We start from the raw sequence: 288,358 nt of genomic DNA on the forward strand, positions 1-288,358 counted from the left end.
TCTCCTCTCCTCTCCTCTCCTCTCCTCTCCTCTCCTCTCCTCTCCTCTCCTCTCCTCTCCTCTCCTCTCCTCTCCTCTCCTCTCCTCTCCTCTCCTCTCCTCTCCTCTCCTCTCCTCTCCTCTCCTCTCCTCTCCTCTCCTCTCCTCTCCTCTTCTCTTCTTTTTCTCAGCTTGCCTTTTTCTTCTTGCTCTTCACTGTGCGACTTGCTTCTTTTCTCCTTCAAAGGAATTTATCTAAGAATTTTTACACATGGAAAATAATACTGCATGTGCTAACATGTCGATTTATACAGTAATTTTTACACCAGAATGATTCCTTTTGTAAACTGGAATATTTTCTTCAGTTTACACTATATTGCTTTGGAAGGAGTTTTAACTGAAGTGAAAAGTTTTCTTTTAATCTAGAACAATTGTGGCAATGCAAAATTGATACCCTTTTAATGGCTGCATATTGATTTAACAATGTCACTATAAAATGTACAATGATGTTACTGTTCTTATAGAAACAGATGAATATTTCATCGCAGACAGAACCTTCCTCTGTGATACGATTATTTGGATCAGCAACCTTAAGAAAGTTAGACATACCTATGAACTAAAAAATGGAATTCTAATCTTCTTCTGGTATATGAGCGTATGTGTTGTGATTGTTTTTAAATATATATTTCTGTAGACCATTGTGGGTGCATTCCTTTGTTTAAAAAAAAAAAAGTAGAAGAAGAAGAAAAAGAAAAGTATGCATTCCTTATGACAAACATTAGGACCCTTACAAGAGGTTAAACTGAAGCTTTGAAAGTCAAGTTTTGTCTATAGGCAAACCTAGATTGCATACATTTAGGTGCTTTCAATGTCCATTACTAATTTTAATGCTCTTCCGGATCAGTTTCACAGTGAGCTGTGCTGTTTATTTTCCTGTCTTAATGCTTGAATAAGTGGGGAAGGGCTGTTTTCTACCAATTCCACATGTACTACCAGACCTAGCCTCTGCTTAAATCCTATGATGCAAGAAGAATTCTAAGCTGGATGCATGCTTCCGACCCCAAAAACAATCATCTGTGTGAATCATGTATCTATATCTTCTAGTCCACGTCTCTTCAACCTTTGTAAAGTGAAAGTTCATCTTTCCTTTTTATAAAAAATCTATGGGCAAGCTTACAAAGACACTATACTTTTCTTCACTTACAACCAAATTGAATTATTTTAAACTTCAAATATCATTTTAGTACTTTTACTTAGTCCCATTTTCTTTCCTGCTTGACTGTAAATGCATCAGTTTGTTCTATTATTTTACATTTTTTTTTTCACATGATCTTCTGATGCCTTGTGATCTGCCTGATACAATTTGAGAGCCACTATTCTGCGAAGAGTAGTGAGCAGAGGCTGAGGAAGGCTCACTAAGTGGTCTGCTGTCCAGACACTGAGGAGACATGAGGTCAGGAACCATCACAAAGCCTTCATGGTAACCCTTGTCTTTCTCCAATGAGCAGCCAAATTTGAGAGTAAGCCCAAAGAAGATGTCTAAAGAGCTCCAGAAAAAATCTGTCCTGAAGTAACAGCATATGTGTAAAGATTTCCTCCCTTTGCTGCCCCTTCTCCAGGTGCACCATATAAAGAGATGATCTTTCTCACCGATTACCACTAATATTGGAACTGCTTTTTCAAGACTGAGTTAGGAAATGTTGGTGTCTACTCCTTGGTGAGTTTTTAACCAGTGATTCTGAATTACCGCAGAGCTAGATGGCATCTGATAAGGTATAGATCAAATGCAGTAAAAGTTCCAGGCAGAGGCAATCTCTGCCTTTAATAAAAGATCCCAGAGATGGATCTTTCATTTTAGCCGCTTTTCATTGGCACTATTGAGACTTAGTTCCCTAAAACATAAATCAGTACTTTCTCTCATGGCCAAATCAGAGGCAGTTGCAGCTTAAGTATAAAGACTTCCTTACATTAGGTTCGTGTGGGTGCAACGCCACGAAGCAATGGACAACAAAAAAGGGAGAGCTCAGCCCCTCTCAGCAGGAAATGGAAACCCTGCGGCAAGCAACTCCACACTCCTCTCAAAACAAAGAAGGGCTCTCTCACACCAGCTACCTAGCTGACCAACTTTGCATGGTAAGGACCATTCCAAAACAAATACCTCTCTTCTTTTTATAGTTCCTGTGGTGCATGGCAATGCACAAGCAGAAATTAAAAGCAGTGAGGCAAAACTGGAGAGCTAGCGTCAAACCCCACAAGCAGCTTGATTGTGCAGACTTGAACAACTGTTAGTTCCTTCCCTAGGTTCCCATCTTTTTACAACTGATGTACCTTAGGCACTTTACAAGGTGTAGGATGCTTTACCAGCTTGCTGAGGTGTTCTACCCATCAGGCAGGTCTGGGTCATGCTGTGGGCTAATCCCCTGGTTTCTACAAGTCCAGGGCTTGCAGTAGGTCTCTGCCATGTGACGGCACTCTTGGACAGCAGGAATACAAGGCAGAGGACTTGGCTGGGCAGGTACTGCCTTGCTTAGACACACTCCTACAAGACACTATATGCATTATCTGTTCTTTCCTGGCAAGTGAAAAGGAGCAAGCAGGGTGAACTGCATGTGTCCATTCTCCTTCACAGTTCCAGAATGGGAAAGTCTTGTCATTTGACAAGTTAGACCCCAACCTCAAGAAGCCTTTGGTGTCCTCAGCTCTCAATAGCTTCTGGCACGTGAGCCAAAGTGTAAGTGCTGCTTCTTCACTTTCTGTTAAGAATTAGTAGTAGAATGCTCCAATGTTTTCTAAGTTTAATGATGGGGCCACAAGTGATGATCTGAATTGCAGATGGCAATGGTTCCTTCCTCTCTGATTTGGCTTTGATAGTTCCTTTGATGTAGAAGAACTGTGAGCCTAATTTGCATAACATTACTCCCACTCCTATCAGTCTGTTGATGAGCTATCTTTATTAAATTTTCCACCATTTTGGGATTATTTACATACTTCCTGATTTTATAATGAGATCCTGTTTAACTACACAGGGAGCCTACTGATGAACATCTGGTACCTTATGAGTTTTGTTACTCTTAGCATGGTGTCTAAGATTTTGCTCCTGTTACAAATTATTCCACTCCATCAGAAATGACTACCTTTCTTAATTGACATGCAGTGTCTTGTCAGGGAAATGGCAATTGGGGATGATAAAACAAATAGCATGATAATTATGAACAAGTTGAATTGGTGGTTTTGCCCTTTATTAATATGAACATATGGAATATCTCCAAAATAAAAACATAAAAACAATTATGTTTGTGTTTTTACTAATTCTCTCCTTGTTACAATTTTCACTTCTATTCTGACTCCAGATTTCTTCCTCTCTATAGTAGAACATTTTCTGGAAAAAGATTTCTCTTACTGCAGAGTGGAAGAGTGAAGATCTGTTTTCACAGAGCCCTTGAATATAAGGAACATCCAATTTTTGGCCAGAAAATAGATTAAACTTTTTGAAGCTCTGTTAAACTTCATTAAATGCACACTTGCCTTTCTTATTTTCATGAACTGATTTGGTTATAATATTTAACGTTTTTATTGAGATTTCCATGTGACATCACTCATTGTCCACTTTCTGACATATTTTTCTCATATTCTCTAATATTTTGTTCTTTGGTTTTAGGCAGCACAGTGAAAAAGAGAAAACAAAATCCAAAACTGCAAACATAACAAAGATTTCCTTCGCATTTTTTTCTTAGAATTAGTTCAGGAGATGGAGTCTGCTTTATTGTCCAAAAGAAATAAAAATTCCTAGGAGCTGTTCTATGCTGGTTTGAAGAGGTCCCCCAAGCTTACCCTTGGGACTGGAGAGATGGAAGATGCTAGTGCACCTAGGACTAAGGTCTAATACTGGTTAAACTCCGAGGCTTCCACTGCAGTTCAACTAGCAATGAGAGCTTTACTTGTGCAATAGGCAGGCTATTCAAAATACATACCCAGGAGGAAGACCTTATTCAGCTATAGATATATAAATGTACTAAAACAAAGATTCTGGACAACAGCGTCAAAGAGCTGCAAGCTTTCAAATTTTTTAAAATTTATTTATTTATCTTAGCAAAGACAAAGTTATTTGCCTACCTTGCAAAGAAACATTTTTCTACCCAGAAACTTTTGTAACTTTCACAAATTGCCAACTTGCCCATCCTTTAACTCTGAATATCTTGATGCTTGTGAATGTCCAGAAGTACCTATTAATAATGAAGTTATTCTTGCTGGAAATAATGTATTGGGTTCCCTGCAAAATTTAAAAAATCTTCTCCACACCCATTTTAAATAGCAGTCCCTTAAAGTACCAAATAATTAGTTTACTGAATAATGCAAGGTATTCCAGGAGTTAGGTATGCAGGGTTAAACCAAACACTAAAGAATTACATCACTAGCTAGTTCCTAGCATGTCTGCTTTGTAATATGTAGAACATGCCCATGTACAAGAAGAAGGGAAAAAAAATCAAAATTTTTTTTGAATCTCTATAAGGTACAAAAATTTAGTTTGTGATTTATTTTGATTGAAAATATTTCCTCATTTGCCTCTTGCAAAGTAACCATTAATTTACAATTTGAGTGTTAATATGTGGCAGAGCATTAATGTTTCAGATAATTTTTGCATACCTAAAATGTCTATAACAGACAGTGGGTTTTCTAATTAAAAATAAGACACTATATGTAATTCTGTAATGTATTTTAAAATGCAAAGCCTTTTAGATTGTGCTTTTCCTTCCTTTAAAAGAATGTTAGGAGTTTTGAAGGGTACATGGAGAGGATCACTTTTTATTTGATGAGTCAAGTTTATAATAAAATGGCTCCAAAGACCAAATAAAAAATATCTGAGATGACAGAAGACAGGATATTAATATATTGATATAATCTGGTTAATAATACAATATGTTCCCCAGCTTAGAGTTTTTGAGAAACTTTGAGGACTAAGATGACTGTGTTTTTTTTTCAGGTATCACAAAGTTACACAGTACATTTTATGGTTTAAAAGGTACATTTAAAAATAGGTGATATATGCACACACACACTTGTTACTGCATTGCCCTGGTCAGGCTGCAGAGTGAATCCATGATCAGCTCCCCTCCTGAGAAAACGTCCTCTACACAGAATAACTGGGCACGAAGGATTCATGTGGCAGCTCTGCATCCAACAGTGCAGGAGGCAAAGACGCACAGAAAATGGAAGACTGCAGTGTATGAACATCTCAGCAGTCCTCAGGTGCCAAAGCAGCCCTTAGGGCAGCAGGTAGCTTGTTTTGGTGGCCGTGTTGATACAACAGATAGGAAGGCATAAAACTCCTTAAAGTCATCTTTGCCCTCTTCTTACACCCTCAGGCCTAGCACAGGTCCAATTTTGCTGGTGCCACCATGTTCAGCTACATTGTGGCTGAGTTCTTTAATACTTAGCACGTTCCAAAAACCTCCCTCTTTTCACAGGGCTGATTCAATAAACAAAACACAATAAAAGCTACTGAAAAGTCTGGAGCAGGAAGGAAGCTGGCTTACCACTCCTTGATTTCCCATGCTGCCAGCGTTATAAATTGCCTTTTTCAACAAGGTGGCTGCAGATGGCCTAGAATTTCACTTTCTTTTCTTCTAAGCATAATTCAGAATCAGTGTATCAGTCCTAAAAGCATGAGCCTTGACATCGGAGGAGGAGGGGACTGAAGGGTTTCATTGCTAGTGGGAAGATGCTCCTTTGAAAGCATCATCCATCTTGGGTGATCACTGAGGGGTGGAGGAAAACACCCATTCCTAGAAACCCGGTTACAAAATTTCCTTTAATGTTTCTAAGGACAGGAATCTGTCTTTCTAATTTACACACAAACCTGATGGATATTTTAAGAATTGTTGACATTCCTTTATATCAACCTTTTTTATGCTTCCTGGCTCCTTGCTCTACCTGCCACTTGAGCTTGTGTATAGTAAGGACTTGTATCACTTTCCATATGTGTCGCACCTTCATATGGCTATGTTTTCCATAATGCGCACTGAATACCTAAGTGTTTTAAAAATATCTATGTCGTATTGAAATACGTTTTTCCATAATCTAATTGCATTGGTCCCTCCCTATGCTGTGCTAAATCTCAGAACGCTGTCTAAATTTAATTTAATTCAAGATTATAGTTGAGGTACCTCAATTATTTTTAAATGGTATACTTCATTTTTATGTAGATTTCTATGGGTGTAGGTATGAATGCAATGTGTGATAATGAAGAAAACTACACTGATTGTGCTCGAACCATTCAGAGCAGTGAATAATTGCAGCCTGTATGGTGTCTCTCTTCACTCTGTATTAATACACAGAGGCCTGACCTGAGGATGTAAATTCTGTATGGGGATAATTTCTGAAAGCAGAATTTTACTTCTAGCCATGCAAGTACCTCATTGTTCACTGGACATTTTGAATTATATATTAAAAGACACAAGCTAAAATCATGCTCTTTGTACTGAAAGGACGAGCTCCTTTATTCAGCAGATTTTAATACCATCCAGAAAAGCAGGGTCTGCACAGCATTTGAGAGTTAGGCCTTTGTTTCTCAAAATCTCATGTGCCTCTGGGACAGGAAGAAAGCCTGTGCAACAGGTTTCTGCACCCTTGCCGACTTGTTCAGACAAATTAACTTGTTATGACCAGTTTTGCTCAGTCTTCCTGAGGGGAGACAAAGGGGTGTGGAGTGTCATAACGCTGCCTCACTTTTCTCAGTGAATGTTTTTGCTTTGTAGCTTGATTTGAATGGAGGTTTTTTTTTGTTTTGTTTTTTGTTTTTTTTTTTCCAAACACTTGTGACACTCCCCCTCCGATCTCTGCGGTTGTGTAGAGCTCGTGCACTGTGAGCCTTGTCCTTGGAGCAGGAGCAGGCACAACAGAGAGCTGTTTCCATCTCCCTGGCGAAGGACCCTTGGTCTTGGATGCACATCCGTGGTCTCCTGGCTGTCAGACCCATCCGTCAGGATGGCACGGAGCCCATCCTCAGCCTTGTTACGTGTGCTCACTGCAACGCAGGTACTCAGCAGCCGTGGGCTTAGGGCAGGCACTCCACAGCGTGGCAAATAGCGCCCAGCATACAGGAAATAACACCTCTGGGCTGTTTGTAGCTCTCTATGTTTATTTCGGGTATATGTGTTATGTAGATAGATGTCATGGGATCTGTGGATAGAAAAACATGAGTCAAAATATTTGTATCTGGAAGCAGGAAATTAGACTACTAAGTCTGTATGTCTGTATATATATATATATGTACATATACATACATGTGTCCATGTGTATGCTCTGTTTTTCAAAGAGGAGGATACACTGCAGTTCCCTGTACAGAAACAGATATTCATTCAGAACATCTGAAAATCAAACCGCTTGAAAATATGGACTGGACAGACACCTGGCACAGTGTTCATTTAGCAAGTAGCCCTCTTTTAGACTCCTGTTTCTGTAAATCTTGGTTATTTATGATACCACCCAGGATAAGACCATGGCATCTTGAAGTGAAACGCTGAAGGGACAAGCTCAGCCTCTTGGACGCACAACTGGGGCAAGGCATGGAGGTGTACAGAGGAGATGACGTTCGCTTGCAGCTCTTTGGCTGCATTGCCTCTAGATCACCGCTCCACAAGTGTGCAGGCAGATTCATGTTATCTTTTTCAGATAATGGACTGCGGACCTCCAGCAAACTTTCTCTTCAGAGCTTTGTGTGCAACACCGCTCTCTGTGCGCTCTCGGTGTGAGGTCTCCTGACTTCTCGCTCTGTGTGAGGGTGGCTTAACAGTCACTGAAAATGTGGGCTCAGTGATTAGCGTGCTGGCAGCAGAGCGGCAGGAGGTCTTGCTTACATCCACAGGGCCAAACAAAGGTCTCTTTGTAGGGCCCGCTGCTGTGGGAGTGCGGCAGCTTAAGAATACACAGTTTGTCATCAGCAATTATCCGGGTGTCATAACTGAGGATCTGCCACAACACCTACAGTTCCGACACACAGCGTGCCTCTGTTGTGTAGTTCATTCTCATTGACTTATTTTTGTATTAAGTGTCCTTTGCAACAATCTGGCTAATTAAGAGGCTCCATACACCACTATGTATAACGGATATACTGAGTCCCTAAGCACTATTAAATGCCGGAAGGACGTAAAAGAGCAATAGAGCAAATGCAAACCAATCACATATATCCTTCTGTGTATTTATGGTTATACCTGTAGAGAAATGTGTGAATTCCCTATTGTTTTAAGGAGTCCTTTCTGAAGCACAGAGAAGCTCATTTATAGCCTCTCAGCTCTTCACAGACTACTTTTGAATAGGGAGCTGTGAACGGTCACTGGTACTATTTTTAATTTTTCCTCTTTTTCAACAGTCATTTAAAAGAAGAGGTTTATTCATTTATTCAGTTAAATTCACCAGGGATAGATGCACTGGAGAAGGGACTGAAAGCTCCAATTCACTTTAATTTGTCTGTTTGCTTACACTCTCTATTGGAATGCAGTAGCAAACAGCCAGAAGTTTTTTATTCATGAACATACTCTTTGAACAAGGACATTTGAAAATAGACATTTAGTTCTGTAACCATGAATGTAAGTTTTGGTTCCAGTAAGAGAGAGGCAATGAACTGTGTCATAGATGTCCCGCAGAATTAAGCTCTTTGCGGGCCTTGGTGTGGCAAAAAGTGGAAATGTAAAATCCTGTAGCCCACACCGTTGAAGCATTGACTCGTCTTTGACACAGCCACCGGGGCTCTGCTCAGAGCCTGCTGGTGAACTGAACTGTCCTGATGGGCCCAGGGTTAGGCAAGTGCTAAATCTCAGTGAACTCATTCAGGGCTCGTGCTTAAATGTCAAGTTGATTCGTGTCGTGAGAGTGCTAGCAATCCAAAGAAACAAACTAGAAAAAAAAATAATAAAATCAAACAAACAATCATTCAGCATAAAACTTCAGTAGTTAACACACCTACTGACACCGGCTTTGACCGTAGGCAAAGGGGTGATGGAAATAATTCCCATGGTGTTGATGCAGCAAGGCAAAACTGTGGTCACAAACACAACACATAACCGAAACCCAGGAAAACTCCAGAGCCCAGCTCATAGGTCTGAGATACCACCAATACTCTCCACTGAAAGATGCCTGAATGGTCTAGAGGATGCACGGTGTTTTGTCTCTATTTGCAAGGCTCAGGTTGCTGCAGCTGCCATACAAATCTCCTCATCCCCAACCTGGCCCTCAGACCACGGCTTTGCTGTGTGGCAGCACACTTGCTGCAGCTCCGGGGCAAAATTGCTCATCCTCAGCTGAGTCAATGCCTGCAATGCCCAGGGGGTAAATAACCAGCCAACCTCCATGGTGGGTGTCCAGGGGGGTCCTTCTGACCTCAGAAACAACAGATTGCAAGTTGCCCTACCTGCACCTTTATTTGTGTAAGTCCATGGATGAACCATAAGAATTAGATTTTCCCCCCTCTTTCCCCAAATATGTGATCTACAAAGCAATGACATTTCACTAAAAGGTGTTACGAGTGTAGCTTTCTTAGAGAGCATGTGTTGTCCGATAGATCTCAAGTTCTATTTAACTGTCTGTGTCTCTCTCTATTTATTTATCTGTTTCAAAGTTCTGGTTTTGTTTCGTTCCCTTTTTGCAAGCAGAGAAATTGAGTGATATTTGCTATATGACATATAAATGTGTGGTCATAATATTGCATACATAATTCTCTGAATAATGGCGTATCATTTAAAAACCAGAATGATGAACTGTAGTATAATTACAAAAATTAGATACCTGTTTAAATAAATATATACTGTTGTACTTAAAATTTAACTTCATTTCCATATTTTCCTTCGGCCTAGGAAGCCTTTCAGAAAATAAAATTTGTATTAAATTTATACTCCTTGTCCAGTTATCCCTTTTTTCTTCAAACAATATTACATATATATAATGTGATATGCATCTGTCCAATTTAACAGCTTAAAGAAATAAGAGCCTTCGTAGTTGTGCTTAACCACGTTAACAATATTCCCCAGTCTGTGGAGTTACTGTCCCACAGGAATTTTTCTCTGGACGTTAAAATAAAGGTGTTCTTGTACATAAATGAAATATTTGTTGTTGTATAAGGACACAATCATTTCCTAAATATGCAAGTTAAATAACCACTCTAGCCTCACCTCATGTACAGAGAAGGTGGGACACAAAGTTCCTTTGTACCTGTGTGTCCCTGCTGATGTGCCAGAATCTCAATACAACGTTACTACTATTAAAAAAAAATCTGCTGCGTTTCTCTGCATCCTGGAAGACAGCAGGAGCTAAAGAAGTGAGCTGTGTCATTCTGAAAGCCACTCATTATCAGAAACATCTCCTGTATTTTTGAGCTGCTGAATAAATTACAAAGGTTCAACTACTTAATTCAAACTTTTTTTTTTTTGAGTAAAGCAAATATTTGTTTGTTTATCTATTTATTTATTTGGTATTTTTCCATGGGTGTTCATCACAGATATTTTTGCTCCCTTACTGTTGGGCTGACCGTAACATTTTGTTGAAAGGTAGTGAGAGCATCTGTTCCAGGACGTTTTTTCCCCTTGGCAGTGGTGCCAGCTCCCAGCCCTCAGCCACTGCTTCTGTTCCTCATCCAGTCCCTTGGCCTGTGCCAGACGTCAGCGGAGCCGTGTGTTGCACTGGATGAATGCATTGCTTGATGTTGAAGTTGACATGTGCACCCTGGTGTGGCCCTCAGGAGGAAAGAGAACAGTAGAGGCATAGACTGTGGAAAATAGTTACAGAAGACAACTGCAATCTCAATATAGTTATCTTTTTCACCCTTTATTTATGCTTCTCCCAACATTTTCGACCAGTCAAAGCATAGCATATCTTATTGCATAAGTATTTGTGTAACATATCACTTCATGATGAGAAGTTCAGGCCTTTATCTACTGTATTATGTCTCAACAACTGTGGTAATTTTGTGCCGATGTAAAACTAGGTTCCAAGCATAAAATGAGTATAAATTTCTAATTCAATATTCCTCTGGAAGATTGTATGAGACGAAACAAAAATATAAATGGTAACTCCTACATTTAGTACTTAAGTCCTCCTAGCGTTAAAATGCTGTTGTTATTTGCATTGAAATCAGTTTTTATTTTGACCTTGGTAACAATTCAGATGTCACTGCCTCCAAGAAAGCCCAGTAGCATAACCCGAAAATATAGCGTTTTCTGGATGCACACTTCCAAGTCGAAGAAGAATCACAAAAGGGGAAGAACGAGATGGCTCAGCCACTCACGGACTGACATATCCACCTCGTGCTTTGCCACAGGCAAGACTGAGTTAATTACATCTATAGAAAGGTATACTGCTCCTGATGTATGAGGGCAGAACACATATGTCTAAATCATGATTAATACAGGTGTGAAGGCAACATTTCTTGCAGGCAGAGTTTGACCAAGCAGATGGCATACATTCTTTCAGAATTAGTTTAATCACCTTCATTTGTTGACACGCTTTTAATTTTAACAGAATAAATGATTAAGAAGAATTGCTATGCAGTCTTACAGGCATGAAGGATGCTGGAAGACAGCAGAAGCAAGAAAATGTGGCGCAGAAAATCAACATCTGAAAATGTGGCACAGAAAATCATCATTTTCTCATTTTTGTCCTAACTTGATAATTGGGTAAGAAAAAAGCCCAATAAAATGTATGTTCCTTTGGACACTGGGACAATCCATTTGCTGGTAAAAGAGGGTGATCTAAATTATGTCACTGACATAAATGAATTAAAGAAGTCACCATTAAATGTAAAGACTGTAATTTATGACTAATAGGAATCTGCAGTGCTGTTAAAAAGGTAATAGCAGGCACTGGCAGACAGACAGGATCAGAAAGGGCAGAGGGTAGAAGATTATTGCAGCTAGGAAGGGAGGTGTGGCTGTCTAGAAGTCTTGCTTAAAAGCAGCATGCCAAGGAAAAGACCAGCTGAGGTGACTTTCCCATTTTATGATCTTTAGAGAATCAGCTTAAAGAAAGGAGCTAAAGTACATCAGTTTTTTGGCACAGATAGGAGTATTTCAGCTTTGAAAAAAAAATGTTGCAACATTACGAAGCTGAAATATGAGATACTTTATACGGGTGGGATTCTCCTTATTTGTTGTTGTTATTTAAAATGTGGCATGCAACAAGTAGCTATAGCTACCTTTGCAGCTTGACAGATGAGGATGTGACCCGGCTGTGAAGATCACATAGTTCCTTTTCTTCAGAAACACAGAGTTTCCTGGGACATCCCGCTCGCGCTCAGGAAGGTCACATACTGATCACAGCCTCAGAACGTCTGAAGCAGCCTAAGCAAAGACATTAAAATGCCGTTTACTGTATTTCTCTTGTTTTCACAAAAATCAGTCTCTCAGCATGAATCACTGGCCTATAGATGAATCACTTTAAGTGTATAGCTTAAAAAGTCCATTGGAAAAAAAAAAAGTAACTTTTAGGGTTAGGCCACTATGTTTTCTAAATTTTATTTTGCTGCTTAACATCATTTGCAGTGAATTACAACGTAATATTTATTTATATTAGCTTGGGTAATTTTCTACATCATTCTGAACCAAAGTTTTTGGTCCAGTATTCTTGTTAGACAAATGTTTCCAAAGCATATATGCTGATATGAATGGTCAGGCATGTTTTTCTTAGTGTTTCATAGCACTGCTTTTCTCCTTGAGCTAGAAAAGCACATATGATCACCTGTTCTTTTTTCTCTATATTTCTCCGCAGTGGCCAGTGGTCAGAAATTACAGATTGACTGATAGAAAATCTAACTACTGGGATTTCAGACAATTCTCTTTTTTCTTATTTCACACCCTTAATCTTTTTTTTTTCTTTCTTTCTTTTTTTTTTTTTTTTCTGAAGGAATCAGTATACTTGCAGAGCAGGTATCTGGAATCAAAGCAACTACTGGCTCTATTTTTGTGGCACGTTGTGTATTTTCAAACAAGCATTGAAAATAGTCTGGGTTTTTCTCTCATTGTGAAGGAATTTCTTTCTGTTTGTAATTTCCTGCCATGAAAGATTTCATGCAGATAATGGTTTTCAAAGTATGCAATTGCTTGCGCAATTTGAGACGATAGCTTACTAGTTTTTGTTTCCTGTCTCAGCCAAAGAACAATAAGGAAAGCTCAACAGAAGCCTAGCAAATTTTGGACCACTTCATCCTTCTGTTGCTGCAAAAGAGAAATAACCAAGTATGCTAGAATATAAATTACATTAATTCAGTCAAAGTACCCTTACTATTTACTGACCTGCTCTCTTAATCTTGCTTATCTCAAATCCTCATTTTTAAGTGGAAGCTCAGAACTCATCAGAACATGGGGTGGGGCTCTATTTAGTGGTAGGGTTTTGAGAATGGTGCTACTGATCAGTTTAACATGCAGAGCCACATGACAGATGTCAAGCTTCAAAATAATGCTGTTTTGTAATATATTTCTCTATATGATAAACACTGAAATTAGATTTTTAATTGTATTGTCAATGTAAGTGTTGTCAGCTTTATAAATGTACTAGGTATTGTTATTTTCATACAAAAGTATTTATGAGCCCAAAGTGGTTTTATATTCAAAGCCTGTGTTCTGCTCACTTTGAGATATTGCTGCCCAGAGAATAATTTTTTATGTGCACTGAGAGGGCAGGTCTATACCCGGAAAATCAAAGAGAATTATGAACCGTAATAGCCCATGGAATTCCAGTTCTGCATTGGTGTTTTGAGTGAATTGCTTGTCAATTCTGCAGCTCTCAAGACTTCATTGATATTTAAGGATGTTTAGGCAACAAATTATGGCCAGTAACTCTTTGCATATAATGTTAATATAATCAAACATCTATACTTTATTGCTAGGTTCTGTCCCGTGAACTTGAAACACAGTGTTATATTTGGTGGTGTGCTTTGTTGTGATGATAGTTGTATCCTAAGGGTATACTGACATTATTAATGTGCATTTCTTTTCCAGTCAAATAAAATGCTCTTATTTGGTTAAAAAGAAGAAATTAATATTATACTCACTCAAGACTCTGTTTGACTTGAAGTTCAGCAAGGCCAAGTGCCCATGAACCTGGGCCGAGGCAATCCCAAGCACACATACAGGGTGGGTGGAGAATGGATTGAGAGTAGCACTGAGAAGGACCTGGGAGTGTTGGTTAATGAGAAGGCTGATACGAGATAGCAATGTATGCTTGCAGCCCAGAATGCCAACCGTATCCTGGCTGCATCAAAAGCAGCATGGCCAGCAGAGTGAGGTGATTTTCTCCTTCTGCTCTGCTCTTGTGAGACCCCACCTGGAGCCCTGCACACAACTCTGGGGCCCCCAGCACAAGAAGGACATGGACCTGTTGGAGTGAGTTGGAGGACATGGACCTGTTGGAGGGCCACAAGGATGATCAAGGGGCTCAGCACCTCTCCTATCAAGACAGGCTGAGGGAGTTGGGGTTGTTCAGCCTGGAGAAGAGAAGGCTCCAGGGAGACCTTACAGCAGCCTTACAACAGTGCCTAAAGGGGGCCTACAGAAAAGCTGGGGAGGGACTCTGTGTCAGGGAGCGTAGTGACAGGACAAGGAGTAATGAGATTAAACTAAAAGAGGGTAGACTTAGATTAGATATAAGGAGGAAATTCTTACTGTGAGGGTGGTGAGGCCCTGGCACAGGCTGCCCAGAGAAGCTGTGGATGCCCCATCCCTGGAGGTGATCAAGGCCAGGCTGGATGGGGCTTTGGGCAACCTGGTCTGGTGGGAGGTGTCCCTGCCCATGGTAGGGGGCTGGAACTAGATGGTCTTTAAGGTCCCATCCAACCCAAATCATTCTAGGATTATGATTCTATGATTTTCAAAGTGGTCTTAGTCTACGAAGTAACAAAGCATTCAAGTATAAAATCAGAAGTGACAATAATAGTGACAACTACAACGTAAGGAACAAATTAACAGATTAAAGAAAGAACTGGAAATTATTATTCATATAAGCTTTGTTTTGTTATGGTTATGTACTTTTTATCAGCAATTCTGAATACCAAATACTGGTGAAATGTTCACATTAACAGTAGGGTTTCACTCTTACCCAGCTTTCTGAAAAAATCCCAGAGATACAAAGTGTAAACAGGTTTATATACAATTTTATCATTTGAGATAGTGTCTTTATGTTTTTCTTGGTATAGAAAAGTCCTATGTTTGTGAGAACTACATATTAGAAAATGCTGAATTTCCAATGTATTTATAGTTTGGTGGTGTGGAGCATTTACAATGTTTTCTTCTGGATGGGAATGTTGAAAGATATGAGGAAGGAAATCTTTCCCTCTCCTACTCCCTCTTTCTCTCTCTTTCTTTTCTGACTTCAAATCTTTTATTTCCTCCTGAAGTGAATTCCTCCTGTTTCCCACAAAACATTTTCTATAAAATTCTCTTTCCCACCAGCTATGTACCAGAGGATCTGCCATCATTAGCCTGCCAGCTCTCCTTTCTACTGGGCCTTTGCTTCCTTTCTCCAGGCCCTTCCACTGCTGTCTCCACGTGCTTACTGGAAGAAGCTGTGATGTAAAGCACAGGTTTTTACTCCCTGTGCAGTCCTGGAGGAGCCAGAAAGGCGTGTGAGACTGACTGCATGGCCAGCCAGCAATACTTTCTGTTTGAGTCCTGAAATTTTGTATACCAGGGGAGAAGACAGCAGGAAGCTTCTACCATTTGTTGAGGGACAAAGCCACCATAACACAGGAAACAGCTGTGTTTGTCTGACTTTCCAGAGGATGAAGGAGAAACAGGGGAGGAGCCAAACAGAACTTTGACTGAGTCCTAGATAGATTTATTGAAGGGTCTGAAAATTCAGTGTTATGAGACCCTCCCAGTGGACCTGGCCTAATTGCATCCTGAGTTTGTACTGATTGCCATCACTAGTGTGTGCCATAATCTCAATATCATGAGTGCACAATCACGTACTAATACTAGCAGCTGTTTGGGTTCATTTATTCCCTAGAGAATCAGCCCAGCTTTCTATTTGGAAAGAGAGTAGTACATTATACTCATAGGTGAAAAGCTAACTGGTAAGCTCAATGTGTTACAGAACTCACTGAACATAAACTGAGTTTCCAAATGGTGCATTAGAAGAATTTTGACCGTAAAACTCACTGTTTTCTAAACCTACAGCATTTCAAAGCATTTATCTGTGAGACTGTCCATATTTCCCAAAGAAATCTGTGTGGTTACCCTTTGCTTTGACTTCTGTTACACCAAGGGAATTCAGTGGTCAATGTCTAAATTGTCTGCACTGACTAAAGCTTTCAGAGGTCTCTCTTCTGCTTTCTGCTCTACCTATTGTGTGTGCAAGACATGGTCAGTGCAACTCTACTGCAGGAGCTCTCCTGTGGCTGCTCCGACCTCCTGGGAAGCTGGGAAGGACATGGTGTCTGAACCAGGAGACACAGATGAACATCTCTCAGTGTGGAGGGATTCTGTGCCATCGCGGTCAGAGAAGATGGAATCACAGTCTGAACTGGCTTGTGTCACACTCACAAAATACTGCAGACATGGCTACAACAGGCTCTATTAATTTTGCAAGGTGTTAATCCAAATGCGTTCATCCAAAATGCAATTCCCAGTCTGTGAAGACAAGAATAGAATTTAAATTCTATAGATAAAGGCGGAGATGGGAGCAGTAGGACAAGTTTATGGACAGAACAAACTAGACACCAGTTTTCAAATTTATATTGCGTAATCACACTGAAATTTCTCTGGTCCCTCTATCTTGAACAACCTCTCTGGGACAGGAAATCTCCAGGGACAGCTTCTCAGTGACTTGTTCCTTTCCCTTCAAGACTGAAAGCTGATTCAACCTATCCTCAATTTTTCTGTCAGTCTCTAACCTTTTCAGTGACCGAGGGAGTCATTTTGGCCCCTTGCCCAAGAGAGGTTTGGGAGCCATCTGGGGGAGGCGAGCTGCATGCCTTTCACTGCCATCAGAGGCAGGGCAGCATTCCTCTGCTCACAACCCGCACCCATCTGTCCCCCATCAGCTGGGCAATACTAAAATAAATCGGGAGTGGGCTGATGCAGAAGCAGTGTTACAGAAGGTATGTTCTCCACAGGAAATGTGTAAACAAATATTTGAAAGATCTAAAAATACGAACAAAGAGGCCTCCGTGACACAACAATGAACCTTGCAGCACTCGTTCTATCCATGTTTATTAAATAGCAAAACTAAATTGCTAAGTAAAAGTAGTTTTAAACAATCAAAGCTATAGACTCTTCAAGGTAACATCCTTAATATTAAGTTTACAGTTTAACATCTTGCTCAGTTTTTGTATAGCCTCATCTGCTTAAAACAGATAGATTAAAAATAACTATTATTGCAAAGCATCCAAAGAGAGCTTGCTTGGACTCCTACATCATGTTCTCTTTTGGCCTGACCTTTGTTACTGAAAAAAAAGCAGGCTTACATCCACATTTTTCAAAAATTTTTGAAAGTACTGTTGGAGATGACTGTATCCATCCAGACTTGTGCCCAGTGCTAATCTCTTGAGAATTTTCTACCCCAGCAGCAGCAGCCCCTCTCATACTGTATATGGTCAGTAAAAAGTCTGCAAGAAGCATTGTAGAGGCAGTGCCACAGAATTTTTACCGGTCCAATACTTAATATCACTGTTTCTCCCAATTAAAGTACAGAAGTAACTCATATCCTGTTGCTATGGGTCTGTCCAAGACATTCTGATGTTTATTACTCTTTTCCCTTGCGTTGAATCTCTGCCCAGTTATGTGTCATGAGCAGATTCCGCTCCCTTATGGCCATATTCCTTCACCCTGGCCAAAGATGTGTATGTGAGGAATGAAGTCACTCCCAGTTGTTACTGGTCTCTGTGGCACACAGCTCTTCATATTTCTCTACCCCAAACTCTCATTTTACACAATTGCTCTCTGCCAAGCTAGCTCTTTAACTGTGCCTAACAATATAATTATTTTTTTATCTACTTTCTACTGAGGTCTTGACAAGCTCTTTAAAGAGGTTGCAAGGCAAAAGTGCTCTGAAACACCAGGTAAATTAGGAGCACAGTTGCTCAGTTTTGTTTTTCAAAAGCAATCTGAATCATTAAACTCCCTCCCTCCTGTGACTTTACATGAAATACCTCCAGTTAAATTCTAACTTCCTGAGAGTTTCTTGATTTTCACTCTAACCAGAACTTTGTCCTCTTCGCTTTGTTGACTTTTCTTGCACTCTTCTCTAGTGTGATCTTTCTTGGCAATGAAGGGCTGAAATGTTAGTCATGGGATTTGTTGGTATGGTCACAACCATGAAGATATTTACATATTTTTTCCTTTGTTAAAATGTGATATATTTTTTTTTTTTTTTCAGAGGCTTTCTTTAGCAACTGGAAAGGAAAGCGATCACATTCAGACTCTTATATCCTCCCATGATATCCATGCTACCTACTGTAACACTAACCATTCCTGCTACCAGCCAGTTTTCCTAAAGAAAAGGCCCTCCACCTCTCAGGAACAACACTTTGATTTCAGGGCTTCCTCTCGCCTTTCTCAGCACGAACACTTTTGGATCAGTTCTTCAAACACTTCTCTGCTGCTCCCATTGCTCTACAGCATCTCCTTGCTCCAGCTGCTGGGCCCTCCTTTTCAGAGAACCGGTAGGGAGAGCCAGGAGAGTATACCCTCACGGCACTGCTGCTGCTCTAAATTGTTATCCATGCTCCCGGTGCTTCTACCATATTGAATTTGTGTGTTTACCCAGCACAGTTCACACACCCCCATTTCCTAAGGGTACGGTAAAGTAATTCACTTGATCTTCTGCCTTCAGAAAACTGGAATGCATTTTTCATTAGTTGCTTTCGAAAAAAGAGATCAGATTTATAACTCCAACAATGGGGTAGTTTTCCTTTCTCTTCTTCAACTATATATCATGAGTTATTTATCTGCCTGCAAGCCCAAACATTCTTCATCAAAAAAATCCTGTCTGTTTCCGAGACTGACCATAACACCTGTGGCAATTTCCAGTTGCCAGCTCTTGTCCTTTCCATCCATTTCTTAATTACAATTTCTCGTTATGCTTACTGCTTAGACCTCCTGTCTTGGTCTAGTTGTCATTTTCCTCAACATTTATTTTTCCTCCTCTGAGAAATAAATGTATGCTAATTTTTGCTACCTGACTGTCATACCCAAGGCAATATATTTTTATATATGTACACTTCGCTATATATACTATTTAATAATATTCATCCATCAGTAAATTACTGGTTTATCTTCAGGTAGACCATAGAAAAGTTCCATGTGTTTACATCATCCAGTCAAAAAATAATGAATAAATAATAACAGTTCAGTCTGTGGTTCGTCCTGGCCACTCATATTCGATGCTAAAAGACAAAACATTCTATTGTTTTGTCACCTCAGTTGTGATCATCACTGAGGTGGGCATTCAGCCTCTGCAGTCAGGCCTGCCATTTCCCTGCCTTGATTGATGGAGGAGCAAGTGAGACCAGGGAACTCCTGGCATGCCCAGAATGGCATGCGGATGCACAGGACTCCGCTAGGGCACATCTTCCTTGTTTTTTCTTGACTGCTTGCCTTTCAGGAACAAAAACAACATACCTTTTCATGTCTATCTTACAAATTTGCCTAAAAAATTACAACAAAATATATAATGATTCCTCACATAGTCAAATGGGACCGTGTCTATTTGAGGCAAATATTTTGTCATAGCTATATTGTGCTTGATTAAGTTCATTAACGTCAGAGATGTGGATAGTTACAAAGTTGTCCTTCTATGGAGAACCATCGGTTTTGATTGATTTGTGACACAGTTAAGACTTCCTTACCTTGGCTCCTGTGGGCTAACAGCTGCTATAGAAATACTCTGATCTGATTGACACAGGTAGAGATGGAAAACTGGGTAGTATTGCTATCATCATTAAAAAATCACTGCATTTTTTTTTTCATGGTCACAGTTCATGAAGAGAAAAGCAGCCATCGCAACTGAACACTTTTACTGTACAAAAAAAAAGTAGATTTTGGATTTATGGTCATGGTGATTGTTAAAAAGTAGACTCAAATGTAGAGCATCTTCTAGCTAGGATTAGATGTGTTCGAGTGTTTGGGATTATCTCCCCCTCTAGTGGCTGTTCTAGGTAAACATATAAAAACTGGGATTATTCAAATTAACTATCATTACTTCAGGGGTTCAGATGGAAGTGACCAAAGCAGTCTGTTCTTTTTTTGCTGTACTGGATTCAAGTAAAAGGGTGTTAATGGAAAACAGAATAAGATTTGAAAATCTTGAATATCTTAAATGCTTGACAGTGATTTGAATATGTCACAAGCTCTCCTGAGTTTATTTTGACACCCAAGCAAGAGTATGACATGTGAATAAATCTTTCATTCATCCCAGCATTAGTAAAGCAAGAGCTGGAATGCTGTTTTTCCCAGAAATTAAATTGGAAGAGAAAACACTTCGATGTTTACAATGCTAATATCTAAAACATGCACAATAATCTTCAGTTATAGAAACTTGTATTAGTAACTATCTCAGTAGAACAGATTTCTGTTTTATAAGAACCAACGTCGTTCTTAAACAGCCTGGAATGCATCTACAATGACATGACTAGTTTTCTGGATGAGGGGAGAGCAGTGGATGTTTGTCTTGATTTTACTATGACATACTCACCTTCCGTGAGTGTGTAGCTGATACAACACTGGGTGGAGTGATATACCAGATGGCTGTGCCCATTCAGGGGGGCTTTGGCAAGCTGGAGATGTGGTCCAACAGGAATCTCCTGAAGTTCAACAGAAGGCTATACCAAGTTCTGCATCTGGAGAGGAGTAACACCATGTACAGTCCACGGACTGACCAACTAGAAGCAACTTTGAAGAGAAGGACCTGTGGGTCCTGGTGGAGAAGTTGAACATGAGCCATCGGTGTGCTCTTGCAGCAAAGAAGACTGCATCACAGGCTGCATTGGGAAGAGTGTCCCCAGCAGGTCAAGGGACGTGACCCTTCCTTTCTACTCACCCCTAGTGAGACCACATCTGGAGTTGTGTGTCCATTTCTTGGTTCCCTTTTGCAAGAGGCACAATGACACGGTGGAACAAGTGCAGCAAAGGCCACGAAGATGATTAATGGACTGGAGCACCTTTCATACCAGGAGAGACTGGGAGAGTGGCCACTGCTCAGCCTGGAGAAGGGAAGGTTCAGAGGGATCCTATCAACATATATAGATACCTGAAGGAAGAGTACAAACAAGACAAAGCCAGGCTCTTTTCAGTGGTGCTGAGTGACAGGACAAAAGGCAATGGGCACAAATTGAAATACAGAAACTTCTGCTAAAGTATAGGAAAAAAAATTACTAGGAGGGTGGCCAAACAGTGGAACGGGTTGCTCAGAGGTGTTGTGAAGTCTCCATCAACAGAGATATTAAAGACTCAGCTGGACATGGTCCTGGACAACCTGTTCTGGTTGACCTGCTCAGAGCAGGGCTTTGGACTAGACAATATCCAGAGGTCCATTCCAGCTTCAACCATTCCATGATTCTGTGTGACAGCAGCACCTTCAGTACCCTTATTGCTATTGGAATCTCAGTGAGGAGACTGTGATAAGATATATTTGTCCTGAGAGTTAAAAAATAATCACATGGAGAATACTAGTGCTAAGGAGGAGTGCATAATACAGAGATGTTTATAATAAGCAAACTGTATGTGGAAGGATAAAATCAAAAAGGAGTGATACAGAATGAGCAAAGGATCTAGTAAACAAATAGTGGGTGGCCTAGGGAAGACAACAATGCCTAGTGCCCTTTTCTTAATAAATAATAAAAAGAGGTATGTATGGATACAGCCAGCATAGGAAAGAATCAGATTAAAGAAATATTGTGAAATACTGATATAATTTAGAGCTACTCAGGAAAACAGGAAATGAAATATACCTTTGAATACTGAGAACAATCTTCCAAACAAGATATCAGTTTTTTTTTTGTTTGTCTTTTTTTTTTTTTTTTTTCGAGTAGTACTCATGATGATGATGTGTAGAGTCTCAGGGACATAAAAATATCAGACACGGTAACTTTCTTTTAGAAATAGGGGAAGAAGAATTCTCATGATTACTACAACAAATCATTACGCTATCATTTCCTAGAGGTTCAGGGGACAAGAAGGGGAAAGAAAATGTACAACATGGATTTTTCACAAAGAATCTGTCTCAGATCAATCCAATTACCTTCCTTGATAGTTCAGCTGCTTGACAGGCATGTATTCACCTAGTGGCAACTAATACATCGAACACATCCGTAATTTGTAGTGAAGTTCCCAACACAAATCTTTTGATATATATATATTATTTATATATTTTTAAAGGAACAAGACAGACGTGATCTAGTTTAATTTACTATGATGGAGGTCAGCAGCTGTTAGAAAGACTGTGTTAAAAGACAAGCCATAAATTATTTTCCAGGAAACTCTGGGAAGGTATCATATGAAAGTCAGTCTTACAGGAGCCTGACTTTCTAGGACATAGCTCATAAGGGAATGGAGAATGTATGTTCGCATGCAGTACCAAGCTGGGAGAGCTAATCCAGATGTGGATCAGAGGATGGGAATGAAACTCAAAATAGTTTTTGTTAAAGAAGCAGAGCATGAAAGAAAAGAAACAGAGCATGAAAGAAAATCTCTGAAATTCAGTAAAGTAATCTGAAGTACTCTAGAAAGGAAAAAAAAAGTAAAAATCAGTAAGCATAAAATGGGAAAAATATGGATACACAAAAGTGTATCAGAAAATGACGTGAGATCTTGCAGCTGTCAATGTGAATATGGAAACAATGCAAAGTTAAAAGAATAGATACTGTGTGGCAGTGTTTTAAAAGGTTATATTTAAACTGTTAGTAGAAAGCTTTTCTTACGTCTCTGTGGCTTCTAAGGACATTCTTCACATGTCACATTTCGGCAACAACACTGACAAACTGGAAAATCATGAAGAATAGAATTTATAAATTCCAAAGAGATGCTGAAATAATTAGCTCTTGGCTGAAACAATTAGCAATTAGCTTCTTTCTAGGAGAAAAAATTGAAGGAGAAAACAACATTTCCCACTGGGAGGAAGTGAGGGGACAGCTGTGTGGGGTTTAGCTGTCTACCAGGGCTAACTCACAACAAATACACTAAATATTATGATTAGGAAGGTTGTATTTTCTGCCAAACCACCAAAGGAAAGGTGATTAAAAGTCCACTTACTACAAAGGAGTAATTTATATTATTTTAAAAAAATATTGAAACAGATAAAATGAGAAACAGGCTATGCTCCCTGGAGGGTGTGGGGGGTGTGTGGGGGTGTAGTCCCTGACTTCTTGAGATTTTTAAGAGCAGGCTGAAATGTCCTGTTAGGGAATGTTTAAGAATTGTTGGGACACTGATGTTAGGAAATGTTTAGGAATTGTTGGGCCAAGACCTGGAGTTTCTGCAGGTCTGCTGCAGCCCTGTGTTATGCACGTTTCCACTGAAAGCTTATCAGGAGCTAATTCCACAAAGAATTTATCATCATTATTATTTTAAATCCAGAATCTGTGCCTTACTCCTAGTTTTTATCGTTCATGTTCCTGTGAATGTATTGACATAGATTCCAGGTGAGCAAAAGCTGCTGATGCCTCAGTGCCAAGTCACACATATTTAGTCTGCCCTTCATGCATATTTAATCTTAGAGAGCTTTTGGTACTTTTGTGTATGTCCTGTAACCGTTTTCTACAGTGTGAGTATCACCCTCACTTCTTTCTCCTGTCAAGAGGTTAAGAGATGGAGATCTCCTTGGTGACACCTTGTTTATGAATACATTTGGGGTTTGGTTTGCGGATCAGTGATTGCTGGATGTGTAACAGGGTGTCAGACAGAGCTTCGTTTTCTGTCAGGTTCTGGGAGCAAGGAGCGCTGCTAACAAGATTCTCTGCTCATTTAAGAGGGCGCCCCGCACTGCGTTATCCAGTTGGCAGAAGGCAGTATTATGTTCACCGGCAGCATCCAAACGTCTTAAATTTCATTGCCATTTTGCCACGGCAGCCTCTGAAGCTTTTATCTGTCGAGTTCTCCTTCCTTTCCTCAGCCTCCTGCCTCCCTCAGCACGGGAGGGCTGCAGAAACACCCAACTTTCGGGAGTCCCCGAAGACAAGCTGCGAGAAGACCAGGATCCTTCAGCGACCCCCCCGCCACCAGGGCTGCCCCCGTCGCCTTTGCAGGGCCCTCTCCTCGCCATGGCAACGGCGGCGGGTCGGGACGGCGGCGCCCGCTGATGGCGGCGCCGCAGGGCCCGCGGCAGGGCCCGGGGGCTTCACCCGCTGCCTCCCGGAGAGACCCCGGCCCGCAGCCCCCCGCAGGGCCCGGGCTCCGCCGCGGGGCTCCCGGCCGGGCCGTGGGCCCCGGGGAGAGCTGCAGGGAGACCCAGGTGGGGGAAGGCTCCGAGGGGCGAAAGCAAGCCGGGGGGAACCAAGGCTCGCCCCGCTGGCGGCGGCCTCCGGGAGGCCGAGGTGGGGAGGGGGGCTTGGTGGCGGCTGGAGGCTTTGTGGGAAGGGTAGTTTTAGGCCGACTCTTCTGTGGTGCCAGGTTTTCTTTTTCCTTCTTTCCCTGTAAGGTTTCTGTGGGGCAAGACGTTGGACGCGGTGCTTAGGGACATGGTTTAGCGGGGGGTGGTGGTGGTAGGGGGATGGTTGGACCAGAGGATCTCGGAGGTCTCCCAACTCTAATGATTCTATGGCTGCATAAAGAGCTCCTCTGCACGTAGGTATTCATTCCCTACAGCTCAGCAGCCACTATCCGTCTGCTTATGTTTCCCGAGGTAGCTGTATGCTTTGATTATGGGGGGTAATGGGAGGTAACATCATCGCCTGTTGCTTTTACGGGAAGCAATTTTTCTCTGCGATGAACTTCACAAACCCTTTCTGTTTATAAACAGAAGACATATAGTTATATTGTTTTCCGTTTTAGTTACGGGGGCAGCTGATTCCAATAGCTCATGATGCGACTCGAGGTAGGGAAATCCCCAGGTGCTCCTTCCAGTACTCCTCGCAGTCCGAGCAGCCGGGGCTGCCCTTGAGGACTGCCATGGAAAGGGTAACGCGGTGTGTGCTGAGCAGGTCTGCTGCTCTCGGCTCCGCTCTGAGTCAAAGCACATGGTTACCTATACAAACCTTTTTTCACGTGTTAATGTTGAACAAAGCTGCCTTTTTTTTTTTTTTTTTGTAAACTGTGTGTTTTGCCTTTGTTTTGGCTGGGCTCTGAATCGACATAAAAGCAAGAAAGATTGCAGTCTTTCGTTATTCATGGAAGTTAACCAGGTTACCTTTTCCTAGACAGGGTGTATAGCAAATAGATCCCAGGGATGGTTGGATTTCATTAGATTCCCTTAATGTTAAAGGGAATATATTTTAAATATTAGATTCACTTAATGTTAAATAAATATACTTTCTTGGAGTAGCTTCCAGGACACATCCAAAAGTCAGTTGAAATTTCTGTACAACTACAAATATAACAAGCTGAGCTATTAAAAAATTAAATCTTTATCATAGCCTGCTTCTTTTTCCTTTTGTTCTCATGGATATATGGCTAAGAGATTAAATAGTTGTTCTTTAGTTTTTACTTTTTTTAGTATATTGTTGGATTATATTTAACACTTAATGTCTCCATGGGCTGGTAGGCTGGAGACTTTTGCTCTTGTGCAGCTTGAAAATCAGCTCTTATTAGCAAGTATGTGTGTCTTGTTTCTCTCCTCTCTCTCTCTCTCTCTTTCTCTCTTTAAAAATTGACTAGGTGATGTAACTTCTTAATTGTAGGATATTTTTGATAATTTAGCAGCCCATGTTTTTTGGTGGATGGAGTGAAGAAAGGTCACAATAAAGGAGGATTCCCTCAACATTTCAGCAATGCAGTTTAACAAGCGAGGACAAGAAAGCAATTGGGTTATTATTTTCCTCAGGGTGACCTCAATGGGATATTTTATTAGATAGACCAACGTAATTGTTACTTATCTTTTTATATGTACCCTAAATTTTCAGATGTTCAGAATCTTTCTTTCCATGTGGGCTTTTCCCACTGCTTCCCCAGTGTGATGTACATATGTAAAATAAAAACTGGGGGTATGTAATGTCTCTCCAGTATCTCTACTTTTCCAGGAAAACAAAATTACGACACTAAGAATTTCTAAATACCAGGTGTGAAATCGTATAAACAGGGAAAAAGGATTTAATGAAATAAAATGAAACAAAGGAGAAAATAAGGGTGAATGTTTAAGCCCATTGAGGGTGTTGGGTTGCCCAGATGGGAAACTAACCTTAATCTTTATTAGTGTTTTTGCCTAGAAACAAACAAAATGCAGAAGGTGCTGTGGATTCAGCTTCTGCTAAGTCACTGAATGCAGGTACACATCTTGCAGCGGTTATTAGCTAGCACGTCGTTCCATGGGAAAAATCCCATATTCATCAGTGTACATCAAAATGAACAGGGGTAGAAAGCTGCATAATTTGTATCTTTCTGAGGAATTATGCAGAGACACAAGGAGAGATGGTTTTAGATGTGGAAACTGGGAAGAAAAACTGTATGGAAGGATGTGAGGAAAAGACTAATTACTGACTTCTTTGCTTATCTCTGTGTTTTCCCAGCAATGATTGGATGTCTTTGATCAGATAAAAAGTATCTACTTGCTAATTGGTGGCAGTAAACCACTGGATATAATTACTGAATATCAAAGCATGCAACAGTATGCAAAAGCTGTTATATTAGAATAAGATGGGTGAAGTAATCTTGACAGTGGTTTAACGATAGATATCCTAGGCTGAGGATTGTAGCACGCTATGAGCAGCAGATTAACGGTGAACCAAAAGGTTAAATACAGACAGTAGCATTTATCATTGCTCATGTCTTCCAGGGTAAAGAAGGTCAGGCCAAATTACAGAAGAGTTCTTAGGGACTCCGTCACAAATTCAAGATAAAAAAACCCACCTCTTAATGTCTGCAAATCTCTACTCATTGTACTAAAAATCTTTTGAGGACAGGCTTGCCATCAATTTTATACTCAATTCATACTCAGATTTGGTTGATAGCTGGAGCTGTCTTTCCTACTTGGCTGAAGAAAGAGGGAAACGCTCTCTGTAAAGACATCAGAGGCATTCAGGACTCCTAGAAAAGCTGAAGATATTGCTAAAGTATTGTCATAGAAATAGTATATTAGTATGTAGTATAAAAATTATTAGAAACTTCAGGTTCCTGAATGAATAAATCCTCTGTGGGTGTTGCATGTTGTTTTGTATCTTCTACTCTATACTGCAGCAGTTTTTATCCTGCTGCTCCCGTGCTCTCCTGGCGTCTTGCACCCATAAACTTGACAGTGCTGTTAAGGCAGGTTGAAAAATATTCTGACTTACGATTTTAGAGTACCTTAAATGATTTTACTTTTCTTAGAACAGTGGAGAAGCTGGTATTTTACGACTGAAGTACGTGACTTGAGACTCTGCATGTTGGATACTTGTTTATAAAAGAAAATATACTGAGTTTTTCCGTAGCACGTGTGAGCACAGCAAATTTAAAGAATGATCAAATTTTGACTACAGGAAAAAGTTTTTTATTAACAGATAATGCTGGGTAGAGGATGGAAGCTACAGATGTTAAGGTATGTTAATGTATAAGCCTGGTGTGCAACCAGGTGCCGGAAGCTGGAGGGGGTAGGATGCAGTTTCTGTTTTGTCACTGTTTGATAACTTATGTACGAAAGACATTGTAAACCTGCAGCTTGGGGGAGATGACACCCATTCTGCCTTTTATGAAGTTAATTTGGCACATTTTAAGACAGGAAAATGAAAAGCATGGAAATCCAAGATTTCGTATGTATGTTTCTGAAGATCACGAGTTTGAAAAAGAAATTATGTTCTGTTCACCAGATTTCTGTATCCTTTAAAAAATGTGTTTTATGTGTGATGAACTGTGTGTTAATAAAAAACAGGTCAAAAAGCACAGAACTCTGCACTGAATCATCACACTTAGTTTTCTATAAATTTTTAGGGTGAGGGACAAAAGACAGAGAAGAAGTTCAGACCCACAAAAATTTATTAGCATGATTTTTAGATGATGGCATATATCGATTTTAGTGGTAAAAATTTTTTATTTTGTTATTATTAATTTTTTTTTTGGGGGGGGGTGGTGGTAAAAAACAAACAATCGAAGGAGAGAGAGAAAAGGGAAAACTTTGCCCAGGGCACCCAGGTGGAGCAGTGATGGGCCCCAGCTATGATTATTACCTCTTTTTCTCTTTCTCTGGAGAGGAAAAAGCCAACCTCCCCTCCCAACAAATAATAATAATAATAATAAAAAAAAAAACAACCAACAAAACAGGTATGAAACAAATGAACAACAGCGATAAAACAGGTATGAATAAAACTTCTGTGTTGGCTGGATGGTATGTTTTTTGTGCCATAACTGCTATTACTAAAACTTATCAAGAGGATATTTTTTAGTTATTAGTCAAATATCTGAGTAGATTTGATTAAATATCCTTAATTGTTTCAATTCTATTTCAGTGAATTCTTATCAAACTTAAGTTGTAGGGAAATTAATAGGTAAAAGTTGCATTAAATGGAATCTCATTTGGTGGTAAACGGAGAACTCCAAATGTACAGATTGCAAAATGAGTAAGACTTTCTTAGTGTACTTAGAACTAAATGTTAATTAAGGAAGTGATAAACTTATTAAATAAATAATAATAATAAAAAAACCCTTTTATTTTTCCCCCCACCTTCCACATTTGGAAATGTATATATCGAAGGACTTAATGTCTCTTAATTGTACACGTATTGAGTAAACTAAAGGAAGGGAGGGGAAACAAGGAAGACATTTTACTTGTAATGCTTTCAAACCAAGCAGAGCTCTTATATGAGTTGCTCATACATCTGAACAAACAGCTCTTGCCGAGCTACTGTGGAAAAGTTGTGAAGCTTCTCTTTTTAGCTGATGTCCACCTTTCCAGAGGTGGACTGGTAGACCTGTCCCAAACTCGGATACTGTGAATGACCCACAGGGCAGCTGGAGGTTTAAATAACCTCCCAGGGACTGGAAAGAAGCACCAAGCTTAGCATAGCTACGGGGCTGTTTTCATGAATGTGTTGCTTCTAATACAGTAATCGCTTTCCTTTTCTGATATAATGGAAATAACTTTTTCTGGAGATCTGTAATGGTATGGGTATGTTGTGAACAGGTTATTTGTGTCCTGATTGCTGCTTAGCTAGCATCTACATCTCCAGCATAAGATGTGAATTTCCTGTGACCCATAGGTCACATGAGTTACTCTTGTGAGCTCAGCACAGCTGTGAGTGGAGTTTTAAAAAGATTTAGATCAATTTAGTTTAGCTGTGTCTGAACAACTGTAATAGCCTTTGATTGCAGTACAGAAGTGTTAAGCATGTGTGGTGAAAAAGCCTGAATTCAGCACAAGTAATCAAAAACATCAAAATGTTAATATTGCTTATTAAAAGGGATGTAAAAATTCCATTGCTGGAATTCATTTACTTGCTTCCGTGCGCATCCAGGTGAGCTTCTAGTGCTGGCAACTAAGTCTAACATTGACTTATGCCATGGAGCAACTTGCTGGGCCAGAACCGAGTAGTCTGATTGTCACTGATAACCAGACAAAGAGGTGAGATTTTTAGTGACAAGGCTGGTAATTCCATGAAAACAAGCTATTCAATAGTTTGTTATTAATACCAAACTACTCACAAGCATCCCAAGTTAGTACAATTAAGCTTTATTTATTGATTTATTATCTTACACGATTTGCATATTAGCAAAAAATCAGACATGAATCTTTAAGGCTTCTGCTGCTGAATTCCCTTCCAGGTAAAATTAATGAAAAGCAGTAGAACAAAATATGAACCACTGTGTCACTGTCTTCATTTAAAAGGGTATCAAAGCAGCTTGTAGAAAGCAATTAACACCTGTGAAAGTATATATTACCACACATAGAGATAAATCACCCATGGTAAATTTGTCCAGCTTTCCACACTAATCTGGCAAATGTACATCAATTATGTCTTGATAGGCTGCATCAGTAAAGGAGGGTATTATCCTCCCAGATTTAAAGGCAACAATCTGAAAGTTAGTTCTATTTATCATGTGTATATTGCTAATCTGTTCAAATATATAAATATATTTATCTTTATAGTCATAACTAGCAAAAAAGTTGCATTTTTTTTTTACCAAATCTGTATTTCCTTGTTTAATTTACCTAAAATTGAGATGTTTTAGCTTCAGAAGCTTGTCTCCAGGAATCCCCAAATGTTTGTTAGACTTGGTGCTGCCTTAATGAAAGAGAGAAATGATTACAAGTGATCCAGTGGTTAAGTCCTGGAGACCCTTTCTCATACTCTCAGTGCTACAAAAGGTGGCTGTTTTAGACTGTAAGATGTTTATAAAGTTGTTGAGCAGAGATGTGATCCAAAACAAAGACGTTGTTTAGCTCTTGGCTGTAGAGATGACGTGTGATTTCTGTGGATAGGTCTTGAAAATGAAAAAGTAAAAGCAACATTTCTGTAAGGCACAATTGTTCAGGCTGATCTGGCCTGTTTACAGCCTGCCTGAGGGAATGTTATCTCCAAACATGAAGCAAATAGGATAGAAATGCCACTTGACTTAATGCTACGTGCTACACAGAAAATTAGCAATTCTTTGCAATAAAAATCATGAGTATTTTCTTTTCTTGAAACTAAATACTTCTTTTAATATACCGAAATTCTGCAGGTGGCGGAAAGGGAATGTTTTATGGCTTTCTAGAAAATATACACCAACAGCATCTGTTAGCATTGAATTGTTGACCCCACATGGCATGAGACAAAACATTCTTTGGAAATAAAGTATTACATCTTCTGGTGTTGTGCTGATTGAGAAGCTGAGGTTTTAACTCTAGAAAGGATAAGAATGTACTTAGTACTTTATGATACCATACTAACTGTCTGCAGGATAACTTGCATATCATACAGTGAGAAAGTCAATTCTTACAGAGAAATGGTGGTAAACAGCACATCTAAAGGAGGTTCCTGCAGAATGAAAACATGCTTAAATTGGATTAGGAATAGAGACATATTTCAGCCGCTGTATAATGTAGCAATCCTTCCTTCCCATTGTCAACCTGGTAAATGCGTTACTGTCAGGGAGAAGGATGAAGAAGCTAGCATTAACAAATGTACGTGGAGCAGAGTTCTTGATGGAGTACAGTTCTAATCTGCATAAATCTAGATAGCCATGACATACAGGAAACGAGACCTGAAGGAAAAGCTTTTAAAAGAATTGAATGCTTGCAAGTCAATAGTATAACTCAAGAACTATGAAAAGCAACATCAGCCTAAAGGAATTTTGATAATACAGTTTTGGCTGATGCTGATAGAATCATAGAGTCATAGAATATCCCGAGTTGGAAGGGACCCACAAGGATCATTGAGTCCAACTCCTGGCACCACACAGGTCTACCCAGAAATTCAGACCATATGACTAAGAGCACAGTCCAAATGCTTCTTAAACTCCGACAGGCTTGGTGCCATGACTACATCCCTGGGGAGCCTGTTCCAGTGCACGACAATCATCTCGGTGAAGAACCTAAGATACTTGCTTAGTATTCAACTTGGAAGATAGTGAGCATGTCTACTAGGAATTTTTTTTTGGAAACTTAAAACTCAAGTTTAGTTTTAGCTGTGGGTGACCATCATTCTAGTACAGTAGTTCCCAACATAAATTTTGTCATCATGGACCAACTAGTGTAGTATTTGCTGCTGTATAGATTACTGATAGGTTCATTCAGCATTAAAGTGTTGTTCTTGTTGCGGAACTCTTATTACAGTAGTTAAAATAAACCTAACTTTCATACCTTCTTCAAGGAATCCTCAAGGACTGTAGGGTAGTTGCATACCCTTAGAGCTTGATGTGAAGGCTATGGTGACTCTACTGAGACCTCTTGATGAACACAGGAATTCAGTGTTTGGGTTTCAACTCTGTTGTTCCCCCTTAGACATGTTGGATAGTCATAAGTTTGCATATTAATGTTACATGTAGACTTGTGAACATAGAACAAAGAGAATCTTTATAACCAATTAAAAACTATCTTAAATTCCTCCTGACTTGGAAATACTTGCCTTGACTTTTGGAGGCTTTGCTGTTTTAATAGTAAAGATATATTTTCAATATAAAAATGCTGAATGAATGGATGGCTGTAATGCGGAACATGCAGTCTGATGAGAGATGATATATCACGCTTACTACTGGTGTGTCTGTAGCGAGCTATGTAGGCAGATTGCTCCTTGCTCCATCAAGAGAGATAAGCAAGCTGCAGTAAAGTATTTGTGAAAGCTCTGTATCTAATGCAAATGGCCAAAGTCTGGGGACTTGAGTAGCAAATAAAAACACTCAAGATGCTATAGAATGTATATGTGAAAATGCAGACTTTTTAAAGCTAGCAAATTACCAGAGATTAATTTATTAAAAGTGCTATTCTGTTGACTTTGAAATCCAGATGAATGGATGCATCTTCCCTTTGTCTACAAAGGAGAAACCTTGCAGGACAATGAAGACAGGAATTGTGTTCTCCACACTCCCCGTATTATCTGTTCCAGGGCTCGTGACCTTTGTTGTGACTGCTGACAAGTTTCAAAGAAATAGTGATCTATCTTGGGTATTGCCATGTTGCAGAATTTTGATTTAGCAGCTTCTAGTAGCTGTATAGATAGCAAACAGTAAGGCAGAGTCAGGTGCTTTGTTGTTTCAATAATGTTTTCTTTTTTTCCTCCTCTGGAGATAGTTACTGCTAAAATAACAAGGTGACTCAGTGAGGTAGTAAAATAACATGTGAAGGACTTGGAATCCTGTATGGGTTGAACAGACTATTTAATCCCAGTTGTGGAAAGGAAAAACAACCCAAACCTGTTATAAAAACCACACATTTGATGGCTGTCTGACACACTTCCAGTGTTGCTCTTTGAATCTGGTGTTCTGGTAATGCTAGTTATTCATCTGTGTAGGCGTAATTGCTTGTATGAAAAACATACATAATTTTAGGCCTTTTGAGAAACAGAAAAGGGAATCCCTTTCTTAGGAGTCAACAAGAACGCTGACTGCATTTTTCCTGCAAAGTATGCATAGTGATCTGTAGGAATTGTAGATTTGCTCAGTGTGAATTCAGGCTGGTGGGAGAACCTTTGAAGTTCTGGGTAGAATATCTGCAGTACAGCATATTAAAACTGTAAGAGTTAGGATTTTTCCCCTTGGAAAGGGGACCTAACTGCAGTTTGATAAAAACTCCAAAACATTCTATAGGCAACTGGAAAGGAGGTCAAACATTAAGTATTATTATAACTTAGATCTCACAGGGATTTGACAGTATTCAAATCAATTTATGTTATAACTAATATTTCTCTATCAATATGTCTCTATTATATGCCCACAGGTGGCTTGGTCATTACATTATAAAGGAAGTGGTAATAATACTAAGCAAAAGCAAGATTCTGTATGCAACTAGAGCTAAAAATCAGGCTAAACTTCAGGATTTACTCAGTGTGGGTTAATCGGTTAATATGCAGTCTGACCCCAGGAGAGATTCCCTTTTGGTAGTATGGAAGGAAAAAAAAGACATTTAGCCTGCCCTGCTGGCAGTGGTTCTAAGCTGAACTATGCCTAATACACCAGTGAAATCTTCTAAGAACTGGTCTTTGAACTTCTGAGGTATATATTATCACCAGTTAACGAAATACGGAGTTGCATGAGCGTGAATCTCTTGAGTTTAGAATTGACTTTTCAAATGCATGACTTAATACTATAGCAGTTCTGATTTAATTATAAAAATGCTCAATTCAAAACATGCTGCCAAGTTAATGAGTAAGAACACCCTACCTTAGCTTCCTGTTGGGGCCTGCAGGGAAGAAAAACAACTTTATTTCAAAGGTTAAGTGAGCAACAAGTTAATTAGTCCATGAACTGTTATTACAGTGATGATTTATTTGCCATGCAACAGCTTGAAAAGTGAATCTTTTAATTGTTTAATGCTAAGCAACAGCTACTGAATACTATCATTTTTACTTTCACTGCAGATGGTATCACAGTGTTGTCTCTGTATAGGAAGCTGTGAGCTATTTATACATATAAATATATGTATATATTTAATAGATATGGGTGTATATAAGTGTGTAAATATGTGTATACACACACATAGACGACTTCTGTTTGTTAGAGATTCTTCTGACTTTGACCAAAATCTTCCTGAATCTCCTTTTTTTTTTCTTTTTTGACATAGACTCCTAAGAACTTTTGCTGTGATTGAGGTGAAATGGTGCGTGCTTATAAGAGGAAAGTAGATACCACTGCATTTATATTTGAAAGGTGATCTATGGTAGCTTGAAAGGTCTTTGGGACTGAATTGTTAATTGATAGATGTTACCTTCAAGGGAAGTAATCCTTAAGAACTCTTCTAAAAAAGCCAAGTAAAAGTTTTGGATCTTCTTCCATAAAAGAGACTGTGGATTTGGCTGCCCATTTTATGCTGGAGGCCTGCATTTCCACTTCAGAAATGTGGGAATGAGAGAATGAGGACCCCAGAGCTCTTTTTCGCCTGAGGAAGTAGCGTGAAGAAGAGAAGAGAAAGAAATGCCTTCTCATGAAATGCTAAACAAGCAGCGAACCTTATGTGATAGGCTGCTCCATCCATACAAACGTAAGGAAGAGATGCAAGATTTGGGGTGAGTTCTGGACCTCTGTTGAATGCACGCTTAACTGGTGCTCACAAGGAAAGGAAATCCAGACAAGCTAGGCAGGCTGGAGAACTTCAGTATGAAGTTTTACACTGAGACTGAGACTGTCTTGATTTCATGACTTTTCTAGCCCCATGATGATTTTGGTGGAAATGTTGTCCAGTGTTTGCCTTTTGCTATCAATAGAATCTCTCTCTGCCACTGCTGCTTTTCGTGTACATTATTTATGGGATATTGTGTAACTCTTCTATTGCAGGAGCTGTTTATATTGAAGTGTGAGCAAGTCTCTTCTAAATCTTATCTAAATCTATTTTGTTCTATCCTTCACTGAAAACCATTTTATTCTGGAGCTAGAGGTAACAGGAAAGCAATAGTTAGGTCTGGTGTGGAACTGGAAACCAAATCTAATGATCAGTAATACAATGCAAGGTAATGGTTGCTCAGGCAGCTTAATTTGTCATACTTTTATTTGATATGCTTGTGTCTAAGACATGGCAGCTTAAATCGTTCTTTCCTTGAGACACAGGTGACTGTTGGCAGTCCTGTAACAAATTCTGTGGTCATTGCTGTAAAACTTGTTTCTGAACAGAAGCGGATATATGCAGATGGCACAAGACACAGGAATACCCTTATGCTTTATTTTCTTGGACAAGCAAGGTTTCACCTTGAAGATGGCCTAACATTCATCTCAGTGCTACGGCACATATAGGATATTCTCAAACCACATAAGATTTCAGCCTTCTGTGAAAAGAAGAATATATGTTCAGCTATGCTAGACTAATCATTCTGGACCCTACTATCCTAATATCCCCCTGTTTCATAACTTGTCATCTTCTCAGAAAAACAGATAGCTAAAATAACTCCACTACAGCATCGCATGCAGTGAGATGGATCCATAAATGATTAAATGTAGTCAGCTTTTCAGTTTCAGCTGTCTTGGGGTAGGATCTCATCAAATGATTCTTCTGGCAGTAGCAGTCGGGTTTTGAGTGCTTGAATTACTGAAAATTGTACTTGCTGTTGATCTAAGTTTCTGCATCTCAAATGCACAAGGTGCTGCTTAGTGTTTAAAAAGGAAAATACGGAGACTACTAGGGTAAAAATAGTGCTGGCTTACTAAAAGAAACTTTCATTTTTTTCTGTATTTAAACTACTGGGGAGAATTTATCAAAGCTAAACTCTTTCAAACTGCAGCTCCACCCACCTTGTGAAACTGAGCAGGAAAAAACCCTGTCCAAACCCAAACCAACTCAAAACTCAAAGTTCTTTTCTTTGGTATCTAGTAAGCAGTGAGTATTCACAGCTTCCTTTTTGGCACAGTTGAACAAAGCTAGAACTGGAAAGACAAAGAGTAAAGTGCAACCTTAATCCTGAGTTGACAGATGGGGTCTGGTTTTCCATTCATGTGATGTCATACCTGTAACTGAGCCCTTATCTAGGATGATAATTACTTTCTTTAAGTAAAGAGTACTTTACTTAAGTAAAGTAAAGTACTTTAAGTACTTTACTTAAAATAAAGTACTTAAGTATTTTTAAATTTTTAAATTTTATTTTTAAATTAAAATCTTAAAGTACTTTAAGTATTATTAAGTACTTTCTCTGTCTTAGCCTGTTATTTAGAAAGGTAGAAACAGACTTCATGGTAGTGATGACCAGAGACATTCACTTTACATATGAAATCAGGATTATTCTTTTTGTGTTTATCTACAACGAATTTTCATCTGCCACTTTCACAAATAGTTGTTCAGTCTTGGAAGGTTCTGTAATTCTTGTGGTCATCCTTATTACCTTGAATAACTTGGTTTCATCATGAGGCTTTGTCACTGTCACAGCTTTTGCCTTTTCCACCCAAATATGTTGAACAGCGCAGATGCCTGGAGAGCTCCACTGGTGACCTGCTGTTTCTGTAATGACTCAGTGTTCATTTTATTCCTGTCCTTTCCTTCCCACTATTTAGTTGAATTCTTTTTTTTGCTGAAGGGTCATTTCCCTTATGCTTTTCTTAAAAGCATTTGACAATGGATCTTTCTGAAAGCTTTTTGCAAATCCAGGTCATTTAGATCAATCTTCTTTACACAAATTCTTATTAACCCCTTTAGTGAACCTCAGCAGATCCTGATGAGTGTTTCTCTCTTTTGCAAAAACCTTGTTGACTTTTCCTTGGGAAAACTTCTTGGGAAATTAATTTAATTACCTGGTCCTTAATTCTCTTCTTCATTATAATTTCTGCCATTTTACCTCGTCTGTCTTTCTCATCTTTTTTTTTCTCATTCAGCTTTGCGACCCTGAACATGTACATTTTATAAGCCAGTGTCTAGTCCTCTTGATATTGATGCAAATTGCATGTCACTTTAAGTAGTTCTGCTCTTTCGGATTTGCTTTCCTTTAGAATTTTTGGGTGACTAAATATCTAAATCATTACTTACCATTGATTTTTTTCATTTTCTTTCTTTCTTTGTCTCTTTCTTTCTTTATCAGCTTATATCATTGTCTAGCCACAAAGTGTTACTATTTAAGTGGGAGTGTGGGTGGTTCCTATGAAGGAAATATTGAACTCTTCTGCATCAAAAATGTATATAAACCTAGTAATCTTATATTGCCTTCCGGCAATACTTTGTATTTATTTTTTATCCACTCCTGTTGAAGCAAATTTGAAGAATTAAGTCAGGATCCAAGTCAAAGTTCAGGTTTCTGTATCTATTATTAGCTGTTGTATTCATTGCATATCACATTGCTTCACCTTGCCTCATTGCATTTTCCTTTAAGTTTCCAGACTTTAATTCACCTGGATTTTCTCTATATCAGTGTTACTCCAGCTTTTTGGAGGATGCCTTCGTGCTTTTACTTTATCATTTATCTGTGTTGGCTTGCTAATGGTTCCTCAAGTGTTTCTGGTAGAAGCTGTGCAGTTGCTCTGCATTTCCAGTGTTCTTAAATAGTTTGCCGGCTGTCTACAAACATTTTATTCTTTTGACTGCTTCTCTTTACCTTCTTTTTTTTTCAGCGGTTCCTCATTTTGAAGTAGCATGATGGTATTTCCCTAGTGTATGTGGAGACCCCCTGAGGTTTCCTGCTGATACTGTTCCCTGCCACAGGCTTGTCTGTGATCACTACTAGCATGTCACAGTCAATAATTCCTTCCTAATCAACCTGTCACCAACATCCTACGCTATGTCTATTTTATTTGTGACTACTGAAACTTCACTCTGTTAGGCTCTGGTTGGTTGCCTTGTTAAATTGTTTGAACACTGAGCTCTTTTACACTGGTGTAGGCTTTTTCATCTTTCCTGTATCACAAATAGCTAGATGTATGGTGCAATGTGCCAGTGATACCTTCCTTATACCGAGTTTCTAGTGCTATTCTAGCGATGTCTCCATTCAGAGACCACATTCCAGTTTTCCCCAGCATTTTTATAGGACTTCTTGAGCTTAGGTGTAAACAGGTATGCATTTGTTTTGGTTTCCTGTTTGGTTTTCTATTTCCTTCCACCTGTTCAAAAGGACAATACCTTTTCCAGCCTTTTGCTATGATTTCCAGTGTGACAGGTGGCAGCCTCTGCTCTATCATGTGCCTTGAAGATGTAGGGTTTCTGGCACTTAATTCAAGCAGATGTGTTTGAAACCATGTGCTCTTTAATGCCTGCTAGCTTTTCCTCAGGCTGGGTTTAAAAACAACCCCCGATCTTCTTTTTCAAGGGTAAGAGCTATAGATTTTCCTTAACTTGTTTCTTCGACAAGCACTCCCTTCGTTTCAGCTGTTTCCCCATCTTCCAATGAATCTGGACTTTGTTTCTCTCCCAGTCTTAACTTACATGTTGAGAATTTATCACTCTCTTTAGTCTGCACTGCATGGGATACTGTGAGCACCTGAGCAGTGCTGGGGACACTTGAAGAACATGAGGCAGAGTATTTTTGCCTTTGATCCATACCTTACTCTGACTGAAAATAATGGGCACAATGTCCAAATAACTGGTAATAGAAAAGGGCAGAGAAGGTGTCAGATTCTGTAGCTCATTAAAATGGAAAATAAATTACTTGCATGGTTATTTGAACTAAAATTTTCTGTCCCCAGAATGCTGTCTCTTAATTTGTAACTTTTAAAATTATTTTTTTACTTTTATATTTTTAATTAATCATTTAATATATTTATATAATAGTATATACAATATAATATATATATAATATATCTAATATAATAAAAACAATATAATTAATAAATAAGACCCAAACATCCTATCTTGGTAAACAGAAGGTTAATTAATTTATTTTGCATATTGATATCTGTCTATTTATATATTCAGTATTTGTGCTATCTTTTTATTTTTATTTTTAATTTTTATTTTTATTTTCCTAGCAGAGCATGAAATAGGCAAGCAGAGCCTGGAGAACTAATGTTTTGCATAAAGCAGAGCAGAGAATTACACTAGGATGTGCTACATGGTAGTTAAATTCTTTAAGCAGTGCCATCTTTCACCATAAAAGGCCTGTTGGGCAGCAAGATGACATTATTTACAGCTTAAAACCTTAGTCATATCTTTTTCCTCATCAAACAAGAAGGTTCAAGGGATTTCTAACTTAGGAGAAATTGTATCTTTCAGCTATGATAGGCTGAACGCAAAGCAGTTAAAAAAAAATCCCTGCCTCGGTTAAAGTTATTAAAACCTCAGTGTTATTTGATTTTCGAAAGCAGTTCAGGTACCATAAGAAAGTTCACCTTTACTTTTGATTGTTTTCATTGTAGTTATATTAAAATAATTCATCAGAGGATGATGAGCTTTTCTTTAAGTTCCACTTTCATTCAGGGTAGATTTTCATCTCTGATTTGTAAGGGGCAACTCCGTTTGTATTTCAATCGCCAAATACTGTCATCGTGGCCGTATCTGTGGTCTTGTGAAAGAACAGCATAAAAGCAATGTACACAAGGCTTTCAACCACTAGATGGCAGCTAACTACTACCTGTAATTACCCATAAGGAAAGAAACTCCTTGGAGCTCCGCAGTACGGCACCATCCAAAAATTCTTGACATAGTGAAATGAACTTGCATAAATTATCAAATAATATGACAACTAAATGTTTTCATCTGAAAACTTTTTTTACTAATTCAATTGATTCTTCACTTCCTGGTTTTACTGACCTGTATAGTGTTGATTTACCCCAAACAGAGATTTTGTAGAGTGTTGAACGTAGTCATGGCTATCCAGAGATACGTGGCATATTAAAATTATTCTGAGAATGTTGAGTTACAATACAAGATTGTATATCCACCTTAATGTATATATTGCATTACTAAAAAACCAATGTGGCTTCACCATGGATCTTACCTCCTAAAACATCTAGGGGGAAAATGCATTTTTTAAATTAAAGGCCTGGTTGGGGATTGCTAATAATATATATATATATAAAAGGTTTATTAAATACTGAAAAAAAATATCTAAATTTTTACAAATTAAAAACCCTCTTTAGTGTTCTGAAATATATCCAGAATTAACTCATTGTGTAATATTCACTAGTATGTTTAATTTTTAAGAGAGGCTGTAAATGCAATTCTTTTCAGTTTTTCAAACACACACACACATATATATATAATCAGATTTGATAGTAGTAGGTGGGGAAAATTGTATGAAAAATCAGATGACGTGGGGAAAATGGCTTTTACTCATGAGATTTTTATCAACACTGAGGTTGTCAAGTGATTGGAGATACGATTCATGTTGATATCAATGGAGGCAAAAATATTTAGGAGCATTCTAAGCCTGAAATAGCTGTAAAAAGTGTCTTGTTTTTCCTGTTCCTAATATTGGATCATTAGCTTGTTTCTCTTGGCATTTTCAAGGGGACATCGGATTGGATTCTGTCACTGAAGTTGAAAAAATTAAGGTTATTTTAAAAAGAAAAAAACTGTTCATTGTTGAAGAAAAATCGCTCTATTAAGCAACTATCGCACAACTGAAAAATAACCAAGAGTGAATGTGCTTGTATAAAATATATGAATAGAAACCTGGGTAGTTCAGTAGTTGGTAGGTAATAGCTATTTGAAAGCTGCTTGACAGCTGTTGCTATATATTTAACCAGTCACCTGCGACAAGGAAACAAAGGTGTCTGTTGACATGAGCGTTACTTAAGAAGGCTAAACACAAATCAAATAAGCAGCTATTAAACTGACTTTTGCAAATGGTTATGTTGCCCTTGAGCATGATGGATTGTGTCGAGTGGTGTTTGTATATAAACAATATCACCTTAACAACACTGAGGTTGGTAGCAATGATTTTCAACTCCTAATCTGTAGGCAGTAAATTCTGGTGGTTAGAGCCCTCTAGTTTCTCAAGTTGTCCAGTTTAGTCTTGAAGTAATTTAAATGCACATTGCAGCTGAATTAAGGAAAAAATAGATGCAGAGCTAAGCTTAATAGTTGCTAGCTTTTTAGGTCTTCACTGTATTTTCTAGGTCTTTTTTGGTGTTCCTAAAGAAAAGGAATGAAACAAAGATGAACAAAAGGTTGGGGGGAGAGAGCAAAATGATGAATGAAGAAGCTTGCACCACAGTTTAAGGCTTAGTGTTGAAAAATAGTACTTGATGTTTATATCAAATAGTACAATGTTTAGAGCTGGAAGAAAGCAACTTTGGAAACAGAGCATTGGCAGAGTTATAAAGGTAAGGAAAACTGAACTTTGGATTAGGTCCAGACTAGTAACCATACAGCTTGAAAAAATGCTTGAATTGAAGGTGGGTGGGTGGCAAATATATATTTTAAAATGACATAAGTGGATGATGGTCATTTCATAAAATATTCTAATTATAAAAAAAAATGGATAAACTATGTCTTTTAAAGCAAAAAAGCATTTGGGATAGGTATTTATCAGGTGAAATAGCTTTTTTTTTTTTTTTTTTTTTTGTGCAACTGGTCTTACAGTTAATTGGTAGGGTATCAGCCAAGGCTTAGGTGCACGATTCATTGTGAAAGGCAAGTTTGCACTCAGACATATTTATGCCTTTAGTACTGGTACTTATATCTTGTCCATATTGTTACAGTGGTCTGGCAATGGTATAATTTCACAAATGTTACAGTGGTACAATGAACAGCTTGCTGCTGGATCTGCCAACAAAACAAGAGTGGGCTCTGCCACCAAGGAAAACTGAAATTTAACTTAACTCTTGGCCTTTTTAAAAAGGGAATTGAATTTTGAATGCACATGCATAGTACTGAAAAACAATAATAAAATATAGTGGTCTTTAAGACCCCTAGACTAATCATAAAAGCTGGTTGTTTGAACAAACTCTTCTTTTGTTAACATGATGTTATAACGAACATTGGAAAGCTCTGCCTGATATTTGACATTTAAGAGTCAGTTGAGGTGACTGCCCTAATTCTGTAGGGTGTGTGCGTTTTGGAGAGGAGAGAATGAGAAGGTGTCTGCTTGTTGAAAACTCAAGTTGCTTGGAAAGCGTAAGAAAATGCTTTGCAGTTCACTTTTCAAGTGAAGTCTGTGAACAATATAAAGCATCTTAGTGTGTTACAGGAGAGATGGGGGACTATTGTGTTGGTTAAATACATTTCAGATAAGACAGTAAATTGACAATAGACCTCTCATTCTTTTTGACTCTTTTACTATTGAACTTCCCAGTAAATTTCATGTTTCGCTCACCCGTAAGACTTTCATCAGTGTGTGTTGAAACTCAGTGATGCACAATGTTCTGACAACCAAATACATTACTTGCTGGATAAACTGTGTTCAGGAACAAGTTTTAACTTGAGCAAGTACGGCTGGCATACTAAATAACATTCATGCTGTTTAGAGTCTGCAGACACATCAGTAACTGCACTCACTCTGTAATGGAGAAGTTGGCAATAGTCAAAATGTTTTTTCTGAGGCTATTGCTTCAAAGACCCAAGGCATCTCTGACTTCTGATTTTTTGTTATCTTCTGCTTAAATATATATGGTTATATACTATCATAGTTAAAGACTTTTATTTATTTTTTATTTTTTTTTACTTCCTATTTGTTGCTTCACATTGGTGGTGTGATGTTTCTGGGTTTAGGTAAGTGTTAAAATGGACTTAAGAATATCCCCTTTATTCTGCTTAACGAGCAGATGTCTGCTGAAGTATGTTTCTTGTGCTAAACTTTTGGGATTTAGATATTAGGAATTTTAGGGCTTTGTATAAAATAAAGCAAGTTACTTGTTATAACTAGACTAATCATCAGAAAGGACTTCTCAGGTAATTGTTTTAACTTTGTTTTTGCATCTGTTTTGAGACTGTCATGGATTGTTTTTTATCTTCTTAGGTAAGGGACAGGGGATGGAGTGGGGAAAAAACCTAACAAACTAAAAGTGGCTGTGCAGATGTTCTTTAAATGAAGAGCTGAAGTTAAGCTGTAACTTATAAAAACTTGGGCAATCCTTCCTTCCAGATAGCTAAGTGAGAATGCATGAGAATGACATTAGTCTTGAGAATGCCAATCCATCTGGATTCCCCTATGCCACTAAACTTTATGAAGAGGCTTTGCTGTATGACCTTGATCAGAATTGCTAGCTGAGCCTATTCAGGGTTTGCAGATAAGGGCTACTGCACGTACCAGCCGCTTCTCACTTAAATACACAAGCAGTAGCTTACGTGGGTGAGCAGTGCTTTCATCTTTAAACCTTGCTCCTTCAGTGTTCTCTTAGATGACATTTATTTGAATTACATAAACCTGGTTGTTAGAGATTGTCTGTATTTTATGTCCTGCGGAATTCACTACAAAAGTATGTATCCCTAAACACCATTGTACAAGAACTCCTAGGGCATGACCATACTGTTGTTAGAAGCAAGATGCGGGGGGAGTCAAAGTCAGCACCTTAAAGTTCAAAGAATTTTGAGAACAGATTACTGAATTCACTCACTGAAGTTATGGTCGATACAATAGGGCTGAGTGCTTCAGGGCCTGAAATGCACTCCCATGCAAAAATAGGGAAGGAAACAAATCTGGGGTAGTAGAAATTTACTTCTCTTCCATATCATTTTGCTCTCTGATGTCTGATCCTTAAAGATGGGATGAAAAAAATGAAAATGGGGGGAAAAAGCTCAATATTTGCTTACCCTTCATTCTCTGAGATTCCTCATCCTAAGTAAATAATATCTTTAAAATATGCTATAAATAATATGCAAATCAAAATTGGTATTTTCATCAGTTTTCAGTCTGTTTTCTGAGTGCTTTTATATATTTAAATTAATGACTTGCTATTGAAAGCACTGAAATTAAATTTCCTGTACTTTTCCTGGGGCAGACAAATCCTAAAAATGAGGTAGAAGTTTCTTCTGATGGCTGCAGCAACTGAGAAGTGAGAATTTCTGACTGGAGAACGCTTACTCTGGTGAGGAGAAAACATTCTTAGAAATAGGCCACACGTGGAGTACTGCATCCAGGTCTGGGGCCCCCAGCACAAGAAGGATGTGGACCTGTTAGAGCGGGTCCAGAGGAGGGCCATGAAGATGCTCAGAGGGCTAGAGCACTTCTGGAGCACCTATGAAGAAAGGCTGAAAGAGATCGGGCTGTTCAACTTGGAGAACAGAAGGCTCCGGGGTGACCTCATTGTGGCCTTTCAATACTTAAAGGGAGCTTATAAAGAAGGTGGAGAGCAACTCTTTGCTTGGACAGGTGATGATAGGACAAGGAGTAATGGTTTTGAACTAAAAGAGTAGAGACTTAGAGTTTAGGAAGAAATTGTTCACTCGGGGTGGTGAGGCACTGGCACAGGCTGCCCAGAGAAGCTGTGGATGCCCCATACCTGGAAGTGTTCAAGGCCAGGTTGGAGGAGGCCTTGAGCAACCTATCTAGTGGGTGGCATCCCTACCTACGGCAGGGGGGTTGGAACTGGATGATCTTTGAGGTCCTTTCCAACCTGAGACATTCTGATTCTATGATAGCAGATCATCAAGATATGGAAGCATGACAGGCGGGTTGTTCTTGATTTGCGTTGTAAGAGTGTCAGGAAAAAATGTACGCAACTCGCATCAACTAGAGATATATCCAACAACAATGCAAGAGCCTTCCCAAAGTGACAAATGATGAATGCAAGTGAATGTCTTAGTTTGCAGAGAACTATAGATTTACTATTCTGTTAATAATTGCCTGTTTTCTCTAGGGGTGGATTTTTTTTTTTAAGGTAATTGGACTTTTAAAGTTTTGTGGTTGCATAGACATCAGATATTGCGTAATTCTAGGTGAACGGCTATACACAACAGTTAGCAGACATGATATAGGACTTTAGAGATTGCAACTAAAGGATTAGAAAATATTAAAGGAACTGAAGCAAATATGAGGACATGATTGCCTAGTTGTGAGGTTTCTTATACTTTCAGCCTGTATAAACAGCCACTTGTAGGAGAAATGGCGGCTATGAACATATCAAAAGCCACCTGTATGTAGGAGGGAACTAATAGCCTGTGTAAGATCGATACTTTGTGCTGCAGTATATGTAAAGCTCTGTGCTAGAATCTTAGCAAAGTACAAAAAGTAGTCTCACTGTAGTTTAAGCAAAATAAAACCACATTTATTTATTTATTTCTGAATTACATAGAAACTATCTAATTGGCATAGTGGCTATATTTTTCCATGCTAAAGATCCATTGCCAGTCGTGCTCAAATTGTTGAAACAACAAAGCTCATCAGTTTTAACGATTATGGCACTACCTTCTAGTGTGAGGCTGATTCAGCCAAAAAAGGTTGCTTTTTGTATATCTAATTAGTAGAAAAATTTCTACCCTGTTCTGAGAAGGTGTAGGACAGGCCAGTAATGTGATGACATTCCACTTCTGGAAAAGTGGAGACAATGTTAGAGAATGGCAGAGCTAAAATAGCATGAAGTATATATATACAAATTAATCTGCTACTGCATTCTTCAGGCATATCTGCATAAAGAATGCAATTTGTGTGTTTGTCTTTAAAACGGAAAAACATTTCCAGTACAATCAGCATTTATGCAGACATGCTGGTAATTATGAGTTTACCAAATATTTGAAAATTCCTTCAGGAAGAAGCAAAGAAATTTACATAAGGGTATAAAGTATATTATGCAGGTCCTATTGGCTCTGCAGAAGCTTGTAGATAAATCATTTGTGCATACTTTATAGAGTTACTAGATTTTTTGTAGTCACAGGGGAAATAAAGATTGAATTTACCACCAGTGAAATATAATTCTAAATTTCTTTTGAAAATGAAATGATATTAAATCTTGTAATCCGCAAGCACAATAGAAGCAGTAACTACTCCAGAAGGCTATTTTGTCTGTAATGTAATGAGGTGTATTACATATGGGAATTCAATTTAATTAGAAGAGTAGGCATACTGCTTGAAGAATAGTATAATAGCAATAGTTAAGCACATTTATAAACACTTGAGTACCTTGAGGCTTGATTTACTTCTCATTATATTAAAGAGATAATGTATGAAATCTTAGCTTCTTCCAGCAGCATTTGTCTGTGTTGGAGAATGCTTACAATATCTTCCACAAATAACAAAGATTGACTCAAAGTCCTGTGTTGATTTGATGGTCAAATGTGAATAGACTGAAAAGCCAGAACTAATAACTTTGGTTGTTGAAGATGACTTGCGTGATGATGGAGCTGTATATATAAAGCATTTTTTTTCCTAGAGAGACTTCCAGCAAACGAATAACACCATACAAAAAACGTGTGTTGGAAATTTTATGCCTTAAAAATGTAAACCACAAATATAGAAGACTGCAATAGCCTTCATTTAAAAAAAAAAAGAATTCCAAAATTTGCTTTTTATTTGTCTTCAAAATTGATTTTTTTTTATTTTTTTCTTGTTCACTTTATGTTTTATAATAGCAAAAGTTAAAGGAGGAAAGGGAGGCTAAACGTGCTCGGCTGGATGACAGACATGATTACTTACTGGAGACTGTTGCCACATGTGTGAATCTGGACAAAGCAGAAGTAGAAGATGCTATTCTTGATGGTAACCAGGTAATCTGATTAATTTGGTAAATGAAACTTATAAGTTGCTTTAGAACTGATGTTACCATCAAATACTTATTGAGATAGTTAAGATAGTTGTCAGATTTTGTGGTTTCGCAGGCTCAGAAGAGTCATCCTCATCCACATTCCACTGAATGCTGCTGTTTCCATTAGGTTGTCACCTGCATTTGTGAGACTATATTGTGAGATTAGGAAATTAAATCAGCTAGAAACTACTTGACAAAATAGAGTGGCTAGTGATCCCACCAAGTACATGAGGCTTAGTGTTGTTACTATGTAAGCACTTAGAAATAAATATTTTGAGGAAAGGATACAACACAAAATGATGGTAAGTATTATATGCAATGGAGATGCATTTTGTGATTTGAAAAGAAATCACTGTTTTTTAAAACTTAAGTTTTAAAACTGAGGCATTCTCATTTCAGTGCTAATATATTGAGAAACTGGAGAAAGTCCAGTGGAAGACTACCATGATGGTCAGGAGCAAAGGGCATGTTAAGTATAAGAGGGAGAATAAGTGAGGGGCAGTCAGGTAATAGCCTGCAGTTGCTTAAAGAGTAGTTGCGAAGATGACAGCTGAACCATTCTTAGCAGTGGCAGGTGACATAACAAGGGGCAATAGCCACAACTCACAGATTACACATTAAGAGACCCTTCTTTACCAGAAGGGTAAAGCAGCATGGGAGTACGTTACTCAAGAGGATGAGCTGAGCTACTGTTGACAAAAGAGGAGGTTAGCCCAGTGATCTCCCAGAGGCCCCTTCCAACATATCTGTGATTCTGTATGAAACAGGAATACGAGCTGTGCAGAACGCTGTCACACAGGTTAAAACACAGAGCTTGTTTCAGCCTTCACTGAGGTGCTGCTGCACTTCAGTAAATGAAGAGATGCACTGTGCCCTCAGATTGAGAGATGATGTGCAGTAAGTGGTTTCAGTAAATTGGAACATGGCCTGGCTATATTCAGTTCTGTTCAGCATGGAAAAAATCAAATGTTTAAATTAAGTAGTATGTGCTACTAAAGGGGAAAAAAACAAACAAACTTTTTTTTTCTTTTTCTTTTGGAAGGCAGTAACAGGTCCTGGTGTAATTTTAGTACTGAACAACGATAATGTGATGTGTATTTATCAGCACTTTTTGTCAAAAATCTGAGCATGTTAAACTTTTCATAGTGTGTATGACAGGCATAAACAATTCAACATGATCTCAAACAGATAGAGCGCATTGACAAATTCTTGGCACCTGGAGGTCTGCGCCATTTGATGTTCTACTATCAAGATGTGGAGGCAAATGATGCAGGTAAAGCAACTTTGGGTTTCCTGCAACATACTGTAGTTCTGCTGAGTAAATGTGCAAAGAAAAAACATATGGTCAAGTTTATTTTATTAACTGGGGCTTAAGGCAAGGCAGGTTAGGTCATCTTTGCTCAAGAAGTGAGGATTGATGAAATTACTGAAGCTTCTTAGTGCACTTTTGCATATTGTTAATATTCAACAGCAAGGTACTTCCTTGTAAATCCAGCAGCTCTTGCCTGGGGGGTTGAAAAATGGTTTTTGGTAGTTAAAGGACAACTTTCACACGAGGCGAACAGTAACAGGTGCTCTGCCCCCTCCCTTCCAGTCACACCATCAATTCGCCCTGGAAGCCCTCCCCATTTCTTGGCACATGACCATCCGCTCCAGTAGTCCTGTGACATGACAAACCAGCTCCAGGAGGCCCCTGTTTGGGGCCACAAGGCCATTACCCCAGAAGTCCTCTCCTTCACTTCTCTTCATATCCCTTTCCCTTCCCCAGGGCTCTCCATTTTAGCACACTTCTGGGGGAAGCATCCTTCTCACCTTCTGTAGAAGCAACTTGTGACTCCTGTGTTGAGGACATCATTTCTCCATAGCTTCTGTCCCAGAGTCTCGTGTTGCTCCCACTGGCACCAGCCAGGGGTCTTCTGCTGGTGTTCCCATTATGTCCATGACAGCCTGCAAAATATCTGATCACATTTTTGCAAAATTTTGAGTGTAACTTTTAATGCACAGCTTAACAGCTTCTAGAATCCTTTTCAGTAACAGCACATCTTTCCTAAAGAGATAGCAGAGTCTACTCTAGCTCAATACATCATAGGAATGCCCTGAAAACAGATGACTGTTTTTGGTCTGGCCTCTGTAATTACTAACTTAAGATTATTGTGCAAGTTTGTGTTCATTGGCAATAAATCAAATTAATAAAAGTCTCTGAGTCAATGCTGTTTTGCTGGTGACAGAGTCCTTGATGTACTTGAGGAAAACAAAAAAAGAGACTTCTTCAGGAGATGGGAAGGAGGAAGGTGATGCTAACAAAAGGGAGGTGAGGAGACACATGGGTGGCCATGTGATCCAAAATGGGGATCTCTTTGTGTGGTGGTTTTACTCAGGTGGGCAGCCGAGCTCCACCACAGCCACTCTCTCACTTCCCCTCCTCAAAAGGAAAGGGGGAGAGAATATGATGGAAAGGGCTCAAGGGTTGAGATAAGGATGGGGAGATTGCTCAACAATTGTTGTGATGGGCAAAACAGACTCAGAGTAGGGAGACAGTAAAATTTATTGCCTATTACTAACAAGCTAGAGAAGTGAGAAACAAAGGAAAGAAACCCAAAACGTCTTCCCCACAACCATCCTCTTCCACCTCCCGCTGAGCGGCGCAGGGGAACAGGGAATGGGGGCTGCTGTCAGTCAGCTCCTTTACGGTCACTCTCTGCCCCTGCTCCACGCGGGGTCCCTCCCACGGGATGCCGTCCTTCCTGAACTGATCCCACATGGGCTTCCCACAGGCAGCAGCTCTTCAAGAACTGCTCCCACACGGCTCCGTACCACGGGGTCCATCCCCCAGGAGCAAACTGCTCCAGCACGGGTCCCCCACGGGCGGCAGCTCCCCCCAGACCCCTGCTCCTGCGTGGGCTCCTCTCCACGGGCTGCAGCTCCGGCCCGGGGCCTGCTCCTGCGGGGGCTCTCCATGGGCCGCAGCCTCCTCCAGGCCACATCCACCTGCTCCACCGGGGGCTCCTCCACGGGCTGCAGCGTGGAGATCTGCTCCGTGTGGGACCCATGGGCTGCAGGGGGACAGCCTGCTCCACCAGGGGCCTCTCCACAGGCCGCAGGGGAACTGCTGCTCCAGCGCCTGGAGCACCTCTCCCTGTCTTTCTTCACTGACCATGGTGCCTGCAAGCTGTTTCTCACTCTTTTCTCTCTCCCAGCTGCTATTCCCCAGCAGTTTTTTTTTCCCCTTTTCTTAAATATGCTCTCACAGAGGCACAACCAACCTCATTTATTGGCCTGGCTCTGGCCAGCAGCAGGGCCCTTATCTAACATGCTTCTGGATACTTCTTGCAGAAGCAACCTCTGTGGCCCCCTGCTACCAAAACCTTGCCACATAAACCCACTCTACTGGGGCTGATGGGCATGTGACTGAACAAAAAAGGGGTAAATAGCGCTGTCACTTTTTGGCTTGGTTGGATGTCGTTCTTTATTTACTGATACAAACAACTTGTTTTTTTATCTTTTTATTGTTGCAGTGGTTCACTGAGAAGTAAGTGTGTGTGCATGCATGTGCATGCATTCATTTTTCTCTGAGAAAATTTTCATTTTTGCATTAAAACCATTAATGGAAAATGAATGTAGCAAAAACAAAAATAATACACAATTTAAGAGAGTGATTTTGCAACCAAAGATATTGCTACTTCTTGGTGACTCTTTACAAATGTTATCAATAGCATAAACCTGTGAGCAGCATATTCATATTTGGGGAAGAAGAAAGGGAAGGAAAGCCTTTTGTAGCCTCATCGTCTTTGTGTTTCCCGAAAGAATCCACTATGGCCTGTCTCTCCTTGTTTCCTGAAACATTCTGCTTCTGTTTTATTGCATATCAGACTTAGGTGTTCATGTTCTTAAGGAAAGACAGTTAGTTGATAATGGCTCCTTTGAGGTAAACTACATTTGCAGGTTTTTTTTAAGCAATAGAGCATTACCTGCAACTACATAATAGGGCTGGATTGACATGTAAGAGGACCTTGACCCTGAACATTTTTTTAGAAGGAACAGAAAACGAATAAATGAATAGAAAAGGCTTTTGATACGAGAATGGTAAAATTAGATGAAATAATTCTTATGGTGCTGTTAGGACTGTGGGTGCTGTGTACCTTCCTTGAGAAGTCACACGGGGAAGCTCTAGGGGACTGGGACTCATGGATACACAAATGGTGACTGAACTGTTTGTTTAGGAAGCGTTTCTTTGAATAAATCATCAGTGTTTTTTAAATATTTATTTTATTTTAACCTACAGAACATTTTAGCTTTCCAGGAGTAGGAATCAACTCTAATTTGACAAAGAAGAAGAAACCTAAAGTGTTTGTGACAGAGGGAAAAGAAGTTGCTTTAACTGGTGTATGTGTTTTCTTCATTAGATCTAGTCTTTTGAAAGCCATTACAACTGAGAATATCTATCAGGTAAGAGTCAGTGACTGCTGTTTGGTATGCATAATCTTGTTGAAAATTCATTTTAATCTCGGAGTATTTACTATCAGTACATAACTTGACAGCCTTTGACATGGTGAAACGAGCAAAAGGATGGAGTTTGGCTAAATGAAATGCAGGACAAAAAAAGGAGGAAAATAGAAAAAGTGACACTGTCCAGTGACAGCAACTCTAAGTATATCATTGTGAAGCAATGATGACAAAAAGTAGTTAGTCAACACCTAAGTATCAAGTATAAATACATGATGGCAAAATTTTCTTTTCCATTTAAATATTTATTGCATGTCTTTTACAGGAAGTAAATTTTAGTATGATGGATGTAGGTCGAGATGGCCTACTGGAAAGTGTTGAGCAGTTGCTATCAGAAATCTTCATTCCAGCCTTACGGAATACGGACTATGGCTGGCTTGAACTTGGCGAACCTCAACAAGCTTCCAGTATTAAGCAGGAGTTTCTTGCTTCCCTTGAAGCATTTGTTACTGTGCTCTCAGGAACTCGGCAAAGTCTGCTAGAAAAGGTAATATGTTCATGTAGCAGCTAGCAATCCAGCTAGCTGTGGAATGTCTCTTTGCCTGAACTTTTTGAATTTACTGTTTTGTAGAATACTTTTGCTTGTAGAATACAAATTGCTTTTGTTAAGCTGGAGAAAAAATAATGCTTCTAAATACTGTTTGTTGTCATCAGTAACTTGTTATACATTGATCTGTGGCTTTAATATCTGTGAAAGTTTGTGGTTTTAACAATTCTGCAGCTGCTTCTGTTATTGTTTGTTTTGGTGCTAGTTCTTTTGAGCTGTTCACTTCTTGGCTCTGGTATTTGTGGCCTTTCTTAAAGAAAACCAAGAATGATTAATGTACAACAAACAGTTACTTCAACTGTTGATTTCTATTCTGTCTTTATTAAGAAAATGACATGAGAGCACAGCTGCTAGGTTGAAGAGTTCTTCAGATTCTGAAGTCCAGTTCTGGGCTCAAACCAGAATTTAAACAAATCTAAATTGAAGTGGGAATATGAAGTCAGATACCCCAAGTAGGGAAATCAGTCACTATGTAAATTTCTTGGTTTATTTGTCACAAAAATTTCAGCACTTCGGTTTTTTTTTTTTTTTTTTTAAACTTGTGTTGTAGGTTAATCTGAAGAAATGTGAAACATATGATCTGAAAAATCTAAAAGGACCTTCAGATTACCTGATGGTTGCTAACAACATAGGCAGTCTTGAGAGAATAGAAGTCTGCATGAAAGGATGGATCAAAGAGCTTGAACAGGTGATATACACTGCAGAAGTATGAAATATAAACACATTTGCATATTGGCAGGTTGAATTTAATCCTGGTGCTACCTTCCTATAAAGATAGATGTGATTGATCCCTACGTCTTAAGTTACTGTTAGCATGTTTTATGTGCTTTTACTTCTAAATTAGAAGATTACAGACAGCTTTTTCCATCTACTTTTAAATGGAGTGTACACGTGTATTTGGAAGCTTAGTTCCCTGTTACTGCTTAATTGCCTCATCCACACACTGATGGAGCATCTTAATGTGGTTAGAAATACTGTAAGGTTGTAAGGTCGGTGTACTTGTTTTAAGTACAAATAAAATTAAAAAGTACAGATCAGATTTGTAACTGCAATTTTTTACCTCAGAAGCAGGTCCTCTATAGACTATATAGCATGGCTCTTAAAGTTCTTTTCACCAAAAAAAAATGAAACTATCAATTGAGATTCATTTGCAATATATTCAAGGTAAAATATAGAAGCTGAGGGAAACATGTTCTGTAATGTTTATAAAGGCAGACATTAAGGAAGAGGACAGCATGATTAACTTCTAAATTTGGAAAATGGAAACTTAGTTGCTACCTTATTCTCTGTTCTGCATGTAGAAATTATTGCCAAGATTTTATCAGAGAAGTATGTTTATTTTCAAATTAGGAAATCAGCTCCATGGAGGACATTTCTGTATTTATTAAGGTCTATGCCTCTTAAAAGGGAGGAATTTAAGAAAAAAACCAACCCAAATCTCTTGAATTTATATGCTGAAACTGGTGGGTAGAATGTATCACAGTGAACTGCACTTATACCAAAAGAGTTGTGGTCAACAGCTCAGTGTCCGAATACAGATCAACGATAAGCGGTGTTTCTGAGTGGTCAGTAATGGGACCAGTACCTCTTTGTCAGTGACATGGACAGTGGGATCGAGCACACCCTCAGCAAGTTTTCCAGTGACACCAAGCTGTGTGGTACAGTCAACATGCTGGAGGGAAGGGATGCCATCCAGAGGGACCTGGAAAGGTTTGAGAGGTGGGCCTGTGCGAACCTCATGAGGTTCAACAAGGCCAAGTGCCAGGTGATGCACCTGGGTTGAGGCAATCCCAAGCAGATCACTATCTATATTTAAGCTGATAATATGTTGTTAGTACAGGCTAATTTTTCCCCACATTGTCTGCTTCTCCAAGGGACTTGAATCTGCACTTCCTCTCTGGAGCATGGCTTCATCCTTTATAAACAAATTATTGTGAGAATCGTCATGATTGAGTTGAACTAAGGGTTCTTTTAAACCAATGCCATCTCTTTGATAATGGGCAAAAGTGATACTGGTGAAGACTAGAAAAGCAGAGTGAGGCAGTACTTCCCATCAGTTTTCTTCCAGCCTCTAATGATTTATAATTCAGAGATTTTATGAGCTATTTTATTTTATTTTTTTATTTTATTTTATTTCAGTAACCTTCTGTGGTTTTCTTTTCCACATGAACTTGTGCAGTCTTCCCTACAGCTTGTACAGGAAACATAACGATGCAGCCACAAATTATTTCAACCCATGTTATACAGCTGAGAGGGAAAAGCTGTTCCCACTGAGATGATGAGCGGGATAAAGAAGCCTCCAAAGTAGTTTGAAATGTACCTGAGTGTATCTTAATCCTCAAAATCTTGAGTGATACGTTTCGAAATAGTAAAAGGAGTTGTTTTACCATTACCATTTCAAAGTTGTTTTCAATATTCATTCATTACATTCACGATTAAAGTTTTCACGTTCAGCATTGTTACAGATTTGTAGTGCGTTCTTCTGTTTGTTGTGACTCAAGTGTTGTAAAATATTAGGTAGAATCAGCTAGTAAAATTTTTCACTGAATCAAAAATCTTACAAAAAATATGCTTATCAAAAAATGTTGAGAAGCAAACTAGAACAGTCTTGACTTCAGTATATTCTAATGTAGCTGGTTACTTGTAGTTGGATGCCCACTGGAGAAAGATCGCAGTGATTATGCTCCTTCCTATTCATACTTCTGCACATACTGTGAGTTCCATCTGTTCATATTGTGTACAGGAAAATATTTTGGCTATGGTTATATTATGGTCACTGAGGTGAGTATCTCTACCTCATAATCTACTCCTGGAATAAATAGGCTGCTAGAAAAGATTCACTTTATTCAAGAAAAAAAGTAGAAAACAGTGATTCCTAGTGGATGTAATGAAAGGAAAAGGAACACTTCAATATGGTGATTGCTATTCTTAGTGGTCAAAATCATACTTCAAAACATGATTTACAGCTTATTTGCAGAAAATGTCTATAACAGCATTCCTGAGATATTCCCTCTTAGACTCAAACCAAAAAAGACCAAGCAAAATTAAAGATGGATCATGTGAGATGGTGGCTGAGTTACATAGTTTATCACAGGAGTTAACACTGACAGTTAAATTATGAATTAATCCATGCTATCCATGCAGATAAAAAATATTACCATCAGTCACTAATATTACTATATGGTAAAAGATTCTTGCAGAAAATGACCAGTTGAGAAGGGAGGCTGATGACCTTGGACCACGAGCAGAGCTTGATTACTGGAAGAGAAGACTTTCTAAATTCAGTTACCTTATGGATCAGCTGAAGAACCCAGACATGAAGGCAGTGCTTGGAGTACTCACTGCTGCTAAATCCAAACTGCTGAAGGTTTCTATTTTGAATTATGACAGATGTAAAGACTATAAATTCTCTGTGTAGCCTACTTCATTTTGGTAATGTTTATAACATTGCTGGTGGGCAAAATATTTAAGTATCTTTGACTTCTGTTTTCTTCTGCCTTCCACATTCCCCAGTCTGAGTAGGTAAATTTTAAATCTAGTTCATTTTTTTGGGAATCCCCTTTGTCCAAAGTACAAGATGTATGCTTTCAAAGTAGTTAAAAGGTTAATGACAAAAAAGGGTGATCTCAAAACTGCTTAGTCAAAAGAGTATTTCTGAAATGTGTTTTTTATTATTATTATTTTCAATTTTCTATTCTTAGAATTGGCGAGTGTTGGATATTCGCATCACAAATGCAGTAAATGAAGCTAAAGATAATGTGAAATACCTCTACTGTTTGGAAAAATGTTGTAACCCATTATACAATACTGACCCTGTAAGCAAAACTTCTCAAATCTTAACGTAAATCTCCTGAGACAACTGAAATGAATGTAGTTTGTAGTTTATAGCATGTTAGTCTGGAAACGACATAGATAGCAGTTTAGGTATCTATCTGCAGTTTGGGACTGTTCAGTCATGCTAAAAGTGGTTTAATGGGAATTTCTGGCTATAAAAGATTTTCAGTCTAATGATGAAACTGGATTCTGTGCTATGGGAGGAAGTGAAAAATTTGAAAATTAAAAAAAAAAAAAAGAAAAAGTGAACATGGTGATATGTTGAAGACAAATGATGGGCTTTTCTCTTTGTGGTGGTGGCCAGGTCATGCTTAGACTAACATTTATAAGGCAATTTACAGCTTCTTGGCTTAGGAAATACAAATATGGTTCAACATCAATGTGTAAATATAAATCACCTTCCCATGCTTTAGTAACAGAGTGATGCAAGTGTAATGTAGTAAATACGGAGTAATGAGTAATATGGAGTAGGAAGGATTCTCTTATCCCATTAACTGCTAAAGTAGATGGCAAATGGTTGCTTTTACTAAAACTGTGTTTGTAACTGGCTGTGTGTCTTGCTAGCCGGAGAAATATGATGAATAGTCCTGAAAACTCAAAGCTTTGACTGTCCGTCTTCCTCTTTCTCTTTACTTTTTCCCAAAGTGAAATTGCTTCGAAACAGTTCTCTGGGCAACCCTGGTATGGTTCATGATGCAGTCTGTTTCCCTCTACTGGACAGTGATAAAACTGTGTTTTCTTTTACTGTTTCCCAGTCCGATGTTTCAGTCTCCCTTAGGAAACGTTAGTATGATAAAGATTTGGGTAGTGAGAAACAAAAAAAATAAAACTACCTTCCCATCCCTCACACCTGTTCTTCCCATGCTCAACCTCACCCCTCCATTCTGCACTCCTCTACCTCCTTGAGCAGCGCAGAGGCTAGGGCATGGTGCTGGGGTGTAAAAACATACTTTTAGTGAAAGTAACAGTAATTTGGAAGAGGCCTTTGTCTCTATCAGATTTATCTCACTGACCAGAGTTCTTTCAAGCCAAGCCTCTAGCAAAATTGTTTTCCCAAAATTGGCCTGTAGAGCTTGGATGTTGAAGTATGACTGGGTGTTTTACAGGACAGGCCCAGGGAAACAGAGGCAGAAATGTTAGAAATATTGTGTTAGTAACGCACCTGGATTCTCTAAGCAGGTGTCGAGCTAAAGTAAGATAATAAATGTATTGAGATAAGTTTGAGACTGTGTGTTCCTTTACAGATGTCCATGGTGGATGCTATTCCAGGGCTTATAAATGCAATTAAAATGATTCAGAGTATCTCTCAGTATTACAATACCTCTGAAAAGATATCCTCGCTGTTTGTAAAGGTAGGTGCAAAGTAACGTTTTGTTGTTGGCTGAGCAAGACAGAATATGCAAAGGGAATAAGCAATTTAAGAGCCATCGTTTTGGTCAGTTTTATGCTGTTCTTTGAATGGATAAAGAATTGGAAATAGTGACAAAGCTTCTCCAAAGTTAGAAATTATTTTACTAGAAATAACTAGGAATTGTAAGACTTTTTCAGACTTCTTGAAGATCATGGTTAATTTCAACCATGACATGCACAGATCTGAGGAGCTTTTTTATTAGAATGATTTTTGCCTACAGTGAACTATGCTTTGCAAAAGCAGTTATATTAATAGAGCCCTTAAATCTTTTTAAGATTTCATAAAGAAGGAACTGAAGTTGGAAGGACAACTTGTTCTTTTATTATTATGGTCTCATGGGCCCTTGTTTTTTCCTTTTCTTTCAGAAGGTCCAAAGTTTTATGACTGTAGTCTGTGTCATTTCAAGGTTGATAAAAGGTGTTTAGGCTTAGGATTAGTGCAGTTAATCAACAACGCTTTGGCAGTGTAATAGTCTGCAGGCCATATACTGCAAGGAACATGGTCTATGTGTCTGGTATTTGGTATTGCTATTTTGGAGGTCTTAGGCCAGTGGAATCAGAGGTATGGAATGAGATCAAAAGAAGGGTAAGATGTGCTTTGTCTTGCAGCAGTTTTTTTTTCACAAGGTTAAAATTGCTTATAGGTGACTAATCAGATGATCACAGCATGTAAATCTTATATCACAAATAATGATACTGCCACCATCTGGAGTCAACCTCAGGAGACAGTTATGGAAAAGCTTTTTGCAGCCATTCGGCTTAAACAGGTATGTGCAAAGGACATCTGAAAAACAGAATATAAGGTGAGATTTCAGTGGGCATGATAAACAGTGGAGTATGTATTTTATACAAGGAAGGAATGTTATAACGAAGGAAAATGAAGCAACTGAAAAATACCCTTTGACACTGTTTTTTTTTTTTTATTAGAGCTAATGAAGAATTTAGTCCAGTGTCTGATGAACTTCTGGAAACAGTATTTCCATCCTTACCCTAACTTAACTAAGCTTCTTATATGACAATTACTTGGATTTTCATGTCTGAGTTTCTCTAGAAAGTTTCTTCTTGTGTATGTATGATAGAAATGAAAACAGAGGGTCTCGATGAGCCAAGTATATTCTGAAGATATCTGGACAACCTATATCTTTAGAAAAGACAGTTTCTAAACTGAGAATAACTGAGAAGAATTTGGCTGTTCACATTGTCTAGGCTTGTTAGGATTTTTTTTTTTTTTTGTGTGTATACAATTCCATGATCATTTTGTGACTTATTTTTCCCCACACAGGATCATAGGATAATTTTTAGAACATAGGATCATAGAATAATTTACATTGAAAGGGTCCTCAGGAGTTATCTTGTCCAATCTCTTACTCAAAGCTAAAGCAGAGGCAGCTGTGAGTTCAAACCTGGTTGCTCAGGGCTTTATCCAGTTCTGTCTTGAAATTTTCCGAGGATGGAGACCGCACACCTTCTGCTGCTTGACTGTCCTTAGGGTGAAGGATTTTCTCCTTACCATTCAGTCAGAACAGCTTCTGTGTTAGTTTACTTGCACTATCTCTTGGCCACTGTCCACGCACTACTGTGAAGAGCCTACCTTTGCTTTTTTGTCTTTTTGATAGCCTGCCTGCAGGTATAAGGCTCATTTTAGGTTTTCTCTGTTATTACTTCTTCATTTCTTAATAATAATGTGTGCCTAAAAGAACGAAACTTTATCCTGACACCTTCTGAAGAAACAAATCTGTCAGAGTTACTGCACGAATTAGTGTGGATTTATATGACAGCTTCTTACCATTAGGAACAATCAGTAAACTTGTATATTTCTATAAAGGTATAACAAAATTTTCAGCTGCAGCATTAAAATATGTTGAAGGATTAGGCTTTTATTTGAGTCTTACCAAGTCTAAAAGCTTTCATAAAATCAATTTAGGAAACTGGGCCCTTTGTATTAATACCTATACATATGGTTATTGATACGTATATGTGATAGAAAATAATGAAGTTTGTATTTTGAGGTGAATTACTGAGAAAAACCATCCCAAGGAAATCTGTTGCCTATGTAAAATGACTTTGAGAAGAATTTAATTTGAACATGTTTGGAGTACGGTTTGTGCCCAGTTAACAAAGCAGAAAGAAAAATGGAAGTTGCAATGGAGCAGCATTTTAACTTTAGAAGGGTTTTATTTTGAAAAGTGGTTTTAGATAATCTGAAATATGTTTACCCAATAAAAGTGCTAAGTGCACAAACATTATTTCCGGTTTCTGAAACCTGAAATCTGGGTTGTCATCTTAGGTGTTCAGTGGACCCATTTTTCAAGCCCTGCTATAAAATAAAGGGAAGAAAATTTCACACTAGCTAAGGATGAAATGTACACATATTTGTGCATATATGTGCAATTTATTCATTTGATGAAATGTGTGACCCCATAATGATATTGTTCATGACTGTTTATTGATCAAAATTCTACTTGCTACTGAGTTAGAGGGGATTATATCTGTCTGCACAACTTTTGTTATATCTTATGGCAATGTTTTTTATTACATGCTTGACATTCTTCTTTGAAATTCTTCTTTATTTTTAGGAGTATCAAAATTGCTATCACAATGTGAAAGAAAAACTGGAGCAAAATCCAGCAGAAAGACAGTTTGATTTTAGTGAGATGTATATCTTTGGAAAATTTGAAAGCTTTCATCGACGTCTGGTAAAGATAATAGACATTTTCAATACTATGAAAACCTACTCGGTTCTACAGGAGTCTAAGATAGAGGGTTTGGAAGGAATGATCACAAAATATGAGGTACACAGTAACTTTTGGATATCCTTTGAGTCTGACTTGAAAATGAAACGTTAAATAATTAGGAAAACTAGAAAGCATTTATCAAGAGAAAAAATAGCTCTGCAAGCTGTGCTAAAATGACTGGGAAATAGCTAATGTTGCAAGTGCGTGACCACTGGGGGAGAGAGCAGACGATGAAAAGGAGCAGGTGGCCATGTGAAGGAGCTGTGTTAAAATCAAAGTTGACTGAAAAATGAACTAAACGTGAAGACTTTGTAACAGGTGTCAGAGTTTTGCATTATGATCAGTAGAAAAAGTGAGAAGTCCAAAATTTTTCTCTTTAAAAATGTTTTGTGAGTTATGAAAGTGTACTGTGACTGCTTGATCTCTTGCCTCCTGTTCAAGGGGGCATCTGGTCAGGGCCTGTCACAGAGGGCAGTTCCATTGCTCTGCTGGTTGATGCTGCAGCCAGATTTTCCTTGCAGCTTGGAGTGAAAACAAACCCCATTGCCATTTCTGTAATGTATAAAAGGAAACAAATACAAGTTTAGTTTCTTCAAATAAGTTATTTTCAGCAAAGAGAAAAAAAAAAAAAACACCTTATGCTCTCAGATTTACATCATTACATTAGGGAAATAGCTTTATTCCAGCAAGGCAGATTAATAGATTTACTTAAAATCTGTACTCATCTATCAATACGCTGCATTTCAAAATGCAAAATTATACTATTGATAACTTCGCATTTCAAGGGAGGAAAAAGAGTCAACTCACAAATGTCTGTTTTTGGGGTGAAGGATAGAAAGAAATGAGTTAGCAGGTTTGCTCTGGAAAGCTGTCCAAGCTTTTTCTTCTGTAACAGTTTAATCTCTTGCTTGTTTTATTACTACTTTTGGTTTCTTTCATGGCCATTTTATTTAGTAGGAGTGGGACGTGAACAACAAAGAGCTCTTCTAAGAATTTCAACATGCTAAATTTATGTTCTTTTCTTCTTCCATTTCTGATGAGATTATGATGATTTTTTTTTTTTTTAGTGGCAAGTACAGTCTTCCCTGCTTTTTCTGAGCCTGACTTAACTTACATTATTTTATACCTTAGTGCAGTGTCATAATAAGTCAGAAGTGTTCAATGTATTGAGTTTGTAGACTGCTTTTAGAGATCACACCATACAGTGGCAGAAAAATGTGGCATTCTAATTTGCTTAACCCTGTCCTCTTCCTTTTTTATGGCCACAAATAAATTACTTTGCTGATGTAGTTAAATAACCATAGGGTAAAATGTGAGCATTCCATTGTGCATCCTGATTTGATTCAATCCATGCTGTAGTCCAGGGTTTTGGTTCTTTTATAGTCATCTGAGAAGAAACCTGGGTGCAACTGGAAGGAGAGCTTGGCCCAAGGACTGTTCCAAATAGGTAGGATGAATGTGGACTGCTCTAAAGAGTGTTCCCTTCATTGAGAGCTGCTCTCTAAAGCTGGGCCAAGAGACTTCTCTCCGACTCTGGTTGCTGAGAATTATCAGATCACGCTATGAAGATACTATTTTGGTAGGTTGGAACACAGGCATCTCATTTATTTGGGGCTTTTTCAGTTGAGAAGCTACGTGTGACTGTTAGCCCACTGTGGTGCAGTCTGCAAACTCTACACAGGTACACCACATCACCCATTGCAGCACTCAGGTCCTAAAGTAAGAGCTTTTTGTGAATTTCTTTTTTTTGGGGGGGGGGGTGTATAAGGAGAAGATTAAGCATGTTTATGTAGAAGATAGTACATGGAAGGTTGTGGATAGTACACGTAAAGGATAGAAAGTGATTGTACTATTTTAATGGTGGCAAAATTGAGGTACTGAAGTATTTTACGTGGATTTTAGCTGTAGTTAAGTGACTGATTAAGTAACTTGGAAAAAAATGTATAGTCAGAAATTGCTATGTTGCAGTTCTTCATGCTTTACCACATAGTTGCTATCTAGGATTTGCATGTTTGTAGATGAAAGCATAGGATTTTTCTTTACAGGCAAGGAACAAAAGTGAAGTTCAGTTGGCTTATAATCAAATGGCAGAAGTCTGCTGTGCTGAAAATATTTTAAGCTTTATAGTTGTATTGTGGTAAATTACTAGCATGTTGAACAGTGATCTATCATCAGAAATCTTTAACTGTGGGTACACCTCATGGGAGATTCTGATTCAGGTGTACTTTCCTTAAAATGGACAGCAGCTACATAAAAGAAGGAATAATAAGTCCTAGGCTGGTGACATACTGCATCTTACTGTGGCTTTTGAATAGTCTATTTTTTTATGACATGAGTTAAAGACATGGAAAATACTACTGTGAAAATAATTTCCTATATTGAACTTTGTTAACTTTTAAATAGAACTAATGAACCTCTACATGAGAAAATGTTTCATGGGTAACAATGAGTAACAAATGCTTTTTATGAAAAGTAAGAGTCTGATTATTCTGTCAGTTCTAACTGACTTAAAGTGGAAGTAAGTAATATAACTGCAAGTCATATGGCCATTGCACAAACTTGTTTCCTGCAAATACATCATTTAAGTGACCTGTGATCTCATTTAAGTGAGCAAATAATGGCAACTAATGGCAAAGTCAAAATGTGAATGTGCACAACCCATTGCGCTAAATATTTTGATGTGTTAAGTTTTTGCTAAGACCATTTTTGGTGATAATTTTTTTTTTCTATGAAACTGTGTAGAGTATTGTTGACATCATGAAGAAAAAGCATTACAATTTCTTGGATCAACGGAAGGCTGACTTTGACCAAGACTATGAAGAGTTTTGCAAAGAGATAAATGATCTTCACGTAGGTTTTATGAATCAAATAAGTATTAAATGTAGTAATGATTCCTCATGAAAACAAAAGTACATCTATCTGAGTTACCACCAAACAAATTATGGAAATCTCAATCTATATTCTAAAACGGAGAAATGACTGTAATGTGCCTCTACTTTAAAGCTAGGATTTATTACTTAACATCTAAACCACTTCCACGAAATAGACCAGAAAGGGCCTTTAGGCACTCCGACAACAGGATTTCTCATTACTCTATTTAAAAGTGATGCTAGCAAGAATAACATAAAAATGGTCAATTTTGTTGGGTGAGTGGGAACATAGCACAAATAAATTAGATAGTTAACTTTCCTGTAGTTCTAAAATCACAAGTTGGTGGAAGGAGTGGACAGATGTTGAAGTTCAAATTTAAAATAAATACTTGTCTTGCTTTGGTTGCCAAAGATTTGAGCATTCTTTTAGGCTCTCAGTATGGTGGAACTTTGGAGGGTTCAAAAGCTTTTTCGGGTTGCACAGGTACAGAGGGAACAGGGGGAAGGAAATGCCTTGAAAGTTGGCTCTATTTTGCTTAAAATGGATGGAAGAGAGGTCAAATTGATACTTACTGAGGTTGCTCTCATATAAACTTTGTTCTAATGTAACGCATTATAAATCCTGCAAAATAACATCTGGTGTATTTGAGATGTGTACCTTATGTAGTTCTTCACAGTAGAATTATTTGTTCTACTCCAGGATCAGTTAAAGACTTTTATGGACAACACCTTTGAAAATATTGTGGACACTGAAAGGGCACTGTCCATGCTGAAGAAATTTGAAAGGTACTGTGTGCTATCTAGCCTGCTGGAATTCTGACAGACAATGGAAATAATGCTTTGAGGGTGGTGAGAAAGGGGAGAGTAGAGTAGGTATCTCCTTAAATACAAACAAAATCCAACTTAATCTCCTTTCCCTCAGCTGCTCAGCTCTGGTAAGAGATGTCTCCTCAGCTATGTGGATGAATAAAAAATACATATTTTTATGTATCCAAAAATATAAAATATGAATGGACTTCATCTTTCAAAATTAGTATATGTACAGGAAAACTGTTCTGGTTGTTGGCATCTTTGCTTTAGTTTTGTCCTTAAACAATGAAATTAATTTGTTCACACAGTAAAGTTAGAATGCTTGAGTAGGAAATAGTGAAATCTGTCTTGATAAATTCAGATTGTTGCAAAGCAGCCTCAGTCTTTGTTGTGTCAGTTTTCTTACAATATTCTGCGTAGTAGAATAGACCGATAGTGGCATATCAGTCACAGTTTGCACATAATTTTAGCTCGGTATCTGAAAACAGTGACAAAACAGAAAATGTGTAGGCCTACTTGGAAACTTTTATCATCTGGCCTAAATCTCGGTTATTTGGAATCAGGATGTGACAGTATTTGTTCAAGCTCTAGTGAAAAACCTTCTGCTGGAGTAGTTATTTTCTAAGGAATGCAAGGGTGTCTGGGAAAATTTTTTCAACAGTGCATCAGAAGAATTTCAGGATTCTTGAAGAAATTTTTCTAATGGTTATTTTTTGAAACAGATTACAAATCCCAAATCTTGGCATTGATGAAAAGTATCAGAAAATCCTTCAGAACTATGGACATGACATAGAAGCAATCTGTAAGCTCTATACTAAGCAGAAGCAAGACCCTCCATTGGCTCGTAATCTGCCTCCAATAGCTGGTAGGATCCTGTGGGCACGCCACCTGTTCCAGAGAATCCAGGAGCCCATGGAGTCTTTCCAGCAGCACCCGTCTGTACTGCAGACACCGGATGGCAAGCGAGTAATCCGCAACTACAACAAAGTAGCAAAAGTTCTTATGGAGTTTGAAGTGATCTATCACAGGGGATGGCTTCAGCAGGTAAAACAGTGGATTTTGGTTACATATTTCTTTTAAAAAAAACATGGTGGATTTTTGTTGGTGGTAGACTGTTAAAATCTAGCTTTGCAGACCAGACTGGATTCCTGTTGTGCCAGGCACCACTGAAACACTGGGTTACAGCAGTGTGAAAGAATTTCTGGTTAATAGTCAGGTATGCTATGCTTTAGGTTTAGCTGTATTTAGGAGCACTTGAAAAATCATGTTAATTATAATGAAAAAATATTTGTTATGGAAATACATAATGGAAATCCAGTGGTAGCCTTAGCTGCCCCTCAGTCTTTGTCATATCCTACTGACTGGTGCAAGAAGGTCACATGGGGAGAGGAGTTTTATCAGCTGGTTGTCTTAAGATAAAAGCAGACACAAGTTTCCTCTGTTCTGAATAATATGATCCTCTTTTTTAAAGCAATAATCCATGCGTACCCTCAGAGTGAGTGTATGTATAAAAAGAATCTAATTTGAACTGATAGAGCATCTTACAGAATTAATAAAGTACATTGCACAACTGTATCTTGCACTATTTCACTTCCTATCAAATATCTGGTAAGGCAGAATACTTTGTAGTTGAATATTCTTCAGAAATCATGGTTTACCATAAGTTCTAAATCTCATTTGACTGATTTTATTATTCTCATGTTTTTTGTCCATAGAACCTCTGAATGCCTTCATATTATCAAATGGTGTCTGTAAGGTCTATTTTCTAGTTATGAAATCTCTGAAAGTTTCTACTATCCTATTGGCATATTTTCCACCTCTAGTTTCTCTGTTGCTTTGGCAAAGAGCATGCTTTAGAAAAATTGGCCTCAGCCTCTGAAATCTCAAAAGAAAGGGATCACAATCTACAGATAACTCTTTTGAAGTTGTTGGCATAGTTAGCAATGCAGCTGCCTCTTGTTCTTGGAGCTCAACGCTAACTTTTGTATAATATGAAAAACACTGAGGCAGATAAATATCAGTCTTCTCAAAGCTAGTCTTAGACAAGATCTGAGACTAGAGGCTCCTGCTGTCTCTTGCCCAATCTAAATATACTCTTCCTTTCCCTTTCACATTTGCAATTGCCATTAAGGCTTAAGGGATCACTAAATTTGATTGTCCAGTTCTGTAAGTTGGAGAATTTGTGTCAATTTGGTGTGGTCACTGGTGGTCACTGGGAATCAAGGAACCTGAAGAGTATAACCTGGAGGTATGTGTATCATTCTTTTTCAGAAAAGAAATTGTGGTGCTTCAGAAAGCCTTTGGCATTCGTTTGGTATTTCTATCCTGAACTTGGTTTCAGATCTGATTCCAGTATCGTGCTGGATATCTGCACGGTTCCAAGTATACTGGTGGTAGATTTCACTGAACTATGCCTGAGATAAGTCCCTGCCTGAACACTTTTAAGATGGGTTCCCTATCCCAGCTGTAAAGACTAAGGAGGATGTGTGCTTCTTGTGGGGCTGCACATGTTGTCTTTGGCTAGATGATCTATTGATCAGATTTTCTGACATGTAGCATGCCTTTACAGAGCAGTTCACTACATTCTCCTTTCGGCTTCCACAAAATGGCTAAAATGTCCAAGGCATGAGGCTCTCACCTGAACTGGTGACTGGCTTTGTGAGGTCCTAGTCCCTATTCTGAATTGTGCTGAAAGTAAGAGTCTGGCTTCTCTGGTAGCACAGCCATGTCCCACTAGGCAGCCATATACTCACTGAACCTGCTTCAATAATTTGGGAGCAAAGAGGGGTGGATTTGAACACAATTTCAAGTTTTTGAAACAAAAAGACATGCCTTGAAAATGTATGAAAAGCATATTTATTCACATCAATGTACTCTTCTACTAGATTATTAAAAATAATGTGATTACTGTTCAGTAGTCTCTTCTCACTTCTTGTGGCATCAAGGGCACAAGCTGGTGTAGACATGAATATCAGAGAACACAAGGTGGAGCTCATGCTCTATTCCTGAATAAAAGGAAGACGTGAGAGGGGCGAGTGTCCTGTGCAGAATACAAATGCAACAGAACTAGGGCTCTGGCATGCTACCTTTTATCGTACTATACAATGGAAGTAGTTAAGTTAGTGTCTTTTTCTGATATTTAAGAATACTTTTTTTCCCTTTTGTCTGTTTGTTCCTGAATGTCAACCACTTTGTTTATCTACTTCTTTTAATAGCATAAAATGTAAAGCCATAATTTTCATGCTATGCCCAATTCAACTTGGACATACTGAAATAATTAAATACTGGGAAGTGTGAAAGTGCAGTTCTATGTCAGTGTAACATTCGTGCCTTCAGCATACCCCTTATTTCTGTTAACAATGTGTACTACCTTAGTAATCAAAACTGCTTGAAAAAAAAACATAAATGGGAGAGGAAGAAAGTGAAAGTAGAAATAACGAGTCTCTGAAGCCCAAAGAAGAGTACACTAAGATTTGCTGGTGAATTTTGGAGGAAAAAGTTCAGTGGCTCTTTAAGGCAGTTGTACAGAGTAAGCGACTTCATTGCTAGTGGATAAAGCACAACAACTTCACTGACAAAAGTTGACTAATGTTTACTTGAAAATTGTCTGTAATGTCATTATAATATATGAAACTGTTGAAGGAAGCAGTATAGTCAAGCATATATTAGTCATTGAAAGAGGAAGCAAGGTTTGTGTATTACATAAAAAAAGGAAGAAATGCATGGAAAATCATTGGGTTCTAAAGCTATTGCTTAGAGGCAAGCTCCATCTCAAAGTAAAGTGATACATGAAACTTAAGAAGCGAATAATGAAAAATAAAGTTATGTCAGAGAAAGGACAACAGGAAAACAGAAATAGCAGCAAGACGTGACTGGTATCCATGAGTGATCTTCTTAGATTCTTAGGAATCTTCTTCCTTATAGTCAAACGGAAAACAAATGATATTGAAATACTCAAATGAGGCAGTTAAATCACTAGTGTGATTAGGCTTCCCTTTTAAGAACAAAATAATTTTAATAAATATTAATTTAATCTTTTAAAAAAATTGTCCTGGAGGTTGGATGTAATTGGGAGTTACAGAGCCATTAAGACTGCAGTGTGATATAGCTGTTTGTTAGTGGAAAACAAGCGAAAGGAGAAGCTAGGAATCAATTACAAAAGATGTCTGAAGAAATTATCCAAGATTAAATGCAGTTCATCCAAGAGGTTATGCAGCCTTCAGAATGTGTGGTAAGTTTTAACGAAATGAGATTTCAGAGGACAGAATTAAAAAAAAAATCTATGGCTTTGCCTTCAATGTTTGACTGTGGAATGGGGCCTAGGATATCCAGGAACCAATGGAAAAATATCTGTCGGATATTGTTAATTTGACTGTTCAGTATTTGGGTACATACAGATCGCATCAATAAAGTTCTATTTTTGATTCATACCATATCAATCTTCATTGCAATATCTGATTTTAGTATCTCTTCATACCAAACTGATATTTACAGCCAAAACTAAGTATTTTGTTGTACTGGCTTGTCTGATCAGGAGTGATGACTTTCTTTCCTGCAGATTGAATTAACTAAAACAGGACTTCAGGCAACTCTATTGGTAAAAGCTCCAGAAACAGGAGAATTATTTGTGAATTTTGACCCTCAAATATTAACTTTAATTAGAGAAACAGATTGCATGGCTCACATGTGCCTTGAAATCCCACCATTTGCAATTGCTCTTCAACAGAAGAGAGACTGGTATAAGAAGATTGTCCACAATTTGCAGGTGGGTTAATTTTAGTTGTTTTATACATGTGTAGCGTATGTTAAAATGACTAGGCTTTATAGTCATGGGAAAGTTAAAAATGATGATCAACCATTATGCATTAAGACAACATTAGTAAATCTTTTTATTTTATTGTTTTGAATCTTTATAACTTTGTCCTGAGATGTTTAAAAAAGAATTTCCTAGCTTTGTGTCTTCTGTGAAGTTGCTTCCAAGTTGCACAGGTTTAGGGAAGCACTGCAGACTTTGGGAAAGAGATAAGGATAGGGAGAAAAGGAGACGTACAAGATTCCTCACTCCACTGCCAGCTTTCAAAATGATAAGTAGTTCATCTCTTATCCAACAATGGAGTTAACATTTGATACACTTTGTTTTGAGAGGATAATTAGGAGGGAGGAACAGATGGTATGCCTTTAAAAAGTGTAAAACATCCAGTAAATAGCATATAGCAGAATAGTTTCTGCACCACTGTTTTGACACAGATGCCTATAGAACAGTTTAAAAAAGAGAAGCATAAGCTTCCCCTTCTCTTGTCTTTTAAATCCTTTGGATTATTTTGTCTACCCTTGAACAGACAAGGTTCTAGATAACTAAGAAGACAAAGATTCTAAGATAGCAGGTGTCTGGAAAACTATAACTTCACAGGGCTACTTGATTCTCAAATGAGAAAAAATGTCATGTTACATCATAAAGTTATTACAAGGATAGTTTCTTGCAAAATATGAAAATAGATCAGTGGGTTAAAGATGCGTTTAAAACCAAATACCATATTAAAGCTCTGGTAAGGCTGTTCTAATAAAACTGCTGAAAAGTTAACTTAGATGATGATTTTTTTTCTTGGGCTTTTTTTTTTTTTTTTTTTTTTTTTTTTCTCCTGGAGCATCCATTTAGGGACTAAAATATGCAAGCTACTTCAAAAAACAAAGAAACAAACAAACAAAAAATCACCCTTTTAATATATCTGAAAGTGATTCCCTGTGAATTAGTACTTGTACTATTATGAAAAGTAGCAAACAGTGAACTTTTTGCCAAAAATAATAAAAAAACCTCCCAAACAATTTCTTAGTGCTTCTTAAGAATTTCAGTAATGTAAATACAGAGGAATTGTCTTAATTTAAGTCATGATGAGTGTATGTGAAGAGGTTGGGACCAGTGTATATTAAAATGCTTTAATTCCCTGTTTGTTTCAGATGATTCTGGCAGAATATAAAAGAATTAAACTGAAAATACAACATCCTATTGAACAATTGATGATCCCTTGGTTAGCAAACGTAGATGATGCTATCCAGCCAGGTCTGATATTACTGACCTGGACATCACTGAATATTGAGAAATATGTTAATACAGTTTTTGACAAACTAGGTAAGTCACTTGCCTCTTCCCTTGACTTCTGCTTGTTTGTTTCTATACAAATGCAAGTTACATTATTAAGCTTGCTGTCCTTGTTATGATTTGCGATTAATTGACTCATACGTTGCAGAAATTAGAATTTTCGCCCATCCTGTACTTCATGAAACGTCTGCTTTAAAAAACATATATTTTTTTTTTCTCCTAACATCTTTGTCAAATTTTTACTTAAATGAATGGGAATGCAATAAGGTTTAAGCAAGCATAAGTGGTATGTAAAAGGTCCTGTGTATTTTGAAATCAGAGAAAGATAGCTATTTTAGCTATTTTTTTCCCTAAAGAATATCTAGGTTTCAGACCTTTCCTAGTCTTGCCTTTTGTTTCTACATGCACAAAACAAGTTCTTAGGGAATATCTTCACTGAATTAGCATTGTCAGTACCTAATAGCTTTTCCTATTACACTTATTAAAAAAAAAAAAATCTTTAACACAAATGCACACACAGCTCTTTGAGCAACAGCTTTAGAAAACAGATGAACTTTTATTTTATTCAAAATATTATCACAAGACTGCACTGAGATGCATAATGTTTCTGAAGATACCAAATTCCTTTTGTTTCATGTCTAATATTATATCAAATACAGATTCTGATTTTTGGAATTAAGTATGTCGCTATAGTGGAAATTTTCTTTAGTTGAAATGGAAAATTAAAAAACATGTTGGATGCTAGCCTGACATTACAGTCAATATAATTTTGAATATCACAAATAGTTTGAGTCTGGAACAGGCACTTTGCTTTTATTTCACTTTCAGCATTAAAAATGAATTGCTATATAACTGTGAAAATTCTAGTGATCGGTGTCTGATAACTATTGGCTTCTAACATTTTTTGAAGGATTTGTCAAAAATTTCTGTTGCTAGTGGGTTTGCCAAGTGGTAACTGATTCAAGCTATAGGAGAAGGGGAAGTATTCCTTGAACACCTCAACTGAATTGTAATGTCTTTATATTTTTGCATTTATTTTTGAAACACATATACTTAAAGCATTTCTTGTGTATTTTTATGGTATTTCACTTATTATATTTTAGGATATGTACAGCATGTAGTAGATGAGCGTATGTTATGCAAAGCATCAATTATGAGTCCAGTGGTGAACTTTGTCATACAAGTTTAGATGTTTGAAATAAACTGGTTAAGGTGCAGAATTCATATAAAATTGAATACGTTAGTTTATTGAAGGAAAAAAATTAGCAGGGCTCTGCAAAAACTATTATTTCAAACTTTTAAGCTTGTTTTGAATCTTCTGTTTGCCTTAAAAGCTGACCTGGAGTTATTGCTTGATCGAGTGAATGACTTGATTGAATTTCGTATTGATGCTGTCCTTCAGGAAATGAGTAGTGTGCCACTCTGTAAGTTGCCAGAAGATGAACCACTGGACTGTGAGGAATTTCTCCATAAGACTAAGGTTATTACATGAAATTTTCATAAAGATATATTTAATATTTTGAATTAAAGTCTGTTCATTTTTTTATGAGATAAAACCACTGCAGAATTAATGAAGAATGTGTTGGAAAGCGAAGTAAGGAAATCCCCAGTTGTTTTTTGGCTAGAACATTAAAAAGGAACAAAAATACGAAATGCAATGATGTCTGAGCTGATACATTCTTTTACTAATGCCAAGGCGACTGCTGTGTGATATTTCCTTTATGCTTTGATACCACTCAAGTGTTTTTCCTCTGTGATAGTTTTTTTTTTTTTTTTTTACTGTTGCTTGTTTAGTGCCTTTACCGGCATTGGGAATTGCCCAGCTGATGCCTGTGAATAGCATCCATAACAAGTGCACTTGGTTGCCTGGGAGAGTAAATACTCAGTACATGATCATTTCCATAGTATCTTTCAAAATCTTGAGCTGTCTTGAGTTGATATGTGCAAAATATACTCAGAAGTGCCTGAGTGAAGGTATTCTGGGAAGAACCCCTTCATTTACTCCATCAAAATACTTACATGTTCAGGGGGATTAACCGTAAGCATTTAAGTTGCTAGCAAGTGAAAGATAATTAAACTAGTAATAAAATTGAATGTTATTTTTATCAGACCGTAGTGAGATATTCTGGCCTTTTAGGGTATAATGTCTAACTTGTGTTTTCTCCTGAAATAAACTTTGCTTTTGAAAAGATTGTAGTTCATATAAATAAATCCCTATGCCTGGTCTCCTGTAGTAATAAACACTACAGTGAGTTTTGTTTCTCTTAGCATACTTGCCTTTTGGTCTTTCCTCTTTTGTCCCATGTAAAAACTCTCCTTATTGTTAATTAGAAAGAAAAACTTAGAATATTTTTTTATGGAATGAATGGTATTTTGTAAACCTCAAAATCCATAGTTTGTTGTAGTTGATTCTGCTGCTACTTTTTCTCCTGATAGGGCTAGTACTAAAAGATACAATCACTAAAGTAAAAATAGGTGAGAGTGAGCACAAAAGAAAGCTTGAACTTCTGCCTAGCAATTACAGCACCACAACAGCTGATCGTTTTGAATTAACAGAGTAAATTGTATACTAACCCCAGTTATGGGTACAATGGAAATAATAAGATTAGTAAGCTTATTTCAGTTTCCTATTAGAAAATACTAGAAATAAATTCTATCATGTATCAGATATCTTTAAGTTTCCTAAGAAGCTGCTACAACAAAAAGTGCTATACTATGGGAAGAAAAACCAAACCAAACCACCAAAGTAGCTTGTTTAAATATTTTCTCTGATACTACAGAACAGATCTCTCAAATAGAATGAATCATTAGGAAGATCAAGTATTGTCTTAAAATTTGGAAATGACTGCATCTTGCTAATGTCTGAATTCTTCCAGTTACTGATTTCAATTAAACAGAGGTAGCCAGGTTTGAGTAAGCTTAAAGAAATAGGAGATAATAGAGAGAGAGAAAAAAAAGGCAATTATAAAAATTATACTTCACTAAAAATATGTGATTATTTAACCTTAAATATTAAAGAAAACCTGCACAATACTTTAAAATATTTCTGAATTTTATTAAATCTCATTATTTGTTTTCTTCTCCCCCCAGTTAATAATTTTCTTGTTTATTCTAATAATAAATACAACTTTTGATGGATTTTATCTCCTATCTGACTATAAAAGGAAAATGCAATTAGCTAATACTCCTTATGGCACAATCAAGTAATATAAAGTGGAAATGATTAAATGAAAGGTTAATGTCTCCCATACCTACACTGAAAAAATAAGAAAATTAAGAAATACTTGCTTTTGGGAGCTCTTTAACATAGCTATGCACTATAAACATTATTTCATAATATTAAATCTGGGTAAGTTGTGTATTTTAGGAAAGAAGTCACAGCAATTTTGAAAGATGCTTATGATGTCTTATTTGTCAGAACAAAAAACCCAAAACTAAATAATTTGGAACAAACCAATTTAAAAATAATGCTGTGCATTGATCATGTTTTTTCACAAATACGGGGCCTGGAATACTGTGTTAATAAAGGCTGCTGTGACCATGAAATAGACATAAGTACCAGGAACCATAAGAACATATGTTTGTTTTGGTTTGATAATAGGAGCTCTGTGTAAAAGGTTCCCAGACTTTACATTTGAAAAGCTCACTGGTAGAAGCAGCAGCTAATGAGCTGATTAACATGTTACTAGACAATGAAGTACAGATCAAAAAAGAAGACGAGAAGTCAGTTGATCTCACTTGTGAAATAAGGGAAAAAAATACGGGTAAGATTATATTGTACCTTTATGCTTATGTTTCTTTTGCATGCTTGATACCATTGAGAGGATACTGTAGCTCAGCTGACTGAAGTATCAGTCGGTATCTAATGTTTAAAGAGTTTTGCTTGAATTTGTCTGGATAATGATAGATTATCTAACAATCATCTGCAAAATACATCAATGTTAATAGTCTAACTTGCATGTTCAAATATATATTAGAAACAACTACTTATAGGCCTTGGTTAAGTGCTGGACTTAGAGAAACATAGAATGGTTTGGGTTGGAAGGAATGTTAAAGATCATTTAATTCCAAGCCCTCTGCCCATGGCACCTTCCACTAGACCAGGTTGCTCAAAGACTATCCACTTCCAGGGAGTACTTCAAGGGACATCACAATTTCTCTGGGCAACTTGTTCCAGTGCCTCACCACCCTCACAGTAAAGAATGTCTTCGTAGTATCTTATCTAAACCTACCCTCTTTTAGTTTAAAGCCATTCCCCCTTGTTCTGTCACTACACTCCCTGACATAGAGTCCCTCTCCAGCTTTCCTGTAGGCTCCCTTTAGGTACTGGAAGGCTGCTGTAAGGTCTCCCTGGAGCCTTCTCTTCTCCAGGCTGATAAAGCCTTGAGATTCTTAGATTCTTTCTCTATGAAATACCTTTTTTTTTTTTTTTTTTTTGTGTTTGTGATAATTATGCCAATTTGAACTGAGTAGACAAGGTGGATAGGGATAAAATGACAAGTACAATGAGGTACAGATGAGTATTTACACTTCGGTAAAATTTAGCTATTAGTTCAGGCACTTGTGGGTGTTTTGGTTTATTGTGTTTTTAAGTCTCCTAAATCAGTTTAACTAGCTAGATTTTTGATGTTTTAGCAACAGAGGAGGAAAGAAGATCAAAAAGCCTGATTTCCTCCCACAATTCCAGTGAGATATGGGACGGACTATCCCCTCCAGCAAAGAGGAAGAAAACGGATTTAGAAGTGTTAGAGGAAGAAGCCAATGAACTGCTTTCCTACTTCAATGGTTGTAATATTGACACTCTTTTGAAAGTCACTCGAAACACTCTGGAGACCATACGGAAGCGCATCCATGCATGTTCCATGATCAGCTTCTTAGGTGCCCATATTTTAGTACTTTCCTTGCTTAGTTAGCCTATGAAAAGAAATATGTAGATGTAATATACCAAAACTATATCAAAAAGAGCCAGATATGTAAAAGAGGAGAAAACATGGGAAGTTGAGTAAACTATCTTGATAAATCACAGTTGATAACATGGTATTTTTCCAGAGGAATTTTTCTTTCCTTTAAGAGTAGGTATGTATCATAGTGATACTGTTTCTCTTAGGACAGACACTACTGTTCTGGAGGTGGATAATATATTTGGAGCTTGATAAGTGGTTGCTGTGTGACTTTGGCTTTTATATAAAAATGTGTGAAAAAACACTAGAGAAAGAGGTGTATTATCTTTCTCTTACTAATTGTCTTAAGATCTTTCTATATGTTATGCTCTAACACTTTTTTTGAAGTGTTTTCTTGTTACTTATTTTTAAGAAGCAAAAAAAAAAAGCATTTGGTTTTGGCCTCTCTAGCATATAAGGCATCCAATATGAAGAGATTATGATAAGTTTTTGTGCCCAATTTAGTATGCTGACTGTGAGTACAAGCCAGATAAATTTCTGTTAAACAGAGCTTAGCTGTGCAGAACAATTCGATGAGGAGAGAAATAACATGGCACATAGATATTGTTGATGCTACTATGGACTTTAACAATATGTCTTGTAAATTACCCAGGAGTCTTTTTTCCTTAAGAAATAACACTCAGTACTCAATATTGTGCTGTATATATTGGTTTACATCATTATAAATCCTAGAATGAGGTCTTGAAAAGAGTTGTGAACTTTTTTGTTGCTGTTATTGTTTTTCATTTAGAAAATCACAGTGCCTCTAAGAAGAAAACAAGTGCTCATCCTATTATTAGGACTAGCATTAACCTATGTATCCCTAAAATCATCATGACTCCCTCTTTGGATGAGGTACAGCAAATGCTTAATAAAGCTGTAGACAGCATTGTGAAAGTAATGAAAGGAGTTGGACAGTGGAGTAAGGAGAGAATATCCAAGGTTTGTCTTTAATAGCTATACTTAAAACTAATGTCTCAAAACTGCTGCAAATAGAAAATGTTTTTTTTTTTTTTCCACAGAAGAAAATGTTAGAGAGAAAAGTGGCTGTGTTGCAGTGTGAGAGTGGAGACAGCGATTCTGATGATGGAATGAAAGAGATTGGAATGAAAAACATGCATGGTAATGATAAACTCAATTTTAATTCTAGGTAAATGTGATCTATACAGTATATAGAAAAAGATATCAAATATAAAATGCATCAGAAGGAAGAGAATAAAGACTTTATACATTTTAAACCACCTCAGAGTAGAAATAGGATGTAACAATGCCAGAGCTTTTCTTTGTGATTAAAAACCAGGCTGGCCTGAAGATACTTGTCCTTGTGAGAATTTGAGTAAGGGAATTTTGTGTGTGCCTCGTACAGTTATACTGCTTTGGGTTCTACTTGCAATGTGTGAGAAGCTGTTAGGGAGCCAGCTTGGGCAACATAGCAGATATTTTGAGTGAATTTGGAAAACAATTATAGTCACTACCACTGCACGAACGAGCTTTTGTGATTTGCCAGCATGGTTTGTAACTTCACATCTTGAAATGGTCTTAAAGCTTGTGTTGACATTCCTTTGGGAAAGGTAAGTTGATCCTAAACAAAGACTGTTACTGAATAGAAATACCTATATAAAATCTCAATACTGGTGGAGAGATTTTTGTGTAGGATTGAATAGACTGAAACTGTTAAAAGGACTTAATGTGTTTTGTGATCAGGCATGAAATTAAGTTATTGAAGATATTCATGGAAGGAAATTTAAGAAATTGGTTGCTGGGTTTTTCTTATCTGAAAATTTTCAAAATCAAGCCAAATTAATTACTCTACTTTGTACTTCAGGTGCTTCAAAATATATTGAATGTTTCTAGGGTAGGTTCCTCTTACACACCTAAAAAATAGGGAAGTAATATTTGGACTGCTTAAGAAATTAAATTGTTCTTTCAAAACCAAGAGTTTCTCTTGCTTGAGATGGAATAAAGCAATGATGATAAACTCAATCCTATGGGTATTTCCTAACTAATGGACATTCTTTTTATCATTCTTTTCTTTTGAGGCCTGGCTGTGATAATCCTCTAGGATTTAATGTTTACTTTGATTTCAAATTGTAACTGTAGCCTGTCCCGGGTATTTCAGAAAATAAAAGTATATAAACATTCTGTCAGTGCTGACTTATCAGTAAATCACTTAGGTAGAGTGTACAGGAGAAAAAAAAAAGGTTGGGGAGGGAAAGGGGAAGGTTATACTTGAAAAATTAGAGAGAAACTTGTTCCAGATTTGACAGAGAACCCAGATGAAGCAAGTTTCCCAACTACAGAGAAGTTTATGAATATGTGGTAACTATATTGGCTACTTAGATTTCTAGCTGCCTTTTTGATTAATAATAACACATAATTTTAAAATGCATGCTTATTGAAAAACAGGTCATTAGTTTTTGTTGATAGGAATTTGCTGGGCGTAAGCAATATGTTTGTCCTAAAACTGCTTTTGTATTTGATTCAGCCTTTGTAGATAGTACATCAGATGCAGCATCACTCAATTTGTCTGATTCAGTTCAAAACAAGAACTACTTCAAGAGTGTTTCAGAGAACAAAGAAATTATTAAATTGGTATCTTTACTCACCACTGCCATTAATTCTACAAAAAAGGTAAGACAATAGGGATGTTAATTTTATATTACTATTCAAAAAATATAAATGTATGACTTTTAATATCCTTGGACAATAAAGGTAGTCATTGAAAGCACAGTTAAACATATGAATGAGAAAGTGTAGGATAGCGGATGAAAAACATGTGGCTGCAATTTTACATTTATGTTTTGAAAGTGTAACATAGGTTAAAGCGTAGTCAATGTTCAAAGGCTTATGAGACTTTGAGTATTATATAAAGTAAAGCTTAAGTATGATTAAAAATGTATCTCCAGTTAGTAAAACATTATTTAAAAAATCTTAAGTATAATTGAGTCTGCATATTTAGTACAGAACCAGTAGTAATTGTACGAGTGTGTAAAATACGGTTTTATTCACGTAGAAATTATAGTGAAGCCAGCATGAGCTCTGGCCCAATGTGAAGTGTTTGTGAAGCTTTTTGGAAGAAAGCTAGCTGTCAGCTTGGTGTTTGTAGAGGGCTGCGTAGGATTTGATACTGGAGGCTAGGAGACAGCTTAAGGAGTATGCGTGATTTCTTTGCCCTTTTCTTATTTCCTGCACTCTCTAGTAAACTGTAGGTCTAGAAATGGTATTTCTTTGGGGAACTCTGCATCAGTTCCTCCTGGGGCCAGTCCAACCTTACAATGGAGCCTTGACATATGGAAATTTTTGACTCAATGCATTGTAACATCAGTAGTATTAAACTATAACTAGCGCAATGACATACAGGTTTGTGCTGAAGACACCAAGGTGTGGTTGGCAATGGTGGGTAGTTATCCTGATATTTTGATACCCAATATGTTGTAGTTGGAAGCTGCTATCATTTTGCCAGGCTAAATCCTTCAAACAGTATGTTTATTGTAAGTTGTCATGAGTATTATCTCTCATGATAGTCACCTCTCATGTACATTTTTAATAAGCTGAAGTGATGACAATTTATCCTTAACATTTTTATAAATTCTTGAGAATCAGAAAAATAATTGTATTGCACACTCCTTAAATGATTTTCAAATCAGAGATACCTAATTGACTATATAATTTATTGTTAACATTGCAAATGTGATAGGTGTTTAAAAAAAACACTCTCGTAATTTCATTATTCAAGAACAGATTGAGTAACTGCTGTTCCTGTTATGTTGGGCCCTGGAGGTCAGGTTTCAGTTGCTAGTCCGGTGAGTTGTAGAGAAGGATACTGGAGGAAATTGAAGAAGAAGGCATCTTTACATGAGTTTTTGCTATTAGATAAGTGCACTGTGTCTTAGACTTGAAGGAGTATTTTATTTCCCACTGATTCTTAGTATTTTATTGACTGAAGAATCACTTCATTGGAAAATACTGTAACTGATTTGACAAACTGAATGTGATTAGCATACAGTGTCTGGCAAGGCTCATGATTGCTAATGAGCTTGCTTTAGCATAAATTTACCAGCAGCCTTCTGTTTTACTGAGATGAGGCAGCCTGCTCCACTATTGAGTACTTAATGTGTTCAAAATAGCAGAAGCTAAGAAATTATGTGTACACTATGGTTTGCTGAGAATCTTTCTGTGAACTTGTATTGCATTTCAGGAGGTTCTTACAGCTTTGGAGAGCTTCAGTTGCTACCACCATATATGGCAGAGAGACAAGGAGGAAACCATTGATAAATTCATGATGGGAAACCCATTACTCTCTGAATTTGAATCTCAAATTCTGCATTTCAGAGACTTGGATCTGAAAATCAATTCTGAGCCTGAATACATCTGTGTGGGAGCTATTGCACTGTACACTGGTAAAGTTCAACTTTCCATTTCTCACAGTTTTCCACTTCTCACAGTTCTCCACTTCTCTCCAGAGGTACATGCTTTCTGACTCCTGTAGGAAGGAGAAATGTTTAGTTTTGGGTGAGTGAACTGTGTTAAAGATGTAAAGCAGAAACACGGAATGGCTGTTTGTTATTTTGGCTGTAAAACGCATGCAAAAAGTCCCACTAATAAGGGTATCTATGAGGCTTATCTGATGTTTCTTCCCCTGTCTGCATAAGTGAAATCTGAGAAAGCAAAATGGTTTGTTTCTTCATTAGGAAAGAGTATGAAACAAATGTCTTTTATTATATAGCAAAGCTTGGCTATTGAAACGTGATTTAGATGGGGTAGGTCTGATATTTAATAAATTGAAAAGACCATTGTGTGTGAGAGCTAAGCATGGAAAGAGACTCTATATAAAAAGGAAGAAACAGAAGTGAAATATGCACAGGAATGAACATGTGGCAGTAACAGGGTTGAAATTATATCCAGCTAAAATTTTATGTAGTGCTTGTAGTAGTATTGATTTTTGACTTCTCTGTTGAGAACAGTGAAGAACAAATTTGAACTGAATGCCAGAGCTTTAGGGAAATGGACTGAATTGCTGCAAAACTGGGCAGGAACTCAGCCAGACTTCAAATTTCTCTCTAAGTATTTGTCACTTGGTTCCACTGATGGTATAGATAAAACTCTTAACAATTAAATGACTGATGGAGAATTTGGTTTCATTAAATGTCAGATCTTTCTATTTTTTCAGCTTACATATGAGACTTTTACATTTCCTCCGCCCATGTGATTTTTTTTTGGGGGGGGAAAGCTTTAGACATAGAGGAGAATATTAATTAATTTATTATTGATTTGTAGGAAAGAAATGTGTGTAATGATGTATAAATGCGATGAAAAAAGTGTGCAGTTCAGCCTTATCTTTCCAATCTGAAAGGTATTTTGGGAAGGTTAGGAGGAAAATCTTGAATTGCAAGTAACCCTATAAACCACTTGATGGTATCAAAATGGTTTCATTTTTTCTGCACATGCATGTTTAGACTGAAAAAAAAAACAGAACTGGGAGTGAAGAGAATACATATTCAAACAAGATTAAAAGTACATCTTAAGATATCTAAAATATCTACATTTCTATTGTGTGTTCAATGTTTTTAGGTGATCTGAAGCTAGCACTGAGAGCAGAAACCAAAGCCTGGATGACTCTCCTAGGTTATCATTGTAATAAGAAGTACAGAACAGAGATGGAGACAATTTTCACTTTTATAGAGGAAACTGACAAGAAGTTAAATCGCCGCATTGAGGATCTGGATGATATAAGAACAGCCATGTCTGCATTAAAAGAGATCAGAGAACTACAGATCTCCATAGACTCTAAAGTCGGGCCTATTGAGGTAGTTAACAGGAATGTTGCATGTATGGGTAACGTTTCTACAGAGCAATTATTTTCTGGGTTAGAATTTAACAGTGCACTTTGATTTCATATGTATTAAATGTTGGGTGGCAGACCTGTTGTTGTTCCTGTAAACCTTTTTTTTAATAATACCGTAGTTTTGCAAAATGCGCAATTGTCTAGATGTTCAGAAGAATTTGTTTTGTAAGACACGTTCATGATTCCCAATTACCCATACTTTTATTGTCAGGGTTGTCTTATTTTGTTATTATTTTTTTTAATATTGAAAGTTAACACAGAATTCATATCTACAAAATATCAACAGATCTATTTTTCTATTTTGAAAATGCCAAAAGTGTATTTGCTGTCAGACAAATATCTCACACCTGTGTTTTCTCACCTAGTTTGAGCTGAGCTGAGGTAATTTATGAAATGCAGTATGTGCAAATAATGGAAATCAGCCCAGAGCCCTTCTGTATTTCACAGAAGAAATCTAAGAAGGAACAAAACACTCAGCCTTAGAAGCTGTGAGGGTCTCCCTAGTTCTGTGAAGGAGCAAACTAGTACTAGTAGTTTATGGTGAAAAGCAAAGCACATCCACAGCTGGAAACATCTGTGACATTTTTATAGGTACTGGAGTCTCTTAGGAGCTGACATTTTAGAAGTTTGTGGTAAGACCTGGCCTGGTTTGCTCTATGATGTGGAGCCTAGGCATGAGCCTTGGTAGCCAAGTATTCCTAAAACTCCGATTATAAAAGCAGGAGCGTGGAGTCCATAGGCACAAGGAGTCATGCTTCAGATTTTTGAAACAGGTTGATGAATTTTCCTCACAGTAGGGTGGCAGGCAGATAGTTATGTTTCCATTTCGATAATTTGCAAGGTGATCAAACCAGAAAATGGAAATAATTCTACTTTCTGAAAAAATTGACAGATTAAACTGTTAGGCCACAAAAATTTATTTCTACCTTACCCTATGCTAGTTCACAGTAAGTGAATTTCACCTACTATTTAGGTTGAAATACAGTAAGTTAATTTTATTTGTGTTTTTGTGAGACTTGGCTAAGGATTTTAGAATGTATAGTGTTAACAACACAGGGGTGGTACAAATGGAGATCATTGTTCCTGGAAAACAAAGGACCATTAAGTATATTTATAGTCATGAGAAGTCATAACAGAGAGAGACTTTTTACCAGGGCCTGTAGTAAACTTGTTGAGGCAAAAGGTGGTTTAGAGTAGGAACTGCCCCAGGACAAGGCAAAGGGTTTTAAATTGAAAGACCGTACATTTAGAGTGGGTATAAGGAAAAAAAAAGTCATGCTGAGGGCAGTGAGGTGATGGAACAAGTTGTCTGGTGGAGTCATGGATGCCACATCATTTGAAGTGTTCAAGGTTGGATTGGACAGGGCTTTGAGCAACCTGATCTACTGAAAGTTGTCCTTACCTATGGCACGGGAGTTGGAACTAGTTAATCTTTAATGGTCCCCCCTGACCGTTCTGTGATTCTATTGTAGAATAGTTTTAACTTTTGAAACAGCTTCTGCGTATTAGTTGTAACTTTTGAAATGGTTTCTTAATGCTTTGTTGTTGAAGACATGAAGTGAGGTTTCAGTGTCTGTATTGAACAGATGTTTGCTTGCTTTGCTAACTTGGAGACCTCTGGTTAGTTACTTTCTTATGGCTCACCTCCTAAAATATTCAGCTTGGGTCATACTGGATCTGAATAATATTCTTATTAAAATGAAACTAGAACCTGTAGACTTTAGCAGTACTTTTACTGGAAACAGTTTTTAGGGATACAGATGGCAATAGAGCAAATAATCTGTCAGAAAGCAGAATGCTATGTGAAAGGTTAGGAGTAAAGGAGAGCAAGCTATTTTTCGTTTTGATATTTCTTCTGGTTTGGCATTGGCTTGCCGGATTGTGCCAATTGCTATGTAAAAAGAACAAATTTTCTGTTATTTCTAGCAAGTCATTCTCATTCTTAAACATTTAAAATGTTAATATACATATATGTCTAAAATTAACATCTCTTAACATCTTTTGTTTATCTTGATCCAACCTTCTGACAGGAATCCTATGCTATGTTAAGCAAATATGATCTACTTGTGGCCAAGGAAGAGTCAGAGAAGGTGGATACTTTGCATTACACTTGGGAAAAATTGCTACTCCGAGCAAATGAAGTGCAGAATGAGCTCATTGCTTTGCAGCCAAAGTTCAGAGGAGAACTCATTAGCACTGTGAAGACTTTTACTGAAGACTGTGCTCAGTTCTATTCAGATTATGATCAGGTAGGAGTTTATGTTATATTGTGTTAGAGGAGTTTTTGAGGAGCTGTGGAAGCATGGAAAGATAGTGGAGTTGACTAAATAGTGGAATGTTTCTCTACTATCTGAAGAGTATGTTTATTCTTGTTAATGTGATATTTGAGTTTCAATGCAGGACAGGCTTTGGTTCTTTCTTTGTGTGTGACTGAAGTTTAATCTGGTAACCAGCTCTTAAAGAAAGGCTGGAGACACACAGAGTTCATGATACAGAGCTTGTTAGCACGTGCAAACATGAAGGTTGAGGTTAAAGAGGAATTATGTTAGAATATAAGAGTTTTCGGATCTTGAATGTAAGTAGAAATGACTTCAGCTCTTATATGCCTTCTCAGTAGAATATGAGTCAAGCTGAACTAGTCTTTTAACTAATACTTATTTTTTATTGATAAATGTGCAACTCTTGCCTACCTTTTCCAATATTAACAAAACTTCTGTACTAAAAAGAAAATGGCTTGTCTTTGTTCTCTTTTGAAAGTATTTTTTTGTTTTAGTAGGTAATTTTGTAGTCTCTCAGTTCAACTGCAACCTGATGTAAGGACGGAATCCTGCAACCACAAAAATGTTTGCGTTTCTAATCACTTTTTTTGGAAAATGCTGCTTAGAAATAATTTGTGGTTATTTGTGTTCTCTGAACTCACTCACTCTAAACTCTTTTTTTTTTTTTTTTTCCAGAATGGGCCAATGGTGGTTGGCTTAGAGCCTCATGAAGCCAGTGACAGGCTTACTATGTTTCAGGTACTATTCATTCTAAAATATTTCTTAATGCTTATTGCAAATAAACTAACAACTGAAGGCTTTGAGAATGAATCTAGGATAGCTGAACTAATTTTCATTGATATATAGGGTTACTGGTTGGGCAAAGTCTATTTTAACTTAATGATGAAAGATAAGATGGTATTTTTTCCAACATTTTCAAGGAATGTTGATTAAAATGGTAATTTTAGGAGCTGCATAAGAGAGGCTGCATAGGTAATGAGTAATAAGTAGATTCAGGTGTCTGGATCAGAACCTACTCTCAAGTTGAGTGTATTTGGCGATAGGCTGTTCTTGTGTTCATCAACGTGGCTTTTGCATGACTGCAATTTTACCCAATTCTTTTTGTTCTCCTTTTCTTACTTAAAAAAAAAAAAGTTTTAAAAGTTTCCATACAAACTGACTATTTCTACTGTTGAAATGTTTCTTTGTGCAGTGGTTAATTTCTTCTCCTGTAACGCTGTCTTCTAATTGTTTTCCTTTTCCCATTGTGTTATTTGTTTGGTTTTCTTATATGTTTCTTCAGTTATATAGCAGCTGTCAAGTAAATTTGTTGTTCTTTCTGCTGCTCAAACAGTAATAATCCTTACTTTGACCCTTCATTAAGAGAGTTGCACAGCTTACTTGAGGAGTTAAAATTTGCAGCATCCACCTCTCTTTGCTTTCCACATCATGCTCAACCTCTTTCAAATGCAAGCTTACCATGTACTGTTTATTCTGTCACCGTGCTACGTGGAATAAATGACCTCCCTGTCAACTTCTAAAGATGTGCCTCCAAATTCCAAACTCCTAAAAAGTTTTTTCACATGAAAATTTCAATCAAAACCTGTTGACAGTAAAGTGTTAGTATCTCCTGTACATCCTTTTAGCATTTACTAGATTTTAACCACTAATGCAGCTGTAAGCATAATGCCAGATGTATTTAAATGTATTACATGTAATTGCTTGCTTTCTCTCTAGAATCGATTTGATAATCTTTTTCGGAAATATATTGCTTATACTGGTGGGGAAGATCTTTTTGGTTTGCCTGTTACACAGTATCCTCAGCTACTTGAAATAAAGAAGGAACTGACTCTGTTACAGAAACTCTATAATCTATATAACAATGTCCTTGACACAGTCAGTGGCTACTATGATATTCTTTGGTCAGAATTAGACACTGGAAAAATTAATAGTGAACTTCTGGAGTTTCAGAACAGGTGAGAAACTTTCTGTGAAAAGAAGCCTAAAATACTTTTGTTACTTCTTAAATATGATTATAATTGGTTAGCATCATTAATTTTAATTGAAAAATATGTCCATTACCAATACATAATTTAAGGGAGCCAGTTTAGACTCTAAATGTTGAGGATTATTGCTGCTTAGAGAGTTTGGGTAGCTTCCTTCCTTCCTTCCTTCCTTTCTTTCCGTACATTAAAATTGCTATTTATTTTCTTCATGATTCAAATTTAACTTGTTTGTTTTAATATTATTAGTCATGATAGAGATTCACCCTATATATCAAAGGCAGGTTAGTGAATTGCTGAATATTTTTGCTACAAAATAGGATATATTACATGCATAGACTATGAACTTTTAATGAAATCAGGAATCAAATGATGTAAAGAATTAAATCTGCCTGTTCTGAGAAACACTGGTTTTGCTAGAGAATAGAGCAGTTCATCTCATAAGCCTCACCAAAAGATGAAATCAAGAATAAAGTGATTCAATTGTCTTTGAAGGTCACTTGGACAAAGTATATTGGAATTATGCAGCTACACTTCTTAGGGTGAGCCTGCAGGTGACCACCTACCAGTCAGTGAAATAGACTGGAAATATTTAGTCATATACAGAATCTTCAAAATACAGGGAACCTGAATTTGGAGGGTATGTAGTTTAATGTTAAAACTATATATGGTGGTTAAATGGGTAACAGAAAGAATATCTGAAACTGTGTGAGAAAACTTGGATTATTTTTATGTAGATGCCGTAAGCTTCCTCGTGGTGTAAAGCAATGGCAGGCCTTTTTTGACCTAAAGAAGACTATTGAGGACTTCTGTGAATGTTGTCCATTGCTTGAGCATATGTCAAATAAAGCAATGATGCCTCGGCACTGGAAGCGGATTACAGATCTCACTGAGCACAGCTTTGATGTGGAAAGTGAAACATTCAAACTGAGGAATATTATGGAAGCTCCACTACTCAGATATAAAGAGGAAATAGAGGTATTGTGAAATGGATGCGTGACAGTAAGCAATCTGCTCAGATAATATCTGAGTAACAGTAGTAAGAAGGAAAACAGTATTTCCAAAGAAAGAACAGAGAAATAGTCTGTCACTTCAGTTTTCTGTGTAAAATAATGATGCATGTATTGTGGTGTCAACTTTAATAAACCATGCCATGTGGCTCACGAGTTAATTTATGAGGATGCTTTGCAATATTAAAGTTATGAAAATAATCACTGTATTATTCTTGTAGTCTCCACAAACTTGACCATATTGTGATGTGGTACATGGATTATTAGCTATGGTGTTTTTATGTCTGTAAATCTTTCCAGTTGATAAATAATTGCTCATCAAACCAAATAGAGTTAAAGGAAATGCCAGTTAGATTTGGACACCAAAGACCTGAACAGTTGATAACTTGTTTTGACATCTTATTTATTTAAAAGGATATCTGCATAAGTGCTGTGAAGGAGAAAGACATTGAGCAGAAGTTAAAACAAGTGATAGCTGAATGGGACAACAAAACGTTTATCTTTGCAAACTTTAAAACCCGTGGGGAACTTCTTTTAAGAGGAGACAGCACATCAGAAACAATTGCTACCATGGAGGACAGCTTGATGATTCTTGGTTCTCTCATGAGTAACAGGTAACAAGAAAGGCACTGCGTATTTGTGTGAGTTATAAATATCAGCAAGAGGCTTTGTTTTATTGAAGAAATTTATCTTTCACAAAGGAGAAGGAAAGTAAACATCTAGATAAAAACTAAAAGCTTATTTGTCCTTGAGCTGTTCATGGGCTAGTTCTCATTGTCTGTTTTCCTGCATTAAGTTATTTTGAAATAATGTGTTCAGACTTCTGATTAATCAGCTGGATAGTTTCCATGGATGCAAGACAGTGGTGATAAACATAAAAGGGAACACTGCCTGGTTGTGGCAGGGGTCCTACTGGTATTATAGGCACTGCTACTCTGCCCTAGTGGTAGACCACTACCTCTTTTGCAGACTTTTGCTGAAGGTACTGAAAATCCAACTTAAGATGAACTCTGGTTTGTGTGGTTTTACATGTCAAAGCTCCTGGATAAAATAAGGAACACAGAACCTGATCATCAGGAAGATGTCCAGAAGCAAATGTTTGGTTGATAAGGACCTGGTCACTATGAGTTTTGCAGCTTTGAAGAGATTACGTAGTCCCTTTTTGAAACCACTTTACCTTAGAATGAAATTTAAATCTTACTCCCATTCATCTCCTGCTTATTCAGAGCTGTGCTACATACCATGTGCACAAAGGAGCAAGTTGGAGCTGATTTCTTTTTAGCCCCTAACTAACTGAATTGAGTAAGGTATGGGTTAGTATACTTTAACTTGACAAACATGCAAGTGGCAAAATTATTCCTCCTTATGTTAGAAGACTGAGCTGGCTTTCAAGAAACTTTTTTCCTGCCTGAAGTAAAGCAAGTATCTTTTTTAATTTTAGATACAACACACCATTCAAGACACAGATTCAAAAATGGGTGCACTATCTTTCCAACACAACAGATATCATTGAGAACTGGATGACTGTGCAGAACTTGTGGATTTACTTAGAAGCTGTGTTCGTTGGTGGTGACATAGCAAAGCAGCTTCCAAAGGTTTTCAGACCTGCCTTTTTCAGTTTGGTTTTCTAAATTTTAAGAAAAAAAATTAATTGTGATGTAACTGGTGCAGTAACATAAGCTTCATTGTTTTGGTGCTTAACAAAATTAGACTTGCTAAGACATATTTATCTAGTTATCATTTTATTTCTAGATTGTTAAATTATTAACCAATATTTGTGTAAGTTTTTTGCCTAGTGGTAGCCTAGCCTTGTTAAGTTAGCCTTGTAGTACTTACCAGTAGCCTAGTATTACCCGCAGTTTTGCTAGGAATACTTGTCTTAAATTTTTCTATATTGCTTTTGGAATTAGAAGTAATTCAATTTTTAGAAAAACTCTTCAAATTTGGATCATGCAATTCAAGCATAAGGCGTTTTCTGTGTTTTACTCTAAGAATGATTGGAAGAAAAAGTTGATAGCAGGCTTGGCAGTGAAGTATAAAATAAGCTGTATTATGTGAGCAGAAAGATTTGTGTTTTTCTAAACTGAAAAATCTTTGGGGTTGGACTCTGGTAATTACTTGTGAGAAGATTACTGGTGCCAATTCTGCTAGCAAGTTCCTTTTGCCTCTTCTCTCTTCCTTCCCCCATCCCTTCCTCTCCATCTTTACCCCCATGTTTTGACAGGAAGCAAAGCGTTTCTCTAACATTGATAAATCCTGGGTGAGGATCATGACCCGAGCTCATGAAACACCTAATGTTGTTCAGTGCTGCGTTGGAGATGAAATCATGGGACAGCTACTACCACATTTACTAGAACAGCTTGAAATCTGTCAGAAATCACTCACAGGGTAAGATTACCACAAGACCAGTCTCGGGCAGATAGTTGTGAATTGCTTAACTAGCTAAAAAGGAAGTACTGTCCCATGGACTTTGCAAAGATTGTGTGTTTATTTCTCTATGAATTCAGTTGAACTGAGCAAACAAGGTATCAGGATAGTGCAACACCTCCAAAGAAATTGCTAGTACCAAACTGGTAAGTATTTGATTTGTGACTAAGCTGTCACTATCTCTGCTGATACTGGAGCTGTTTCTGCCTGTTTTCAATACAGCAGGGAGTCTAGGTCTATATATTCTTTTCAGATCCTTCACATGTGTGGGAGAAATTCAGCATGAGGTGCCTAAGCAGCAAGTAACTGACCTAATAAAAAAACACTTCACTTTAATTTCATTTTAGTAGTATTTACATCATAGCTAACAATAAAAGCTTTCAATTAAATGATTTTTGATGCTGAAAGAGTAATCTTAAAGCAGGTACTTTACATGAAGGTACAATGAATAAGAATTATTGGAGGTACCAATGACATAAATTGCAATTTTTGCTATTTTTTTCTCACAATGGCATTGTGAGAAATATCACCTTTAAAGAGGAAAGGATGTATAAAGCAACCTAATTCACTTTCTGTCTACTTCCTCCCCAAAATATTTATAAATACAGGTATCTGGAAAAAAAACGCCTCCTATTTCCACGATTCTTCTTTGTGTCAGATCCTGCCCTCTTAGAAATTCTTGGCCAGGCATCAGACTCTCACACTATACAGGCACATCTGCTGAATGTCTTTGACAACATTAAAACTGTCAAGTTCCATGAAAAGGTATGTGTTGCCCAAATCTCAGAGTTATATTCTTTCAAATTGTTAAACAATTTGTGATACTTTTTAAATAGCAAGCAACCTGGGTGCATAGGGCATTTGGCTATTTTACCAAGCTCATCACTTACTATGATGCTGCATAGGCTCTCCTAATATAAGATTTAGTTTCATATCTTCATTTGCTTAATAGGAAAACTTTATATAGAATAGCAAAACAAACCAAAAATTGTCACCAGTGCTTAGGTTTCAGACAAAACACACCTAGGTACTGAACTGTATTCTGTGGCTTAATATAGGCTAGCTTCTTCTCAGATGAGCTTCAGATTCTTTTTGAGCATATTTGTATGTTTAGATTGCTTGAAAACATGCTATTTGAAGAACAAGTTTCTTACACCCTTTATGGAAAAAATATATCGTGACACAGATATTTTTTTCCTCTGTATGTATGCATGTCCTTAGACATTTGCTTCCTCCACATGCATGAAATTCCTTTCAATGACCATGTTTCTTAACTTCAGTGTTTCCATTATTTTTTATTTTAAGAAGACAACTTATGTTACGATATTAATGCACCACTAATGAGTGAAGGTTTCCTTTATTGTGACTGGAAAGCGTATGCTGTCATTGAAATTGAAGTAAAATTCAAGAGTTGACAGTGTTTTGGGGTTTGCCTTCATGTTCAGGTGGCAATGTTTTGTTTAAAGCCTTTCTTCATACTGAAAGCAATGGTTTTATTGTTTTCACATTTGCTTAATGGATTGGTATAAATTTTAGTGACCTTAAAAGGTTTAATGAAATGCTGGCAGGAAAATCAGGCAGTTACTGATCATAAATTGATCAGAAAATTGATGATAAATCTGTAAATCATAAATTGTTCTTGCCTTGCTTTTATTAGGTATATGATCGTATATTGTCTATTAGCTCACGAGAGGGTGAGACTATTGAGCTGAGTAGACCTGTAATGGCTGAAGGTAATGTGGAAGTTTGGCTGAATTCTCTGTTGAAGGAATCCCAGCTGTCACTGCATCATATTATTCGCCAGGCAGCTATGCATATCCAGGAAACTGGTTTCCAGCTGACTGAATTTCTTTCTACTTACCCAGCCCAGGTAAAATCATTGTTAAATTAATGAAAAATTGCTCACAGATAGGTTAGCACATTGGTGGGATTTTCTTGTCTTTGCAATTAAGATTGCAGCCAGTATTACAAATGCAAAACTGACATTTAAATTTATCTTAATTACTTCAGTCTTTTAAATTCCAATTTACATATCTGAAACCAAAAGATCAAAACTTAGCCTGAAGCTCTTGTTCAAAAAGATGCTGAATACAATAAATTAATGCAATAGAGTTAACACTATCCCTTTACACACTTAATACCTAACTACTGAAAGAAAAGTAGTAAAATTGTATGTTTGTTTATACATTCAGGAAAACACTGTATGTTGTCAAAGGCTTGGAGCTGTGGGTGACACTGGGGGAAAATTATTTTCTCTGTATGAGCTTCTTCACTTGTGATCAGGAATGTTCTTGGAAAGGAAATAAAAAGTTCATGAATTACTGAAGGAATATATTAAATTGAAGCATTAATTATTCTGATAACCGATTTGTTATTTATTATATCTCATGTAAATTATATTGAATGGTTGTGTCAGCAGTGTATCATAGGTGCTATCTATGAGACTGAAATGTGGACTTTACTAGATGCTTATGAATGGAGTTAGGACACAAAATAAATGCACAGGTTGAATGACCTCTATATGGAAGCATGAATAAATAATTTTATACAACTAGGCAGAATCATTTATTTATTTGTTTCTGTGAATGTACGTTTAAGGTGAAATAGAAAAGATGATGAAGCATACTCTTTCGTGTTTCATAAGGTTGGGTTGTTGGGTATCCAAATGATTTGGACACGAGACTCAGAAGAAGCTTTGACTAATGCCAGGTATGATAAAAAAATTATGCGAAAGACAAACCAGTTTTTCCTGGATCTTCTAAACATGCTGATAGATATGACAACAAAAGACCTTAACCCAGTCGAGCGAATTAAATATGAGACATTAATCACTGTTCACGTGCATCAGAGGGACATCTTTGATGGTCTGGTAAGTATTGAAAAATTTATTGAGATATGAGGCAGTAGTCATGTAAAACAATGTGAAAGAAGACAGTGTAGCTATGATGTATGAATGCCTGCATCTTAAGCCAAACAATTAATTTCAGGATTGTAATGACTGTGTGACTTTGAATATTACAGAAATGCTGGTGTTGCTTCAATACGTGTCATAGCTTCTCTTTAAGTAATTGTGTTGTTTGTCGGCTTCCCCCTCTCCCCCACAGCCATAGAAGAATTTTATAGTGCTTTGTGTTCGCCCATTTAAATCAGATGTGTCTGCTGTGTGATCAGTTAGGGACTTCTTTTTCCTCATCTACTACATGTGGCAAGTAATCATCCTTTCTATAGACTACTTTGGGAGTCTTGAAGAATAAATAAAATGAATATATAGTGTTATAGTACAGGAGAAAGCCTGACGTTTCTCGAAGCTGCCATCATCGCTGTTCTAGTTTCAATAGCATACCTAATTATTACTTAGAGGTTTGTTTATTCACTTCACACCTTCTTATGCAGCCACAGGATACCGAAGTTAGGAAAGTGAAAGCATTTACTCCTTAAACAATTGAAATTAAAAGCTAGCATGCCTTTTACCTTCAGGAAGATCTGGACTTAACTCTAATTATGCTGTCTGGGGAAAGGATTACTGAGTTTTAACCCATTGCGGATAGGCAGGCACCAGTGTAGGACCAGTTGTTTCTACTTAAAATCATCCTAGCAATCCTATGTGAAGTATCATTTCTAGATACAATTTAATGGGGCCTCTTTTTTGATAGGTGTTTTAATATTCAGTTGGTCAACTTTGAATTCTCCCAGCTCTGTTGTATTTCTTAACATGATATACTTTATTAAAAACAAAAAAATCATGAGTTTTGTGACACTATATAAATCAGAAAAAAAGGTATTTCAAGACAGTGTCACAGTGTGCAGATATTAGTTACGTTCCTTCTGTTCAGATGTGAAAATAAAATGATAGAGTTGAATAGTAGAAATAGGAATTTTAATCTTAACCAGATTTAATGACTTTTGTGTAAGGCCATGGACTGTACATTTGTACTTAGAATTTCCTTTCCCTTAGTGTGGTTCCAGGGACAGCAGCAACACTTAAGGATTTTTTTGTGGTAGAAACCAAAGTAAGGTCTCCACTGTTCTTGTGCTACTAGCTTACACTGTGCCTTTCATTGTGTTTGCAGTGCTGCCTTTACAGTACCGCTTAGATGAGTTAATATAAACACAGAAATAAATGTTAACCATGAATGCCACACTCTTTGTCCTTTTCCTCTTTTCTTAGTGTTGCAAGCATATCAAGAGCCCTACAGACTTCGAGTGGCTGAAACAGTGTAGATTTTATTTTAATGAAGACTCTGATAAAATGATGATTAATATCACTGATGTGGGTTTCACATACCAGAATGAATTCTTGGGCTGTACTGACAGGCTTGTCATAACTCCTCTTACAGACAGGTGACAAAGACTGATTTTATTTGTTTATTCTTTCTTGTTTATTCTTTCACCCCAAATCTAGGCATTTACAAGAGCAATTTAGTCATTCTTATTAGATGCAAAATAGATCTCTGCAGAGTTTGTCCTTCACAGTCATTATCAAAGTCAATACATTTACATGAAATACGTTAATATTTTTGTTTCTGTTCCATACAATATGGAATAACTTCCAACCGGCTTTATTTCTGCCACATGCTTTTATGTGGTGCTTTTATGCTTTTCTATGTTCCTTATGTATGGAAAGCATGGGATTATGATCTGTGTGCATACGATGCTAATATACTCGAGGATCAGGTACGTCCAACAGATAACAGTATGCAGAGAGAGAGAGAGAGAGGACAAAAATACATGTTTACAGGCAAGTAATGGTAACAGCTAAGGAAGAATAAACAGGGAAATCAATTTTATTCAGTTGCAATAAACTGGTATGTCTACCTACCTAACTGTAATAACACACAAAAAGATTTATAAATGAAATGACTAAATAAGTGACAAAATAAGGGATTTGAAAAAATAGATTTTTAAAACTATTTCATACAGCAAATTCTGCAGCTTCTCTTTAGATACAATTGACAGATGGTGTTCTACAGCATCACACACCAATCTCATTTATGAAAATGAGATACACTGATCAAGTTTTAAAGGTGGATAATATGTCAGAGGTATCTGTTCTTTATTCTTGTACTCCACAGTATGGTGTAGTTCAGAGCTACTTTAGCTAAAGCAATTTAGGAACTAAGCTAACCAAACTGGTTAGGCAGAGTAGCTGTAACTTTTTTCTTCCCTTGTGATCTTTCAGGTTGCTGGTTATTGAAGATTATCTGTTCTTCCACTTTTTATGTATGAAGAGACTAACGATAGTATTACTCGCATGAGAGGCTGAGTGAAGGGTTTTTCTTCTGGCTGATTTAAATTGTAATTAGAGGCATGTCATTTCAGTATTTTTCTTGTCTTCTTAAATATGTTCTTCCTCATGTGACACGTTTGAGTAAGAACCTCTGGCACAACATAGAAAACTGTGTACTTTGCCTGTTAAGTGATGATAACTTGTTGTCTTTTAGATGTTATATCACTTTGGCTCAAGCTTTAGGCATGAATATGGGTGGAGCACCTGTGGGACCTGCAGGAACTGGAAAAACTGAAACCATCAAAGATATGGGACGGTGTCTTGGTAAATATGTAGTGGTCTTCAACTGTTCAGACCAGATGGATTTCCGAGGACTTGGGAGGATATTCAAAGGTAAGATGTGGACTATATGAAAGTTACAAATGCTTAGAGAACACCTTTGTATGTCAAGATTAACACATAATCAGCAGCTGGTTCTCTGTCTTTTAACAAACACAAGTAATTAATATCTTGATATGAATGTAAAATACCATTGCAACACTCTCTCCAAGAAATAGAAGTGTCTAATAAGATTAGACAGTTTATGAAAGGGTATATAAATACCCTTAAAATAATCAAGGAGGACTGCCAGTGTATGTATGCGTGAAATTTATTACTGGACTGGTGGAATGTGTTGGATTTAGATTTCAGTATTTTGTCATTACAAATGTCAAAGTTCTTATCAGTTGAAAGAAATACATGAATAGCAGTAGATACGTTTAAAACAATTGGCGCAGCTCACTGAAGGTAGATACAAACAACATTATTTTAAGCATCAGAAATTGATTCCAACTGTGGTGACGGTGATTCCCACCCCCACCCCCAAATAGCTGTGGAAGAATGGAATTGTGGCACAGAGTGACCTCTAGCTTCCTTCTGAGTGAAATTGTCTTTTACTGTTCATTTTATTATGTGAAATAAGCTACTGACATGACATCATATTTTCATAGACTTATTGCAGGGATTTTCTTGGAGGTAGGGAGGAACAGGAAAAATGTTGAAGATACTGATAAAAGGAGCAGAAATTTAATGTTGTTGTGTCAGAGAATCATAGAATCATAGAATCATAGAATCATAGAATATCCTGAGTTGGAAGGGACCCTTAAGGATCATCAAGTCCAACTCTTGATACCGCACAGGTCTACCCAAAAGTTCAGACCATGTGACTAAGTGCACAGTCCAATCTCTTCTTAAATTCAGACAGGCTCGGTGCAGTGACCACTTCCCTGGGGAGCCTGTTCCAGTGTGCAACCACCCTCTCTGTGAAGAACCCCCTCCTGATGTCAAGCCTAAATTTCCCCTGCCTCAGCTTAACCCCGTTCCCGCGGGTCCTGTCACTGGTGTTAATGGAGAAAAGGTCTCCTGCCTCTCGACACCCCCTTACAAGGAAGTTGTAGACTGTGATGAGGTCTCCCCTCAGCCTCCTCTTCTCCAGGCTGAACAGGCCCAGTGACCTCAGCCGTTCCTCGTACGTCTTCCCCTCCAGGCCTTTCACCATCTTCGTAGCCCTCCTCTGTACACTCTCCAACAGTTTCATGTCCTTTTTATACTGTGGTGCCCAGAACTGCACACAGTACTCGAGAACATAGAAAGGCTTGAAGACTTCAGAAACTTTGTACATTCTTGACTTACAAAGAATCAAACTATTATCCTTGTTCGTTACTAAGCCCTCCAAAGGACTTTTTTTTTTTTTCCTAAGGCAGATGAATTTGATTATTTTGTCTTATGAATTATACCAAAAAAGGATTAACAACATAATGGTGAGATGTTTAGTTGCTCTTCTCTTTGAAGGTCTTGCTCAGTCTGGCTCCTGGGGCTGCTTTGATGAATTCAATCGTATTGATTTACCAGTACTATCAGTAGCTGCACAGCAAATTGCAATTGTGTTGACATGTAAGAAGGAACATAAAAAAAGCTTTATTTTTACTGATGGAGATAATGTGGAAATGAACCCTGAATTTGGCATCTTTCTTACTATGGTGGGTATTCAGTAGGTTTCTGATATGCCTGTGATGATTGTACGATAATTGCTTCTAACCTGATATGTTAAATGTATTTGCTAACTCTGATGTCACTCAGTTCTTTGAATTCACTGACAATTTGAGATGTGAGCATTGCTAACAAAGACAGTTTACTGGGTCTTTTTCATTGACGGTAGTTAGAAGTAATCAGTCAAAACTGGACCTGTAAGACAAATGAAATATAGATTTGAAGAGTTCAGGTGTCACATCTTTCATACCTCATATATGAGAGGCTAAAATGCTATAAAGATATGGTGATAAATTTAGCTGATAATTCATTTTTTACGTGGGATATAAAGCCAAAAAGCTACTTTTGTCAAATTAGACTATATGCTCCTTTGCTGATTCTTTGGTTTCTGCAAGGTGGTCAACATCAGAACTTGTTCTCTCCAGAATCCAGGATATGCTGGACGGCAAGAACTTCCTGAAAACTTGAAGATCAACTTCCGTTCAGTGGCCATGATGGTTCCTGATCGTCAAATTATAATTCGTGTCAAGTTGGCTAGCTGTGGTTTTATTGCTAATGTTGTATTGGCAAGGAAGTTCTTTACACTGTACAAGCTGTGTGAAGAACAACTTTCAAAACAGGTGATAATTTTCATTTGTGGAAAAATTATCTTAAGGAAAGACTATAAATGGTGACACAAATTATTAGTATTAATTTGTACATTTTCCTATTATATCATATTATTTCAGTTCTCTTCCCCTTCCTACCGTGGGAGTGAATGAATGTCTGTGTGGTTCTCAGGGGGAACCACAACAGATGTTAGGAGACATTTGTACCACATGTACCACTTCTCATACCTTGAATGATAAATTTGAATTGTTTCATCCCCATAAACTAGGGAAATTTTTTCCCAAACTTTGTATATATTTTAGGTGCATTATGATTTTGGCTTGCGGAATATATTGTCGGTTCTACGCACATTGGGAGCAGCAAAAAGAGCAAATCCCACAGATACTGAGTCTACCATAGTCATGCGTGTGCTGAGAGACATGAACCTGTCTAAACTGGTAAGATCTGAGGACCTAGTAAATTAATTAAACTATACTTTGGAGCCAACTGTTTTTGGGCTCACAGTTTAAATCTGTTAAGGTGATCACTAGCAGACTGGATGTGGCCTTTACCTCTAATTCTAGCTTGGAAATCTTGCATTCACTGGATGACTTGATTTGTTCAGATTTTTTTTTTTAACTTATTTCCACTGCTACCTACAGAAAGAAATGACCAAATAGAACTCTGTGTAATAGCCTATTTGGAAGTTTGGGCCTAAAGCTTTCTGCTTATTGTATTTAGTCACTGTTTTAAAAAGTTACTTATACTAATGAGTACTACCTCAACAGACTTAAATAGTTAACAAAACCTCTTCTGATGTGATACTTCATCTCCTTTATTATCTTTTATAGACCTTAGACAAAAAAAAATCTATCTGTATAAATGGTATTACTAAAATCTACTTTATTAAATTCAACTGGTATATTAGTGGTTTATTTTCAATAACTTCATTATTGGAAGCATAACATGATCTCCTTCTGCTCTGTCCTGCTAGTGTGTTTAGCACTTAAAGGGTTACCATGGATTGTTCCTTAGGTTTTTAAATATTTCTTTAGCCCATGATAATTAAAGGTTGTCTTCTGAGATGCTAGAATAAATGGAAATAAAAAAGATATTTTTTTTCTCTCCTGATTTTCCCTAGATTGATGAAGATGAACCCTTATTCCTAAGTCTAATTGAAGATCTGTTTCCAGATATACACCTTGATAAAGTACAGTATCCTGAATTGGAAGCTGCTATTGACAAACAGGTAACGTTTCTCTTGATATGTGCTGTTGTGGCATAACTAGTATGATGAGGTGTCTGTAGAAATTACTGGTGCTGAATCTACCCAGCTGGTAAGATTAAGCTTTTCCATAAATCTTTATCATTGGCATATTAATATTAGTCTTATCATTAGGGATGTCACTGAATTGTTGTGGTGTCCTGTGGTATTCTTGTGAATCATTTGTGGTGATCGGTTTGAAAAGCATATGTATGTACATTTGCCTTATGTGAATTAGGATTTAATAGCTGTATAAAGTCTAATCAACAGAACATGTGCTTGAGGAAAGATTTTGCTAAAATGACATTTCCTCTATTTCAGTTTCCATTAGATCTTTTGGAACACTGTGATAGGGCTGACTTAATAACATCAGTGGGATTTACAAAGTTAATGAAGTATGAACACTTAAATGATCAGTTTTATTAAACTTTCCTCCAGAATTTCAATAATTCCTCAAATAATTATCTAATAGTTAAACAGAGAAATAAAAAGCTCAAAAAAAAAAACTCAAGAAGAAAAAACAGCATGAAAAAACACATTTCTGAAGAATTTGAGTAAATGACTTCTCATTTACTTATATTTAATATGATTAGTTATAAATAAATAGGTCTGTTTATGGGTTTCTTAGCAAGGAAGAGTTGAATCATCAGCTAATGTCTATAAAGCTGTTTTACTTTCTGTAGTTTATACAGTTGATTTTAAAAAAAGGACTCTTAATTAGTTTCCATTAGGAGAAACTATATGAAACCTGAATCTTATGCTTTAAACTGGCATTTCCTAGTAAATTAAAAAGAGGTGATAATAACATGGTCTTCATAGCTCTACTGTTGGTAAACTATGAGGCCAGACATAGAAAGTATCAACTCCATTTAACAACAAACTGTATTGGGTTTACGTGGCAATTGTGTTTACATGGTAGCAGGTGGGCTGCAGGTGTGGCCTCTGCAGAGCCCAGCAGCTGCCCCATGTCAGATCAGAGCCAGCTCCTGCCGGCTCCAAAAGGGACCTGCTGCTGGCCAGAGCTGAGACAGGGAGTGATGGTGGTTGGACCTCTGGGAGAGCAGATTGAAAAAATGGAAAACAAACAAACAAACTAAAAACAAACAAACACCACTGCTGTACAGCAGCAGCTGGGAGAAAGGAGTGACAACCAGCCCTGCAGACCCCAAGGTAAGTGCAGAAGGAGGTACACACCCATGTTGGAGCAGTTCTTGAAGAGCTGCTGCCTGTGGGCAGCCCACACAGGATCAGTTCGGGAAGGACGGCATCCTGTGGGAGGGACCCCACAGGGAGCAGGGGCAGAGAGGGACTGTGAAGGAGTGGCGGAGACAAAGTGCCAGGGACTGGCTACAGCCCCCAATCCCCGTTCCCCTGTGCTGCTTGGGGAAAGTAGCTAGGAGAGGGTGGATGGGGGGGAAGGTGTTTTTAGCTTGCTTTTTAGTTTTTTGATGTTCTAGTCCACTAGTGATAGGCAATAAATTATATTAATTTCCCTATGCTGAGTCTGTTTTGCCCATGATAATTGGTGGGTGATCTCCCTGTCCTTATCTTGGCCCTTGAGCCCTTTCCATCGTATTTTCTCCTCCTGTTTTTTTTTTTTCTTTTTTTTTTTGAGGAGTGGGAGTGAGAGAGCAGTTGTGGTGGAGTTCAGCTGCATAGCAGGGTAAAACCACCACACAAACCATTAAGACTCCTACCACTTGCTTGCAGATATGCTATATTGTCAGCCCATACTTAAGCAGCGGTGGAAACTTGAAGAGCTGTGATCAACTTATGTAGAGCAAAAGTAATTAAAAATCAGATCTGGGGATCTCCCAATGCAATTTAGTGACAGCGTTGAATGACAGTTTAGTGACAGTGTTGAAATTTTTGGTAGTTTATTTTGGGCATTTGCTTAATGTTGTCAGTCTGTATTTCTCATTCTACTAAAACTTAATATCTAGAGAAACCCAAAGTGGTCAGCCAAATTTTGTTCGTCTTGGATGAGGATCAATCCATTTATTGAATGGAGCTCTTAGTTGCGTTTTCAAAGCTGTAATGATTCAGTACAATGAAAACAGCTAGGTTAGGACAGAGTCAAATTTAAGAGGACTGTCTTTATTAGGAAAGGGAGGCAGAAGCTGTTGTGAAAAGATCATCAAGAAGAAACCATCATTACCTGAATGAAAGTGTTTTCCTGTGTTTATGTGTTGTGGTGGATTGACCCTGGCTGGCAGCTATGCCCCCACACAGTCGCTTGCACACTTTCCCCTAGTGGTATGGGGGAGGGATTTGTATGGACAAAAATGAGGAAAACTAAGCTCGTGGGTTGAGATAAAGTCATTTTGTAAGTGAAGAATAAAAAAAAGAAGAAAGAAGTGATGCAAGAGCAGTCACTTACCACCAGCAGACCAATGCCCAGCTGGTCTCCAAGCAAAGCTACTTCAGAGAAACTTCCCTCCAAGTTTTATTGCTGAGCATGATGTCGTATGGTAACAAATATCCCTTTGCTGTGTTGGGGTCAGCTGTCACAGCTGTGTCCTCTCCCAGCCTCTTGCCCACTCTCTGCCTATGCACTGGCATGGCATTGTGAGAAATGGAGAAGGCCTTGTTGCAGTGCAAGTGCTGTTCAGTAATAGCCAAAACACTGGTGTGTTTTGGTCATAAATCTAAACCACAGCAACATATGTTCTGCTACGAAGCAAATTAACTCCATCCCAACCAGATCCAGTATGTGTAACAGCTGTTAACAGAGGTTCTTTTCAGAACATATAGAGTCTGTTTGTGAACATGCTTCTCTTTAATATGAGGGATATCTAGTCTATAAGACTATTGCAGAAACCACGTGTATTAGAAATCATTAAGAAAATACCAGTGCCCATTAGGACTTGATTAGGCTGAAGGAATAACTGAAGTGACCTTCTTGTTTTATGTGAAGATGGAAATCAGTTCAGATATGTTCTCTGGGTGCATCATTACCTTGTGGATATTTTACTGGATACATGTGGACTCTGGAAAGAAGCTAAAAAGCTGTATTCAGTACCTTAAAGGCAGCTTGATAGGTTTGTTGTTAGCTTCAAGAGCTGTTAAGATGTAAATGATAGCAGAATTTTGTCGTGTTTCCATGAAAATGGTGCATGTGATGTCTTCACTGTGCTTTGCAAACTCCATTGCTTCAGCAGTTGTGTTCTTGATGGTGCTGAAGAGTTGGTGGCAGCTTACACTTCATGGTTGCAGTTCATGAATGCATCCTGTGCAGCCTTCTTTTCTTGGCTTCCTTGCAGAGTGGGGTAAATAAGTTGAGCTGGCATGAGTAATACAGCATGTATTAGTGCAGGCCTAAGCACTGGCAGTTTTAAAGTGATGTGATTTAATATATGATGAGAAAAGCACTGTCTCAAAAATATATATAAACATAAATACACACATGGACACATATGTACTGTGGCAGTCCTCTGGTTTCAGAGCTTAGTTGATTTCTGACAGGAGATTTCATGGGGTCATGATGGCAGGAACGTTAGCCTGAAAGCCTTAGTGAACTTACTGGTATAAAAGAATCATATGATATTCGATTTTGAAACAGCATGTCTTTTCTCAGAAGGGTAACATGAAGAAGTTACTCCAAGATCTCTGCACACTGATGAATATTTTACAAAATGATTTGCAGAAGAACTTGAGGCTATTGTAGGCATTTAAGGAACTTTATAATTAGAAACATGCCATAATAATAACAATAATAAAATCTTTCTGACTGGCAAGTGAGACATTTCGTAGCTATGAAAGACATTGCTAGGAAGAGTGTTTCTAAAATTCTTGTCTTTTTGTTAAAATGATACATTAACCCTAAAAAAGAGTTAGAAAAAATGGTTTATCTTAGCTTATTGCTCTGAAGACATATTGGAACACCAAAAAACTCTGCTTTTTCCAAATAGTTTGTCATATACACAAAACCTTTAAAAAGATTGTAGTCTTCTATTGAATAAAGATTTTTAAAATACCAAAGTATCATGTGCACTAAAATGGTGGTAATCTGGATTTCTGTTGCTATCTATAGGTAGAGAATGCTGGACTTGTTTGTCATCCTCCTTGGAAGCTGAAAGTTATCCAGCTTTTTGAAACTCAGAGAGTAAGACATGGATTAATGACATTAGGGCCTAGTGGTGCAGGAAAAACTACTTGCATCCACACTTTGATGAAAGCCATGACAGGTATGTGAGCATTTATATTATAAAATGTTACAAAATTCTGCTTTGTTTCTTCAAAGGAAGACTCAGTTACTTCACTGTGAGGATAACTTACTGGAAAAATCAGTTTCAATGTGTTGTGATACTAAAAATTATCATGGTAACATCTTTTAAAAACTTAAAAATACCTGACATTCAAATTCATATAATATATACGTCCTGTTTTCCATATATCAGAAATTTTTATTCTAGAAACATTGAGAAAGAGGAGAAAGAGGAGTACTGTCAGGGTAGGCAGCTGGAAAAAGTGTTTAAAGCATCTTACTTGTTCAGCTGAGGTAATGCTGACAGCTTTCCCTTACCATAAGTAGTTAGGCCTTTTCCTTTTTGAACACAATTCACAAGACAGGGTCTTTATCTGCAGCATATAATTACTACCTCTATCATTTTGTGCTGCTAGGAAATTTTCCAAGTAAGCACACAGTCTCACTATAGTGGTGAATGTGTATTAAACCATCCACATGGGTGTAATGATGTTGAATTTGTTGAAGTTCTCTGACTTTTGAAAAGAAATACCAAAACTAACTGATGATCTGCCTGCATAGATTGTGGACAGCCACATCGTGAAATGAGAATGAATCCTAAAGCTATAACTGCACCACAGATGTTTGGACGTCTTGATGTGGCAACCAATGATTGGACAGATGGAATATTTTCAACGCTCTGGAGAAAAACTTTAAGAGCCAAGAAAGGTATACCAAAGAAAACCCTTCCTCCAAAACAAAACAAGCTGCAGGTCTCTCTAAAGCACAGTAGCTGATTTTTTTTTTTTTTTGAATATAGCTGTAAGAACTTCTGTTAATTGTATTTAAAAAGTCTCTGGTCTAAATGCTTTGTGTTGAAACTGTGTAGTGTAGCAAATACTGTTTTGCTTATCCCTCTCTTTGAAATGATAGGCTTTTGCTTGAAAGAAAGCGGAAAGTCAGAATCTACTTCTACAGCACTGCTATAATATAAAATTTTGGTGCTGTCAGGATTTCTACCAGGTCTCAAACTGCCGTAATAGGAGGGTGTGAATCTCCTTAAGTTGTATCATATCTGCCAGGCCTGCACATGCCACAGTCCCTCTGAAATGGTGCTAGATAATTCCATATAGGCAACCAATTTCTGCCTGACATATACAGAATAATTCTGGAATATTCTTAGTCTGCTATATTGATTAAAGGAGGGGCCTTGGTGGTTTGGTGCTAGATAGATTCTTCCTTGTTTTGTCTGAATGTTAGTATATGACCTTATAATTAGGCCATTTGGACTAAAAAGGAAAAAAAAGGTGTAAAGAGAAAATGCAAACATTTGTTGTTCAATTAAAAAAAAAAAGCATTAGTCTTTAAGGATACAGATTCATTAAAATAGGAAAAATAACTTTTGGATTTAATTTTATTGGATTTGTTTCAAATTTGGAAATGTAGTACCCTGGGGAATGTAGCATTTCATTAATTGTTGGTTCTGATTTTTCCCTCAGCATGAAATATTAAGTTAGCATACTCACATGACTTTCTCAGTCAGATTCACCATTTGCAATGCTCCTGTAATGACTCTTTATGAAGACCATCTCATGCCTGAGAAGCCTGTACTGTAGCTATGAAAAACCTCTAAATATAAAGGTGTTTGGCTAAGAAGTGAGTTTTCTTATCCTGAACCTTCTTGGTTCATGCCTAGCAACACAGCACCTAGATAGTAAAGACTCTCTCTGAAGGCAGATGAGAGTGGGACTCTTTCTGACTACAGATCTCTCTGGCAGTGCACAGCAGGGCTAGCATCCTAAGGGATGGGGAGCTGGAAGCCAAGGGGACTGCCAGGGCAAGGGCCTTGCCAGCTGGGGCTGGTTGCCCAGTGCTTAACTGAGGCGAGCAGCACAGACCTAGACCCTCCCAGGAAACGCAAACATGCATTAATATACATTTGTGGTACTAAGTGGAAAGAGCTGTAAAAGCTTCCAAAGGAGCTGGATCAAGTTTATAAGCAGGGGAATCAAAAACAAGAATCTTTTCTTAATGGTCCTTTTTTATGTATGAAAGTGAGCACGCTATTTGAGAAAGTGGTTTTTCAAGTGTTCCTTTCATTTAATCTCACTACATTTACACTAACATTTTGGAAACGGATGAATGGTGGTTTTAAATAGTTCTGCAGTTTCTATCTTTATATTGCTTTATGTAAGTTGAAGTAAACCTAATTTATTATTGAATTGAAGACTGGAATCGTAAAACTGTGTTTCAGACTATTACAAACTGATGACATATGCTTATGACACTTTATATACTGAGTAACGGATAATTATTATGATAAGGTGACAAACAAGTACTTAATTGAAAGTGAGTAATGGAAATGGTAATTGTATTTAAAGCTGAGATTGTAGCTGTGTGCATGAATTCAGAATTAGTTGAAAATATGTTTGAAGAGAGAAGAAACTGGTCCTTGAAAGAAACTAAAACTTCTTTCATAGGCATTTTTGTCTTTTATTTTGGACTGTAGGTGACCACATCTGGATAGTTCTTGATGGTCCAGTTGATGCTATTTGGATTGAGAACCTTAATTCTGTCCTGGATGATAACAGAACTCTAACACTTGCAAATGGAGATCGTATACCTATGGCACCAAATTGTAAAATAGTCTTTGAGCCTCATAATATTGATAATGCTTCCCCGGCAACAGTTTCAAGGAATGGGATGGTATTCATGAGCTCTTCAGTTCTCAACTGGAGTCCTATCCTGGAGGTACAGTAGCTAAGTGATTATATTTGTTTATATATTGAAAGTTCTATTGGTTGTATTCAGCACTTTACTATTGCTACTTTAGGACCTAATTTTGTGACTCTAGCTTTGAAATAGCCTTTATGCTGTATAAATATATAGGTGAGTATTTAATACGGCAGAGTTTATGGTAGATTGCACAAAGTATGTTTTTTCAGGAACATAGTAAACATACTACACTTAAAAAAAAATAGCAACCCTCATATATTTCACATTTGGATAAATCTGTAATTCAAGGTAATTTATGCAATTGAAGAACAGCTCAGTTGTCAAAACACTGACTTTTTAGCAGTTTCTGCTGCAGCTTCAGAGCAACGAAGAAGAAGGAGCAAACAGGCTGATTCGGAAATCTAGCAATCCTCAAGAAATCCTCAAATTTCTTATCTTTTTAACTCATAAAGCCTCTTATGCTTGTAAGTCTTATTTGCTTGCTTTAACTGGATTCCTTGTCCATAAATTTCTGATTTGTCTGGCAATCAAGGAAAAGTTGATATGCCTCAGGACATGGTCTCTGGTACTGACTGGATCAGCTGTTAGTGTATGAGTGATTTCAGTAGAGACAGAAATCAAGAGAGAGACAGTATGCACCTGTCCAAATCCTGAGCAGAAGACAGTGCCTGGAGTCAGTGGAGCCCCCGGGGGAGGTGTGTCCTGGGCATGGAACTAGCAGGTGAAGGAGTTGGGGGAAGAGGTGAGAAGACTCGTGTGCCCTCAGGGAAGACAAATCGGAGATCAGCAGGGTCTTTGCAGAGATACTGCAGCATCATTTAACGGAAAGAAAGAGAGTCTGTAAGAGACTGAATTCAAAGGTTTGGTGAAGAGAAACTCCCAAGATTAGGAAGCCTGGAAACTTGCGACTGACAACAGAAGGGAGGCTGCTTTTCCACCTGCAGATCTAAAATGGTAGAAGAGGCATAATGCCTTGAGAACAGGTGAGGAGAAACAAGACCCATGTGGGGAGGCATCAGAACTGGTTTAGCTTTAACCAATGAAGAGGAAAAGGAGTGTGATTGTCATCAGAGACTCCCCTCTGTGTTGGAGATGCCCTTCTGTTGTGACTCAGCAATGGAGGTTTGGTGCTTGTGAGGGACTAAGTTTTGTAGCAGACAGACTGCTAAGGCTTTCATGTCCTCAGACTCCTTACCTTTGTTGCTCATCCACAAGGGTGCAATGAAACTTATAGGGACAATGCTGAGGTTGTCAAAAGTGACTGCAGAGCTGTTGGGGATGACGACGAAGGGCAAGGGGACCCAGGTGATGTTATTGATCCCACTATTCGGCATGAAAGGCTCAGGTAGAAGTGTACGCATCCAACAGGTCAATACCTAAGTGTGTGTCAAGTGTCACAGGCAGAGGCTCGATTTCTATGACCAGGGGACTTTGAGGAACAAAGACTGCTGAACAGGGACAAAATTCTTCTCATCAAGTTAGGCAACACTGATGAGGGGATGAAGTAGATACTCAACACGTTTGCAGACTGCTTCTTCAGAGGGACCTGAACAGACCAGAGAAACTGGCTGACGGGTACTGGCTTGTGATGTTCAATGAAAGAAAATGCAAGGTATATGGAATAAGCCCATGAAGCAACACAGGCTGCAGGCTGACTGGTTAGGAAGTAGGTCTTCAGAAAAGGAGCTGAAGGGTACTGGTAGATGAACTGTGTGCCTTTGTAGCAAAGAAGACCAATTGCATCCTGCACTGTACATCTACTAAGAAGCGTGGCCAGCAGGTCTAAGGAGGCAGATATGATGCAGTTATTGGAACTCAATTACTTTTGCATTCTGCTGTTGTTACAAAAGCTTCTCTGTACAGAAAACAGATTTCTCAAAAAATCATAAAACCCCTATGCTGCTTCTCATTTTCTCAATTTTTTTTCTTTTAATGAATGCTGGAAGATGTATTTTTCTTCTTACTGAAAGAATAACACACATGCTGTTTTCTTCCCCATTTTTTCTTTTTATTTATTGATAATTCAATAAGGTCCATACCAACCTGTAACACAACCTCTAGTTAGGAACTGCACAAACTAACATTGTAGCAAGATGTCTCAATTACAACCCAGTTCCCTACTGAAATTCATCCAAAAGCACAAGAAAGAATCTCTGCACCTTTTGCTTTAATTTTTCCTCAGTCTGGTTAGTGATGTTAGTGCACCTGAGTCAAATATTTTTTCCTAATTATTCTGGTACCTAATCTTATTTTTTCTACCTGAGCGCCCCTAGCATTCTGAATCTAGTATTTTTGGAAATTGATATTTTCATTCACAACAAAACGAAAATAAAGACAGGAGGAAGTGTTTTGGAAGAACAGCAAAATTAAGGCAAGAGGAAAGATTTCTGCAAAATTTTCACCATAGTTTTAGAAATATTTAATTTGTTTTATTGTGAAGGTTGGGGATAGCAGGGAATATTCATTTTTTTCTGCTCTCCAACCTTTATAAAATCTCCAGCATGATCTCAATTTATTATCTGATAAACTGCATCTCTGTCAGAAATCCCCCAGGAGACACAAACATTCTACTAGTGCTCTGGCTGCTGTTGCATTTAAGAGAGTTTACCTCCAACTCATTTAGGAAGTAAAACAAAAGAAGTGAGGTGTTTATGCTTGGACTCTGTAGTGATAATGCTTAGTAACCATTTTCATTCTGGTCCTTCACACCTGAAGGAACAAAGGGAAGCCTTTCTTGGTATGAAAATGTTGATATCTTTGGAGACAAATATTAACAGTTTAGGCCATAAGACTTGATATGTTCTATTTCTTAAAGAAGATGGCAATGTAACTCTTAGAAAGACATGCTTTCTCATGTACTCTGCCTATGCTTTTAATAATGATCCTCCTTGTTATTTTCTGTTCTCGATCTTTTCTTTTTCAGTATCTTTTAACACACAAAATCTTTTACATGAGTTTTCCATAGGGCTTTTCTCACAATTATTAATGTAATTATTTTTGCTGTTATATATATTTTTTCTTTTTTTCAAATAGTGGATGCTTAGCTGTTTTAAATGCAGCAAGAGCCAATTTGCAAATATTCCAAGCCAGTTTTGCTTGAGAGATAATCCACTGAACTCCAAAACACGTGATTCCTTACTGAAGTTTTCTAATGACAGATGAATTGTGGTTTAGTAAATGAGACAAATTTTCACATTACTTTTTGCTCTTTTATTAACTGCAAATTCCCAGTGTTTTGTTCCAGAACTGTCCATGCTTCTGGATGCATTATCTTCCATGCATTGTCTTCCTTTCTAGTTATGGGAATATTAATATAATTCCCCATATTTATGTTACTTCACTGCTAAAGTGTTACCATATTTCTTTAGTACTGCCTACAGCCTTTCCCTTTTACAATGATACGAAGTCATATGGAGCTGTTTAATCACACCAGCACTTGAGAATCATCACTAATTCATTTGATATGTTTCTTTGCCAAGCTCAAAATGTGTGCATTCTTATTGGAAGAAAATAACTTTTTAGTAAGTTTCCTAATAATTTGGCCATTAACAAATTTTTACCCAGGCAAATAAATGCAGTCAATACACGTGCCTTATGTATATTTCTGCAAGACTTTTTTTTTTTTTTTTTTAATCAGTACATATACTTGGAAAAATGTAAATGAAAAAATATGCATCTAGGACAGTGAATTCCATGAGATTCCACTTGTGTTGTTCCTTTCCATACTTACATCACTGCCTACAGCCTACTGATGTTAGGTTTTCACAGATCTGCCTCCTTGTATTGGTATTCCCTCCTTGTTTATTTGCAGACAACAGCCTGTTGAATGTTTCAGTTTAAATCGAGCTATAGGTTCAGCTGAAAAGACAGCAAAACCAAAGAAAATAGGCATTTAATTTTGCTTTATCAGACCTGATTTACTTCCTTATTTCAAAGTGATACAGAGACTAAATTTAGTTGTTTTGATGTAAGTGTTGCACAGAAGTAGTTTCACTTATTCCATAATGATCTTATGCTTTTATTTTGGTGGTAGCAACAGTTAAAAAGAAAACATGAAAAAACCTTTCCAACCTCCCTTTCTCTCCCCCCACCCTCCCTACATAAAAAAAAAAAAAAAGAAATTGACTGTGAAATTGCAACATGTAGTTATTTATCATTTGAGCCAATAGCATGTTTATGTTTTTGTTTTGTTTTTACTTCAAAAGCAAAACATCTTGATGACTTTTCCAGTCCATCTTCCTTTGAATCTATTTTGTCGTGATATATAGTATGTATTCCAGCAGGCAGTGTAGTTGTTAATCTTGCATTGTTTACTTATTTTACTAACAGAATTAAATGAAGTTTTTTTCTTTAGTTCCTAATTCTGAGATGCTGAAGTGAACATAGATTTGTTTGATATTTCAAAAGCGTTTTGAAAAATAATAAAATACAGATAGCTTAAGAGAACATTGTATATATTTAGATTTCCTGTGATTATAATTTATGAATACCTAAATGTAGCAACCTATTGGGATATCATATATCAAGGCATAAGCAATTTCCAAATTAACTGAAAGAGATCTGAAACTTGCCATATTGGTAGTCTTGTCTAACATGCTTCTTAAGCAGATATTGCAAAGTGATCAAAGGTATTTGTTCCATTACTCATCAATGCCTTCAAAAGCAACAATATTTTACCACCTTTTCTAATCTACCCTAATATTTTCTGAACAGCTGGTTAAGTTCCAGATATGTATTTTAAGTAGTTCTGCCATTTAATCTTTTGCTCATTGTTTTCCATGTACTTGTCTCTAGAAAGCTTTTTCATACATCTACCTATTTGTAATTAGTTATTTGCTTTGGACCAGAAAAGAAAGTTTCAGAAGATTATGTAGCTAGATGTATGGAAAGCAATCATGGAAGCACAGAACAGTTGAGGCTGGAAAGGGTCACTGGAGACCATGTAGTTGAACCCACCTCACTCAAAACAGGACAACTGGTGCAGGTTGTGTAGGACTGTGTCCAGGTGGGTTTTGGGTATCTCCATAGTTCCAACATTCAACATAGACACCAGAAGACTCTCTGAGAAATCTGTTTCAGTATTAAACCACCCTTACAATAAAAAAGAGAAAAAACTTATGTTTAGATTCTATTTACTGTATTTCAATTTGTTCCAAATATTAGTTTGAATTTTGGTCAAGAATCTGCAAGTGTTTTTGCTGATGAGTATATTTTATGTGGGAAATAAATTCATGAGAAATAGATAAGAAGCATTCCACCACAGAAATAATGGAAGACTTCTGAGTAAATCTAAGAAGCAGGTTACCGCTTTAAGCTACAGGCATCAAAGAACAAATACTGTTCTATGATCTTATAAAACAGTTTTAATTAGGTTTTGTTTATCCAACATTACAGATACAGAGATTCCCAACAAAAATACTACTATTAATCAGGCACGCAGCATAAGTTCATGGACACTCAGCAGTCATCCTCCCTGAAATACTTTTTCTCTGCAATTGCCGGTTGTTTCAGGGGTACCGTGTATCACTGCTAAAAGCTAACGTTGTGAAGAACAAATCAAACTTGTGTTAAATACATATTCTTTCTTTGCAGAGTTTAATCACAGCAATTGTGATTAAAAAATACTTGAAAGAATGCTTTTTGTGCTGTTAAAAACTTTGAGTGCTTTTATTTTTCAGTATCCATGCTGAACCTCCAGTGGAGTTATCCATCCCTGAGTAAACAGTTGGACCTTCTGCTAGCCAAACTGTGCCCCAAAACCAGTGAACTGAGTCCCCCACCCCTCTCAAGAAAAATCAACTTTCCATGCTTACAGTATCTTTTGAATTAGCAGAGCCGAACTGATTGACTTGCATCGGGAATTCAATTTATTTTCTCACTGTACTCTGTAACAGGGATTTTTGAAAAGGCTTTCCTTCCAAGAAGCTGAAATTCTACGTCAGCTGTACTCTTCATCGTTCCCAGACTTACACCGCTTCAGTATTCAGTCTCTGCAGAGCAAGACTGAGATGTTGGAAGCCTTTGTGATTACGCAGAGCATTAATATGCTGCAAGGTCTTATCCCACCTAAGGTAAAGTAGTGTAGGTTTTTTTATGTTTATTTATGTAATGGAGATAATTTTAAGTCATGCAGTTATGTAGAGAGATTTTTTAATCTCTTGGAGTATAAATGAAGATGCAGGATGGTGAGGAATATATTTTCTTTTGAAAACAGTACCTAGGCTCTGTGTTCTTTTCACTTTCGGATTTGGTGTTAATACACACAGAACATGCATCAGCAGCTTTTCTTCAGGATGTTTTTTTTTTTAAATTTTTTAATTTTATGGATTGTTACCAGATTATAAACTAAAAATTAAACAGATCAAATGCTGTAATGGGTGATTAAAAGTGATATTTGCTGGGTGGTTTTCTGTTTTTTTTTGTGGTCCACTAGGTACTGTTTCAATCTATTAGTTGACAAAAACATCAGTAAATTTAAGCGTAACTGAAGGCTTTTAAACTGATGTTACTAGCGATATCAAGTAGAATATTCAGGCTATTGAAAACAAAATGGAACAAAACAAAAAATTTAACTTAATTCTTTAGGAGCAAGGAGGGGAACTGACTCCAAAACACTTGGAAAGGTTGTACATCTTCTCTCTTATGTGGTGTGTCGGAGCATTACTAGAACTGGAAGACAGATGCAAAATGGAGCACTGGCTTCGAAATCATGCAACAATAAAGCTTGATCTTCCCTGTATTCCTGAAGGCAGTGAAGATACCATATTTGATTATTATGTGGCATCCGACGGTTAGTTACCCTGTTGAGTGCTTTGGGGGTAGAACTTAAAAGTTATTTTAAAATTGTGCTTCTTTTCAAGAATTAATGTAGTTTTTTTTTTTTTTTTTTTTTTTTTTTTTTTTTTTTTTAAGCTTAACTTGTGTTTAGTTTTACAACTGCACTTTACTGGTAATGTTGTATAAAGCTTTTTCCTGTTGCCTTTGAGAATTCAGAATGTGGATACATTGCTACAGAAATCTACATGGATTTTGTGCTAATGAGTTATCAAGTGAACAAAAATAGACAAGCTGGAAAATTGTGTTCTTGTCATAATTTTAGGAAACAGCTGGAACAGTGGACCATGTTGCTCTTCTCAGGGGTTTAAGAGAAGTAAGACTCTTAGATAATTTTGGTCTGAATTTACAGAGAATAGCATGCATTAAAGGAACTGACAGATAAGTCAACTTGATGGAAAGTAAAATAAGTGACAATGCCTTGTATTTATAAAACATCAAGTTCATTTCTTTTCTGTTAGGTAATTGGATGCACTGGAATACACGTGTTGAAGAGTATGTATATCCTAGTAGCAGCACTCCAGAGTACAGCTCCATTCTTGTGCCAAATGTTGACAATGTGAGAATGGATTTCCTTATTGAAACTATTGCAAAACAGGGCAAGGTACTTTGTCAGTATTTCACATCTAAATTATGATAATAGTATGCATGATGACATTTTTGAATTAGAAGTGAAACTGAATATTATTTTAGAGGAAGAATTTCATTTTTTTTTAATGATATAAAACAATAATAGTGATTCCAGGGGCTATGTTCATGTGAATATTACTTGAGTTGTAGAATATTAATGCTTCCAGCCTTTTCTGTTTATCCACCACCCATCGCTCCAGTTGCAGAAATAATGGGAATGCAGTGTAGTCAGGTCAGAGCAGAAGAGATTCTTTCCTGCAGTTGCAGGGGAGAACAAAGAGCAGTGGAGTGCCAGACTCTGCTGATAGGAATTCTGCCAGATGAAGCAGTTACAGGATTCATACACCTTTATTTAGGGTATGCAACCCCTTCTTCAACAAAACTATGTCAAATAAGCAGTATATAGAAAATAACAGCAGTGACTGAAATCCTTCAGATGATGAGGCTCTAGGCAGTACTTCCTTTTTTCTGTTGTTGTTTGAATAATCCACTCCTTTGCTCATTAAATTGTGCTAACTGACAAGACCATTAGCTGCACATGTTTAACTAGTGAGGCCTGCAAAGACATCAACTATTTTGCTTCTATATATCCCTTGTTAAAAGTTTTTCTAATTTAATCTCTGCTTAAAAGATACACGGGATTGGTGAGGTGTTGCCAAAATACATGGCTCTTGTGTGTCATCTTATTTCTGTGTTGTCTTTGTCTAGGCTGTCCTACTAATTGGTGAGCAAGGAACTGCAAAGACTGTTATCATCAAAGGTTTTATGTCAAAATACAACCCTGAAAGCCACATAGCTAAGAGTTTGAATTTTTCATCTGCAACTACACCATTAATTTTCCAGGTATAGTAGTCATTCACTTTCTAATAACATGACTGGATTCAGAGACTAATGGATGTACTGAGAATTTCTTGGGAAGATACTGCTGAAAGTGGTTTATTTAATTACAGATGAGTGCAGAAACAAAAAAGAACCTGCTGAAATGGACGAAGCACATGATTTAAAAAGACTTCTGTAAACCATGTGTCCTTTAACTTCTTCAATAATTACTGAGCTATTCTTAGACTTTTACAATACCATGCTTATTATTTCCTTGATCGTACTTAATATTTTTATGTCAAATATATCAGTTCTCACTAATTGGGTAGAGCTGTCGGCAACTTCACTCAGATTTCACTAAAATCCATGTGTAAAGTAAGTGCTACCCACAACAATCTGTCATAATGTGTGCTGTCTGCAATTTCATTTTGAGTAAATTATATTACTCATTAAAAAGTAACACATGCAGTGCAGCTGCTCTAAACAGAACTATGAATCCTTAAATCCTGCATTGTACTGCCTGTCTAAATTTCTGCTGAGCTACTTTGAATTATCTCAAGATTCTTTAACCTGCTGGCAATAAATATACGGGAAATATTTTTAGTGTGGTTTCATATGCCAAGCCTAAGCACTGTCTGTGCTGTAAGCAGAAGTGCTGTCTATAAACTTAATGTGTCATCTATAAGATATAGGTTATATAATATAGTATATACATAGCTTGCTTATATATAGTGAGAAGATGAAAGGAAAAAAGTGGTGGTAAGCATGCTTCTAAACGAAGATATTTCATTAAGTCTCTTCAGTTTGTGTGTGTGAATTATCACTTTATGATTTTATGAAGTATTTTGTTGTCTGCTGGAAAAGTCATCAAGAATCACTTCTGACAGATTATTGCAATATTAATCTTGCAATATTAATAGATGTTTAATTTGTCAAAGTGTTACAGACACTAGCTAGCAGGTAGTTGAACTGGCAGAAGACAGACAAAAGAAATATGTATCACAATAAAAGATTCTTAAAATTCATTAGAAGTTTTATGATATTTTTGCATTATTCTATGAAATAGGACAAAAGATTGTTTTAGCTTGTCTTAGCTGAAGGTCTCAGTGTCTGACTAGTAATTAACAAAACTGAATTTCAGGACTGGAAGCTTTAGCATTAAACAGATGAGCGTGACTGTTTTCCCCTATCCATTTCCTCTCTGCTCCCTCTCAAGATGAATACTCCTCCCTTTAACCTCACATGTGGATGCAATGATTTTTTAATGTCCTCCTCAGCTACATGGACTATAAATTACGTTAGCAGAATACAAATGTAGATGAAGATGATGCATACGTTTTACAATTCTCATTAACATCACAAAAACTGAAATGTTGTCTCAATACATTTTAGTGTTTGTATGTACAAAAATAAGCCTGGTGATTTCTTAATTTCTTGCAATAATGTCAAACAAGCATCTTAATAGTATGTTGAAATGGTATCCTAAAATTGAGAAGATCAGCAAACAGACAAAATTTATTAGTCACATTTTTATCTCTTACTGCTTGTAATCATTTTTTTTTATTTGATTTTGGAAACTGAAAAAGAAAATTTTGAGATGGCTTCAAAATTATGAAACTAATGCATGGTTGTCTACACTGTATATTTCATATATCTGATGCCAACCTAATTCTGTAGAGCACGAGATTTCAGACAGTCTAGTTGGATTACTGCAATGACCTCTAGAATGTGTTGTCTAAATCTTCTAAATCAGAATTTGTAAAAATCTATGTAACAGAAACTTACTATATACCTATCCATAATATGGTTAATGAATGAATCATGTATGAAAAAGAAGGGCTAATTTTATTAATAATTGCTTTTTAACAGCGCACGATAGAAAGTTATGTGGACAAGCGCATGGGAACAACGTATGGTCCGCCTGCAGGCAAAAAGATGACAGTCTTCATTGACGATGTGAATATGCCCATAATAAATGAATGGGGAGATCAGGTTAGTTTTGTAAAAAAGGAAAGAAGCGGGCAGAGAATATTTTCTTTGTATCCTTGTTACACTGTAAAATGGCTTCTCTTTTCAGACAGGCAATAAAAGGATAAACAAGGTATCTACACTTAGTTTTTAAAGTATTTTTTTTAAGAACCCGTCCAGCTTTATATTATCATGAACTTAATTAAAATAAGTGTACTGACTAAACAAGCAGTTTAGAATAGACTAGAATAGAGCAGTTCAGTTAGAAGGGACCTTCAAACATCATCTAGCCCAACTGCCTGACCTCTTCAGGGCTAACTGAAAGTTAAAGCGTATTAATGAGGGCATTATCCAAATGTTTCTTGAACACTGACAGGCGTGGGGCATCAACCACCTCTCTAGGAAGCCTGTTCCAGTGTATGACCACCCTCATGGTAAAGACATTTTCCTCACTTCCAGCCTGACCCTCCCCTAGTGCAGCTTTGTGCTGTTTCCATCCCGCCATCAGTGACCAGGGAGCAGAGACCGGTGCCTCCCTCCGCATTTTCCCTCCTCTGGGAGTTGCAGAGAGCCATGGGATCACCTCTCAGCCTCGATTTTTCCAGACAAAATAACCCAAATGTCCTCAGCCTCTCCTCACAGGACATGCCTTCCAGCCCTTGTATGAACTTTGTTGCCCTCATCTGGACATGTCTATTGTGGAGCCCCAAACTGCACACAACACTCAAGGTGAGACCACACCAATGCTAAATACAACGGGAGAATCACCTCTTTTGACTGGCTGGCTGTGCTGTATTTAATGCACTCCAAAATGTGTTTTGCCCCTTGGCTGCCGGGGCACACAGCTGCCTCACGTTGAGCCTGCTGTTGACCAGCACCTCCCAGGTCCCTTTCTGCTGAGCTGCTCCCCAGCCACTCATCTCCCAGTCTGTACGTGTCCAGCAGTACTCGCAGTATGTGTCCCAGGTGCAGAACCTGGCATTTTCCTTTGTTGAACTGCATGCTGTTGCTAATCACCCAGTGCTCCAATCTAACTGGATGCGTCTGCAAAGCCTCTCATCCCTCCAGACAGTCAACAGCACTTCCCTATGATTCTAGCATAATCGGCAAACTTGCTGAGGATGCTCTACTCTCCTGCATCTAGATCACTGATAAAAATGTTAAATAGGACTAGCCCTAGAACTGAGCCTTGGAGATTCTCAGTTAGCCAGTTAAAACATGGCTATATAATTTTAACACTGTTTTTTAATAATCATTTTTTACTCAAAACAATTAATAAATGTTGGTTAGAATAAACCTCTTGGCACACAAATTGTGATAGCAAACTGGCTTTGTAGACAATAATTAAAATTTATGAACTTGACAGGTAAGAACTGACTTCTGCTTTTGGTAACTAATTGAAGTAATCATTATCTGCATTGGCAAGGTAGGTCTGAACTATACTGCATTGGAAACTAATTAAATGTTAGAATTTCTAGAGAAGTATACTTTTACAGTGTACTGTCAATGGGTTGGTCAAACAAGAAAGCAAGGGGTTCCATTCATGGCTAAATAAAGGAACCTTGCTTTTTTTTTTTTTTAATGGAAGTAATCCTGTGTTTGCAGCTTGAAAAAACATTTCTCATTTCTGATTATTACACATGGAAATTTCATCAAAATATTTGGTAGCAGATGCAACATACGAAGATACATCAGCTTGTGTTTCCAGTACAGATACATGACAGAAGTGTTTCCAATACAGAAGTATTGGAAATCATGCAGCAATCAAGCAAGACTGAATTTGGGAATGAGGATTTAATTCTAAGATAGGAATTCTACTCCCACCAGGATTCTTGTCCATAGATATTACAAATGGAAAGGACAATCTAAGTATGCTTATGCCTAGCAGTACGTTTTTTCTCCAGAAACAAACAAACAAATGAAAAGCAAGGACTTCAGGGAGAAAATAATGTTATATTCTTTATTGGACTTTCAAGTACATTAGTATGTTTTTTATTTCATTTAGTTGTGTGTATAATATTCTGTTATGTACTACCTGGCTATTTTGCAGGTTACTAATGAGATAGTAAGGCAGCTTATGGAACAGAATGGAATGTATAATCTGGAAAAGCCAGGCGAATTTACCAACATTGTGGATATTCAGTTTTTGGCTGCCATGATCCATCCTGGGGGAGGCCGCAATGACATTCCACAGAGACTCAAGAGACAATTTTCTGTGTTCAACTGTACTCTGCCATCTAATTCTTCTATTGACAAAATTTTTGGTAAAGAAAAATTAGCTTTGTATCCATCCAATTTCTGAAAATGGTAGTTGTTTTTTCTTTATCCCTCTCTCTCTAAATGTTATGATTAACATTTAGGCTTAATACCATTCTAATTTGCTTACCAATGTGTTTTCCTACAGCACTTGCTCCCCACCTGCAACTTCAGTAATCTGCAATTTTTTGGGTCCTGTCATATCTCAGGATCTATTGGCATGCCAAGGGTTAGGCATGAAGGCCATTTCTTATTTTGGTGGCAATGCTGGAGAGTTGTTAAGGTGCTACTGGTGCTAAGAATGAGCGATTAATAGGTAGGCTTTTGCAAAAGACAGGAACACACTGTTCTCAGAGAAGTGATTGACTATATGAAGGGTTTGTGAACTGCGTTGGTAGACTAAAGTAGACTTTCAGAGGCTGGTTAACTAAGACCTAAATGTCCAGTGTGTTTGTGGCACGATATGCTGTAACACCAAGAGAATGAAGATTTGAATAAGGAAGACTGGGAAGCCCTTTCAACAAGTTTTTTTTTTTTTTTTTTTAAGGTTTTGGGGATTAAAAAAAAAACACAACAAAAACACACTTGAAAAGATCATAACTCTTGTTGTTGTGCTAATGCCTCTTAGAAAATCTTTCATTTGGCAATTTTCATTTTCAAAGGTGTAATTGGAGAAGGGCATTATTGTAGTGAGAGGGGATTTTCAGAAGACGTGAAAGAAACTGTAGCCAAGCTAGTGCCACTGACACGCAGGCTGTGGCAGATTACCAAGCTAAAAATGTTGCCCACACCAGCCAAGTTCCATTATATCTTCAACCTTAGAGATCTCTCAAGAATTTGGCAAGGAATGCTGAATACTACATCAGAAGTCATCAATGAACCAAAGGTAAGTGCATCACATTAGTGTTTTTGTCATATAGTCAATTAGTATACAATTAGTGGAAAAAAAAAAAAAGATGAAGAGTCTAACTTCTTGGCATTTGAATTTGTGTTAGAAACAAATCCTTTTTGATTGAAAAACATTTTTCAGCTTTTTCTGAGGCAAGCGCAATATTTTTGTTCAGCTTTTACAGTCCCACCTGAATTAAGAACTTTGTTTCCTGACTATAACTCAAACTTTTTTTTTTTAAAATGAGAGAAGAAGGCTAGCTTTTATACTGTTACTGACAAATGCTAGTTTATTTAAAAGCAGGGAGCGAAGGAAGTTATGAGAAACAATGAACTTTATTTTAAATAGATAGAAGTGCATCTATCTTGGTTAAACTAGATGAACATTTCTCCTCTCCCAGCTAGTGTCTTGAGACTTTCAGTCACTGCCTAATATCTGTCTAAAAATTGATTTCTGGCTAACAACTTAAAAGGAAGAGAAAATAACAAGTCAATGCGATTTTTTTTTCCATAATCCACCTTTCTTCCAGGAAAAAAAAAAAAAAAAAAAACAAACAACTTTATGCATCAGTTTTCCTTCAGGTACTTTAAGGAAAAGCCATTTAGTGTTTTGAGCAGTGAAACATGAAGTGCTGGAAAAGCAATGGTTATGGTAAAAAATTGTTGTACATTTGGGTTACATAATCACTTCATGTTTAGTGTACTTCCCTGGTTGTTGAATAAGCTCCTGCATTCTACTATATCTGAAATTTAAATTTTAGTATTGGTTTTAATTTTCAAAACTAAAAATATACAGCACTAAGGTGATTTTACATATAAATATTGCTCAAAATCTGATTGTATGAATTTACGTATTAGTTCTGAGACCTGACATAGTATGCATCAGTTATGCAAAGTGCTGTAGGCTCAAATGAGTTCTTCAAGGAGTACTTGGAATTTTTTCTGCTACTATGTAGTAATTTGATAAGATTAAAAACACTGCTGCCAGAATTAAAAACCTTTAGGTTTTCTTACTCCATCCTCTGACCAAACAGAAGGACTTTAAAGGTAAATTGAATTTGGACAAGGAATAATATAAACACCTATACATTTTTTTTCTCTAACTACTTTGAGTTTGTTGTTGGGAGTGACATTTATGTTTGGCATGAAATCGCTCATGCTGTGATGCTGTTATTTCCACCCAACTTCCATCTAAAATGTAACTGCTTACAGAAGTTATTTATGAGTGTATAAACATGTGTTACCATGTATGGATCTAGTCCTAAGGCTACAGAAATAAAAGCTTCATTAGCTAAATATGTTCCAGTTTGGAATGCTAGATAAAGGCTTCTGGCACAGTTAATATAAAATTAAAGGGTTATTTGGTAAAATGAGAAGCCCAAGGTCTCTTTGCTGACTGTAACCAAACATACCACTGTTTATTTTCCAGTTTTAATATGATTTAAAGATATGACATGTATTCTATTGCAAGCCTTATCTTGTCTTTTGTTTAAATAGGTACTGATAAAACTGTGGAAGCATGAATGTAAGTGTGTTATTGCTGATCGTTTCACAACCTCAGAAGATGTAAAGTGGTTTAACACAGTTGTGGTAAAACTCATTGAGGAGGAATTTGAAGAAAAAAAAGCTTTGCTGAATCCTGAAATTGATGCATTCTTTGTTGACTTCTTAAGGGAGGGACCTGAAAGAACTGGTAAGGATGGGCTCTGATAACCATGGATATGGCAAGAATAGGGAAGGGGGTATGATGAAATAGATGCTAATGTAAATATGTCTCAACATGCATAGTAAGGTTATGCATCAAAGGTGCCTGTCCTGTCCAGTGACTGTCCAGTGTAGTCTATGTTACCATCTGTGGCACATGATTATGTTTATGGGATAAGTCTGTATAATTATTCTGGTCATCTGTATAGAACAGCCATGAACATAGTAGGTTGACAAAACTGACAAAGAGTGAGCATGAGTCCCTTATTTTAAAGTGATGAAAGAAATATGGTGTAAATGATTTTAGTTGGATTGCAGTACTAGATAAAAGCACCATCCCATAGAAACCTGGTATACGAATGTCTCCGGGCTTACTCAGTAACTTCTAGGACATACATGATACATGCTTTTATAACAGATGGGAGTTATTTCAAAATCTCTGGAAAACTAGTAAAAACTTTTGAATTTTTCATGTAGCTTGTAACAATGTCTTTGTGTATTTTAAATAAAAACAGTGCGTTGCAGACCCAGATAACTACATAACCTGGCAATATTTCTTAGTAGATATATAAGAACAAGAAATAATTGTTTTTGGTTTGGGAAAGTCATTATTAAACCACTGAGTGATTCAATTATCTGTTCATATCATTGTATTGGTGTGTAGTGGAAGCAACAAAAAGTTGGCACAAGTAGTTAAATGCAACTTAAATCTCTTGGATAATTTAAGTAGTCAGAAAGAAGTGACAACAGAAGAGTAAAGGGTAGGAAATATTTGAGTTAAAGTAATGAAATACATGTAGAAAGCAAACTGATGTGAGAAAGCAGCCAAATATGTCCTTAAATAACTTGTGAACTGTGTCAATATAGAGAGGACTGAAATGTAAGTCAGAATGCATACAGAGAGAGTGAGAAGTGACTTTTAATGAGAAAATTTGAATCCACATTATCAAAAAATAAATGTGAAAAGAAGCATGTATTTCTCAAAATAACTTTCATCATCATGACTATTTAACTATGCGTGCCTCAGTAATATGCCTTTTGACATGAAACTTCGTCTCAATACAAAGTCAGAGGCCTGAATTTAGAAAGGGTTTGTTTCATCCTCGATATGTGTGTCAGTCTTGGGAACCCCTTCCTGTTGTGGCATTAAGTGAAAAGCATAAAAACTGTAATTTTATTTTAATTGTCCCTGTAACAGAATTTAGCATTGAGCATTATGATGGAGTGTAACAGCAGCAGCTGTGTTTCTGAGCTCTTAAATACTTAAAAAAGACATCTGACATAATTTCAAATAATGCTATGCTCAGGCTAATGTTAAGCTGACATATATGCCCTGTATCTCTTTGGTTTGTACTATTGCAATATATTTGTCCCTGAGATAAATATGCAGAGATGAGACGAAGTAGCTTAAAAAACTTTGACTTAACTTTTAGACCTTAGCTTCACAAAAAAATCATTAGTAATGCTTGTGTTCTGCAGACCTTCAAACTGTTCGAAGGTATTTTTTATCAATTAGCTATGACATTGCTATTTAGTACTTGTGATTCTGAATCTTGGGGCTAGGGAAAAGTTTAGTACATTATACCTGCTGCCTCTGTAAATAATTTAAATGTCTGCCCTTTCTTAGGTCTGGTACTTGATCATGATGTCTTTTGTCATTAATAATAAAACTGCAGGAACAAGAGAAAGCTGACATAATTTTCCTAAATGGTTCAGAAATGTAAAAACATCACTACAGTTTAACTCCTTGCTGTATTTCTTATTAGGTCCTTATCTGTAGCTGAGTAAGACTTAGTTGCTTAAACGTCTCATTCAACTTTTACGAACCTTATTTGCAGCTGGAATATTCAATTATTCAGGTATTGAAAAGCCACCTAGACATGGTCCTGGGTTCTAGGTGGCCCTGTTTGAGCAGGGGAGTTGGACCAGATGACCTCCAGAGGTCTCTTCCAACCTCAGCCATGCTTTGATTTTATTTGCTGTAACATTTTTTACTAGTGGAGCTCATGACCGCTGTAAGCATGATTAATGCCTATGAATGGCAATGTGAGACGGTAGCACAATTTCCTCCTTTTCTTTGGATAAGGAGTTGACAATTTCTTGTGGTTTTCAGATCCCTGCTGAAACAAATATTTATCTTTTTACAGTGAATATACATTTCTTGTGTGTGTGTATAAATTATTAATTTTAGTAATTTTTCACTAGTGCAGAGATTTAATCAACTTGCAATTTTTGACTACAATATTTATTTATTTTCTGTTGCTACTGTTGCTTCTAGCATCTCAGTTAATTTCAAGTTTTCACTATTCACGTTTCAGAGGTAGAGAAAGAAGGCTTCTTAGTTTTTCCTGGTTTTGCCTTTAAAAATTTAAGTAACTGAACTTTATTGTTCCTTGTAGAAAGAGTATAAGTAGCGTTCTTATATGTATATCTAATATGCAATATTATGTATAATAAATCTTGCTTTGGTTGCTTAGGGACTTTTAATTACCTTCACTTACTCATCCTTACATTTTGCCTTCTTCAGTCATTTAAACTATTAAAGATTTGTTACTTGTATTCTGTTCTAGGTGAAAAATTAGAGGAAGTTAATTTAGATACCCCGAAAATCTATGAGCCAATTTACTGCTTTCATCAGCTACGGAATTGTTTAAATAAGTTTTTACAAACATACAATGAGAATGTCCGTGGTACTGGAATGGACATGGTTTTCTTTGAGGATGCTATGATTCATTTAGTAAAGGTACAGTCTTATTGTATTGACATTTTTTATCGCTGTTGCTCTTTTCCACATGTCCTTAGACATATGAACTTGGTTGTGTTTGAAAATCAGTGAAGGTATGTACAAATCAAGGTAAAATACTTCTAAAATTGAAACAAGCCATTTTTTGCTATAAAAGTTTCTTTCACCCTTTGACCAAGTGTTAAAACTCCACTCTTCTGAAAATACACCAGATGGAACTATTCTTTTATATCTATCTTTTATATCTAGTGAGATCATGTTCCTAAGTATCTAACTCTTTTTTGACATTTCTTCTTATTAATTCTTCCAAGAGCCCTTCCTCTCTTTGGAATGAGTGAAATAAAATTCAGGTTAGGACATAATTGGCTGCTGATGAAGAAGTATGTACAGCAGAACAGGAATAAATCTAGTCTGAACTTTCTTTGAAGATCCACAGTATGCTCACTTCTTTTAAAGTTTCTTTGACTATGGATTAGACCTAACCATAATTTGATAGGGTTGTTCCTATATAATAGGTTTCATACAAAGGATTTTTTTTTTTTTTTGTAACTTAAGAAAAACTATTATTTCTCAGTGGTGCAATGAGGCTATCAGTATTTCTTATAAAAATTATTAAGAACTGAATATCGGGTTGCACTATCCTAAGAAATGATAAAATAAATATAAAAATAATTTAAATTGAATTATGCAAACACTTTGCATCTGCAATTTTCAAAAATTTAGAGTGGATTCGCATCAATTCATAAAATTGAATTCTTTCTTTTAAGGTCTTGTCTGTAAAATAGATGCTATTCTGCTGGGGAATTCTTTTTGAAAATTTTTAAATCGTCATCACAATTGCTACCAAATTTCTGGTTTACTCCTAGTAAAAAGTTCTATATAAATTCAGGATCTGGCCAAAATCTCTTGCTCTCTCTGGTTAGCTAGCTGATAAATACTTGAAACGTTATCTTGATATTCTCTTGGATAAAATGAATAGACAGTGCTTGTCTGATCCCATATTCTTGAAACCAGCAATTACAGCTCTGCAGGTCTGAGCTTTATACCTTAGCTAGAGTTGAGGCAGGCTCTAGGAGAAAGCTAGGTGAGCACAGTTAAGGTGATGCCTAATCTGAGCTGATGTGGCATCACTTGAATGAGTTAAAATTGAAGAATATCTGAACCCTAGAACAAAGCTTCTGAGCATACAGCTTGTGTGCCTCTGCCAGGGAAAAAATAGTAGACGTAATTGAAGTGATCAGTAATATTCCAGGGGTGGTGTGCAAATGTATTTTTATTTCTCAGGTTAAATATTAAGTATGCTTAGAATAAGCCTTCATACTTGATTTTATCTTTGCTTGTAAACATTAACCTATGAAAAATAGCAATTACACTGTGTTCAATATATGACATATATAATTTTAAAAGTTCAAGAAGCAGACATGTAATTTTTAATAACTTGTGAAAAAGTCTGCTACAGGAATTGCAAGTAAATAGACTTGCATTTCAGACTCAGACTGCTTAATGGCATGATGGAATTCTAGAGGCATCAGAGAAATATTGAGGATAATGAAGAGAACAGGAACCAATGCTGCGTGTCATTGCTTGTGCAGAGGAGACTGGCTGCTCACCAGCTGGTTGGGCAAGTGGCTCCATGCTGTTCCAGAAATGAATACAGGCTGCTCTGTGTGCTGCAAGTATCTGTTCATGTGCAATTGGTGGGATGTGGAGTAAGTTCCTCTCCTATGCTTAAAGGCATATTTTCTCAGCATACGACAACAACAGGGGATAAAACCAGGCATGCTGGTGATGAGCTAAGGGATGGTGTGCTAGAATCAGAAGGACTGTGTGCTAGTGAGGCCCTTCGGTCAGCTACACAAGGTGCTGTGTGTAGGGAGGCGCATTTGAAGTGCTTCTACACAAACGCACAGAGTATGAGGAATAAAATGGATGAGCTAGAAGTCTTGGCTCAGTCCTGCAGCTACAACATCATCTGCATAAGAGAAACCTGGTGGGATGAGTCCTGTGGCTGGTGTGTTGCAATAAATGGTTACAGGCTCTTCAAGAGGGACAGGCAGGGTAGGCGAGGTGGCGGGGTGGCAATGTATGTGAAGCATGGGCTGGACTGTGTGGAACTTCAAGTTGGCGATGGCAAAGTTGAGAGCCTCTGTGTAAGGATTAAGGGACGGACAAATAAAGGGGATGTCGTTGTGTGGGAGTCTATTACAGACCACCTGGCCAGGACAACAACGCCGATGAATTATTCTTTGCAGAACTAAGAGGTGCCTCGAGATCAACTCCCTTTGTCCTAATGGGGGATTTCAACTTGCCAGACGTCAACTGGGATCACCACACGGCTGACACGAGCAAGTCCAGGAGGTTCATAAAGCACCTAGATGATAACTTCTTGGTGCAGGTGCTAAGAGAGCCACCTAGGAAAGGTGCCCTCCTAGATCTGTTGCTGGAGAACAGAGAGGGTCTTGTGGGAGACGTGGCAATTAGCGGCCGTCTCGGTCATAGTGACCATGAAGTGGTTGAGTTTAGAATTTATGGTGACAGAAGGAAAACTGTCACCCAAACTTCAGCCCCGGATATGGGGAAAGCAGACTTCAGGCTGCTCAGGGAACTAGTCAGCAAGGTCCCCTGGGAAACTTCTTTTGAAGGCATTGGCGTCCATCAGTGCTGGTCAATCTTTAAGCACTGCCTCCTAAAAGCACAAGATCAGGCGATTCCAAAATATCGGAAGTCAGGCAAGCGGGGCAGAAGGCCGGCCTGGCTGACCAGGGATCTTCTACTGGAGCTTAGGCGAAAAAAGGAAGTGTACAGCTGCTGGAAGGAGGGTCAGGTGACGAGGAAGGAATACAAGGATGCTGTTCGTGTTTGTAGGGAGAAAATTTGTGTGGCCAAAGCCCAACTAGAGTTGAAGCTGGCCATGTCTGTGGGAGACAATAAAAAAGGTTTTTTTAGATATGTGAACGAAAAAGGAGAACCAAAGAAAACATAGGTCCGCTACTAGATGGGGAGGGTCTCCTCACAGACAATGACATAGGCAAAGCAGAAACATTTAATGCCGCCTTCATTTAATGCTGTCTTCAACACTGATGATGGGCTTCAGGACCCAGGGTACCCTGAGCTGGAGGACCATGACAGTGGGAATGACGAACTCCCAACCGACCCTGAACGTGTGCAGGATTTGCTGCTCCACCTGGATCCATGCAAGTCCATGGGTCCGGATGGGATTCATCCCAGGGTGCTTAAAGAGCTGGCTGACGTCATTGCGGGACCTCTCTCAATTATTTTTCAATGATCTTGGGAATCTGGAGAGGTCCCATTGGACTGGAAGCTGGCAAATGTTGTGCCAATTTTCAAGAGGGGTAAGAAAGAAGACCCTAGCAATTACAGGCCTGTCAGTCTCACATCAGTGCCTGGTAAAATTATGGAGAGGATGATCCTTGAAGTTACTGAAGCGCACCTGGGGGACAATGCAGTCATTGGTCCCAGCCAACATGGGTTCGTGAGGGGTAGGTCCTGCCTAACAAGTTTGATTTCTTTTTATGATAAGATCACCCATCTAGTCGATCAAGGGAAACCAGCTGATGTGATCTTTTCGGACTTCAGCAAAGCTTTTGACAGGGTTTCCCATAGGATCCTACTGGACAAAATGTCCAGCATACAGCTAAACAAAAACATCATGCGATGGGTGAGCAATTGGCTGATGGGCAGGGCTCAAAGGGTTGTGGTAAATGGGGCCACATCTGGCTGGCGGACGGTCACTAGTGGGGTCCCTCAAGGCTCCATTTCAGGGCCAGTCCTCTTCAATGTTTTTATAAATGATTGGGATGTAGGACTAGAAGGTGTTTTGAGCAAATTTGCTGGCGACACCAAACTTGGAGGAGCTGTGGACTCGGCTGAGTGTGGAAAGGCCTTGCAGAGAGATCTGGACAGATTGGAGAGCTGGGCGGTCACCAACCACATGAAGTTTAACAAGAGCAAGTGCCGGGTCCTGCACCTGGGACGGGGCAGCCCTGGCTATACGTACAGACTGGGCGACGAGATGCTGGAGAGCAGCCCAGCAGAGAGGGATCTGGGGGTTGTGGTTGACAGCAAGTTGAATATGAGCCAGCAGTGTGCCCTGGCAGCCAGGAGGGCCAACCATATCCTGGGATGCACCAAGTACGTCATCGCTAGTCGGTCGAGGAAAGTGATTGTCCCGCTCTACTCTGCGCTGGTGCGTCCTTGCCTCAAGTACTGTGTGCAGTTCTGGGCACCACAGTACAAAAAGGATGTGAAACTGTTGGAGAGTGTCCAGAGGAGGGCGACGAAGATGGTGAAGGGCCTAGAGGGTAAGACATATGAGGAGCGGCTGAGGTCACTTGGCCTGTTCAGCCTGGAGAAGAGGAGGCTGAGGGGAGACCTCATCGCAGTCTACAACTTCCTTGCGAGGGGGAGTGGAGAGGCAGGGGACCACTTCTCCGTTATCACCAGTGACAGGACCCATGGGAACAGTGTCAAGCTGAGGCAGGGGAAGTTTAGGCTAGACATCAGGAAGAGGTTCTTCACCGAAAGGGTGGTTGCACACTGGAACAGGCTCCCCAGTGAAGTAGTCACTGCACCAAGCCTGTCTGAATTTAAGAAGTGATTGGACTGTGCGCTTAGTCACATGGTCTAAACTTTTGGGCAGACCTGTGCGGTGCCAGGAGTTGGACTCGATGATCCTTATGGGTCCCTTCCAACTCAGGATATTCTATGATTCTATGGTCTACCTGTTTCCAGATTTCCTGGTACTGTTTTTTTTGGCAGTGGACAGTGGAACAAGTTCTGCATGGAGTTTACAGTGCTGAAAATGTGCTTGCTTTGAATTCCAAAGGGTCTGTTTGTTTACAGTGCACTGTGATGAATTGGAGTGGGGAGTAGTGAGTAACTACTACCTTTCACTTGAAAGAGAAATAACAAACGGGAAGGAGAGGGGGACCTATATGGGCGATGTTTCACAGAGAACAAATATTCATACTGGTATTGTGCGTTTGTATAATCAAGTAAACTAGAAGCTTAAGAAATTTGATTATAAATATACAATTTTTACCTACTGTGGGGGACTGTTCTTCCTGAATTTAATAGTTGTCTTGGGACAACTTGTCTTTCTGGTCACAATGAAGGAACCTAGAGAGATGAGTCTTGCTAAAGTTGTCCAGAGACTATAGTACTGTGGAAATTATAATTTCTTTCCCAATTTAAATAATCTTAAATGCTATGAGAGCATATCACTACTGAGATTTGCTTATGCTTTGTGGAAGTGTGAGATGCAGTTCTATTGATAATTGAAAGTTTGTAGTGGTGGGATCAAGTGGTTGCTATTGGAAGGTTTACAGAAAATACTTCAAAGTACAAATGCCCATAGGATATAATTAATAATAATATAGAATCCTTGAATTAAATCCTTGAATTAAATCCTTGAATTAAAACTTAAAATTTCAGTTTGTTCTGCATTTCTAACATAATTTTATTACTGCAGTAGCACTGGATTTTTTTTTGGTATGTAACTGTTACACATTTTAGCAATAGATGGCTTTAATCTACAGATTTCTCGGGTGATTCGTACTCCTCGTGGAAATGCTCTTTTAGTTGGAGTTGGTGGCTCAGGAAAGCAGAGCTTGACAAGACTGGCATCGTTCATAGCTGGCTATGATACATTGCAGATCACGTTAACACGGTGAGTGTAAAATAAAATTTAAGAAAATAAATACTTTGTCTTCCTTTAAATAAATTAGGCTCCCAGTGAGAGAAAGAACAAGTGCAATGTAGACTGAGCACTGTTGCCTCGAGTATAAAAACATGAAAAATCCTTTCACACCAACTAAATTTACTTGATTTTATACAGTGAGTCTAAACTTTTATCTTCTTTGAAATAGTAATTTTTTTCATATGTTTCACTGAGTGGGAAGGAATATTGGCAGTATAAAGTTATTATTACCCTCTGTCTTTATACAGTACACTGCGTTGAACTAAACATATTTGTAGGTGGTATCTATCCATAATGCTTTCTGAGTTTATCTTGCAATATTTGACGTAATGCCTTGTGTAAGGAGATGGAATACTTACCCGCTGCCTGTTAATTTGTTAAATACGATGTTTGATATATGCCAGTATTTTGACAGTTTTTTCCAGGTATATATTACCTTATTTTATAGTATTCAGTCCATTTTTTTTTTGGAATAACTCACAAAATAAATTAAAAATAATTATAAATCTTTCTATGAGAATATGAGTGCCTCCCAAAGTGTCTACAGGACATCTCAATGATCAGGGAATATTTTCAGCACTCAAATAAGATGATCTCATTGTAGAGAAGGTAAATGTTTTGAATTTCTTTGCTGCTGTGTGAAAAAGAGGTCAGGAAAGAGAAGAATGGATTAGCTATTTAATGGGAAAATTTGAAATGAGCGATGTATTTCCAGCTAATCTAAATAAAAATTCTTGGACAGTTGGCACATTTTTGCCCGAAGTTCCAAGACATTATTTCTTACTCAAGTTTGCTAGTTTTTTTTTTTTTTTAACTAGATGCCCTTTTAAAAAGGATTAAACATTAATAGGACTGTTTTCCTGTAGATCGTACAACACTTCAAACTTGATGGAAGATCTGAAACTCTTGTACAGAACATCAGGACTGCAAGGGAAAGGTGTATGTTTTCTTTTTACAGACAATGAGGTCAAAGATGAGTCTTTCTTGGAATACCTGAACAATGTTTTATCATCAGGGGAGGTAGGATGCTTTCTGATGATATTTTTTTTTTGCTTTAAAAAAATATCTGAAGTAATAACTGAATTTATTTTAATATTCTTTTATATGTCTGGGGCACACTTTCACAAAATAACACTCGAGTGCTTATTATCATTACAATATTATCAAAATTGAAATAAACCTTTGTATTAGGTTACAGAGTGAGACAAAACTATGGTAAAATTTAGAATGAGCATTATCTTTCCATACAGAGAAATTGTCTAAGTCAGTTCCTTCTAAGTGTATTGATAATCTGTCAGGAACATGATAATAGCTTGGAAAAAAAATGAGACTTAAGGAATATCACTGAAGTTTAACAAAATTATATGTTAGATTAAAAATATACATTAGATTTTGTATGGTAAAATTGTGTTCAGAATGGATGGGATAGCTTTTGTTTTTCATCTTTTTTGATTTTTTAAAATTTTCTTTTTTTTTTTGAAGATGTGTGTCTTTTTCATGTCATCTCTACTACTTAGTAGAATATTAAGAGAAGTAAGCAAATGTCATTGGACAAGAATGCTCTGTTTTTCACATGGGAGAATGGATTTTACTTTTACTGCAAGTTAGATTTCAGTGTGTATAATGGAGTCTCTTCAGAAAAAGTTCTGGTTTAAAGGAGTGGTTTGGGTCCTAATAACTTCTGTATCTGAAATGAGTATTCTTTCCTGAAAAACTATGCATTAAATCAGTCTTGTTTATATATTCTATATGGGATCATTTCCTAAAACATGGAAAAAAACCCCACCAACTTCTTTTTTTCTCAAAGGTGTCAAACTTATTTGCACGTGATGAAATAGATGAGATCATTAGTGACCTCATACCTGCCTTGAAAAAGGAACATCCACGTAGACCTCCAACCAGTGAAGTTCTGTATGATTACTTCATGACCAGAGTCCGTCAGAACCTCCATGTGGTTCTTTGCTTTTCACCAGTAGGTGAAAAGTTTCGAAACAGGGCCCTGAAGTTCCCTGCTCTCATTTCTGGATGCACTATAGATTGGTTCAGCCGCTGGCCTAAAGATGCTTTAGTGGCAGGTAGGTGTAGGTTTTGTCTTCAGAGATACTTAATTCATGACTTATTTCATGACTGGTGATCGTGAAATTGTTCTAATAGCTTTGAATGCAAGCAAAGCTTGTTTTGCCAGCACACTGGCAGAAGAAACTTGCTTGGTTCAAAAATTTGATGGACATGTTTTCTCCTTGCTGTTGAAATGTTTTTAACAAAGGAAGGGCTTTGAATACCATTAGAAGAAAAGTTTCTCTTAAAGAAGGCTTAAAGCGTTAATAAAGAAAGCAAGATACCACTAAAGAAAGTGACTTAGTAACTATGCTTATGATCAGGTGTAGAGGGGGAGTCTGTGGTTATGTAATCCTTGATATCTAGCAGTTGGACAGGTTCAGGGAGAAAAAGTAGTTGCACACTTGGGAGGAGAAAAGATACCAGATTGTTGGCTATAATTTTTTTACTGAGAGTATGGAATAATTTAAGAATCTGCTAGTGCAGAATGAAGACCAGGGTTTCAGAAGCTGGGTGAGATCTGACACAGTATCTTGTTGATGCAATGTGAAAGCATCTCCCATGTCACAGCTGTCAGTAAGTTGATAATTAGTCTTTACATTCTAAATTTATAGAAGACAATGATAGGATGAATCTCAGATTGCCAATAACATTTGCATAAAGAGTTTTCTTCCAGAGGTGTTCTCCTTTCTGCAGCTATTGCCTGGTGTAATCTATACCATCCTTTAAAAGACAGAATACTGCTTTGTGAACTGTTAGATATATAATGCAATTTAAAGTTTAGACACATACTGAGCCAAATATATATGAGTAAGTGGTGCAAAGATCAATTGCTCTTAGCAGATGATATAAATTAGGTGAAATACTTCTCTTTGTCATGAGACAGTCATATATATATACATGTATACATAGCCATGTATACATAATGATGATGCACGTTGATTTGTTTATAAGCTAAGAGTCTTTCCTGAACACTTACTTATTTGAATGTTGTTCTTGTTTTCTTAAGTATCTGAACATTTCCTGTCCTCATATGCTATGGACTGCACTGCTGAGACAAAGAGGGAAATTGTGCAGTGTATGGGCTCATTCCAGGATGGAGTGGCAGAGAAGTGTTCTGATTACTTTCAAAGATACAGACGTCCTACACATGTGACTCCCAAATCCTACCTCTCTTTTATTCAGGGATATAAAACTACATACAAAGAAAAGCATGCAGAAGTGCAGACATTAGCAAACAGGTATAGTGCTCAGTTTACTATTGTCTTTTTGTAGTTTTCTTTCTCTGTTAGGTATTTTCTGTTCTACTTATTCCAATGTATGGCTTATCTCTGCATAACAGAAGTTTTCTTTGGGGTTTCCTAAAATTGGTAAAGGTGTAATTGAACAAATGTTAGATTTGCTTTTCACATGTAAGTTAAAGACTAAAAGGTAGTGATGTATGAAAGAGCAAGGTGGTGGAAATAAATTAATATAAACCATTACCATGCAATTCTAATGAATAAAGGAAAACAGCTACATGCTGTTTAACAATATATTCAAAATAACATTTGATTTACCCAAGAGCAGCTTTTGTTTTCTTGCTAAACAATTGTATTGATCTGATATGAACATGTAAAAAAGATCATTGGTATTTTTGGTTTGTCATTACATGGTATACTTTAGGCTGTTGAACCTTTTACTTCTGGCTTATTAAGTGTTTTTGTATATTCCTCTTTTTAGATACTTTATTAAACTAGTGCAGTCTGTTTGCAGATTTTAACTTCACGTCAGAAATAATAGTCAACTAGAATGTAAAATTAGCATTTAGTGTATCAGTTGCCATCACCCTTAAGAAAACTTATTTCCTTGATTTTGAAAAACTGACACAGAGAGCTGGAAGCCTTTAAGAAAGTCTCAAACTAATTTATTTCACTTTGAAACATTCTTTAACTTGAAAGCCAAACTGAATTAGAAATATGTTGTTATGGTGTGCGTGAAGACTTGTAAAACAGGGAGATGGTCCAGTGTTGTACTTTCTGAGCTTCAAATGTACCAGATGAATACATGAATAGAAATTTGTTCTATTTCACCTTAATTGCAGAATCTCAAGAACTTTAGCAGGTGTTGCTCTTTATCTGTTCTGTATTTTGATTTACCTCTTCCAGTCCTGCTTAGCCTTTGCAGTTGCAGCCTCTGTAGTTCTTTCTGTCCCTCCTATGCCAAACATATATTTTCCTAGTCTACAGCTCACTTAAACTTAAGTCCTTGTTATGAGGAATTACATTTTGATAAACAAAAAAGTGCTGTCGAAGGGCCAATTTAATGCTCAATCATAAAAGTGTTATCTCAGTGCTGTTTTCCTGTTAATCTCTCTTGGTTGTTCTTGATTTTGATATTTTGATTTTATTAACCTCCTCAACATCCTCTTCAAACAAGAAATAGTGATTTGAGATATTTCTTAGGATTTTAGTAATCAGAAAATGCTTTCTGCTGCGTAGAGCTCAGTCCTCAATGGGGAACTCAATGGGGACAGTGACATGTGTGGAACTAACATATACAATTTTAATGCAATAATAAAGGCATACTCTTTGATTTAAAAGTGTGGAACATTTCAAGTCATATGCTCTCTTTAGGCAAGTATTTATGGTCCACTTTCTTGATTGTGAAGACATCAGATGCATATGTGGAAGTTTCTGAAGACGTTTTATTTTGTGTGTAAAACATCCTCAGGTATTAGATTCATTCTACTGATGGAATAATTTGGAAAGTTGAGAATTGAGAATTTTGGAAATTGAGAAATTACATACTTCCTATTTTTTTTGCTTTTTAACTCCAGAATGAATACCGGACTGGAAAAATTGAAAGAAGCCTCTGAGTCAGTGGCTGCTCTAAGCAAAGAGCTGGAGATAAAAGAAAAGGAACTTCAAATTGCCAATGAAAAAGCTGACATGGTATGTACAAACTTTGAAGTGTATAGTGCTTAGATTTTTTTTTTCTTAAATTTTGAAAAGATGAATTGAGTAATAGGAAGTTTAGTGTTGAAAAAAGGAAAAAAGGATCTTGGAAACATAACAGTAACAACAAAGTAATTTTGTTTGAACATTCTGGTTTTGGGAACTTGAATTCAACAGATAAAATTTTACAACAGAAATATAAATTCTTCCAGCTAGATATTTTCTTGAATATTTAGCGTGTGGGTTTTCATTCTAGGTATTGAAGGAAGTTACTGTAAAAGCACAGGCTGCTGAGAAGGTGAAGGGTGAAGTTCAGAAAGTGAAAGATAAAGCCCAAGCTATTGTAGACAGCATCTCAGTTGACAAAGCCATTGCTGAAGAAAAGTTGGAAGCTGCTAAACCTGCTTTGGAGGAGGCAGAAGCAGCCTTACAGGTTAGTGCTAAAACGTTGGACCAAGTATAACATTTTTTTCCCCTAAGATGTGCTTCTCTGAAAACACGTGTAAGATTGCAGATGTGCCATGTAAGTGGCAGAAGATGAGTACAGATAGATATACATATTTTGAGGTTTAGATTTTGTTTTGTTTGTCTTTTTCCACCTGAATATCAAATCTAAAACAGGCAGTTTTTCAGCAAAGGGCAAATTTTAACTTTCACTCGAAACTGTAGTTTATCTATGTTTTGCTGCAGGTTGATATTACACTGGTAACTGAGTGTTGCTACTGTTATAAAACAGCTAGTGTGCAATGAGCAAAGAAGTGAGTGCCTTTCCTGTAAAAACAGTTATAATTACATTCAAATCTAAACCTCATGTTTTGTTTTTAAGTTTTTGCCAATGAATTCATGTTGAATGAGTTTGGTGATTCTCTCCTTTCTGCCTTCGTCAAAAAAGTTTCTTCTGTCCTTTGAGATGTTAAATCACTGAGATTTCTAGTAATCACCATGGGACTTCACCCACTCTTTGTGAAGCTTTTTTAATAGAATTATAATGCTCTGCTTATGTTTCATCATTAGTGATGAAACAAATACTATTTTTTGTTGATCTCACATGGTATTTTTAATATCTTTTCATCTGAATGTGTACGAGAATGTCCCTTAAGGCATTTATGTTGTGAATAGCAATAGTGGGATCTGGGTTGGTGAGGTGTTGGTGTCTCAAGAAATAGAAAAAAATGAACAAAAACCATGAAGGATGGCTAAATCTTGATCTGCAAATCAAAAAGTCTTGAAAATGTAGTATGCATAAGTTTTCAAGGATGTTATGAATGTAGAACTTCACTTTGAGGGGGAGATGCTTAACACTTCCTGACTGCCTTGATTCTGAAAAGGCAGAATTGAAATGTCTAAATGAAAGTTGATGATATGACAGCTGACGAGAGTGGAATAAGGAATAAAAATCATAAGATTCTGATACTCAGCTACAGGAGAAGGTAAAAAAAAAAAAAAAAAAAAACACCACCAACAAATGAACAACATACAAACAAACAAAAAAGGAAACAGCAAAAATGTAGAGGTGTGTGACTATTTTGACAAGTGTATAAGCAAACAGTGCTAACTGGGCAGTATCTGAGGTATGAAAAGAGCACTGGTGACCTGTCTTCTATCCTGTGTCTTATTGCAGCTTACATTCTGCTTTTGGCCAAAGATACCAAACCAAAACAATACTGTTGTTCTTGAAATCTTGTATTCTAATAAATGAAAATCTGTTTTTAAGGAAAAGCTGTACTATCACTATTTTGAGACTTCACAAAGGAGAAAGCTAACTGGGCTTACTCTATCTCCAGATTTTCTTTCATTTTGCATTTGCTATAATAAACTGCTTTACGCGTGCCTAAGAGAGGAAGGAAAACTCTCATAAAATTCAGCTGTTTAGCGTACATATCTGTATTCTCTGAATGCATTCATTCATTCAGAAACTCATTTAAGCAAATTCTTTGTACAAGTCTGTATAGGGCTGCATCTTTCATGGAATGAATTCACAATGATTATGGATTTATAAACTTCCCACGAGGGATTCCTTTAATGGAATTCTGTTTGCAAAGTAGAAAAATGTCTACTAAAATATACAATTAAATATAAAGGCCATTTCCCAGATGGTGAATCCATAGTTGGTTATTCCATTCAGTTTTTACATATTTTAGGACTGTCAATGCTACACTGAGAAACTGTTAGGTACAGAACAGTTTATAACCTTTTTTTAAACATATATCAGTGCTGTTTCATGTTTTCATTAATGATGTAGATAGTGGGTTTGAGCGCATCCTCAGCAAGATTTCCGATGACAGCAAGCTGAGTGGTGCAGTTGATACACTAATGTGAGGGGATGCAATCTAGAGAGACCTTGACAGGGTCAGGACAAGCTCCTATATCAGTACAGATTGGATGCTGAATTGGTTGAGAGCAGCCCTACAAAGAAGGACTTGGGGCTGCTGGCGGATGAAGAATTGGACACGAGTCGGCTATGTGCACTTGCAGCCCAGAAAACCTGTTATATCCTGGGCTGCATAAAAAGAATCATGGCCAAGAGGTCAAGGGAGGTGGTTCTCCCCATCTACTCTGCCATCATGACACCCCACCTGGAGTGCTGTATCTAGCTCTGGGGTTGCCAGTACAAAAAAGATACTGAGCTGATCAAGTGGGTTCAGAGGAGGGCCATGAAAATGATCAGAAGACTGGAGCCCACTACTGCGAAGAAAAGTTGAGAGAATTGGGCTTGTTAAGCCTGGAAAAGGGAAGTCTCCAGGGCAGACCTTATTTCGGCCTTTCAGTATATAGAGGTCTTAAAAGAAAGATGGAGGACTTTTTACCAGGGCCTGTAGTGACAGGGCAAGGGGCATTGGTTTTAAACTGAAAGAGGGTAGATTTAGACTGCATATAAGAAAGAAATTCTTCATGATGAGGGTAATTGTATTGTGGTTTAACCCTTCTAGGCAACTAAGCACCATACAAGTGCTCATCACTTCCCCTGTGAGATCGGAAGAGAAGTGGAACAGTAAAAGTGACAAAACTTGTGGATTGAGATAGACAGTTTAATAGATAAAGCAAAAGCTGTACACACAAGCAAAGCAAAATAAGGAATTTGTTCACTTGCTTCTGGCGGGCAGATATTTAGCCATTTCCAGGAAGGGTGGGCTTCATCACAAGCAATGATTACTTGGGAAGACAAACTCCAAATGACCCCCTTTTCCTTAGCTTTTACTGCTGAGCATGATGCCATATGGTATGGAATAATCTTCTGGTCAGTTGGGACCAGCTGTTTCAGCTGTTTCCTCTCCCAGCTTCTTGTGTGCCCCCAGCCTCCTTGCTGGCAGGGCTGAAGGAGACAAGACCTTGACTCTGTGTAAGCACAGCTCAACTACATCTAAAACTTTGGTTGTGTTATCAACATAATTTTTCATCACAAATCAACATAGCACCATACGAGCTACTATGAAAAATTACTCTATCCCAGTCCAAACCAGTGAACACTGGGACATGTTGCCCAGAGAAGTTATGTATCCCCCATCATTTGAAATGTTCAAAGTCAGGTTGGACCGGGCTTTCATCAACTTGATCTAGTGAAAGATGTACTTGCTCATGGCAGGGGCATTGGACTAGATGATCTTTAAATGTCCTTTCCAACCCAAGGTATTCTATGATATATGAAGATTAAATTTATTTTTTTTTTAAAGTTTGGGTAAGAATTGTCAAAGTTCATTAAAACTTAGTTGCATTTGAAATGAAAAGGACATGTTAAATGCACAACGAGAAGTGAAAAGTAGAATAGAATAGAATGCAACTCTTGTCACAATTTGGATGGTAGCAAAAATGTCTGGGGGTAAATGTCTTGATGGTCACTAATAAGCACAGATTAAAGTTTCCAGCTGTATATCTAGAAAAACTCTGCTAAATTTTCAGGTGCACACTGAGTGCAACAAACAGCACTGTTTTGAAGGGAAGCAAAAGGAAGGTGATCAGAATAACCTACAATAATTTTCAATCCCATTGTTAAAGTATAAACACAAGTAATTAAAAACTTCCTTTAGCAATTCCAAGAGAGGCATTTGCTAGGTTAGATGCAAAGTATCATTCACTCATTCACATATCACTCCTGCAATAACCTATTAGTTTCTGTTGAATCTATGACTGTTGTAGTAGTGGCCTTGCCCATTGGAAGGGACCATTTTTGAGTGGCTTTTTTTTTTTTTTTCTCTGTATGTGGTTCAGTGCACTAACTGCTCGGGTTGGTGCATTTCTAAGGAGATATCTTCAGTAGTCTTTTCTGATGGTCCTTTTAAATTTGTGATGTACACTAGTCTTACAAGTTATAGCATTACATTTGCACCCTAGAATTTGCTATACTTAATAGGGCCCAGTTTTTCATACTTTATTATAATATATATATATTCTCCCAGGCTTGCTTCTACACCAGGAACATTTCCAGCATGATAAAATAGAAGGCGCATATCTATATACCTATCAGGCCTTCTCACTGGTTCTCTTAATTCACCTTCAGTTACCATGTATCAACAGAATGCATTTCCCATTCCAGATTGTGTTTCTGTTCAATAGGTTTGCTTTATAATCAAAATTTAGGTAAAATTTTAAGATATTGCTATCTTAGTCTTTGTTTTGTCAAAAGTGGTTGTAGCAGTTGTGAGAAAGTTGTAGTCAAAATATGGCTGAAGGGTCCTTCTAGCTTCATGCTTTTGGATTATAAAATTATTTTCAATCAGAAATAACATGAAAAATAATTTTTTTATTCTCCAGTGGATTAATGCTGTCACTGACCTTGTGTTCTATGTCTTATTTAATAAATAATAACAATAATTGTTTAATTGTTTTATCGTTTGTTTCAATTTTGTAGACAATAAAACCTGCAGATATTGCCACTGTCCGAACACTTGGTCGACCTCCTCACCTTATTATGCGTATCATGGACTGTGTATTACTGCTCTTCCAGAGAAAACTGAACAATGTAAAAATTGATCAGGAAAAATGTTGTACCACCCCATCATGGCAAGAATCTTTGAAACTGATGACAGCAGGAAACTTCTTACAGAACCTACAGGTACTTGTATAACCTTCTGCTCATTACTGTTTTAAATTTAAGAAAATTGGGGAAAGTCTTTCCTTTGGTGTTCATAGGAGAACAAATGTGCAAGGCAAATCAAGCACACAATAGATCTGAAATGTTAAGGGCTTAAAAAATAAGTATGTTGTAATAAAATAAATTTGAATCCATCTGGCAAAGTCAGGTCATAAATCAGTTACAGCTTCTCCTAAGTATGGCAATGAAATTACCTTCAGTGACAAATGATTTAGAGCTTTCAGCATTTGAATAGCCATTACTTATCTGTTTGCTTAGAGCTGATAAGAAAGAGAAACAAAATGTTTTCTAACTTTTCTTTAATTTTGAGCATTGTAACTTTTGTAGTGGCTTACAAAAGAATGGGTTATTGTTAGGATGTATAAAGTCAGAATTTTTTGAAATTTGGGAGTTTTGGCTCTATATGTCTGTAGAAATGGAAAGAGTATACAGTGAATAAATCTGTTAGCTCATAGTTTAAGCTAGTAATGTTATGATTAATCTACTTAGAGAATAGTTTATATGTTGTCCTGTACCACTGGACTTAATAATCTGATTTCTTCATTTAGAGGAATAATGTTCTCCTAAACCAAAGAATATAAACAACTCTTAAAGTTTATACTTTGGTTAAAGCTTCCCTATTAGATAGCAATAATTTTCTGCATTTATAATCACATTGAATTTACTTCATCTGTCTCTGGTCCAGTGGGAAATAACAGATAATAAGCTTGACCAACTTTGTATGGCTGGTAGTACCATGAATTTACTGAAGGACTTCAACATTTTATTGCTTGTGCATAAATAAACCTATTTGTGCTTCTGGAAACAGCTATTTTTCAAGTTCATCAATGATATACCTTGTAAATAAACCTTTGAAGGTAACTAAACTTATACAGAATATTTGGCCATCAAAAAACATTTAAGGGAGACAAAAACATTAAGGGAGAAATTTCAGAGCTTTTGGGATGAAAATGGAAAAGGCATTGTTTAAAGAAAAGAGAGGCACAAAACAAATTGTTAAAATTGAAACGTTGCATTAATGATTAAAGGTAGTTTAAAGGGAAGATAGCTGGCTACCCTTTGAAAATACTGTCTTGTAGAATGTGTGTCCATTAACCAGATCTTTTTCCCTCTCTTTTTTAAAGAATATTGTTATTTATTCAGTATTAAGGTAAATGGAATTTCAAACTGAATCTCAGTGATATTTTATACTTGACTGCCAGTTATGTAACGTTAGTAGATAAGATAGGGTAGAGAAGATCATAAATGAAGGCAAACGTTTTTACATTTTGTATGAAAATAGAATAGAGTAAAATGACTTTGGCAAAATCCCAAATATACATGAGACAGATAACTTAATACTAGCTGTTTTTAAATGACATTTGTGATCCTGGTAGTGTTCTGTGTGTGCTAAAGTATATATATGTATAGTTTATGTACATACATAGTACATACTTTTTTTTATTATTTATTTTTTATTTTTTTTAGCAATTTCCAAAGGATACAATTAATGAAGAAGTGGTAGAGCTTTTGAGCCCTTATTTTGAAATGGTGGATTACAACATTGAGACAGCCAAGAGAGTATGTGGGAATGTTGCTGGGCTTTGCTCGTGGACCAAAGCCATGGCTGTATTTTTTTCTATCAACAAAGAAGTATTACCCTTAAAGGTAAGTCTATTAATCAATGCGAGGCACACAAACACCTTTCACTCCTTCTCCTCCCTGCCCATGTGCAATTGAGGATTTCATCTGCTGGAAACGTCAGCTGCCTTATTGTAACTGGTGCCTGCCTTGGTAGGAATTTACTATGTTGAAAATAATAACTACAATGAAATATGCTTCAAATGTACTACCACTTCTAGGCTGTCAAGATCATTAAAAAGATTATGCAGTTTAATGTCTCTGGGCCCCTTTTGAATGGGGTTGAAGCAGACATCTAGTTTAATTCACAGTCGCAATTGCTTTACCTTAAAAAAGAAAATGCTTGAGATCTGATTCATTTAATATTCAGGATATCAGTTCATAAGACTATACAGAGACTCTGCTCATCAGTGTTATTTAGAGAAAAACAGGCCTAAATAGTTGTTGAAGGGCAAGACTGAAAGTCAGGAAAAACATGGTCAAGCATGATTTTAACAAAGAATAGCTCTATATTTGTTATGGGAATAATCTAGAGCGAAGGAAGATTTGTGATTACAGGTAGTATCTTTCATTAAACAAAGCAAAATAGGTGGTGGGAAAAAAAAAACACAACAAAAACAACAAACCAAAGCAGGCTTTTCATGGCACCAGTCTTTCTAAAGGCCATTTCAGACTAATTTTGTGCCAGCTGAAAAGGGCTAAGGTGCCCAGAAGTTTTTCTATTTTTTTTCAAATTTATATAAGACCAGCTAATTAACTACCTGCAAGAAAAAGTTTGTTGTAAAATTGAAATAAAAGTTTTTAATGAATGATGAAATCTCTACTGAACATTTTGATTTTGTGATACAGTGCAATGAAACTCTATTTGACATACATTATAAGAAATGTGTGTGGAAATACATTTTTTTATTTGTATGCTTCACAGGCTAATTTAGCAATCCAGGAGAATCGCCTAACCACTGCTATGCTGGATCTGCAGAGAGCTCAGGAAGAACTGGGTGCCAAGCAAGAAGAGTTAGATATTGTGCAGGCAGAGTATGAAAAAGCCATGAGAGAAAAACAGGTGAATGTATCTTTGCTGAAAAGAGACTGTTAGAGAAGGTTGCCACCCATCCTTTGAGCAAAACTTAATGCATCCTCTCATAATTCTTTGTTATTCCTTGGAAAAAACATTGATGGACTGAGAAAAAGAGATGATGTTTTGGATATTCCCTTTCTGGATCTCACCTTTCTTCTCCTCCTCCTCCTCCTTCCCACTGCCTCAAAAAATATTTTAATTGAGTTATTTCTTTAGTGCCTAGTACTGTAACATCAAATTTTGTCAATATATGTTATCAGTGCATAATGTATTTGAAATTCTGGGCAGAATTTCCCAGAATTAATAAGTACCAGGCATCTCATGCATCCTTTAACGTATGTGTCAGCATGAAAATTAAGAGCAGGAATATTAAAAGGTTGAATCATATTTATGGCAGATGTTGATAGTTTGTCGTGATATCCTTCTTCCCTCCCATTTTCCCTCCTTCTCCATACAGCAATATGATATGTTACTGAAAATATATTTTTGAACTCTTGTTCTACTGGTTTAAGTAGGCATAGAAATTTTTCTGTCCTATCAGATACATGGCTGTAAACCATATATTTTGGTGTATGGTTTTATCTAGACTTTGCTTGAAGATGCTGAACGTTGCCGGCATAAAATGCAAACTGCTTCAAGTCTTATAAGTGGTCTAGCTGGTGAAAAAGAGAGGTGGACTAAACAGAGTAAAGAATTTGCCATTCAGACCAAGAGGCTAGTGGGTAAGCATTTGTCCACACCTTTGAACTTAGAAGTAAATTAGCTGCTTGAATTGTAATGGATAATGAAATTAAAAACATTTGGAATTTCAAATGTTTCCTTTGCAGCTCAGATTTACCATTGCTAAAATTGAGGTAATTGTTAATTCTCTTGCTGAAGCACAGCTAGGTGAAATATGCAATGAGACTGAGGTTTATATTTAAAAAACCCTAGAATACTCTGTGTATGCTGTGGTGAAGATGTACCTTAACATAAGATGCATTGAATGCTTGGGACACTGATATTTTAACTTGGTAGGCAGTAGTCCAAAGAGTGATGTGTTGACGTGTAAGAAAGAACCAGTAAAATGTTTATAACGGAATACACGTGGAGGAGAGAAAGACTGATATTCAGTCATATTGACTTCTAAGTATAGAAGTCAAGAATTTTAAATGCATTTACCAATGTTCGTGAAACTTTTGTTTCTTAGAAGTAATTTTTTGTTGTGTAAATAAACACTTGGAAATGGAAGTACTTTATTTTAAGGATTTATTGATTAGTTATACCAAGTAAATGAAATTTATCTTGTCCTTTTATATGGCCTGAAGTTGTTTCTCTGACCTTTGCCTTGAAATGTTGCAAAAAGCAGGTAGTGTGGTTGTGTATTATTTGCTGGCACAGTGTGTGTGTGTGTGTGTCTTGTGTGTGTGTTTATTATTAACTTACTAAAAATACAGGATACCTTCCCCACACACTCATCATGTTTTTAAATAGATAACTTGGAAAAGTATAAAAAAATATTAGTACTCAGTATAAAAGCACAATATCTTCTCCAGATTGGAATCCTTTACTTCTGAAGTACAAAAAATTTACTAGTGTCATGAGACTTAGGCTGAGAGGAGGAAATTTTGAGGCTGACCAGAAGATTAAAACTTGTGTCACACAATGTTTCCGTAGTGACGTCTGTTACTACATTTCCTTGTTAGTAGTAATAATTGCAGTTGATCTTAATTGGCACTCCAAATTAAGCATTGGCATTACCTAATTAAACATTAGCATTAGTATTAGCACAGCATTTTGCCCTTCCTTTTGCTGTTTCCCAGAGGCACCACCAGCTTGGCTGTGTGGCTTGGCTGTGCCCTGCAGTGGGGCTGTTGGAATACGCTGGAATTGTCTGTTTCTGGCATGGAGTAGCCCCTGGCCTCTTTTAAGAGGCCACCCCTGCTACCAACACCTTGCAATGTAAACCTAACTCAGTGTGTTACTTTAATTTTTTCTCCTCTTGATTCCTAGAGTTGCTCTGTAAGGGTAAGGTAAACATGGCATCTAGTGAAATGTAGCATTGCTTTACTATGCGATGAATTTGGAGAAAAATCACAGAATCACAGAATCGTCTAGGTTGGAAGAGACCTCCAAGATCATCCAGTCCAACCTCTGCCCTAACACTAACAAGTCCTCCACTAAACCGTATCACTAAAAAAAAGCTCATTTATCATCTTTATCATCCAAAGTGCATTCTTCCAGTTACCATCAAAAACATAACAAATCAAGAAGGAAGTGTCTCCATCATGAATAAAATTTGCGAAGTCATAATGTTTTGTTTTCTTTCTTTTTCTTTTTAAGGTGATGTACTGTTGGCTACAGCTTTTCTGTCCTACTCTGGTCCTTTCAACGAAGAGTTCCGCAGTCTGCTATTAAATGACTGGCAAAAGGAAATGAAAGCCCGGAAAATCCCCTTTAGTACCGACCTGAACCTCATAGAAATGTTGACTGATGCTCCTACTATCAGTGAATGGAACCTGCAAGGATTACCAAATGATGACTTATCCATACAGAATGGAATCATTGCCACTAAAGCATCTCGTTATCCTTTATTAATTGATCCACAGGCACAGGGTAAAATTTGGCTTAAGAATAAGGAAGTCAGAAATGAACTCCAGGTAACAGGAATTGTGGTGCTTTCAGAGTCCCTAGAAACTCTTAACTGACAAAACATGTCAAATCTGTGATTCAGATAACAATTAGCAAACAGTTTTTATTAAAAAAAAATAATATATATATATGTATATAGGTAGATTGGAGATTTGACTAGATATGAAAAATGTACATTTGAAGCTTATTAATACCAGTAGCTCATTTTTTTTAAAGGAATTTGTTTGAAAGAAACATAAACTACTGGAGACCAACCTGAATGTGTAATGTCTGATACAGGCTGAAGCATATTTGCAGAATACTATAAACATTAGAAAAAACAAATGATTAGTAAAAGTTCATATACATGTTTAAAAAAGGATGCATGGCACGATATTGTTATTTTCTCATAATCAGAAATTATTAATAATTTGTGTTGTCTTAGTATGGATGTCAGTTGCTAAATATTCTGCAAATGTGTAGTGAATACAGAATTGCTCCAACATATTGTTTGAGGCAAGATACACCAAATCAATTCAAACAGGAAAGTACAAGGAAGAAAGTCTTTGTTTGCTGCAATAATAATTCCACCAACAAAACATATTTTTTAAGGTATCCCTATGTTGTGGTTTAACCCGGCTGGCAGCTAAACACCACACAGCCGTTCGCTCACCCTCCCCCCTCCCTCTCTGGGATGGGGGAGAGAAACGGGAAAGTGAAGCCGGTGAGTTGAGATACAGACAGTTTATTAAGACAGGAAAATAATAATAACAATAATAATAATAATAATAATAATAATAATGATAATAGTATTAATAATAATAATGTGTATGAAACAAGTGATGCACAATGCAATTGCTCACCACCTGTTGACCGATGCCCAGCCTATCCCCGAGCAGCCAGCCCCCCCACCCCGGCCAGCCACCCCTATATATTGTTTAGCATGACATCAGATGGTATGGAATACCCCTTTGGCCAGTTTGGGTCAGCTGTCCTGGGTCTGTCCCCTCCCAGCTCCTGCTGCACCCCCAGCCTGCTCGCTGGCAGGACAGAGCGAGAAGCTGAAAAGTCTTTGGCTTGGTGTAAGCACTGCTCTGCAACAATTAAAACATCAGCATGTTATCAGCGCTCTTCTCATCCTAATCCAAAACATAGCACCCTACTAGCTGCTAGGAGGAAAATTAACTCTGTCCTGACTGGAACCAGGACACCCTAAAAAGGGTAGAGGAGTTTGAAGGACAATAATAAATTGGCTCTTAGACTATTAATAGGAAATACATGTCCTTCATATTGATTCCTCTGTCAGCGTGGAACCCTAGTCATATTTAAAAAAAAAAAAAAAGAAAAAAGAAAAAAGATGATGATTAGACTTTAATTTTAGAGTTATAAACAAACTAAGTTGAATGTGCTTTGTGTATGTGTTGAAAAGTTAATCACAATTGTGCTAAGAATAACTTCGTAAAGCAAAGACTATTTAATGGCTTATTCAATATATAAAACACTAATTTTTGAGGAAAAAGCCCTAATCTTGGGATTTGCCTTGCTGTGATTTGACTTGGGTAAGTTATCCAGGATAAAACTGACGTTGATAAAAGGTTCCTGTGAATTTGTTGTCTAGTTGCACTCATAAGTTATCAAAACTTTTCGTGCTCAGTGTTGTCTTACTCCTACTCTTGTAGTCGAAAACTAGCAGTTTGCATTCAGTGACATCTGAGAATACAGTACACTGATGCTTATCTCTTGTAGTCACAATCTTTGCCATAATTTAGCTATAGGACCATTGTTCTTGTCGGTAATTTATCTGAATAAAATGAATTAATCTTTGAATATAAGACAAGCATTACGTTTGGTTACTGGGCGAAACATAACATAGGTCCATGATTGTATTTTTAGATCACTTCTTTGAATCACAAGTATTTCAGAAATCACTTAGAAGACAGCCTTTCTCTGGGAAGACCTCTTTTGATAGAAGATGTTGGAGAAGAGCTTGACCCAGCACTAGATAATATTTTGGAAAGAAATTTCATTAAAACAGGTTCCACCAATAAGGTAAAATCAAAGCAAATGAACAAACAAGCGGAAACTGCCTCCTACCTGTCCTCAACAGAAAATCTTTTATTAAATATATGCCTCCAAAAGGTTAAAATGTTTTAAATTTGATCAATGCTAATACAAAATAAAAAAGGTTTTAAATTTAAACTCACAAATAGTTAATATATTTAACCTATAGTGTTTCTTATCCCTTTGTTTATGACAATTCTAAGTGAAGAAGGTACCAAGATCTCTGTTTGCCTGGTGTAATGTTCTTCATTTAAGGGATGCAATGATGAAAAGTAACTGGAATTGAAAGAATCTGTGAACACATCAGTTAAACTATTCTATGGATATTTTCAACAAGTTCTTTGCATCAGACATGTAATTTTAAGCTGGATGTTTATGCTTTTGAACAGAAAGATGTAAACTTTGTTTCTACATGTAGTACCTCCAAGAGTGTGCACTGTCACTTGATGTCTTTTTCTTACTTTTCTTAAGGTGAAGGTTGGTGATAAAGAAGTAGATGTGATGAATGGCTTCAGGCTTTACATTACCACAAAACTGCCAAATCCAGGTTACTCTCCTGAAATTAATGCTCGAACCTCCATCATTGACTTTACCGTGACCATGAAAGGTCTTGAAAATCAGCTCTTAGGAAGAGTCATTCTCACAGAGAAACAGGTAAAAGAAATAATTATATTTTTCTCCTGACTATGTGTCTTATATTTACCTGTAAATGATTTCACTTTCATTTCAATTTATTACTCTTACTTCCCATATTGCAGAGTAATTTTCTGTCTCTCTGTTGTGACTGTTCTTACTATAACCTGTTTAAGATGTTTTAAAAGCTGGAACAGAAGAAAAATGACTCAGTCAACCAGAAGTTTCTGTCTGTCTTTTCTCTTGCAACCATACCATACTCTATTTTTCCTGCCTCACTGAGGTATAACGTCATGAACATTGTCTGTGAAAAGGAAAATGGTCTGGAATAGAAACTGATATTCTTCTGCCTAGACACTGTGGAACTCGTGGCAATGTAACCTGGTGCAAAGGACTTAGTTACTTCCTTGTTGCAAGGGGAAATGGTCTGCCTAACTAATCTGACACTGCAGATTCATTAATTAAGCAAGTCCAAGTTCAGGATGACAATGCCAGTAAGCATGCCACCAACAGTTCTGGATCTTTAGAACTATTGGATACTATATTCCTTAAATATAAGGTGGACCACTGTTGAGGTTAAAAACCAAACTATGAATCTGTGATACTATGCATCTATGACTGTATTTGCTAAAATTTGGCAACAATTCCAGTTTACCTTCACTGGAGAGGAATGTGTTTGTTCCCTTATTGTGGCAGATATTGAGCTATTTTATTTTATTTTTTTCTTCCCCTTCCATGTAAGACTTTCCAGTGTAATGGCTGAAGTAATCTTGTTAAGTAGTTGCATTTCTCTGATCAGTCCATGGAACTCATGAGGGAAACCATACTCATTCTATGAAGACTTATATTCTATCAGACAGCTTCATTGCGCTATCAGCTTAACTTCAACCAGTGACAGCTTGTCAACTCACGTAATGGAATGATCACTGTCTGTCTGAAACATACCATGATGTGTACATTCACAAAGCCTCATGTTAAACTTTACTTCTTGTCCCTGCAACTCAATATATTCCTCAGGATGACAGTTGTTTTATCATCAAATTCCTTCATCACAATTTCCTTTTGATTATGCAGGCAAATACATTATCAGAAGGCATGTGCTTTTTCATGTTCTTCTACCAATAAAAATAATCATTGAAAATGGATCAGAGAGCCCATTCTAGTGGTCAGCTCTACTAACTGACATCTCTGAAGGGAAAATATCTATGTTCTTGCAGAGCAGTTAGGGGTCACTGCCTGTACTGTCAGGACTGTTGTGCTAGACTGTTGTGCTAGGACTCAAGTTGTGTTGGCATGTTTGTTTTCTCCATGTTGTTTTCACGGTGCTTCATTTAACAACCTGAATGTTGAATAATTCCTTGTTAAATTCTGCTTGTTCTTCTCCAGCCCAGATAAGCAAACATGAAGGCAGTACAGTTGAACATGGGACTCTTGACTAAGTTCAGATGCAAAAAGGAGGTACACTGAAGGTGGAAGCAGGGACAGGCTACTTAGAAGGTATAAACAGATATTGCCTGTACAAGTAGGAATGGAGTTAAGAAAGCCAAAGCTCAGTGGTAGCTGAAACCAATGAGAGAGGTGAAGGCCAAGAAGAAAGGTCTTTGTAAGTATTTTGACAGCAAAAGGAACGCTAAGGAAGTTTGGTGCCATTGCTCTCTGGGGCAGGGAACCAAGTTCCAAGGGATATGGAAAATGATGAGGAACTTGACAGGTAAGAATTGCCCTCAGGCTTCCTAGAACCCTGAATCTATTCGAAGAGTCTGTGGGAGTTGAGCAGTACCCACTATAGAAGAAAGATTTAAGGATCGCTTAAGCTAATTAGATATACACAAGCCTGTGGGACCAGATGCGATGTTTCTGATGGTGCTGACAGATCTGGCTAATGCCATGGTAGTCTGTTCTCTGTCATCTTTGAAAGGTTGTGATAGTAAAGGGAAATTCTTAATGACTGGAACCTGTCTGCAAGAAAGGCAAAAGGGAAGATCCTGATAACTACAGGCTGGCCAGCCTCACTTCAGTACCTGGAAAAAGTTATGGCCCTGAGAAACTGACCTATTTAGACATTCTTTGAGCAGGGGGTTGGAGTAGATAATTTCTGGAGGTCCCTTTGTGGTGGTTTTACTTTGCTGGGCAGCTGAACTTCACCAGAACTGCTCTCTCACTTCCCTTCTTCCTCAGAAGATGGGGAGAAGAAAGTATGCTGGAAAGGAAGGAAAAAGAAAAAAAAAAAAAAGGCTCGTGGATTGAGTTAAGGAAGTTAAGGATAATTTAATTAAAGGAAAAGGAAGAGGGAAAGAGGGAAGAAAACAAGCAAAGGCCATGCAGAAGCACAGAGAAAGAGAAAAAGAAAATCTCTACTTCTCATCAACAAGTAATGTTCAGCCACATCCTGGGAAGCAGGGCCTCAGTACGTGTAGCGGTTGTTTGGGAGGACAGACACCTTCATAACAAGAACCCCCTCCCCTCCTTTCCCATGTTTTATCGCTGAGTGCGACATCATATGGTATGGAATATCTATATTCCATATTCCATATATTATTATTATTATATAATTATTATTTAATTGGATGCTAGCATTCTTTTAATGCTATACTTTAAAAATTTGTTTCTACTTCATCAAACCTAAATAATGCTTTTCTTGCTTTGTAATAGCTACCCATTTTTTTCTTTAGTTCCAGTAGGCATCAGTTGATTAAAATGGAGTTAATTTTCTTATATTTTATTTGATCAGCGCTTGTCAGAATCTTTTGAATTTGTTCTCATATCTTCTATGCAATATGATATTTACATTACACTTTGACAACAGTCCCAATAAATCTCTTCTAACTGGTGATGATGATTTATTATGCCTTTTGTACAGTAAGAAGAAAAGGATTTAAATCTGATAATGAGATGAAGATGATTTTTTTAAAATCATTTTTAAGGTTAAAGTACTTTCTTTCCAAGAACAAGTCTTGAAATAGTTACGAGTGTTAAGCAGAATGTAGGAGTAAGAAGACCACAAGTTTAGAATGTGAAAAAAAAATGTGTGACAAGTCTGTATAACTGAAATGGTGGAGTAAAAACTTTCTGTAAATGTTGCTAAGGTCTTAGGTTCATGATGCCTCTATCACTATGAGAAAGCATGTATTTCCCAGTGTTGTCCATTTCTTTGGAAGAAGTAGCAGCCTAAATACAGTGCTGACGTGGACTTGGAAAAGGTGGACTGAACACAATTTTCAGCTTTGGAAACACATTCTTAAAACTATCCACCAGACCTTTGTAAATGGTGCAGGAGTACTTGTGTAGACATAGCTAATATATCTATCATCCATCTCACTTATTATTGATAACCAGGAAAAGATTCATATTATCCCTATCTTCTGAAAGACTGTTAACCCTTCCTTTCACTTTTTTTCATCCTTTTTGCTCACTGTATTGAAATATATATAGTTTCATATATAGTTTCATATATATAGAAACATGTATAGTTTCATATATATAGAAACATATATAGTTTCAGTACAGTATTTTTCTTTCTGAGGGATTTGTAATGTTTTAAATTTTTTTTGAATTTAGGAGAAGTAGAAGAATAAACGGAAAGACATTATATCTCTGAACAACTTATTTTTCTGAGTATTTTAAGCAGCAATTCTTTTCATTTTTATGTAAAGCTGTTAATCAGCATATATCTATCTTTTATACATGACTTCTGGGAAACAAAGTAATTATATAAACCACATAGCTTGTATTACTAAAAATAATCAACTAAATACCTGTAGCTAAAGAACTTAATTTGAGTTCTACATGCTTTCTTTTCTTAAGCAATGAAACATTTTGGTGATAGCCCTGTCCGATGGAGGAATATTTTAGATCTGCTTCTTGAAAGCTTTGATGCTTGATTAGTTGACTAAGGATGCTTGTTGTTAAACAGAATATGTTTTCAATATGGTGATTGGAAAACAGGGCATAAATGAAGAAAGCATTAGTTAAGTTAAAGCTAAACCTGTCATTGGAAAGGTGTTTGCCCCTGTCTTTGTCTGAAACAGAAGAAGAGCAATTAATTTTTTGGACTTCTAGTTCTATTAGGACATGATATCAGCATTCTCTATAGTATTTGCTGAAACAATTTGTTAACATGTACTTACATAGCAGGTTTGGAAACCTGACAATAGACCTACTGTCAGAAATACCACTGGAATTCTTTCTGCAAATTAGTGCCGTTACTCTTGACCTACGCTGTTTCAGTAGGATAAGTACTTTTAAAACTAAATACCTTGTTATATCTGTTTTTGATTGCTCTTCTGTTTTCCAAATATTACCATGTATTTCAACAGGAATTAGAGAAAGAAAGAACAGATCTTATGGAAGATGTGACTTTAAACAAAAGGACGATGAAAGAGCTGGAAGATAACCTTTTGTTCCGACTTACAAGCACTAAGGGTTCTCTGGCAGATGATGAGAGTTTAATAATTGTACTGAGTAAGACTAAAAAGACTGCTGAGGAGGTAACACAGAAACTGCAAACTTCTGCTGAAACAGAGGTACAGATCAACTCAGCCCGTGAAGAATACAGACCTGGTGAGTGTGAGATAGTGATGAAAGGCACATGACTGGAGAATACAGTTAAAAGAACAATATCTAGAGTAAGAGAAATGATAGGATGAAATCAGGAGGGCTGTAGTGGGTTGGAAGCATCTGTGTTTTCCTGTAAGTAAAATGTATCTAGGAAATGGCATGTTGAGCTGTGGTGGACAAAATAATCAATGTTGTATTTCATGTGAAATCTCTAAAATGGAATGATCTATTTTCTCCCCAGACTTCCCACTGCTTCATGCAGGAGGGTAAGTGTCTATATAGTCTACTGGAGAAAGAAGCTTGAGAAGGTTTGGTTGCTACTTCTCAGCTGTTAAAATGTTGACAGTTTTTATGGGCTCTCAATGAGACTAGTCTTTAGGGTATTTAGGTAACTGTACGATTGGGTTCAAAATGGCTCTATTTTAGGGAGCAGTATAATGGTAAATGCTTTGAATCTGTTTTGGGGAATGTTTTACTTATCCTGTCACAGATCCTTAAGTTATAGTCAACATGTTTCATCTGTCTTTTGGCTTTTAACTGACAAGTGAAACCATATGAAAAAAGTGAAAGAAGGTGCTCTCTGGAATTGTGTTACACCTGCATTTTAGGAAATGGTACAGTTAATGTAGCAGAAAGCACTGCAGATTTTATAAAATGTTTGTATTTAAAATTGGATGGCTGCTAAAAGTAAGTTAAATCAGTGCTGGGTGAGTTAAATCAATACAATCTATTTGGCTTTTATACGACTCTTGTAAAAGTCGGTAAGAGAAATTTGTTTGGATACTCGAACTACTTCAAACTGTCATACTTCTTACATGGTCTACTAATGAACTGAATATTTCAATATACCATCTAGTTCCTTTCCAAATATACTCAGAATTGCAAAAAGATTTATTTATTCTTTTTTTTGCTAATGCATAAATGAAGATTAAATTAACATTTTAATTATTTTTTGGCCAGTAAAGAATAGAGCAACTCAAAGACCTTTGATTAGTATATATTCTAAAACTCAATGTGTTTGCTGTAAAGATTTAAAGTTTTCTGCTTTACATTTCTGCTTTGAACACAGTCTTGTTTTATGTCCTTCAGTTGCAACTCGAGGTAGCATCTTATACTTCCTTATTACTGAGATGAGCATGGTCAATGTGATGTATCAGACTTCACTTCGGCAGTTTTTGGGGCTTTTTGACCACTCCCTATCCAGGTAATTTGGCTAAGCAGAAGTATCATTTATACATATCCAATCCTGGAGGTGGTTGTAGTACAGTAAAGATTTGTTGTAATCTAATACCAGAAAGAAGAGTGTTGCCAGTTACAATCTTGACAGGAATTGTCAGTTTAAAAACCCGTAGGCCTTTGTCTGTTAGTAACCAAGGCAATGAACCTTCAATTGTACTTACAATCCTTAAAAATTGGGTACTAGATAATTAAAAAGCATTATACTGTGTTGATTTTCAGCTATGTGGAATAGAAAAGGATTTTTTTTTTTCTCTTTCAGTCTGAAAGTTGTTGCTAGCTTGCTCTCTGATATTTCAGAATTCTGAGCTCTGGCTTTTTGTCTTTTACATAGCATTCTCGTTAATAAGGTCTATCCAAATTGACATTCAACTACCTACCTTTCTTCCAACAGGTCTACCAAGAGCCCCATAACTAGCAAGAGGATTACTAATATTATTGAACATATGACATATGAAGTGTTCAAATATGCAGCCCGAGGACTTTATGAGGAGCACAAATTTCTTTTCACGTTATTACTTACTTTGAAGATTGATATACAAAGAAACAGAGTGAAGCATGAAGAATTTCTGACCCTTATAAAAGGTTTGAACTACAGAATGGTTTTAAATAGAGCACATACATTATTGCAAAAAATTTGTGAGCTGTGGTTGTGTCTCCTAGCCAAGCTATTGCTTCCTTTTGAACATGAGAAGTCAGTCAAGTGAAAGAATGCATGCTTATTATTCTGTTCTGGTGACAGACAACATCATATGGTAGTTCTAATTTATAGGAGTACATTGAATTTTAATAAGTTCAGCTTCGAGAATTGTGGCAATTTAAAAGGAAAATTGCTAAATATCCTTTCAGTTGATATTTATGTCTACTGTTCAAATACCACCATGTATGTGGTTTGACTATAAACATTTTTTACACTTTTACAGCCTTTATTTTATTTGGTAATTGAAGGCAGACAAGAGAGTGGAAAGGAAAAGAAAACGATGCTAACAGTTTAGAAGAATATCAGACTTTTAGCCGAACATGACAAGCTTATGGCATTAATCTTCTCTGCACGCGAACTCTGTATCTGCACTGAATAGCTTGGAGTTGCTTTATATTGGTGGTCCAAGATCCTCCAAAATATGCTTAATTTTCTAGGCAACATTTACTTATGGATTATAACTGTTAATTTTTCCAAGCTGAATCTTCAGAAAATCATTTCTAAAATGTGCATTTCTCAAGAAGCATTTATTTTCAGGCATATTGCACAAAGAAACAGTTACGTAAATCCTCAAAAAAGAACAAAGATTAAGGTGAAGGTACATGAACAAATTTAATGTAAATAAACCAAACTGCAAACTGTACTTCATCAAAGATGTCTTAACTTACAGGTGGTTAAAAATCTTGATTCTTGTAGCTTGTGTTTTATTTTTATTTTGTTTTTGCTTTCTTTTAGTTTAAGTGGAATTCCAAGGAAGGCAAATGCACATACTGAATAGATTATTACATTATCTACAACAACAAAAATTTGAAGAAAAAAATGAAATTCGGCTTCATAACTTTTTTCTTCATAAACTCAAGCTTATTCTTTTACATTAAATATAGGCTTAGCTTGTGGAGGGAAGATGATATGAATTTTAAAATGTTATGCTTTAAAGTGGGATGAAAAATAAGATTTGAAAATAAATTTTGCATGTTACCTACTCAGAAATTTCTTTATGACCATCCTATATGATAATGTGTTTCTCCAGACTGGGAAGACTTTCTGGTCATGTGGTATCTAGCTTACATTTTCTTTTTTTTTTTTTTTTTCTTTTGGGGTTGTGTGTGTGTCTCTGAGAATTCTGATTATAGCTAATTCCCATTTTCTTTCAGGTGGTGCTTCTCTGGACCTTAAAGCTTGTCCTCCCAAGCCAGCGAAATGGATCCTGGATATGACTTGGCTGAACTTGGTGGAGCTCAGTAAACTTAGCCAATTTTCAGATATTCTTGACCAAGTAAGCAACAGCTTTTTAAAAGGAATCTCTTTTCTTTGAGGGTGAATGTTTGATAATGACAAGGATCAAGATCAAGACATGGAGCGAGAAACTGGTTTATTTATGAACAGAATGGAAATGGTAGCCCCGAAATAGTCAGTTTTGGCCCTGACTGCTTAGCAATCTGTATAAAAAGACTTAAAAACAAAAAACAACAAAACAAAACAAAACAAACAGCAGCAACAACAACAACAACAACAACAAAACAACCACCACCAACGAAAACAACACAGTAAAATGAGAAGAAAGTAGAAACTTTCACACACTACAATTATATTGCTTTCATACTGGGATACAACTTATTATCCCCTTAAGGTTGTTAGACTTTCTTGCATCCCTGTTGTGCTTTCTTACTCATGTTTTATCATGTTTGTTCCAGTATTTCACTGATTATATGCAGTAAGAATGAGGAAATGAGTGCTCAGTAAATTCAACACTTGTATGAATAACCTTAATGAACACTTAAGTGTATGGTAAAATGGAGTAAATAAATTGCATTTGGTATATGTGAAGAGTACCATCTGTACTGTGAGGAGCAGATATGTACATAGTGTTCCAAAAGCTAACAGCCTAGCTATGTGTGTTCTGACCTTGCTATGCTATTATATTAGTAATGGAGAATAATTAGTAGTAGTCCATCTTTTCTGAATAGGAGTACTTGAGGGCATTGTTGCATTGTACAATTTTGTGCTTAAAATCTGAAGGCTTATTATCTCTTTTCTTAATACCCTTGCTAACCTGTGTAGTAACACTGATAAACAAATGCTTGTGAATGGATTAAGTGTCTCTGACACTCATTAATATTTTCTGAGCTTGTTGCAGTTGAAATGTGACTTGTCTGTTTATTAAGATTTACTCCTTTAATGGTATAACTGCAGATTTCCAGAGCAGAGAAAGAATGGAAAGTCTGGTTTGATAATGAGAATCCCGAAGAAGAACCAGTTCCTAGTGGCTATGATCAATCCCTGGACTGCTTCAGACATCTTCTTCTTATCAGATCTTGGTGCCCTGACAGGACCATAGCTCAGGTACATTTATGTCATCACATAGTTTATCCAGGTGTTGATAGGATAATAATCAAAGGATTGCGGTTTAGTACATTTTAATTTAATGATAAAAGCATTTTTCTTATGGACCTTTTCAGTGAATTTTCTGAAGTTCTTCTCAGATAGTCTATCATATTTTACGTGTGTTAGCAAAATGATTCCAATATATTGAATGAGTATTAGTCACAGATATTATTATGAAGATGGGATTTCGTCTGGAAACTTATGTGTTTATCCAGTTCTGCCTTATTAGTTCAGATGGTATTTTTGACTGTTCTTGCAATCATATTAATCCTCATATTAGACTGCAGTAAAGTCTTTTCATTACTTGGTTGGTTGAGGAAAAACAAAACATGAAAAGAATTTAATTGTGGAACCATTTCTTCAATGGAATAATTTTAAGACCAACCTTAGAAAAACCTATAATCATGTCTGTTCAAAATTTTTAATATCAAACCATCTATTTAGAAAGAGAGGAGTATGACATTAAATCTTAATAAAATGATAAGACTTATTTTTAAGAAAAATGAAATTGTAGGAGCCTATTTTTAGTCTTTGTGTTTCTCCAGTGCAAAAGAATAAATTTATGCAATTTCAGTATGATATCTGGCAATTTACTGAAGTCAGAATACATCACTAATAGTGTGGTTTTCATGTTATGGATGAAAAACTTTAGACATTGTGACTGGATTCAGAGAAGGTCTCGACATTTATTGGCATAACTGCAGTCAGTAAAAGGTTAAATGGTACTATGTAATGAATATCTCAGATGTGTGAAATGTATATGAAACTGATCAAGCAAAATTAGATCCTCAGTTTTGTTAATGGGGGCAAGATAACCTTTAATCTTATGATGTTTTATGATAACTGATAGTTAATCAAATGCTAAATGCTGAATATCTTTTTCTGAGAAGTATCCCAAAGGTATCAATTGGGAGATTACTCTATGAGAGAAGCAATCTATTGGTTAAGAATACACAAAAGATTATCTCAGGCTGTTTGAAAGATCCTTTTAAATTTCTTAGTAATAAGGAACAATAATCTAATAATTTTTGCAGTATATAAATAAGGCATATGTCTCATCCTGCTCAGCTGGGGAGGAGATCTGTTTGAATCTCTGGGTCGGAGGGCAAGACCATATGAGTCTTTCAGGGTTTTAGCAAGGTTAAACTTCTACTGATAATTTGCTGAGAAATTATTAGAGGCTTGGCAAAAGCATATGCATTCCAAATAAACAAACAGAAATATAGGGAGAGAGAGATAGAGAGATACATCACCACCCATGGGTCCTGCATTGACTTGTCCTCTTCAGGTTCTCAGATGGTGGGTGCACACCCAGATGCTTTAGAGTCGGGGTTTTTAAAGCTTAGTCCTTGCTTCTGTGCAGGTTCAGGAGTTCTGCCACCACCCTTTCCTGGGTATGCATGTTTCATATTGGGGAATGATAGAGAAATGAGTCTGGGGTAGTTCTCTGGGTTCATGGTGGTCTTCTACCCCCTTCACCCCCCTTATTTCAGGTGCAGGCACTGCCTACATGAGGCCCACTCCCTTGTGTTGGTTTTCTTTCAAGGTGCAAGGTTAAGACATAATGAAAACTGCATTGTTGTTGCTTGGGGGAGCTGTACTCCACAGCATAACAGAGATGGTCTTCATCTGCTCCTCTGGGTCTTCTATTTAGTGACAGTTTTTTTTTTCATCACTATTAATATTGACTCATTATTGGTTTAAGCATAAAGGTGGTAAAGACCTAATGACTTTGAAACACATATCCTTTCCTTCTTTTTTCCCCCTAAGATAATATTTTCAAATCATTAAAACCTTTCTATTTAGCAGGATTATTGTTTTTATTATCCTATAATATATGTAGGTGTTATATGTAATATATATATTTGCAACAATGCATGCAGCCATATGTATTAGAATAATTATAAGTTTTGACTGATCTTGTAAAGCTGTAAGCAGTAACACCTTCAAAGGCAGTGTAGTATGTTAACATATAAAAATAAATTTGTTGTATGTTTTTATTTTGGCCATTAAATTTATATAACATAACATTTAATATTTTATAAATTTTATATAGGCAAAGGCTAATATAAATTTTAGCAGCCTTTGCTCTTCAGCTTACATATTGGCTGTATTTACACTGGGCAGAAAATGATATTAAGTAATTATACAGTATGGTATGGTAAGATTTACTTTTTTTTTTTAATACAGGCAAGAAAATACATTGTTGACACTATGGGGGAGAAATATGCAGAAGGAGTCATCTTGGACTTGGAGAAGACATGGGAAGAGTCAGATCCACGTACTCCTCTCATATGCTTTCTTTCCATGGGTTCTGATCCTACAGACTTAATCATTGCTTTGGGAAAAAGGCTGAAGATGGAGACACGTTATGTTTCCATGGGCCAGGGGCAAGAAGTCCATGCTCGTAAACTTCTACATCAGACAATGGCTCATGTAAGAGACACATTTTATTTTATTTTTTTGAACATTTATAAATTGAAACTCTGTTATGAAATAGTGATGATTATGAAATATGAATTGTTGGGTAGTTAATGCTGATGGAAGAACCTATCTTTATTTGCATAAATACATGTCCTAAGCAATAGAACTGTCTTTTCACATTTATTAAATTGAATATAATAAACTTTTTGACGTTGTGCAGACATGACTCTTTTTCAGAGGAAATAGAGTTTTTGCTGTAGGTTGTTGACTGATAAACATATCTGAATTGCTCAAATATTTGTATTGCATGAATTTTAAAAGTTCTTCAGCAAACATCTCAACATTTTTTTTTCAGTTTCTTGTATTTTTAGCAATACAAACATGTTTTGTTAAATGAAGATGAATTCCAAGTATAATTGGAAGTGTAATATAATATAAGTATATAAATATAATATATTCAAGTGTAATTGATAATTACATAACCTTGGGAAAAGCAAGGCTGTATAGCAATATAGCTTGTATTGCTGTAACCTACATTTTGAACAGGGATGGGCAATCTGATAGGACAGGCTTTTTTACAAGTGAAAAATGATAGAATTAAAGAATAAAATCACCTATGTCAGAAACAAATGCTAACAAATGCTAACAAGTTTGCCCATTAGATGATAGTACAGCTAACATGAACAGATTAAGTTTCTTGTGCTCCTGAGATACATGCTCCTTCCCAGTCTGTATAACCAGTTTTCCTCTGACTTTTGCCTCCAATTCGCATTTGACAACTTCGCATTAAAATCTAATTAGCAGATCAGATGGGAGGAAATGTTCAAAAGATAAAGAGCTCCTTTTGTTTAGTTAAAAGAAATGTAGTTACTTTCCCTCACTGTCTAACATACCCTCTTAATGAATGGGTATGTGAGACATCTATATGAGGTACAGTAATTCATATGGGAATGTTTTGATATCAGTTATTTGATACCAATTTATTAAGATAATATATGTATATTTGTTTTTCCGAAACCTATGACCCTTTTGAGGAACCAGGTTTAGCAAGCTGGTAAAGAGCAGTTTGTTCTGTCTATGGAGCTTCTGAGTTACTTTATACCTCCAAGTTTCTTTACTCATGATCAATGAAATCATGGGTTCATCTAGAAAGTCAAGATTTCTGATACTTCTCAGTGCTATAGTCATTCCCAGATATGTTTTGAATGTACTGAAATAGTAGGGACTACGTGAGAAGACCAGATTGGACAAATAGGAACCTCTCGTTTAAATGATAAAACCACACAAGATAACAACTCCAGAATGAGCTTCCCACAGCTTAGCTCACATGAGCCTTCTCTTGGAGAAAAAGTACTTTGTTAGTTGCGTATCTACCATTGCTTTGGATACTGGTCTCCATTTGTACATGAAGTGTACATGAAAACAAGTGGTTAAGGCCTTGGTTTTGATTTGATGGGCTTGTGGTGCAAAACTGTGGAGGATTTCTTCCTTTTAACAATTCTCATAAGCACTTAACCCTGTTTATACTAGCTTTTGCTATAGTTTAGGTACATTGGTTGTGTTCTTTACCTACATCATAAACAAAGATTGATTTTAGTGCTTGCAGTATGCAAACACTATCGATAACATTATATTTTGTTGTTTTAAACTAGGGAGGTTGGGCACTTCTGCAAAACTGCCACCTTGGACTTGACTTTTTGGATGAGTTGATGGACACCGTAATAGAGACAGAGACAGTCCATGAAGGCTTTCGACTGTGGATGACAACTGAAATTCACAAACAGTTCCCCATCACGCTTCTTCAAATGTGTATTAAGTTTACCAATGAACCACCACAAGGGCTCAGAGCTGGACTAAAGAGAACATATAGTGGTAGAGTGATGATAATTCAAAATTAAATTTTGTTTGTTTTTGGAGTCTTTGTAGTTATTGTGTAGTTGCTCAGTAGCCACTGGTAATGGGTGGAAGCAACTATGAGGAACTGATCATGACAATGCAAGGACACATCTTAATTCTTTGTTTGAGCTAGAAGTTGTGAAAGTTAGAAGGAAGAGATCTGCTGAAGTTCTGATTCCAGAACTAATTAGACAGCAGAACCTGGAAATGCTTTTTCTTTTCTCAAATATTGTCTTCTACTAGCTCAGTTCTAAATATTTAAATTGTTAAACTCCTCATGTATTTGGCAGAAAAGCAACATATTAATCTTTGTTGGCTATTAAATGTCCTTTACACTGCATTCAATAAAGGTCTGTAGTCAAAGAGTCTTTAGAAAAAAAGCAACCCAATGCGAAGTGAACTATTAGCAAGTTGTTTCTTCATTTTCTGAAGTTTACTCTCTTAATTTGGGCTACTGCTATGAACTGTCTCCAGCACAGAACATTTTGTAGGACAGTAATTGCCTCTAGGCAGAGGTAGGTAGTCAGATAAATGTCTCTAGGACTGATGTTTTAGTACTGATTTGAAGTACTTTTGAAAATACTGCTACTGTGTTTCTTATAAAGCCCACTTATAATCAATAGGTGTCAGCCAGGATTTACTAGATGTCAGTGACATGGTACAATGGAAACAAATGTTGTATGCTGTAGCTTTTCTACACTCCACTATTCAAGAAAGACGGAAGTTTGGATCTCTGGGTTGGAATATACCCTATGAGTTTAACCAAGCCGATTTCAATGCCACTGTGCAATTCATTCAAAACCATTTAGATGGCGTGGATGCCAAGAAGGTAATTAACATTTCTGGGGAAGGTGGATTACATTTATAAAACTTTCCAGTAGCAGAATATATATACATAGTTCCCAATACTTGAAACACAAATATGATTTTCAATTATTATTTATTTTCCACAAACATTCAGTATTCCAAGTATACATGTCTGTAGACCAGCATGTTTAAATTACACTTTCAATCTTGTACATGCAGAATTTCTGTATTAACCCATATGTTAAAACAAAACAAAACCAAAACCAATGCTCCAGGCCTTCTCACCCTAAAACTTCTGAAGTATAAACCTTAGAAGTATAGACCTTCATTTCAAAGCTAATTATGTCAGATAGTTAAAAATGGACCACTGTTTTTTTAAATACTCTTTTGTTTAAATCAGTATGCTCCAAGCTATCTTGGCTGCATAAAGACATGGACAGTTGCCTTTACTGACTGTGTAGGATTTCTTACATTCCTCACTTTCATTTGGACAGTTGTTGTACAGAGAGAGATATGTGGCAGATCACTTTGCAATTAACATTTGAAGTGAAGTTGAAAGTGTGATTGGAATGTAGCTGTATCACTCTTGCTCAGATGCCGGAATAAGCCTCTTCAATTAGTTGTCAATGACTTATATTTTGAGAAATCCTTGAAGTTGTTTTGCGAATACAGTGTTATATTAACACAACAGTGGTAAGAAAGTAACTTGCTTTCAAGAGGGACGGGGATACAGGACTTTGTGTATCAGATGTTCTTACTAAGGAAGATATATATAAGTGAGAAGAGGATTAGCTGAAGTCACTTTTTTCTGTTTGGTTTCAGGGTATCTCCTGGAGTACTGTTTGTTACATGATAGGTGAGATTCAGTATGGTGGCCGTGTGACAGATGACTATGACAAAAGGCTGATGAACACCTTTGTAAAGGTTTGGTTCAGTGAAAATACATTCAGTCAAGAATTCTGCTTCTACAAAGGATACAGCATACCCAAATGTACTATGGTGGATCAATATCTTCAGTACATACAGGTTGGTAGATGAAAGCTTCTCAACAGAGGAAAAAAACACAATTCACTTAAGTTTCTCACAAGTTTCTTTGTTCCTGAATTTTGTCTTTTCTTCTGAGTATGTATTTTGTCTCTTCTTCACAGATTCTTTATTGCTTTTTAACAGTCTGTGTATTTTTTAGTGACAGTACTAGTTATCATTATTATCACGTCAGTACCCTTTTCTTTTTCATGTGATTTACTTGAGGGATGTAGCTGAAGGGATACAGTTATTAGAGTGTACAGAATGGAGTCCAGCTATTGGGTACAACCTCACAGAAACAAAGACTGTAGAGATATGGAAGAACAAGCTGACTATTGAAATAGTGTATGAAGGTAAAAACTACATTTATTGTTAACTTTGGTGTGACTTGTGCCATGACATGACAAATAACTCGCAGAAAGTTATTTGCAGTAAGACTGTGTGAAGAGATCCAGCTTCTTACTTAACCATGTAAGATTTTTTGTTATTTTTAAAAATAATTAGCATATAAATCTATCTCAAATTGTGCTCTTTTTATGTTTCACTATGTAGAGTCTTCCTGCTTATGACACACCAGAGGTGTTTGGTTTGCACCCTAATGCTGATATCACTTACCAAAGTAAGCTTTCCAAAGACGTATTGGATATTATCCTCTGTATTCAGCCTAAAGACAGCTCGGGTGGAGGAGGTGAAACCAGGGAGGCAGTTGTAGCCAGACTGGCTGATGATATGCTGGAAAAGCTTCCTGATGATTATGTACCATTTGAAGTGAGTTATTGTAATTCTGTCAAAGACATTTGCTATTTCTTGCTTTGTGCGGATTTAAAAAAAAAAAAAGGTATTATTATTTTTTTAAAGCGTATCTGAATTAATTTATACAGAAAATACTTTAAAAACATAAAGTGGCCTGACCAGACTCTTAACACCTATAATGAAGTCACTAAGTATATCCTGAAGGGCTTATATAAGAGCTTTTTCAAAATATTAAACTACTTAATGCTTAAGTTTTCATTTGCACTACGGAGGGCAGGGGAGGTCATCAGTTTTTCAGACAAGCTTGTTGACATTGTAGTAGAAAACTGAGGTAGTGTTACAAATGTATTTATACTTCTAAATGTATTACTGCTTTAATATGCGTATTACCATGGGATTCAGCTTACAACCTGAACATATTTTTAGGTTGTTTTAATTTCCAGTGGTAGGGAATGATTTTCTTCAGTGAAATGAATGCTGAAAAGCTTGACAAGTGATAGCTTTCATTGTCTGAAACCTAGTGTTGCTATCTCAAGACTGATATTAACACATAGTAGCCCATGTAATGTTATTTGTAATGGCCACTTGATGCCTCACAGTCATTTCTTTTCTGAAATACTAATTTCTTTTTATGTGGAAGATGGGATGTTTCTGAGATGAGAGATTTCTTAGAAAGTTAGAAACATTTACTGATGACAAAATACATGGGCACACAAATTGGCTGCACTCTGTGCCCATCCTCAAGACTAAATTTAGCTGAGTATTTGAAAAAGTGTTGTTTCTGGGTCTAAGTTGTACTTTAGTCCCCCAGAATTTTAGGATACTGACATATTTCTTACCAGATAAGGCTGGTTACGAACATCAAAAAAATGACAGGAAAGTGCTTGTAAAATAGCTATGTTTTCAATATTTCCCATATCAGAGGATGCTGAACTTTTGTGTTTGTTTATCTGCAAAAGCATGAAAGCAAGAAGGTTTAGTTATGACACTAGTAAAGTATTTGCAATACTTTTGTTATGAAATAGAATATGAAAATGAAATGAAATGAATCTGAATATGAAATATGAATCATCGCAATATATCATCAGAAAAAAAATCATGCTCGTGTGTTGTGCAAGGGCTAGCCTTAACAGATTCCCAAACTTTCCACCTGCTCATTTAGGCAGTAAGATGTTTTATTAATTAGATCCTGCTATCTCCTCCTTGAGGAAGATCTGTCTTCCTATCCTTAGTCATCTGGTGTTTGAATTACTCTTTAATGGAAGTTAGCATGAAGACCTAATAGAGGGCTAAGTAGCTTATGAACCCCTAAATTGTCCTGATAGGATGCTGAGCTGTGAGAAAGGAGCAAGGAAATTTGTACAGTCTGACAGCCTTCTTTCTGTTTTTCCACAGTAATAACTTTTGAGTATAGACTCTTTTCAGGTACCCATCTTATGTCTGTTGCTTTGTGTTTTCTGAAGCCCATTTTGAGTTTCATAGTCTTCTTTCCCCAAAAATGGCATAATTATGATAATGTTGTTTATCTGAACAGATAGTTATGTATCTGAATTTTGAATAACAACTATCCAGCAGTCTTCCAAAGCTTTCTACTTGCTGAAATTTCTTACCTAGAGTCGTCCTAGAAGCCTGTTTTATGGCTTTCCAAAAGACCATAGGTGCTGAACCAGAAGTCTGAGATCTGCAAAGAATTGCAATTTGTTCAGCTTCTCAGAAGGGTATTGCTTTAGTGATGGGCTAAATCTCCTGGTCATTGTTAGTCCATCTCTCTTCAACTTTTACCTAGCATCTTCAGGAATAAATATGTGGATTAATAAAGGCATATATTGCATACTGTTGTTGTATAGGTACATTTATCTCTATCAAAGGTTGCAAGAGATCTATTTGGGAGGATCAGATTTGATCCTGATCTGTCTTAAATTAGAGGGGAAATGACAAATTCAAATTTAGTTTGTATCAATAAAAGTGAATGAGTAGCACTAATATTTTTCACTTGTTGAAAATTATTTAAAGTCCTCTTTTTGGTTGTTATTTTAGAGTAAATGTGTAGCAAAATCCTGATAAACTTGGAAATGTTACGTGTATTTCTAAGAGGGTTGATACTATATATAGAATTCAGTATGTATGATATACTGATATAAGATATGATTTATAAGTTTTTAATCTTTGGCATAAATATGGCCATATAGATTACAGAATTTCTAGTTATGTCCCTACAGTTGTTGTTAGATTGTTAACTTTACACTTTTAAATGGCTTTTTAAATGACTTTAGCTCGTAGAATTATATATATACTAAATCATGATTTAGGCTAAAAATACAGCCAGTCTCAGCATTGTAGAATTCACTTGGAACAAAATCCTATGTTTCTGTTGCAGAGAACTTGAGGATTATGCCAAACTGACCACTTAACTTCCTTAGTTAAAGTAGTGTATCGTAAAAATTGTATTGGTGCCTAATCTTGACATAAATCCAGCTTTTATTTCTGTTGAAGGGTCTTTGGTTTTCTATTTACAGGTAAAAGAGAAACTAAAGAACATGGGACCTTTTCAGCCTATGAACATATTTTTACGACAGGAGATTGAACAAATACAGAGAGTTATTTCATTAGTGAGAAGCACTCTGACTGACCTAAAACTTGCCATTGATGGAACAATTGTTATGAGTGAAAATCTGAGGGATGCTTTAGACTGCATGTATAATGGAAGAATTCCTGCTAGCTGGACAAAAGTAGGTGTGCATCCCTTGTTTTGTTAGAAAAAATAAGTGTTTATTTAATTTTTGTAGAGTTAAACTTCTAGCCAGACAGTAAATACTTTTTTAAATATAAGTGTCCATGTTAACCATGACACAGTGCGACTGCTGGGCTAATTTGGGCTAAAATAAGAACAGTCAAAACAAGTCGTCTTTCATTTATAAAAACAGAAATGAGTGTGGCAGATGCAGATATTTCCCATTTTAATAGACTATGTATATTGGCAGGTTAGAAGGCTAGAAAGAAGAAAATAACTTTAAATGCAATGATAGATTTTCAAAAACAGCACCCACACTAGTGGATCACTCTGTTGCTATTCTTTGAAACTAGGATTTGTAGTCACAGAATCACAGAATAGTAGAAGATGGAAGGGACCTCTGGAGATAGTCTAGTCCAACCCCACTTAAAGTGAGGTCAACTAAAGCGGGTGTCACAGGACTTTCCAAGACTAAAGCCTAAAACCTCTCTAGGAAACCTGTGTTCTGGTATTCAACCATCCTCACTGTAAAGAAGAAAAAAAATAAAAAGAAGTGATTTCTTAAGTTTAAATAGAATTTCCCATGTTTCATCTTGTGCCTCTTGTCCTTTCACTATGAAGGGTCTGGATCCATCATCTTCATTTCTCCCCACGCATGGTATAAGCATTGATAATATCTGCCCTGAGCCTTCCCTTCTGCATGTTAACCAATCCCAGCTCTCTCAGCCAGTATGCATATGATAGATGCTCCCATCCCTTAACCATCTTCATGGCACTTCTGAAGACTTGCAAAGTATTGATTACATCATTTTTTTTTGGGTCATGGTATGGTTGATAGCAATGTGATGATAACTACAACAGTCTCATCAAAGTCTAAATATTTTCATATTCTAGCATTGTGCTAGGCTAGCTTTCCTGGTGATGTTATTTCCAAATAGGGATAAAATTAAATATTTCAGTAATAACTATACAGAGTAAAATAAAATATGTGTCTCAGAGGAAAGAGTGGGAAACTGTCTAATGGATAGATATGGCATTGGGTTTTATTAAGCTATTAAGCTGCTTAGGATTTTTTTTTTTTTAATTTCTTTTAGTATATTGAGACATTCCTACTCACTGGACAGCTCTAATAGAGATGTTAAAAGCACATAGATGTGCTCAGTGTAATGTAGGTACCCCCCCAACTTCAGATAGAATTGCTCTTCCTTTGAATTATTCAGCTATTGGGGTAACCGAAGAACTCTTTCTCTTATGTATTTTAATGGGATACTTGATTATATTTAAAAACATAAACCAGTCACCCAGCTAATTCTTTTGAAGGCAATTAACTTTTTTAATTTAAAAGATTTCATTTTATTACATTTGTACTGAATCCATGGGTTGAAATCTGACAACTCTCTTTGATTTAAAGAAAGTAATCCAATTATTCCACTCTTTCACTTACAAATCAGAAATAGAAATTGTTTTCAGGGAGAATGAGAGCTGTTGATGGCAGCTGATGAAAATAAATATAGAGAGGTTTGTTTTGTTTTGTTTTTATTAACAAAGTATTTTCATGGTACAAAATAGACCATAATGGATGCTTCACAGAACAAGTATGATACGACTATTCAAAGAAAAAAAATCATCATAAATCATTCCATAGTATAAGTTCAATTTTCCTTAACATTTTTTTTGTTTTTTTTTTTTTTTTTCAGAAAAAGATGAATAGTTTTGGCAGAAATCCTATTATCTTGAAGCAATGACCCTGACTTTAGAAAGACATGTAGACAATATTTCTTCCTAGTTCAAACAGCTATCTAATTCTGTGAAAACATCATAAAATAGACAATTACCAGAGGGAACATTAAGCATATCTGAATGGAATGGTAGCAATGAATTTGAACAGAACAAGAATTTGCTTCAGGTTTCAGTGTGAGGCAACTGTCAGGCTAGAAGCTAATGTATACAAAATGAGCTTTAAACTTGCTTTACTAATATTACCTTGTTTACTACCTTCTGAGGAATTACTTTTAATTGACATGAATGTGATGTTTTAAAACTGTTGAACAAGATTAAAAAATGAACACACAGTTTATTATTTTTAGGCATCTTGGGCTTCGAGTACGCTTGGTTTCTGGTTTACTGAACTTCTAGAAAGAAACCACCAATTTTACAGTTGGATATTTGAAAGACGACCAAACTGCTTCTGGATGACAGGGTTTTTTAATCCTCAAGGATTTTTAACTGCGATGAGACAGGTAAATAGTATTCAGAGTCTCAGTCTGCCTATTCTTAGATATACTTTTGAAACGTATATTGGTGTGATGGATGTTGAGTTATGCACATGGCTCCGTCTTATCAACAGTGAAGATATATGACTGCATAACTGATTATGACTTACTGAGTGAAGTGGTCTTCCACCACATGTACTTTTTCATTATCAAGCACTAGTATGTTATTTTTTTTTCACTACTTCGATCCTAGGCCTATGAGGGCTACCTTACAAGATTATTAAGGTAGAGTGGAGAAGTAATGTCTCATGTTACTATTCAGACATTCCTGAAAAGAGGTGTTACACCCATGAACTTCTTTTTTTTTTTTCTTTTTTTTTTTCCCTTCCTGTTGTTCTGTGTTCAGTTCTTGCCCAGAGGTACTTTTTCCTTTAAAAGGAGACAATAAATACCTATGCTGGTCAGCATACTGGGACATAGATTGGAGATGATAATTCTGTCATATTGGGAAAGAATACTCAGGTAGGAATGCAATGGGAGCTCAGACAAAAGCTAACTTTTGGAGGAGACAGAACGAAGGCTTACAGAAAAGGAAATACCTCGTCTCTCTCTCTCAAATCTGGGTAGTGTAATCTTTGGATATGTAACTGAAGTTTCAGTGGGTGATCTACTAATAGCACAGCCATATAACCTTGGAATTATGTAGCAAAATACTTTTTTTTGAATAAACAGTCCTAAGTTGGGATTTTATCTTGCACCCAAACCTGTGGAAAGGATTTATTAGTAGGATCGATCTTCTGAACTTTTCTGGTTCCCTAGTAGAGAACGAGAGGTACATAACAACCTAAAGGTCACAGGTGAACAACAAAGTGTCTGTCTGGGCTCTGCTCTTGAGCTCTACCATGAAGTAAATAGAAATGAGAAAGATGAAGAGCTAGAATGATAATTGAACTTTAACTCTTCTGCTCTTTTAAAGCAGCTGAATAAATGCAGTATGGGGTAAACATTAACTTCAAAATGAATTCCAGTTACTTCAAACAAAGATCTTGAAAAAATTTAATAAACTGGGATAAAACTTAGGTGTGACATAACTTAATAGTAAGAAATAATAAGGGATTGGGCAAGATAGTTGAGCAAGTGTTGACCAGTGCAGTAATTAACTGACTAAATTTAAAATGTGTGTTGACTCTTGAACACATCCATCTCCAAGTGTTGTCTTTTTTTTTTTTTTTTTGACAGTCACTTTAAGTAGTTTTAGAGCTGAGTGAGCTCCCTCTCACTATTAAGAATACAGTTAATGAATACCATAGTTACAAGAAAAGGTAGCTAATCCCAGAAAACGTGCGGCAAAACATGCATTTTGCTTTTTTTCACTGGAACTGTTTTACTCATCACAGTGGTTTCTTATTTCATGAAAGCTGTGAAATTTTCATGTTCACAAGAGCCAACTTTTATTGGCATTCATTGGTTGTGTTACTGTATAGTTGTAAGATACTGTACATAGTAAAAAGATTGAAAATCAAATAGAGCAGATAAGTACTGGAAGCCTAGTAGTACCATCCCATTGCTGGCTTAGAGAGAAGGCTAATGCTGTAGACATGTATAGTATAAAAAGTTAAATTTGAGAGGGTAAATTGTGACCATACAAATATGTTTCTAATAAATGCTTGTAAAAATATGGTTCTCTGCATATGTAAAAATGTAACTTCCAGATCTTCATCTGTTTTGGGCAGGAAATAACAAGGGCTAACAAAGGATGGGCTCTGGACAGTGTAGTGCTGTGCAATGAAGTCACTAAATGGATGAAAGATGATATCACAAGCCCTCCTTTGGAAGGTGTCTATGTGTATGGTCTGTATTTGGAAGGAGCTAGCTGGGACAGAAGAAACATGAGACTGACTGAATCTAAACCCAAGGTGCTCTTCGAGATGATGCCGGTTATAAGGATATATGCAGAGAACAACAGTACGTAACTGAATTGTAAAGGACATTAATTTGATAGACTTCAGTGTAACTTTTTTTTTTTCAGCTGCATGAAAGGCTCTTGAGCTTCAGGGATTTCATCAGCCTGTCTTTATTCATGTATACATACAGCATCTTTTTCAAGAGGAGAGGCTTCTCAGTCTTCTATGTAAAATGTGCTAGTGGCTTTCCTTGATAATTGATAATGGGCACTTCTTCCCCTAATATTTAGATAGGTCTCTACCTTCTGTTCTTAATGGTGTTAATAACTTTTTAAAACCAATTACAGAAGAGCTGTTCTCTGCCTTGTGACAAACGTGCTCTCATTCAGTCTTTTGCTGCAATTAGAAGTCATAATTTCTGGTGCAAATACATACTATGTTTTAACACTAACATAGATGCTAGTAATGTTCTTAATACACAACTCTGAAAATACTGTTGCTTAGTTTTCTCACAAAGTATATGGGTAGTGTGTGGCACTTAGTCTATTTTCTCATTGGTATTTTGAAGTGCTAGGTATACATTTGATATGATAGCTTATATAACAGAAGTTTATATATCATAAACCTGGATTTTTGCAGAATGCCACTCCTAAACTGATGAGATGGTTGAATCAAAATTTACAACAATATACAAGCTTTGAAACCTAAACCCCCACACCAAAATTCACTGTAACATACAAGTTTTTATATCTATAAATTTATGTATACATATATATACAACACATATATATAACATGTATATCACACATATAAGGTATTTATGGTATTCATGTAACATATATGTTATATATGTGCTGTATATACATAAAAATACACTCCTTTTTTCCTGGACAGGGCTATGCTTGAGTTAACAGAGGCATGACATTGAATAGGAATGTGTGACAGGATAGGAATATCCAATGTTGAATGTAAAACAGGAAGTTTCCGTTTAAAGTGTTCCACCTCCAGAAGCAAAGTCTGGTTATGTGATATTTTTCCAGGGTTTTCTGTAGCTAATCTTTTATAAGAGACATAATGACTGTGAAAGTAGCCAATATGCCAAATAATGAACACTGAAATATTAAGACTAGACTATTTTTCTGATTCTTCAGTGAAAAAGTTGATTTATATTCTGAAAGACTAACTACATTTCAAAATGTATTTTTCACTGTTTTTCCATGAGTAGGACATATTGTTATTTTGACATATTAATAATATATTTTTAAGCCACTCTTCAATGGACAGATTGAACTAATAATTATGCTAATCAAGCTAGAGCTTCCATTTACATTTCTTGCTACATCCAGTTCCTGGGGGCAGACATTAAATCCTAAGCCTCCAGAAATTTCAAGGATTGCATTATTACCTTCATCTGGCAATAGCACAATGATGAACAGTGTGAGAATCAAGTATGATTTTTTTTTGGTGGTGATGGAGAAATGTGTGCTATTGAACTTTGATTCAGTTCTATGTTTGCCTTGTGCCCAGTCCCTTAAGGCCCTGTTTTCATACCCCCAGTTTCATTTTTTTTTTAATGTCTTTTCTGTCTTCTCAGCTTCAAAGGATCCACACTTATATTCGTGTCCAGTCTACAAAAAGACTGTTCGAACAGATCTGAATTACATTGCTGCCATGGATCTTAGAACCCTTCAGCCTCCAGAGCACTGGGTACTGCGTGGGGTAGCACTTCTGTGTGATGTCAAATAATGTTAAAAAAGGGTTACTAATTCTTTTCTGATTTGAAATATTAGCATTGATGTAGTTAGCTATATGATAGATTGTTTTATAAAAATGTATTTTCTAAGTCATAGACGCCATTATGGCCATTTTAGTATTTTTTTTCTCAATAAACCTGTACATTAGGCTTATAAAGGCTAAATCTTAGAGTAATAGTAAGTTTGGTAAATAGATTCAAGCACTACCTTTGATATTTTGGTTTTCATGATAAATATTTAGAGTTCCTATCTCACTAATGTCTATTTTATTTTGAATAAAGATTGATTTGAACATTGTTACTTTTCAGTGGTTAATTATGGTTGTGTCAGGGCTTCAAGCAGCTAAATACATATCTTTATTTTTTATTCTTTTTTTTTCTTTTTTTTTCACCTATGGAAAGCTAAGATGAATTGATTATTCATATTAGTTAATATACTTCATGATGGTGTTCCAAGATTATCTTCTGGCTGATAGTTTCTAGGTGGCTTGCTCTCTAAATAAGGAAGGTAAGCCTGGAACAATGTTGTACCTGTTCCATCACTTGGAAAACAATTTCATTGTGTTACACAGGAAAGCAAGCATTTGACAACTGCCAGAATTCCTTATTACCTGATTCATGACCTGTAAATAAGTAATGGAGAGAAAGAAAATCGTTCCATAAAAATGAAGTTGCTTCTTCTTTTTTTTTCTTTTTTTTTTTTTTCCATGTGCTGGTACACCAGATGTGAGTCAACCTTCATCAAGGTTATTAGTTGTATGACAGCAGCTTTAGCTTCGTTCCTGCTATATTTTTACAATGTTGTGATTTTATATATTGTCCGTTTTCTTTAACCTTTTCTACTTATGTGCTGAAGTCTTTTTGCATCTCAGCTAGCTTAAGTTCACGTGGGAGTATATCTTCAGAGAGAAACGTTAATACCTCTACTTAGTTGAACACTGTTGGCTTTGCAAATCAACTACACTTTTGTAGTCATCAAAAAGTCTTTTTTTTTTTTCTTTTTGAGTCCAATAGGTCATGTACCTTAGAGTGATCCACTAGTCATTCAAGCTAAAAAGTACTGTAGAAGATTCTATTAAGCTAAAAGAAGGGAGATTTAGTTTAGATGTTATAGATGTTAGGAGGAAATTCTTTATACAGAGGGTGGTGAGGCACTGGAACAGGTTGCCCAGAGAAGTTGTGGATGCCCCATCCCTGGAAGTGTTTAAGGCTAGGTTTGATGGGGCCTTGGGCAACCTGGTCTGGTGGGAGGTGTCCCTGTCTATGGCAGGGGGGTTGGAACTGGATGATCTTTAAAGTCCCTTCCAACCCAAACCATTCTGTGATTGTATGATTCTAAGAGGAAGCAGAAAGAGAAAGTATTGCTGGTGCGTCTGTCATACATAAATGCTGCAACAGAGAAGCTATTTTCAATTCTATGTCAAATCCACACATGGAATTTGAAGGGTTCCACTTTCAGAGATTATAAGGAAGAAAGAAAAAGGAAGTTTTTATCACAGTGGGCAATACAGTTCCATCTTAAAAGTGTAGTCATCATTACAAAGATTTTTTTTTTAAAGTACATTATTAAATTCTATGTACTAACTGGATTGCAGAGAAAGTATCTCATTCTGAATTGTCATTCATTAAATTCTTTTGATTTTAAAATTAATATTGAAGAAAGATTTTTTTTCCTATATATTATGCTTTTTTTTTTTCTTCCTTCCCTTGCTTGGACAATTATCCTGTTCTAACTAGCTGGAGCTGAACATACAATGTGGCTTCTTAATGAATCTTGAAATGGAGCTTGACTAGTGCTCATATACAACATTCTTATTTTTATCAATCATGTTTTAACATCGTGTTTGCACGATAAGCATGATATATGTGTACAAATATCTGAAGGATTCTGGAACATATACAAGGCTTAGGAAAAAATGCTGCTGAGTTAGATTCATATGAGACATAGCTCATCAGCTGTGTAAAATAAAAGATCTATTAAATAGATGAAGAAAAATGACATAGTTCTTTATGGATCTTAAGATGTACTTGATTTACAGTTTACTGGAGCATCTGGCATCTTCTTTCAAACTATAATATGCAGCTTTTCCTTAAAATTTTCCAACTGCTATACAACTTTTTTCTTTACTTTTTGTTCTTATAAAAGCTTAAATTTAAAATATCCAGCATGAGTGACAGTGTATACGTGTTTGTGTATGAATATAATAAAAGGAAAATGAAAATCTGGGCTTTTAAACTAACCAGCGAATACAAGTTGCCAATCTGAATTTGCCTGTGAAGTCTGCACATAGGTAGGAACAGAAATTTCTTTGTATTTATGTGCATATCATATCTTTTAAGGAAGTATCCAAAACAGAGAATAATAACAAGAAGAACCAACACTGAGAAAGCTGGCAGAAGAGTGAGAAGATAGAGAAGAGTGAGAAATATATTAAATATTTTTATTTTATGTTTTAAATATTTATTATTTGAAGTGGATACTGCCTCTTAACTTTTTAGTGAAGCCATTATTTATGCTGTAATCACTCTGAGAACTGTAGTAGCTATTTCAGTTTTTGCTGTTGGAGGGTATGAGATATTCTACCTTGGCAAGAAAAACAGCAGATGTTTGACTGGTGTTTTATAAACCTTTTTTTTCCAAAGATGTTATCTTAGGTCAAGAAAATTTGGGCAAAAAAGAAGAACCAGGAAACTACCTGAAAGAAAAGCACTTAACATGGTCTAACAGAAGGTACTGTAACTTGTAAGACAGTGCTTTTGCATGCATTTTCTGCAAATAACTTTGTTTGCAGTTTCTCTGTTTCTCTAGAAACAGTTTTTCTGTTTCTCTAGTTTCTACTGCAAGAACTGCAGTCAGTATATGTAGCTCTTCACTCAGAGCACCGCCGTCCTGCCCAACTTCCATAACTTGAATATAAAATGACTTTTTTTTTTTTCCTTGAAAAGAAAGTAAGCTAGAATATCTTTTCAATTAGCCTTACTAAATCATATGTCACAGTATGCTTCCCTGTATTTAGGCTGAAACAGCTCATATCTATCTTGCTTGCTCCAAGTGATCTGTGATTCCAGCATAGTAACAGTAGATTAGTTTGGGAAGGGTACTATAAGTAATCTTTCTTTTTCCTTGCTAATCTGATCAATACATACTTAGAAAATAAATGCTGAATGATGGTGAAGCCTGCTGGCTCTGTATGTGATTGTGGCAAGAGTGGGTGTGCAAACCTGGCCTAGAAGTTCTGTGTGAAATAAAATGTGTTCAATACATCTCCCTTTTTTTAGCTATTATTTGCAAAAATCAGTTCCTTTGTACTAACTTACATAAATCAATATTGTTTCAATTGAGATGTTTTGAAGAAAATATACAGACAATAAATAAATTATTGGAGTCAAAATTGAAATGACTGTGCCTTCAAAGAAAAATGTTCATTTCATGCACAAAATAAGTTGCTTCACATTTCTTCTTGACACTGTGTTGTGGAATAATCAAGCTCAAAAATATATACTAGAGTATGTAGTGACATGTTGAGTTTTCATTTTAAGTATTTTGAAGATATTCTATCATTTTTAGTGATAGAAAAAGTGAGCCAAGAAAGAAGTAATTCTTGCTGAAGAATAAAAAATCACTTAACACTTGATGTTTTCCTATTTTGGTCACCAAATTCTGTATAGTAATCCTTACTTACAGAGGACAAATAAAACTATTCTTTATTCTTTCAAAGCAAGAGGTCTCAAGTGAATAATATTTGAAGTTCAGTATGTTTGCTACTTGGATAAAGTGAGAAGCAAATTAAGAAATACATTTATGCATAATAGGAGAAATTTCACAAAAGGAGGATGTACAACAAAACATGGAAATGAAATCTTTATGAAGAAAAATACTGTCTTTGAATTGCAAAAATTTGATCAACTGATTTTGGTGTTACACTGTTGTACCGGCATAATAAAAATTGTGCTTGATCCCTACACAATGAATGAGAAATTGCATCATGAGTTGAGTTTTTAAGCAGGTTTGAGTGAATCTTTTCTCCTTTAATTCAATTAAAAAAAAAAAAAAAGAAAATAATATTCCTCCAAGAGCTAGTTGTTTGCACTGGATATACAGTGGTTTCTGGTCTCTATAATACTAAAATGACCAGATGGAAAACCAGACCCTGGAAATATCATCCAACAATGTTTGGTGTTTTATGTTTGGTGTACGCAGTCGAGTACAACCAGAGATGTTCTCAGAATAGTACTTCATGAGCAGGTTGCTCTTTTACCTTGTGTTGAATGAGTTCTTGTCTTTGAAAAGAAAAAAAAAAAGGCTCAGAAGAAGTCAAGGGAGTGTCATGTTAGAAAGTAGAGGAGACCAGAATCACCTCAATATTTTATTGTACGTTCTATTTATTAAATTAATTTTATTTTAGGGTAAATGTTCTCTAGATCTATTACTTGTAACTATGGATGTTAGCTGTGGTATCACATGTATGCAGATGTTGAGTATTAGACATGTATAGCGTACTTCTCTTTTTCTCACACACTATATAAGTAAGTTTCAGACATTGTCTTTTCAGATATTTTATCAAACCTTTGAGAACACTGTTACCATTCTAAATTATCACGATGACTTGATTGTGTTGTAGATTCACAGTGCCTATGGGTATAAAGAAAGTGGCAGGATTTCACAGCTTATGTTGTGGAACAGGGAACATCTGGACTCTGGATGCGGTTCTCACTATTTAATCACACTGGTTTTGTTTCTTTTTCTAGCACCTTTGCATTGGGAGTATGGAAATCAGATATGTTCCAGAGATTAAATTTTTGGTATTGGTATTTGCAAAATGCGCTGACAGTGAAAAGCATAGGAACAGTACAAACGTCTTTATAATTAGACAGTTCAGAGCTTTGGTCTATGTTACTGTATCTTGCATCTTGTAGGTTTTACAAGGCACACTGTGGCACTGGGACAGTCAATAAAAAAACGTCTTTGTACTTTTTCTCAAGAAGAGATTGTTCCTTGCATTAAGTGGAGATAAGAGAGATCTGAGGAGGGATCAAGACGATTGAAATGGGTACTGAGAACAGAGCAGTTTCTGCCATTCATCTAAATAAGGTTAAGGCTCAGGGGTGGAAGCTTTTGAAATAAAAGCAGCTCTGTTCCTGAACTTATTTGATAAAATAATCTTGCTTGCCCTCTTTCTCTTCTGACTTCCTTTATTTATTTATTTTCAGTGGGAATATTTTATTTCCTTGATTATAGTATTTAAACCCCATAATTATTGTTATAAAGGGTACAAGTAGAAGTGTCTAATAATTTTAGATAGATTGATTACAGTTAATACACAGTTCAGTGAATGACGTATTAAATGGTTCTCTTTTTTTCAATAATCTTTTGTGGCTCAGGCTGTGGAAATGACGTATGAAAAATACTAAACGTGTAAAAAAGAATAAAATTCTAGGTATGGTACAGCTTGTCTAATTGAGGCGTTCATCTGATTTGATGCTTCTATGTGCTCAATCTTGGCATTAACCAACATTATTTAATATATATAGTTATAAAATGACATTAAGATATTTTATGTTTTTAATTTATGTTAGATTAATACAAATCCGAATGAGTTTCCTTTAATAGAAATTAAAAGCTATTTGTCTTTGTAATCATCTACAGACACTGTTTTCATGGTGATTGCTGGAAGGAGAAAACTATTAAAGAGAAATGTGTTTATTACAGGAAAAGTGCTGAGAATGAATTTACCTAAAGTGCTGTCTTATGCATGATAGAAAAAAGGCAAAGAGATCTTTTCCAATTTTCTTAATTACAGAAGATCACGTGTGACTGCTCTAAGTAGAAAATATCCTATCGAATTAAAAACACTCACATACAAAATAAGCTAAGGAAAGTTTGTTTTCCATAACAAATTTCTAAGTAAAAGAATACTTTTAATTAAAAGAAAAATATATGTGTGCACAAAATAAATGTTTTAAATTGACTTTAGATGACAGAGATTTTATTGAGTTGTGTAATGGAATTGGAGTCTGAAAGTTCTCACAAGTAAAGGTGAAATATGTAAGTGTCTGACCAATAAGTCAAAAGGTTCAATAAATCGCAATTAAATGTAGGCAAGCAATAAAGTGCATATTACAATTATAGACAATTAATTGCAAATTTCAGAAAACAGTTTAAGCATTGTGGCTTTAAGATCTTGGTCTAAATGGTCAAATATATTATTCCTAATATAGCTGCAAGGCAAGATTATGTAAAAACAAACGAACTAACTACAAAATGACAAAAAAAAAAGTTTCATCTGAATAGTTTTATCTGTCATTGACAACTGGTAAGTTTGCATGCATAAAATACCAATTTCAGACATGATTATAAGTATTTTAGACCTAATCTGCTTTCTAGTCTCAGAGGTTCAGCAGCCAGAACAGCAGAATTAAGGTGATAATCCCAGAGCATTTTTAAAATGCAGTCTCTTCTCTGTCTGGAGATACCTACTTTGAGTATTGTGCCTTGGAGAAAGCGAGGAAGTGACTGTGCATCCCATTTGCATGCAGGATCCAGTTCTGACTGGCTGAAGTACCATATCTGAGATAAAAGGCTAATGTGGAAGGAAGGTAGCAGGGACTGTCTTGGTGCCGCTGTGGACAGCTTCAGCTGTGTCTGAGAAGAGAAGCACATCTACTGCTGTGAGTGTTGTAAGAAAAGTGCTCTCTGTAGGCACATTTCCTAACAGAATTGTGTTCTCTACTGTTTAGTGCTCATACTCAGCCTATGAAATCCTCAGCATCCCTGCTGTTTATGAAACTATGAAGGATGTAATGTTTGTTTTGGTGACTTATATCAGTGAGGTTAAATTCAATTACCCTAACCTGGTATACTTGAAAGCTTAGAGTAGCACAACTCTCTCTGCACAGATGTTTTTAAGTACCCAGAAATGTGTGCATTTTATAATATTTTAGCTAGTTAAACAATGGATTTCAGAAAGCCAGTTAGTAAGTACTTTTAGGGAAACCTAAAAATTCCTGACCAGCAGCTCTCAAAAGAGCGTCTCATCTGGCAGTAGGTAGCACTATCTGTTCTCCCATTTTTTATGCGAGACTAATGATCATGACCTCTTTGGGCCATTTTCAGAAAAGAAAAATGCTGTCTTACTCATCATTGTTATCACAGATTGTCAGCACTTTGATTCCGTTGTTCAATTTCTGTTTAAAAGAGAGAGTGATTTTTTAGAATGTTAGTTTTTGCATCTGCCATAAGTTGCAGAATTCCTCAACACCAGAAAATGTCATCTAGCTGGTGCTGTTTCCTAGGCAATGTTAAGCCACTTTGAAGCGAAGAATCTCATGCAAAATTGCCATTCTCGCAGGCTAAGCCAAGGATCAAATGTCATGTTTATACAATTGTAATGATAGGATTAGATTGGAATTAAGTTTGAAACACTAATAAGCGGTTGTAGTTCATATTTTGCATTAGAAATAAACAACAAAGGAGCCATTAACTAGAAGTTATGGGCACTGATATCCCAGTTAAATAAGTGAGGCAAAAAAAGAAGATTAAAGTCCCAACAAGTGACAGGTTTCTTTGAGTCTTTCACCCTTGTAAAAAGTATTGAGGCCTGGAGGGGAAGACTGTTTTCAGCACGCTTCTTTTCCCTTTCTCCTCTTTACCATCTTTCCATATTTTCACATCTCCTCATGAGCATTACAGTCTTCTGTGAATTGATGTATGACTCAAGCTGCTGCTGAATCACAGACTTGGCCATTTAAATATATTTTATTGCAAGTGGCATGAAAAGAGCAGCTGCTCTGTTACCACCTCTCTTTTTCCAGGGGCTCACGTGCCTGAAGCTGTTGGAGCTGTGGCTCACTAGGTGTCAGCAAAGTTGTCCAGAAAAAAGCTTTTTCCCAGAGATTGAAATAAGGGTGTGAAAGTTAGAACTTCATGTATGTAGCAGAAATTTTAAAGCATATGAGGTAGTTGCTTTAGTTCAAGTTAACCTAACCTAGAAAACCAGTGTTATTGTGCTTTCTATGCCATTAGCTCAGTTTTATTTCATAGTCAAACAGCTTTCTTTATGTATCATCTGTGTGTCTAGGGAAGAGTGACTAAGTGGTGCATTTAACACAGCAAATGAGAAAAGCAGTTGGTAGAAAAGTGATCTCTTTATCAAAGTGTGAACTTTCTAAAATGTCCTAGTTGCTGAGTGTAGAGGTTTGCACTCCCACAAATAAATTCCTTTTCCATTTCTACTCTGTTACCAGGTTCTGTAGTTTCTTCTGAAGGCATGGATTTGGATTCCACTAGTTGATTAAAAACTTGATGTATTTTCTCTGGCTTTCAGCTAGCTTCTGCCACAGATGTTAGTATCTGCCTCTGCACTCAAGGCAATTGTGCTTGCCAGCCATTCAGATGTCATCTTCCACGAGTACGCTTCATTCTGGCTAACACTGGGCTCAACAGTGGGTTTTTCTTTTATGCCTTGACAAATGTTATCTGATAGATTGTCCTCTCCCTCAGAACTTTGCCTTTCTTTTCCAATGCCCTTTTAACATTTTGGTCTATGCTTAGGGGTGTTTGCAAAGGCTTGCCTTGCCACTCAGTAGAACCAAATGGTTCAGAAAAGCCTTTCTATAACCTTCACAAAATCAGCTTTACTTGGATCTACCATAGCACCAGACATAGCTTGCACCCAGAGAACAAGAAGTTTGGACTTCATAATATGCAACAAAATGTAACTAATACAATCCACATGTAGGGTGCATAGTTGCATACATTTCAGTATATATAAATTACTATGCATATGAATTTTATGTTTTTAAAAGATTTTGAAATACTTGGTAGATGGCATTCTCTCAAATAGCACTTTCTTTTTTTCTTTTTTTTTTTCTTCCTTATTTTTTTAAACCAGACTCTTGGTATCCATGTAGAAGCAATTGCTAAGCAGTTTAGGGAATTGTCTGTGGAAAGTGGAGCTTATTGCTGTATTTATTTATGGAATGGATTCAGCCTCTGTCTAAGTGGAAAAGCATATATATTGGCTTATTGAGGAGGCTGAAAAGTTCATCCGCTGTGTCTGACGAAATATGTTGAGTTAGAGATGTGTGATGCTATAAGGCATGAAGTAATGATCTCTGAGGCTCAAGAAAGAGTCCCAGTAAAAATTAGCTGGCCAAATCTAAGGCTATGCAGTATTAAATATGGTCTGTGAAACTGCTGTTTAATGTTAAACTACTGCAAATATTCATGAGGATGCATTCTCTAAAGAAGTGAAACACCGAATTTAATTACTATTACCTGCACGTAATTCCTGGCATTTAAAGCTTTAAATTTATTTTTGAAGAGACAGTTTTGAAGATGGTGCTTTACAGAGTACAGCAGTGTTTAACTTCTGCTGCGTTAAAAGGAACAGACTTATTTTAAAAGGTATCAAGTATGTAAGCTTCATTTTTAGTGATCTAATTTACACAGAACAAAGAATAAATTTTGTCTTTTGCTATTCCCTTATCTGGAACATTTGGACTGAGAAAGATCAGGATGCAATAATTGCTTTGAGATAATCCAGTAAAGAAACATATGGGCTTTCTCTTTTCATAAGGCTAGCATGGTTTAAACTTTTTTTTTTTTAATATAGGAAAAGGAGTATATTATTTATTTTTGACAAAATAATATATATGCATAAAAATAAACAACTATATATTAAAAAGTTGGTGTCATATGAGTTGAGAAATAGTGTGAGCCTCTATGTCAATAATACGAAAGAGAAGTCTTCTAAGTCTCAAACTGTGACTGAATACATAGATAATTGTAGCTCACAAAAACAGCAGGAATTCCTATAAATGAATGGATTTACGTATGCATAGAAATACAGATACAAAATTAAATATCTGTATCATTTTCCAAAATGTTGTGGTTTAATCCTGTAGGCAGCTAAGCACCACACAGACAACTCACTCACTCTCCCTGCCCCAGTGGGTTGGGGGGCAGAATTAAAAAACAAAACATGCGTAAAACTCATAGGTTGAGATAAAAACAATAGGACAGAAAAAAAAAAAGGAAATTATAACAACAACAAACAAGTATATATATAAAACAAGTAATGAACAGTGCAATTGCCTACCACCCAGCCTCCTTGCTGGCAGGGCAGCACAAGAAGCAGAAAAGGCCTTGGCTCTGTGTAAGCACTGCTCTGCAACAACTAAAACATCAGCGTGTCAGCAGCATTATTTTCATCCTAAATCCAAAATATAGCACTTACCAGCCACTATGAAAAAAATTAACTCTATCTGAGCCAAAACCAGGATACAAAAATAACTTCTAAATATCCTGAAATCCACCCCAACTAACTGCATACTTGCTTGTTTGGAAACATGCTATCAAGAGGCACATTTTCATGTTATCTTAGCTTTTGACAAAAAATAATTCTCAGACTTATTCGTGTATGGACACTTTCTGTTTTAAACATAACAAATTTGTGATCAAGTGGTTATATGTAATATACTGCATTGCGAGGAGCAGCTCCTTCATTTTGTATAAGTCAAATGTACCCATTTTCAGGCCCCTTCATGTCAATCTCCATAAGATTTAAAGGAGGTGTGCTAATGATAAAAATCATTAACAATTGTGTTTGCATCTCTCTCAAATACTGTGCAGCACATCATCTCTTGTGACCGGAGGTGGGGATTTGTTGGCGCCATTCAGAAAACAGTAAGGGTTTTTTTGAAAATCTAACATCGATGCAGGTGCCCTGGGTAGTAGTAGTGATGGTGCAGTTGCTTTATCTTTCCATAGTTAACTTCGGAACATCGTATGAAATCATTTCTAATATTGTAAGAAATGTTCTAGGAGTTATTGTAAAGGTCAGAAATCGATTTTGCTGGCAAATGGAAAAGAGGAACAACAGACTGCAAGTGTAGTGTGATTGCTACATGATGTCCGTTCAGCTTTTGATGCATAGAAACACTTTGGTGTCAGAGGTAGTATCATTAATTATAGAGAAAGTGGAAGAGTCCCCAAGCAAGAGAATGGTTCTCACTTAAGCCAGGCACCCAAGCTACTGATGTTTCCCAGAGACAGAGTCAATAAGGGACTCACACATTCAGGTTGTGCCAGCATGCATTCTGTGAAGCAGTTTAGTCCTTAGTTTCAGGAACATGATGAAGAGGGATATCCCATACAAAATGTGCTTTGTTTTTGGAGGTGAGCAGCTTTACATTTTCTCCCAGGGTTTTTGTGCTGTCAGAGGCACCCTGGCTTGGTCTCTAGTGTGTAACTTTGTAGAAGTAGGCTTTGGGGAAAGGGTAAAAGAAGGAAAAAGCTCACTGCAGATAAACTGGTGGCATTTATAAGCTGTAAAGCCTTGACTGGCTTTTAATAACTTTGATTTCTTTAATTCTTTTAGCACTATTTGTTCAAAAATTTGTCTTAAATGCTGTGTGTTCTGACTTCCTGAACTCTCCAAATTTATTGTACCATTTTAGTTTAACAGTAATAATGGAAAATAATAGTAGAATAAAATCTTGGGTTTTGTGTTCCAAGTGTACCTCTGCTCATAAGACCATTTATTGAGGTGAATTAAGAGCATTATTCAGGTCTCTGCTGTTATTTCTTTGAATTATCTGTAGAAGATGTTTGTGATGCTAGTTTGTTAGGGCAGAACTGTATATTAATTGCAGGTTGCTTTCTTGGTGTAATAAAATTTTATTAACTTAATTTTTATAGAACCACCATTCCAAACAAATGAAGTAAGAAATTAAAAATATAATGGATTTCTTTGAATACAAGAACAAAATTTTCATGAGAAAAATATGGAAGCAGAAAAAATACCTGAGAGGATTCCTTGAAGTTATTGTTCTTTTAAACCACTAGGTAATATTGTTATTTTGTATACAGTGTGGTTAGTATGAAATCTTATTTTGAAAGCAAAATGTCAGAGTTCCATGTTCCTGTCATTCCCCTTTCTTTATTGACATTATGATATGAGAATGCTAAAGGAAATAAAGTAACAGCTTAAAAAAAAGACTTAGAGGATTCTGCATGACTTAATGCTGCTATGTTAGAGAAAAGAAAAGACAGAACCCTTGATATAATCAAGGGTTATTCACTCATGCTGAATGAGTGCTTGAAAGGCATATGGTGGAGTGTATATTAAAAATGAAAGTTCTTAATCATAATATGTTTGAAAACAGGTAATATGTACAGTAAGGTTGTATGCAAACATGCATCTTACATTTTCTGGAGATATTAAAAAAAAAAAAAATTTCAACCAAGCAATATGCATTTAGATCAGTAAAAACACAACATATGATCCATGTAATACAGCTGAGTTACAGCTTATCTTTGAGGGGCATAGCAAACAGGAAGCTTGACAAGAAATTTTGAAGACATTGGCAATTCAACTATAGAAAAACCTGCAAGATAGAATTATTCTTTAATTATTTCTAATGAAAATTAAAAGCAGCATTAAGAAATTTGAAGCCTAAGTTAGTGCAGTGCTTCTGAAAATGTTTGCATTTGGAACAGACACTAACTAGAAGCAAATAGCTGTTGGTTTAAGCCATGTGGTGTCTTGAATGCTATACACTAAATCCCACTATTAACAGTAGGAAGGTTGTATTTTCTTAAAAGAAGACAGAAATTTCTTCAGAAGCACTGCATGTGATTGTTAGGAAGTACAGCTAGTGAGGGCAGTTGACCACAGAAGACAGGGAATGTTTGAGTAGAAACTGGGTATTTGTCCAAATGCAGGTTACATAGCGAGTCTTAAGCTTCACAGAAATTCTCTGAACATCCTTGTTTGAGAATGCAGTTTAGCAATTAGACACATTTCTTTCCAGCTGAAGCCACTTACAAGAGGTGCATAAGCCATAAACTGGCTGATAGCAAAATTTATTTGATCCTTCATGCAGGATATTGTTTTTGCAGTTGCTGGTATCTGGCCAATTTTTTACAGTTGAGTATGAAACTATGGTTTACCTGTGCAGTGCAGAAAGTTGTCAAGGCTGTGCTTAGTATGTATGGATGATTTGGTCTTTAGCTTTCCTCTGACTTCTCTGATGTGCTGGCTGGAGACACTTTGTCCACAGTGATTTCTTCTGACTCCTTGAGGCCTCTGGGACAATAGTCTTCAGAGCAGATGGTAAGCAAATCTCCCTGGGGTCCTGAATCCTTGCAGGGTACCCAGGCTACAAGCAGGAGGACAAAGCTACCAGCTGGGGAATGTTGATAAAGAGAAGAAGAATAAAGGTATGGGAGTAAAGCCATCATTGGCATATGGAAGAGGCAGCATAAAGAAGATCCAGAGTACAGTTAAAAGCAGGTGGAAGGAGGGGAAGAAGGAAGGGACATGAGCACACTGGGGACTTAGAGGCTTAAGATATGGGAACAGGGAATAAGATAACTAACAGAGAGAAAAACAAGTGCAGAAATTAGGCGAAAAAAAAATCAGCGTAGGAGCCTAGAAGCATGAAGACACTACAGCAATAGCTATAGGGTTCTATTGCAATGCATGGCTTTGCACCAGTGATTCTTGTGTGTGGATATTAATTTGTTGGCAGAAAAGTGAAAGTCAGACTTAGTAGTATATAAAGGTACTCCCCCATATATTGGCATTAATTCAAAATTCAATAATTTCTGGGTAGTTAGTCACCCTGAAGTGTTGGCTGCTATTTTGCTGTCTCAATTCAAAACGAGTAATGAGCTCTGTATTTCTTTGTTTCTTTTAGACAGCCTGTCCTTGGCCAGTTTCCCGGTTGATTGTCATCTGGACTTACAGTTTGAAGCTTTTTCTCTTTTGTTGTAAATATTTTTGATACAAACAGTACATTTATTGTTTCAAAACCATTTTTTTTTCCTAGAATCCTTTTGCTGAAATGATAGAAGCAAAAGCAGTGAAATGACCAAGTGTGAGCATTTAAAATCTTTCTGTGGATTTTCCTTTTGTTCTACAGCTGTTGTTTCTATGGAGTAGTCACTGTTGCTATGTATTTTTTCTCTTTGTGCTTGTCAGAACATGACTAGCTGGGTCAACATGCTCATGGTGTTAGTAGGGAATAACATAATTGCTGCTTGATTAGAAGAGGTATTTTAGAAACAGCTTTCTGCATTAGAAAAATCCCTATGATGTTTAAATTTTTCTAGCAATGGCATAATCATGAGTAATTAACCAAACAAGGCACATTTAATTGCGATGAGGTATATTGGAAAAAAAGCCGGGAGAGGAGGTAAATCTGAGCAATATTCAATATTGCAGTGTCCTGAGCTTTGCTGCTACTTAGTGTGCACTTATGCGTATCAATCTAAAATGTCCAGAGCAATGAAGCAGTGATCCTTCAATCATTCTAATCAATACTATGCAGCCAGACAGGTTAAGTAGTAACCTACCATGGCTGACTAGACTAAACTTAAAAGAACCCTTCTCAGTCTGTGTTCTCACGGGTGCACTCAGATGGGTGCTCTTTCACCTAAAGGACATGCAGATGCCCAACAGCAAGCTTTTGGGAAATGTTTTGAGCTGTGTAACTTTTAAGAGCTAATGGGTTGTGTCTCACAGATGTCAGTGGAAGAGAAATGAAGAACACATCACTAGTAAAAGCTGGCATGTTGCATCCACTGACTTTTGGTTGGGTTGCCTCTTATTCTGAGAAATGTCTAACATAACTTATAAATGAGAAAAAATAAATATTGTGCTTTTTTTTTTCCTTTTTCTTTTCCCCACAAGTTCTCTTCACAGACTGCTGAATTTCTCAGTCAGTCAGATCCCACAGCTTTTGCAGCTCAGAATGCACTTGAACACGAAACTCGATGAATTTTGTCATCTTGAATATCATGCTGACGGAGAAAGTGTCTTAAGAAAATTCCTGGAGCCAAGGCAGAATGTGGTATAGAGATGAAGCAGCTCAGAGGTGAGAGGTGCTGATTTGCACTGTCACGTGCTGCTGTGTATGAATTCTGACCCCTGCACAGGGACAGATTCAGCAGAGGTGGATTCAGCCCAGTGAAGTTCAGAGAGTCCAAGAACTTCCTATCGGCAGAAAAAAGAAAAACACATTTGCAGCATTCATTTTAGTGAAGGCTTCTGCAAATGCAGATTTACCTCTGAATTACTAAAGACCTGTCTTTCTGAAGAGAGGATGTAAAATAAAAGTGTAGCACCTCAGAATGGGAAGTGGAGCCAGAATGGGTAAGCATGTCATGGAGGACGATGTTCACAGCACAGACTGTTTTAGTTATACAGCAGGATGAAAACTCAACTGTTTGCACAATGTCAAAATTTTATGATAGAAATGTCAGTGTAAGATCAACTAATGGAGTATCAGTAAAGGCACTGAATCAAATTCTCAGTGTCAGCTGTGCCAGCATGCTGTCCTGCGCCAAACCTATAATGAACTGGTGATACAGAGATCACATTGTACTGAGATCATGGTCATCTGAGAATCATTATTAAACTGTGATTACTCCATATCCACTGCTTATTGTTTCCTCTTTGCTTTGGGCTTAGAAGTTCATTAAAATGGTACAATGTGACCTTTGGATTTTTGAGAGATATAATTTGGTACATAACTTCAATATTTTGACAGTTTTTCTCAAATGAGAACTAAGCTTGGAAGAAACCTTGGATGAGCCTGTTATCATGATCCATGTGAACAAATGGGTTGCCAGAGGCAGGTTTAAAAATGTGCTGTTTTATGGACCCAGTAAATACACACAGCTCCTGTAAACAAAGAGGTGGCAGATAGTTCTTCAGAAAGTTGGAAAATCTATGAAGAAACTGCTTAATTTAATTGAGCTTAAAACTTGAAATCCCAATTGAAAAAAAAAAAAAAAAGATGGTACATTCAATGGTTGATAGGACATGTTTGTCAAAATTAACATCATTTGACGCTCCCTTTGCTTGGCTTTTACAGAGCTGAAATTAGGATAGCTGAAGATGAAGACAATACAATCTTTTCACCCCTCAAAAATCTTTTTCTCTGTTCAGGGTCAGAATAAGCCAAATAAATTCTGTTGCAAGGCCCTTAGCAACAGAAGCATAGTGAAGGTATATTTGGACAAGACTGGTACTGCAGAAGTAGGGCTATGACTAAGATAGAAGTGACAGCAAGAGGGGAAATCATATAACAAAGTCAGTTTTTGGATGGAGGTGGGACTACTGCATCTGCTAATTTGAGCTGAGCTGTGCTTATTCCTGATGGCTGGAAGTAAACTAGGTGCTAGGGATGTAAGAAAATGAGGTTTTCTGTTCAAGTTACTTTGTAATTTTATGGATGTTCTCTTTATTTTTTGCAATATTCTGATATTACAAAGAGATGTACGGTATGTGATGTTGCAAAGAGGTATATACTGTGGGCTTGCTACCAGAACTACATAGTCTGGTGTAACATAAAATTTTTCTCTGTTTTCAGAAGACTTTCTAGAAAGGATCTGTGCCTGAAGAAACAGAAGTACACTGCTGGTCATTTCATATGCCCTAAAACATTTCACTGTAAAGCTTTTGTACAGTTTGAAAGGAAGAGTTGTACAGTTAGTCTTTTTGACAAAGATGTTGTGTGTACATTTTTTTTTCTTTATGTCTTAAAATGTCACAGGGAGTGAAGTGTAGGGGAAAGATGCATGTTGAGGTAGTGCTGTAATTCTGCACTTTACCATTATAAGGTGAAGCTGTGTATGGTGTTCCTTCCTAACCCCTTTCAATTCTGTTGTCGTATTTGAGCAATACAGCTGGTGATTCTTCTGTGGACATGCCTGTTTTTGGGAAGCTGTTCTGTGAAAAAGGCATTGCAGTCTTTTGCAAAGAGGAATGAGTTTTTTCAATGTCATGTAATATAGAGCTGTTTAACAAGAACTGGAGATAAGGTGTTAGTAACATTCTGAAACTTCAACTTTGAACAGGCATGAAAGTATCTGTTTCCTATCCACCTATCCTTTCCATAATATTGCTTTGCAGTTAAGGGCGACCTCCCTTTGTGGCACTGCTTCCCTTTGCCATCCATCCAGAAGATGGATAAAAATAATTTGGCTGTTAAAATGTATTGTGTGATGATTGCACTGATATCCAGAAGGGCTGCAGTTTTATGGGATCAATGTTCCATGCAAAGGCTTTCAGAATACTACGACGGAGTATTTTCTCAGAGAGAGGGAGTAAGATTTTTTATGTTTTATTTTACTAGCAATTGTGGAGCCATTTGAAATCTCCTGGTGACTTACACGTTCTGCTTTTGTAAGGTGTCCCATTGTCCTGCAGTGTGATAGTGGAAATTGAAACATTAGGAAGCTTCCCTTTGCGACAACGGAGGTTTCTTTCCATACATTTTACTTGGGATCTTACTCAGCTTTTACAATAGGAAGAAGAGATTTCCCCCAGTTACCCTAGTATATCAGTGGTAGACAGAAATGCTGATTACATTGCCGTAATGTGTAACACCAGAACCAACAGTTAATAGACTACTTTTCCTTCTTTTTTGAAGGGGCTGATTAAAGTGATATGGGATAGTCCTGAACTGTGCTTCACTTCTGGTACAATCATAGCAGCCACATTATTCATCACTCCAGTGCTTCCACCTCTCCCCCTCTTATCTGGTTAGAGATTTACTCATTCTTTAGGTGTTTCTGTATTGACTGTGCAATGAGGATTTATGGACAACATATAAAATGAAACAGGGAGATGAAGAGGAAAGATAAGGTCAACAGCTCAACAGCTATTCCACTTGAGTATGTTTCATTTAACAAAAACAAGAGAACCTGTGTTTTCTACTGAAGATATAGATCTTTAATCTATGTAAATTTACTGATTACCTTAAAAGATTTCTTTTTTTTTAAAACAAAACAAAACAAAACAAAAACAAATAATGTAGTCTTAATACTTCCCAGTATGTTTTCTGTAAATACCTTGAAATATGAGTTATAGGATTGTATTCTGCCAAATTTTTGTTTGTTTTGCTTGGTTCTAAGAGAAACAAAATCTGGCCAAGAGGAATCATACAGAATAATCCATATATCCCTGAGGTAAATTATTGTTGTTTTTCAGGCAGCATCTGAACGCGTAAAGAAAAATGTACAGCAACAGATATGACTGTAAGTTTAAACTCTAGGTCTTTTTTAAAAAATTGGTGCATTGGGGTTTGCTTTTATAGTTAATTGTAATATTACATCTCTTTTCTAAAGAAGATAAACTTAGCAATTTAATTTTTTGACTAACATTTTTTTTTTTTGCTTGATCTGAAATAGTGCAATTGAAGGACAATCAATTTATGGCTTTGTGTTAATCACTGTCTATCATAGATCCATCATTAGAAAAGCCATCTGTATAAAATAATTGTAATAATGTTTCAGTAATACCACATTTCTTATTCTAAATTTGTGCAACTTTCGTTCTAAATTTCCAATAGTAGAATCTCTGTAAAATTATTTTTTTGGAATTGGTATAGTAGACACAATCTACAGAAATAACTGCCTGAATGGTCCTGATTATGCTATTCTTAGACTATTATTATGTATAACTAGTGCTTCATACTGAATGATATATTTCTCAGACTATGACATTTAAAATTAGCTGATGGGTTGGGTTTCCCAGGATTGTATGGAAAGAGCATAGATCCTGATAAATGTGTATATTTACTTTCTGAATTCACTGAATACATTCCCTTTCTAGGTGCCAGACTGGTAGAAGCTTGTATGTGAATGTTTCTTAGTCAGAGAACAAATGCTGTGTTCAAAATGGTGGTGTCCAGGCTGATGTGATCTGCCAATATGCCTCAATAATGAACCAGAACTGTGCATTTTGGAGTGGACGGGGGACGTGAGTAGGGACCCAGTATCTGACAAAGTTGTCCTTCTCTTGTGTGAGGGCTGTTGGTGGTGATATCATGTAGTATTTTTAAAATTGTGCTGCTAAAAAGTGAACTGGTATCATAAATTCAGATCAAGTTAGGATGTGCTGGTTATGCATTAGACTAAAAAGCTTTGTTTATGACCTCATCCAAGATGAAAAATCTGTTACTGCATCACTAGGGACTCAATATATTTAAATTTCTATAACTTCTTTATTTGCAGTTATTTAATATGTACATTTTTTTTCTTAATTGAAAAACCAGCCTCATAGTTTTTTTTTTTTTTTTTTTAGAACCCCTGCTTCAGTTTACTATGTATTTAACTGCTTCAAGGAGTTGCTTTGCTGATAAACACAGGTTAAACATGTTGAACCAATGTCTGAGGAGCTCACTGGAAAAAGAATGCCACGTACATCTTTTGAACTCACTGATCCAGCAGCAAGAGAACACAGAGCTCTGCTACTCCATTTGCTCATTTTCCAAAGCAGCACTCTAGGCTTCCAAGCCCTAATCCTTTACTGACAGACACACAGACCCTGTGACGAAAGAACATAACATTATATAATACGGTTGAATGTGTGAGGCCATGAGTCTAGAAATAGCACTCCTTGAGCCTTCTAAGATCTTGCAGTTCCTCTCTCCTGTAAGTTTCTGATAATGTTAAATTGTGTGCATGCATAAATAATATGGCAATAGGAAAAAGACCAGCATTTTAGGAAGTAGATATTTCATCCTTATATCTGTGTTAGAGTGTATAAAAAGCATGTTATGTATTAAAGGCTGCTTCTTTCCACAGTGCAAGTGTCTTGCTGGTCATTGTCTTTATCTTTCAAACTGATGTGAAATAATAAAATATTAGTGTGGAATACAGTAAGAAAAACTGTGAGGAACATTGAAGATGAATTACCCATGTCTTTGCAGTAAAAGCATGCTTAAGCTGACATATGAACCCAGATCTTCTGAATTATCATCCAGTATATCTAGACTGTTGAGCAAATTCATGGCTACAGTTTTGCAAGGTATGGTATTATACCACTGCTCATTTCAAAAAAAATCCATAATCACTAGTGTACCTAAAACACAAAGATGCCTGTCTTTGTCTGTCTTTCCACCTTTAGTTTCTTTGAGTCTCAAAAACTTGAATAACTCCTGGGACACCTGATAGAAAATGAAATTAGAAATAGGTAAGATACCTGCTCTTTGCACATTAATTTTATGTGATTAATCTTCACTGCAGCACCACTAATTCAGAAGCCTACAACCATATTTGTAGGAATTGATATTTATTTGAAAGTGGAAACATAACATCGTGATGTTCTTTTAATGTCTGATACATTACTGGTCACAAGATTTTACGAGTTAATTTGGGTGTGCTGAGTAATACTAGGTATGTTAAGCAAAAGTTTCAACAGTCTGAGTCAGACTAATGAGAAAGCTCCTCTGTTCTAATGTTAGACAGAAAAAAATCAGCAAGGAGTGAAATGGACTAGAGCATGAATTAAGTAAAACTTGTCATTTTAAAGAGCATATAGTTGATTTCTTGTGCAGATAAGTAGCTAAGAAAACAAATTTTTCTTCGTTGTATGTTCTCTTTCAGAAATAAAATGAAAGGTAGAGAAGAGACATCCTATTAATTAATATGTATTGGCACACTAATAATAACAACTGCAGTAAGTAGTGGGGGTGAAGTTTGGCTACAAGAACTAAACCTTCTTCACTGCATATCTTGAGATAAGTTGGGCTAGAGAAAAAATCAAATCCAAATGCTAACCAACCAAAGAGTTACCTAACCAACTAAAGACCCTAAGTGAGCAGGGAAGAGGAAGTATAGGCTATACGATAGGTTTACAATCAGGTGTATTTTAGACTCTGGAAGGCAAAATGATGGAAACGACAAGATTTCAATTACTGGGATGTGAATAACAGCCAAATCATGATATCTGTTTAATCAAGTAGACAATCAGGAGTGTTTTATATTCCAAAAGAAAACCATTTATGAAAGAGATGGGAAAGATTAAAACACGTTTGAGTGCTATACAAGCTAAAGAACCTGCAGAGACTGCAAAGCAAAAGAAAACTTCAGTGATGTCTGTGACTGTCTCTCACCTGCTGCAATGAGGGACTGCAGAAGGGGTGAAGAAGGAATGGAGCAGTTTTTTTTGTTTGTTTGTTTGTTTTTTTAAAGACTTTAGAAAATGTCATCTTTAAGGAGTTTTGACTGCTCTTTAATTATATTTGAACTAATTATTCAGAGAACATCATTCTTGATGGCAACTAAGTAGAATGTCAATGTCAAGCCTAAAGTTAGGAAACTGTTCTAGAACCTTAATATAACGTTTCATTTATTCAAACAAAATGCTTAATCATCTGAGGATGATTAAAAAAAAAAAAAACTCCTGTTGTTTATTTAGCACTGATAGGAAGCTTCATAAATCAATTTAGAGTGATGTTTTCTAGAGAAGGAATTAATTATTTCCCTTTTATTTAAAAATATTTCTATGATCAAAACAATGGCTAAATCTAATTGTACTTGAAAAAGATGTATTTCAGCAGTGGTAGTGAGGATTAAAATATTTGATGAATGTGCAAGCAGTTTGGCTAATAGTTCTCTAAATGGATAAATTCCAAGCAAATGCTGATTTTTTTGCTTCATTTCCACTTGTCCTTGAAAAACATGAAGTTGCCATATTAATTCATCACCTAATTTTATCCAGATTGATTAGGTAATAACAAGTTTGGATCCTACTGGTGCATTATTTAGTTCTTCTGCAAATAAGTAATTCCTCACACTTGAGGACTCCTGGTTTAAGAACTGAATGCTAACAGAATACAGCCCTATTTATTTAATTTTTCAGTCATTTCAAACCACAAGATTTTAATCAGCACTGTGATGATGATAATATCTAGAAAGGGTTTAAACTTAGTGTGCTGTGATGATTTAGTTTTGATTGCATGTTACATAATAAAAGGGGTTCCTTATAGAGCCGTAACAGCAGGATGCTTTAGTTCACCAGGCCAAAGGGAGTTCAAAACTTTGCTTGTACTTGGTGTCACAGCTGTAACCTTGGGGAATAAAAATAGGAGACTGAAGATAGGGATTATTGCTCTGATGGGGCTGGATTTAAAAGCTTCACCTACATAAGCACTCGTTCCTGTCTCCAGATCTTTCTACTACTATCCACATGCACAATATAAACTGTTCATATGGTTCTCCATCTTGACTGTATTCTTTTGACCTTATTTTTTGGAGATCTACTCCAAAACTGAAATATAAATTTAACTTCCTTTTATTTTTTATTTTTTATTTTTTATTTTTTATTGTTATTTTTATTTTTATTTATTTATTTTTTACAACATAATATGGCTTGTGCAACCTTGGCATGGATGCAGGAGAAGGTGAACACCACTCTAGAAATCTGGCCTGTTCAGAGATATTAGATGACAATATTGCACAGAAAGTGCATACATACATTGACCATACATACTGTGATCCCATAGCTCAGTCAATGCCTTTGCTAGCATGTAGGCTCATTATTAAATTTGCCAGCTCTCAGATATGAGGCTTGCTCTCTCTGAATTTGCCAGGCTTGTTCTGTTTGAGCTTGACTTGACTTCTCTGGAGCTTTGTGTTTTACTTGATTTAGGTGTAATAATTTCTCTTCTCACTTCATGGGTAACTATGTCCAGTTATTTTACTTTTCTGATCTTTGTATGGTACAACCATAATTTCACAGAGACTGTAGTAGTAAATTGCAACCTGAGTCTTAAAACAACCAACAACATAGAAATGACTCAAAGTGGATTCTAGCTGAGTAAAAATTCACCATCTTTCTATAGGTCAACAAAATGATATTACTACCAGCAAAGTATGCACTAACCCCCATCAGGCTGAAGTGTCCACATTTAGGAGCCAGAGAAGTAAGGGAAGGGTGAGCATTACACCATAAAAAATGGCAGAAATTAGAAAGTGTCTGTATAACGATCTCAATCAAATGATTTCTGAAGCTGAGATAATGTAGTATTGCATTGCACTGTCAATTCATGTCAGCAGTGGTTAAGTACAAGTCTGATTTCGTACCTCAGACTGCTGGAGGAAAAAACTAACATGAGGAAAGAATCAACTCTATTCCTCAAAAAAGACTTTGATTTGAGCAGTATTCTGGATATGGGGTTAAAATTCCTTTTGCTCTTAATTTTGGTATTGTCATCTCTTGTATTGTAAATTGTTCAATGACATCACTGACTGCTTTTCCACCTACGACTTTCTCTGTAAAGATAAGTGTTAAACTTCACTTTTGTTGCTCTGTAGGGCTGGAATCCCTTCTCAGCACTGTTAAGTGCTGTTAAGGGAGCAAAAATGTCTTGATAGAAGCAATTTTAAAAGGCAGCAGTTTCTGACTGCTCCTTACTTCCAAGTATTGTAGAAACAATGTCTGGTGTCTGTGCAGCAGTAGCCTCACTCTTTGTGAGATGGTGTTTCATAACGTTCCTGAGTTTCTACCAGTGTTATTAAATACAGGGGAAGAACTGAAAAGTGGATTTTTTTTTTAATTTTTATTTTTTCCTCCAGAAGGAGATCTGAGATTTTTAAATTCAGATTTTTAATTTCAGATTACATACATGATAAGTTTTAAAATTCTATGGTAAACAGCAGCAGCTGGCAGTTAGCATATGTGGTTAATCCTGATGGACTCTTTGTTACAGAAGGACTCTTAATTTACTATAAATGTGTAATGCCCCCACCTTTTTAAGACTGCATAGTCAAGCATCTGTGTGAACAACTGGCTGGTTTGGATCTGTCATTTTGGAAATTGAGATACGAGTCTTCAGTGTTTAAAGGTGTTTCCATCCTACACAGATTTTTTGTCAGGCATTCTGGTACTTAGTTCTTAGTCTGGTACTTAGGGATTTCAACTTGCCAGACGTCAACTGGGATCACCACACAGCTGACACGAGCAAGTCCAAGAGGTTCATAAAGCACCTGGATGATAACTTCTTGGTGCAGGTGCTAAGAGAGCCACCTAGGAAAGGTGCCCTCCTAGATCTGTTGCTGGAGAACAGAGAGGGTCTTGTGGGAGACGTGGCAATTGGCGGCCGTCTCGGTCATAGTGACCATGAAGTGGTTGAGTTTAGGATTTATGGTGACAGAAGAAAAACTGTCACCAAAACTTCAGCCCTGGATATGGGGAAAGCAGACTTCAGGCTGCTCAGGGAACTAGTCAGCAAGGTCCCCTGGGAAACTGCTTTTGAAGGCATTGGCGTCCATCCGTGCTGGTCAGTCTTTAAGCACTGCCTCCTAAAAGCACAAGATCAGGCGATTCCAAAATATCGGAAGTCAGGCAAGCGGGGCAGAAGGCCGGCCTGGCTGACCAGGGATCTTCTACTGGAGCTTAGGAGAAAAAAGGAAGTGTACAGCTGCTGGAAGGAGGGTCAGGCGACGAGGAAGGAATACAGAGACATTGTTCGTGTTTGTAGGGAGAAAATTCGTGTGGCCAAAGCCCAGCCCAGTTGAAGCTGGCCATGTCTGTGGGAGACAATAAAAAAGGTTTTTTTTCAGATACGTGAACAGAAAAAGAACCAAAGAAAACATAGGTCTGCTACTAGCTGGGGAGGGTCTCCTCACAGACAATGACATAGGCAAAGCAGAGACGTTTAACACCTTCTTCACCTCTGTCTTCAACACTGATGATGGGCTTCAGGACCCAGGGTACCCTGAGCTGGAGGACCATGACAGTGGGAATGACAAACTCCCAACCGACCCTGAACGTGTGCGGGATTTGCTGCTCCACCTGGATCCATGCAAGTCCATGGGTCCGGATGGGATTCATCCCAGGGTGCTTAAAGAGCTGGCTGACATCATTGCGGGACCTCTCTCAATTATTTTTCAATGATCTTGGGAATCTGGAGAGGTCCCATTGGACTGGAAGCTGGCAAATGTTGTGCCAATTTTCAAGAGGGGTAAGAAAGAAGACCCTAGCAATTACAGGCCTGTCAGTCTCACATCAGTGCCTGGTAAAATTATGGAGAGGATGATCCTTGAAGTTACTGAAGCGCACCTGGGGGACAATGCAGTCATTGGTCCCAGCCAACATGGGTTCCTGAGGGGTAGGTCCTGCCTAACAAGTTTGATTTCTTTTTATGATAAGATCACCCATCTAGTCAATCAAGGGAAACCAGCTGATGTGATCTTTTTGGACTTCAGCAAAGCTTTTGACAGGGTTTCCCATAGGATCCTACTGGACAAAATGTCCAGCATACAGCTAAACAAAAACATCATGCGATGGGTGAGCAATTGGCTGACGGGCAGGGCTCAAAGGGTTGTGGTAAATGGGGCCACATCTGGCTGGTGGACGGTCACTAGTGGGGTCCCTCAAGGCTCCATTTCAGGGCCAGTCCTCTTCAATGTTTTTATAAATGATTTGGATGTAGGACTAGAAGGTGTTTTGAGCAAATTTGCCGGCGACACCAAACTTGGAGGAGCTGTGGACTCGGCTGAGTGTGGAAAGGCCTTGCAGAGAGACCTGGACAGACTGGAGAGCTGGGCGGTCACCAACCACATGAAGTTTAACAAAAGCAAGTGCCGGGTCCTGCACCTGGGACGGGGCAACCCTGGCTATACGTACAGACTGGGCGACGAGACGCTGGAGAGCAGCCCCGCAGAGAGGGATCTGGGGGTTGTGGTTGACAGCAAGTTGAATATGAGCCAGCAGTGTGCCCTGGCAGCCAGGAGGGCCAACCGTATCCTGGGATGCATCAAGCACGGCATTGCTAGTCGGTCAAGGGAAGGGATTGTCCTGCTCTACTCTGCGCTGGTGCGGCCTCACCTCGAGTACTGTGTGCAGTTCTGGGCACCACAGCACAAAAAGGACATTAAACTGTTGGAGAGTGTCCAGAGGAGGGCGACGAAGATGGTGAAGGGCCTAGAGGGGAAGACATATGAGGAGCGGCTGAGATCACTTGGCCTGTTCAGTCTGGAGAAGAAGAGGCTGAGGGGGGACCTCATTGCAGTCTACAACTTCCTCGCGAGGGGGAGTGGAGAGGCAGGTGACCTATTCTCTGTTATCACCCGTGATAGGACCCATGGGAACGGTGTCAAGCTGAGGCACAGGAAGTTTAGGGTAGACATCAGGAAGAGGTTCTTCACCGAAAGGGTGGTCACACACTGGAACAGGCTCCCCAGTGAAGTAGTCACTGCACCAAGCCTGTCTGAATTTAAGAAGAGATTGGACTGTGCACTTAGTCACATGGTCTAAACTTTTGGGCAGACCTGTGCGGTGCCAGGAGTTGGACTTGATGATCCTTATGGGTCCCTTCCAACTCGGGATATTCTATGATTCTATGATTAGTTCGTATTCAGGAACTAAACAATCCTGATTGCCACTAACATTCCTTTTCAAATCCAATCACACCTTTTTTCTTCATTCAGCTTGGTCAACAATTGAGGGTCAGGAAGAACTAGTCAAAAGCTAGCACCAGACAAAAGACAGTGAGAGAAATCATCAGAGTCGCTTACATGCCAGCGCATCTAGTGACACATTCTGTTGATGTGTCATCTGGAAATGTAATTTATGGTATATTCCACTGAACAAAATGTCAGCTTAAATATGAAATATAATAATTATTTTTTTCTGGTTTTGCTGAGCAGAAGGAAGACTACAAAATACTTCCTATGTTATTGATAGGATAGACCTATGTGGATTTTTCTGGGAACAAAGTAAGCATTATTCCTAATTTCAAAGTTGCTGCATTTGATATGAGTGTAATATGACATGTAACTTTTTTAATCTAAGAAGATTCAGCTAACTTTGCATGTTTTCCTTTCCTTCCTTTTAATATACGCACTAGCTTGCCTTAAAAGTGAGTGGCCATTTCTTTGTGAAGTTTCCATGATTATAAAGAAGTCCTTACAAGTATGACTGAGATTATCATCTCTATTGTTTTTTTCATAATATGAAAGCATTGTTTATCCATATATGTATTGTAATGCCTTCCTTTCTTATATCCATGCTAAATTATTTGTGATAGTTCATGTTTTTTACCTTAACTATGAGATCAGTCCTTCTTGAGAATGATGTCCGAGAGTTGTCACTGGAGAAAAGTCTAATTCACTGATAAAGCATATCTAGCTGTACATACACAGAAATGACCCTAGGATGGAGTAAGTCAACTGAAGTGAATTTGTTCCAAAAATTCATAATAGATAATTAGAAACTTTTTTTTAAGTGAGCAGCAAGGGGAAAACAATCATCTCCTTTAGAGAAAAAAAAGAACATTTTAATTAAAACAATAAACTTTATAGAATAGATTGGAGATAGCATTTTAATGTATTGCTGATAACTAAGTGTGAAGGCTGAACAATAATTTAAAGGTGGCAGTTTCGATTTAGTTTAACTCATTGAATGAAGAGATAGTGAAGAGACTAAGCAATTAGCTAGTGCTGAGGATTACCAAACAAAGCTGAACTGACAGCAAAAGGCAATGAATGTACAGTGGAGAGAGCAAGTTTGCAAATTTAAGGGCTTAGATGCTAGTGCAACAAACTAAGCGAGTAATGGTGTGTGCAATAATGAAAATCAGATGCTGCTGACATATGCCTCTTGCTATTTGTGTCACTGAACAATGATACATATGCTGAGTGCTTATGTGTCATGCTGGCCTCAACTGACACAAGACGGAAGGGAAGGTCTGTGATAGTTACATTACCAGCTCTTTACAACACATGTATTAAGTTATGTGATGCTCCTAAGCATCACTAATTATGAAATTGGGAATAGGGATTAAAAAAGCTGGTGATTAGTGCTGTGGTTGAGTATCAAATGAAGTGGTTGATTGAGTGTCATGTATGTGAATGGCCATGTGAATACTTATATTGAAAAGATGTGAAGTAGCTGTATTGATTCTTTCTTTAGTTCAAAGCTGGTGAAAAGCATGCAGCCTGTCTTATTGTCTAATCATTGAAAAACCTTCATTGGAGTAGCAGCAGAGAAATAGCTTAACCTTGCTTACATTACTCTAATGTAGCAAAAAGTGAGAATATATGCATTTTAAATCAAGGCAGAGTGGGAGGAAACAGTTTCCATAAGATGACTTTACTCTTCAGTAGACTAATGATCTTCCCCATATACTGATGTTTTTATTTCATTGAAGCTGGCCTATATTTACTTGTCTTTTTCAAGGTTTCATATTTTCACTTCTGAGCATCAGCAAAATATGAAGGAACCAGCATCACTACGGTAAAAGCAGTTGGCACATTCTGATCTTCTAGGACAGATGTAATCAAATTGTAGAGACTCTGAAGGAGAGAAGCAAGAGTATGAATAGGTTCAGAGTATGCAAGAGTATGAAGGTGTTAAGTGTTCCACTGGTGGCTGCTATTGCCACCTCAGAAGAGGAGAAGATGGCTATGAAGATTTAGATCCAAAATACGGAAACTCATGTGGCTCTAGGAGCTGCACCATCACTTCAGATGGATAATCAGTTACAACTGGGAAGAGCAACCAAGAGAAAAGAATGAATGTCTTCATTCACTAGTAATAAAACATACTAAATGGAAAAATATTATATATTGAAGGAACTGCTTATGCAGTTTTAACAGGTACAGTATTGTCTACCAAGTCATGTGGAGCTCTGTTTCAACAAGCTAACCAAAGTGAGTGAAATCCCTTTATAAGCATTAAGCTCCTGGTTTAACATTTCTGCTGATAACATAGGTGCATGTTCACAACTGTAACACCCAGGCTGGCTGCTTTGAATATTTTATCTTTGAATCAGAAGTTAAGGAATGCTGTCTCTATTGCTTGTTTTTGTTGTTGAAGCTAAAGAAAAACACTTCTGCCATTATTATGCGTCATGCTTTTGACTCTGCTGCAGATTATCCCCTTGTATCAATGTTAGAGACTAATGTAGAAGAAAAGTAGCTTTAGCTGAGGCTTAAGCAAAAATCTTTCATTCTCCAAAGGAACAGAGTATACATTTAGCTAGATCTTTTTAAAAATAACATATAGAGACTTTGCAATTCTCATGTAACTGCAGAAATGAGGCAGATATATTTTAAAGTGGAAAAATAACAGAGTAAAAAAAAAAAAAACAACACAAAAATGTTGATTGGATAAATATTATGTTGCAGAGCTAAGTCGCTGAGTCTAGTGAAGCAATTTCAATTTGCTGTCTGCTGGATGCCCATTGCTTACATCTATATAGTTCATTTCTGAGAATGAAGTACTTGAAATTTTTTGAGCAAGACTGCCAGTGGCACCAACAATAAGGCAAACTGCTGAAATAGCAAGCAAACATATCTCCTACTCTACTCAGCCCTGGTGAGGCTCCACTTGGAGTACTGTGTCCAAGAAGAATGTGGACCTCTTAGAGCAGGTCCAAAGGAGGTCCACAAAGATGATCAAGGGGCTGTAGCACCTCTCCTATGAAAAAAGGCTGAGAGAGCTGGGGCCGTTCAGCCTACAGAAGAGAAGACTGTGGGGTGACATCATCGCAGCCTTTCAATAGTTAAAGGGGTCTTATAAAAACGATGGAGAAGGACTCTTTACTCGAGTAGGTAACGGTAGGATGTTTACTGATCCAGGCCCAAACTCACCTATAGGTAGACACTCGGCCTGTCCCTTTCCCTGGGGAGCTGCCCAGGCAGGAGCTGCCCTGCCCGTAGCTGGGGCAGTGGGACAGACCCTGGCTGCCAGACTGTGCCTGGCCCTCTCAGGGGAGACCCCATGCTCCTGGCCCCAGGGATCCACCGGCTCCTACAGTGCCCTGGCGTTGGGAAATATAGAATCGGTCTTTGCTAGTGGAGGCAGATCCTCCACCAGCAATGCAAGGGGTTGCAATTCAAGCTGCTCGCTGGGAAGGCAGGTTCTGAACTAGGCCATTAGCTGCTCTGTGGAGCAATTAACTGGCTATGTTCAATTGCTTTGGGAGCATGAAGCTCTCTGACTGTTTTGAATTTGCCTTTTATTTTCACTGATAATTCAGTAAGCCAGGTCACAATTCTCTCTTGAGATCTACTTGCATTTAATCCAAGGATGAGAAATCTTGAAGAATTATCTGTACTTTTGATCGTGTAACCACAACTGAGAAAAGCATCATAGTCACACTGAGATGTTGACTAATCACAGACTCTGGGCAATGGATCGTAACTTGCAATATAGTATTGTTGGCTGTTTTTTGTGTGTGTGGGTTTTAAACTTCACATTAATTTGTACTGGGAATTTACACCTTTTATTAGAGTTATTGGATTTTGACACTATTTAAAAGAAAATGCCCCCAGGTTATGAGTAACATGTCTGAGGAAGGCTGAATTCATATTATAATCTTCTGAGACTCTCTATCAAGACAGCTTTTGCTGAATGTGAAGAAAAGTCATTTCACATAGTAAAGTTGGCTCCAAGCCCAGTTTCTTTATGGAAGTGAGATAAGTGAAAATCAAGATACAGATGCATTCAGAAGTTGATCACATAGCTTTTTTTTCTTTCTCTCCCTCTATTTTTTTTCCTTTTTGCTATATATCAGCTACTAAATAAAGCTATTAAAGATAATTCCAGTTCCTTTACTAAATCAGATTTTATTTGATGGAAAAGTGGTCTGTGCTCCTGGGAGCAATTTGATATTCTAAAATGGCTTTCTCTGAAGTGTTTATTGAAATGGAGAAATTATTCCCCATTTTCTCCCCATTTGGAATGGAAAGCGGCTCTAATACAGTGAATGACCCAAGGAAATGAAGAGTGCAGAGCAAAACAGTTTTTGATGAACGTGTGGGAGATACAGGTACAGGAGATGGAAAGTAGAATCATTTGAGGAAATGGGAACATGAGGTGCAAGTATATGAAGAAATAAAATGGACACATTTTTCATTGACGGAATAATGATGATAATTTGAAAAGTTGCTTAGGCCAGTGACATGCAATGCTTTAGACACTTGTATGTTGCCCTTTCTGTGGATCAACTCCTTGGAGAGCGTATCTGGTTCCTCCACTTCTTGAGAAGCTTAATTGTAGAGGGACTGAGACTTGAAGACAGCTGAGGGAGTTCCTGAGAACTTATAAACAGCAAAGTATTATTAATATGATCTGTCGTGTTTCCAGATATTGTCATCTTTACTAAAACCAAAGCTTAATCTTAACCAATTCTGAGATTTCATGACTTTTTTAGCTTGAAGTTCAGGGCCATGACTAGGTGAGCAATGTTTGTTGGAACTGCTGCTCAAGTAGCTAATATGCAGGATCCCAGTGGAGATTATAACGTGATAGCGTTTCTGTAAAGTTTTGTTGTTGTTGTTGTTGTTGTTTTTTTTCCTATCCACTGTATTTCTGGCCTGTGGCAAATCATGATTTTCAGTGTATGGAGTGCTTCAAGAAAGACAGAGCTGTAGGGTCAGGAGCATAATAATCTCAGGCAGTTTCTTTTTATTACCTTTTTGCCAAAAGGCAATACAGATACTGCCTTAAGGTCCTTGAAAACATCCAGAGGAAGGCGACAAAGCTGGTAAAAGGGCTGGAAGGCATGTCCTGTGAGGAGAGTCTGAGGACACTTGGTTTTCTCATCTGGAGAAGAGAAGGAAGAGAGATGATCTTGTGGCTCTCTGCAACTCCCTGAGGGGGGAAGACCAGAGGGAGGTGCTCGTCTCTGCTCCTGGTCACCAATAGCAGGATGGGAATGGCGCAAAACTGTGCCAAGGGAGGAGAGTCAGGCTCGACATGAGGAAAATGTCTTTACCGTGAGGGTGGTCATACACTGGCACAGGTTTCCTAATGAGGTGGTTGATACCTCATGCCTGTCAGTGTTCAAGAGATGTTTGGACAATCTCCAGAGGAGGGCCACAAAGATGATCAGAGGTCTGGAGCACCTCTCCTATGAAGAAAGGCTGAGAGAGCTGGGGATGTTCAGCCTGGAGAAGAGAAGGCTCTGAGGAGACCTTATTGCAGCCTTACAGTACTTAAAGGGAGCTTATGAAAAAGAAGGGGAGCGAATTTTAATGAGACAGATAATGACAGAACAAAGGGGGATGGTTTTAAACTAAAAGAGAGGAGATTTAGATTAGATGTTAGAAGGAAATTCTTCAGTCAGAGGGTGGTGAGGCACTGGAGCAGGTTGACTGGAGATGCAGTGGATGCTCCATCCCTAGAGTGTTTAAGGCCTGGCTGGATGTGGCTTTGAGCAACTTGATTTAGTGGGTGGCATCCCTGCCCATGGCAGGGGGTTGGAATTAGATTATCTTTAAGGTCCCTTCCAACCCAAGCCATTCTGTGACTCTGTTATCTTTGAAGGTCACTTCCAACTGAACTATCCTATCCCATCCCATCCCATCCTATCCTAAAGGATGGCTTATTAATCACTATATTTTTTTTTTCTGATTTAAGACTTGAATATTTTCATCTTGACCTATTTTTTCACCAACATATTATCACTGAAAATGTAAGGGCTACAATAATGTTTTTTCTAAGGAAAGTGTAATGGAAAGAACATGGAAGAAATGCGTCTAAATATTATACTGCAGTTGGCATGTTGCTAACAATACTCTAAGATAATAAGGTTGCTTTATTCATGTTTAAGTCGTAGTTTTATATCTGGTTAAAGTTATTGCTTTCATTGATTTAAGCATTATCTGGAGAATAAATTACATTAGAAATGATTTCAGGAGTAAGAAAAAAAAAGCATTGTTAAACTGGAATGGGAAAGGTTTTTCTTAGAAATGCAAAATGAATTTGTTTTCAAAAAATAAATATGTTTAGATGTCATGGAATAGACAAAAGCAAGGAAAGAATATGGAAAATGTACTTGGGAAATAATTAAAGCAAAAATCATAAGAAATTTTGTGATTTTAAAAAAAATCCTTTAGATTTAGATGGATTTTAATGAAACTGGGACTGTATCCATTGTTATGCATGTCTGCAGGTAACCTACAGTGTTTATTTGTTTCCATATCAGGGTTCAGTGAAAGTTAGCTGAAGCCAGCTGTGTTCTCATGCCCTCTTTTTCAGTCAGTGTCTTGTTGTTCACTGTCACAGTGACAAATGAAAACATTTCATGGCAGCAACTGTCAAAAGCCCTCTTGTGAGCCCTGTGTTTTCTTTCTATTTATCAGTCAGCAGCTGCCATGAAATATGACTGCATATCAGTAAGCTACAACTCTCTGATCAAATGGGCTAGCTGTTAGTCGGTGGCTGGTGGCCATTTAAATGGTGAATGATGAGCTTTAGTTGGCCATTTTTCACTGAAAGAGGAAATAAATCTCTCTCTATAGGCTGCCTTATATTACAAACATTGAATATTTATCTGTGACATAAGAGCCTATTCAAACAATGCAATGTCAAACTCACTAAAAATTGATGTGCTGGCTGATACATAAAAAGGTGCCTGGACTTTATCCTACTGGCTATGACATTTCCATCGACTTTGTCTTTTCTGGCATCCATATTACTTAGTATGTTTGCACATCTGTTACTGTATATGGTACTCATCTTAATCATTACTCACTGCCTTCCAACCCAGTGTTTTTCTTCTTCTTCTTCCACCCATTCCTCCTTCTCTTCTTAGCTTGTTATACAGGACCTTCATTTAACGGAACATAAATTGATGCATTTGCAGTCACAAGCAAGCAGTGCTGTTGAGTGGTAAGTACAACTCTGGATAGGGAGATAAAATTCTTTAGGTAATGTAATGTCTGTACCCACCATTAGTGCTAGTCTTACTGCACAAAAGAAGTCAAAGATGAAGTTTGCTGGATGAATCTTACTACAGCAAACTAGTTTTAGCCATTTTGATGTAAATTCAAATCTGCATGTTCCAAACTTGTATGAAAAATAGACACAATCAATTTCACTTTTGCCTTTGGTCATGCCATAATTTAGACAGGTATGATTTCTACAAACATTCATGATTCATAGTATACTAGACCTATGATACTGTGTTTAAAATCTTTTCTAATATAAAAATACAAACTGATCATCAACACCAGAATGGCAGCAGACAAGCCAGCAGCATATGGAATTCTGCTGTGCATCATCATTCTCTAGGATGGGGATAGTTACTTCAAAATTGACTAAATCATCAGTCAGCTGTCAAGAGTCCCAGTGCCTTCATTGGCCCTCAGTGCAAACCACAGAGACAGAAAATCTTGCATATTTATGCAAATTAATAGAGACAGTGCTTAGTCATGTTGCCAGGTTGAGCCTTGATAAGAGAGAAAAGTCCCTGAAGGATAAGTCATGATGATACTGCAGGATATAAAATCTTTCAGTGTTCATTCAAGCTGGGAATGGAATCTGTGGAATGAAAAATGCAATGCTGACCTTGGTATTTGAGTAAAGGTATAAAAACTTGAAACATAAGCCCTGAAGTTACGTGAACTGCTTCTAAAGACTTTTTTTTTTTTTTTATGGTGTGTCAAAGAGGTAAACTCACTCATGTCACACAGCTTTTTGTATCTGGGGAGATGTATTTCTCTTTGCCATCATTTCAGCATTCTCAGAGGGAAGCTGAAGCAGAGGTATTTTTGCTTTTGGTGAGAAAAAAAATAATTAAAAGTATGAAACTTTATAGCTTTTGCTTACATTTAAAGTATGGAAAAGGGCAAGAGAGGAGAGAAGAAAAGGAGAGGCATACAAATTGGTCTTGACAATTGAGATTCAAAATTATAAGTTTAGTAATACTTTGACATTCCTTTACTTCAGGCTGTTCAGTTTGTGTGTCTCAACCGGTGTATGTTTGAGTCGTGTACTTGACTACATATATGGACGTTGTGGTACACACCAAATATTTATACAATGCCATTGTCTAGACTGACCTGGCAGAGAGTTTCCACAAAGAGCTTTCACTTACCAGAAGTCCTGGGAGGAAGAGAAGACTCTCACCTCTATCTTCTAAGAAGCTCCTCTGGTCAAACCACAGACATTTTGTGTATTAAGTCTGGGTTAAGCTACCTGTGTTGCTCTTGATCACAACCAGACCATTGCTCTATGGCTTAACTGCAAGAAGTTAACTACAAGTGCAATTAAAACCTTCTTCAGATATCAGTGAGTGTGAGACACTTAAGAGCTACACATCATGGTTAAGTTTATTATACTTTTTGTTTGTATGTTTTTAATCCTGCTCCTGCTGATGTACCACACGAAGCACCAGTCTTGACCTTTTAACTGCTGCTTGTCCTTAGGCCTAAATAGCACTGAAAAGCTTATATATATGAATATGAATATGAGATGAAGTGATCCACTTGCATAATCTGGGTGCATGCAGTTCTCAATGATCCAGATTTAGAAATTTTTGTTCTTGCTAGTTTTTACATGTGATATTTAGAGTTGCATAACTTTACATGTGATATTTAGAGTTGCCAGCGAGGAGGCTGGGGGTGCAGCAGGAGCTGGGAGGGGACAGAGCCCGGACAGGTGACCCAGGCTGGCCAAAGGGATATACACTGCTAGGCCACTCTCCATCACCTTTGGTAGGTCATGGGGACTGGGAGAGGTGCTTGAGGACTGGAGGAAAGCAAATGTCACTTCGGTCTTCAAAAAGGGCAAGAAGGAGGACCTGGTTAACTATAGACTGGTCAGCCTCACCTTCATCCCTGGTAAGGTGACGGAACAACTCCTCCTTGGTGTTGTGTCTAGTCATATCAAGGATGAGAGGGTCATAAGGGGCGGTCAACATGGCTTCACCAAGGGGAAGTCGTGCTTGACCAAGCTGATAGCCTCTCATGAGGATATAACCGGGTGGATAGATGATGCAAAGGCAGTGGATGTGGTGTATCTTGATTTCAGTAAAGCCTTTGACACCGTCTCCCACAGCATCCTCACAGCTAAACTGGGGCAGTGTGGTCTGGACAATCAGATAGTGAGATGGACTATAAACTGGCTGAAGGGAAGAAGCCAGAGGGTTGTGGTTAATGGAACGGAGTGGAGTTGGAGTCCTGTATTTAGTGGGGTTACTCAAGGGTTGGTACTGGGACCAGTGTTGTTCACTATATTCATGGATGACTTGGATGAGGGAATGGAGGGCACCATCAGCAAGTTTGCTGATGACACTAAACTGGGAGGAGTGGCTGACATGCCTGAAGGCTGTGCTGCCATCCAGCGGGACCTCGACAGGTTGGAGAATTGGGTGGGGAGAAACTTAATGAAATATAATGAGGGCAAGTGTAGAGTCCTGCATCTGGGCAAGAACAGCCCCGGACACCAGTATAAGTTGGGGACTGCCCTGCTGGAGAGCAGTGAAGGGGAGAGGGACCCTGGGGGTCCTGGTGGACAGCTGGATGTCCATGAGCGAGCAGGGTGCCCTTGTGGCCAAGAAGGCCAATGGCACGCTGGGGTGTATCAAAAGGGGTGTGCTTAGTAGGCTGAGAGAGGTTCTCCTCCCGCTCTGCTCTGCCCTGGTGAGACCACATCTAGAATATTGTGTCCTGCATGACATGATTTAGGCGTTCCTGCTCCGGTAGGGAGATTGGACTAGATGATCTTTCAAGGTCCCTTCCAATCCCTCACATTCTGTGATGCCGTCCTTCCCGAACTGATCCTGTGTGGGCTTTCCACAGGCAGCAGCTCTTCAAGAACTGCTCCCACACGGCTCCGTACCATGGGGTCCATCTGTCAGGAGCAAACTGCTCCAGCACGGGTCCTCCATGGGCAGCAGTTCCCCCCAGCTCCCCTGCTCCGGCGTGGGCTCCTCTCCACGGGCTGCAGCTCTGGCCCGGGGCCTGCTTCTGCGGGGGCTCTCCAGGTGCTGCAGCCTTCTCCAGGCCACATCCACCTGCTCCACCGGGGGCTCCTCCACGGGCTGCAGCGTGGAGATCTGCTCCGTGTGGGACCCATGGGCTGCAGGGGACAGCCTGCTCCACCAGGGGCCTCTCCACAGGCCGCAGGGGAACTGCTGCTGCCTGCCTGGAGCACCTCCTGCCCTCCTTCTGCACTGACCTTGGGGGCTGCAGGGCTGCTTCTCACTCCTGTCACCCACCTGCTGTAGCACAGCAGATTTTTTTTCCCCTTTCTTAAATCTGCTCTCCCAGAGGCCCAACCAGCATCGCTGCCTGTCTCGGCTCTGGCCAGCAGCAGGTCCCTTTTGGAGCCGGCAGGAGCTGGCTCTGATCTGACATGGGGCAGCTGCTGGGCTCTGCTCACAGAGGCCACCCCTGCAGCCCCCCACTACCAAACCCTTGACACATAAACCTAATTCAGATACAGGCCAAGGACTTTGCCTCTGAACACCCTGCAGACCCTTGCAGCTACATGAGAACAACAACATGTTGGGTCACAACATAACTGTCCTTTTAATGGGTGATGCTTCAACGCTAAAGAGAAAACTATAGCAAATGATGCCCTTAGAAAACATCATCCTGCAGAGGTTTACAAATAAGAATGGAATTTAATTAATTTCTCAGTAAAGTTTTGCAAAGGTGCCTAGGCATAACAGGCTAGGCCTGTAGAGCCTGGAGAAGACTGAGAGGGGATCTTATCAGTGTATATAGATATGTTAGGAGAGGGTGTCAAGAGCATGGGGTCCAGACTCTTTTCAGTGGAGCCCAGATGCAGGATGAGAAGCAGCGGGCATGAAGCGAAACAAGGGAAGTTCCCTCTGAATATGAGGAAAAGCTTTACTGTCAGGGGGACAGAGCACTGGAATAAGTTGCCCAGAAAGGTTGTGGAGTCTCCTTCCCTGGAGATACTCAAAACCTGCCTGGATGTGGTCCTGGGCTAGGTGCAGTAAGTGACCCTGCTTGAGCAGGGAGGGGTGCGCTAGGTGTCTTAGGCAGGCAGGAGCTTCCCCTTGGAAATGTGCCTGAAGGCTCCCATTCAGGAGCTACTGGTGATTCTTCCAACCAGACAGGAGAACTCTTCCTCTGAACGTGGAAGCAGAGAAGACACAAAAATGTTGAGAAGGTTTCTCCTTAACACTAGAGAAGAGAGCAAGGGTGAACTTCAGACTGACCCCTACCACCTCTCCACCTCCAGGCCCCCAGGACCTCGGCAGCCCTCCCACAGACTGCCCATGTTGTGGCAGCACAGCAGCACAGAGACCAGGCCCTCTCCTCCCCCATGCCTCAAGGCACAAGCGATGGCACCTCTTCACGCTCTGGGGGCAGGGGTAGGTGTAGGAGATGGCCCCTGAGAAGAGCTCCTGCAGCACTTGATCGTCAGCAGAGCTTTTATTGACTGCTAGGAGACCTGGTGCCGCCTGGCCGTGCCTCTCTTGCCCATCTGCAGGATGTCTGGGTGCTTTGCCCCCTCTCAGCTGCTGTCAGCATGGGGGGCTGCACCACTTGCAGGCAGCCTGGTCGGTGGCAGGGGGGCAGTGGAGGCCCTGCCCCTCCGGAAACACTGCTGCCACCATCTTGTGGCACAGGGAGCCCAGGCACAGGATGAGGAGGGGGCTGGAGGCCAGGGCACAGGAGGGGAGCTGGAGGGCAGGCCCTGTGCCCGAGGGGCAGCCTGTCTCTCTGGCAGTCAAAATGGCCAGGGAGAGCCATCCCCAGGAAAGGGGCCCTCTGCCCCTCGACCCTCCTCCTCCTTCCTGATGAGGGCGTCTTTCAGGCCACAGACACCTCTCCCAACACAGCCACGTTTGGCCATGTGTCGGCCACCATCACAGAGGCTTCCTGATGTCACAGTGGCATCTGCCCCCCGTATTGTTCCGGGCCCTATAAAATGCCCCTGCGCAGGGCCCACCACTCGCTGAGCTTCCAGGCCCTCTGACGACAGCCATCATGGATGGGAGGAAGAGGACCTGGAGCAGAGGCTGCCCACCCTTGTGTGGGTCCGGAGAGGATTCATTCCTCAACGCAAAGAGGAGGAGGCCACTGCCTATTATAAGGAAGTGGAAGAGGTCCGGCGCCCGTGGTAAAAGAGCAGTGCCCTGCACTGCAGCTAATGCTGTGGAGCCCATGGAGGTGGATCCACCTCCAGATGAAGATCCAATGGAGGTGGATCCACCTCCAGATGAGCCAATGGAGGTCGACGTGCCAGGGCTCCCTGCCATCAAGACCCATCGGTGGCATCGCAGGAGCACCTGACCTGCTCCATATGCACGCCCCGGCCTCTGTTCCTCAAAATAACACAGCCATCCTGCTGGCTCGCCTGCAGGGTGGCCTTCTTTCCTGTCCCCCATCCTCCATCCCCCACCCCCACCTCGTCCAGAGGTGTCATCCCTTCTGCACGGAGTCCTGAGGAGTGGGCAAGAGGGGACTTGGTTTCCTCTGGGATGCTGCACCAGGGCGGCAGAAGGAACCCTTCAGAGAGCCACAGTGGGCCTTGGGCCCTGGAGCCCGGCGATGTCTCCGTCTGAGGACGAGAAGGCTGCCCCATGGCTGCTTGAAGGGGAAGCCGCACCTTCCGTGAGCTGCACAAAGAAGAGCAGTGGATCAGTCAAAGCTGTTAGGGAGACGGCTGCTCCTCTGAAGAAGCAGAAGACTTCAGGTGGAGTGCAGTGTTACTGTTCATTCAGAGAAGAATGAATGAATAAGAGCTTCATTAAGAGCTCTTCCAAGACCAGACAATAAATAACAATAAAAAAATAGTAATAATAATAAAAAAAAAAACAATTTCCTGTCTTATTTGGGGACAATTTAGTGTCTGCGTCTGGACTCCCACATCCCCTTCTGGTGTTCCCAGTACAAGAAAGATTCTGATGTGCGTGTAGTGTGTGTAGTGTAGTGTGCCCAGCCCAGGGCATTCAGGACAGCATGGGCCTAGGGCATACGGCATACAAGGGCAAGCTGAAGGAACTCCTTGCGTCAGAATTAGGGAGAGAAGGTGCAGGGGTGGACCCGACTGCTGCCTATAGCTGTTTACTGGGAGAGTGTAGAGAAGATGAAGCCTGAGACTCCTCAGTGGAAAGGCAAGCACCCCCAAGGCCACGCTTGCAGATGGAGACATCCCCATGGATAAAAGGAAAAGTTTGTTCTCACAAGGACGCTCAGACAGAAGAGGTGTCCAGAGAGGCAACACAATCTCTGTCCTGGGGGACACCTGAATGACAAGGTTGGATGTTCCCAGAGATCTCCTTGTCCTTGGTGTGCCGCTCAGGGATCTTCAGGCAGGTGTAGCCCCTAGGCTTCCCAGATAAGGAGGGGAGGCTGGTCAGCTGGTTGCTTCTTGGATCCTCTGATTTGCCTGTCTTGAAGGTGGTCCCAATGCTTGCCTCTTTCTAGTGCCCTGGAACATGTTCCTGCTCCATGTGTGGTCCCTCCCATGGGATGCTGTCTGCTGATCACTACTGATCTTCCAGATAGGTGGGGAGGAAGCGGCATCCCATAGTCTGAGGGGACTGAAGAAAGATCTCAAGGCCTTGGGACAGTTGGTGAAAGAGTCTGGGGCACAAATCATTTTCTCTTCCTTCCTTCTGTTATGGGGTAGTGACGTGGGGCAGAATAGAAGGATCCAGTCCATAAATGATTGGCTCTGTGACTGGTGCTACAGGCAGGGCTTTGGGTTCTTGGATATGAAATGCAATAATCAGATTTTGATCCTTAAGGTAGGTATGTATGAAAAAAATTTTTACTATTCCTGTGTGTGGCATGAATATATGTGCGTGTTATGAAACCTTTGTGAAACTTCAGCATATGCTAAAGGCACCAAGGCTCAATGCTTATAAAATATAATTTGTTTTCATCAGCTTGGAAAACAAGATGAGAATCTGTTTCCTTAAAATTCTTAATAATTTCAGTTTATTCCAGTGATTCCTAGTCAAAACCCCAACCTTTAATTTCAAGTATTAAAATGTCAGTATCCAGCAGCAAATCGCTTTTAAATGCTTTTGCCAGACATTTAAATTTTTGTTATTAGCTAATAAATTGTGATTTGAGCAAATGTATTATTTACGAGCATGTGAAATTGCAGTTCTTACAGTTGCTACATTTAGATCCTTTCATATGTGGTGTTGAATGAATGGAAAATAACAGATATAGTAACTATATATAAGCAGGAACAGTGAAGAGTAAGGAACTGGAGCAATTCAGTATAATGTAAGATGAAAGAACTAGGAAAAAGAGAAACAGTAGCAAACATTAAATACACATAACTGTAGACTGTATCAGCCTAATCTGTCATCTGTTGAAATATAACTGATTATCTGGAGGAAAGAAATGTGGAAGATCTGAATCACTGAAATTTCACTAACTCATCTCATATGCTATCACAACATGAAAATGTTAGTTCAAATTGGATGAAATGAAGACTATTAGAAAACTTGTTTTACTGGGTGCCAGTGACAAGACACACCTGCTGAAGAGAGAATGTGGCAGATTTGAGCATGATTTACAAGCAGAATTCGTTAAGAACTGCAAGTTGACCACACCTGCAGGGGAGAAAAAGATAATTAGAAATAGGTTAATCAAACTTGTTGATTCAATAAAGTTAGAAAGCTCATGCATAAAGAAAATGCCTGAAATTTAAACATGATGGATTGAGTCATTTTAAAGAGCAGGATATTAGAAATTATGTTAAATTGAGTAGTATGAAATCCAAGGTCATTCATGTGGTAACAAGAAGAATTTTTACTAGAAACAGAAACCTTCTGATTTGGAAATAACTAAAGGTATAAAAATCTCAATGCTGTTATTGAATTACCTATTGAGTTTGAATTGTCCATGTTATCTGTTTTTGCAAAATGTAATTGTGAACTTAAGATATATCAAGAAAGGTGTTTCCAGGTGAAATGGAAAAGTATTAATGACATTCTGTAAGGCACTGGAATGAATTAAGATTAGAACAGGCGTCGGAAAGGTTTGGAAGGATGACAAACCTGAAGATATGGTTATACTTCAGTCAGTTGTGAATGTGTCTTTGGTAGGTATATGCTAGTTCTTGCAAATCCTAATAATGTTGGAAGTGTCATAGAAGCATCTCAGAGTTCAGGAAAAGGAAATGACCCAGGTGCTAATTCAGTTACTCAGTTTTACAGACCCCTCTGATCTTTGTGACTATGAATAATTTTAGTCTGGTAACTGACAATGGAGTATGTGGATTCATGAAATTCTTTCTGGTGATAGTAGAAGAGGCAAATGCAGAAACAGTTAATGAAAAAGATTCTCATTTTTTGCCTTGACAACAGAAAATTGTACTTACTGGACCAGAAGGTAGTTCTCATTCCTTTGTTTGTGGTTTATAGAATAGTAGTTTGGCTGTAGGTAAGCCCCTAATAGTTAAATCACTGGAGAGAGGTGATAAAGATACTGTCTGCCTCTGTGGTTAGCCAACTCTTACACCGTACACAAGATGCAAAGATACTATGCTAATCTTGTCAGATGCACTTTAGAAACGAAGGTTTACTTGGCATGGCAATTTCAAAGTTTAGCTTTGAAATATTGCAGTAGAATATAGAGTTTCTAGTGGAATGCTTTTTATAGTGATTTTATAACCATTACAGACTTAGGCCAAGATGATAACTAAACACAAAATAATCCTTGAACTTCACACGATTAAGTGATTATGGTTTATTAACAACAGAAACAAACCTAAAATGTTATTGAACTAATTCTGTGAGACAGAATGTGCTGTTGTATAATAAAAGAAGAAAAATCAGGAAACATAAGGTCCTACAGTTGTAAAACTATATATAGTTGCCTATTTTTCTCACCCAGCTTTTAAGTTTTGATTCTCACTCGTTCCTGACTTAGTTGAAAAAGATCTATACAGAACCTATCAGTCATCTAAATGATTATGCTAGCTTTATCCTCAGTTAATCAACTCTGATGATTTGGTCTCATTCAAGAAATTCTCAACTTCATCTACATTTGAGGATAAAGAGATGGTCAACAGTATTAGCTAGATTCTACACTACTTAAGATATATGAGATTGAAGGCAAATTTAGTTAGAATTAAATTAATAAAAGGGGTGGGTAGGTAAATAAAGTGCTGAAAACAGTTGTTTTCCATGACAAGGGATACAGTGCATCTTCTGAGAATTTAATACTGAAAGAAAAGCAAAACACACATGCATACAGAAAAAAACTCCAAAGAAACCTGAGCAGCCAGAGTAAGGATACTGATATAGCCATAACGTCTTTGATATTTTTATTAATCTTGTCAGTTTCTATCATAGAATTCTAATTATATTACAGTTAGAATTGTAGTACAATTCTATGATAATTAAAAAAAAATGTTTTTTTCATTTGAACTGTGAAAAGAATTGTAGGCATAACAGTTTAATTCAAAAAATCATAGTGAATTTTCCTCTCTTACCAGCCACAGTATACAATGGCAGAACATATTTTTGTCAGACATGTAGGATGTTTTGTCTAGAAGCCATACAAACTCTCGAGTCCAATAGTGTCATTTTTCATTTCCTCCCACGCAGTGTCTTTTATTTGGAGAAGAAATGAGTTAGGTTTTTCTTCTTTTTTTTTTTTTCCCCTCCATAATACAACCAAATATATTTTCAGAAAAGTTTTAATAAATGTAAGTGATATCAAAGTTTCCACAGTGACACAGCTGGTAGGTTTCATTGATGATTGCCAGCATTAGCAAAGTGCTGAGACTATTTGAAGGGGAGACCCTGACTCCAGAGGCACTGGACTGTTGCATGCATGTTTTTTGACATGTTTCTCCTTTTGTCTGACCTTTTCTGTTCCATTGCTTTCAATAGGTTCAACTTTTGCCTCTTCTTATTTCCAGATTTCAGGCATCTTGCAATATCTGCATTTCTATCTATACTTTGTTTCTTCACAAGGTAAGTTGTGTCTTCCCTCTCATCTATCTTCTTGTCCCATTAGAGTTGGCTTAAGTCACTCTGTGAAACCCATTTTCCCTCTTCCTCCTCACCTCTAGACTCATGGGTGTTCCTCTGGTGTGTTTATCCTTGCTAGCCCCACTAACCTTTTCAGAGAGGTTTAGCACTCTCCTTCATTTTGAAGCATAATTTGCATTATTTTGGTTTCCTCAGTGCATCACTGAGAGGGACAGGTAACCTGCTAAAACATACAGACATAAATTTTGGAAAGGGTGTTTTAAAGGTCATCAGGATCTGCAAGTTTGATAAATTTGCAATCAAGTGAAGACTACTGCCAGTCTTAATAATAACATATTCCAATTGTGATTGAAACAATAATTATGAGATTGTGCACTCTGGAAATGCTAAGACTATTTCAGATGTAATCCATGTAAAAATTAGTTCACTGTATAGCTAAAGATTATCAACTGGCATCTCTAATTTATTCCCAAATGGTTTTTTAATGGCTTTATTTTTTTCTGAGAACAAAACTTGTTTGGGGGATGCTGGAGGAGATCCACAGAGATCTCAGGAAGAGATGCTGGGTATTTTCATAAATATATCAGTCTTGGTCACTGAAGATGAGATCAATGAGCTAACAGATATATAACGAAGAGATCTGAGAGTAAATGCATTGTGGTTAGGTATTTCTGTTTTACGTGGGTTGGATATTGCTACTGGTTTTAGCTTCACCATCTGCAGCACTTTTTTCTTCAGCTGAGACATGTAAGTGACCAAGTACATAACTTATTAAATCGGTTGCCTACAATGACATAAAACTAACAGTATTTTTTTTGTTAGTAAAGGTCACACAGTCTGTCACAAGGAGTTAACTGAAAATAGTAACTTCCTTGCTTATAAATATTTTGACCTTTCAGTTTTTCTCTCCCAAACTGTAGTCACAAACAGAATTTTAGCCAAAGAATATTGAAGGGCTGATCTTTCTTGTGATGAAGATCTTCTTAAAAAATGAGACGTGGATATTTTTCCACATGAAATTTAATTTTGACCTTGAGAGAATTAAAGAGAGGTAAAACATAGACTAGCCTGGGGCTTACTAGAGAAGAATTAACTTTCCTTTTCTGAGATTTATTAACATGTTAACCTTAAGACTGCATTGTAACACTGTGTTCATTACTAATAATTCAGACAGAAATTTGGTTCTGGAAATGTCTGTGATGCAGGAAGCTCCTAGGTGGCTTTATAATATTTGCTTCCTAAATGCTTTTGTTCTTCAGCACAATCCTCTGGAAATCAGAGGTGGAGGTGTTTTCTGCATTGCTCTGGAAACCCAGCGATATAGAGGTTCTTTGAAAGAAGGAATAATTATTTTTGATTCTGGTACTGTACCCATTTATTTGGGCAGTTTCTGTGCAAAATCTATTTAGCTGCTCTGTGTCTGTTAGCTGAAAAAGTAATGTCACTTTCCCATTTCCTGATTTTAACATCTCAAAAAACTTTACCTTTTTGTTGCTGTAATTATTTGGGTTTCAGCTAATGTTACAATGATAACTGACTTGAATTGGTGTGTGAAGTATTTTAGCAAAAGTCAAAAGATTATTTGATGATATGCATTGTGAATGGATTTGAAAGTTTACAGTTGTCTTGAAAATTAAACCTTATCAGAAAGAGTTGACAAATTCTTACACTGGTCCTTTTTTATTTATTTATTTGTTCATTTATTTTTTGTAATTGCTTTTATTTGATGGTACGTCTGTGAGGACAGCTTAAGTGCATTTCAGGTGAATTTGTTCTCTTCTTCATGAGTATCCTTTACCACAAGCTAATGTGATTTCATTCCAAATGACATAGCAGCTGCTGAAACTAGTTTCATTTTAAAACTTCAGGACCACTCTTTATTTGGTATCATTTTTCCTTTTTTTTTTTTTTGTGACATACATTAATATAGCTTTTTTTTTTTTAATTATTATTATTTTTTCCCCTTCTATGTAAGCCTCAGTTTGAAAGGGAAACTATAAAACAAACTTATTTTTCTGGCTTTCAAAAAGCTTTCTCAACCGAGAAAGAAAACAGTATTTGATCTTAGATGATTATTTTAAGCACTTTGTAAATTAGATTCCTAGGGATGGTTTTCCTGAACTACATTTCAAACAGTGGAGGGAAAAAAAGGTAATTGTTTTGCAAAATGGAAATGATGAAACAGGCTTTTAACAAGCATTGAGAGTGAAAGGGACTTATTAGTGATCATTACTGACTGGGCCTGGTGAGATAGAGAGCATAGCTTCCTATTATTATCCTTTATTATCCACTAATTTTTTTCACTTTATTTTAGATCTTAAAAATATCATTTTATCATTGCTGAGGAACATATTCCAGGTGTTCACTTGCAAGATGCCAGGCACTATATACATCAACAGATAGTTCTTTAATCACCAGCAGACGTACATGATTTTATTCAAATTATTTTCAACATAAATAAAGAGAAGAAAAATAAAAGATAAACTAATTTTACTGATCAAAAAGAAGACAAGGATCCCTGAGGCAAAAGATTTTTGGTTCTCCACATTTGCTTAATAATAGCATTTTATGATCTTTTGAAAATAGAAAGAGGCTTGTCTGAACAACAGGTCCAACTTTGGATTGCTATTGCTATTGAATAGAGTAATATGGAAAAATAGAAGACTGCTACCTTGTAAAATTTAGTATTTGTTCAATAAATGTATAATCCAGTTCAGTTTTATGCCAAATAAATAGTTTCTGCAGGCTTAAAAGTATTGATCCTATAAATTTGGAAACATTAAAAATGTACCTACACCGTAAGTATATCTGCGCAACATGAAGTACAGAAAACATATATGTGATCATCTGTGTTCCACGTAAGATGTGATTGGTTGCATCTATTTTCTTTTTTTTTTGTGAAAAATAGGCATAGGTGCATTACTTAGTTGCAATGAAGAACAGTGGTATGTTTTTGTATAAACTAGCTTTTAATTTTTAACTTAATTTTTAATTTTTAATTTGATTATTTAACTGCTTTTTTTCTCTATATTATCAGGAGGGTTATCTCTCTAACTGGAGAAGGGAAATTATCAGTTGATTGGGCTATTTTTAATAAGCATTTTTTTAAAAAACCTTTTCTTTATAATCCAGTGGGTACTTCAATTTGTGTCTGTGTTCCCCCCCCCCCACTGTGCTCTTTCAATCCTTGTCTAGAACTACACAGTTCATGTAGTGGTAGGATCCTGAAGTTGGGAAATATCATCTAGTATGAAGATTTGAAAGTTATAAAATGAAGTACTTTTTCCACCTGTCATACTAGACAAAACATGAAGCAGTCATTACTGGAATGAAAGATATCACTTAAAAAACTAGAACTTGTAAAAACAAACAAACAAAAATAACTTCTTTTTTTAACTTTATTATCAAGGTTCTTTACCTGATGCCCCAAACCAAGATTTATGAAGAAATAGGAACTTTAAGAAGAGAAAAGTGCAATAAGCCTAATAGATCAGGAAAAAAAATGTCCCTGTAACCCAACCCAAGTTGCAATAAGGAAGAATAACAAGTTGGCAGCAGAAAAATGATACCAGAGTATTCTCTCTGCCTTGAGAGAACTGTGGCTTAGAGGATATCTGTACCAGAGGTGTGATGTCTCTGTATACAGTAGCATTTAGTAGCATTTCTCTTTCTTGAGCTTGTCCCATTTACCCTTGAACTCATGCGAACTCCTAACATATACAGCCTCTCACGTTAATTGACACCTCAATGTAATTACAAGTTCTGGGAAACTTTTTGTTGATTTTTAACTATACTAATACACTTAGACTACAGTTTTTATCACTTAATTTTCATAAGGGAACAGTCAGCAAATATCAGTCCTTATTTATCCTGTTTATGCCATCATGATTTTAAAATATCTTCACCTTACTCACCACTCTTCCATGCTGAAGAGGCCTACTCTCCTAACTTTTCCATATCTTTAATCAATTTGGTATATTTCTGTCTATATTGTACAATTCTGCAATATCCTTTTCCTCAGGCAAGGAGGCTCTGTGTGATATTAATAATGTATTTATGCCTTCAGTTTATCAGGCAGTTGTGAGAGAGATCCTGATTTATAAGGCACCCCTCATATGGAGGATACATAAAGGAGTTATGAGGGACACCCTTAATGACAAAAAATAAATACTACTCAGAGACATCAAGCTTAATGGATGTGAGCTGGAATATTTAAAGTAAGTTTTTAAGGATGGAAACTCTTTGTTATTGCCACAGGTCTCACTCAGACCCTCAGCAAGGCAGAGAGCAGTGCAGGATGGTGCTATGGTCAGGTCATGGTGGTTCCTCTCTCCTCCTCCTCCTTCACATCCTTTTCTGGTGTGAGTTCTCTGCAGGACTGTTTCTTCTTCTTGTGTTTTTCCTTCTCTTCCCCAGGCTGTCCCCGAGGTGAGGTGCCGCCATCTTGGCTGCTGGGCCCAGCCGTGCTCTGTGGTGGGGCTGTTGGAGCCAGCTGGGGCTGGCATGGGGCAGCCCCGGCATCACCCTGCATAGCAGCAATGCAGTGCCCCAGTACCAGTAATGCATGCTCAGCCAAGTCACCATCTCTGTCTGAGCACGCAGGGCTGTGGCAGCCTCACATCTACTGGGCTTCAGGGTTTGATGCACCCTAACTATTTACAGATGTCTTTGTGTCTGTTTCTGATCCCTTAGTTTGAGCTCCCATGTAATGTGGGTTGTAGGAGCTCAGGCAGAATTTTCAGCATTACATGTAGGGGTTAAAGTTAGGAAAGTGTGCTTTTAACAGCTTCTAAATGGTATAGACACCTAATTTTTAGAGGAGAAATAATTCTTTCAAAGGATTTACTGCAAGTGTGACATTTAGGATACACTTTCTTGAGATATTTTTTTTTAAGAGAAAGCTTAATACAAGGTCCGTTCTTTCACATTACTTGTTAAACTTTTCCATGATCAGTTACTCATCTCTCTCTGACCAGCGTTTCCCACTTTGAACATTAAGTGTTATACCTTATTACGTTTTCATTTGATGCATTAGGGAATGCACTAAATCAATTTCAAATGTCTGTGCAATATCTGCCAAAAGTTTAAGCCATCTAATCATCAGCTGATGATGAAAGTGGTTCTCCCCTTAAGTGAAAAATGTAAAGAAATTACTTTCTTCTTTTAGGTTTAGATCACAATATCAGGGAAGGCAGTTCATGTATTAGGGCAAATTATTGTAATTTGTTCTTGGTGGTAGATATAACCAAGGTAAGATTGCACACAAAGTTGTAACAATTGATAGTAGAGAAAAGAGTCTCAGTAGGTTCCTTAAAAATACAGATGCTTTCGGTTAAATTGCTGCTTTTTTTGCACTCCGTCCCTTCCCAAGGTTGGTAAATAATTTAGTGGGTAAAACAGAATTTTACTGAGGGGCAGAAATGTGGTGGCTTAGTGATACATAGAAGGTATTGCATCATTCAATAATTAATAGAGGCTTGCAGGTCATGTCAAGTCAGCAGAAGCAAGCTCCGGTGATGACGTGCCTTAGTTCTTGTCACCTCTGAGAACTGAGGCAGTACTGATTATTACCAGGTAGAAAAAAAATCCCTGAGTGACATTAATGGGCTGTCCTACAGCTACGAACTATTGGCCATTTATGTGCTGGGTATAATAACAACTTAGAACAAGAATGACAGTTGGATTTTACCCTTTATATTTGGTAGCTGTTTCAAACTTTTAAATAGCAATGGCAAATCTCTTTTTTTTTTCCCTAAGTGCCACAGCATGTGAGCTTTTGGAATAATTGTACTTCTAATATACAATTGTGATTGCTGAGGGAGAATGAAAGGGCGTTAAATGTGATATCTAATGAAGAAAAGAACAAGAAAGGATACATTCATCAAAGGGACTGTAGGGATGCACTTAGATTTTTTTTTTTTTTTCCAAGAGAATTTGATGGAAAGATATAACTGAATGCACCTTTAGAACAACTTCAGGATTCACGTCAAGGTGAGATGAGAAATGTCTTTTACTTTATGATCTGTGCAACTGGACTTCAGTCCTGAAGTCTAAATATGTTGAAGAAATTGTTGAAGACTAACTCTCTACTGTTAGAGAGTTACTGTTCTTCCTCTTCATGAACACAGTATACCAAGTAGTCTGTATAGAGGATTTTGTTGGTTTCATTTTTAAGTTTGTCTGCAGTACAATATTTATAGATTCTACTTTAAAGACTGATTTTGATAGACTTTTCTATGGCACCTTTTTGTCTCTCTCTCTCTCTGTCTCTCTCTCTGTCTGTCTCTCTCTTTCAGCAAATGTTTCAGAAATACCAACAAATTTATATTTGAAACACCCCAGTTTTTTGAGGTGTCTGAAATCTCAATTTTTGCCCTTCCCAATTTACTGAGTTAAAAATATTCAAATTTATTTGAGTGCCTTATAGAAGAGACCAGAACCTGCTCTGGGAAGGTATTTAGTGTTCTGTAACATTTTGCATTGAAAGTATATCAAATACCCTTCTGCATACTAGAGCTCTCAAGCAAGCACCCAGAAGAGCTGCTGATCATCTGAGGAAAATTTAATTAAGGTCTTGATGGCAAAAGCTGAAATAGTCAAATCCTGACTGCACAGTTCAGAGTCAGAAGTTGCTTTATTCCTCAAGCCTGCCTCACTCTCAGGATGGCTGCACAATCCCTCTGCAGCTGAGGAAATAGAGCTTTGTTAAGAAGTAAGCACCTTAGCTATTCACTGTCCAATGTCTGTCTCCTCTGTCTTCTTGTTTGCAGCTCTTGTTCTGAATCCTCACTTTGGAACAAGTCACTTCTCCATGGAGTCACAGTGGCTAGTCTCTTAACCAAAGCAGTAATGTTCCTCCTCGACTTCAAGTTTTTATTTCCAGCTGTATTTAGTCTTGTTCTGTGGAAAAAAAAAAAATGATGTCATCTTTTTCTTTGCTTTTGGACCATTTCCAATTCTGGTCCCTTACTTTCTCTATTCCTTTTTCAAGATTCTTCTCTTCCCACCTTATTGTAGCATCCTTGTTAAGCTATGCCCATTTCTGTGAAATAAGTTAATCTACTCAAGGCCAGACTGGATGGGGCCTTGCCCAACCTGATCTGGTGGGTGGCATCCCTGTCTATGGCAGGGGAGTTGGAGTTAGGTGATCTCTAATGTCCCTTCCAAGCCGAGCCATTCTATGAACAAAATTTAGAATAAGAATAAATGAACAAATTTAGAATAAGAGGGAGCTGTTCTAAGAAAAACTATTTCCCAAGGGCAATTGTTGTTATGCTCCCTTGCCAAATACCAATTTTTAGGTTTGTAATACTGCATGTAAAACTCGACTTCAGTTATTTAAAATGCCACCTTCACTTCTGGCATTCTCAAAAGTGTCATTCTGGTACACTGCAATAAACTGTGGTCTAAAACTAGTTAATAGGTGTTACCAGTAATACTGGTTGACACACAGGGGAGAATAAACATGAAAAATTTCAACAGAAAATCCCAAACGCATGAAGTTCTCCAAAGAGAGACCAGTAGACCGTTCTGATAGAGATGTTGACAAACCTTCACTAATATGATGACAAGAGGAGATTAAATACTCTGAGCATTCATTTGGGTATGCAAACATTTTTGCCTTATTCTTTGGATCTGAAAAATGAAGGTGGAAAAGGATAATACTGTGTAGTTGGAATAAATGAAGAAAGAACAGTGTATAAGTGTACTTGCTAGAAGTATCTGGCCTAGCAGAGAGAAGGCTTCTTTTAGTCTCTAGGAGGGAGAGCTTTTGAACAGCAGTATTCCTTAATACTCCACAGTATCTTCTTTTTCCCAAAGTCCAATCAGCTGACTAACCAAAGCGTCCTGATTTTGATAAGTGGAGTCTTCTGGAAGTTAGGTCTGCTGTAGCTTACTCAGCAAACCTACTAATAAACAGATTAACAGCTGTAAGTGACTTAAGAGAAACTGAACAGATCCATTTGTATTTATCTTGAAATAAAAAGAAAGACCTCTGATATGTCATACTTTCCAAGGCTGCTTCTGTACCCCCATGATGCTACGGGGAATCTGAGAAGGGGCTACATAAGGGCTGTCTTTGCTTCAGTGTCCTCATATCTTGCTTGATTGCTAAGTTCTCTTTAAATACAGATCTTTTTTTCAAACATCTCTGACTTCCAATTTTTAGAGAAAAAAAAATCATTTTTACCATTTTTTGATTTCCTTTCAAGACCCTGCCTCATAAAGGTAGCATTAATTGACATTGGCATTAATACTTGGACATCAATAATATGAAGTGTACAGCTTCAGAACTGTCAAGATTGTAATGGAGCAATTTAATTCTAGGCTGCATTTCTCTCTGTACTGCTCATTCAAGGCTAGTATCAGGCAACGGTCTCCTTGACTACTAATACAGCTTCAAGTTCTGAGTTTTCTCCTTTCTTCCAATAGTTTCATGCTTTGGATTTTCAGAAATTTATAACCTAAGGGAACAATACTTCAAGGTTAATGCAGTCAGCCTTGACAATCCTCCTCCAGAAAAATTATACATTGCCCTGTATGGGAACAGCTGTGATACTGCACAAATATCAAACATTTCAAGTATTTCAGATGCTGTATGAACTGCTTGTATTTTTATTTTCTCTTCATCTTCCTTGGGAGAACTTTTGCCTTTTGAAGAGTTTTTCTTTTTCTTTCTATTTTTCTTTTCCTTTTTTATTTTTATTTTTAAATATCATGCTGAAATTTGGCAATATTATAGATGATTAAAGCATGAGGATATGAAATCAAATTATTTAACATACGTGAAATAACACACATACAAAGAGAAATAAATTAGACTGTTATCAAATGACACTGACAGGATCCTGGGGTTTGTTGGTGAAACAGAATGAGAAAACTTTTATGGCTCTTGACCATAAAGAAAAATGAGGGAGAAGTTGGATTTGCCTTCTGCAGAAGCCATGAAGTTAATCATTATATTTAAAATATGCTTAAACAGACTGTATTGATATCTGAGTTGACTGATAACACAAAAGGGAAATAGTACTATCGACTCACAATTAATATGACTTCTAAGACAAATGGAGAGCCAAAATGATGCCAGATATTGTAGTAACCCTATTCCTACTTATATGGCTCTCCAAATTAATGAGGTATAAAGAGTTAGGAGTGCAGTGTTAAAAAAATACTTTCTCATGGCAATTTCCAGAGAACAATGGAAACAAAAAGTAGCATAATCATCTATTTATGCCTTCCTGTATAGAAAGCAGATCTAGAAAAGAACTCAGAATGAAAGCTCAGGCAGAAAAGGACTCTAACTTAAGAATGTAAACTCTGCTTTATAATAAGTTATTTTCTTCTGCTGTTACGTGGACACATTGGTTGATTTAGTAATAGTGAAGTATGACAAACATAATCTTGTTATGTCAAAAAAGAGGAGAGACAAGTTGAAATACCAGCAACATACAGGAGTAGCAGTATATTAATCCTTAAATTTCTGATTAACATCTCTTCAGACCTCTGCTTTTTTGAATTGTCATGCAAATGGCAACTAGTGCAACGGAAAATAAAAAGTCATTAATCCTCAAAATAAAATATAGCATTTTCTCTGTGTAACCAATGCTTTTTAAAGAAAACTTATTTTGGTATACATTAAGCCTGCCAGCACTCAAATTGCAAGAAGGTGGTGACAATAACTTTTGAAAACACTTAAATTTTATTACAACTTCTTGTAGAAATACATCATAAAAACAGGTATTAAAAGAAGCACATAACCTCCAGCATAAATGTAGAGTAGACTTACCTTGACATCTACTATTAAATTTGTTTTGGAAGAGGCACCTACAGTACTATTCTATCATATAATGAAGAATTGTTGGTACAGTGTGCCTCATGACAAAAAGAAGGGTCCATATGTGTGATATATCTCACTGCAATATTCAAGCCTTTCTATAAAACTTGTTCTGGATCTTGGTGGAGGAAATATATCAAACTGCAGATTGCTGCAGTAGAGGAAATTATTATTAGTCAGTTATAGTTTCTTTGACCAGCTAAGGAGAGATTTCAATGGGATTCTCTTTTTGTCTTTATTTTATTCTGTATATTAAGTGAAAAAAGGTCTCATAATTTAATGAAGTGACTATTTTCTTTAGGTTATGGATTTATTTATTTATTTTTAAATCTAATGAAAGACCTTGTAATTCTGAAATTTCTTGTATGGCTGAAAGTCTGCAAATTCGAGGTTTCCTTGCATGGAAACAGGGACAGAACTCCTTCTTTTACTGCTTTTCCTTATTCATGGAATCTCTGTTGCAGCACAGACCACATACTTCATTTATGCCATTAGTTGCCTTCAAACAGGTTTGATGTTTTGTAAAACGTACACAGTGCATTCGGTCCTCCATAAATTACTGTCTACACCTTTGGGATTTTTTTTCCCCCCTTCTACTATGTTTTGGAAAGATCTTATTGATATTCCTATATAATGGTATACAGCAGCTTGTGATAATGTTATGTGTGAAGGAAAGAGTTAAATGTTATTGAATTATTAATCAAAAACCTTGTCATGCATGTATATTATCCTCTCAGCAAAGTAGCTGAGCTCTCAGTCAGACTTTTATTTTGCATGATTCTAGTGTAAGTGCCATAAAGGAAAACTGTTTAAATCTTATAGGCTTAACAACAGCATACTTGTGAGATGCAGAATTATCACAGTATCACAGATTTCTAGGTTGGAAGAGACCTCGAGATCATCGAGTCCAACCTCCAACCTAACACTAAGTACTCCACTAAACCATATCGCTAAGCTCTACATCTAAACGTCTTTTAAAGACCTCCAGGGATGGTGACTCAACCACCTCCCTGGGCAGCCCGTTCCAATGCTTAATAACCCTTTCGGTAAAGAAGTACTTCCTAGCATCCAACCTAAACCTCCCCTGTCGCAACTTTCGCCCATTCCCCCTCGTCCTGTCACCAGGCACGTGGGAGAACAGACCAACCCCCACCTCTCTACAGCCTCCTTTAAGGTAACTGTAGAGAGCGATAAGGTCACCCCTGAGCCTCCTCTTCTCCAGGCTGAACAAGCCCAGCTCCCTCAGCCGCTCCTCCTAAGACTTGTTCTCCAGACCCCTCACCAGCTTGGTCGCCCTTCTCTGGACTCGCTCGAGCACGTCCATGTCCTTCCTGTAGCGAGGGGCCCAAAACTGAACACAATACTCGAGGTGCAGCCTCACCAGAGCCGAGTACAGGGGCACAATCACTTCCCTAGCCCTGCTGGCCACACTGCTTCTTATACAGGCCAGGATGCTGTTGGCCTTCTTGGCCACCTGGGCACACTGCTGGCTCATATTCAGCCGACTATCAACCAATACTCCCAGGTCCTTCTCGGCCAGGCAGCTTTCCAGCCACTCATCTCCCAGCCTGTAGCGCTGCTTGGGGTTGTTGTGCCCCAGGTGCAGGACCCGGCACTTGGCCTTGTTGAACTTCATACAGTTGACCTCAGCCCATCGCTCCAGCCTATCCAGATCCTCCTGCAGAGCCTTCCTGCCCTCGAGCAGATCGACACATGCACTTAGCTTGGTGTCATCTGCAAACTTACTGAGGGTGCACTGGACGCCCTCATCCACATCATCGATAAAGATATTAAAGAGGACTGGCCCCAGTACCGAGCCCTGGGGGACTCCACTAGTGACCGGCCTCCAACCAGATTTGACTCCATTCACCACAACTCTCTGGGCCCGGCTATCCAGCCAGTTTCTAACCCAGCGAAGCGTATGCCAGTCCAAGCCCCGAGCAGCCAGTTTCTTGAGGAGAATGTTGTGGGAAATGGTGTCAAAAGCCTTACTGAAATCAAGGTAGATCACACCCACAGCCTTTCCCTCATCCACCAAGCGCGTCACTTGGTCATAGAAGGAGATCAGGTTCATCAAGCAGGACCTGCCTTTCATAAACCCATGCTGACTGGGCCTGATCGCCTGCTTGCCCTGCAAGTGCTGTGTGATGACACTCAAGATAATCTGCTCCATGAGCTTTCCTGGCACTGAGGTCAAACTGACAGGCCTATAGTTCCCCTAATCTTATAGGCTTAACTAACAACAGCATACTTGTGAGATGCAGAATTATGAACCTACCTGAGCTTGCAATCAGGCATTAGAGGGTCTGATAGCCAGGGAATTAAGGAAGTGACTGTTTCTTGAAGTTAGACATGGAGATTAAAGCCAGTCAAAAAAGGTTTCTGGATCTCAGAAATTGTGTGATATGATGAAATCCAGACTGATGAGTGGTGCAAGCAAGTACCTTTGTGTTCCTGATTTTCTGTAGCATGGCTTCCCAAACCTACATTTTCATCTCTATTCATTTAAACTTCCATAGTTCAGTCCCACCTCTGCCAGCCCAACTACTTCAACAAATTCAATGTTGTAAAAACTCGGGCTGTCAATTATATCATATTCCTATAGTACTTCCTTTTCCTCCCTTAATGCATTGGAAAATGCATTCTTGGATGCTTCAGTTACTTGATTTCAGGTATATTTTCTACCTTTTGTTTTTCTGTTTGGACAATCTGTCAACTTTTCTCACCTTTTCAGCAAAGTGCAATCACTGTGGATAGCTTTGGGACACTGTGTCACATTCCCCAGTTTGGCTTTTTTGGCTGATCTGCCTCTGGAATGTTGACACCAACATCACCTGAATCTAGGGGTTGCAAACTCCTCAGTCTTTATATTGCCTAAAGATGTTTCATTCAGGCTGTTGATACTCTGAATTTCTATTACAATCTATTTTGGAAAAGTATGACAGGATTGGTGGAATTTAAAACTTAGAATTTTCCTACTTATTGTGATATCTAACTGAACTTGAATGTTCAAGTGTACACTTGAAACCTATTAAAATCCCAGGGGATGCTGCTTTTTAGCATGACTTGCTTTGATGAGTACGAGCTTTGAGCTAGTTCCTCTGTCCTCTTTCTTTCAAGTTGGTCTTTTTTACTTGTAGCAATGGCTGCTACTGTTGCAGAAGAACTACACTGTTAGACAGGATGTCCTCTTGGTGTTGCATGCTGAGACTTAAGAAACAACAGCTCCACTAAGTTTAAATTTATTTTATTTTTTCTTTAACCTACTGACTCATCCAGATGATAAAATAATTTGTTTATTGGAGATGAGCCAGTAGTAAAGCTGATGGCCCCAAAAGCCTCTTAGTTATAATCCTTCAATGAATTTCCAGGCAGGGTGACTGCAGTGCAGTACAGTAGATTCTTTAGACAAGGTCAGACTAGTATTCAGCAGAATGCAAATAGAAACTGTAACTCAGCACAGGCATATCTCACTCTGTCACATATGCTGCTTGCTCACAAATTAATACCTCTTTCAGGATCTAAATGAAGATGTTTTTCAGGCCTGTTCGCTATTTTTGCAGCAACTCTAACATTCTTGGGCATATCTGACTTGCACATTTAATTTTATTTTTGAAGTGAATTGCTGGGCTGAAAAAAAAATCATTGGCTAACTGCTTATTTTCCACTAAGTATTACTGTGCATTGATAAACATTCTTGGGCATATCTGACTTGCACATTTAATTTTATTTGTGAAGTGAATTGCTGGGCTGAAAAAAAAATCATTGGCTAACTGCTTATTTCCCACTAAGTATTACTGTGCATTGATACTTTAGTTTGCAATACTGTCTGCATGCTGTCCGTATATCAATGGCTTGAAAGGTATCCCTTAAGCCTCTGCATCCTCAAGATGTGGGCAAATGCTGTGCTTTCCTTCTGTCTTACAAAGGTGTGGGTATCACACTGGTACCTGCTGCAGAAGATTGACACTAAAGCATTTTTTTGTCATTGGATAGTACTACTGTCATCTTAGGAAGTCATGGTGACGTTCCTTTCTGCTATCTCTGCTTCTGGATCATGGTACTACAGTTCTCCCTACAGAGGATCACATAAGTTTTTCAGGAGGTGGTATGTGAAGCCCCAGCATATAACAGGTGCTGAGGTAGAAATACTCTTGTAATATATTGGAATGCCTGTGTCTGTGTGTGTGAAGAAAAGCTTCTTCAAGCACAGCTGAATGAAGCCTTCCAGATGGAAAAGATGAAGATCTCTCAGTGTTGCCTCTCCCTTGCTTTGTCTGTGGCAAAGATCTTGCTTCCGGGGGCTAAGAAGAGGTTCTGAGGCAAAGAAGAAAGCATCAAAATGTGCATGCCATGGGTCTTGTTTTTAGATCTCTGTCAAGAGCAGATATGTGCTCTGCAGCATCCACATGTGACTCTCCAACTGTGAATCACAGGATGGAGGACTTTGCAGTAAAAGATTGCAGTAGGGAACCTGAGACTTCCAGGACAAAGGCTAGAAAGAAGAATTCTTCCCTAAGTCCTTGCAAACTGTTCTTTCCTTGAAGGTGGGGAAGCAGTCGCTACTCAAGATGAAGTGGGAAGCTAAGGAATAAGCATAAGCCTGAACATGTTTCAAGAAAATTGCTGTTTGGCTCACAGCTAGTTTTAATTTTCTGAAATTTGAAGATCCCTTTAAGTCTTGCAGAGTGAGGTGTTGGAAGTTACTTCTGGTGTTGATTTCCACCTAATTTTCCCGGCTTCAAAACTATGACTTCTATCCTAGCATAGTCTGACCTGCAGTACCAATTACTGAAGCAATCGGGGAGAGAATCATGCACACCTGCTTTCCTAGAGGAAGAGAAGAGAGAACAAGGGAAGAGAACGTTAAGAAGATGAAGAAAAGATGAAAAGAGAAGGTGGAAAAAGAAAGGGAAATGAACAAAGAGGGAAAAGATCTAAAAAGGTAAAAAATAACTAGCCAATAGCATGGCAAAAAGTGAAATGAATAGCAGAGAAAAACACACAAGTCTTGGGCATGGTAACATGCCACTGAATAAATACCATGATTCATGAGAGCTCTCTTGGTTTGCTTTCAATCTCTGGTAAACATGGGAAGGCTTCCTTCTGGCAGGGTGGGATAGCTGGATTCAGGCAGGGTAGGAAGACAACAAGTAGTTCAATAGGTCAAATGGTATTCCTAGCAAAAGATGTTACGTGCTGTTTTCAGTACTTTTTCCACTCTTCAGAAGAAATGCAGTATTTTCATACTTTTTGGCCTAAACTATCCTTACTGTCCCCTTAAACTTTGGATAGTGATTCACTTTAAACTTTCCCCTTTCCCCTTACACCTAGATATTTGAATGGGACAATCATTAATATTTAGTATGTTTTTGGGACGTTATTTGGTAAAGTGGTATTTGCAGCACTCTTCTTTGTAGTGTAGTTGTCTGTAAATTATATATTCAACAAAAGCAATAGAAAAAAACAGCTAGAAAGACTTGATGAAATTTACCGCAAAAGAACCTTGAAATTATTTTTGGCTGAGTTCACATATGTTTATCACTGTGGAGAAACTCGTTTATTTCATCCACCAGCTTTGTGGCCTGATCTAAATGGATGATAAATGTTTCCTTTATTTCTTCCATTGATTGCTTCAAAGTTTTGGAACTTTCTCTTTGTTTAGGACTAGTGAAAACTAGATGAGGCTCTTCCTGACCAAGAGTACTCTTCTCTGATGGGGCATATTTCAGTTGCCCTGAGATAAGGTGACATGTTCTGGGCTAAACTATGAAAGAAATAGAAATTTAAACCATTCACTATTCCTTATTCTTGTTTAATACCTTTAGCTTTTCAAGGCTTCTTTTTCTTTTATTTTTTCCTCCTCTTTTAAAATTTATTATAAATTCACTAGTTTATGAGTGTGTGTTTCAGACTTTGAATATGAGTGTTGTATTCTTGTTGAAGTTGTACCTTGTGAGAAAAAAAATAAAATCTGTTAATGAGCATCAGCCAGTGCCATTTCCTTATCAGCTTTTTTTTTTGGATGTTGGAAGAAGAAATTGTGAACTGTATGTAGACTAATGATTTGTTAATGGCTTTTTTTGAAAGACATTACTTGTTTTCCTGCTATTGACACTTATCACTGGAAGACAAAATTATTTAAAAAGTACTCAAAAATATTATTTTTCCACCTATTCAGTTACTTTATAAAACTTTGTTATAATCTGCAAGTTTATTGTTGTCATCAAATGTAGCAGATTTCCAGATCTGCACCTGAATTTTCACTCAGCAGATTTTATTTCTGTTTAGGTATTTGGTTGCTATTCTAGTCTTGATGGATTCTTTAAGCTTTGAAGTAGGAGAAATATAGTTGTATAAGTAATGATGTACTATAGCACCTCTTGAAGTCATTCAGTATTGCTCAGAATGTTGTGGTCCCTCTAAATCATTTAAAACATATTACATATTCTAATGCAATTAATAGAAAAAGTGTGAACTGTTATAATTCCTGCTGCCAAATTGTGTTTTCTTCTAAAATGCTAACCTCTTTCTTTAAGTTTGTGTTCTCATGCATTCACTAGATATATCGTATTACACTTAACTTTGCCGCATTCACTGTTCATTTTTCTTTGGAAAGAGCCTTTAAAAATTTATCTGGGAACACCTTTAGAATCTGACAACTTTTCCTCATCAGGGCTTGCAACAAATGATTAGAGGAGAAAAAGAAAGGAATGGTTATATCCTAAGGCAACCTTATGATAGCATTATCAGCACAACAAAATTTACAAAGGCTAGAGCATGGCTTCAATTACTAATAATTCAAAAAATTTTCTTATTTCTCTGGGAAAATCACTTGTTTTGTTTGAATCGACTTGGCTGCTCACTTTTTTTTTTTTTCATGGAATGAAACATCAGGTAGATGTAGCTCTTTTTGCAGTTAAACTGCAAAACAACTATTTTTAAATTGAGAGTAGATAATCTGAAGTATTTTTGCTTTCTTTAGGTGATGAGATCTCAGTTCTCAATATCTGTATTTGTAAGAATTTGACATTCAAGAAAAATTAAGCTGTTAGGAACCTGTGGTAGTATTCACTGTAGAGTGCTCTCTTGGCTCCTGGGAGCTAAATGAAAAAAACAGAAGTTTTTCACAGGTTTCAATTTCTCATTGTTGAATCTGACATGTTCGATCTGTCTCTTTTGGTCTTGTTGATCTCCTAGCCCTCCATGTTCTCACTCAAAATCTTGTGGGTGCCTTTGCTGCCTTCACAAACCTGTCCCTTTTAGTTCCCCAGTATATTCAGTCAGTATTCTCTGTTCCCTCACCTGGACTGCCAAAGGGCTGATATTCTTTTTTGACACGGGCCAATGCTATTGCTTCACATGCCTATATTTAGGTTCAAATTTCCGGTGCAGTCATTTTCATTCATGAACTGCATTCCTTTATCCTGAAATCAATGAAACCATATTTTTCTCTCATTTGAGGGTGAATAACATCTTGAGTGCTGTTAGATTTTTCCCATGTAGGAAACACAGAAACATTGTCTCTGGTGGTTTTAACATTGCCTTAGTTGGATTACAATTTTCAAGAAAAACATAACTACCAGCTGCCAGATTTTTTTTTTTTTTTTAAACTGAGGATTTATTTTATTCTAATGTTATATGGTAAATTTCTACCTTGATTGCTGCTACTGGAAATACATTTTTTTTTTCTTCTTTTCCTATAGAATTCAGAAAGAAAGCCCACAACTTGCAAAATTTTGTGTCCCAATCTGATCTTTCTACTGTGTCAGTTTGTACTGCAGACATGGATGCCTATTTAGACTCTATGTGAAATAATAAAAATATTAATACCTTTAATTTAAACATGGAAAAAATGCTTTTGGACTGCATTAAATTCTTCCTGTCCACTTGAGTAATCTATGGACCAGGGTAAATTCTTACCTGGAATTAAAATTCTTTTCCCTATTTTCAAAATCTTTTGTTCAAAGTTGTAAAGTAAATGGTACAAAATTTTGAGCTATATATATTATGTATTAGTATATTAGTATAAAGTGCTAATTGGATTGACCAGCAAGGCCAAAGAGTCTTATGGCACCATACTAAGTAGTGGGCCTCTCAGAAAGCACCAGGAAGCCAGTGATGGATTAAAATCCTGCTAGTTGGTACTAACTTTCTTGAATGGGGGACAGCCTAAGACTGGTTAGGTGTTACTTAGCAAGTAAGAGTTGACAGTGCTTTTTGCATATGGATAAAATGGAGGATTAATAGACCATTGTCAGGCAAGCATAAAATATTTGCATAAGATATCAGAAATGCTGCATTTGTGGTAAGTCAGGATGTTCATATAGAACAGTATGGTAACTCAAATGAAAAGGGAAGGCAGCTAGCCACAAAATGCAAATTGTTATATTAACTTGGTATGGCCAAATATAAGCATGGGTTGTACAGGACGGTGGTGGAGTTACCATTCCTGGGGGTGTTCAAGGAAAGGTTGGATGTGGTGCTTAGGTTTAGTGGGTGATATTGGTGGTAGGGGGTGGTTGGACCAGATGATCTTGGAGGACTTTTCCAACCTTAATGATTCTATGAAGTAAATTACATGGACTGGCCCATAACAACAGCAAGAGGAGTTGACACACACACAGTGCTTCATTGTAGTTGTGGTCATGTAAATGACTGTTCTTGGAAACTGTCTGCTTCCATCCTCCTGGCAAGTTACTGAATTTGTCACCCACCTACTTGTCTCTAATGTGGTGGTCCATCTGTGTTTAATTTTTGTGCTGACCTTGGAATTTGAACTAAAAAACATCTGTTTTCACCACTTGGCTGTGTGTTCCTTAAAAGTACACTTGCAAAGACCAGATATTTCAGAAGACCTTGACTTTCCACTCTTTCTGATCTTTCTTGGAGAGAGTACAAAGGTCTTGGCATCTACTCTTGAGGCTCTATTCTGGTGTAGTAAGGGCTGGGAGAAAAACTAAGTCATTTGTTAAGTGGCTTATGTTAATTTACTGATAGGAAATGAAGCAGCCTGTGGACCAACTGTAGCTATATGCCTCTGAAGAGGCCTTGTTCTTAAATTTACCTTTCTGGACTTCCCCTACCCTTTTCTGGACAGCAAAAGTGATTTTGTATTACTTAGTATTTTTATTTTCATTTAAATATGGAGTTGATGTGTTTTATGGACCCATCAAGTAAGCAAAACTAGGAAAGTTACTGGAAATGATGGTAATCATAATTTGATTTCTAGGGGCCTAAAGGAATAACGGATTACCTTATGTTGCTGTTAAACAGTTAGAACACCGTGGTATACCTAACTATTTACAAGCGTATGTAAAGAGAAAGAAGGTGCGCACATACAAAGCTTTATGATAGCCATTAAAGGTTATGAGATTTCACACATTATATGTGTCCTTCTTCAGTAATTCCCTTTAGATTTGACTTGATTGCTTCAATTCTTTTTGCACAGTATAAGATCCAGGAAACAAACTGTTTATTTTATTTTGTAATGTGGACAATATAGAAAATATAAAAAAAATTATATACCTAGAGATTACATTAGATTTAAAAGGTCTGTTTAAATGAAAATGGCAGAAAAAAATTCTCTTATTTAGGAATTGCCAAAACACAAGTACTAACTAAGAAATTGCAGTTGATTTCAACCCCAAACTTTCATACTGATGACAAAATGACAGAACAAAGATTGTGTGGGCCTCATTCAATTTCAGCCCACATTTTTAGTAAGGATATACACTAATTTTCCTTTCTTTTTCCAGCAATGAGTTTCTATACAATATTTATTCTGATTTTGGAGTGAGTCAACTGGTTAGCTGTTGGCCTCAAATATGCTTTCACTAACCAGCTATCTATGAGTGGAAAAAATGTGGAACCTCATCACTGGGGGAGCTTAAATGTTTATTTTCCTGAAATATGCATGTACACTCCAGCTGATTTTCTAGAATAGCTGAGGATATTTGTTGCTTAATTTTATGTGTGCATGTATGGGTATGAACAAACATGAACATATAAAATTGTATGTTAGTAAAATTATGGCTATTTGTGTTTTACATAAGATGATAAACTGTGGTAATTAAACATCAGATTTGTACATCTAGATTCCCAAATGCAAATATACTGAAGATCACTTGTTAGTCACCTACCTAGTCAATATGTTTGAATTTCAGTTATAGCTTTCATTTGTTTTGGTTTGTTTTTAATGAAATAAGTATGATGCCCTCGAGTGAGGGAGTTGACACAAGAGCCTCAGCTGCCCTGTTTTGTTAATATGGATACAGTTAAACATTAGGTTAGTACTTCAAAATGTTTTTGTATGCATGCTTTTAGTCTGCTTTAGAAAAAATATACCATCTCCCCTGCATTATGTTTTTTACTACTGCATTGAAGCAGTCCCTTTTCAATTATGTGTAAATATTTGACTGCACTTTTATATTGAATTTAAAATTGGAGGATAAATAACAGCTGATACTTCTCCTCTTAAGTATAATAGGCCTAGATGCTTTCCTTAACATCATGCATATTCAAAGCACATTTATTTTCGTTATATGTGTGAAACACACATATAGGATTTAGATATAATTTATTTTTATCTTTTAGGTAATTTGAATTTGTACTACCTGTTAAGGAAAGAGAGCAGAAATTGAAAGTATATGAATTTACCTTAGATGTTTGAAGCAGAATACACTTTATGCGGATTTCAAAAAAGAATATCTGTGAAGCTGTATGTGTTACGTTGACAAGGATCATATAGAATCATAGAATATCCCGAGTTGGAAGGGACCCATAAGGATCATCAAGTCCAACTCCTGGCACCGCACAGGTCTGCCCAAAAGTTTAGACCATGTGACTAAGTGCACAGTCCAATCTCTTCTTAAATTCAGACAGGCTTGGTGCAGTGACTACATCCCTGGGGAGCCTGTTCCAGCGTGCAACCACCCTTTCGGTGAAGAACCTCTTCCTGATGTCTACCCTAAACTTCCCCTGCCTCAGCTTGACACCGTTCCCGCGGGTCCTGTTACTGGTGATAACGGAGAATAGGTCACCTGCCTCTCCACTCCCCCTCGCGAGGAAGTTGTAGACTGCGATGAGGTCCCCCCTCAGCCTCCTCTTCTCCAGGCTGAACAGGCCAAGTGACCTCAGCCGCTCCTCATATGTCTTCCCCTCTAGGCCCTTCACCATCTTCGTCGCCCTCCTCTGGACACTATTTAAAAAAAAAAAATCGGACAGAGGCTAGGTAACCATGATGTCACGTGGAAAGAGAGGAGAAAACACGGGTGGGCTATGAGGCACTAGAAAGACTACTACAATGGTTCTCATCCTTTGTTTCCTTTTAGGGATCTTATGTAAGTATCTGTAGTACTCAAATGGTAACAATCCAGTATTTTGTTTCAACCTCACCTCCACTGAAAGGAAGGTTCAAGTATTTATGGATGGAAAGGAGTAAGTTTTATTCCGTGACCAAGGTGTCTTGGAATTCTAATTTACCATTATGAAATATAACACGTTACTTAGAAAGTAATCACTATGCTAATTAAGTGCTATGTTATTCATTAGAAAAACTGACTAAATGATTCTATGGCATGTTTTGTGAGACAGCAGATGACTTCTTTTAAAATAAAGTTTATAAAGACTGTTCTTGACAATATCTTGTTCTAAAATTATCTGTTCCATGTCTAAATGTCAGGAATGTTGAGGTTTTTGTTGCAAGTTAGCACATGGGCTGCTGTTTTCTAGGGTTTTCCATAAAGAAGTAATAGGTATCAAACAGTTCTTGTGCCACTGTATTGGGTGTCTGTGGGCACCGACAGTCATGGGCCTCTCGGAAGGTGTATTTAAGAAAGGGCAAAATGCTTCCTGACAGCGAAGAATGAGGCAAACAGTGTGAGAAACAGCCCTACAAGCACCAAGGCATGAGAGGAGGTGGAGGAGGTGTCAGGGAAGAGATTCCTCTGTGGCCCATGGAGAGGAACACGGTGAAGTAGATATCCACTCTGCAGCCCACGGAGGACCAAGGAACAGAGCAGGTTTATCCTGAAGGACTTCAGCCCATTGAAAGACCCATTTTGGAACAGAGAAAAAGCGTGAGGAGGAAGGAGCAGCAGAGAGGAAGTGTTATGGACTGACCCCAAGTCCCCATGCCCCCATCCACCATGTACTGCTTGGGCTGGGGAAGGAGTGGGAAATAAAAGAGTGAAGTTGAGCCTAGGAAAAAGATTGTGTGGGAAGGGTGTTTTATTTTTTGTCTTTGTTTCACACTGTCCAAATCTATTTAAAATAACAATAAATGAGATGATTTTTTTCCCCAGATTGTCTGTTTTGCCTGTGATGGTAACGGATAAGTGATCTCCCCATCTTTACCTTGGCCCAGAAGCTTTTTCATCTTATTTTCAGCCCCTGTACTGCTGAGGGTGGGAAGTGAGAAAGCAACTGGTTAGGATTCTGGCAGCCAGCAAAGATCAAGCCATCATAGCGATATATGAATTATATACAGTCCTAGGAATGATCATATAGTTGAAATCAGAGTCATAAGATTTGCTGGATCATGCTGTAGTAACAAATTGAATTTTCTTCTTACAATTTTCATGGCATGATTGACGATTTCATTAGAACTGACAGAAGTGTTCTAGGCAAATGATTACTAAAGTTGTTTGATGTTATCTAGGGACTTATGCTAAAAGGCTATCTTTGTCATCTGTCCATTATTTATTTATTTATTTATTTACTAAGAGTGTTGTTTAAATTTCAGGAAGCTATATATGCTTTATACTTCAGAAAATGTAAGCATTAGTGAGGGCAGCTTAACCTCTCTGAGGTTGAAGATGAATTTGCCTTTTTTTTTTTTTATTGAACATTTTTACATGTACGGCCAAACACGTTTTTGCTAGGAATACTGAATGATGTTAAGATGAAATCACTGGTTCTTCTTTATCAAATCAAAGAACCACGTGCTTTGTAAGTAATATTGTCTAGGTTTTAAAAAAGAGGTTCAGACATTCCAACTGTATTGTATATTTTGTGGTTTTAAAATCAGGCTTTTTCTGCATATGTTCTATATATTTAGCCCAGCTCCCAAATATTTGATACTTTGTGAGCTGCAGTTTCAGGCACATGTCAAATCCCAATTGGGTATCACTTTATGGGAAGCAGTGCTTTGGAGGCAATAAGGAAACAGACAGGCAGGCAGTTGATCCTGTTACTATCTACTGCTTCTGAGTAACACACTTGACATTGTTACTTCATTTTTCTGGTTTAGCAAAAGTGGATGGTAGAGGTCTATACTAGTTATTAACTACTAGAAAAAAACTAGCTAAATACTTCTGCATGTGAACATCAATATTCTAGTTAGAATGGTACTCAATGAAAGTGATCTTTTTCATCAGTGTGTGTTATGTCTGGCTGGGTTTTCATGAGGCTGCAACAGAAGTGCTTCTTACCTCAAAAAGTAAATCCTTACTATTTTTTTTCACTGGTTCTCAACTTTTTGTATCCACGAGAATTTTTGTGTCTATCTCAGCTTTTATTTTTCAGTCTTTATAACTGTGAAGACTTTAGATCATATAATGAATGCCTTATTTTGTTAAACTTTGCAGTTACTAACTGAAGGATTTTTTTTTTTGTAATTTATTTTTATTTTATAAGACTGTTTGTGCTGCCAAAGAATCATTCTGAAGATATTAATACACCTCCCAGTGAGTTTTGATGTTTACCTTCCAGCAATATGGTAAGGTGTTTCTGAAGGTAGAATAGATAAAATAATTTTTGTTACATCTTGCTAGATAACGGAACAGCAGCTAAAATGGTTTTGAACTTCTTATTGGTATTTGTTAATAAATGTTGCCATTTGGAACATATGCATTATATATATTAACTCACTGCATATGCTTTGTCATATTGAAGATGGGAAATAATGTGAAAGACTCTGCATAAAGCTTAATGGAAATGTTAGATTTTTTTTTTTTCTTTTTTTTTTCTTTTTCCCTTATTGAATGACTCACAAAGTAAAAAACCCAACATTTTAGAACTTTGTTGGGGCTTATAATGTTTTTAATGTATTCACGTTAAAAATAACATATATATATATCTATATATACAAAACACACATGTATATGTTGCAGGTAGGAATTATCTGCACTGAATGGTACAATCACAGAATATATGAGGTTGGAAAGGACCTCTAGAGATAGTTTAGTCCAACCAACCTGCTCAGAGCAGAGCCAATTAAATCAGGCTGCTCAGCACCATGTTCAGTTGGGTTTTGAATATCTCCATGGAGGGAGACTTCACGACCTCTCTGGACAACTGCTCAAGTGTTTGAACACCCTCACAGTAAAAAATTCAGATGTGAATTTCAAGTACTTTTCTCTTTGTGCCCGTTGCCTTTTGTCCTGTCACTGCATACCACTGAGAAGAGCCTGGCTTCATCTCCTTCACATACGATCTTCAGATATTCATACACACTGATAAGATCCTTGCTGAGCCTTGTCTCTTCCAGGGTAAACAGTCCCATCTCTTTCATCTTCTTCACCTGTGTCAGATACTCAAGCCCCTTAATCACCCTTGGGTTTTTACTGGAGTTATTCTAGCATGTCCATACCTGTCTCGTACTGAAGAGCACGTAACTGGACACAGTACTCCAGATGTGGCATCATCAGTGCCACATAGAGAATCATCTCCTTCCACCTCCTAATGCAGCCCAGGATGCCCTTGGCACTCTTTGCCACATGGGTGCCTTGCTGGCTTATGTCCAGCTTGTTGTTTGCCAGGACCCCAGGTTCTCTCTGCAAAGCACTTTTCCAGCCAGTTGGCCAAAGTCCTGTAAATGGTGTATGAGGTTATTCCCACCTAGCTGCAGAACACTGTATTTCCTTTGCAAAGCAAATTGTTCAAGCAATTCTTGTTGACTTATTTCTCCAGCCTGTTGAGTTCCCCTGAATGGTTGCAAAACCACCCGGTTTATTGGCAGCTCCTCCCAGTTTTGTGTCATCTGCAGATTTGCTGAGGATGCGCTCTCTCCCATCATCCAGATTGTTAATAAAGAAGCAAAACAGTATTGGTCCCATCATTGATCCCTGGGGTACATTCCTAGTGACTAGCTTCCAGGTGGACTTTGTGTTCCTGATCATAACACTCTGGGCCTGGCAGCTCAGTCGGTTTTCATTTCATCTCACCAGTCTCTTCTCTAGTTCGTACTTCAGTTTTTCAGTGAAGACATTATGGGAGACCACTGAATACCTTGCTGAATTTGAGATAACATCCACTGCTCTCCCCTCATCCATCAAATCATTTGCTACATCACAGAAGATTATGGGATTATGGGGTTGGATAAGCATTCCCTTCTGCTCTATTACTAATCAATTTTGTCTGCTTGTACAACTTCTTCTTTCTTGTTTGTCTACCTATCTCTTTCTTTTTTTTTTTTTTTTTTTTTTTTGATGGACTTAGGAAGGGTCTTGTAACTATCCATTACACTTGCATTGTCTTCTTGATTCTATTTTAAAATGAATCCTACAGTTTTGGTTAAAAGAAGCCTTAAACATACAAGGGTTAAGATAATTTTGCTTTCTTTAAGCTAACGGAAGTTGATGAAACAATGTAAACACAGCTACACAGAGTCTTAAATACCATATAATAAACATATGGATTAACAGATATAACGGAATTAAATGAACTTAATTAAGTGAACTTAACAGCATTAGTACTCTCTTGATAAAAGAAGGGGGGGAGACCGAGATGCTCTTAAATGAAATATGGAGGTTGTGAGGCAGGCACTTTATTTACTCTGGTTACAACATACGAATTCTTTAAAAGAAGATAAAATACTAACATTGGAAAATGGCTGACAAGCAAGATAGATAATGAGATAATACTGGTTTCCTTGGATTAGGACTGCCCAAATTTTGACTTTACCTATCTTGTGTTCTTTTTTTTTTTTTTTCTCTTTTAAGTAAGGGAGCATTTGTGGCATTTGATGATAGTCTCTTTACTATGTTCAAATGATTTAAATTGATAGAGAATCAGGAGAACTGGTCTTTTTTGATTGGACAAAATGTTACTTTTTATTTTTATTTAGGTGACTTTGGAGTCATGAGGTAATCTCTGAGGTGAACTGAAACATTATGGATGGAAAAAAAAATCTGTCTAGTGGGATATTAAAGACATGTCAACTACCTTAGTACCCTTGGCAGAGGTTGTCTAGTATGTTTAAAAAGTTCTAGTATTTAGAGACACTGCTGTCTAATACACAGGTACTTATTCGAGTACTCCATATTCTTCACAGTTATTAGTGTGTATATATATGTGTATATACAACCCCCTAATTAACTAATATCTAATTATATATAATTTTGAATCTCCCATGTCTTGTCAAGTATAGACAGTAATATTTCCTTTATATTATGTTTTCTCTTTTACTAATAATTAAAAAATTTTGAATCCTTTCCTGTATGCCTCTATCTTCCATGTGATTCACAGAACTGGGCATGGTACTCTAGCTGAGAGCTTACCAGTTGTAAGCAGCGTGGAAGATTGTATGTTAGTAGAAGGCATTCACTGTTTATCTGTAACTTTCTCTTAATGAAGAGATGGTGTAACCTCATGTGTAAGTGATGAAAACATTTGTTTATGAGAAAACCATCTTTATTAGTGATCTTGTTGTAAATAGAAATCTGTTAACAAATTAGTCAGACATTTCTGAGTTAAAAAAGGAAAAAAAATAGTTTAAAAGTTCTTGTTCTATGTGTTTTGAGCATTTTTTGTAATTAGGAAAAATGGCTTGTAAAAATAAAGAAAAGTAAAAACGACAAAAAGAAACTAATGTGCAATAAAAGAAATTCTGGTGAGTAATAAGGATGTTTTCTCCTGGCTCATCTGACCAATCCATAATCTAAAAGAGTCTGCACATGAATTTTGCTAGCTTGAGGAATAATAGTGTTTTTTAGTGGAATAAAGGAATAAACACATTTATAAAACTGTTTTTTTTTTTTTTTTCCAAATGAATATGCAAGTCTTATGGATGGCAGTGAGTTATGAAAAGGATTAGTGCGACTAGGGGACATTTTTCTGAAATAAAAACCATAGGCCTGTGCAGGTACAGCTTGCAGTTGCAGTAAAGAAGTATCTGTGGAATGGCAACAATTCTTGTGAATTTGTGAACTGTCAATTAGGTGTATTTCAGCTGAGAAGTGTACTTGAAAGGCGTTACTGTAGGAAACTGTTCGAATGTAGTTGAATGGGAGGTGTTACAAAGACATATTAAGTTGTGGGAGAGCAGTGTAGAACAATACTGTGGAAGGAATAGACATTGGCATGGTGACATCTAGGAAATAACCGTCTTATTTCTTCTGCAAAACTGAGGCTAAGTCCCTTTTTCTAAAGTCTCTTACAACAGAATATTTTGTTTTGTTGAAAGGTGTAGAGGAAACTCAAAGGAAATTATATAATTTTATGATAATTCCCCCCCCCCCTTTTTTTTCTTTTTTTTGTGAAAGTTCTGGGAGAGAAGAATAAAGTTGAGTTGTGGAGGAGGAGTATTATTTCAGTCAACTGGGGAGAAAAATGTCCAAAATCACGTGTTCAATTTGAGTAGCTGGTGCAGAGTAGCTCTCCATGTCCTTTTCCATTTGAAAATATGAAACAAAAGTACTTATTTGCATAGTGTCTTTTTATTTCTTGATTGTTAGAAAATTTAGTAGACTAATGCTGATGAGTCATGTAAATGGTGCCAATTATATTAAATATGTGTTCTAGCATCACTAACACAATTGATTGCGTTATTATGGTCTAAATCTGTAAACATTGTTATCATCACAGCTGAATTTTTAATGGTAATTTCTGTTATCTTTCTGATTTCCCAGTGTAATTAGGAGACTCTGAGAAGGTAACAGAAATCTAAATCTAAGTGTCTAACTAACAATTGTCAGACTAACAATTGACATAATGTGTTTTGTGCTTGACTAAAAGTTACTTTAATGGAATATATATAATTTGATGTGTTGCTGTTCTGTAGAATACACTGCAGCATGTAACTCTTTGCTAGAGACTGACTATTTGTACTAAAATCTGTGAAACTTTCTTATTTCCTGTCTGCTCTTTCACTTAGGTTTTAGTCATTTGCCTGTCCTTGAAAAGAGTACAAGTATTTGAAATGCCTTTTCCAACTCTGGACCATTTTCTGTCTCAGAACTTTTCCTCACAACTCTTACTTGAGTTTTATTTGTTACTCTTCATCCCTCCTTTCCTTTTTGTTTCTTATAGCCTGTTCACAAGGGCATTTTGTAAGATTACTGCAAATTGATTGCCAAAGTTTTGCTCGCTGAAACTATATATTTAAACTCTAAGTAAGGATGATTAGAAAAATTAACTAATTTCTGGATTTTTTAAAAGAATCTATCACATTTTGACACGCAAAATTTTCCCCATTAACAAATGAAAATAAAAGATTAGACGATTAGAATAGATACATTCTAGAAGATCAAATATACAGATGATTCTGAAATGCATTTTCCTGCTTTGCTGAGTGCCCAGAATCCATTCTGTAAAGTTTTCTGTTAGTGTTGGAAATTTTTCTGGTCAAAAGTGCTGTGGTTTCTTTCCTCTCTCATCAGGAAAAAAGAAATCTGAAATTCTTAAAATTACTCAAGCAAAAAAATGAAAAAAAAAAAAAAAAACAGCTTCCACTGTAAGTTCCCTTGTTTCTTCATCTTACAAGTTCTCATTCTGGAACTCAGTGTGTTGTTGTTCTGGTGCTATTTCTGTTATGTGCATTCTGACCTGGCTGGCCTTGTCATGTAGTCAGTTAAACTCATTTTGCTCATACCTGAAAACTAAGAGATTTTGACTCTGTGGAAGGTTTAACACTTGATTGTCCTTTCCTTTATCTGCTCACAGGAGAGTGAAACTCTACTACTATTCTATAATGAGAAAAATAGATTCTTCATTTTAATATTTTTATTATGCTTCATTTCCTCTTAGAAAAAGTGTACTATTTTTGAATTAATGTAGTTCTCTTGAACTGCAATCCTTTGTTCTGTTCTGTCTTTCTTTGCTTTTGGTTTCTGTTCTGAAAGCTGTCATTCTTATTTTGAAGTGTTCACCCCCAGATTTTGCAGAAGTCTGCCAAGCAGCAAAATGTTAGCTCATCCCTGAGCTGCCAGAGTGCTATACCAATGGGCTGCAGAGGAGTATGTGCACAATCAGAGTAATAGTTAATCTGTTTTGAAAAGAACTCATTATCTTAAGTTACCAGGGAGATCACTTTGTCTGATGGAGTAATCCTGAGTGTATTCAGTCTACACTACGGAGCATAACAGAAAATGAAAATGGTCCAGGGCCTGCACAGTGAAATCAGTCAGAAATCTCTAGAATAGTCCATGGAGCTGCATAAGCTAGGAAGTTTTGATTTAAAAGTCAGGAAGTTTAGTAAAAGTTGGACTTAAACTTTTTCTAATTGTTGCTTGTTAACATCACTGTTACAGAAGTGGTATCCTTCTAGAGAAGATCTTCTAGTTTAAAACAAAAATAGCTTTTTCAGCAGAAGAATGTATGTAATTGTATGAAAAAAATATTTTATCTGGGAACTCTGGGAATTGCAACAAGAGGTGTTTGCCTGGAGAAATGTTCCTTCCATACAGCCATATGTGTGAAACTGGGTTTTAAAAGAGATTTTTAGGGTGAAAAGAGAGAATTTAACTTATAATTAATAGTAGTAATAAATGATTTCTGATTCTAAGCTGAGCAATGGAGTTAGAATGAGTAAGTGCCTGTGTTAGCAAATGCTCTTCCTTGTAACTGAGCCATAAGTCATTAGAATTATGGTGTACTATAAAACTTAATTAGCATTAAAGTATTCTCTCAGGTGATATACATTTGAACAATCTTGTATTAATAGCCACGTCCCCCAAGTCCATTACAGATTTCATGGTTTAGTTTTCTGTTCTCAGTGTTTAGAGCCTGTCTGGATTGTCCACACTTTAGCAATGAATGGCAAATTCAGCCTGCTTTTAGTAAGCTCCTGCATGAAATAGTTTCACATCCTTTTAATATCTAAGTTTTGGCTGTCTGGGTGAACAGATCATCAGGGATAGTCAGCATGGATTTATGAAGTGTAAATCACGCTTGACATAATTGCTTTCTACAATGAAATAAGGAAAGGGAAATAGAAAAACTGGGACATGCAACATACCTTAATTATAGCTAGACCATCTGTCACAGCATTTTCTCTTCGAGGCTGAGAAACTATGAACTGGAAATATGGGTAGTTAAGTGGACTGAACATTGAGTGGATATTCATGTTTAAAATGTAGTAATCAATACATGAGCATCCATTTGATTGCTGGTAAGAAGCAGAGTGCTCCAGGAGTCAATACCGAGGCCCAAGTTATGTAGTATCTTCAGCACTGCCCTGGTTCATGAGACAGACTGCACTCATATCAAATCTCTGTATGACAGCAAATAAGAGGAAATAACTGACACATCAAAATTGCACTTTGAGAGGTTCATGTTGGGCATTAGGAAAGAACATTTGCGCTACTAGAGTAGTAGTGTTGCAGTGGAACAAGTAGTGGTATCTTGATCTCAGAGCTTTTCAAGACTGATAGACAAAGCCCCAGTTGACCTCAGTTGGGGATAGATCTACTTTGAGCAGGAGGCAGAACTAGAGACACTAGAGGTGCCTTCCAAAAAATATTTTCCTGGTTCTGTAAATTTTACTTCCATTACTACTACTTCACCTGATAACAAAGATTTTTTTTTAAGTTTTTTATTTTATGAACAGATAATTCTGTGTACAGTCTTGCTAGGCAAGGCTTTCATTGTTCTTTAGTGTGCTGTTGAATCATTAAATGAGAGACAATTTCCTTTTTGTTGACAGCTGGCCATGGTTCTGATTCGAGATTGCTTAAATTAGTAATAGTTTTAAAGACATTTCTTAACCAGAATTAATATTAAAGTCAATACATGGAACAAAGTTGTGCAGCTGAAATCAACTAAGTCTCCCTCTTTCCACCTTTGTCAAGTAGAAAGGTCACATTAAATCTAAATTAGTTACTAAAGACAGATCTTTGGCAGAAGTTGCTCATTATGTCATAAAAAAGTAAAATCAAACTTCTAAAAGATTTTGTTTGTTTTTAACTGAAGGCTTGATGCAGAGAATTAATTATGAAAGACTGAGATAAAATACTAATACACTCCATGTAAATACAGGTGTTTTTCTTTACATACCCAATTCAAAAAGAAAAAAATATTATATATATTCTGCAGACTATTTTAAGCAAGTTTCAGCCCTTGAAGTAGAAAGATGAAGGAAAACTATATGATGGCAAATGTTACATTCTAGGGCAATGTGAAATTTCTTACATTGATCTCTGCTGCTGCTGATTAGGGTACGGCACACCTATTGCCCGTCTCTGTAACAGTATGGTTTACTCTAATGAGGTAAGACTATAGCTGGAGTCCAACATTTTCTTAAGATATTTTTTGTCAGACAGAATGAGGCCTCTTCTTGTCCAAATAGCTGCTAAATTCTGTTGCCACTGTGCTGCCTATTTTTCTTATATGGCAATCTCTCAGTAAACCTACTTCTGGTCAGTCACAACTTTTAGAAGAACAGAGTGGCATCTTTTGAACTTGACATTCACCTAATTACTGTAAGGTGCAGAGCATGCATCTAAGTAGTATTGGTGGCCTAGTAGAACTTAGAAAGCCTGTGTGCTGGAAAATCAGCCCTTATTTCACCTTTACTCTTTATGTGAATCATTACATTATTAGTATGAGTGAGCAACAGCATTAATCAATTCAGACTTCCATCAAAACAATATTAATATGCATTGCGGATAGTCAATGTAACGGCCACAGTTTAATGGCAATCAATCATAAACAAGTTTCAGAATATTTTTGAACCCTATTTCTGAGCCATATTCACCTTCTTTGTATGACCAGCTACTGGAAAGCAGATGAAACTCTTTTAAACAGCCTAAAAATCTCTCTTAATGTAACAATTGAAAAGTAATGAGTTTCAGAAGGTTCTACTCTTTTGTGTTTGTTGTCTCACACTATTTACTAATCTGGTGTCATTAAAAAACACTGTTATGAGATCTGTTATGATTTCTATGAATGTTATATTGGCTATGAATGAAACACTTTCTGGTAGCTTCCACAGTTCAGATAATGATGCTTATGACATCATCTTCAGTTCTGGGAAACATCTTTTTCTATTCACGCTTGACAAACAGAAACAGTTCATTCCTATCTTAACCTCTGGAATGGATATGAGCAGAGTGCAGAAAAAAATAAGTGGTGATAGCAGAATATCTCCAGCTAACAAGACATGAGACATGCCAGAATATATTACTGAGATTTAATTTCTACAAGGAATAACAGGTTACAATGAGGAACGGCATTTTGGACAGTATTATATATTGCTGTGGAGTAGACCTTGAGATATGATCAGATAATGACACATAAACAAAATGTAGATGTATACAGTAAGGTAGATGTCTCTTTCAAGTTTTTTCCAGTCACTAATAATACACAGAACCAGATGAACTGAATTATTATCATTTCCTATTTACCTTTTGAGATTTAATTATACTATCTCCTACTTTATCAATGTTTTTTCCTTTATCTGTTGCCTAACAAAGGGCAATCCCTACTGTTCATTTGCTAGAATACACTGGTACTTGGAGTTATAGCCTAGGTCTGACTCAAGGAATCCAGCTCTGTCACAGCTGTCCTAAAAATAACCTAAAAATACCTTATTGAAATTGCTTAGTGTTGGTGCCTTCTAATTTTTGCATTCATTACCCACTGTGTAAAAGACATTTTGCTTTTACAGATGGAAGATGATCTACGTTACAAGAAAGAGAATTAATAACCTATTGTGGTTTTCATCGACGTGGAAACATTCTTTCCACTTGTAAATACATTATCACAACTAAACATAGATCTCTAGAACTCATTATTTTGGTAGCAATACATTATTCTCTTTGTTTTGTCATGTTTTGTATGCTGTTGTTTACACATGCTGATGGAGAGAGGAGGGAATAGGTAAAATTCATTTCTTCAAAATCTAGGTAACCCAAATATTTTTCTTTATAGAAGAGCATGTGGCTTAATTATTTACCTATTCTTCTTTGTGGTGTTAGTTGCATTCAGTTATGCAATGCCATTGGGGTATTTATAAAGATACCCTTCAAGTGGCTTGAAATTAAACTATTACAAAAACATGGAAAAATATTCATTTGGAATACGACCAGATGCTTCATGAATACTGTGGTTTATTTTGCATATTTTTTTTTCTGATTAACTTAATTTGTTAAAATCTTTGAAACAAAGTAGGCTGAGCCTTCTTCAGCCTTTTGTAGGAAGTGAAATCTGCAAAGAGACCTTGAGAATTTGGTCTATTGTTTCTGTGTTCTGATTGACTTCAGGTATGACTCTTACATAAAGGGTATTTGCATACCATGGAGCAGAGGAAAAAAAATAATTTCTCTTTAAGTGCTTTCATTGTCATTGAAGTAAGTAGCTTGGAGAGATTGGAAACACATGAGTTCAAAAATTGTTTAGAACATCTTTTATTAAAAATGGTTCCTCAGAAGTGTCCCAGTGCTCTATCTTCACTGTTGCAAGTGAAGCAAGTTGCTGGAGCCACCACCATTTTTGTGACAACTCAGTCTGGTTAAAGATGACTTTTTGCTTGTTATGCTATGCTGGTTATGAAAACACGTTCTTAGGCTTAGCTGTCCTGCCTGGGGGACACGTATGTGCTCCAAGACTACTTATTTATTGTCAGCTACCTGGTGTCAGCTTTTCATCCTTCACTTGGCTGAGCAGTCTCTAAGATGGGTTCTGAGATACCTGAATCTCTTTTCCCTGTGCTGTTATGTAAATCAGTCTTTTACCTCCTTTAAAAAAATGTTGAATGCTTATTACTATTTTCAAATCAGTATGACAAAGGAAAGGATTTGATCTTTGCTTCAGCTCAAACCTACCTTCTAAAATGCTGAAGCACAATTAAAACAAATCCATTTCTTTCAGGAAAGTTAAATGTGCTAGCTGCACAGAGTGTTAATTCTGATGTGTACACTTTGTGAATCTAAATCTGTCTTTCTATAAAACAGAACTTTGCCAGGATTAACAGGTCAGAGCCCTTTCTGCCTCTCTTCTACTGGTTCTTATTACATGTAAAATTAACCATGCCTGTGACCAGGACACTACATTAGGTAGAGCTTTTCTCTTTTACATGCCATCTATTCCACCTGGGAAGTGAAAACAATAAAAAAAAAAAAATCCATGGAGGTCTGGCTGGTGTTTGTTCTGCTTAATAACTTTGAGCTGTTTTCAACAACCATTCTATGAAAGAGTTGTCAAATAACTCTTCTCAACAGAGCAATTATCTGGATGCCATGCAGTAGATTCTCTCTAGGCGTGTTCAGGCTTTTTTCCAGCCTAATGATTTGACATTGATACATCCTATTCTCACGTTTAGTGGAATAGTGCCACTGAACTAGCTACTGACCCTAATGAAACAAATGAACTGTAAATTTCTTGTGCTTATGATGTACGTAATAAAAGCTTTATGGAAATATGGAGATCACATAAGAAATCAGAAATCTGTAAGTGTTGTAAAACACATAAAATATTGCTGAATGTGTAACATTTATCTTAATGCTACAAAAATGATGTCATGACAATTAAAATTTGCAATAAAAATTTCTGGCATTGATACAGATGTGAAATCAAGTCCCCAATAGCTTCATTTATAGTTTAGAAGAGAGGCTATGGATAAGACAAATAAATGAATTTTCGGTCAGTTTTTCTGTATTCTGAGAAGTGAGTAGATTAGTACATGTGTAGTCATTTCAGTTAATATCCAAATTCCACATTTGCTTACTATATCAATGAGAGTGAAATATCAAATTTGTAGGAAAACTCTTAGAAATTCTATTGCTGTTAATATTATTGTAAGAAAATTCTTGTAAAAGGGAGAAGTTCTAGCTCATTTGTCCTGAGATAAACTAGTTGAAGTGTCATAGTCTGACATTGACAATCCTGGTCATCTTTTTCTTAAATAACATCCCTTTCTTCCGGGAGGGGATTTTTATCATGATATGGATAAGTATATTACACACACACACACACACACACACATATACATATATATATATAATTACTGCTGCAGAACTCAATAGTTTATGTATAAGAACTTACAATGAAGGTAATTTGATTCCTGGAAAGCACTTATATACCGTGTATTCATTGAAATATGTCTGAATGAAAAAGAGATTTGTAATAGGCAAAATATTTCTGTACACAAGAAAAAAAAACAGCCATTAATGCCTTTAAAAGCAAGACAAAAGTATTTTGCCTAGCTAATAAGGAGCTTTGCATAGTCATGTCAACAATTCACCTAGCATATTCATATTTGGAATATTGTTTATGTTTTGCTTCTGATTTTTTTTTTTTTTAAGACTACTCTGTATGTGGAGATTGGGAACAAAAAATGCATATTTATATTAGAATCAGTAAGTGGGCAGGTTTTGTGTTTCACAAAGGAAATGGGAAACATTTTTTGATGACTTTCACATTTGAGGAGAAAGATCACTAACATTATCAACAAGGGACCAGATAACTTTTTCATGAATAGAATACACAGAATTATGGAAACAGAAGATCCTTGAATTGCTCCATTAACTTGCTACATTTACTTTATCAGTGTGTTTTCCTTGTTTCTTTCTAGTTCTTCTTTACCGCTGCAGTATATTTTATACCATGGTTTTATTATGGAATTAGCAAAATATAGCTGCATTTTTACTTGTATGCTTTTTCTTTTACATATTTTCATTTTTTTGCCTTCTAATTTTATGTCATCTACTTTTCAGGAGGTTGCCTGTATTAGGCTGCTTCGAATAAGATACCTGAGTGAGGTTTAATGTTATTTTACGTTTTTCTTTAGCTGGTATATATAGTGTTCTTGTCTGTTTAGAAATGAATTCTACAATTGCTGAATCTTTTGTCCAGTTGCAGCTCTTTTTTAAAATGGAGAAAAAAAAAAAACAAACTCATAATCTTAATACAGTGATTGTCTTTCTTTTTAGGATTGCATGCAGCCACAGGAACATCCAGATTGAACAATCTTCTAGTCCCTTTCTTGCTTCATCAGGTGGCACACACAGCCCACAGCTCTATGAAATATCTCTTCCCTTTGTTTCAATTTAAAATACAGTCTTGGATTACAATGTAGTGTTTTATATACAAATATATATATATATATAATTTTTATTTTTTTTTATTTTTATTAGGGATGAACTGAAAGCAGTATGTGTAGTAATGAATCACAAAATAAATCAGTTCGTCATCTTAATTCCCTTCCCTAAGATTGGGATACTCCCAAGCCCCTAAAATCGCTTAATTAGACAGTGATAAATGCTGTGTGGTTGCCACTTGCAGAATTTGAAGCAATAATAATAATAAAACAAAAATTTCACCTGTACTGACCCTTGTGTAATTATACAGTACAGTTGTTCATACCTTGATTAATAGCCATGACAGGGACCATTTGGCTGGATAGTTAAAACTAGTAATAATGGAGCAGTTTTTAAATTTACCATCTGTGTTCTCAAAAACTGTCCTTAGCATTTATAGTACAAAACAGTGTAGTTTCTGTTAAAAAAAGCTTTTAAATATATTCATAATCCAAAATATAGAACTATTTTAATTGTATAAGATTTAGGAAATGCTGGGGAACACATCTGATTACTCTTTTCTGTGCTGGCAGCATAGGAACAGGTGTAAAAGAATGAAAAATTTATTTATTCTTTGGTTTTCAGACAAAGCATTCAGAGTTGAATGAAGTGTCAGAGTCTGGTTTTTTGGGTGTTATATGGTGAGTATTTCTGACTCAGAGATACTTGCAGAAGTTATGGATCACTGAATAACGGGCAATGCATTTTATCTGGAAGTACCCCAAAATGTTAAAACGTTACCCCAAAATAGAGGAAGTTTTGGTATTTACTAGGCATGCTCAAAGTCTTTTCTGAAGCTGGGAGCAAAACTCTATCCAGATCAAGGAAGCTTCCAAAACGAAAACTTACAGAAGCTGATCCATGTAGAGCTCAAGGAAAAAAATATTAAATGTAGTCACAAGAGACAACTCTACAGACGCTAGAGATGATTCTCTGAGTGTGCAGTATGAAATAGGCTTGTTTTTATCGTTGTCCGTTGGTATTTATCAGCTTTCATATAAGCTTCCAAAAGCAGTTTAACCTTTTCTCAAGGGCCGAACTTACTGCTAGCTCAAAAGTCTTTTGACTTGAAAATGGAAAGATGAAGGACTGGTTGCCTGCTAAGTTGTTGTAATATCTTTGGAAACACTTTCTGTGGGAATTGGAAGGAAATTAGGAGGTTCAGGTGCACTGGAGGAAATGTTATAGCAACTGAAGAGAAAGTCTATATAAAGAATATAAACCTGTGCTAGTGCTACATGGCCTTCTTACCTGGGCTGACACTGTCTTCTCTTCTCTCTCTCTGCTTCCTCAGTCTGTTCTCTCAGAACACCTTTTGGTTAGCTATGCTCAGCTGATCTCAAGCAAGTTGCCATCTCCTCCTTTTACAGGGATTTCAGCCCAATCCAGAGTGCAGCAGCTAAAGTGAAGCTAAAAGACATTTTCCCTCCAGCTGCCAAACCACAATCTTATTTAACAACAGAAAAGAAACAGTATTAGAGTACACTAGAAAATGTTTATGTCATTCATCATGTTAGCAAAAGAAAAAAACAATTTCTTAAGGTAAGGAGAAGACAGTACAAGAAATGTCTGGGAGAGATTAATAATGAGTAGAGGGAAGGCATCTAATAATATATTATACATTAATATATAATAATAATTATTATTAACAACTATTGTTATATAATTTCTAATAATATATTATACAAATAATATCCAACGACAACAAAAAAATCCTATTAGAAAATGTCATTTAAGACCCTGAGCTGTACTCTTCCGAGATGAAGATTTTCCCCCCCTTTCTTGCCCCCATGTGTGTTCTGGAAAATTGTATTCAGCATTGAGAATATTCTCAACTTGGCATTTTTGGAGGGTAAGATCTTATGTCAGATACTGCTCCTTTGGGAGTTCAAGAAATTTTTGTCTGATGAGAGTTTTAGAACACTAAAGTTCTTTGTGGCTCTTTTATTTGATAGAGTTTCTTGCTTTACCTTAATGTTTCCTGAGTAACAAGGACTGGAAAGATTTGTGAAAGTTGAGGTCCTAATATTATCCCATGCCTCAGGTCTTGAAACTTAAGTAAAATAGATATTGAAGGAACTGAAGATATACTTTGAAAGAAGAAATTAATCTACTCACATATAAAAGGTTACTCCACCAATTCCATGGGCAGGGACACCTTCCACCAGGCCAGGTTGCTCAAAGTCCCATCCAACTTGGCCTGAAACACGGCCAGGGATAGTGTATCCACAATTTCCCTGAGTAACCTGTTCCGTATTAACTACCAGCTAGTAAACAAATGGAAAATACTTCATCAAGAGATGTAAAAAAGGAGAGCTATGTAACACATTACTAACAAGTCAAACAGTACTTTTCAGAATGGAGAGAATCAACAAACAAAATATGTGGTAGCAACTCCTTATGCCTCATAGTTTTTGGTTAAATTGCATTTTTTTTACATTTTTTAGACATTGAAGTGATAATATATTTATGCTCTTTGGAGTTATAACATTATTTGCACAAAGGGTGATGAGAATTGGCAGAGAAAAGAGATCTAAACAGGTGTTGAGGTGGGTTTGCCAAATAGATTTTATTCTGATATTCAGTATGAGTCTGAGAAATTTAAAAAAGATTTTCACTGATTGTTTTTATATTTGTTTGCTTATTATCAGGTTTTTTAGGTTGATAATTCTAATTCCAGTAAGAGACTTGTGTTCATATGGAGAGTGGGAACAGCTGATTAAAATAACTGGTGATCGAAGAGTGTATGAAAATCAAAACTGTATTTAAACCCTCTCCTCTTAATAATTGGAATAATATTTTTTCAGTTTGTGATAATAAAGGTTATCAGCAGTTGACTGACATGGAATTCAGACAACATTAAGGCAGCTAACTCAGTTAAATGATGTTATAGTAGTCAAAATATTAGCAATCACCACAAAATTTAGATCCAAACTTTGCAAAACAACGTTTAACACGTTCTCCATTCAAAAGGATGTGAATGGATCTTTGAGTCAGATGGATCTTTGTGTTAGGTGGATTTTTATACTGTCTATAAGTAAGGGAAACTGCATTTAAGCAGGAAACTGGAAAGTTTTTAACAAGATGAAACAAGCTCAATCTCTTGGAAGAAAAAAAATAGTTGGAGTGGCAACAGTGAGGTGCTAAATTCATCAACATCATCTGCATAAGGCTATTGATGATGTTCTAAACACCTGCTAATTCATAATTAGATTTTTTTTTTTTTCACAAACACCTCTTCTGTTGTTGACCTTTTTGTCCGAATTTTCAAGGGACATATATGAAGAGATGAGTCTTGAAACTGAAATGAATGCCTTTATTGGCTTCTAAAATTCAGGAACTCACTTGAGTTATGGATTAGGATTTGCATGCAGATGGCTAACCTTAACCTGTGGCACCACTAACAAAATAACAACATGAGGAATTTCAGGATTCTACAGATTACAAAGGGACAGTGATATATATGCAGATTGTACACTGTGACCGATGCCATCACAAACAAAGTAGTGAGATGAAAATGGCAGGATACTATAGAAAACAAAGTGTATGCAGGGTTCTAGTTTAACAGACAATAGCCAACACAGAAATTAACAGGGCAACCATATCATAAATAATAGATTGTGATACAAAATCAACAAAACCGGGGCCAATGGGGAAGGGATAAACGGGTGAGCACTGTATTTGGAAAGGGATAGAGGAAGTAGAGGGAAATTACTTGAGGGGCAGGAGGAATGGCACTATACAGTTAAACAAACTTTTCTGATCAGGTTTGTTTAGGGGTCCCTGATGAGCAGCCCTCTGTTTGATAAATACAGCTTTGAGCAGGACTATAAATCTGTTTCAGTTCTAATAGTTCTTATGTATGACTTACTTTCAAGGTCAGGAGGGCCTGGGATGCTTTCCCTACTGCTGGCAAGGGAAAACCTAGAGGGGACTTCTTGCCATCCTAACACTATTGATTTTCTAATACCTTGTAATTTTTCCCACCTTCAACTTAGCCCTCAGTGTTCTCCAGGCAATTGTGTGCCCATCTGTCTAATGTGCTACGAATCTTACCATCTGTGCTCTTACTAATATTTCTTCTCTTTCCTGCTGGTACCAATAATCTTTTCTCTTAGATTAATTAATATAATCAAATTAAGCTCTGAGCAGTTCTTCTCAATCTATATTTAGCTTTACATCCCTATTTCTATTTCAGACTTGGTGAAAGGTCTGTGCATTGAAAAGCATGTTTTTTGTTAGTTTGTTTCAGTTGGTCTTACAAGATTGTCATTTTCCATGTGTTTTGATATACATACCCAGATTTAGATGTAATCTTTAGTGCATCCTTACTCCGCCCAAGCTATGTGAACTTTTCTGCCTTTTAAGTTCCTTCATTTGTGGAACGTAATATTAAGACAATGTATCGGGCTTCCTGTTCCTTAAGTGGAGTCCTATTAAGAATCACTTTCCTCTTTTCAAGTTTGTCTACGCTTGCAGAAAGTATAGCTCAGAAGTGGGATTTGCAAATATGGGAAATAAAGAATAGGGATGTTAAATTTTGCTATCGTTCAAATTTATAGCTTATAAAGTAATAACAAAGTGTCAGGCAAGTAAGAGGTCTCAGTGTGGGAGATTGCAGACTTTTTTTGCAGACTTGAGAAAATCATCAGTTCTGGATTGAAAGGTACTTTAGCAATAAAGTCTGAACATTTATAGCTTTGTTCTGCTATATGAATTACAAGGGTTACAATTTAGTTATTTATTTTGCACAATATAAAGAAACTTAGTGTAAAGAATGTGTGTGAAAGATAATAAAGGATTTCTGATGGAGGGTTTTCCCACAGGTGGTTATGATGAAGAGAAGCCAGGACCTGCTTCTAAATTGCTGGGTGGATAAAAACTCTGGAAGGACTTGAAATTGCTGATAGATGAACGCAGGAAGGTAAGAAATTTATGAAACCATACCAAAATGTGGGGATTATTTCCATGTTAAGTTGCTGCTTTTGTTGAAACATGTTTCTCAAGAATCAGTTTAAATGCAGCTTTTTGGATTTATCACTTTTCCCCGTATGTTGTCATGAGTTACATTGTGCTGTGAAACATGAGATTCAAATCCTGAAAAGGTACTCAGAGGTTTGCTGTGTAAAGTGAACTCCTTGACTTTTCAAAGTTGTAGAAAAAATAACTTTTTCCTTGGTTTTACTAACTGGGATGAACAGTCTGTATAATAAGGAAGCTACAGTTTTTGTTGCAAAAATTTAACTTGTGTTAATGAGCATGGAAAGACAGACCCCTTCAGGTGGAAGACACCTTCAGGAAGAAAGACACCTTCAGGTGGATAGGCTTTGTGTAGGACGTTCCACCTGCATTTGCTCAGTATCAAACTTCCACAAGTGCAATCATGTACAGTGGTAAGAGGGGGTCACAGATGAAGTGCTCATGTGAGAGGTTTAAGAGAACTTCACCTTAAAAAATGATAGTTAAATGTTGAATGCATTTACTATTCTTTGAAAAGTGTGAAATTTTCATTAGGTCTGAGCATACAATAGGTGAAAAACTGTAACTGATGGAATGCTATCACTTGAATCAAATTCAGAATAACCTTATATCAGATTGTAAAACTTCAGTATTTTTCTTCCTCTTTGGTATAGTGTGTTGAGGGCTGTAGTTGTTAGAAAACTTGCCATTGAAGTTTTAGAGGCGATAGTAAAAAAATATTTCCTGTGCTTTCATGGATATTATGGATCCTCACTTTAAAAATAAATTGTTTAAAAATGTTGTATATTAGATTATTATACAATAATTACATTATTTTGTCCACAAAATTAATCAATATTAATAATCTTAAATAATAACAACAGCAATAATAACAGCAGTTGAACTAGTGCAGTATCATCTAACTGTTTAGTAAAAGGTGTTGAATACAAATCTTGAAAGCTCATTTACTTCTCAGATCTACTAATTGCAGCCTAGCAATTGTAGTTTTGTAGATGTTGGGCTGAATGAAATAGGCCATATGGAGTGATGGCATCTATACAAAGTCATTTGCATATAGTAAAGGGAGGCAAACACTGAGTATTTACAGAGAAGACATTAGGAAGTAAAATTATCCTACCACTGTAAATTCCCTCAGTCCAAGCCTACAGAACAGAAGTAACTCTGCACATTTTGAAAGTTAAATAAAATTGCATAGCAAATAACTTTTTTGCACCTGTTGTTCTTAGAAATAGAAAACAGAAGTGCCTGCTCTCTCCTAATCACCATCTGACTTGCCATATTTCCTCCTTCCTCTGGTTTGTATCCTTCCTTAACAGGAAGGAAAGCATATGTTCTGTTTAAAATAATACTTCGTTAACCTTTGCTAGTGCAAAGGAGGAGAGCACCCTCTCACCCTCTATGGTTTTCTCACAGTTCTTGGCTTCTGTCAAGGTAAGTAGGTAAGATGCTGGATGCTTAATCAGGGTATGAATCTTAGTGTCCTCAGATATTCTGGGTGGTCCATGACAATGAACATCAGAGGACTCATTTTCATCACAGCACAAAATTAGCTTTGTGATGTCTATTGTTCTTTAATTTCTCACTCATCACTCTAGAAATGTAATCCCAGGTGTCTCATTCCTATGCAAGCAGATGTGGAAGCTCATAAACTGAATTGCAACCTGAAGGAATGAGTTATTCTCGGAGCTTTTTGTTGCCAGGGAAACTACATTCCCAGTCTGTGTATGTTTACCATAGCCCTTTTTTCCAAAGCTGTCTAAATTTCATTTTGTGGCAGCCAAGAACAGAGTAAGATAGAGAAATAGTAATATATGTCTAGTAGCTTTTATCATCTGTTTCTTAAATAATATTTACAAAAATAGGTCATGCATTCTGTTGCAGCGTATGTATGTCTTTAATAGATAAGTGACAGTCCTAAGAATTATGTAATATACATGTTTTGGTCCTTTTGCTATTTTCCTGTGCTCCACTTATAATGCAGTCTCAATTAGAGTAAATTCAGGTATAGTCTGAATGTCTAAATAGATATGTCTCAATAAAAAAATTATTTCGGGAGAAACTTTTTTTTTTTTTTCTTTTCCAAATGTAGTATATTTTCCCAAATTACTCAGTGGTACAGAATAAGAATGGAGGCTATTGAATCATGCTTCACCAAAGGGGACACTATCTAAGGGACTGTCATTTATGGTAGAATTTGAGAATTTCTTTATAATAGTTCAAAATACCCATTTTAACTTCCGATTGTATACAGGAAATTGCATCTTAAATGCTGGTATTACTATATACAGAACATCTACTATGACTATATTTAGGGTTCTCTTTAATGTACTAGTGTTTTATGTACTTTTTTTTTTACTTTAATGTACTAGTATTTTTCCTTTGAGGATCATAAAGTTAGATTTAAGTCACTAAGAAAAGCCAATCTGCAGACAAAGGTATCAGACAATTTTCTTTTGAATTGCCTAAGGAAATAATTTTCAAAATTGTCTCTCTAAAATGTAAGTGGATAGTGGCATGGTATAAAAATCTGTACTTGTTCTCTCTGGAGACAACTTATGTGACAGACTGCCTCACCGCTTCACTATTTGTGTCAATGCAGTTCTCCAGATTCAGCAAAAGGGGCTGTTCCATACTCTGTACATGGCAGCCACTGTGCATGGCCACCACATAGGCTATTTCTACTAATCTTTCCACATCAGCCACAGCCCTGTCCATATTATTTTCTTCTGGGCAGTGAAACACAGAAAAGTTTGCTTTTTACTCATCTGAGGAGGAAAGAAGACCTTACCATTACTACCTCTTATTTTTTTAGCATTTTTAAAAAATCATAATCATTGGGCCTTGCATCTTTAAAAGCAGCTTGTAGGAGCTATCTAAAAGCTCTTCTGTTGTGCGGAGCCTGAAAATGACCAGTAAAAAGTCAGACAATGAAGCAGATCCATCAGATTTCTTGTCTCCAAATTATTTCTCAACAAAGTATATTGTCACTAGTAAAATAAATGAGGTAAATATCTTCAGCAGAATAATGTAACTATTAAAAATCCCAGTGGAGCAGTGATTCACTTAAGGTGTGAATCAGAAGTGAAGTGGGTTTAAATACTTCGTCTTTGCAACCAGCAGGTGCCAGCAAGAAGGAAGATAACTAAAAGGTGAAAGATTTTGAAACATGAGTTTGAATAGTGTTCAGGTAGCTCAGCAAAGAAACTATTACTTAGGTAAAAAGAATTGCTATGGGCATTGCAAAAACATGATGTGAATTCCATGTTTTCAAAATGAATATATATGTATATATATGAATATATATGTCATCTATATTAGAAGACTGAACACTGTAGAATTTTAAGGGTCTGGACTCCAAATTCAAGTACTGCTAGCTCCTGATATAGGATTTGGAGGTTATTGGATAGACCATCATTAATCAGTGACAAACTAGATGAAATTACTGATAGCTGATGATACCCTGGTTCTACCATTGGTAAAGTGAATCCTAAATGTTACAGTAAAATGAGGGAATCAAAACAAAATAATTCAGGAGTTCAGAGTCTGGATTAGAAGGTAGCATGTGGATCTATATGTGGTGTTTGTCATGTTTTGTTATGTTTCCTGGTGTTTGGGAGGAAATGAAAAAAGCAAAATTTAATTATTGTTTAAAAGCTCATTTAGGTGGGATAAAATTATTTGAATTTTATGAACAGACATAACCATGACACAGCTATTAGCACAGAGAAAGACCTTGAGTAAATCAGTAGACACTAGTGCAGAAGGAAATGAAAGAATGATGAATCTACCAGGTGATCTGCAATTTGTTCATTTGAATTTGGAAATTGGTGTCCAGTAAAATGGTCCCCAGGTAAAAAAAATACGTCTGCAATGAGAAGCTTGTCCTTTCTACAAAACTGTTGAGTAAATCTATGGCTGAACATGGAAAAGATGCAATTGGCATTAGCATGAGGAAGAAATCAATTTGTTCTGGATTTTTAATACATTACAGCATAGATGTCTTCAGAGTTTGCACCCTCTAGGTCAAGTGGCCTACCTGGGATATCTTCTATGAAAGCAGAATACAGAAAGACACTAAAAGAGGAGATGCATGAGATAATTTTCTATTTTTTTTTTTCAAACTGTAAATTGGAAAATCCAACATAGTGAATAGCCTCACCCACGCTCTGTTGGGACCAAATCTTATATCTACTTAACTCTCCTAATTTTCAAAATGGTCATGATACAGTTATTTTATGTAAATAACACTTTACTAATAGGATTTTTTTTTTTTTCCTTCTAAAGTTCCATTTTTTAAAGAGCCTGGTGTTACTAACAACTCAGAGTCTGGCACAGTCTTCTTCAATCTGTAGGTATATATTTGCCATTCTGTTTTCAATCACTATGTAAGTTTTGCTTGAACTGCCTCATTTTTCTCACATAACAGACCAGAGCAGTGAGAGTTTGCAAAAAGAAGGAGGAAATGCCTTTTGGGAGTACTGGTTTAATAAAAACTTTGTTTTCTGAGCACTACAGATTTATAAGCACAAGTGCACCTAATTCCCTGCCTATATACACAATTTCTGTCTGCAGTGGAATTGCACAGACCAGCTATCAGTCTGTCTCAGAGTCCTCTCTTATTCTTTGCAGAAATGAATCTTTCAAGAAATGGTGTCAGGACTTCTCTTATATGTAGAATGCTACTGAGGAAGGCTACAAAAATTATCAGAGGACTGGAATGCCTCTCCTATGAAGAAAGACAGAGAAAGCTCAGGATGTTCAGCTTGGAGAAGAGAAGGCTCTGGGGTGACCTCAATGCGGCCTTTCAGTATTTAAAGGGGGCTTATAAAAAAGATAGAGAATAACTTTTTTACATGGGCAGATAGTGATTGGACATGGGGAAATGGTTTTAAACTAAAAGAGGGGAGATTTAGATTAGAGGTTAGGAAGAAATTCTTCACTCAGAGGGTGGTGAGGCAGCGGAACTTGTTGCCCTGGGAAGCTGTGGATGCCCCATCTCTGGAGATGTTCAAAGCCAAGTTAGATGAGGCTCTGGGTAACCTGATCTAGTCAGTACCATCCTTGCCTATGTAGAAGGGTTGGACCTAGATGATCTTTAAGGTCCCTTCCAACCCAAGCCATTCTATGATTCTATGAAGTCCATGTGATGTTCCTGAAGAGGGAATGTTGTGCAGGAGGTGGCTATCATGTATTGACTGTCTGTGGTCTAGCAGACAGTAGAAAGCTTTCAGTACAAGTTTTGTCTTGTAAGTTTGAAAAAACTATGGTTAAAATAAGGATGGTCTACCTTGCCATATTGTGGAAGCATGGAAAAATTTACCACGGTGATCAGATGGTCTGCAAATAGTCATTTGTATCACTTTTTGGGGGCCAAAATCCATTATAAGGTAACCACTGCTATTCTACTCCTGAAAGACATTATTTACCTTCTACATAAAAATTATACGTGATTTTTAATTTTTACTAATAAGCAAAGTTTATAAATGCAGCCTACGTGATGTTCAAACCTCAGGTCTCAAATATATTTAATACATACTAGCCACAGGAATAAAGTAGGGTCGCTATGTTCCTTCTGGTATTTATTTTAGAAAAGATGCTTGCTTTAAATAAAAAATAAAAACCTCAAGACTTTCTCTAAGAAAATAGTATCTAACAAACAGTATGGAACTCTCCAGAGGAGCATTCAGTGGAACCTCTACTATCACACCTCCTGTTGAGCATCAGTCCACAGGCTCTGTCCTTGTTCTCTGTCCCAATGACATTTGATTGCTCTTTGCTCAGAATGACTTCAAAAGAGTGTTGTCACTCCAGAAAAAAGATATTCCCCTGTGATCTGAATGTTTTCCCAGCTGGATTTTGAAGCTATACATTTTGTTTGCAGGCATCAAAAGGAAAACTGTATACACAACCATTTTAGAGATAATCTTTACTCATAGTAGTTTTAAGAGTTTTTTTTAGCAGTTTTTAAAGTTTTTACTGTAATAGCAGTCTGTAAAGTAGTTATTTTCAGATGTTGATGTATATACATGTTTTCATGTTTTTCATACACATTATATAGTGCACATTAACAACACAAATATTAGTGTTTTTGAATTTAACAACATAATATTAGATAACACAAAAATACTACATGTTACATATTATTACATAGTATATTATTTAGGCATCACTTCTACACGTTTAATGATCAGTTTTATAACAGTGGAAATAAGTATGTGTTTATTTGAATCTAACCAAATTTGTACTAGTCACTTTTTGAGTATGATCCTGTCTTCCTTTCCATTACTGTTAGATGTTCTAGATATAAAACCTAGTTCATCTTTGAATTACCATGTCACCTGATCATAAAACTCTTTCAGAGTCTAAAAGCACCTCTTTGCATGCAAATCTGGTTAAATGTAACAGACAGATCTCCTTGAACTGACAGGGCCATCACACAAAGCTAAAGCATATATTGTGAATTAGTTTGTTATTTTATCAAGAGGAAGTGAAATGAGTATGGAGACATACTTTGCCACCATCAGAGCAGGTAAACAGGGAATCACATAATCTAAAGTATGTTGGCAAAAGCAAGACAGCCTTTGGTGTGTTTGGATGCATATTCCGCTATATGTTAAACTAGGTTTGTTTATGATTTTCTGAGAATTTTAATAAAAATAGAGAAAACTATATGGTTTCAGTTAAGCAATACTCTTACTTACTTACTCACTCTTGTGGGTAAGAAAATGCTTAAATGAATTACAGGGGAACCTGGGGAAAGAAAGAACCACTTCCTGGATATATGCATGTGAAAAAGACAATGGACGAAGTAGTTCATGAATTTAACTTTAAGTGAAAATTAGAAACAAGCTAAGATATCAATACTGTGCTCTGTCATTTAGCTACTATGCAGCACTGCCCTTGTGAATGTTTTCACTGTTCAGTAACTGAAAGGCAATTTGCCTTTCAAATGAATGACAGGTCAGCTTCTGCTCACTTTCAGCAGGACAAGTGTGTTGAGATGCTAACTTGCTATTAAATGGCTAAAATCCTTAACCATCACGCCTATCTTTCCCTGCCAAACTTGTGTGTTGACATGGTTGGTAATAAGAACTATAAACCTAACGAGCAAGCTGGTCAGGTTTCTGAGAACACTTCCTCCTGGCCTGTTCTTTTCTGCTTCCTTGATTGCTATTCTTCCAGTGCTGGCAATTATTAGTTGAGTCAGTCGTAGATACCTTAATTTCAATTTGATTATATCAATACAAGTTTTTCTGAGTGGGGCTCTGTAATAAATACTACTTTGTCATCTAATTATAAGCAAAAAAAGATACAAAAGCTGGCTCTATTTGCTCATTAATTACAAAGGTCTAAAATCTGTGTAAAAAGTATAAAAGTGCTAGCTGTTCTTAATGTTGTAGAGCATCCTTTTGCTGAATGTCTACACGTACATTTGGGTGTTAGTAGACTGGGTTCCGTAGGACATTGAGCTTACTTCTGAGTCAGACAGGATAATGTCAACATATTATAAAGGCATACTCTAAAGGCACCCTGTCATGCAGCAACCCTTTCTTATATTGCTTCATTCTTTATGGAAACTGCATTGCAAGCTCCTGGTTTGAAGGAGGAAAATTCTTTGGTTAGGGAGAGTACAGTGTTAACCCAGATAGATCAAAGAACACACTATTTCCCTTGCAGGTTTTGCAATGAAATGGTTAACTAAGTTGTTGAGATTTTAAAATGTGTGTGGTTAGAAGACAATGAAGTCCATTCATGTGGATAATCTTACCTTTATTGTACTCTGGATGATGCAGAGTGATGAGAGATCACTTTGAGAAAAAGGCAAAAAGTGGTATTATTCAATGAACTGAAATGACTTCATGTGGTACACTAACTCTGTAAAGTGCTTTTTTCTTTTTTTCTTTTTTCTTTCTTCTTTTTTTTTTTTTTTCTCCTTGTAAAGGTCTGAAGCATGAAAACAAAAGCCAGACTGCTATTGCAGTCTACTTGTGTGACTTGTGTCCATACACACTTCTATGTCTTTATTTTCCTCAGGGCATTTGGTCTTAGTTAAAAAATAAATAAATAATTTAAAAAAATCATTCTGCAAGGTCAAAATAGAGCTGATTCACATCAGAGGAAGACAACTGTCATTTCCCTATAGCAAGACATTGCCTTGCTGCAGTGTCAAAATATCGTGTGCATAGAGTAAAAGTGCATATTTAATAATAGGTTTTCCTGTCTTGCGTTGCCATATTTGAGTGAAAAATAACTCAAAAAATAGAATCTTTTTTTGGTACTACTGGAACTCAAAGATGGTACACAGAGCTCCCATATGTCACTGGTTAAGAGCAGATCTAAAGCTAAACCTGAAATTATGGTGGGAGTTTTCTTGCTTGAGGTGATTTCTTCTGTAAATAACTTGTTTTATAAATATATTGTAATGTGTTAGGAAAAATAAAAGATTTCTTCAGCACTGTGAAATTCTGCAACGTGTTTTCTTAAGTACTTGTTTTGCACAGGGATGATTTAACTCTTGTTATTAATTCAATTTCCTTCGGAAGTTTCAATAAGGAAAGGTGCCTTTTTTTTTGTTTGTTTCCATTCATTTTTATTTCTTTTGGCAAAATACCAAGAATAAATAAATATTATAGATCCAGTTTAGTTAATAATGCTGCTGGTCAGCTTCTGGATAAGCATTCAACTCTGGTGAGGTTTGGTGGAATAAATTTGGAATCACGAGCTCACCTCCTTAAATTCTTGTAGATTGAGATGATCTAAATAGCCTAATGGTTTCAATGCTTCACACCATATTTAATTTCTGGAAAAAAAAATGCAAAAAATCACGCTTCTGTAAGCTATAACTATTTTTTTTTTCAATTCCTAAATTCTAAGGAAGTAGCTCTCTGGCTCTCTGCAGCTCCCTGAGGGGGGAGTGCCAGTCTCTGCTCCTGGTCACCAATGACAGGATGGAAACGGCACAAAGCTGCGCCAGGGGAGGGTCAGGCTGGACATGAGGAAAATGTCTTGACCGTGAGGGTGGTCAAACACTGGTACAGGCTTCCTAGCAAGCTGGTTGATGCCCTCTGCCTGTCAGTGTTCAAGACACGTTTGGAGAATGCCCACAGTAACATGCTTTAACTTTTGGTTAGCTCTGAAGCGGTCAGCAGCTGGGCTAGATGATCTTTGCAGGTCCCTTCCAACTGTTCTGTTCTGTTCTATTCTGTTCTATGCTATTCTTCTTTATTCTATGCTATTCTTTTTTATACTATGCTATGCTATCCTAAAGTTATCCCTATTCTGTCATCCTATTCTAAGTTCAGGTGAACAGCTTGTGAACTTGAATTTAACTGATTTTAGCTGAGCTAACCTTATTTGAACTGGCTAAATTTGTGCTCCCATCATGTCTAATCATGTATCAGATTTTAGCACAGATAGTGAAGGTTTAATAAGATGACTTTGCAATGCTGAAATTGCTAAAACATGATTTACAGTCATTAAATTAGAAAACAAGCAAAAAAAAAAATAAATCAATTGTGAACCTTTCCCTAATATTCTCTCTTTACTTTGAGAATATTGTGTATGGCACAGGAATTACATTTTGGCTTTTAAAATGAATTGTGGGAAATAAAAAAAAAATGGAGTCTGGTGTCAGTGGAAAATCAAAATATGAGTGTAGATAGCATGTGCTGTGGCAGTGCAACAGAATTTTCAGCCTGGATGCCTGGGACTTATCTGTTTACAGTAGCATAGCAAGCTGCCAAATGTTTTGTTATTTTTTCCTTAAAGTCATCCATGCATTTCATTCTTTCCTTTTGCCTCTGCATCTTTTCTCCTCTTTCTGTCAAACTTTAAATCTTTAAACATAACCTAAAATTGTACCCTCTTCTTCCTTCTTTCACTATTTACTGTCAGGAAACATTTAAATTATGATTTTTGGGTAGAAATTGCTGCAGAAATGCTTCTTAATTTCTGGTCTAGAAATGATTACCATGCTATCTATAAACAGAAATGTTTCCCACATTTATCTTTATTCACTGCTGAGAGGAGCATTAGAAATAGACCTCTTACTAATTAGGTGTTTGACGTGTCATGCTCTTTCTCTTCTAGCTGTACACTATTGTATATATTCTCTGCAGCTTAATTTCCCGGTAGGAACAGGGTTATTGTGTGTGGCAATGTAAATAAGCATTGTTTTCCATGTACAGTAACGAAAAAGGCTTCTCCTTCACAGGGCTGCAGTAGCTGCACGTGGATAATCTTTGCTCTCTAATTTTACCTGTGACCTGCCTTGATGGCCCAGAATTTGAGTGAGAATAGTCATAGACTGGGTAAAATATTTCCTGCTGTTTAGCATTTTTTTTGTCTACTGCTCAAGATTTCCAAAAGCACACTCTTACTAAGTAAATTGAAAATATAATTTTATATTTCTTCTGTTGTTTTGTTCTCTTCCTTTTTTTTGATACTGTTTTGCCTTTTCCAGGATGTTGGTGAAGATTTTCTTCACCAGAAAGGACTGTAATCAACTATCTAATTCTTGTCTTTGTAGTGGAACTATGTGATAGTCCCTGCAGTCAGTAACAAGATTACAACTTCAAACTGAACTTTTTCTCTTGTACTCTAAACTGTTGGGATGAAACTATTGGCCAATCTCTTAATTTCTCTCTACTCCCATATTTGAAATGGAGACAAAGGAATGTATCTGGTATCTCACCTTGATTGTTCAACTTAGCCATCAATGTTTGGAACTTAGTTATATAACATAGGAAACAAGTCTCTAAGGGTCTTAATAATTTATTATTAATATTATTATATCTATATGATAGTCATAGACTGTGGAGGCACTCTATGTCCCTAATGGGAGTACTTTCATATCTCAGAGTGCTGTAATAAAGCACTCTTGGGGGCCTAGCTATTTAACTGTTTGTTTTGCAGCAAACTGGGAAAATTACTTGTCATATAATTAGTTAGATGTCTATGCTTCCATCAGCAAAAAGCCAAGAATACTTTCAGGGCTGTCCTAATTATGGGTCATCATCGTATTTTCATAAGACTATATATATATTTGTATATATATACAATTTTTTTTTTAGCAAAAAACACATATTGACATTGAATACTGTTTTTCCCAGTATTTATTTTTTATTCTGTATTGAAAATCTGTGAAGTCAGCACATCTTGACATTAACTTACTATTGCTACAATACTTATGAAAATTAATTATACTTTTAACAACTTATAATAATAATATAATAAAATAGTTTATTTTTCCCATAAAGTAGATCCTTCTCTAAGCAATCATTAACTGTGCTCTCCTCCACCATATATTTCATCTGATTAATATTTATGAATCATTTCACACAGAGTGGTGTTCCTTCAAGATCCAGGAAGACAGGATGAAAACAGAAGAAAAGAAAATAACAATAATAAAGTCTTTCCGGGGGGGTTGCTGTTTTGAAAACCCGGAAAGCACAGTTAGAACATTTATTAATAGCCTGGTACTTTAGGAAGAACCATTGAAAACCTTCCATAAATAAAACACTTTCTGAATCTGAAATTTGTTTTGATGGGAACATACTGATTTGTGTCTCTGCTCTCAGGAGACACTGCTTGCTTCACACTTTTGATGGCATGCTGATGCCTGGTGCTGTCAAAGAGACAGGAGAGTCTTGCTACGGCTCTCTGTTTCTTTGTGAAGCTCGCTATTCAGGGACCTGGTTCCTGATTTCTTGGCAGCCTTCTTTTCACTGTGCTCAATTTCCCAGAGAGATGGCTCTTCAATGAGTTAGAGAGTCTTGAGCAGCTGTTTCCATGATTCAGTCAACCCATATAATATGTCATTTGCATCACATTATATTTAGTCTCGCTATAAAACTAGAAATTAGCTGAATTTCATATTACTGATGTGTTTCTATAAGTACTTCTGGAGGTTTATGACATGAAAAGTGTATATACTGAGACTCATAAACTCAGAAGTGAATAATGTCTCCTTTCTCACCAGTTTGTTCACGTCTGCCCCATAGGAAAAGTGTCCTGGCAAGATAACTGGCAATAGAGGACAGCTGTCCAGGCATTTAGCACTTCAAAAATATGTCTGTATAGGACTTTGTCAGCTGGCCTTACATTAGCAGGAGATTCATAAATCAATATCTTGATTACATTCTTCAAAGTTAATCTGGGTAATAGGAAATCCTGAGGGTTATATTTACATTAAGTAGAATTCCAAGGAAGAAATCTTCACTTCAAGTTAGTTACAGAGCCCTGGATATTCTTTTATATATATATATATATATATTTAGAATGATTGCAACATATCCAAAAATCTTTATCCAAAAATCTTAGATGGATAGAAATATTATTGGATAAAATTCAAGTCAGAAATGTGTTCTAATAGATGAGCTTAAGTATCTGTCAAGAATGTGAAATACCATCTAAGTACCAACTAAGATAATGCAATGTTAAGAAAGCAGTGTACTGGAATGAATGCAAAAATGAAAGTACCCTTACTAGACGGAAAGTGTTTTATAACTGCAATGTTGTACATTACTTCTGGCAGTGATGGCAATGCAGTTAATTAATATGGTCTTACAACTGTTACTCCTGTGTCTCTTGACCTGAGATCAGGCTCTTGTAATGTGGGGTGAACTAGCTATATCTTTAGAAATGTTTTGAAGACAGAGCTCTTTTGGGGAACACATTACTGAGCTCACTGAATTTTGAGTTTTTCATGTTTGTTTCTGTCAAATCCTAGCCAGGCAAAACTAGGGATTAGATGTAAGTTACTGGTTTTTTTTTTATTATTCTTTTTTTTCTTTTTTAGCTACACAGTTTGTGCAGGATTAAAAAAGTGTATAAGCTGTGGTGGCCTGTTGATGGTACAAAAGCATGGTACAGGTTGTTTGAACAAATCTGTGGCTCAGAGTGAGACTTCGTAGGTGTCCAGTGAGATATTATTTGTGATTTCTAAGGAAAATTGCAAACAATAATATACTGACATGAAAACTGAGGTACTGAGTTACAAAGTGACTTCTTTCTCATTGGATCTCTGTAGGGAAACTTATATTCAGAGATGGAAGTTTTGTCTGTTTCTTTTATTTGTGTGTCCACAGATTTTGTTCTAATGTTGTTGCTGTCTGGAGAGAAGCAGAAGACCCCCCCTCCCCCTCCCCCCTCCTTCTCCCCTCCCCTTTCCCCACCCCTCACATCACCCCCCAGCTTTTTATAGGGAAATAAGAAAGATCTGAAACTCATCTGTGTAAAAAATCTCTATATGACAATAAGTAGGGAAATAGGCAAACCTGAGTGAAAGCTTTAGTGGATTCAGTTAGCGCTAGTCTGATTCCATATTTAATGCTTTCATGAATTTTGAATGATTGCTATGGGAGAACTTTCCTTGAGGCTGTTTCACTCACCAAAGTGGCAACATGGTGTGCAAAATGACCTTCTGCCCATAACTGATAGCAGGAACAACAGCACATTGAAATATGCCTCTGGGGAAGTTATAATGGCTGCTCAGAGGATTTGTAGAAGCAACTGGCACTCAGCTTCTTGGTCTGACCATTGTCAGGTGGTATCACCCACTTCATCTTAAATTGTCCTTCTGGAAGCCCGTGTGAGCGTTGTCTTCACATGAAGTTTTTGTTCTCCTATCTAATTCAACAGAGAGCTCTTTGCAGAAGGCTATGCTGGGTGAATTTTTGTATCTTACATACCGTGTTTGTATAACTAGAAATGACTCACACCTCACTACCATAACAGCTGTTAGCTGGCCATAAAAAGCTTAAATATATCTCACTGCATTGGAATCTTAATGAGCAAACTCACTGCTCCCATTGCCAGCTGAGTGCTGAGCAATACTGATAGCACAGACAGCTTGCTTAGGAACACTGTCATATGACTATAGCTTTCCTTCCACCACATAGCTGCCTTCTTATGGAGTTTCTTTTTCTACGTAGTGCTCTTGGACATCTTGAAAGTTGGCAGAATACTGCACCTGAATTCCCCAGTGGAAACATTTTCACAACTGACTGTACCTGCCACTCTCCTGATAGATGTCTGCAAGTCCTAGGAGGTTTCATTTTATTGTTATGAAATAATTGGCACACTCTGGATGAAATAGCATACATGTGCCTGCTGCTAGAAGCACAAGTCTTTGTTAGACAATCTGTCTGCATGAACATTTTAATGTTATCAGTATATTCTGTTTTGATATTTTATTTATTTATTTATAGTGAGATGGGCAAGTTACCCAAGTAGGGGATTGAAACCCATGAACATCCGAGTACAAATGTTTTGGTCAAAATTTCTTCAGTGAGAACTGCAGTTTGACTGACACTTTTCCAAATCACTTCTCAGAAGTTTTTCTCTTTTCATAATTAGGAGTTAAAACATTGCAACAGCTATGATAAAAACATCCCTTGGGAAAGAGGTCACTTAATAACTCAGTTTTCCTGTCAGTCTGTTGATTATTTAAATACATGAAATATTTATTTTGATTTTTTTATTTTTATTTTATTTTATTTTATTTTTCTATTTGATATGGAAGAATAAAATTATTTACCATTTAGCAAATGTGTCTTCAACAGCACTAGTGGAATGGAGAACTGGGGGGAAGGTACCTCTGTATTTTTTACATACATGCATTTCTTTGTGATGCAAACTAGTACAAATGCTGAAGAAGAAAGAACCCCTAAAAGAAACACATGAAAAGAGCAAGTACAGAGATTAATTTGTAATTTTTGATTACATGCAAATTCAGTAAACTGTTTTATAAAAGTGTAACTGTATATGAAAACTCAAATATTTCTCCCATGCACAGCTGATGAGAATGACTATTTATACCATTGATTTTTTACAGGTGAAATAATTGTGAACAAAATGGGATGCCTGGTACATATGGAACAAGGAGTTTTTGAGTTACAGGTATTTATATTACAAATCAGAAATATGAAACTAGACCCCGATACTGTACTGTCCCAGTACTGTCTTTCAGGTTTTCTGTTTCTATGTATTTTTTCACACAATCAGTAACTTTAATAACTTAAAATTATTATTAAATTGATATTTCATAATATTTTCTTAATTTCTCTAATATTTTCTTAACAAAACCTACTGCTCTCAGCACTAGTCTGAAGATTTTTGGAGTACTGTGGATATTGTATTGCATTGAATCTCTCAAAACGTAATTATACTGGTCTTTGCACCAACTAGATTTTTTTGCTGTAAGATCAATATATATATACACAATGTCATGTAGGCTGAGTTAGACATAGTATTTCACTTGAATGAATCATAAGTGTCATGTTCTTTTAAGTGTGGTTATTTAGTTTATTTTTTTGTTTGTTTGTTTTTTTTAGGTGAAGACAGTAAATATTGAAACCCTAGCTTATAACACTGCTTATTCTCATTTTATAACACTGATTTTTTAAAACCCAGTCTGAAATAAAGATTATGTAAAATAAGTAGTTAATTTGCTTCTTCACATTAATTTTGAATACCTGTTTTCAAGCCAAAATCCCTTTCTGCATTAGATAGATATGGCAGTAATTTATTCCAGAATGTGTTCATGAAAATAAATGTAAAAGACCTTCTCACAATGTCTTTTTCAACCTTGGAATAAGTTAAATAAAGTCCCTTAGTTGATCATAAACCATAGACTTGTGTAGCTTTGGTGATACATGTTCTGTCAAGGAGTCAGACTCCTCTGCAGTGCAATAATTATCCTGATCAATAAAGTAAATTAGGAGTAAAAGACAGACTGTAAGAGGAAGATTCTGATTAGAATGGAAAACAGGTACCGGAACTTTATTGTTTGATCTTGCTTTTATAATAATAAAAAAAAGACAAAATTAAAAATAGAAGTGCTAGGATTAGTTTTTGTTGGACAAATTTTATTTCTAATCTTATATAAATAATTATGGCCAGTCAAACTCTGAAACTTAGAGTCCAAAATACTCCAGAATTTTAATGCTCTGATTCTGTTCTGCATTGCTGCTGCCAGCATTGGTAGCTATTATAAACCCCTTCCAAACTTGTAGCTAAAATGTTATGGTGGGTCAGGTAGACATGTCAGAGGTAAGAAGCCTATGTAAGTAGAGTCCTATGGCATGGTTTTCTTTTCAGTGTTTGATATCTGATCAATAAGGTTTAGGAGCCTAGAAAGAAATAATCTATTGGTTAAATTTGTGCACCTGTACATGAAGGAGGAGGAGCTGCCTCTGCAGCCTAGACCAAACGCACCTTCCACGAGCTGCAAGGTTGAAATTGTAGTATTTAACTATTTAGAATTAGTATAAGTACTTAATTGTAGTAGTGAACACAATCAAATATCCATCTGAACTGGTCTGAGTAACAACCACCAGGGCTGGACCATAAGGCTGAAGGATTTGAGGGTCTAAGGACCAACAACTGCAGGAGATCAGGGCCTGGGTGCCTTCTGCTGGATTGACTGTGTCAAGCACAACCTACCTTGAGAAACGTGTGTGCACATTTGCATGTTCAATCTACTGAACTTCTATCTTCCTCGGGTGGAGAGGAAGAGGAAAATTAAGTCATCTGTCTTTCATGTTTACGTGAATACTGTATGCATTTGTGTGGGTAGGGGCACTGTCTCAATCTGTGTGGCTGGTCATAGGTATGATGTTTGTGTTGTGTGTTTGCACCTATAGGCAGAATGTACTTGGCTTCACTACTGCATGGGGATGCAGAACTGCTGCAGCCTTACAGGGACAGGGGAAATCCCAGGGGCTCAGTCCCCTATTCTCTAAGAGAATAACAGACATAGATATTAGAAAGGCATAACATAGAAATGAATGGAGTGATGATTCAAATATATTCTACGGAACAGTTGGAGCAGTTCTGTGACAAAACTGTTAACATTTTGAAATACATATTGCAGCCAAGCACTTTCATCTTGCACATCATAGGTAGTGAAAAATTCTTCATCTACATAAAACATCTACACAACAACATCATTTGCTACTTCCTCATGGACTATTATTGTTTTGCAGATTGGAAAAGCTTCTGAAATGTGGTAAGGGGCCAGAGTCAGATGTCAGTCAGGGTATGCACAACAGGTGAGAAGGAAATGGTATTTCTTATTAAAAAGAAAAAAAGTCAACAAAAAAACTTCTTACTTACCAAAAACAGTGACATTCTCATGTCTGTGAGAAAACCAGCGTGCTGATAGATGATAATGTCTTCTTTTTTGTTTTAGATTTGTTTTAGGTTTTGATACTTAACTTTTATCTTGTTATTGGTACTACATTAAACCATAGTGATTAGGGGATTGATGGATAAAAGGTTTATTACAGGTGCAAATAGGAAAGAGTATCCCTTTATATTACTGAACTTTAAAAAGAAAAAAAAACAACAAAAAGACAAATATCTACTCCTGATAATTTGTTAATATCAAGTGCAAGATGGTGCACTTTTCTGTGCCTGAACATAGACTGCAGTCTATGAATGCTGTAGGATGTTGACTGCTGAAGTCTAAATTAAAGTAGTATCATGTGCTGACCTTCACGTTGTCAGTATCAGGAAAATATGTAGTTGCAATGACTGTGCTTCAGTAAGCACAAGTACATTAACTTCTCATATTCAGCCTTATGCCTGAATTGCGAAGGAGAGTTGTATTGCAATGATAGGATTATAGTGCTATTTTCTTTTCCATTTATGGATTCTTAGTCAGAAGGAAATGGACAAAGCTGCTAAAAAGCACCATGAATGAATACAAGATAAAAACCTCAGACTTTATTGAAATGAAGTAAACAAAATGTTTGTTCTGTGATAGCTGTCAAAATTTGAAGGACTCTATAAACAGTACATTTGGATTTGGGGATATTTTTTTTTATTGAAATAGATGTTGTGGCTAATGCTACACAGTATTTTTTTCCCTGTTTAAATGAACCCATACTCTGCATTTCAGATTCAGCAGATGGTCTGGCCCAGCTGAGTATCCTTTTTTTTTTTTTTTTTCCCCTTTAAATTTTTACAGGCCTTCAATCCCACTAAGGTATTGTCTGTAGGAATTTCCTCCTCACTCTCACCAACTGGAAGATGTTTTTACTTTTCTGGTAGCAGATGTAAAACCTAAGCTTGTATATCTTGGAAAGTACCAACCCAGGCAAAGCTGGCCAGATTACAGTGTTCTACACTAAAATTTAGGATGTTTTTCCAGCGATTTTGTGAGGAAGGCATCTATAAACTATGATGATTTTTATTTATGTATAGTTTTGTTCTTCAGTGAAATCACTTTCACTGAAAGTGATAAAAAATAATGTCTTTTTCATGGAGTAAAATTACCCGATATCAAGGCCTTTGCAGGTTGTTTTCTCATAGGACAAGTAGCTGGCAGCAAGTCTTAGATGTATCTTAACTTAACTAAGGAACTTTAAATATTCTTATCTTCTTTTGGGCAGAGGTCACCACTAAGTTCATCTAGGCTATTTTGTATTTAATAGCTTTTTGCCCAAAACAGTTCTTTTCTTATCTGCAAATAAATCAAAGGTAAGTATCAACATAGCAAACAAACATTAGTGCTAACCGTAACTTCCTCAGAAGAATGGTATTAAACATCAGTAGACCTGGTTGGGAATCTGCTGATAAAACACAGTTGTCAGAAAAGACGGATGATGAATTATAGAACAGAAGCAACAATTATGTTAACCCAGCTTCACAAAATGGAATCAAGAAAGTGGTAGAAGTGCTGGGAAAGATTCCTAGGGCTCAAGTTTCTTGACACATTGGTCAAGGACCAACCATGTCGATGGGTCTCTGACGCATTTACTATGTTGGGGTTGGTTTACCTACAGTAATCAAACTCAAATGCTGTAAACTTCCAGGAGGTTTCAGCTTCAGAAGAGCTTTATGGCTGGATTTCACAGAACGGGGGGCTATAGGACTGTTCTAGTTTATGATATTCTTGTCTTGTTCATAGGTTTCGTAACTGAATGTTACTGATAATTTAATCACTGGAATTATGGAGAATGTGAAATGTAAAAAATTGTACCAGTTTGAAGAAAAGTTTTTAGGAAACAAACAAAAATTTCTGTCCAACTTTCTGATGTAGAGTGTCAGCATTTCCAATATTAAATCTTTGTGATTCCTTTTGCATAAGATTTATTATTATTAATAATAATTTATTTATTTTTTAGAATAGCAGGTTTAGGCTAGAATGCAACCAAATTACAGGTTCAAATTTTACTCTAGATGGAAAATTCAGTGATTTCCCTCTTTTCCCAGTTCAACTACAGACTGCTTCCAAGTACCAAAATGTTAAATGCCTGTGTAAATATGTAATAATGCACAGCCTGTTTCTAAATATGTGATTTCTTATGGACACTTGAAAATCTATGTATGTTTCATTTTATTTAATTCTATTGTTTATTGAATTAGGAATAATATTTACCAAACCTTCACAGTTTTGTTTCTTGAGGAATATGTTATGAGCTTGTATTTATTAATGTTTGGAATATAGATTTACCACTTCATTTTATCCAGCTGAGAAGTAAACTGGTTGTCTAAGCATGGTGTTCTAGACTGACAATTCTTGGTTCTAAAAATCTGTTGTGAACAAAGCTACCCAGCCATAATGGCTTAAAGCTTTATTTCTGTATTGAAAAGACATTAGAGAAAAAAGAAGGCTAAGAACAGATGGAAACATTTCTTAGTCTTGTTTCTTAAATTTGAATAATGGATGAGACAGCTGAAGTAAACATTTTGATAGTTTTCATTTTCTGCTGCAATTGTGTCTTGTCACTTTTCAGTTGTGTATATCTACTATACAAATGAAGAGGACAGTAGTGAGAATTTTTTTCTGTCTTTGCAAAAGTGAGGATGCCCTGACTTCAAATAGATTCATGTCTTTATAACAGCTAATACAACCTTGTAGGACTGGGTTTGTGAAGCAAAACAATTTGTGTGTAAAATTTTTTTGTCCAATGTCAGAAAGTCATTCAGAATCTGCTACCTGCTAAAGAGAGAAACACACCTCTGGAAAGAGTTTCATTTCACTTGTTTTAGGATGGCATGAATCACTCTCAAAGTGCCTCTTCCTCCACAGGATACAGAGGGATTCTAAGCCTGAAAACACATGAATTTAGAAGGGTAGATCAAGATGAGAACAATTTTGTGCTAATTTATCTTTGACAATTTTGAAGTTTTTACTTATCACAATGGCTAAAGTGGCAAACTAATTTCAGGTCTCTTCTTCATTTCCTTAAATTACTTATTAACTCTAGCAGGTATTCCAAGGAAGAAGCTGAATAACTGATTTACAAAGTCTGGGCCGCATACTAAAATGTTACTTCTAATAATACATCCTCTGTGGACTTGCTTATGTGAGCAGGAGAATGTAAAATTCAAATTCTATGTAAAGTGAGCAGATCTGGCTGAATGGTGAAAGAAACATCCTACTCCTTCTAGGGCCTACAGACCCAGAATTACAGTTGCTATAGCAGTTTCTTGAAATTAATCTCTTCAGAATAATACATTATATTAATTGTTTGGCAAAATAAAAATATTTACTTTAAAAAGGCTCAGAATAGTTAGTTTTTTATATTAACATGCACTGTTTATATATTAAAATGCCTCAGTATCCTTAAATTGTTCAAAGCTTCATCATACCACTTAGGAAACTAAGGTGGAAAGGCCATGAGTAGACCTCTTTATATTATATTTCTAAACTGAATAAAATGAATTGGATAAACTTATTCTCAAACAACTTTCTCACATGGATGTGTCTTCCCTGGCAACTTTGTGTCTGACATTTAATATGCTTGCTCAGTGAGAGAATGGAAGAATGTTTTCCACATGTGCTCATATAACTTGTCTTGTTCTTATTAACTACTTTCAATTAAAAACAACGACAACGAAATCCAACCCAAACCAAACTAAATCAAAAGCAAAAGCTACACCATGAAATATAATTTATAAGAAAATTTGGATTATCTCCAAGATAGATTTTTTTTTTTTTCCTTAGGAGTATGTATCACTTGTCCTCTGTTATCTACAGCTCTTAATGTGGAGCTGAAACTACCAGCTGCACAAAAAGGAAGTGCAGGAGTGCTGTGGCAATCTTTTTTAAAGGACTTGAATGATATGAGAAAAGTCACATATTTCCTATCTCTGTGTAGTTAGTCAGGGAGATGTGGAACTGCAATGTCTGAGTTGTATGAGTAATTGTATTGGGGTATGGAAGCTATGCAAGAACAAAGCTAAGCAGCTAAAAATCTGCAGGAACAATTAATTACAGCTCACATCATTTAAGGGGACATCACAGAGGTGATTTAATACATATGAAAGATTCAGTACATGTGATGGAAGTATTAGAATTGTATTAAAACTGAGTTTAGTGATTGATTATAGCTTTAGTAGTGTTTTACATGAGAATTAATCTGTGCATTGTCTCTTTGAAGATTCTCCCTACCTCTGACCTTTATTTTTTTATTTATTTTTTCTTAAAAACTGATGTAAATAGGTCACTTTTACCTTTCTTTTTTTTAGCTTTTTGGATAAGTGTTTCCCACTATAACTCACTTCAGCAACATAAGGATGATGCTGACTACATTTCTTGCAGTGAGATAGCATTTATACAGAACATGCAGGATAGAAGCATCTTTCTGAGATATGTACAGACTTGATAAGTGATTACATTTTCACCTATGACCAAAACGATCTAATTAAAACATGTCAGTAATAGCAGCCGGCTTGATTGGCTAGTGGAATAGTTTTTTTTTTTTTTTTTGCTTAGTTCCTGTAATACCCGTAGAATAATTATTTGCCTTGTGAGCAGAATGGAACTGAGGAGGGAGAGTATTGCTTTGCCTTTCCTGTATATTTCCACAGTCAAAACATGCAGCATTTTTTTATAATATTTGGCTCTATCAAAATAAGCAGCCAGATGGCAGTTGGTCCATCTTAACTTGAGAGGGGAGCAGCAAAGGTCAGCTTTCAATGTCTGAAAGTTTCCTTTCTGAGAGGAAAAAAAAATCCAAGAGGAAAAAGGAGTAAAGTAAAGCACCAGTTAAATATTTTATTTTAAAAGCCTTTTACAGTGCTTGTTTTGCTGTCAATGAAAAAAGAAAAAGACAAAAAGAAATACTTGGTCTGTGGGAAGCATGGGAAGCAGGGCATGCAAATTAAACTTTGTCATTGCTCATCTTGGATCTTCTAAGGAAATGCATAGGACAATATAGAAAAAAGATTTATTTATTTATTTTTTATTACTGTTGCAAACAAATGTTTAGAGAGATGTTCACATAGAAATTCACTAAGGGCATGTTCAGAAAGGACATATTTTTTACTAGGGGGAAATGGAAAGAGTTATACACTTTTTGTTCTCTTGGAATTAAGATTTTTTTCTCTTGGGCAGTAGGAAACATCTCTTTTTCTCTTCTGAATAACTTCTAAGTTTCTACTATAGTGGTTGTTCTGTTTGTAGACATGATTGTCTTTCTCTGGGAGCTCAGAGAAACTGAGGACTGTCACAGGTTAGCAGCAATGACAGCTGAAATTTGCACTGAACTAGCCCTCTCTGATTTAAGGTGTGTAACCTTAATCTGATTTAAGGTGCTGAGACTCTCATTCACGATAGTTCCTGTCCTGTAACGAATGATACTGTTTTTACCATGAGTCAAAACAAAGTTACACAGTGTGCTTATGTATGTATATTAGAAATCATATATACAGATGTGTTAAAACATTTTCCAGTCACAGGCTTTTTGTTGCTTTGTTGGTAGTTCATTTTACACCTAATAACTGTTAAAATGCTCTCATGGCTGAGATATGCCAAGTTTTTTTTTTTCTTTTTTTCTGCCTCTTTTTTTTTTCATAAAGCAGCAGAGCACATCATCTGTTCAAGTTCTATTACATTTATTTCCAGGTGTGCAATTAAGTAATGAGTTCATCTCAGGATCATAGAATCTTTTAGGTTGAAAAAGACTTTCAAGATCATCATGTTCAACCATCCACCTAACAATACCATGTCCACCACTAAACCATGTCCCTAAGTACCACATCCACATCTCTTAAATACCTCCAGGGATGACAACTCCTCCATTTCCCTGGACAGCTTGTTCCAATGCCTAACCACTGCTTTTGTGAAGAAATTCTTCCTGACATCTAATCTAAACCTCCTGTGGTGCAACTTGAGGCAGCTTCCTTGTGTCCTGTCACTTGCCAGCTGAGAAAAGAGACTGACAACCTCCTCATTGCAACCTTCTTCCAGGTAGCTGTAGACAGCAATGAGGTCTTCCCTCAGCCTCCATTTCTCCAGACTAAACAGCCCCAATTCTTTCAGCTGCTCCTCATATGTCATGTTTTCTGGTTCCTTCATCAGCTTTGTTGCTCTTCTCCGGACATGCTCCAGCACCTTGATGTCTTTCTTGCAGTGAGAGGCCCAAAACTGAACACAGTACTTGAGGTGTGGTCTAACTAGTGCTGAGTACAGGGGCACAGTCATTTCACCAGTCCTGCTGGCCACACCACTTCTGATGCAGGCCAGGATGCTGTTTGCCTTCTCGGCCACCTCATGTTCATGTTGGCTCATGTTCAGCTGTATGTTGAAAAGAACCCCCAGGTCTTTTTCTATACCACTGCATCTGGTTGTTGTGACCCAGGTGCAGAACTTGGCATTTAGTCTTGTTGAATGGCATGAGATTGGACATGGCCCACCAGTCTAGCCTATACAGATCTCTCTGCAGAGCCTTCCTATCCTCCAGCAGATGAACGCTCCTGCCCAACTTGTTTCATAATGCAGTCCAGCAAGAACCTGGAATTGTGCCATTAATCACAGAATCACAGAATGGTTTTGGTCAGAAAGGACCTTAAAGATCATCTAGTTCCAAACCCCCTGAAAAACCCTGGGATGCCACCCACTAGATCAGGTTGGCCAAGGCCCCATCCAACCTGGCCTTAAACACTTCCAGGGATGAAGCATCCACAGTTTCTCTAAGCAACCTGTTCCAGTGCCTCACTAGCCTCTGAGTGAAGGATTTTCTCCTAACATCTAATTTAAATCTCCCCTCTTTTAGTTTAAAACCATTCCCCCTTGTCCTGTCACTATATGTCTGTGTAAAAAGTCACTCTCCATCCTTTTTTTTTATAAGCCCCCTTTAAGTACTGAAAGGCCACAACAAGGTCTTACCAGAGCCTTTTCTTCTCCAGGCTGAACATCCCCAGCTCTCTCAACCTGTCTTCACAGGAGAGATGCTTCAGCCCTACGATCAACCTCATGACCCTCTTCTGGACCTGCTCCAACAGGTCCACATATTTCTTGTGATGGGGGTCCCAGACCTTGACACAGTACTCCAAGTGGGGCCTCACAAGGGCATGGCAGAGGAGGACAATCACCTCCCTCAACCTGTTGGCCACTCCTTTGAGTGAACTCCAGTTCCTTTGCCAAGCTCAGTACCATCCATCCCTTGGCTTTCCTGATCCCATCCCTGCACATCCAGACCGCATCCCTGTACTCTTCCCAGGCCACATGTCCCTTCTTCAACTGCCTGTGCATTTCCTTCCTACACCTCAGTCTGACCAACAGGTCATTGCTCAGCCATTTACGTTTCCTGCCTTCTCGATTTGTTACACAGGGGGATGGAGAGCTCTTGCACGCTAAGAAAAGTGTCCTAAAAGAACTGCCAGCTCTGATCAGTTCCTCTGTTCCTAAGGACAGTGTCCCAGGGGATCTCACCTACTAATTCTTTAAACAGCTGGAAGCTTGCTCTTTTAAATTTCAGGGTCCTGACAACCGCAGTGGCTATTAACACTATAATACCACTGTAAAAACATTTTGTTTGTTTGTTTGCTTTTCCTTTTAATACTTCTTGTTACATATTTGTACCAGATAATATTTTCTCAGCTTGACTTGCTGGTATTCCCAGCCTGCAGGTCTTCCACAAATGGAACAAGGCATCCCGCTGCCACTCAGTTTGATGGGAGAACAAAGTGATCTACTCATGACAGCAGTTATCCCTAGGAAAATGAAGCAAACAGGTATGGCTCCTTGGCTAGCGCAGCCATGTAATTTTGTCTCTTGTCAAGAGCTTACTGAGGTATGTCAGTTCCAGATTTGGACTTTAATAAGGTATAGAAACAGGTATTCTCTCTACAGTTACTGTCCTTTCATTCTTGAGATTGCAGCAAATGTCCTGAGATTTGTCCCCCTACTGATGGGATTACATGTTAAGAAAGTTGCTACAGTTTCATAAAATGAGCACCCTGGTATTGTCAGATGCTTGCAAGAGCAATATGCGTAAGCTTTTTCACTTTTCATTTTAAGTACAGAAAGGTCACTGAAATTAACCATTTTGATGTAAAATGCTGTGTTTTTAATCTCTCAACAGATAGAGAAGGCTGAATGACACTTTTCTATTTCACAAGGCACAATCATAGCTGTCATATGTGATATGGTAACTTTTCTGCCTACCTTCTACCAAAAGGATCAGAATATCTTGGAAGGAGATATGATTTTATTTATTTATTTATTTATTAATGAGACAATTTGGGATAATAATCTCTTTCATGTGGATGTTTAGGCACTCACCGTCCTTGAGAAATCATGCCCTTTGTAGGTCATGTATGTATATGGTTTTAGCTTTTTTGAGAGCTGAAACATTTGTCTTGCTGGGAAGCAATGAATAAAAACTTCAATTTGCTGTCACACGAATGATCCACCTAGTACCTGTTTAGGATGTTCCTTTCCAGGTGGTGGAGGCTAATTTTTTAGCTTTATTCTAAATGTGATTTGGGTGATTTTTTTACTTGATAGGTGAAGATTTTCTGTATTTGGAGTTGCATACAGTCTGTAACTTCCTGTGCGTGACTTCTAGGAAGGTGATTTTGTGTCTGTGTAGGGAGGGGCCTGTTATTGTTGACAGTGAAATCTCTGACGAAAGCCTGCAAAAAGTGGGTGGCAGGACTGCCTAAAACATAAGTAGTAAACCTGCCCCGTTTGAGATTTTTGATTCCCAAGCATTTCGTAGGTGCATCAGAAAAATATAACATATCTGTGTAATCATACTGCACACTGTATCCAGTGTATCTTTTGCCCCCCTCTTTTTTTTTCCTTTTCTTGAAATAGTATTTGCCTTATTTCTAACAATTCTAGTCATTTTTGAAACTCAAAAGCTTTACATGGATCTAACTAGAGATGGTTCCATTAGGAGTACTTGATGTCACACAAACTTTTGCCAGGGACAGGTTTCTGTGAAATTCTTCACTCTGAGATAAAGCAGTAAAACATACTGGTGCTTGTTAAATAACAGTCCCTATCCTGTGTCTTCTCTTTTGTCACGTTTCACCAAAGTCTCTTAAGAAAAAAAAAAAAAAAAAGGACTAGACAACTGATTTGCAAATAGAATTGCAAATTGTCCTAGGTTTGCTTCACTACTAAGATAATTAGAGGACTGGAGCACCTGTTGTATAAGGACAGGTTGAACGAATTGGGCCTGTTTAGCCTGGGAAACAGGAGACTGAGGTGAGACCTCGTTAATGTATATAAATATCTGAGGGGAGGGTGTCGAGAGGATGAAGCTAGTCTCTTTTCAGTTGTGCCCAGTGATAGGACAAGAGGCAACGGGTACAAACTGGAGCACAGTAGGTTCCAGCTCAATATGAGGGGGGCGCTTCTTTACTGTGTGGGTAACAGAGCACTGGAACAGGTTGCCCAGAGAAAGCAATCTCCTTTCCTAGAGATATTCAAAACCCACTGGATGACCTCCTGCGTAAAGTGCTTTAGGTGATCCTGCTTGACAGGGGCATTGGACCAGCTGGTCTTCAGAGGTCCCTTCCAACCCGGCCCGTTCTGTGATGTACGTAAGCTCATAAACTTGCAGATAATGGAAAGATGGAAAGATGTTTCTTTAAGATCTTTATTCGTTCTCAAGTTTTGGGTTTATTCACTAACAGGCAAGTGATTTATTATTCTACCAGACCTGTTTTATTTATTTATTTATTTATTTTATTTTTCTAACAATGCAGAAATATTTCCAGACTACTTCATAACTACTGAGCTTTTGAATGATCACAAATTTTGATATGAGTTCTTTAACTGCCCAGGACCAAGTAGTAGACCACTAGTCTTCACATTAATTTTATTCTAACAGCTCCCAAGCACTCATACCAGCAGGTTGTATAGATGCTATTTTCACATATTTTGATAAGTATGGTTTTTCTGGTGTTTTTTTGACTCTTGTGCAAAGTTATTGTAACATTTACACTGTTAGTTTAGCAGACAACTAATGTTTTGGAATTCTAAAAATTTCCTTTTTTTTTGCTGTTGCAAAAGCCAATGTTATGTAAAGATACAGCTGATAGAATGGAGACAGATATGTCCACTCCAGTGGAAGGGTGTATTTTCACAGGAAATTGTTGTTCTGTAATAGTGATTTAGTTTTTCAACCACCTAAAGAGATGATCCACAGTCAATAATGTTAAAATATTTAAATTTCATTTGCCAGGAATTTTTTAGAAGATTGTAAAGTACTATGTATTACTCTGCAGTTTCCCTGAAATGTGAGGAACAGTAAACAAAATTGCATGGGGGAGATTTACAAGGTTTCCTTTTTTTGTTTTTTCCCACTGTGGGGAGTTGGAACAAGTATATCACATCCTTTGACTCCTCATGCTTTATTTGGAAGAGTCCGCTGTGTGCAAATGCCTTTGCTCTTGATTGCTCCAAACCTCTGAGAAGGTAGGATTTTACTGTTTGTGCTGATAATTATGTGTTGGAGCCACATATCTCAAAGAGCATTTTATTTAAAAGGTGTGGCTTTGCCATTTAGCACAGCTGTCATATTCATTGTTTAGGAAACACCACACATGAGTAGAACTGAATCTTATTTGGTCACTTCCTTAAATGGATTATTCTGCCTAGGACAGACATGGTTCAAATAATCTATGTTCCTAGTTTCTTTCATTTCCAGTCTTCTATCTTTCTCTACAATACACTGCACACAATATTTTTTTTTTATTTTTTCCCCCACCTGGCTTGCACATTTTTCTGTTCTCAGTCTCATTTCTGTGAAATAAACTAATTTTCAGAAAAGAAAACAGAACCTTCTATCAAGTGAATGGTAAATCTGATGTGATGGTGCATCAAACACCAGTGTGCTTTAGAGAGATAGCTAGTGTGATAACTATTTAGCTTAGATTTGCTGTAACCACAGTCCAGGTAACCATACCCCTGGGCAAGATTAGCCATTCAGTTAAAAATATCTAGAAGGTAACTTTCCAGAGATACTACAGCAGCATGACTCCTGCTGTGAGGCCCTGCATTCCCCAGTGGCATCATCTGCTTCCTAAATGTCAGTGCAGTGTTTGACTGCTGCCTGCACTTCGATTTTGTGCAGCATTACTCCATAAAAGCTAAAGGTTATTCTTCTACTGGTGGAAAGTGTCTGAATGATTTGCAAGAGCAAAGCTAAAATAATAAAAGGAAGTAACTCAGTACGTCAGGGGATGCCCTAAAACACACTGATACAAAATTAATCAAAAAAGCAGTTGAAGATCCTGCTCCTCTTCTCCACTATTATAAAGGTTGGGAAAAATAGAAGAAACAAAAGAGAAACCCCTTATGTATAAGGCAGATGGCATTATAGATGTTTTGAAGATACAATTAAATATCTTTATAGCATGGTATCATTTTCTGCAACTATTCCAAGTCTTACAGTCAAATTACTGTTACTGAATGTTAATTTTGTTTAGATAGCTCAAGATTCCTTTGTTTTCATAAGTATATATATAAATATATAAATAGCTTTTTTAGAGTAGCTGTTGGCAGAACTAAACAGCAAATTTTAAAGAAAAAATTAGGTGAGGAACTAAGATCAGCTTCAATAGCTATTTTTGTATATGCACGTCAGACTATAGTAAAAGAAAATGCATTTCAAACTCCGTAACAGGCAACCATATGGAATAATAGCTGTAGGGGTCTGCAAGAGGAAGGGTGCTACATTTCTCAAGTGTTCTTTTCAGCTTCTCAACTCATTTATATTAAATTATCATTCCTTGAGGAGTCAGGAGCTAGAGCTGGGGTGTCTGGTAGGGCTCTGAGGCAAAGCTACTTTAAGCTGGAGGCTTAAAGGAATAACAGTTGTTTCTTGTGAAAGGTAGTCAAGATTCAATACTGAATATTTAAGTTACAATATTGGATGAATAGAAAGAAGTTGGCTTCCTTGCCTTTGGCCATTTGTGTCAGTAGCAGTTAAGAAATTCTCCTAACTTGCCTTAATGCATCCATAAATGTTGGCTTTATAACCTTTCTTTTGCAGCCTTTTTTTGGAGTTCAATATAAAACTAAAATTGCTGAAAGAATAATAGAAGAAACTCTTTAACTACTTAAATGCAGAGACATTTAACTAGCAGCTTCAAATAGGTGAGATGTTTGATTTGATCATTCTCATGATTAAAGAAGGAAAGAAAAAAATAGTTATCCCCTAAATTACCCCTTTATCTTCTATTGCTTTAATATTGTACACAATTGTTTATAGTGTGCAGAAGTACATACTACATCACCTTTTATTCTGTAAACGTACAAATGGCTGAGGTCTGCCTGGCATGGAGGTCACTAACACAAGAAAGTGCATATAAGTGACAATTTTAAGTTCTCTGCTGTATGTGGAAATTAGGTGGCATTTTTTTCAGGTACTGTGTAGAGATTTTCTGTCAAGCTGTTTCCTTCCACGAGGTCTCTCTGCACGCTTTAATGAATACTTAATAAGGCAAATTATCCAATGTCTGACAGGCTACCTGGGCTGTGATAATCGGTTCAAGCCAGCTCATTGTTTCTGTTCCTTTGCTCATTTACAATTCTGTCGCAGTAGATGAACAGAAACCTCCCCTACCACTGCAGTTTAAATGTAGCCAGTCGGTGTAATGATCTAACTAATGCTCAAGTACAACAAACATGAGGATAAACAAGAATCTCCACCAGGCTCCTGCTGTGCATGGGTGTGAGTTCAGCAAAGCCTGATTTCTGTATTGCCTAGCACCCTGAATAGGCAGAACTGTGTCTCTAACAGCCAGTTTATGCCCTATGACTTTTACATGCCATGATGAAGTCAGAGGCAACACTATTAATCCCAACCAATATCTAATTATTACAGTCTTCTCATATTTCAGTATCATTTCATTCTTTCCTTTCTTTTTGAATTGTATTCTTCCTAGAAATGTCTTTGAAGTGACAACTGTACTTTGCAAAACTGACAGGTAGAGATGAAATGTGGTGTTTGATTTCTCCAAATATCTGACATTCTGTACAAATGCCAGTGTGCCTATTTGAGTTCACTTAAGAAGGTACATTTTTTTTTCTTTCTTCCTTTTTATTTTATTATTTTCTTTTTCCAGACTAATGCACAATGATATTTAAGAAAACACAGTTCTTTTATTAAGTGAACTTACAGGTGATTGAGAGCAAACAGAATGTCAAGAAAAGGTCAAGGGCTACAATGTTCCTCACTGTAGTTCCACTTTTTTTTTTTTTTCAGTGAACTTCTCCATCATTTTCCAATAAAAACACCTTGCTGTATAAAACTTGGTTTCTGCCATTGCCTCAATTCTTTCCTGAAAGCAATAAAAATATTTATTCTTGGCTTGTTTATTCCTTAAAGGACAGTAGTTTATCTGCTATTCATATTGTAGATAAATTAATGGTATTTTGCCCTAGATCTTGAAATTCTGTACTAATAAGAGCAATGAGTGTCAGCTTCAGTTTGTCACCAGTCCGGAAATCTGCTTTTGGTCACATGGAACAATCTTCTCAAATAGTTACAAAGACCATTTTCAGAATGCAAGATTGAGGGGTAGCATGTCTGTTAGATTAGTTTAGTAGTACTGTGAAACAGCACCTCAGTGCAGAGCTTTTCTCTTGGCTTTTGTCGACCTATTTCAGCATTTCCGTAAGAAGTTAATAGATTCTACTAGCAGGTGGAAAGCTACTGTGTACAATGACTGATAGCATAAATTACCTGTGATTAATCCACAAAATACATGCTAATTTTTTCTTAATGTTTTTGTATTGCAGCCTTCAGAAGTTGTTAATTTAACATTGATCAAACAGTGCAGTGCTCTGGGTTGATGCATGTAGAACTTTCCTAAACAGTGAAATTTAAAAAGTTACATCTTCTGCAGCTAAATTTGAGTACTAAGCAGAATAGTGGTAGTAATTGTGGTAGTAATTCCACTTCATTTAAACTAAAAGATGGAATTGCTTACCCTGCTAAGCCAAAATCACTTGAGCCTTGTTTTTTAAATTGAAAAATACAGTAGCAGTAGTGGTTACTGTATCTTGCCTGCATCACTTTTCATGTAAAATCTGTGTTTGCAACCTAGGAAATTCAAACTGATGAGGTTAATATTCTGGGAGGAAAAAAAAAAGTGAAACTGCAGTGTAATAATATAAAGAAATTATGAATTTTAATAAGTCATATTTAGGGACTGAAAGTTATATATATATATGCACATATATATATATCTTATTTCCAGAAAAGGATAATAGATTCAAACACAGTACTTCACAAAGAATGAAATTACCTGGTGGCCACCCATTGAAATCTGTTGTGGGATGAAACTTGAATCATTATCTCAATAGATAACATAAAGTAGATGAAGCAGAAGTTTAGAAGCTGTAATGTTTTTTTCTGCCATGTGTACGAATATAAATTCACATCTATTATGCTGCTGACATTAGATCACAGTGTATTGTTCTGTCTGCTGCTGTCCCAACGTTCCTTCTATAGAACATCTATGTTATTTTGTATTTATTTATTTACTTATTTTTGTCACTGGTCTCAGAACAGTGATTATCTCCTGTATTTGTACAGCTCTGACTATGTTGTTAAGTTCTGGCTTAATAGTTGAGCTCCAAAAATAAATAAATAAATAAAAATATTTTTAGTATGGAATTGGACTCTCAATTGGACTCTCCCAAAACTCTGTTGTTACAGGTTCTGGGAATATCATTATATCAAACCTCATGGGCAGTTGTCCAGACCTTGATGACTACGCTGATTACTTAAGTGAAAACATGTAGGTTTTATCCTAAGTCAGAAATCAACGAATTCTACGTTCACTTAAGACAAGAACTTTCCAGAACCTCAGTAGAGACACATGATTTTTTTTTTAATTAGTTAATTACAAAGACTTGCTAAAGTTTAATTAATATCCAACATCTCATGTTTTATTGAACAATCACTTCAATTATTCTATCTTCCCCATTTGGGAAAGATCTAGGTTTCTTGTTACCTAGTAACACCTTGTACATTACCAAGCAAAAATGGTATGTGCTACTACAAAAATAACAAAACCTAAAAATCCTCAAATATCAACTCCTAGTAAATTACACGACAGAGATTTTTGTCCCTTTCTCCTTGTTTTCTAAGTAATTAAAATTCATGTTTATTTACTTGAATGCTTTCTCAGTAATAGTTTAGCTAATGGAAGCAAGATTGTTTCTTTTACTTTGATCAAGTGTTAGGCTTAATTATTTACTGAATGGACTGAAGTGGCATTGCAATTTAAAAGGAAGATTATGAATAAGACTTTGCCTGATATCTTCTGGGAAATGTTCTGAAAAAATACGCCTTGCAGTTTGTGTCAAGTGTTAATGATTCTTTTAAGAATGACTTTGTGAACCCCCGTGATTAAACTAAGTCTGGATAGAGGTAATACCACTAACGGAGAGCAGCTGGGCTTGATATAAAAGCAGCTTTCTTTTTGTGGGTAAGTTATAAACTTTGCCTTGTGGCTGGTTCTGCTCTAGTAAATGCAGATACTTCTGTTAGAAATGGAGTTTTCATCTTCTTTTTGCTAGATGCTATCTGAGGCCCATATATTCTGATGAGAGGATAAACTTGTTTTGTTGCTGTATATTGCATAAAACAGTTGGAGTTTTATGCAAAAGATAATGCTAAACTTGCTCATGGGAAAGGAGGGGGAGGAGAGATTTTAGGAAGAGGAGCAGGGGTTCCTTTATATCTGTCTGGTGTAGTGTGATTTGCTCAGTGATGTAATTATTTTGTCCTGTACTGTTTTTGCAAGATTGCAGGTGTGAGATGTCTCAGATCTGGTGACAGGTGTGCTGTGATATAACTCTGTGTCCCCACTGTTTTGTTCAGCACTTGTTGGCTCTCTGACTTTTTATTGCAACATATGGCTGTCTGATGCTAGCATTTAGCCACGAACAACGTAATGAACTTCCAGCAGTCTATTGCTCCCATAAGCCTCATGTTAGTTGAGCAGTGGTGAACTTATCTGAAAAATATGTGGCTTTTTCAGAAGGGCTTGACAAGAATTTTTGGAATGTGAACAAGAACCCTTGCCTCCCAACCTAAAACTGCAATTATTATTATTATTATTTATTTATTTATTTATTTTTCCCCTTGAACTTTACTTAGGCTCTGTTTTATTTTATTTTATTTTGTTATATTTTTATTTTTTAAAAAGTAGGTTTTGATTGCTTTGCTGTTCCATTACCAGTGTAGCAAAGGGCCTTCTCCATATTTTATATTTCTGTTTTTAACTTCATGATGTAAAAGATCAGAAACTGAAAATCTGAAATCATGATCCAATGCCTTAACAATAAGCAGCCCACATTGTTACCTCCTTCTGTTTCAGTTCTATAAGTTCTAAATTTTTACTGCCTTCTGGGTGAAATAATTAACTGCTTCTTGTTTCTTTGATAGCTGCTCTATTTCCAAGACTTCCTATAATTAAGAGCCACTGTGTTGGGCTTAGATGTCACGGTTTTGGTAGTGGAGGAGCTGCA

At 37.1% G+C, this 288,358-nt stretch overlaps 1 protein-coding gene across 12 annotated transcripts; it reads left to right on the plus strand.

The window, feature by feature from the left end:
* Positions 1-23,294: 23,294 nt before the first annotated feature.
* DNAH5 (dynein axonemal heavy chain 5) lies at positions 23,295-175,573 on the plus strand. 12 transcript variants are annotated; one of them, XM_080579301.1, is made up of 79 exons: positions 23,295-24,405; positions 46,561-46,695; positions 47,922-48,006; positions 51,016-51,179; positions 51,502-51,723; positions 52,334-52,471; positions 54,974-55,150; positions 55,485-55,598; positions 56,862-56,969; positions 57,672-57,794; positions 59,604-59,819; positions 62,505-62,612; positions 63,333-63,418; positions 64,165-64,486; positions 68,001-68,207; positions 69,398-69,569; positions 70,874-71,019; positions 73,141-73,303; positions 74,175-74,417; positions 75,231-75,421; positions 75,502-75,601; positions 76,965-77,110; positions 78,678-78,879; positions 80,051-80,286; positions 82,355-82,573; positions 83,279-83,341; positions 84,320-84,558; positions 85,323-85,563; positions 86,010-86,209; positions 87,037-87,190; positions 87,820-87,983; positions 88,631-88,787; positions 89,680-89,892; positions 90,667-90,891; positions 92,191-92,363; positions 93,464-93,642; positions 95,080-95,267; positions 95,703-95,897; positions 96,189-96,323; positions 97,007-97,114; positions 101,163-101,316; positions 101,898-102,044; positions 103,825-104,066; positions 109,946-110,122; positions 110,637-110,841; positions 111,347-111,444; positions 112,224-112,358; positions 114,204-114,326; positions 116,353-116,566; positions 117,221-117,444; positions 118,944-119,139; positions 121,721-121,893; positions 127,452-127,582; positions 128,479-128,632; positions 129,420-129,687; positions 130,680-130,911; positions 132,489-132,603; positions 132,863-133,039; positions 137,453-137,656; positions 139,163-139,342; positions 140,241-140,378; positions 140,980-141,115; positions 142,716-143,032; positions 144,897-145,052; positions 145,536-145,718; positions 150,014-150,257; positions 151,344-151,458; positions 151,885-152,075; positions 153,345-153,466; positions 154,384-154,533; positions 156,766-157,011; positions 158,652-158,871; positions 159,519-159,724; positions 160,525-160,728; positions 161,281-161,496; positions 163,998-164,210; positions 166,300-166,452; positions 168,159-168,390; positions 169,924-175,573. In XM_080579301.1, the coding sequence occupies exons 1-79, from the start codon at positions 24,253-24,255 to the stop codon at positions 170,073-170,075; spliced, it is 13,953 nt and encodes a 4,650-aa protein (XP_080435427.1). In that variant the 5' UTR covers positions 23,295-24,252; the 3' UTR covers positions 170,076-175,573. The 12 variants fall into 12 exon arrangements, 8 of the variants coding, with proteins under 8 accessions (XP_080435427.1, XP_080435430.1, XP_080435434.1 ...); XM_080579306.1 differs by having other exon boundaries at positions 24,045-24,405; positions 111,347-111,489; XM_080579303.1 differs by lacking the exon at positions 23,295-24,405 and adding an exon at positions 24,455-24,987 and having other exon boundaries at positions 111,347-111,489; positions 169,924-175,572.
* The last annotated feature ends 112,785 nt before the right edge of the window (positions 175,574-288,358 follow it).

Source organism: Anser brachyrhynchus, assembly GCF_964034855.1.
Source record: "Anser brachyrhynchus genome assembly, chromosome: 2".
NCBI lineage: Eukaryota > Metazoa > Chordata > Aves > Anseriformes > Anatidae > Anser > Anser brachyrhynchus.

What these genes read in the sequence shown, in the direction of transcription:
- DNAH5 (XM_080579306.1), top strand. Translation starts at nt 24,253, where the DNA reads ATGGCGGCGCCGCAGGGCCCGCGGCAGGGCCCGGGGGCTTCACCCGCT. An exon ending in CAACTGAGAATATCTATCAG is followed by an intron (nt 51,180 to 51,501) that starts GTAAGAGTCAGT and finishes TGTCTTTTACAG; the next exon opens with GAAGTAAATTTTAGTATGAT. An exon ending in GGAGGGACCTGAAAGAACTG is followed by an intron (nt 119,140 to 121,720) that starts GTAAGGATGGGC and finishes ATTCTGTTCTAG; the next exon opens with GTGAAAAATTAGAGGAAGTT.